This window comes from Chamaea fasciata, unplaced genomic scaffold, assembly GCF_029207755.1.
Source record: "Chamaea fasciata isolate MVZ Bird 193981 ecotype frontalis unplaced genomic scaffold, bChaFas1.0.hap1 SCAF_12, whole genome shotgun sequence".
NCBI classification, from domain to species: domain Eukaryota; kingdom Metazoa; phylum Chordata; class Aves; order Passeriformes; family Sylviidae; genus Chamaea; species Chamaea fasciata.
Window position 1 is genome coordinate 18,298,516 of NW_027094097.1, and position 232,230 is coordinate 18,530,745.

Genomic DNA, 232,230 nt, shown 5'->3' on the forward strand with positions numbered 1-232,230 from the left:
CATTAAGGGGAGAAAGAAATATCCTGTTCTTCAGTCTCAGGATTTGAAAGAATGAAACTCCTACACTGTGCACAACTTAAACTCATTTGCAAGGTGGCTATACATGAAATGCCAGCTGCAGGAATGCCACTGGCTGCCAGACTGGGAGCAAGCCCAGCTATATTGCACACATAGACAATTCTGATTCTCTCCATGCTGCAATTGACTCTGCAACTGAGAGGAGTAAACCTGAATATCTGAGAGGCCGAGTTCAGAACACTTCCCTCTCCACCACAGTCTGACTGGTCACTGCTGTCACTGATCTCCCAGCAGGACTCTCTCCATGAGCAGGAACGTCCTCTCTCAGGCTGAAGACCTGATTTTGCAATTCAGGCAGCTTCAAAATTCCCCCTGTAGCAGTTTGGATGTACAAGAGATGCAAGACTACACCATGTGATGGGTGTAGTCTGTATTTCAACCGTTCATACTGCTGTCCAGGCAGGATCTGGGAGTTCAGCACCATCAGTGCTGATTGCTTCTATTATCTCAGCTGGAAAGAAGTATTGTAAGGTTAATAAACTTCCTTTCATTACATGAAAATTACACAACTGTTGTGAGTACAGGTCAAGGCATTTGCTCCTGGTTTTAGAGTACAATAGATGAAAATCCAAAGCTGGCAAGGGCACATGCAGTCCAAATATGAGGCAGTGGAAAAGGCAGGATGCTGCAGGTGCAGTCACAGCATGTGCCTGGGGAGCATCACCTCTCCTTCTGCCCTCCAGCCTTAAGGGGTGTCACATACTGGAGCTAAACACTGTCTGCTGCAGTGTCTGAACTTCTCTCAAAATGCAGTTGTTGAGAGACCAAATCATCTGGGGCTGCTGTGAAGGATCCCAGAGCCACCCTGAGAATGTGGCACCACAGTGAGGAGCCTCGAGCTGCCAGTACCATGATGTGAAGTGGGGAACAGGGTCTAATGCTCACTGACTAAGGGCACCCTCCCTAGTAAATCCTTGATGTATGATTTCAATACAACTTTCAACTCATTTTCTAAATATCCAGAAAGCTTCCATAGCACATGTGCCACCACAGAAACAGAAATAATGGGAAATGCTCTTTTATCAGCACAGAAATTGTTCTAAGTTCAGCTTGATCTGGTTTTCTGCTGATTATTCCTCCAAAATTTTGGAAGATAGGACATTGCTGGCTGAAATACTCTGTGACCCTCCTCACTTGGATGGGGGAGCACTGGCTAGGCAAAGAACAACAGATAGGTTATGTCCATATTTGAGTCAAAGTTTTTCATACATTGTAGGATCAGCTGTTAGTCCAAAGTAATTATACAGACTGCTATGTTAAAATGTGTTAATACTGTGGGGTTTTTTAATAGAATCATTCTACAGGGACCCCTGCTGCCTTTGTTTGAAATAATGGCCATAAGTCTTTTATGTGGAATTAACATTACAAGGTCCTTCAAAGCAACACATTGAACAAAAGCATCTGCCTTTGGCATTTTCATCATGAAACGATTTCTAGTAAATTTTCCCTCAAGCACTGAATGTATACTGCTGTATTGATCTCTTGAATCTTGAAATAAAAGTGTGATCTTACCAAAGCTTGCTTGAACTAAATTATTATAAAAGGCAAGAAAGGTAAAGCATTACAATACCTCATTACTCTCACCATTGACTTTCAGTTAAGAGTAAGAAAATCTAGTATATTCAAAATGTGCCCATCAAGGATCACACAGTCTAAGGTAGCTTCTTCAGCTATTGTTTGATCTTCACAAAAATGTATAATTTTTTTTTAATTTTTTTTAGGTTCATTGATGCTGTTTTACACTACAGCAACACAGATTCTGAGCTATACAGACTAATTTGATTGGTGACAAAAAGGCAAACTTCTTCAATTACGTTGGTCAGACCAGAGGGACATCAAGAAGTATTCCCTCCCAGGAAAAGGAATGAATAACAAAGTTACAGTTACAAAAACATTTCTCCTGTTTACAGAAAATTCCCTGGGAAAAGAATTTCAGAAAACCAAAACACCTCAGGCACAGAACCAGGGCTACAGTTCATTAGTATAGACTGCAATTGTTTCATTTTAATCCATCTGCCCACCAGTATTTGTAAGTTGCTGCCACAGAAACTCCTATCTCATGATGCTGTATTAAAACAGCACTATCAAAACTGCTTCAAAGGCTTCCTTTTTTAGAGGTTTGGGTGGTCAGGTTTTTTTAAGAATTATTGGCCAATGTGATGTTCTCTGTAATGCTTCTCTAATATCTCTGGCAGCTTGAAAGAATCAATTTTTGTATATTGCAACATATTGCTTTGCTTCAATAAAAGGAGACTTCTCAATGATTTTTCAGTCTGTTTGCTGATATTATGTTTTTTGCAAACCCACAGGCCAGGAAGGCACAGTTTATGTGTGGCTGTGTGTCCTTTGCCTAGTGCTCAGCACCACGGCTCCTGTCTGGTTTGCAGAGAGTTGGGTGCACCTGTACTGCATTAGAAATGGGACATGAGTGCAGTTCAGTTGTGGCTATTTGCCAGGTGTAAGAGAGAAGCCACTATCCTGTATCTCCTTTTTTATAACTGATACTAGTTAGCATGATAGATGAACATCTTTGTTTATTCTTAGTGAGTTTTAATGAACATACTGTAGTGGAATTTTGCAGCAGTGGGTTTGGGACATGACTGTAGTCAGTATCACTGAAGCCATTACCCCAGCTGCATCACCAAAGTTACAGCAGACATCACATCTGAGAAGAAAATCCCTTCACATCGCTCACGACCTCTTTCTTCAGCATTTCTCACTTTTACAAGCACAGCCTCTTTCTACAGTGAGGAGTGGCTCCCTGGCTGTATTTTGAAGGGATCCAAGGGATCTTTGCACCACCTTCTATAGTAGAAGCAGGGGAGAGGCTGATGAAGCTCCTGTACTGTGTTCCAGAGACTTTGGCCTACACACATGAACTTGTGCCATTTGTACAATGGGAAAGCACCACTTCTCTTGCAACTTCCCTGTGGTACCTTGAACTTACCTGAACCCTTGCCACATATTGTACAATTTTAATACAGAACATGTTTACAAAGCTTATTTTTTCTTTCCTTAGTGTCTGCATAATATACTCTCCACCCAGTGCATAACAAATCCCCAAACAAGATTATAATATGCATATGTAAATATTTTCTCCAAAGATTAATGCCTTCAGGCTTTTGCAGATTAAGATCCGTATCTTCACACCAATTTAAAGTCAGATTCCTCATATTTTTGGTAGGAAAATCCTCTTTAATTATCATTTATCTGGAATGTATTTTCTGCTCTGAAATCTTGCAATAAAATTTTAAGCCACCGGTTTATCAAGACCTGTATTTTGTTGATGATGAAGAAATTACTCTCTCTTACACAGACGTATTAGAATTGTCTGAAATGAGTTCTTTCAGGCTTTGCATGGGCAGCATTTCTTTTTCTGCTTGGAACAGTCCTATCCTCCTTACTAGGAAAGAAAGGCATGGTTATGATGCTGCCCTCTAATGCCAGGAACCACTGCTCCTGGAGCTTTTCCTTCCTGCTGCTGTCCTGCAGAGTGGCAAGAGTCAGTCTAGGAATGACAGCGACGTTGCCATGGAGCTGCGTCTGCCACCGCACGAACTCAGCCCTTCCCGGCCAAAAGTCATCCGTGCTGCTGCCCCAAAGCTCCTCCCAGCGCTGACCCTCAGTGCCAACTGCAGATGATGAGATTAATTACTTCCTCTTCCTGCAAGCCACTCATCTAATCTCCTTTGCATCTGACTGGAAATTTAACCCAGCTGCCTCCTGCCTTCAATTTAAACCTAAAAAACCCCAAGTGATAAGAAACTGCCCATCAGATTATCTCATCACAGTCTATGTCCTGGGACTTCAGCACTCTTCCAGTTTGGTCAGCTGACTTACACTACCCAGTGTCCACAGCCCCCTCTCATGAGCCAGCTTTAACCTGGGAGCTCTGGAAGGACCAGGGGGACTGTGCAATAACATACTAGAGGACAGAGAGGATAAAAAACTAGAGCTTGTAAATCAGAGAATTCAATTATCTTTTGAACTGTAAAAAATGACTATTTTACACAACCACTCTCTCCCCTGAAGACATTACACAGCCTCTCTCCAGGCAGTGGAAACTGTGCCAAAAGCACAAAGTTCACTAAGGATGTTATCCGCCTCTTTGCCTTTTAATGAATCCACTGAACAATATTTATTTTAAAAACGGGTCATATTTCCAGGCATTTTTCAAAGACTACCAGCCTGATGAGAGTGTGACTCAGTTTATTGCAGAGACAGCCCTTTTTGCAGAGTGTTTCTCTGGGGGTACAAGCAGGGGTACACCTCCCTGCACGAGTCACACTGGGCACAGGTATCTACAAGGTGACCCGCGTGCATGCATGAAAATTAGGCTCAGTAGAAGTCAACTTGGGCAACAAAAATTATACCTGCATTCACCATCTTCTGCTGCCTAGCCTCTAAATTCAAATCTCATTGTCTGTTTTTAATTTTGCAGTCATGAATAGAGAGGTGATTTCTAAGAAATTATTATTTGCCATCTCAAAAAACCTTTTTTGCTAAGCCACCCTTTGGTTCTGTACAAGTTTAAGTTTTTGTGAGGACGGCTTCTCTTGGTTCCCGTCAGCACTAGCAGCGTTAATGCCATTTGTGCAAAGGAGATTCAGAAGGGAAGCTCAGAGAATGTGTGTGGTTTAACTGTGTGGTATTTCCAAGCATCCTGTGTTTCAGGTGGCATCTGTCTGCATCCTTGAGGATAAGAAGGCTCATGCAATGTCATTGCTGTGGTGGTACAGCTGTGCCATTTTTTCTGCCTCAAGCCCTGACGGGCATCTTTGTTTGTTTTTATGCAAGGGCCCTCTTTGAACTGTCGCCTGGTGTTCTCGCTTTGTAGGCTGACAGGAGAGGTGCTGGGGTTTTCTGGTTCGGTTTTGTTTTCATTTTCAGAAAAAGCGGTGATCTTTTTGCGTCTGTTGCTGTTGACAGCAATAACTTCTCTAGTCCAGGCTGATGTTATATGATGGCCAGAGACAAAGGATTCAGCTTCAGAAAATTGTGTGGGTTCTCACTGAGTCCCAGAACTGAGGAGATGCCAAGCAGAAACAAAGTGCAGGCTTCACCCTGGGATGCTGTTGTGGCAGGCAGCCTGTCCCCCTGCAGCCCCAGCTTCTTCTCAGTGATAGCTGTTAGGGGTTTATGCTGAGTATCAGGAGGTCTAAAGCAGGTATAAACCAGAACAGTTCCAATATTAAACATGACCTGGTGCTCATTCAGGACATGGCTTTGTGCATTTCCTTCCTGCTGACTGCACGTTTAACTGTGCAGCACCCCTCTGGTGATACCACCCTTACTCTTGTATCAGTAGGGGCAGAAAACAAAACGTTGCTTTCCCAAGACTGTAAAGAGCTAATTTTCACTTGTTTCCAAAGATACAAAAAACAGAGAAGGAAAAACCTTTTCAGGCTCAGGCTTCTTTCTGAAATCACACCTTGGGGCATTTGGGTACCACCCACCAGCTCATCAGCTGCTGCAGGCTGTGCCCATCTCCCTTGCTGTGCAAAGTCTTCCCAGTTTCATCTTTCTGCAGTAAGGATGGGGACACAAATCACTGAGCCACACGGCAAAGTAGGCCCAATGACATGCTGACTAATGGTGCTTTGACATCATTCAATAGATTTGATAGAGATTAAGGTCCCATCAGAAATTTGTCAGCAGCAGTTTAGGAAATACTTACTGAAGATTTGCAGAGTTAACAGCTTTGTGGGTGTTTGCTGTTTGGCTGTCTACCTAAACAAACAGCTGGTGCAGCTGGAAGCAAGTCAGCAAAGTTGTTACTAATTTAGATTCTTCAGGCATGTCTGTGCTCCAGGCACAGAAATGACTGTGCTGGAGCATATTGGTACCCCAGCTATTTTTAAAGCACCTAGCTTGGTACTGGAGGAAATCAGATACAATAGCACAGAGCTCATCATAGATTCATTTACCCCAGCTTTTTGGCTCAATTATTAGTGCCAGCAGGATTAACTAACCCCTTTTAAAATGAGAAAAAGGAGATAAAAGGACTTGATTCAGCAACAGTCTGATTCAAAGAGAAAACTCACAGTTGCTCACACTAGGAGCTACAACAGGCTACATTGATGAAGACAAGAGGACCACAAGCTTGAATTTGCTGTAGTGGACAATGAGGTGGGGGACAGAGGGGCAGGGAGCAGTAAATACAGTGCCTGCTGTGGAGAGTCACTGTGAATCCTCTGTGTCACTGCAAATGGAAAATGCACATGGAAATGAAGGAGACTCCTATTAATGAAGAGTCATTGGTGTAATGTGCACTAGAAGAGGAGGGATTGTGTCTAGACTTATCTGCAAGGAGCTTTATGTGCTGCAAGAGCTCTGACTTACTGCTTCTGGAAGACTTTTCTAACTCCAGTGTCAAAGTTCAGGGGCCTGTCCCACATTCTCAGTGCTGGCTGGCAGAACCACCCCTTTGTAATGATTTCTTTTTAACAGTGACTTGTTTTATGCATGTGACTCTTGCCTGTCAGGAGCTGGTCAGACAGGCAGGAAATAGCCCAGGGCAGTCAAATGCTCACGGTGTGGTAACTTCTGGCCAAGAGGAAGGACATAGCCCCAGTCACCCAACAACCCATTGACCTTCCCTAATGTGAGATTTATGCCCCTTGCTAGTTTGAGTGAGAGTGAGAATAAAAAGTGCAATAAACAAAAATGTTAAAATGGAAATATCCAGTAAACTTCAGGCCTCCAGCAGGAGCCACACTATTTGCTGGGATTGCAATCTGTCGGAACAGGACTTGCTGGGAAAGTGGTTTCTTGTAAAAAACTGCCTTCTTGTTCAGAACATTAAGGGCCCTGGCTGAGGCACAGATCGGGGCTAGGTCCTCACAAAACTAAAAGTGAAGACTAAGGAGCTGTACATTTAGAAGCCTCCTAAAGCTATGCCAGCCAAGTCCAAAGGGGATGACAGCAGAAAATGTATCCAACTATTAAATGGAGAGAAGCACAGCCCCTACAGTGCACCAAAGGAAGAGAGCAATGTCACTGCTGCAGCACAGCATAAGCCTTGCAGACTCTAATGAGACAGGCTGACTAACAGGGAAAGGATGTGGGAGACGTTCAACAGGAGCAGGCCTCAACCTTGGAACTGAGCCCAAACTCTGTAGCAGAGAGTAATAATGAGAAAGGCAAGATCAAAGGAGACAGCTCTAACAAAGAGGAGAAAGAGATGGGTAAAGACACACGAACACTTACCAAGCACTTGGCTCCTCAGTCCTTTCCTTCCCGCCTGACCTCCTGTTCTCCCATCATCCCGATGCACCTGAGCCTGTGAGCAGGGACAGCTGTGCCTGGGCTGGTGTGGGGATGTACAGCACGCCTGCTTGAGACATCCACAGCCATTATGCATGGGTAATTTTTATTACCCAGGGGCATTTCTCTTTTACATATCCCTAGCTCAAATTTTACTGAAATCATTTTCTTTTTTATTGGCCTCTTACATTGTTAGAGTGCCCATGATTTCCCCAAGGTTAGATGATGAATGGCAACACATCGTACAAAGACAAAATACAGGCATTTGCCAACTATAAAAGGGATTTTTTTTTCATTTGATATGTTTCCTTTTCTTGTGCAACAATGATAAGTAACCTTGATGGGATGAACAGTACAAACAGAAGTTTAATAAGCTCTCTTCTGAATCCAGGATCACACAAAATATAGATTTAGCAAAAATACTAGATTTCTACTAACATGACGGGGCTTCAGAACATGGAGTAATCATCATAAAGACAATTTCAAATATAATCAGCTGGGTTCAATCCTGCAATTAGTTGTGCCTGTGCAGGCAGCTGAGTCCCTGAGAGGTTCCAGTGACCTCAGTAAAATATATGGGAATGTGGAGACATAACCTTTAATCTCTACACTATCAAATGCAGGCTTGACTCCTCGTCAGTATAAAGATCTCCTTTTCCCCCTTCCTTTTCCCCAGGCCTCTCCTTCAGAACGGCAGCACAGACACCAAACAGGCAGCAGTGCCCCTTTCCCCCCCACCCTCCCATCTCCTTGTGAGCATTTGATAGCAGCAATAGCTCCCAGCCAACCCTGTGCTGGAGGCAGCTTTTGTACAGACAGTATTTTCTGTTCAAACAGGCATTTCCAGCTGCTCCTGGGGAACAGAACATGAATATCATTGCTTTTCTGGCTGAAGCTGTGTGATCTAAGCCAAACCAATCTGACCAATAGGTCCTTCCTTAAAAAGCCAGGCAAGAAGTAGTGAGCAATGAGTGGGTGCCCACAGGCAGGGACCTGGGGTGACAGTGCTGCCTCACCCGCAGGTGGAAGAAGTTCAGGGACATTATTAATCCAAACATAAGAACAGATGTTTCCTCTCAAACATATGCAGATTACATGGGCAGCAGCAGTTTGACCTTAAAAAAAACAAACCACAAAACACACACACAAGAAAGAGAAACTTTAATTCAGATCCAAAAAGTAAAAGAGAGATGATTTGAACTATTTTATCATGGCAAATAATTCCAGAAAACCGAATTACCTCCAAGTGAACACTGTTATGCCTGCTGTTCTGAAGGTGAATATATTGGTGCCAGAATGGTAGGATATGCAAATATCAAGTGCTCCATACACTCCAGAAGTACTTCTAATCAAATACTGTTCACCCACTTATCCATACCTATCCACACCACACTGAAGGGAGAGCAGGTGGTCAATTTTTTTCAGCCTCCTTCAGTCCTGGCTGCCGAGGGTAATGAGCTGCCACCTCAATTTTATCCCCCTTTTTGAAGAACAGATCTCAAACTCAGTGAAGTTCACTGAAAGACTTCAGCTGATCCAGGGCTTTGGTTGACCCTTCTACCCTAATTTCTTCTATTACTAGGATGGGAAAAAAGGATTTTCTTTTGTTAAAAAAATACCAGAAGAGCTAAAAATCCAGCAGAATAGGGTTCCAAGGTATCAAACATAACTAACGGGGCTCTAAGGAGAAGTATTAAGCAGAAAGCGTAAATAACATGTAACCCAAAAAGGGCTCAGAAACAAGTTACACACCCGAACTTTTGAACCCAATCTTCCCACTCTACTATCATGTATAAAAGTGGTATGATTGATGGGCTTGAAATTCACATTTCAAATTTTGCAGATGAGATTAAATTAGAGAAAACATCCAAACCGTTTCTAATACCATGGAGGCGTTAGATCGATTATACTCTTGGATTAATAGATGGCAATTGTAGATATACAGGTTTTTAAGTCTTCCAGCAGAGGACTTGCAGAAGAAATAACTATTATTTGGAAAGCCATTGGAGCAATCTACCTCATAAAAGAGATAAAACTTACAGTTTTATCAGCAATATTGTTAAGGTTTTCAGCCAATGTACATATGAAATGAAAAAGTAGAGAATCAGATTGCTAAAGGAATAATGGAGAGATAAAAGGAGTGACAGTTTTATTTTGTGAGGCACTGGTTAGATGTCACAGAGACTTCAATCACTGAAATGAAAATATATTTTCGCTGTACCAGTAGCAAGCAGGGAAAGAATAATATAATTAAGGGTGTGCTCAGGGACACAGTGTAAAACCTCTGCTATCACTTGGAAGAGTCAACAGTAAAAAAGGCTGTTCCACACAGGGAGTCAAGGCTGAGCTACACAACATTCCAGGTACTGCCAGTTCAACACAACCAAGCCAGCACAACCCACCAGCTGAGGAGGGGTAACTCAGGGTTTGCCCTGCCTTGAAGATATTCATGGACTCATTCATCCAAGGATTCATGTAGGCCTCGAGCTCCTCATGGTGACTGTGTGTACCAGGTCATCACAAAATGTGCAGCAGGTGATACAAAGCTGGGTAAGTCTTCTGCTATGGTTTTCAGACAAGTGGAAAATGGGAATCCCCAGTGTTTCAGCATTAGGTGGCAAGTGAAAAGGATACAAATGCAATAGCTAAAAAATCTCATGATTGATCTAATGTTTCTGTGCCTAAAGTAGGCTTTTATATCCAAAGTTCTGCCAATCATGCAGAAATTGCTGACAAAACAATGAAAATCAAAACTAAGGGTTTAGAAATGCAGTTTTTCTTAAGCAATCATAATATTGATAAACAGACAGGCTGAGTGCTATGAATGCACAAGCCTGCCCACACCAGGTGCAAGATTTCTGCTCTTGCCTACACACACAGAACCATGGCTGACTCTCACCTGTGTTCCTTTGATTAGAACTATTTATTTGGGATTTTTTAAAGTCTTCATGAACGTAGGGTATATTCGATGGAGTAGCGAAATGATCAAAGTATTTGCAACAGCTACTACCTTTTGTAGTCCTGGAACAATCAATATTGGTGGTATTATCCAGCATTACTGTGACAGAGCTGTGCTGCAAAAGCTTAAGGAAAAGCAGTGTTGGATCAGCCCTGAGGGCCAATGAGAAACAGATGCCGCTCACCAGAATTTGTACAATCTACAAAATAAAGTCCTTTTGTTCACATGCAGCAATGGTTAAGAAGTATTAAATCTTGATCCATTTGTCACAAAAATGCTGTGTGATTTCCAAATCTCCCCCTACCCTTGGCATTGGCAAAAAAAGGAAAAGTTTCCTGCTATTCATATAATAGATATAATCATATATCCTGACAAACTGGTGGCACAGCAGAGCAGTAACCAAGGGCTTGTGTTGCAGTAAGAGCAGCTTCTTTCACACATGCAAGCTTTGGGGGTTTGGATTGAAGCACAACATTTATTTGTTCACTTGTGGACAAACATGGAGCCTACTGAGTGAAAGCTAACTGGAGGATAGCAGTGTAAACGATCATCCTAATCTTACAGGCCTCAGCTGAACCTCTTGAATGTGGGAAATGTGAGTTCGAATCCTTTTTTGGGTGAAGAAGTCACTTGCCTTCTAACCAGTTCAGAAAAAGAAAATTTGAATGGATCTATTGTGGAAGCAGAGGAGACCTGTGCAAACCTGGCCTCCTGCTCGGTGCCTTGCCTGTCTCTGTAGTAAGAAGCCGGGGCCCATGTTGAGACAACGTGCCTGAAAATCCTGCCTAAATGCCCATCTCTCCTGAAATCAGTCCATTCTGCTCCAAATGTTTTAGCAGCGTCTCAGTTGGAGGTGAATTCTTGTGTAGTTTTCTAAGCACTGAGACACACCTGTGGAAGGGCTCCAGCCACAGAGGTTCATCAGGAAAACCTGTCCAGTGTCAGTGTGTGGAGGCTGCCAGATCACACCCTGGCCCCACGGAGCTCTGCCCACCAGCCAAGGGCAGTGGCACAAATGTGTGCACGGCATTGCTGTGTCTGTTCCCACTGCCTGAGGCTCTGTGGGGCCCTGGGCTGGTTTTGTGTTAATGGATTTGTGGTGAAGAGGGAAAAAAAAATCCCTACAGGCCCTCACCAGAAGGGATGTGGATCATCCCTGGGAGGGGCCGGGAGTTGTCAGCCACACGTGGCCAGCACGCAGCAGGCTCCTGGGAAACTCCTGACTTGCCCAGTGCCAAGCACACTTGTGATGATTCCCATGCTCAGAACTGTGCAAAGAGCAATCAGAAGACCTCCTGCTTCAAATGGACCATCTTAATTCACTCCAGGACCTGAAAATACTTTTGAAACAGAGTGCTTGTTTTTACAAAACCTGCAAATTTTCAGTCCTAGCAGATTTGCCACCAAGTCTTGTAATAAAACAAACCCCAAAAAACCCCCAAGCAAACTAAAATCTTAGATGATTGAAACTGATACTTGTTTTCCTGCTGAATTTCTGTTTAAATTCAGACTTAATAGAATTTAATCCCATAAAACAAACTCAATCTGGAAAACAGGGAGCCTCCTCATCCTGCTTTATAGTTTATACTAGACCTTCTGGAGACAGTTCTTCCTTTGCAAGAAAAACCTTGTTAAAGGTGACAAATAAGACTGAGATCAATGTTTTATTAAGGACAGACTCTTGCTACAACATACACAGATTATTTTAAACCATGTCATTATGTCTAAATTACAATTTTCATTTGAATAGGATTTTTGAATAGAGAGAGGATTTATTCTCAAAGTCTGGAATTCCTATTGGAGTACCAAAAATATCAAAAAAGTACGAATTCTTACATTAAAGCTATTATCCTGACCACAGCTCACATGCACAGCACAGTACATATACTTGTAGCTATCTTTATTTCCATTTAGATACGTTCCACAGCAAAAGCAGATTTGTGATGCTAGCCATTGCAGCAACATCGAAGAACTTTTAAAACAGGAGCAGATAGAATGGATTTAATTAATCTTACCTCGGCACATTTGCACATTTCTCTCTTGAGAAAACCCAGCTTGCACACACAGTTGTTTGCAAGCGAATGCTTTAGATACATTTCAGAGTAGAAGTTAAACTGCTTGTACATTTACAGTAAATTGATAGCTAAACCTAAGTTGGGCTGTCCCTGAACAAAGCAGCTTCTTTGAGAAATGACAGCAGGTATTCGGTTCTGTGCACTTAATGCCCCATCAGAGGGCAAGTGGCTACAGTGTCTGCTCTGAAGGAAGCCACTTCAGGTAACATTGTACTGAAAAGGTGCATCGATTTCAGAGTGCAAAACCAGATATTTACACTTTTACTTAATTATAAAATGCATCTAGATCACATGAGAAACATTAAGCGTAGCTCACTGCTGGAACCATTGCCGGTGTCCAGGCTCTGGTCCGACCTGCCTGGCTGGGACAGCTGGAGGAGATGTGCACCCTTGAGTTTGGGAGATGGACACAAAACTGGGCTCTGCAAAAAGCTCATCCTGCCTGGGGACAGAACATTTCATGCTGTGCTGTGCTGCTGCATAGGCACCGAAACAATGGGAAAGGCACAGACAGAGCAGCCACAAGGACGTCTAGGATTTGGGGTGGCTGCTTTGAAGGGAAACAGGGGTGGTTGCCTGGGAGTGTGTAGGGCCATGAATCCTTTCTCAGCTGCAGCAGGACAGTGACGGAGCTGTGACCAACACGGAGCATCTCCTGGGCTGAACTCCTTCCCCCAGTTACACAAGAAGACTTCTGCTGGCAGCAGACACAAAATGCAGGGGGCCAACCTGCAGGAAGCTCTTCCTTCTGTGTGTGGAGGGTAGAGCCACACCATCCTGCCAAACAGCCCAGTGCATGCACATGGCTTGATTTGAACCTGGAAGAGACTAAACATCACTGCAAACTTTAGGACTATAATTTTAAAAGCCTGGTTGAGAATTCAATCAGAATATGGAAATTACATGCATAAACTTAGTTTCTCTGCAAATGTTGACACATGCTCCAAACCCCTCCTATTGACAAGTTTTCTGTACTGGATTCTCTCTTGAACTTAAAAAAATCAGCTCCCAACTGCAAGTTTCTGCTCTATGTGCTATATTTGTTAAAATTATCATAAAAGAAAATTGACATTTTCATAAACTAGAAGGATTGTATTAAGGTCATGCAATGGGTATTTATAGTCTTGTTACTCTTTCGTCCCTGGTAGCAACTACCAAAAATAATCATGTAATGTGACATTATCACACTCCTACTAGTTACAGTGTGAAAGTGAATTAAAACATGGATAAAATTTTCTCCATGGAAGCTCTGAAGAGAGGCCAGAAGGACAAAGGAGGACACTGAAACACAGATCTGAAAGCACAGCACATCCTGCTGTCGCTCAGTGTGAAGATTAGTGGCCCACCATGCCCCAGTGGAATTGCTTCACCATTTTCTGCTGCACCAGCAGGAAGAGACCAAAGAAAATTAGCAAAGAACATGTCGTTTGGACTTGTACAGTGACAAGTAATATACCTCCAAAAGTTCATCAATTCAGGCTATAATTCCACCTTGGGTTATGATCACCTCAATAAACAGTTCCTTCTGGACTCACGGATCTCAGACACCTCCAGGCAGACTCTCAGAGGAATGAGATGTGTGGCACTCCCTGTGGGCAGTGAGGGGGTGTTTCCAGCTCTGCTAGTGATATTCTCCATGAGCTGCTTCTCCTTCCTTCCATAGCAGGTCCCTCGTTTATTCCCTTTGCACATGCAAGGGCAGATATTCTTCCCCCTCTCTCCACGATACTGCATCATTTTGGTCTGATGTGGAAAGATGGAGCTGGGAGGCCAAGAGTTTAGCTTCATTCCACAGCAGAGAAGAAAATGATAAATTTATGGCAAATCACAAAGTGTTATCCTGCAAACTGAAGAAGGTGCAAAGCAGAGCCATCTGGCAGTCTCTCCTCCCTCCCTCTGAATCGCTGTCACATTTCAGAATCAGCCTGTGTTTTCCATCAAAATTGGGAACCCATGGGCCACAGGCTGGGAAATATCTTCAGAGTAGGCGGAACAGGGGGCAGAAAGCTTGAATCCTTACTTGATACTGCATTTTGTGGTGATTTACTTCCAATCTGCTGCTTCCCCTGCTCCTAGGAGAGGGAGAGGAGATGGCAGCCGTGGTAGGCACTCACTCAGTCCCTTGGCTACAACCATAAATGCTGGAGTAGTCAACAGGCAGGACCAACCCCAAAATTTTCCGAGGGTCCTTCATTTCTCCAAGATCATGAGATCAAAACAGTCATTCTACCCCTCCTCTGGGAACAAAAAACCAAAACCAAAAACAACAACAAAAAAAACCCCAAAAAACCAAAAAAAAAAAAAAAAAAAAAAACCAACCCAAAAAACCCCAAACAACCACTTCCCTCCACTCCAAAGCTGCAGCTATGCTGATGTTTTTGTAAATGTTTTACATTTTGCTGCTTTTGAGTAAACAAGCTTCTGTGGAGAGACAGAGAGAAGTGTGAGCCCAAATGCAGCTCTTTTGATGAAAAGAGAATTTCTCTCTCTGTAGGTATGTGATTGTTTAGGCTCCATCTGAACAGAGTTCATGGATACACACAGGTACCCATGACAACCCAGCACACAGAGGCCTGCATATTCTGCATAGGGTGGATGGGTTAGAACATCCACAATGATGAGGATCTTCCAAATGAGGGATGACAGCAAATCACTTCCATCTGTGATGTAAAAGAAAACCTTGGCATTTCATTCTACATACTTGATCTTCTCTCAGTACCTTCCCATTTGTTCTATAAATAAATAATAGTTTTACTTTGAGTGTGCTGTTCTCCCAGGTAAGTGGAATAGACTTGTTCCCTTATCAAGCACAGAAAATATGCTATTGGCTATAGGAGTGTCAACAAGGCAACATTTGTACTGCCCAGCAAACCCCAGGAAAGAAAATAAAACAGAAAAACAGAGTGGCTCCAAGTTTAATTTGTTTGCTGTTCTCATTCTGTCTGTTCATTTCCTTTACCCGTCCAAAATTCTTAAATCTTTTGGGTAAAATACTAGGTTAACTAGCAAAACAGAGCTACACTGTAATCACAGTTCTGACCCAATTATTTCATTCTGCTTGGTGATCATTCCCTTCCATGGCTGAAAACTGCAACGTAGAGCCATAGTCTAGAGTGAAAGAACTGCCCAAGAGCAGGATTATTCCACTTTTTTATCCCCTCTACTGTTGTGAGGCATCCTTTGAACAGTTCCTTGTGAGGATACAGTACACCACAGCATGTACTTCCATGCATTTGCTTATGAGTCATGGAGAGCTCCATGTACATCTCAGTTCCGTCTCTCTTCCACAGAAGGACAACTTCTTAAAATGTTTTTGAACACAAGCCATGAATTCTTGATCCAAGTCCTCAGCTTAATCAGGACTTGCTCTCATGTCAGACTGCGTCCCTGCACAAAAAGACAGAATGTGTCCTTTAAATACTACGGAAATATTACCTCTGACAAAGATGCACAAAATGCCACAGGATGCAGAGAGCACTTACATCTCTTTCACTTATGCTGAGATGTTTGAATAGTTCTACTATTACCATTTATTTGATTGGGGAAGTTTTTATATATTCATACTAATTCTCAAGCAAGTGCCTCAGCCCAATTTATGATGTAAGTTCTTTTCATTTTTTAAGCCATTCATGCAGGCTTTTCATTAAAGTAGAAGAGAATCTATAATGGATTCAATATGTAATGCAAAGATCAGCTTTGAAAATAGACCTATTTCTGCCTAAGTCATCACATATTACATGTACATGAGTCTAAGTTCCGAGAAAGCCAGCTGAAATGAGAAGCTGCCTCTGAAGATGATACCGTGGGTGCTGGGAATTAGAGAGCTTTTCCATTTGTTCAAAGTCTCCTTTCCACTTCTGTAGTTCTGTACTTCCCAAGTCTGTATATCCTCCCTTCCCGTATCCTGCAGCCCCTTTGCCACCTCTGCTCATGAAACTCCCTGATATCTTGTTGTTTTGGCAGTTTTTGTCCCCCATCATGCTTGTGTAAGGCGTGAGACACAGAGTCTGAGGCCTTTCAGTATTTCTGTAGCACTGAAACTGGTGACTGGCCCAAACCTTTCATCTTCTTTTGGCAAAGCTTCTGCTGAAGTCATTGGTTAAACAGTCAATGAATGACTTTTCCTGATTTGGCCTTAAATGCTGTGTATATTAAAATGGGAAGAAAAGCAAAGAGACGCTGTCAGTTAGCATCCCAGTACTGAGTACAAAATTAAGAATCAAAGTCTTTTCTCAAATTAGAGCAGACATGAACTCTTAAGAATAGAGGAGAACCTACCAGCAAAATATACAAATGAGTTCTCAAAAAGTATTTCTGTTAATAATGAGTCACTCATCCGTCTAGGCAAGATTTCTAAGTTCCCAGGGACATTGACAGGCTAATAAGTGAATCAAATAGGGTAACGAGGAGACAAAGGACCAGAAATCTTCAAGGCATCAGCAGCAGTAAATGGAAGCAAATGAGAAGACATTCACAGCAGTTTGCTGTGAAGGGTCTGCCAAGGGCAGAAGGTAAAATGGAACTCTTCAAGAGCAAACCCAGCAATGAAATACATCTGTTTGGACATCGGGCAATGCACAGCCAAAACCAACAAACCAATTCAAGAAGAATCTGAGCAGCTTAATAATGTGGCCTACAGAACTTCAAGGCCGAGTCAGCATCATTGGTGAGCCAAACTAGTGCTAATTATGCAGTTCTTTGACATACTACTAGAGAAGACAAAAATTGCTCGGTTCATATTTGACAAATAATTGATCTGACAACTTATTTGATTTATTTGGAACAAGGTAAATAATGATTGACCTTCCTCTTTCCCATATTTTTTTTTCAGCTCGTAGAGCTGCATAGATTACTTGCGAATATATTCATTGAACATTTTATTGGATCGATTTTTCAAAGATGCTTATAGACAACCAATGTTTTTTCCTTTTCATTTTCTTGCTCATGTCATGCGGCTACACTGAGAGTTATCGATGGCCAGGAGCACAAGAATCAGAGCCTCAGGGAGCCCTCATCCTTCTTGGTTACAAACAACAGCAGCAAGCACCTCTTCATTAGCAGCTACGAGAGGACTTACAACACACCAGTGGCAACCCTGCCTCCATCCATCAGGGCCATTCCCCTTTTACCCTAGGAATACCCAAACCACTTCAACAGTCTTGCAAACAAGAGAAGTGTACATTCTTGCCTATTGCCTGAGCCTGAAATAGTCCAGTAACAGAGATTTTACAATGCTTAAAATTTCGCATTTATTTTTAATGTCACTCTGTGTAAAATCAGAACCATTCAAATTCTTTCTGTAAAGATATTTCAGTAAAAGCTTTGCTGGTAAAATGAGAAGATGCCTGTTGTTTAATCCCCCACATCTCTGCTGTGTTTCTCCTGCTGTTCTTGTTGTGCTTAGTTCCTTTGCTACTGGCTCAGTAAAAAAGCAGAGCATAGTGCTACTACTTGTTTAAATACATTTTTTGGGGGAAAAAGGCAAGCCCTGTACAAAACCCTAACTAACAAGATTGCTGTAAGCCCTGAGGAGCTGCAGGATTGCCTGTGTGTGTAGGTGGCCTGAGCAAATGGCAGACACAGCAAAGCACCAGGAATCTAAATACTACTGCAGAGTTGGGGATGGAGCTCAGTTCAAGTGTAAACAAGTGTAACTCCATCCAAATCAGTGGCTGTGCCTGCTTTTCCCAGTAGGGTTTTCTGCCAAGTGTGCATTCCAGCAGCATGTCCCTGCAGCCAAGGCTGGCCAGCCTTCCAGAAGGAACTGCTGCCAGCAAGGAGGGACAGCACTAGAAAGCCTGGGTAGCCAAAACCTGCCATTTTACAAACATTATTGTTTAGCACTGCTGTTATTGTTTCTCCTCATTGTAGGCTAGGAAGTCTGTACCTGGTGGGAAAGGCTGAAAATGATGAATTCCTATGCAAGTGACACGTTTACGTGGCCTGCTTGCACATCACCTTTGTTTTGCTGGGAGCAAGGAGGACCAGATCAGAAGCTGGAGTTTCAGAAGTCAGCAGGGTCCCCTGAGACTCCCCTCTGAAGCCCTAACACAGCAGGTGCTGGGTACGGGTCACGTGGGAACTTGCAGAATGTGGAAAATCAAAGAGCAGTACAAACCCAGCTCCAAATTGGTGAAGATTGTGCCATGCTCTGTTCTAAAGCGTTCTGTTCTGTTCTGTGTGTGGAGATTACAGCGACACTAGGGCAAACCCTGAAGCAGATCAAAGCTCAGAGGGACTGTTCTCACACACAGACCCTGCTTCAAACAGAGAAATCAGAGGAGGGGAACAGGTGATAAAACATCCTCCAAATGCCAAAATTCATCCCCCAGCTACTGCTGAACCAGATTAACTTGCCATGGCACGCAGGGAGCAGCAGCATCACCAGAACGAGCAATCCAACTTCAGTGTCTGATACCACTTTATCACAGTGAAAGATGTTTGGCCTGTCTACCATGTGTACCCCAATCAGAGATTCCTCACGCTTTTACAGCAAGCCCACTCATCTTTCTTCCTAAAACAAATAATCTCTCAGGCTCATTGCAAACCACCAGTGACACTTAGTATTCCGATCACTCCCTGAGAGTCCACCTGGTGTATTGTGTTTTAAATCCAAGCACTGTTATGGCTATGCATTTTCACTAGCTCCATGGTAGAACACAATAGCTCTGTTCAGTAAGAAGTAAATCTAAATTTCAATCCTTGACTGATGAGGGTTATATAACAGCGGTTTTTTACACTTTTATGCATCTTGAAACCAAATCTGTCAAAACATGTTAACTAAACAATAGGATACTTAAACACTCGCTGCAATATCAAGAAGCTTTTTCTTCCTCCCATTTCACTGGTTACAAACCTTTTTGATCTTAAATGGTGACAAAGGATCATTGAAAAATTCCCCACTGTCTGGTAATGTCTGGAAAACACTATTTATCCTAGACAGTTTATCAATGTGTCATTTAGCTCAAGGAGATTATAAAAAGGGATGAAGCACATCAGCTCCAGAGGGACTTTCAGAAATGTGACAACATCCCCTCTTGGCTCATGGCTCACCTGCCCCCACATCCCTGCAAAAAAGGATCCTACTGAGATTCCTGCTCTGCTGCCATATGGATGGAGCTGTGCAGCGCATCCTTTGGCTTGGCACTGGATGAAATCCCTGCCCCTGCTTCCTGATGGTGTGAGGTGTGATCCCAGACCAAGAGGGACCAAGAAGCCCATGGAACTTCAACAACAAATGGAAAAAAAACCACTGGGTCTGCTCCCAGGGCTACTGACATCACTTGCAGTTTCTGCCGAGACCTCAAGGCCTTTGTGAATGTTTTAGCTAAAGTCATTAATAAAAGCAGGACAGATGTGAGTTCAAATCTACCTAAGCTGCCAGATCTAAATAGTGCAATGATAGAAAGATAATGATTTCCTGTAATCCTGTAAACGTCTCTCATTTAGCAGCGTCCAGCTCTCCTGTCTGTAGATACTGCTCACACTTCCCTGTTAGCCTCTCTAGCAAAGATCAAACTTGTATGTCTCATAACTCCTTGATGTGATTTATAAAGCTATCTAACTTGTTTTCTTCCGAGCTTATCTCATGTAACCTATTTGTCTTTTTATTACAGCATCTTATCTGCCCCTTATTTGCTGTAGCTATTTATCAAAGACTTACAGTAATACCTATTCCTCCAACATTATTGATGTGGATGCCTGCCCAGCCAAACCCCGGGCTGGCTGTACTGCTGCAGGGGTGACAGGGCTCAGGCTGTGGAGCAGCAGCAGCGCTGACCAGCAGTCCTGCAGGGTGATTCACAGCCCTCCAGCTCAGCTGTGCTCCTGGGTACCTCCCTGGCCTCGGGTGGGATGTCCCTGCCTGTCCCAGTGGCAAGGCCACCCACCAGCAGCTGTTGGCTGCAGCTGAGGAGTGATTTCAACCTTTGGGGACTGACTCACACTCCTTACCCTGGCTGGGCTATGGTGAGTGAGTTATACTGGGATTTTGCTGCATGACAAAAGATATACAAGTCTCAAATCACTCAGTACACAGAGCCCTCTGGAGATGTGCTTGGTTTTATAACTCTATTGCCAGTACCAGTACTATTGCTGCCAAATGTGGTTATCTTCAATCAAATACCTCAGCCAGCGACAGCTCTTTGTGCTTGGTTTTGAGTCTAATTTGTCACTTAACATCAGCTTTAAAGACGTCATGAAAAGCAAAACAATGACAAAAATACTGATCTTTAATATTCAAAAAAGGCAATAGGAAAAAAGCTTGTTAGGTCACACGTATAGTCATATAAATGTGCACGTACCTCGGGGAGAGAGATGTTTTAAGGGGTGTGGTCAGTAAAGATGAGCCAGGTATCATCTCTCCCAGGCAGAAGGGTTCTCTGGTGTGCCCTGGGAGTGCAAAGAGCACAGACTCCTTCAGAGCCATATTCTGTGTATTTGTATTTGAAAGCTGTAGAAAACTAAAGCCCATCTAACTGTGTGTTCTCATGAAGAGATCTCATCAAACCTTTCTGAAACAGAGATGCCACTTTACCCATCCTGTAAAAACCTCGTGCAAGCAGACTGTCTGGAATGCCCTGTGCTTTCCTGAGCCAGGAAACTCGGCTGGGTGCCTGGGGAGTTGCTGTGGGCAGGGCAGGGTCCCCAGGGCAAGACCTGCTGCAGTGCTGCCCGCTGTGGGTTTGTAACAAAACTCTCTCTGATCAGTGGTTCCATTGTGCTCTGAAGCTGGGGGGTTATTTCAATGGGCACACACACCTCTAAGTATACTTTAGGATACATCTTACAGATTTCTTCACTTAATTAAGTCTTCTCGAATTGTATGAATTCTTGTTAGCCACATAAATAAATGCCCTTTCCCATGAACATTATTATATGTTGATAGACAAAAGTAGCAATTTCCAGGCACTCATGACATATGTTTAAAAACTTACCAGTTTCTGAATTGTTGTCTTTCTCTTGTCAATTTAATATTTCCATGTCCTTTTATTTTTTAAAGCAGCAAATAGTAAGAAATTTGACTTGAAATTTGGATTTCTACATCAACTCTGTCTAGTTTTTTTTAGAACTAGCTAATCGTGACCTTCTAACCCTGTCTTCACACAGAAATTTATCAAATCATTAACAATCCAGTTCTCATTTACCAGATCTACCAGGTGCAGAAAAATCTCAAAATGGGCAAGTGACAAGCATGAGAAGAATGATGAGAAAGAAAATGAGGTGTCAGGTTTATAAGTAAGGGAAGATACAAAAGAGGTACAGGGAGAAAAGCAGGTGAAGTAGCAGTGCCTTATTAGCTGTAAAAGTTTTATTCAGTTTTTCCAGCTCAGGCATTGAGTAGCAGACAGGAGAGCACATCGGCTGGCCAGGAAAGCCAGCATTAGTCCTGTCCCCTCTGGGAAATGCAAGTTCCCCAAGCAGAGGATTAGGAGCCTCCCATGGCAAATTTTCTGGAAGGAAAATGAGTCAGATTGAACTGGGACACTGGAGGAAGGATCCTGCTGGAGCTGGGAGAGGCCAGCAGCTGAAACTAGAAGGGGCATGTGAGGACCCACAAGATGGTCTCCTTTAAATCCTCCACAAAGGCTTCCTCACACACCGGTTAAGCCCACAAAAATTGAGACATCAGAGAGATGTGGATGCCAGGGCAAGAGGAGAGGTCAAGCCTGAGCAAGGGGAAACAAAAGGCACCATTTTATCTGCAGGAGAAAAGCAGTGGGATGCTTCAGGTACCGAGTGACCCGAACGAAGAATACAATAAGCATTACAAAGTCTGCATTACGGAGGGAGAATAATTTCTTCTTTTCAAAATCAAATTCCAGTAGAAGCAGCCTTAGCAAAAGCCACTTTATATAAATTAACACAATTCTTTCATAAATCACAATGACTGGCTGGGCCAGAGGACTTCCATTGTCTGCGATTTCCTCCCAGCTGTGGTGCTCTGGCTGCAGCACACACGGGTGCGTGTGGCAGAACGCGGCAGAGCGGCTCAGCACAGACCGGGCTGGCTGGGAGCGTCACCAGCTGCCTCCTGAAAGGGAAACAAAGGCCAGGTCATCTGAGATTGGCTCCCTTGGTCAGAGCATGGTGCTAATAACACCAGAGCTGCGGGTTTGGTTCTCAGACTTGGACTCCACGATCCCTGTGGGTCTCTTCAGACTCAGAACACTCTGTGATTCTGTGATGTAATTAGTTTGCGCTAACTCAGAATGGATTGAGAACAAGGGATGGAGGTGGCTTCAGACAGGCTTACTCCTGTGTGATCACTGAGCAGCCCTGGGTGAGCAGGAGGGCGGCCAAGCTCTGCCTTTTGCAGCAGCCAAGCCCTGCTGTGCCCACCCCAGGGTGCCCTGCTCTGCTCCCAGCTGTGTCACCTGGCGTGCCCAGCCCTGCCAGGACAGGCATTGTCACACTGCAACGTGGGCTGGGAGGTCACTGAAATCACAGAATGTGCTACAGCTAAGAAATCACCTAAGAACCCCAAGAACTGAGGAAACTGGAGGAAAACCGGGAGTGTCATGGCTCTGTACAACAGAGGTGAATGCTGATGGTTTCGAGGCTTTCTTGTGAGCAATAATCTCCACAGACAGGTCCACAGTAGGTGGACAACAACTATGACCTAGGATGAAAGTAACTATCACCATCTGCATAAAGGGAAAGAAGACACACAGCAACTGAGTTTCAAGGGTACTTGAGTAAATCTGGTCTCCGTGAATGCATCAGCCAATTAGTTCCTGAGGAAAATAGCCCATAGGTCACTGCACAGAACTAGTCAGGGCCATTGCAAGGAATTCACCTTGGAGAGGTCACGGAGAGGCACAAACCAGCTGGAAAGTGACAGTGCCCACGCTGAACACTGGGTAGGACGGCAGTGAGGAATGAAAGTGCAGTTGAGGATGCTGAAACAAATAAACAAGTGATTTGTAAGGCCAGGGAGGACATGAAGGAGATGAACAGCCCTGCGCACGAATCTGTCATGTAAAACTAATGTCAAAACAATATCATTTCATTTTGCAACAAGGTAGCAGACCTTGTGGTGAAGGGAGAAGGGTGAACATCATACTTAACCTACTAAGTCTCTGCCACTGTTTCTCATCTTTTTATATAAGCCGTGGATATACAATGTAGATTAAACTTCTGTAGGAGGATGCAAGAAAGACAGGGTGACTTAAGGCGGGGAGGAGTTATTGATTGTTTACTGCTCAAAATGGAAGGATGCACAAAACAAAGGTATCGCCTGGGGATTTGTCCTGAGCCAGCTCTGTTCAATGCCACATGGCTGTGACCTGGCAGGTAGGATAGAGAGTATTCTCAGTACATTTGCAAATGACCCCCAGCCAGAAGGGACTGCCAGTGTGTGGGAGGACAGCATCAGAATTGCAAATGGTCCCACCAAGCTGGGGAACTAGCACAAACAAGAGGGTGCATTTCAATAAGAGGCTGCAGAAATACTCCACTGCAGAAATACAAGATGGAGGAAAATTGGTTAGTTAGAAGTTGTTTAGGAAAGGATCTAAGAATTATAGTAAATTATACTGAGTGGTAATCAAGAATGCCACAATTTTGAAAGAAACAGGCGTGCATAAATAAAGGGATAGTCTGCAAGTTGTGCAGCTTGTTGGGGAAGCTTAGCAGTGTGGGGCACTGTCCTCAGGAGGGACCTGGACCACTTGGCAAGGGTCTGAAGGAGGGCAGTGGGAAAGGTCAAAGCCTAGAAAACGGGCCTACATGGAGCTGTGAATGAGTATTTTGATTTAGCCTAATGCTAAATAAAAGCTGGCTAGCTAGCTCTGGTGAAAAAACACAAGGAATCAAATGCTTTCTTTGTCCACAGCTGACGGAATAGGAACCAGAGTGGAACCCAGCATCCCCAGCCCTGCACAAAAAGAGGCATCAGAGCCCGTTTCTATTGCAGGTGAGGGGTTTTATTAGAGGAAAAAAAAATTCAAACCCACTGGAATAATCTGAAACCAGGTTAGCATGGGCTCACACAACTACTTCAATAATCAGTCCTATGATGAGAAAGGCATAGTCAAGATCAACATAAAATAATCAAGGAGTGTTAACCACTCAACACTTGAGTTCAAGGTGTGCCAGTCAATCAAGGTGAAAAAAAATAACGTCACACAAATCCTGCTTCAAGGATAAAAAACCTCCATGATTTGTGTTTTCAGGTGATTGCAATATTATGAGACAGGTCATCACACTGAATATTCATAGACTGCCTTAGGCAATGCCTTAAAGTGATCAGAGAAATCTCTGACTGCCCAGCAGTATAATTTTATTTGCTCTTAATTGAAATTTAGGATCAAACAAGCTTGTGTAATTGTCCTTAAAATGCTCCCTTCCTGGACATTTATCCTGTCCAACCTCACCTCTGACTGTCTAGCCGTGTTTCTTGGGCACAGCTTTGGTGTTAGCTGCGCAGAGACTACTCCAAAACCTCCAGAAGGAAGCTCCTTAAGGCACAGGCAGTGGAAAGGAGCCCTTCACTGCCATCCCAAACCCTCCAACTCCTGTAAACCCCTTTGAGAGTAATGACTCCAGCTGAAACACAGCACAGCAGTGCAGCCAGCAGGACCCTCTGGAGCCAGCAGAGTGCCCAGGGCACAGCAGCCTGCTGGGCTCCAGCACAGGCAGAGGGACACAGGACACAACATGACACAACTCACTGCCAGCACCCCACCCCCTGCCTGCTCCACAGCCACCCTGCTCTCCACGGCTTATAGCCATAATGACAATATCCATCCTGACAAACTCCCACATCTCATCCTGACAGTAGGCACAGTGCTGTAAAATTAATGAATTAGCAGGAGGAGAAAAAATACTCATTTGGAAGAAGATTTCTGGAGCAATATAAAGCTGCAGGAAACCTGCCTGATTTGTCTTTTGGCAAGTTCTGCTACCAGCTTTAAATTAACACTGCAAGTGTTCTCAACTGATTCTCTACAGGAACTAGTCAAGTGAACCTGAGCACACCTGTAATTGCACATTGAAGTTACTCAGACCTCAGTTTTCTGACTTGGAACAAATTAGGTTTATTTTTAGGTTTTTGTCTTCACCCGAATCCAAAGCTACAGCTACAGCTTTGTAATGTCAAATTCACAAAGGTCAGAATCAGAAGAAAATTATTGCAGCAGCTGTTTTGAAGTGAAACATGCATTTTACAGAGATTTGCTGGTAATGTTTTGTTCCGCTTCTCTGTTCTTGCACAATTTTCTGTGCAAAAAGACTCTTTTGACATTGGTATCGTATTCTGCACGTACTGGCTAGGAACAACTTCTCCAGCTCACACAAGGTTTTTGAAATAACATTTATTTTTTTTAGTATTATCTTCATCCCTCCCATGTCAACTTAGCACTGATTGAGAAAGGCTGATTGAGGTTTTTGGATTTACCTTACATCTTGAATGTAATAATGCGGATCTATTTGTTTTGTCAGATTAGGGTGGTGTAAGAGATAAGGAAATTTTTATGTTATTACAGCTTCTGTATTCAAGTTAAGATATGATGAAGAGGAGGAAATTTAAAAATATGGCAAAAATGTGGAAATCTGAGAACTTTCAAAACTATATATAAACTATGTAAACTTTTACAGCTATATAAGGCATCCCACATGCTTGTTCCTGCTGAGCAATCTGGAAGTCAAAGTCAACAAAAGCTCTCACCCCAAGTTATCCACGTCTCAGTCACTATCGAAACCTCTCAAATATGTCAGATCTTATAGTCAGCTCTAATTAAGAGTGTTTTGGTGACAGGATTTAACTCCCCCTAACCTTGCTAGCATAGTACCTACATTTTCTCTCAGTTTTCTTTACGTGCCAAACTTTGCAGTTTCCCCTGGCAGGTCCGTGGTCCCCATTCCTAGGCCCTGCTGTCCTTTGTGGTGCTCTTCTGGAGGCTGGCATTCACCACAGACACTCAGAGCAGCCTTCAGAGGTTTTTACCGGCCCTGAAAGACCTCCCAGTGCTGGAGCAGCCCCAAGTGCGGCAGTCCTGCAGATGCTTTCAGCAGTGTCTCCATGAGCAAGCTCAGCTGGAGTGGGATCAGGAGACCAAAGCAGCAGGTGCCAAGACCCTTCACATCTCCAGCACACGGGGGTCATGGGTTTAATTTGGATTAGATTGTTCTTGATCCTTCCTCAAGGAATCAAAACTTTCTGAAGAGAAAAAGCATTAGGTGCACTCTAAAATAATCTTTTGGCCCACGGCGAAGTTCAGAGCCCAGTGTCCTGTTAAGCACTAGGCACCATCAGATGGTCAACATCAAATCAAGCCACTGCCTTACCTAAAACCCCTGTGTCAAAGGCCTGCCTTCCTCACTCCTCTGTCCCAAACCGCTGGAAAGTTTCTTAAGGTGACTGGGGAGGAATGTTGCAGATGCCTTGAAAGTCAGTGTATCATACCAATCTAGAAATCTCTGTTATGAGGTGCCTTAATTATGCCCCACTCTCTTCGTTACATAGGTCTAATCCCCATCTGAAATGCATTCAGCTCCCAGCACAACCATTATGTTTGATTACCACAGGATTTTTAGGAAAGGGTAGCATTGCTGGCTCACAGAAATCTTCTTGAGCTATTTCAGCCCTGTTTGATTTAAGAGCAGGGCAAATTTCCCTTCTCTGTGCATTACAAACTTCATCTGCTCCCACTTAGTTACAAAGTTGAGGTCTAAAAAAGGCAAAATCCCCAAGGCTGACACAAAGAAACACCCTGATTTATAATCTCAAGGTATAAAGAAGTAAATTTCCAGCATAGTGAGCTACCCACCTAGCTGCAGTTATTATGTGTTAAAATTCCCTGTACACCATGCAGGAAATTTGCCCCTAAGCGTTTTAAAATTTTTTTTCCCCATCTTACAAACTGCCAGAATCCAAAAGTGATTTTTAGGAAAGCGCTCTCACTGGTAAAAATTCACTATCCGATATCCAAACTGAAGCCTGAAACACAGAGGCCAGATCCAGCCCTCGAATTCGGAGTAGCTAGGGGGTTTCTGACAAAACATGTGCTGTCAGAAAATGCCAGGAGACTTTATCTGTTTCATTAAAATGTTCCCTGAGAAGTGTCTGACTGCCAGCACGGACAAAGCGGGCTCTTTTCCTGCCTAGCTCCCAGGAGAAGTCAGACCAGGAGATGTGGGGCACCTGGCTGGGACTCTTCTTTCCAGGAACTCTCCCAGCCTCCCATTTGCCCATGTGTGCTGTTTATGGAATATTTCACCATTTAGTGGCCCCAAGAGCCCATGGGGGCAGCGCCATGGTTGTGCCACCTTTGGAAGAGCAGCAGATTAGGAGGATGTCTCCTCTCCAGCCTAGTTACGAACCCTCAGGACTGGATGTTTAATGCTGGTGTCCTGGCACAAGGCTCAGTCCCAACGTTCTCAGTTAACCACTGAAATTACTGCAACTCCCTGTGAGCTTTGGCTAAGTACACAGGGGAGCTTTGGGCTGTGGCAAGTTATTTAAGGATGGTAAATAATAGGGATTTGTCATTTCCTCTGCAGGACATGAGAGAGGCTATCTGCCAATCTGCCCCGCTGGCAGCACTATCAGCGTCCCACTCCCTTCACAGGCTTTGGCCAATACATCACACACTGATGCTCGTGGCTGAAATTCATTGCAAGAGATATGTCTGGGTTACTGCTTCTGCAGGAATGAGATTTCCTTCTGGAAACTGTGAGCTGATAAAAATTCCCTTTGTAAATATCAAGGTTGCTTGAATTTTTTTCCTTCTCGTTTTCTTTTATGGATGTGTTGGGGGATTTTTGTGAAGGATGTTCAAGGAACAGACCACAGAACAGGGAATGGCAGAATGTGAGGGGTTTCCTCCTGAAGCAGTCTGCTTTTTATGGAAATGTTGAAAACATTTTAATTTCCTCCAGTTCTGAACCAAAAATATTTATTTTTTGCATCTTCTAAGGCTTCTACAAGAAATCAAAACTTTTCTTCCAAAAAAGAATCATTTTACCAAAGCAGGCCAGTGTTTCCCAAAGGAATGAATAGCAGCTGAGCCTTTCAACCCCTCTCAACATATTCTGCACATCAAAAAGAGAGAAAGATGTGTAAAAGTATTGATCATTTCTGCTTGAATGCACTGAAATCCTGAATTTAACAAAAGCACAAGCCCAACACTGGATTTTCTGTATGTTCCCAAGACTAGCACATTACGAGATGGCTACTGGGGAATCGCTCACAGTGCCCCAAGTTTAGTTATTCTCCCCAGGAACAAAACCTGCCTTGGTCCTGTTGCAGGTTACAGTCAGGGCATCCAAACAGGCTGTCAATTAATGTACAGCTTGGGAGATTTTTATGATGTCCATAAAGAATTACACTGTGGCCACTGCACTCACACACTGAATCAAACGGGAATGATAAAGAGTCAAAGCCTGAAATACTGCCTTGCTACTAATCTAGCCACATTATTTTAATTCTCTAATTCTCTGTGCTTGTGGAAATCCCACAAGAGAAAATCTAAATAAATGAATCCTAATTATAAACGTTGTTTATGCAATTGGTAAATGGTGCAGAGATAAGTGAGCACTGCTTATTCCTACGCAAATACAAATTAAATCTGGACACTTCACCAAAGATGTTGCCCTATAGTACTCCAAATTTAACAAGACTCAAAGATAAAAAGCTCAGCCCACTACTGTGATTTGTCTCTCTGTCTTACCACACCTTCGTATCTCAGCACGCCCATACACCATGGTTCCCAAACTGGAACTATGGATCAGACATTTTTAAGAAAACATAAGCACATTTCCCATATCCCAAGTGCAAAAGGAAAGGGCAAGATAATCCGTCAGCAAACTAACCCCTTATCAGGATCATAGGCAGTCCCATTACTGCTGTGACAGCTAGCTCAGCTGTGAGCCAAATGCCTGGAAAAGGCCAGCCAGAAAGCCATCAGTAAAAGCTCATTTTTCACTGCTAAAGGAAAACCAGCGCTGCCACGCGAGGCTGGCACTGGCAGGGCTGGAGCCACGTCTGGGGGCTCAGCAGGGAGCTGGAAACAGCCACAGCCCATTCAAACCAAAACCCGTGAAAGCAGGAACAACAGCACAGGGCACGGTGATTTGCAAAGCTCAGAGGTGAGCGTGTGAGTCACTTGGAGCCTCCTCCAGCGAGGAGCCACAGCGCTTTCATTTCAATGTTTTACCAAATGAACTTCGGAAGTTCAGAAGATGGATTTTTTTAGGTGGAGAAAAGAAGACTGTACAGACAGGCTTTTAAGCATATCCTATTTTTTTTTTTCAACTGTGTATTCCAAGGAAGCATAGTGCATCCGTACCTTTCTCTAAAAACATCTTTTTTAGGCACTCCAGTGCCAGTGGAGGAGCGGGATTGACAGCTCCGGAGATTGATTGTGCTGTTTACGCACTGAACAGGCACAACGAGGCAGCACAAACTTTGCTGAGCCTGCCCGACCGATGTGCCTTTGGCTCCTGTTAAAAATGTAACGCCCTCCAAGAGACGGTGTGCCCTGCAGAGGGAAGCAGGCTGGGAGCTCAGCTGGCAGCTGCCCTTCATCCCCTGGCACTGCCTCCCTCACTGCCCTGCGCAGCACTCTGCAGGCTCTGTCCCAGGGCTGGGCACGACAGAACCACACATGCAAACTCACGAGTCTTCATTTTCAGCAAGAACTCACACCGAGCCTCTTCAAACTGGTGCCAGACAATTTGCCTGAGGGATCTCAGACGCAGCAGATCCTCAGAGGTGCTGCTCCTTATTCCAGCAGCAGCCTGGCTACAGAACAGGCCCGTGATGCAGGAGCTGCAGAGCAGGAGATGGAAGTCTGCTGCTTAAATCTCTTCTGTACACTGTGTAAGCAGATTCAAGCTCATCTTCCTCAAATTGCTTTACTAACCACATTAACCTCTGGGACTCCCCTTTGTTTCCTGGGGTGGGTGAGTAATAACTCAGGGATACAGCAGTAATGGCTGAGCTCACTTTCCAGTGAGTACTGTACCAGACGACATGGGAAGCTGTGCTCTCCAGAAATGATATATTATTAGTGCTGCATCTGAAATAACCCAGTAATTGCTTAATGCTTTATATTTACATAGGCTGTACATTATGTTTGCTCTGAGAGAGGGAAGGAAAACTAAGCAGGAAAGGAATTTGCAATAAACCTACAGTAAGCAATAAAGAGCTATAAATGGTAATCTGTCAATAGCACAGCTTCATGAAGGGCTTGGTTTAGGAAAAGAGGAGCATCCTTAGCTCCCAACCGATTTAAACCAGCCCAAGCTGATGCAGGACCAAGCAGGATTGAGTCCTTCCTGAAGGATGAGCAATTAAATGTAAATATACATACAATCTTATTTGAAAGATCATATTCACTATTAACAAGGGGAAAGATGATTTTTCACACCAGATAAGGCACTGGTGTGCTGGCACTCTGCAGAGAGCTCCAGCTCTGCCACAGATTCCTTGCTTCATCCTGACTTCCCCAATGTGTCTGTTCCTCTCATCTCTGCCCTCACAATGGGGATCATTCCTCTCCTTCCCTCCCTGTACTGGGCTGTGCCATCTTTCTGTAAGCATGTACAGTTCCCATGTGAAAGGAGATGCCCCAGGCCAGCTGTAAACTAAATAATGATTTGTAGTATTGGTTTCTGAGCTTGTCCTTCCTTCCTTCCTTCCTTCCTTCCTTCCTTCCTTCCTTCCTTCCTTCCTTCCTTCCTTCCTTCCTTCCTTCCTTCCTTCCTTCCTTCCTTCCTTCCTTCCTTCCTTCCTTCCTTCCTTCCTTCCTTCCTTCCTTCCTTCCTTCCTCTTGTGTAGCAAATGTTTAACTCACATTCACTAAGAAACTGATGCTAAGGAGATTTGGCCTCTTCCAAGTTTGCTGGCTGCATTTAAACTTCCATCCCTGGGAAATGGAGAACAGTCATGCACACCAACTTGTGGGTGCTCATCTGTTTTTGAAAACAAAAACTTCTGCATATTTTAATTACAAAATTGCCTGGCCAAAGAAATAAACAGCCAAGCCCTTGTAAGTGAGCAAGAATGTGCATGTGTGTGCAGCGTGATGTGAATACAAACCCAAAGGGGCAGCAGGTAGCCAAAGTTCGCTCCTGGTTTTCCAGGTCTTCAATTTATGTTACACTGAATGCAAAATGAAACAAACAGCTCTTGCATATATAGGCTGAAGAATCTGAAATCAGCTGGAATGGCTAAAAACCATTAGGGCAGGGATTTAAAAAGCATGTGCAATGTGGGGAAAACCTACTGAGAGAGGACTCTGCCTCAACAAACAGCTGTGGTGGAGTGTGGGGTGGAGGTGAGACCAGGAGCACTGCCCAGCCTCCCAGCAGCTGCACGCTGCTCCATGGTGTCTGGTACTGCACTGAGAAACTGGCAGGTAGGAGGGTATAGGAGAACTGGGAGCTATAAAAACTCTGAGCATATTATACAAGGATTACCATGGTATACATATCGCAGTCTACTGGGGGCAAAAAGGAAGAAAAATAGGGAAGGGAAGGGAAGGGAAGGGAAGGGAAGGGAAGGGAAGGGAAGGGAAGGGAAGGGAAGGGAAGGGAAGGGAAGGGAAGGGAAGGGAAGGGAAGGGAAGGGAAGGGAAGGGAAGGGAAGGGAAGGGAAGGGAAGGGAAGGGAAGGGAAGGACCCAACCAAAGCTAATTCACTCAATTTACATACAGTTGTGTCTTGCAAGTAAAATGTAAGATTCAGCTATTCCCAGCTTCTTCCTATACCAAGGGGAAAGCTGCTTGATTGGCACAGGGGTGAGCAGCAACCAGAGCAGGAGAAGCTGTGATAAACAGTCAGGGGTAGGAGGGAGTGAAGGGCAAGGACCCAAGGTTACAAAACGCAGGCAGGTCTCCCATTAACATGACAATTGCCTCTCAAGGGTCTGCTGCCTGTACAAACTGCACAGGCCAGTGTGGCAACATCCACAAGCATGAGCAGGGCCCCAGAGCACAGCCAAGCAGTGCCTCACCTGCTCAGGGATTATCTCAAGGTACAAACATCCTAGCAAAAAGTTATAAAATAAAATAAATTCATTCCCAGTCTTTGCAGGGAATCTCTCAATGACATTCCCTCCCTGCCCCTCTGCACCCCTCATCCAGGGGAGTGGGCTGGTGGGACTGGGGCCAGCAGTCTCACACTGCCCCACTGCTGCCCAAGCTTCCCATGGGGACAGCCACCATCCTGCCAGGCCACTGCCAGCCCAGCCTTGTGCTCTCAGACAGTCTCTGAGCTGCAGTCCAGCGCAAGGTACTCAGGGCTTTGGTAGGATGACACAGGAGCCATAGCCCGGACACCCCTGGTGTCACACACTGGGGCAGGGGTCGTGGCCTGCCTGTGGAGGAGAACACTCCCTGCCCAGTGCAATTGCTTCTCTTCACCTTTTGGATCATTCACACGTGTGATGATGTCTACAGAACAGCCAGGGGAGGTGACAGGACCCCCTTCCATGTGATCGTATGAAGGATTTACACAGCGCCAAAAGGGAGGAAACCCTGTAGGAGGTGCCACCATACCTGGCTACTGAGAGAGCTTTATGAAAATTGTGGGAAGGAAGAACTAATTAGCAGTGACGGCAGGAGCAGATGAACTTTTTGAAAAGGAAGATGTCCATTTTTTGCCCATGGCACCTCAGCAACAAGCAGAAGGAAGAAGAAATATAGAAAGTATATGAGACTGATGAGGAATTATTTGAAAATTCATAGGGCAGGACTGGACACTTAGTTACAACGAGTGAACAAGAAATGTGTTACTGCTCCCTCCGAGGAGTTACTGCACAGAGAGAAGCCTCTTCAGCTCCTCTGTGCCTTTGCTGGGGCAGATTCCCGCAAGTCTGCAGACAGGAGAAGGAACATTTCAAGGTGTAGCAGCACCTTAGAGAAGGGGGCCTGCATCTCTTGGGGCAGGAGCTGTGAATGCCATCCAGTGTTCAGGGAATGACAGAGAGACCACATTCACCTGAACAATTAACCGAAATCAGTCTGGGCCCTAATAAAATGTATCCTGTTGTGGACTAACCCAACCCACACAGAGCAAAGACCTCACTGACATCAGGGGGAAACAGCAGATTCCCAGGTGACACTTGCCAGAGACAAATGAAGGAATGTTTGCACAAAACACCCTTTAGAGGGACAGTCAGCAGAAGTCCCAGGTGAGACAGAAATGGAAATACTGAAAAGCTGCCTTCCCATTGCCTTCAGAGCCTGTCACAAGATTCCTGGCAGCCGTGTCACCATGGACAGCACTGCAAAGGCTGAAGAATCTGGCCAGCAATTTTTATTTTTCTGACAAAAACCTCAAGCCCACCTCACACATGAAAGCTGTGCAACAAGATACTATTGCAATAGTTTGCAGGGAAAATCTTCCAGTCGGTCAGTCCAACCGTGGAGCTGAGTAGCTTGAGAAGTCTGAATGCATTTAACTTACTATTTTCACCATGGAAATGCTCAACAAAACTGACCTTTTCATTTTCAATAAAACTGGATTTTCCCATAGGTTCCCTGCCAGCCACTGCAATAAGTGGGAGTGCTAAAGCCCAGAATTATTAAAAACTGAAAAATAATAAAATGGTGTCCCAGCCCCACTGCTGCTGAGCTGGATCTGACTGCATTCACTCTGCTGGCAGAGCTGTACTGCCCTTCAAAAATTTCAGAAAATACAATTCCATCTGTGATTTTGCTGGTGCCAATCTGGAGGATCTGCCGCCTTCTCTCTTTGTCCCACTCAGAGCAGGATATGGCCATTGCATCTCTGCTGACATGCTGCAGCTCCTTTCACCTGGGGCAGGCCAATTCTGGGGATTCCTGTACTGCTGACTGTCCTGGTCTGTTTATCCTTCCTCATCAAGCTCTTCATTTACCTGTTCCTAGGCAGAGCACTAAGACTCAGTCTTCTAGCACCAAGGAAGGTGTTTCTTTCTTTGCCACCCAAGATGCTGCTCCCCTCTGGCTGGCCAGGCCAACGATGGACAGGTGGGGAAATGGAGCAGGATGGGGGAGATGGACAGGGGAATGGACAGACACTCACAGCATTATTTCAAACTCAGAAGTTTATGGTTTTTTTTACCAAGGAGTTTTGGCATACCTGTCCTTCAGACTATGATCAGTCTCAAGAATAATAGCTATAAAACATAAAGCATTGTTAAGTGTCCATCATTTAACAGCAGTTGAAGTAAGAAATTATTTCTTCTTTGTGTTTAACTTCCTCCAGTGTCTGTGTTCAGGAAGGCATCCTCAGGAGTGATGAAATCCAGGCGTTCACATCTCAGTCAATGCCTTTGGGACTAGGTAGTTTTGAAGAATCCAAATATCCATTTCACATGTCCCTATTTTAGCACAATATAGATATGGGCAGACAAAATGTGAAACAGAGCAGCTTTTAATAAAGCCCTCAGGTTGCAGCAGACCACATTGTTAACAACAGCTACAACCACGTTCAGCGTGTGCCTGTCCTCCCCCGCCGCACGCTGTATTAGCTCCCGAGGCTGTGTTTTCCCTTGAGATTCAAAATGGGCTGTTGACATGCCAGTTGTTAACACCGTACTCGATTCAGATATTTCACATGTCAGACACACAACAACATGTGACAAAAGGCCGGCCTGTGGTCGGGGCAGAGCTGCCGTGTGGGCGCAGGGAGCCCCGGACACTGCCCTGGCCCTGCTCAGGACACTCTGTGTCTGCTCTCCCCATGCTCACGCTCACGGGGCTGCACCAAATCCGGGCTGTGTTTGCCATCCTGCCAGGAAGCACTGCCTGGCTATGACTGCAGTGTGTCACAGGGACAAGACTGGCCACGGTCAAATAGTAGTCATGCTGTTTCCATCTGAAGTGTGCTTCCAAGCACGCTGCCTGCTTGCCTAAAAGAAAGACGCAAAACCAAGCTTAACCCTTTTCCTTGGCAGGTTTACAGATCCTTTGCACTTTCCAAAATACAAGATCATGCAAGTATCTGTGCTCACATCACTTTCTTTCCTTTTTGCTATTATGAGAGAAGTTTTGGGTCTCTCTGTTTCCCACAGTGGAATTAAGGAGGCCCAGCCTCAGCTGCACCTTATTCAGTATTTGTTGGCTGCTGCACAAGTGCAGAACAGGCTGCTCAGTAGTGAGTTCACAGCTTTTGGTGCCTCCCTGCTGTTCCCTGAACTGAGGCATGAAAGGAGAAATACTCACGTTCTGCTCCCAGGTACCATGGACTACTTGGGTGCCAGAGCAGTGCTTTGTCCAGATTCCTCATCTCCTCCCAAGAGCTCCTGACGTGCAGGTGTCCCAGCCCTCTTCTGGTTGGGCACGCCCAGCTCCTGGACAAAACCTGGCTGGAACAGGGGGCAGGCAGAGCCAAGAGCCCCAGTAGGTGCTTGCACACGGGGAACTGCTGAAAGCTCCTTCTCCACCCGAGTTGCCTTAAGCTCAGTCTCTGCTTCAACACAATATTTTTTCCTTGACAGCTTGAGAAAAATAACTTCTGTTACTCTGAAGGCTATTGAAAGTAAAAGCCAAGAGAAATAAAATCTCTCTTCCTATTTCCTACTTTCGTGTAACTTACTGCAGTCACACGGTGAATGTGCTGCACAGCTCCTCGAGCTGCCTGTGGGGAAGACACACACAGATCCGTGGGGTGAAATGATCCATGCCCTGGAGAACTTACAGGGTAATGGCACCTTTGGGGCTACTGGGACACCTTCAGGGAGGTCCTGAAGAGTAAATTCAACTTTCAGAAGAGTTAAATCAAAGTTTTAAGTTCCCTGGCATTAGTAGCTTTACGTCCCCAACCCAAGAGCCCTGTCTCTGCCAGCTGCATCTGCACTGGAGAGCCAGCAACGCCTTCAGTGGAGAGGCTGTCGGGCTTTGCCAGTACAAGACAAATTACAGAACTAAGGATTTTAATTACTTCTCTCATCCCTCCTAAACAGAAATAATGTTCCTGAAAACCCATAGCAAAGCCAGCTGAAAAACAAAGGAATAAATGGAGCAAGAGAAAACCTAATCCTGAAGTAAGGATGAGGATGAGCCCATCCACAACCTCTGAGTTAGAGCATTTTATTTAAGACTGTTTATCTTTGCTATGTTCTGTTTACCAGAGCTTTAGACCTTTGACCCTACCACTGCATTTGCCAAAGGCTGTAGAGACCATTGCACCTGACACGTTACCTCTACCAGTGACATTCAGATGCCTTTCAGCCGTGTGACCAACACAGCTGCAGAGCAGGATGCTGATGGAAAGTGGATAAGGAGATTGCTCATCCTTTCAGAAAGTCACCTGGGACAGCTGTGTGTTGCTAAGCCCTGCATCAGATGGAGAGAAAAGGGCATTTTGCACGAATCGGGAATTTGGTTTAATTGTCACAGTTCACAGCTTCGGCAGGAACCCAAGGCATGAAGCTGGTGGTTCACACTCCAGCAAGAAACATACAAAAACAACCCAGAGGTTTTTAAAATAGGCATAGCACAGCAGGCAAAGTCTGTGGCAGAGAGAGGGAAGATCCCAGAGCATCAACATCCCAGCCCTGCAGCAGGCTCTGTGCACTCACAGAAAGGGCTTTGAGCAGCTCTGGCCTCCTTCCCTGGCAGGGACATGAGCTCTGTACTTCCTACCAGCCACCTGGCTAGTGAGTCAGAGCACATTTTAAGCCAAATGCTTGGGAGATGGGGGTGGGGGAGATGGAAAACCTCTTTATTCTGCAAAAATTACAGGATTGACATGGTTCTTCATTTTATCACTGCCCAGTACACACAGCATCTTCAGAAATGTTCCTTCACAAACAGGGCCAAAGGCAGTGCTGGTGCCACCTCCCTGTACCTGTGGTTCGTAGCAGGGGACTTGCCTAGGAGGGACTGTCCTCCTAGGAATTGTGATTCCTTTCACCTTCCCAAGACAATTTCATACGAAAGTGGACTCAAAGGAACCCTGCAAAATCAAGGACTACTTGAAGGAAATTAAGCAAGCCCCTTTCTGCATGCCATTAAAGCCCAAATTCTAAGGAAATAACCTTGTGTGCTTCAGACAGTTTGTTTCGCTCCGCTAGTTTTTCAAATGATTTTAAATTACACATGCTCAAATGGAAAAGGATGGCAGTAAATAGGAAGCTGTAACTAAATATTGCTCCTTAACACGTACCAGATGAGATACCAGCCATACCGTACAATGGCATCAAATGTACACAGATTTTCCTAATATTTCTCCATCACTTTGATTTAAGAAAAGGATGGCTCCTATTTGCAGCCTGTCATGGAGTGCTCTGAACACCGCTGTGGTCTTCCTTTGGGTTCCCTAGAATTTATCTGATTTCCTAAGCACATTTCTTGAGAATCATTTAAGGATATTGCCAAGTTTTTATATTTTTACTGAGTTTTCCTCAATCCAAATATCCCCACAGGAATTAAAGCACCTGAACACAGAATCCCAACCTTTGTTGATCCGTCTTGTTTTCAAGAGATGCAGCTCTTTGTGCAGTCAAAAAAGACAACCCTGGGAATTTGCTCTACACCACCACCCATCCTTCTCACTCCTCTGTGCAGTCATTAGCTCTGCTCTCTGCATGGCAGTGTTGATGCCGGGACACAAGTGAGGGTTTATGTGCCCACACACCCTGAGCACAGACAGGGCAGTGCTTCCCTGGGCCCACAGGAGCCCTGGGCAGGGCAGTCTGCGGCCTTGATCAATCCAATTACAGCCACTCTGTCTTGGGTTACAACACATAACCAAAAGCATGTATTCTATTCCCAACCTGTTGAAACCAGCTGAAGAGGTGTTTTTTCTTTTAACTCCAGGGGGAAAGGGGGTGGGTACCTTCTGTTAATGGGCAGCTGTTAAACCAGCTGGGGCCGTGTTCTTTATCCCTTCCAGGACCCATCCTCTCTCCAGGGGGTATCTGCTGTTCATGGGCCATCGAGGCTCACTGCAGGGCTGATGCAATTACATCATCCCAGGAGGAGGAGCCCAGCATTCCTACCTGGATAAAACCTGAGATTCAAAACACCAGCACAGCCAGTTTGCACTGGATTCCCAGAAGAAGATTGGACCCATCTCAGCACCACTGGACCTTTCTACAGGATCATCTCTACTCCAACAGAACCACATCTGTCACTCCAGAGGGACTTATTTGGACTGCTCCCAACACCCTGACCAGGGTGTCAGGTCGTATTCTGACTCTTGTCAGTGTTACTAGGATGTTTTTGATTGTTTGTTTGCTTTACTACATTCGTACTTTTTAATATTCCTAGTAAAGAACTGTTATTCCTATTCCCCAATCTTTGCCCGAAGGCTCTTAATTGCAAAATTACAATAACTTGTGGACCTGATATTTTCTGAGCCTGAGCTCTTCCCAAGGGAAACTTTTCAACAGTTTTCTTTTTTCCCAAAACAACCTTTTGTAAACAATATTCTTTTCCCATAACAACAGGTGTTGTTTGCTATTTCTGTTACTTAGCCATTGGAGAGGTGTCAGCCCTGTGGACCAATAATGTGTCTTCTTAGCGCAGCATGTTATAAAAGGACTGAATGAATTGTAAATAAACCTTCTGATTTCTACTGCCTTCTGACTGGAGTCAAGCATCTTTATTTCGTGTCCTATTGCAACAATAACTTGGAGAGAGGGGGTTTCCATTCTCCATTCCAAGGGAAGCTCCAGCTTTCCCTGGCAGACAGCTGTCTTTCCAAACCAAGACACACTCCCAACACCTGCTGGTGCAAAGGTCCCCCCAGGAGCCTGTCAGTAGCACTGCACGGTGTGGTGTCACACCCCAGGAGGTGTCAGGGTGGCACTGCCTGTGCAGGGACTGTGGGGGACACTCTTCCCATGCTCTGACCCTGCTGGGACAGCTCCAGCAGTGATTCAGTGTCTCAGTGCCAGCCCCTGCTTCTGCGGGCTTGTGCCTTGAAACAGACATTTCAAAAATGCCCCAAAATAAACACTAATAGCTGCTGGGTCAAACTGTTTGCTGGCTCAGTGGACACATGGGGCTTCCTCCTGCAGCCTTCTCTGCTTCCGTTTGACTCCTTTGTTAAAAATGCTGATGAAAAGATACTTTCTTTTACAAATGAGACTACTTTTTACTATCTTTTACTCAGATTCACCTTTTCTCTTCTCTTAATGAAAAGCAAGTTTCTATAGCATGTCAAATAAATAGCTCTTAAGTACAATAGAGTCAAGTTCTTCTAATGTGTGCCTTGGAAAACAGGGAGTTGTCATGGTAGATCCAGCTGTGCATTTGTATCGCTCACAACTCCCAGCAGGACGATCAGCATCTCTGCACCCCAGGAGAAAGCAGCACCACCTCCCTTCTTGTTACCAACAGCATCCACTTTCAAAAGCACTCTGTCTTTCTTCTCCTCAGTTTCCTTTTAGGCTTTCCTTCTCACTCCTGCCATTGCTCAGCCTGTGAGGGAATGCTCTAACATCAAGCCTTACTCTGCTTCCCAGAGTCTCCTTTTCTGAAAGGATGAGATTTCCCAGAATCCTCAAGCCACTTCACATTTTCCGTTCCTTTTTCCAACATATGCCCTATCCCTTCATTTTTGTTTACCACTCTTATCCCCTTCACTATTTTTTCCCCATTTCTTTTATTGATCCATTTTTCTTTTTACCCTCTTCCCTTCAACTCTTCCCTTCTCTTTTTTCTCCCAGCCCCATGCTAGTGATGCTTTCTGGCTAGATGTATTACCCACTGTGCCGAGGGGAAGCAGTGCTCTGAATTCAAGCTGCACTGTACAACGAGAGCAATACTAAATATACTTACAGAAACAGCAAATCAAACTCTGAGTGTTCTTGTCTCCCCATGCTAAATTCACAGAGCCAAATGCCTCCCATTATCAAAACAATGTTAAATAATGCTAAGGGGAGAATTAAATGAGAAATAAATTGGTCATTTAAAGGCCGGGTTGCAGCACTCAGCTGCTCTCACTTCAATAGTGGCACTGCACACCTTCCATCAGACCCCACTCTGCAGAGCAGTCTGTGTTTGCACCGTGTTCCCCACTCTGCCAGAGATGATACAGACACCCTGCATTGCCAGATAAGCAATATATGTCACTCTCCCTTGCCTAAGATTTAAGTGAGTACATTAATTTATTTTCTATTACAGGCTGCAGCACAAACCAGAGAGGGAGAGGGAGCACGTTCTGCACTTGGCTCTGTGCTCAGAACTGTGCAACGCCCCACTGACCTGGGGCCTCTCTGCACACACTTGGCCAAGTTTTGTGGTAAAGCCTCAGATACTTCTGAATAAAATGGGTGTCAGGAAATAATGACTGCTCTGGGACGACGTGATTTTGTACTTTTAACACTTACAGCAAGTGAATCCCAACCTACCTTCTAACCACATCCTTTTTGGACAGGCCCTTCCCGGCTGGACTGGGGCAGAGCACATCTGGGTGATGTGTTCCCTCCATGGCAAATGAAATATCATCTGAGAAGTAAAAGTGCTTTAATTGAAAGCAATCAAAACTCAGAGTAATGCCAAGAAATCCTTTTTTGCAGCCCTAAACTAAATGAAAATCAAAACTGAGAAATTAGTTGTTTAGAGGTCAGGAGAGAACTAGCTGGAAGGAGATAATGCTACATATCTCTACATTTTATATATTTTCATTCCATTTTAAAGAGAATAATTTCTAAACTGGCTGACGCTCAAGTGTGAATTATGACATCTGGCTCTAGAGGGTGTAGATACAGGCAGAGACTGAACACACATATACTGCACCTGTCCTGCTGACACAGGGCTCTTTCTTGCACTGCTAAAGGGATCAGAGGAAGGAACACAGAAACGCTCATGTTTAAATTAAGATTCAGAAAAGGTAAATCTTCTTGTCAATGAAAAACAGGATATTTACAGAGATGCACATGGATACACCTGTGCATGCACTGTGGGGGGGAAGGAGGGAGAATGAGACATGGGAAAACCAGAAAGATCTTACTGTTCTCACCAAAACACACAGGTCCTGTCAACAGGAAAAGATCCAATCCTTTACACAAGCAAATTTCCTGGGTTGTGGTCCAATAAGTATCTTTTGCTTTTTATTTAGCTATACTCTTGGACTACTGAGTTACAGATTTTAAATACACAGAATCAGTGTAGGGAGCTGTAGGGAAAAGCAGAAATAGGTTCCTCCTGAAGACTCAATTGAATTACTCAGAAAAGATTAATTAAAATTGAATTCTCTTTTGACACAAAATCTCCTGTTTGCTAGTTCTTGGTATGTCTATTACCTAGTTTCCATTAGGAGATATTATACTCTGTAATGAAATAAACTTCAAAGACCCTGTGGGATTAGACAAAAAGTTTACTTTATTCTGAGAGCTGCAGGAGCAGCAAGGTTCCAGTGCAAACTGGCTTGCTTAATGAGAAAATGCTCACATGTCATCACTGAATTCACGTCAGGAATCTCTAGCCTTGCTTCTTAAGGTACAGAAGGGCAAATAACTGAGTGTAGATTGGAAAACAGCTTGATTTGCAAAGTGACAGCCAAAAGTCAGGTCTTTATTCAATCTCTCCAAAAACCAAGGGAGAGGGGAGGGGAAGGAGGTATTCCCTTCAACCCCGAGAGCAGCTTTGTAACTAAAATAAGAATTAATAAAAAGGAAAGGCCACTGGCACCTCCAGCATACGGCTGTGGTTTTGCTGTCAGTATTTGGGAAAGCCATCCAGGGAAGCACCAACATTAGGGATCAGTGTGAGTGAATTAGATACAAGAGTGAGAGTATTTACATTGCAACTGGTGCTTCAGGTCTGACACGCTATAAAATATAGCTTTGTGTTTTACCATATCACACTTGGAGCCTAAAGAGACACTTGACATGCTAAGAAACCCCTCAAAATGGACCTGGGGGCAGAGCCTGGCCCTAGGTGACATAAGGGAGAATTTCACTGTATAGTTGAATTAACAGTAGCACAAAGAGTCACTGATCACTTTAAATGTACAAGGGAAATCAGTTTGAGAGAGACTGAGCAAACATTATTTGTGTCCTTTTTTCCCTGCATATTCTCATTTCATGGCACTTGCAAGGACACTATGAAATCCCCAGTGTCATAGGTCTTGGCCTCAGAAGCTGGCACTGATATCAAAAGGATAATATTTGTGTTTTGGCTGTTTGGGGCACTGTAACAGGGCCCACCAAACAGGTACTCACCACATCCCAAATCTGTGCTTCCAGCTACACAGCCAGCAGCCTTGTAATAGAAAGCTGAAATGTAAATACAAGCTGCTATTTTAGTGCCATCACACAAATGTAGCAGCTTATGTTCTCTTTTCCTTTATTTCCAGAATGGACAGAATGCCTGAATCAAGCTACAGCTGATCCTTTTTCTTTTTGCTCCTTTTTTCTTCTCCCTAAGTGCCCAGTCAATTAAACCTTGCTTACACAAGGAATTCTTACTTGCCTTATTCCTACAATGACAGTTGACAATGTTCAGGCTAAAGGATGCCAAAATCTGGCTTTCCCTAGACAGTAAAAATACAAACAGAAATCAAACCCAAGCAGACTAATAAAGGATTACAAGAGCTGACAGTACTTTGTAAATTTGAAAGGTTACATGGCTTGGTTCAAAATAAACCTGAAGTCCTGAGTCTGCCCTGAGATTTCTGCCTCCCCTGCACACAACATTCTTCCCTTCGTCAGACAGACAGTTGTTCACAAAGGAGTTCACTGACATCACCTTGCTCATCTAGTCCAGATGGCCCAAAGTGATGAAAATCCAAAGGCATTCCAGGAAGTGACCTTGGAGGTGCTTTAGTGATTCGAAATTCAGGGAAGACTGAAAGGCTGACTCTGGAAGCATCACAGCTCTAGCTCTAAGGAAAACCAGCTCACCTAGGCAGCAGCTGCCTTTTAAAGGACAACAGCAGATTCCCCAGTTGACAAGACATCTGCTACAGTTTCCCACAATTCCTGAATAACAAAGGAAATAGAAGCTGGTTTGCATCACATACATCAATAGCTGGGATTTTTCCCTTCTTACCCTTCAGCTTGTGTTACCTCTAATGAGACAAGATGACAATGCCTGTTCAGAAATGAAAACAAGAGGGGGAAATCTACAGGACAAAGATCGTTTACTTTTTTTTTCCCTCTGAACTGATCTGTTAGCTTTCCTCTGAGAAGCTGGCCAAACTGAAAATCGTGGGTCTTGCTGCTCTCACCCTCTGGAAGACAGATAGATAGATAGATAGATAGATAGATAGATAGATAGATAGATAGATAGATAGATAGATAGAAGATATAAAGTACCTCTTCCCAAACCACACCCAGCTTGGCAAGATAAAAATTAAATCAACATGGTTTTGCAACACAAAGCCACCCTCTCACTTTTGCTGAGGACTACTTGAAATAAAGACGGATCATAGTGTGAGTCATTTATCTCTCCTCCCTGATGCATTCACACACGCCTACCACTGCAGGGGGATTCAGAGGAATGACCTGAATCTCAAGCACCCGTGGGTTTGCAAACAAAACCCAGCTGATGAGGTCATGCAAAGCCAGGCCTAAATCTACGGCTTCCCCTTTGCCCCTGGTTTGCTCCTCTCAGTATTTCAAACAGTGAAAATGCAGGAGTAACAAGGAGTGGTGCCATGTAATGAAACCATGGATCACAGAGCAGCTCGAGAGTATGGCATTCCCATTTCACAGGGAGGGGGGGTTCAGGCAAGCAGACTAGGTGAAATCCCAGTTGACCACAATACTTGTACTTATTTTAATTGTTTATTGAAAACAGCATGACAGATGCAAAACTAAGGGAGAATGAAGAAAAAGAAGCATTGGCTTCCTTCACAGGCTCAACTCCCTCTGCATGAACCACACACTAAATCAATTCTTCACATCATACGTTAAAAAATAAAAAAGTTGAACTGTTGATAGTAACTGAGGGAAAAGACAGAGGCAGCAAAGAAAAAAGGAGGTGGCAGGAAGGTCTGGTCAAAGACAGGTTTGTTTTGGCAGCAGGTGGGTGGGATGGATGATGCAGAGGGATGAGGAAGCAGAAGGCAAGAGATGCTGAAGACAGGGAAGGTCCATGGTAAGGGATCAGGAGCCAGGCCTAACACGAGGCTGGGAAGAGCCTCACTTTGTAGTTATTTTGCTTCGCTTGGTCCTCAGAGCAGTGGTTCAGGAGCAGGCTTACATGCCTGCACACTTCTCCCTCTCTGCTGACTCATACCACCAACTTACAAAGCACATAAAATTGAGAAGAATGAATGCAAGTGTCAGGAGATCTGCCCCTGTTCCCAGCAGCCTAAAAAGGAACTTGTTTATACCACCTATGAAAGAGCTGTGACACATTCCTTCAGTGATGGAATGATCCCACTAGGATCACTTTTGCTGGCCAACATTGAGCATATTTTTCTCCAATTCATCTTCCCAGTGTGATTTATTCCACACATCCACTTGGAAAAACATGCTCAGCACCATCACAACAGCTGCACAGCAAAGTCCATCACTATATTGATAGATCATGGTTTTGTTTCTTGCCCAAACACAGACAACAAGGAGCTGCACATGAGGTGCACACAATTCTGTCCCTGAGCTTTACTGTCTCAGGAAATGACAAAGCAAATCCATCCAGGACAATGAAGCCAATCCAAAAGAGCCCCAAGCCCCAAATGCCAGAATTTGAATACACCCCCTAAAGACCCAAACTTAGAACTGCACATTGTATCACCTGCAATAAGTTAGTCCTTAGAGAAGGGCATTACCTTCAGGTTTGATTTGGAACAGCCACCAGCAATTACTCCATCTTAACCACAATTTTTCCAGGATGGACAAAAAACAGGAGCAGTAAACTACTCCAAACCCCTGCACCCTTGTATGTTGTTCTGGGGAGTATTTCAACACACCATCTTTATATGTCCTGCAGAAAGAATCCCTTCCTGCACCTACCCACTGTAAGGAGCACAACAGCTCCAGGTCCCAGTTACTCTAAGTTATTGATGGAGTTTCCAAATTGTAGTTTTGAGTGCCATTTTTGGATTCTGAGTCTGGCAGGCCTGGCTGTTCTCACTTAAGACTAAATCAAACGCTTCTCAGGCTTTCCTGTCTAAAGCATATTGTTCCTTCTGGGCCCTTTGGCTATATTTTATGAAATAACTGATGTTCTCTATCTCCAGGGGGCAATTTATTATTGCTTCTACCAACAAGGAACCATATGATCTAATACATCTCTTCCTGTTCTGTCTTTTGAGGTTTTCTATAATTTTTCCAGAGATTTTTATTTTGTTCCCAAAGAATGGTTTGTGTACCCTACGATTTGTCCCATGGATATTTCTTGGTGTGAAAAAGACACTGCCTCTCCATAGAAACCTTGCCAGACACTACCTATGCAGTAGCATTGGTCCAGGGGCAGAGTGCATGGAATTAATTAATATTTTCCTAATTTTGGTTAACTCCCAGAAATATCACTATTATTCCCCTTTCTTCTATCCCTAGCATCACTCAGTGCTTTCCCCTCTTCCTCAACCCTCACTGACACTGTCCCATACCCCAGTTCACCTGACTGGCTCATTGTGTGTAAGCAATTTTAAGAAAATGGTCTTCAGATAAAAGCTCTGCTCCCTCAGTCAGGTCTGGTAACTCTAAAGCAGCATCAGTAACATAACCAAATCCTGGAACTGGCCATAGAGGAAACTTAACTCTAGCCCAAGAGCCTACACGGGCTGATGTTTGAACCAGGGTTTTACCAAGCACCTCGTACACACTTATTTCAGCTGGGTGCCAAACTGAGTGGAGCCTGCAAAGGGGCTTGCTTCCCATGTAGTTTACATATGGGGCTCAATTCCGGGTGCATTAGCACCCTGTTATGAGCTGCCTTTTGAGGGAAGGATCCAAAGGGAATGAAAGATTAGAGATCTGGGAGACAACATGGCCCAGATCTGCTTTAGACATTCCAATGAGGCTCTTAATTTGCTGTTTTGTTGCACTGCATACACACACACACACACACACACACACATATAACTATAACTATAACTATAAATACACACACACACACACACACACACATATATATATATATATATATATATGGGGGTTTTTTCCCCCATAAACCTCAACTGCTTTGGCTGCTTCTCAAGAAGGATGGTTCTGAAATATCCCTTCCAAAGTTGGGATAGGTGTTTCCAGTGTTGGGGCTTATGAAGTTCCTGTGGCAGCTATTGCCAAGGCTGCTTTGTCATACATTTCTTTTCCAGAGACCAAGAATGGCAGAGGGGCTTTGCAGATAAGCATTTCAACTGCAACCTTTATACTAAAGCGTAATATGAACATCGGGGAATTAAATAAAATTATATTTTTCCTAGATGTCTGCTTAAAAAAGAAATTCAAGATTTTATGGATGCCCCAGAGACAAACTATTACATTACATTCCTCGCTGTTCTTATTTGAGTTCTGTCTGTTTGAGCACCTCAAATAGCACAGAATCATTCATAAAGAATGGGCAAGAGAGACTGTGTCCCATCAATATTTCAAGCTTGGTTATCAAATCAAGAGAAATTCATGAGTTCTGCTCCAGCTCAACATTTTCAGGTTTGATACTATTGTTTGACAGTTTAGAGGGTTTTCCCTCTGCATTCTCATTGTCATTAATATTTTATATAATGTTCCAGTTGATGCTATTGTAATATTTATTATTTTTTTAACTTGGCTGTACTAACCATTTTTTTCTTTTTTCAGCGGGGAGAAACTCACACTCATTTGCTATTTGTGGGGTGATGACATAGTGTGAAGAAGCAGTAATGATGACTGACTGATAGAAGACACCATATGTTCTCTTCATTTTTCTCTGTGCTATTTTCCGAGAGATGAATAAAGACTCAGTATAAGATAAGCTTTCCTATATATAGTATTTAAAAAAAAAATTGACCTTTTTTTTCCAAATAATTGGCAGGATGGAAGAAATGATCTTTTTTCCTAAAGCATTCAAACAGTATTGCTATAAATATCAGGCTCCAAATCACCAAGATAAATAATTTCCAGTCTTTTCCACCAGAAACATTTTACATGTATCCAGGCACCAGAAACAATTTTACAATTAATTCCACTCACCCCCAAACGTTCTCCATTTTTCCATAGAAAACATTTTGAAAATATCAGTTGCATTTGGTGATGACTAAGCAGAGGTAAACAATTCCTTCCGGTCTTAAAAGAAACTAGATTCTATATAGGACTCTAAGTGACTGTGTGCAATGCATGATAATCAGAAATCCTGATTATAAGCACAGTACCAGCATCACTGGATCACAATACTAGATTATATGCTTGGGTGTCTCTTTGCACCCTGAGTGTCAGAGTCTGTGCAACTAATAAAACAGAAGATTCCCTTCAATAAATACTGCCTTTGCTTTAACATGTTTTAATATCAAAATAATTGGAAATCTCATTTCCTAGAAAGAACAGAATAAATACCTTTTATTGTTCTAGCATATGCATTTATCAAGTATATTCTTTTCCTAAACAAAAATTTTCTTTTTTTTCCCTCTGTCCTTTTTGTTCATTCTACCCTCTCAAAAGCAAGGCTTTGTGATTGTCACTCTTCCTCCTAACTTTGTAATAGCCACTAACCAGCTCCAGACTACAGCAGAGCCACACACATATCTGCTAATAAGCAGTCAGGAGCAGAAACAAAGAAGTAAACAAAAGGGATTCACATTGCCTTCTGTTCCACTGGAGACAGAGAGGCAAAAAAAAAAAAAAAAAATCAATCCTCCAAACACAAAAATAACCCCCAGAAATCGTTGGTTTAAGATACCTTATTTTTCAAATTCACAGGAATTTTGTGTAAGTAATGGAGCCAAAATTGGAGAAAAACATAATTGTGAGTCCTGCAGGCAGCAGGGCAGGAGGACTCGCTGTCAATGGACCTAGTGCCAGGACTCTTGTTTGGGCTTTGTTTTCAAGGTCATCCATTTAAAGCATTTTCCATAACACAACCTGAATAAAGAACAGAGAGCCACATTCTGCTCACCCTGCTCACAAAGGCTCCCAACACAGATGTAGCAGGAAAGGTTCCTTATGCCAGGAGATGGCCCTTGGAGGACGTTTTCTCCCCGGTCACCTGCCATAGCAACAGACACCGAGCAATGTTTTACATTTATAGTATGCAACTCACTTTACCCAGTTACAGACTTATTATTTTGCTGTGAAAGCTTATGCACCCTGCACCACAGAGAGCAGGACAGAAGGTGCTCAGGTAAAGCAATGACTGCAGTTTTCACATGTTATTCTTCCTTTGAACTCCAAGTGGCACGAATGCATCTTCCTCTGGAAAGCCGTCACATGCATCTTCTTTTCCTATGACAATGGAATTACATAAAGTCTGATCTCAAAACTCTCATTTAAATATTCCATCCTATCAGCAATGAGCTGGCTTACTTAAGAATTACAGACTTGGGTCCCTAATCAATATTTTAATAAATAACACCTACTTAGAACAATTGATTGCTAGGGAGCAGACTAAGTATAATGTATTTCTGCTCATCTAGTCACAGGATAAATGTCATAGTTTATTTATAAGACACACCTGAAATGATTCTGAGGGCTGTAGATAGGATCCATGGTGACACATTTCACACTGTACAGACAGTGTCAGGCTAGGCTGGGCGTCGGCACTCGAGGCAGCACATCTGGCGTTGCCTGTTGGGAAGCTCCCGCTGCCCCCGGGCTGCAGAAGCTTAGCTCCGTGGGCCGCTGGCAGCAAGGGCACCTCCTGGACCCACACTCCAAACTGAGGAGTGGGTGCGGAGCACAGCATCCCTTGATGCCAGGCTCTGGGGGCACCATTCAATCGAATTAAACACCCACTTCATTACACTAGCAATAGCCAGGCATGCCACCGAGGCCATTCTTGGAGATCACAGCCTACCCCGGGTTTGCTCTCATGAGACTCTCTATTCTGCTGCACAGTTACGTGGGAAAAGCCTCCCTTGTATTTTAGGGTGGGAAATAGCCAGCAGAGTGTGCAAGAAGCCCCTTTTGTGCTGTTACTCCACAGCCCATATCCAGGCTCAAGACAAGGAACCTCGGTGCCCACCGTGCCGTGGCTACAGCCCGTCTACTCCAGTTTGTTGCTCGAGGACACCGCCGCTTCAATTCTTTCCCAATTACTTCTGCATCTCCCTTGAGGTGTGTGTTCACAACCTTCTTTTGGGAGCAACTATGGGCCACCGATCTTCCCAACCAATCTCAAAATACACATATAATTCTACAAATTGCAGGCCGGAGGAGACGCCCGGCAGGATGCTCGTATCCACACGGAGGATATGGAGGAGCCTCCCTTCTCCGTTCCTCCCGGACGACACCCGGCAGCAGGGGCGCAGAGGCTTCCCCCGCACCGTGCCCGGGACCTTTCCTCCCTCCCCGCGGCGTGCCCCTCGGGGGGTGCAAGGTTCCGCCGGGAGCCGCGCGGCCCGAGGCTCGGGATGCGGAGCCGGGAGCGCGCAGGGCGGCCCCGGGCTGGGCCCGCAGCGCCCCGCTCCGCGCCCAAGTGCCCTGCAGACAACGCACGATCCGGCGGCGGAGAGCGGCCGGCGCCGCCGGAACGTGTCAAACTTGAGAGGCGAGAGCACCCCTGGAAAGGCGGCGGCCCCGGCCGGCCCCGCCCGCGCCGCGGCGAGGGAAGATGCGCCGGGGGCGCGGCAGGAGCGGGAGCGCTCCCCGCCGGAGGCCGCCGCACCTGCTCCCGGAGGTGCGCGCTGGGCGCGGGGCGGCGGCCGCGGCCGCCAGCGGGGCCGGGGCCGGCGGGGCGGGAGGCGGGAGGCGGGGAGGGGGGCGGCGGCCTCCCGTCTTCGGGCGGGCCGTCCCGCTTTACTCTCTCCTCCCCGCCGAGCATCGCGGGCGCGGAGCCGCGGCTGCGGCGCGCAGGGCGGCGGCGGCGGCGGGAGCGGCGCGGAGGATGCGCTGAGCGAGCGCGGGAGGCGGCGCGGCCGCGGCGCAGGTCAGTGCCGAGACCCCCTGTCCCCGGGCCCGGGACGCGCTTCGCCGCCCGGATTCCCGCATCCCCCGGCCGCTCCCCAACTTTTCCCCGCACCACTTCGGGAAAGTGACCAAACTTGCGGCGGGGCCGCGCTGGGGCCCCTCGTCCCGTGTCCCCTCTTCATCCCCGCCGGCGCGACCCCCTGACCTCAGGGCTGCTCTCCCGGCTGGCGGCGCCGCAATTAGCAGTGGCGGTAATTGGGGGCGGAGGGGCAGCGGCCGCGCTCGGGGCCGGGCGCGGTGCGGGTCGCCCCGGGGCTGCGGCGCGTCCCCTCCTCCCCAGCCCGCTCCGCTCCCTTCGCACCGGGCGGGGCCGCTCGGGCACGGGGGCACCGGCACCGGGACCCACCTCCCGCCGAGGATGGAGCCGGCAGCTTCGACGGGCTGAACGCTCGTGGGGACGGGTCCGGCGTGGGTTTCTGTAACGAAAACAACGGCATCCAAAGCAAAGTAGTTGATAAATGCACCATCTCCCTAGACTGGAAACCCAGTTCACCCGGAGTTCAGTCTATGCGAACAGGAGCCGTATGAGGGGACGCGGACGCACTTTTTAATTTCTGGAGTTATCTTTAGAGAGCAGGGGGGTTTCTTTGGGCGCTGCTCTCCCATAGGAGTGCTTTTCAGCACGTCCCGATTCCCGTGCCCCTGCTCGGGCACACTTGGCAGCTCGGACCTTGCAACGCCCCTTTACACCTCACCCAACCCTCCAGGAACGGGTATGTTCAAACCCCGGCAGACATACAGCAAAGAATGATTTGTACATGTGAGCCCCAGTGTGCTGGTGATGGGCAATCGGACAGCTCCCTGCTGACAGCCGGGATTCCCGGGTGCTGGCTGTAGATGTAGCCAGGAATGATGTGATACCCGGTCATAGCTGTGTCATTAGTTTTTGAAGATTTTTCAGGGGTTCGGAAAACCTCTTATTGTAACTGTGTTATAATTTTGCTTTCTGTCTGTAGCTGACTTACGTGACATGTAGATTAATATGTTTAGAAAAACCCAAAGATGCTCGTTTTTTAATGTTAAATACCTACCCTGAAATTCTTGTATTTTATTGCAAGATTTAAAAGTTGCAGCTATTAAGAGAATAGGCTGTACCTACAGTACCAGGGAGAGAGGGTGAATAGTAAACCTGAACGATCTCAGAAATGAAAACTGGAAATGCTGCCACTAAATCTGTTTTGTTTATTAATGATGCTCACCATTTGACAAGAAAGCTATCCTCAGTTTATCCCAAGAAGATTTCATATTGCCAGATGCCTGGTGTCTCATCAATTCCTTTCATGTCCCTAGGATTTTCTCTTTTCCAGGCTCAGGCCACAGCAGCTCTCTGTGTTGGGGATAACTGTTAAGCTCTTTTTTTGAATTCATGAGCTTCCAAATTAAACTTTTGCTGACACCTGCTACCTAGCCTGGTTGAGCGTAATGACAGTGTCACCCAGGCTACTGGTGCTCTGTCACTAAACAAAGTAAATTGCAAACAAAAATAATTGTAAGGTGCCTGGACTAGATAACACAATGATTTGGGGGGCATCTGGGAAACTCTGGCTACTGGAAATCCAATCAAAGTCTGCTTCTAATGGAGCAAACTTTCCAACAGCAATCAGAGGCAGGAATTAAATCCATAGTGTAGATGGCAACAGAGATTAATAATCATCATCAATTAGCGGATGGAATCAAACAGAACAAAATGAGGGTAAACAAAAACCTGTCTCCCCCTCCCCCTTGAATCCAGTCCCACCTTCATTTATCCAGAGTCAAGGATCTCTCCTGAGCACTGGTTTCAAGTGCCAAAAAATTTAGCAGGTGTCATAACATAAGGTCAAGACTTAATTATTTATATGGAGACATCAATCATCCTGTGGGGATGATTTATTTATAAATCACCGGAGCTGTAACACAAGACAGTGAATTCTGATTTCCTCCTGCTCCTTCCTGAAGGGACCAGGAGGGTCCACACTGTGGCTGAATGGCCCCAGGAGCCTATAGAAGTTTTTGCCCAGCCCCACATGGAGGAGGCTTTTCTACACCTTTTAGATCGTGCAGCCGAAATACCATGGGGGAAATCTCATGCATATTTGCTACATCTCAGTAATGAACATTTACTGATTATGGATTATCTGGAGAATTTAGCTTTTTAAACATTATTCAAATTTTTATGTTTATGTAAGCTAATAAGACTGAGGAGATTCAGTAACTACTCTTTGCCTTATGGTATTTGAAAAGAGTGTCCATGGGGCTTAGCTCAGCATCTTCCACAGTCACTTTTAAAAGACTAAAATAGAATTTTTCTGCCTGAAAAAAACCACCCTGTCTCTACTCAGTATAATGTTCTTTGCTCACAATTAATGCCCCAAATCAATTTTCTAATATGCTTTTTATGTTTCTGCTGAGCACAAACAGGATGGCACAGTAAAAGCTTTTCTTGCCATCTGATTAGGCTGCAGTGGGGGTAAGCGGCTTAGGCCAGCAGGGCTGCAAGATTGCTGTGCTGGATGCACAGAGAAGGGCGCGGGATGCTGAGCACCAGCCACAGTCCTGCTCTCAGGGTCATTCAGAGAAATGTTATCACCTCTGTGAGCAGAAGCAGGATCAGGCCCATTAGGTTTTCTGATCCAAAGTCATGAACATGTGCTTGGGCTGTTCCTTAACTTCCTCTTCTGGGATTTTGATAAAGGGTTCATTACAGCCAGGGATTCTCAGAGATTTGTCCATTTATTTATCTGTTAAGAGGAAGCATGCTATTGATCTTATTCACATGACTGTTTTTCAGGCAGGGAGGTGATTAACTTTGAGTGAAACTGGTAAAAAAAGGATATAGGAAGAGAGATGGAAAGGAAACTTGTGGTAAAAATAAGAGCTAGGATGGAAGGTTTCCTTTGCTTTTCTGTCAGTATCTTGTGAAACTGTGTAGCCCTAACCCATCAGCTTTACCATCAAGAAAAGAGGAGCACAAGGAGTATCTAGGGCATCGTGTGATCCTTCTGAACTTCATGGCAGGACTCCATTTTGGCAAGAGCAAGTCAATAAGCTCTCCTGCACATCCATTATTCTGTTCCCACTGATCTTAAAAGAAGACCATTTATCACTGTATTTCAGCGACAGAAATACTAAAATAATGTTTCACTGGGTTTATCAGAGGGTGTGAAAAAGGATGGATGAGCTGGCAACATCTTCAAGGAACAATTAAGATGTTAAGAGTGCGGGAAAATATTTTTAGGAAATAACTAATTAATGAGCAAAAAGGAATTTAGGACCTGATTCAGTTATGAAATGTTCCTCAAGCATCCTCTGGATTTTGCTCAGAGCGTGTGAAAAAAAAAATATGAAAAATTCATAGTATTTCTTGTAGGCAAGACCAGTCATCTGCTTGTCTGTTTTTATGGTATACTGGGTCTATTTATAGCGTTTAGTAATGCCAGCAACATTCAAAGTAAAGAGTAACAGATGAATGTATCGTGAAACAAGGCACTGGCAAGGCAGGTGGGAAATGATTTCCAAAATATTGCAGCAACCAGGCTGGGAGAAATCTAGGAAGATGGTAAACATGACAGACCTAGGTAGCTTCTAGCAAAGCCAGGGTTAGAGGCCCAGGCTGAGCCCTAGGTGTTGTGTGGAGGAGGAGAGCCAGTCCTGTGTGTGAGCCCCAGCAGAGGTGGCCTCCACGCCACTCCAGCCTCGGTGCATCCAAGGGCACGGGCGACAGTAAAATTGCACTTGAGTGAAGAGAGAAGACAGGAGGGGGATGAAATTGTATTGGCTCAACTGCAAGAAACAAATCACAGGCTTCCCTAATCAGACAGATGATGCCTAACTAGGGCACAACATGAACCACAAAGAAAGGTGGCAGATTTCACAAATTAGTCATGGCAAAAATGGTGAATTTCACAGCTTGAAGTGAATTCATGTTATGGGATGAAACAGCACAAAGTGATTAAGAGTTCTAACTGATAGGAGCAATAAGCATGTGAGACTTAGTCATCACACAGCAGCCGACATTTGTCTCTGGCTTCAGCTGAGCCACAGGAGCAGCCCTTCAGCCTCCAGTTTTTGATGATGAGTGGGAGCTGGTGGGGACAATCGGATCCCACAGATGTTTCCTGAAGTTTTCTGTTTCTGTGAGGTACAACCGTGGCAGTCCAATAGAGCTGGAGCAGCCACTGTGTAGGGAGATGTTCTGCAGTCACGGGCTCTGCTCCCGGTGCCACCAGTGAACCCTTGGAGCTGTGCCAGCAGGAGCAGCAGGACCTCATCTTCACAGCATGACCCCACTGGTAAAGAGCAGAGAGGGAAGACAGCTGAGAAAGGCTGGAACAGGGGGGGACACTGTTGCAGCACACTCCCTGCCATGCTGGGGATGACCTTCCAGGTCTGGCAGATTTGTAGAGCCACTCGGAGCTGGCATGTGCCACCTCATAGTAACCACACCACAGCACACATCCCTAATAGAAAACAACCATTAAACAGTCTATTCCCATTTTCTGTTCTTTCAGGGGATCAAAAGCAGTGTCACAAGCCTCTGTCACAAGTGGTGTTGCATGACTTTTGCTGGTAAAATATTTTAATAGCTGTGACAGCACACTTTCAAGGAAATGTCTGTTAACAGATACTGGAACGTTACCCTACCACTTGTATCCCTGCTTAGATGAAGATAAAAATTCTGGAGAAAAATGTCACCATTATGTCTTAATACTTTTGTTACAATGTGCACGCTTCCATCATAGCTATTGAAAATCCATAGAGCAAAATGGAAGCAAAGTGAGCTGATACCAGCCAGGACAGGGCCACCCTGGAGAATTCCTGCTGTGGCCACGCTCAGGCAGCCCCGGCGGAGCCGTGCCAGGGGGGTTAACACAGCCCGAGCTGACAGGCGGAGCCGCGGAGCCTCGAACCCTTCAGGGAGCAGAGCCTGGCAGCTTTCCTCTGTTTATTGAGGGTGTTCCAGCACCGTCGGGTCCACTGAGCGCAGCTGTGTTAATAGAGTGCAGGGAGAGGGGAAGCTGTTGAAGTTGCCAGGACTGAAGCCGTAGAGGAACTTAATGGGGCAGTTGCCAGTTCCTTTAAATCCCACCTGGAACTTATTAGCCATCCACGGGGGGTAACAGAGCACCTGCATCCCAGATTATCAAACACTCGCCTTCTGTGCACAGTCCAGCTGCACCTCGATTGGGCACTGCAGGGCCACAGCTCCACTCCTGACCCAGCAGGAGAGGATTTTCTGTTGTACTGTGAAGAAAGACCCCAAGAGGAATTGATCACTCTTGAACAAGGATGCAAACACAAAGTTTGAAAAGAACTATCATTTCTAAAGCATTTTAAATAGAATGCCCTTGGAGTCCTGGTAAGGAACTAGAAAGGACTTTTAAGAAGGCAGTCGGGGTGAGAGACCCTCTTCTCCTACACTGATTTTGGAACCTGGCAAGGTTTAAGAGATCTTTCAGTAACATTTTGGAAATCAATGCTAATTTGGTGCATCGGAGCTCAGCACTGTGCCAATTCACTATCAAACCAGTATTAACTAGGCATTTTTGGGGAATGCTTATAGCTCAAGGTCAATTAAATATGCAAGCCTGGCAGTTATTTCACCACCCTTAAAATCCGTAATTTGAAATGTGCATCAGAGCACCCATAAATGGTCTTTCAGTCTTCATCAGAATGAAGCCTCCCTCTCTTGAAAGTGCAACTCAGTGTCCTGGGAGAGGGGGCTTGTGGCTGTGCTTGGGATGAAGGCAGGAGGCCGGAAGGGACTGATGCTGCCTGCAGTGCTGCCTTGGAGAAGCACAGCCACGTTCAGATCTGCTGGGGCCTGATCTGCCGACCGCCATTCATACAGAAACCACCCTGGAGAAAGTCAGGAAATGTTAAGTAAATGGCAGTCCTCGAGAGAGCACTAATTACTCACCTTGGGAAAGGTGGCCAGATCATTTGGATAAACTTTCTGAGTGCTTTTTGAACCTGAGTGCCTGTGATCTGACATCCACTTAAAGCTAGGAGCTAAATAAAAGTTGCTTTATTTTTTAACAGTTGCTGATTTAGCCAAAGCTGCAAGAGATCCTGGTCTTTAAATCGGGGATCCTTTAATGCCTTCACAGAAACAGTTTGAGAGAGGTTAGTTTCTCCTTCTATTCAATGTGGTCCTCAAATACAGATCCCTGTCAGAGTTGGGAGAATCACAGCAGCAGTTAGCTGGTGACATGTATATTTAGATGACTGACTTCAGGCACCTACGTTTGAATATGTGATTTAATATGCCTTCATTTTTATGTCCTGAAATGGGGATACTACTTAGCTCAAAGAAGATCAATTAATTTTTGTGTTGCTTTTAAGTTCTCTAAGGGAAGATGTCACATAAATAATTATTTAATATACTTTAACAGGTTTTTTTTGCATGAGCTGCTTGATCTGCTTAAAGCATACAAATCAGTGTGAGCTGAATTAGTAAAATAAGTTCAGAAATCTAAAGAGTGCATCAGAAGTTAGACTAGTGCATAAAAAGGGGTAAAAGCTAAGTTGCTCTTTCATTGGTAAAAAGCAGACAGATTGTTTTTTTGTGAACCTTTAGACTTCTCATTTCTCAGGAATCACAAAATCCATTTGTGAAAAGATCTAGGAAATAAAGAAAGAAATTGTACAAGTGGCATCCTGGTCAGTAAAGCTTGTGAGTCTGCAGGCACATAGACAGGATGATGCCATGAATCTCCCCTTTGTGTTGCAGTTCAGAAGAGGAGTTATTTTCTTCATCTGAGCAGATGCCAAAGGCTCAGAGAAGGGCGAGCGGACAGAACGCAGCCCCTTTCTTCTGGCAGAAATGTATTTGCCTGGTTTCTCAAGTAACAGAAGAGAGAATCCCGTCCTAATCTGCAGTGATGAAATCTCTTCATTATCACAGCACTGGCTGTAACTATTATTCCATCCTTCCTTCCCCCAGTCCAGAACTTATTCCATCCAACGCAGATTTCCATATCCACCAGTTCTAGGGAAAGTTCCTTCCCTGCCATCTCGATATTTTACAAATACTTACATGCTTTATTCCATCTTTCCCTGAAAGCAGACTTCATCACACTCACATCCAAAAACCTCCCTCTACAACTAGAGAAGCTAATTTATTACTTTTCTGGCTTTTCTTCTCAACCATTATTCAGATCCCATTGTTAGCGTTTCTTCCAATAATACCAAAGCCCTGTGACAATGTTTTAACCAGTAACTTATAACTTATTAGCAAAATAATTCACACTGCCTGTTAGTTATGGCAGTATGATCCACCCAAGGAAGCTGCTGTCCAGTAAATTACTGAGCTGCCTTCATGCAGTGCTCCCCAAACTCTCCAGCATCTCTTCGCTGCTTTCTATCACCTAACTTAGTGCCAAGACGAAGGATGGCAGCTGTTTCAGCACTTAATGCCAGTATTGCTTTGCAGACTAGGGGGAGGGGATTTCCTTTCAAGATGCCACTCTTGCCACTGAGACTGGCAGTAGCATTATCTCACATCTTTAAGTACCAGTCTTGGAGTTATCAGTGTGACAGCAAGATTTTATGATACAGAAAATCTGCATGAACAATTTCTTTCTTTATTTTTTTCAACATTTAAAACCTAAAGTTACTTTTGAACGCTTGAATTAATTAATAAATCCTTTTCTCATAAACACTGTAATTGTTTAATGCTTTGGGACAGCACTGCCCATATTGTTCTGTGTATGCTGGCACTCCTGCTGGTCTCGGTGTCTCCCCACAGCATTAGATGTTGTATATGCACCTAACACATGTGAGTCTGTAGCTCACATAAAGCTTCTTCTATTCTGCACCTTACACAGGAGGGCTACAGCTCTGATGGAAGCCAGTACATAGTATCTATAAAAAAACAAATCATCACACTTACCTGCACTGTGTTCTTCTGATACATTATTATTAACCTCTGTTGCAGCACTTAAAATACTAGAATCAGCTTGTTATTCTACCTTGAGTTTACACTGGGAGAAGCCTCAGCTCAGGGTAATGTCAGGAGATTAACTGAGGTCTCTGTTATAGCAGCAGCATGTGTTGCTACCACGGAAATTCATCTGGTTTTCATAAATATTTGATAGGGCTCTATCATCCTCATCATCATTTTGGGCTGGTTGGAAGAGGAACCCCCTGCCATTGCAACCCATTTCCGAGTTGTCAGGGAAAGTCATGGTGATATTTCAATCAGAGTGTTCTTATAACAAATTCCATTCAAATTCTGTCTGAAAGGGAGTTAAGGTTTCATCCTGCTGCTTAGAGAATGATATGCTAAATGCAGTTTCCCATGGGCTTGGCTGCAGTCCAGCACTTTGTAATTTATAGTTCTCCTTGCAAGTTGTGGCTGTGACCTTGGGACTGCACGGTGAAGTCTCCCAGCTTCGGCACTTTTTGCTAAAGCACCGTCCTGGTGCCCTCAGCCCCTTCCCAGGCAGCACAGGGCAGCAGCAGGGCAGCTCCTGGAGATCCAGGGCAGGGCTCTGGCACACAGGCAGTGGGAGCAGCAGCACAGGGGAGTGCTCATTTTCTCTTTTTTTACTATTAGGAGCAAATCATGGAACGTTGTTCTTAAATGACAGAAATTATTAGCTAGCTTCAAAGCATGAAATTCATTCACAGAAGAGGTTTAAATTATATTAGCCAAAGGCGTTTGCTGCAGAGACAGCCACAAAACAGCTCTAATTTGAGATCTCCAAACAGCTGTTGTGCCCTATGTATTTATATTGAAAAAATAACACGGAAGATTATGTTAACATGCAATTAAATTTAAAAAAAGTTTTACCATTAATACTGATCTTATTGATAGCACACAGGGGGTGCCTAAGATGCTTTACTGAGAAATGTCTGTGTCCATGGCCAGAGGACCTGACAACCCAGATTGTAACACATGCCACTTTTAACAGAAAAATTGTGTAATTGAGAGAAATTATTGCCCCTTGAAGATTACATTCATTATAGATTGTAACAGAGATATGTCTTCAGAATGACTGCAGTTCCCTTCAGTTAAAGAGCTATTCAGAAATACCAGTGTTTGAGCTCATGGACATAGCTGCAATTGTTTTAGCAGAGTTAGTGAGGAAAAGCAATTTAGAGGAAGGCACAGCAGACCCATGCAGTTCTTTTGTTTCTTTATTCTTTCCAGATTTTTCAAGGACATATCTTCTGAAAGTACTTGTTTGTACTTACCTATTTGGATTCCTTAGGATGGTGAATAATTTTTAAACAAAAAAGGATGATTTTAAAATAATGATTTTAAAAATTATTTTTTAAAATTTTAAAATCATGATTTTAGAAGTCTCTCAGACTTCTTATTTCACCAGTAATTACCATGGATTTTCTGCAAAACAAGTGTTATGGATTTAGCTTTGAAATGAAAGAAAAACAACTCTTCATTTTTTCATTTGGTCTTCAAAGTATTGCATCTGACATTTTTAGTGATTGGCATTTACCATAAACGAACCTTCTCTGTAACCCAGTTGTATCCCAGTTTTATCTCTTTTGAAGTACTTCTTCTATTACCTGTTGTGAAGACATCAGAGAATCATTATGTAAAGTAGTTCTTTGGAAACAATAAACCAGCAAACCCAAGAAACTCCCTTTACTCATGGTGCTCATGGTGCTCATGGTGCTCATGACCAAGATACCACCGGCAAAACAAACATCAGCTCCCTGACCAGTCTAAAAATGCTGGCCCTCCACTGGAGAACTTCAGCAGAAATATGTTTGGCTTTTTTGCTCCACTTGTGACACAACTCCAGTGAAATGATCACACCTGTGGGCAGTGCCCAGAGAGGTGGGGTGTGTGGGAAGGCCCCAGGGCAGTGGTGCTGGGTGTGCAGAGACCTTCATGGCGATGCCCCGACGGGAAAGGACAGCTGGCAGTATTTATGGCAGGTTTCTGTGCAGGAGGTTTCTGTGCTCTACACTGAGTATTTATTCTGGCAGTAGCTCTAATTGTGCTGTAAACCACCCTGGGTGCTGGTTGCTGTGTGCCCAGGAGTTTGACTAGAAGCCAGCCAACAGTGAGCTCTGTGATAATGGTGCATCGTTTTGCCGCAGGAGCCTCATGCCCGTGGGTAGCAACAGCCTTCCTGCTTCCTCCCACGCTCCTCTGAGCAACCCAATCCCATCTCCAGGGTGTCTTCTGGACTATAAACTTGCTGTTGTTTATTATTAGCACACCTTATGAAGTGTGAGGTGTGTATTAGAGATACCTTTCTCTCACATGTTAGAGAATTAATATCAGCCTGTCTCTGACCCAGCTGACCCTATTCCCATGCATTTCTAGGGCAAAGAAGTAGCAGGGAAAACTTGTGCAGAGGGGCCCCACCATAAGAGCTCATCATTTCCTCCAGGAAAAGTCTTCCCTTTGCGAAGTCCTGCTCAGCCCTGGGAATCTCCTCATTCTTTCAGTGGAGACCAGTCAGTTTTGGCTTTTGCAGTGCTCTGAACAGAGGCAGTGGTTTCTTCCAACTTTTCAGTGTTGCAGAGTTTTTTTGTATGATCATTGCCATTATTCATGCACACCTCCAGCTCCTCATCCTTAAGTGACTTTGAGACTTCCTCCTATAATCCATCATATCAGCAGCCCTTGGCTGGCCTTGCCTTAGTAACAACTGCTTCTTCTTCCAGCAGTTCTCCTGACACCTCTTGTCAGTGGGACAGAAAGCTGAACTCAGTAAGAGGGGACTACGTGGAATACATCCACATTTGGATGGGAAGGGAGGGTGTGTGATGGATAAAGGAGATATGTAAGAGAGCATCGGAGGAAGCAGCTGGGATAATTCAAAGCAGCAGCTCTGCCTTGTAATTCCATGTATCACTGTGTGCCATTACCTGGAGTAGAGCCTGTGAAACCAAGGAGTACTCATTCCATCTGAGCTGGCTCTTGTGTGTCTGATTAAAGCCTCTCTGCTTTTTCCAGCCATACACCATCACTGGCTGCACAAGCCTGGCAGTTATGCCACACTGGGCACTTTCCCTGTTTGGCTATTCAACTGCTGCTACTTTCTTTTCTCAGGGCTTTTTTTCCCCTCTAATATCTCACCGAAACTTTTTCTTTCTTAGCTTCAGGCCTTTGCACCCTGGCCTACAATTTTCTGAGACTGTGAATAACTTCCTTATTTCTGTTCTTCCTTTGATATTAGACACTAGTCATGTTCACCCTGAGCCATCTCTTTCACTGGACTCTACGAATTTGGCTTTCTCAGCCATGTGTTATGTTCTCTAATCTATATGTCATTGTCTTCCTTTGTTTTCATCTTTTGAAGTTTGGTTGCAAGAAATACAGAGCATCATGGTTTTAGATGGCTGTTGTTTGTATTGACTTACATGCACTTCCCACAGTTAGCTGTATTTTCTTACCCAGAAGGGCTATTTTTGTTTATATTGGTTTACTTTATGAAATTATCTCTCTCCTCTCCAAATTCAATTTTGCAAATGAAAATATATGAAAAAAACTTCTTCATTTTGCTGCCAAGGTATCAACAGAAAGCAGTAAGACTAAAGAAGGCGACTGGTTACAAATGTTCCTAAGTTCAATTTTTGTTTGCTGCAAAAGCTTTGTATGAGTTTGGTGCAGCTTCTGCACAGGTAACAGGGAGGCGGGACTGTCCTCAGGATTATCCCTGTGCCATGTGTAAGGATCTCTGCCATTCTGGAAACTCCTATCAGCTACCTGTCCCCAGACATTCAGTTTCTCCAGTAACATAGTTTCCTCTGAATTATCACCAAAATATGAATTTCTGTCCTATGGCAAGTTCTAAGTTTGGAGTTTTTTTAAGATTTAAAAAAATCTCAGTTTAAAAACTTGTCATGAAATATAAAATTCTTGGGAAGGAAGTTCAGTTTGGTGAAAGCAGAAACGCTCCATCTAGGTGATTTTGAGCCAGCTTGGGCACTGTGATTTGGCTGTACTGATGAATCTCCCCTTGTATCAGCTCAGCATCCCACAGGAGCTGCCAGTCCCACCTCAGAGCCCTGAGCTCTCCCTAGCAGACCCCAGGGCTCAGCCAGCACCAGCCTCCACCACACAGCACTGCCTCTCTTACCTTGTTGCTTTCCCTAGATAACAAATCTACACCTGAGAAATGTAAAATGCAAAAGCCTCAGGAAAAGGTGGTGTCCCATCATGGAAAAGGAGATCATGCCTGGGAGTGAGATCTTCGTATGGTGAAAGAATTGCAGCTCCCCAGAGCAACAGGGAGGTTGAGAAGGGAGAAATTTGAACCTAATTTTGTAAAATGAGGCCACATTAAGATTTCTAACAATGTCAGAGATCTGAATGATGGAAACACCTCCTGCACTGTAGCACATTGGGCTCTGTGGACGTGCTCAGGACTGGATTTGTGCACGTGTGCCACTCCCTGTGTACAGCCTGGCACTAATGGTGTCCCTCCTAAAACACAAGAATCCATCAAGTGAGCTCTGCTTTCCAGCTTCTTCCTTGTACACCCCCAGCACTCAGTACCAGTCCCTTGCTTTACTTACTCCTTTATTCTGTGAAACCACTGGCTCTTCTTGTCCTGGGCTTGTAATGGGTTTGCAATTAGGGTCTCAGTTCTGAAAAATCATGAGAGAAAGAATACCTGTAATAACCCAGTTTTAAAATAATTCTCAGTACTACATTGACTTATTAGAAAAACAAACAAACAAAAAACCCAAACCCCTCCAATAGGTATTAATAGCAATGCACATGAGGACTGCTGACGTAAAGGACAGGACAAACTTTCTAAAATATCTCCTATCTATGTAGTCTCTAAATATTTATTTGTAGCAATACTGCCAATTTCAGTGGCACTTCACCTCACTCTGTGTCAGCAGAGCCATGATAGGACAACACCAAGTGAACAAGTAACATCTGCGGAGCCCCTTCCTGCCAGAAGAATTGGCCTCTGAATAATTTTTTCTTTTCAATGGTTGGACCAAAATCAGTAGGGGGAAGAATTGCTTCAGTTGTCCAAAAGACAACTCGAGTGTTTCATTTTTATCACTGAAACAGAAACCTTCAAAATTAAAACTAATTTCCAATACAAAAATAACTTTTTTTTTCGTGTGTCAGAACAAAACATTTGGATTTTTTAAGTTCAGAATAATGTTTGTCATGTTTAATTAGTTGCTACCCTCATTTAAAAAAAAATCAAGAAACAACAAATAGTTCATAAAACACAATAAATGAAAGATGTCAGCAAGAATTACAATGAAGCAATTGCCTTTTAGACAATTGGTGTTTTTAATGTACACTGAAATGCACTTTGGAAATGGGCTGTTGCATCTGTCTTTTAGTTAATTATTAAATTCAAAATGTTTGAAGTATGTGTTGTAAGATGACTTTATTTTAATTTTCCCAGCAGAGACATTGACAGCTCCTGGATGATACTGCACCGAACTGTCCTCTTTAATGACATTTTCTTTTTAATAATCATTGATCCACATGAAATTGTCAGTTCCTAAATAGGAGCTCATCACTCACATTGCTTGTGAGAGCTCTGTCAAGGGCTGAGCATGGCACAGAGGATCTCCTACAATGCAAGTTCACCATATAATCACGTGATAGTTAGATATGATTTGGATTCTAATATTTTGTGGCTGCTCTAAATACCACAGTGTATCAAAATACCGTGTCTTTTGTTCATGTATGCTGACAATATTCTGACAGGGCAGGTAAAATCCTGTGGTGAATCATAAGCAAAATAAACTGATTTGGAAAGCTGTATTTCCTGTCTGTCCCCAAAAACAAGAGCCTCTCATCTCCACCTCCACCCTGTTTGAGCCAAAATATCACCTTTTTCTTAGCTGATTGTTTAAAAGATTGACCACCCCAAGCCAGTTGTCATGCAATAAGAGCACAAAGGTTTTTGCCATCCTTCAGCAGATGACAGGGATGGCTTAGCCTGTCTGGGCCCTCTGCACGAGCCCTGGTCCAAAGCCCAGGGAACGGGCTGTGCTCTTTGCTGAAGGAGCAGGAGGGCAAAGCAGGGTGAAGGAGGGCAGGGAGAGGCCAAGGAGCACATAGTCCATGGTGAGACACCAATCCATTAACTGGTTTTGCCTCTCCTGCCCTCCTGTCTCTGACGTTGCTCCCAGCCCCCACACTGACTGCAAAATACACTGAATAAAATCAGGCAAAGACAGCAGCCCATGCACCTGTTTAAGGCAAGAAAAGAGGGATCGGGGCTGTCCAGGGGCCCCGATGGTGAGGCAACAGATGTGTGGCAAAGGGGCAAAAGGGTGCAAGAGGAAGGTGTAAATTCAAAACCTAGAGCTGAGACTCAAATGTAAGAGTGAGAAGCCAGATGAGCTGAAAGGGAATCCATGCCCCAAGGGATTCATGGAGAACAGAAGGCTGCCTGGCTGTTAAAGTGTCCTTTCAAGGACACCAAGGAGGATGGGAACAGTTTACAGCAGTTCCTGGTGGCAGAGACACGATGAGTCTCCCACAGGCTGGACCTTGAATCAGTCAAAATATGGCAATGCCTTGCTTTTCCCTCTCACTGCTCTAGGTCTTGTCCAAGAGTCACCTTGAATGTTATGAAAGCAAACACCTTACGGAAATGAAATTGTAACCTGTGGTATAACAGCACACATGAAGCCCTAAAAAACCACAGACATTACAAAATCATGTTTTAGTAGGTCTGGTCCTAAGGAGCAACCGTGGCTTCCAGCTGCTGTACAGAGCCTTGAGAGGCATCATCCTCTTAATAATTTTAAAAAGAAAAGACATCAACACTTTTGTGACTTCTTCCCTTTATAGGGAGTGCTGTGGGGGAGGAGATGGGGAATGCCTCCCTGTCCTCTCTCAGAGAATTCCCTGGATTAGGGAAAGGGGAGTCCTTTAGGACCCTCCTAGATAGCATTACTGCACTAATTCTTTTTTAGTGATTTCCAGCAATTCTCACAGATTAGTACCCCCTCAGGACATTTCTGCTCACAGACACATAATGCTCTGTTTTCTCCTTCCCTCAGCACCTCCCCTGAACTGGTATCCTTGGGAAGGAGAAAGGTTTACAGTTTTTTGCCCTTTTTCATCTTGTAAGCTGTATTCATTCTCTGCTGCTACACAAAAAATAAACCAGGCACCCGAGCAGGGATTGTCTTAGTAATATTCCATTTCTCTCTCAGACTTTAGGTCAGGTGATAATTTTGGGTGAGGTATTGTCTGCAAAGACAATGAATGCAAGAAACCATCTTTATCCCAGCAAGGGATAAACTGGATGATCCAAGTGATTTTCTCTGTCACTATCTATGTTTCTACTATGGAATAAACTGCTGGACGAGGAGAAGGATTTATTGCTTGGATTGTAGTGATGGATACTTCCAAAAAAAGCTCAACTCAGGTTATCTCCTCACTGCCTCATAAGGGCAGCATGTGTCCAGCAAAAAAAGGATATTTCCCTGCTGTGCAGAGACAACCTGGAGAGCACAGCATATTCCGTCTGAAGGGTGTCACAGATGGCAAGGATTCTTGGTGTGGATGGCTCAGGTCTTGAATATCAGCAGGAACTTGAGGCAAATTTTGGCTTTCTTTGTTTTCAGCCTTTCTTAGACATATTTCGTTCTAAAATTAATTCTTAGGACTTCTGTTCTAAGAAAGCTCTAGGAATACTGAAGCAGGGAGGAGAGTTCTGGGGAAATGCACGGATTACAACTTTTCCCTTCCTTGGAAGCCCGAACCACATTCACAGCATTGCCAACCTCAGGGCAGGAAGAAATTTGCAGTCCTAATGCGAGCAGAAAACTCCTCCATGAAGTAGTCCGTTTTTAAGATCCTATTCATTATACCATAAAGGTCTCACAGGTCAGTCTGTTGTTTTACTTTTTAAATGAGAATGCCACGGTCCAGCTCATAACAACTGTGAGGTACCAGCCCTCAGCCTTGTACATTTGTTTTTCCAGGCAACTGAAGAAAAAAAAACCCTTTAGTGGGTTTAACAAAGGGAACCAAAGATCCTTGTTTATAGCATATAGACATGAAGGTGACTCGTGGATGTTTATACTTCCCAGACTGAGAAATCTTATTCAAGGGAACATTCAAGGTTTTGAGCCTACAGCATCCTAATGTCTTCTGTGAAATAAAACTCCAGAGTATCACAGGATCAATAGTTTTCTTCTGCTGTTAGCCCCTCAATTCCATTAAGAAATTCTTGAATATTCTTTCCCTTCCTCTTTTCCCTTTTCCATTTTCTTGTTTGTTGTTTGTTTGTTTTGCTTACCAGATATAGAAGTGCTTCTCTTAAAACACTGTAGTCAGTGAGTGTTTGTAACTGACACTGGATAAAGTTGTCATTATGATTTAGGATTTCACTGATTGTGCTTTATTATTTTTATATTTCACAGGAGGTTTTTAACTTTCATTTTGTGTGTTCATGGAATTGTTTAAAGTGAAAGGGCTTTGCCATACTGAAAAGATATTGAGGAGAGCCTGTTGTTATTACCATGCAAGCCAGACAGTCTGAAGAGTCTTTCAGTCAGATGTAAATCCACAATTATAAATCACCATGTGAAGGGGAATAGCAATCACTGCATTTTGACCTATTGCCACAATACTTTTCATATAAATATACTGACCAGAATAGGAAATTTAGGTGTATTTTTTGTGTCTTTATGCAGTAAACATCCCTTCGAAGCACCATTTGTGCTAGACATCAAGAATATCTCTGAATAAGAACTGCACACAAAGAAGAGATGGTGCCAGCCTTATGCACAGCAGAGGGATTAAAAAACCAACAAAAAACCCTGCTGGGTGGCAGAACTGCATAGGCCTATAAAATTTTTACAAACTGGGGTGTACAGCATGTGTAGGTGTGTACACATAACTCTTAAATAGTTCCCTCTGCTTCAAAGAGAAGGGCTGTCCTGGGAGCTATGGGGCAGTCAGAGTTTAGTTCTTACTTTGCCAGGACTTTTGTGGTGTTTTCTGCAAGTCATTTAATTTCATTGTGCCTAAGTTTCTTCATCTGTAAAATAAATCCTTCAAATACAATTGGATCAGCTTCATACAGCAAATTACATCTGATGCTGAATCATGTCTTTTATCTCTCTATCTGTCTGCTTATTTTTATTGTGAGCTCCTCAGGGCAAAGATTATCACTTGAAGTCTCATATAATAGAAGTGTCTTTAGCGCCACAGATCCCGTTCTCGGGGACTGGAAGCTTAGTGTAATAAAAATAAACAAATGTGATCAGCCACGGGAATTAAAATAAAGCATCCAAACCAAAGAAAATCTATACTTATGACCTTCTCTCATGAATACACTGGCCCCAGAACAGACAGACAGTTTAGATGCATCCCTGGGCAGATGTAAAACACTTCGTTGTTTGGCCAATTGGATGTGTTAAGAAAAGCTTCCGTGCCACAGAAGAGCCATGGAAGAATGAAATAAAGACCGTAGTCTAGGAAATGTTTCAATGACCTTAAGGCTTTGGGAAGGAACATTAAAATTCCTGAACCTCTGTTTTCATTTGTAGGAGGAGGTTGGCTAGTCTAAACATATCTGAGCTGGAGAAAAATTGGGGGAAAAAAAGGATTTTTCTGGTGACACAGACACAGGGGGGTGGGGTACCTGGAAAAGAGAGCTGAGAACACAAACAGGTCTGCCTGTTTCCAGAGCCAGGGCTACCAGCCAGGTGTTGTGGCATACCCACATAACATAGAAAGACTTATTTCAAAAGTACTTTCTTAGAAGGCAGAAGCTAAAATTTTGTTCTTACTGAAAATGTCATCTCCTGATACAGAATAGAGATACAACCTGAGGAGAAACATGATAGGGATTTGGTCTGCTGAGCAGTTTCAGAGCATGTTTACCATACTTCATCTGGTCAAAAAACTGAAGAATGGTGAAGATGGAAATATTTTCTTTTTTTAATGCCTAGACTTGCTGGGTTTGAACATTATTTGCAAATGAATACAGAGAAGATAATAGGCTTATTAGACTTTAGAAACACACTTGAAAACTGTGGGGGGAGGTAAGGGGTCATTGAGGTCAGTCCCTTCAGGTTAAACAGGAGCTCTTCGCTCAGGCAAAGCTCAGTGTCTCCTATTCAAGTCGGTTGCAAGTGCAGAGCCCAAGGTTGTGTCCTAATGATAAGCTCGTGATATATTGCTCATTATTTTTCATCCATATTAAACTGATTTTGTTCCCAGAAGAGGTCTCTGGGGTCAGCAGATGCCCCTGATTCCCTTCAATGGCATTAACACCTCTGTGTTGTAGTCTCAGCAATTCTGCTCGCTGGGCCCACATTTTAAAGAATATTATTTTCTTCCAGAAAAACATTTCGGTTCTTGCAATCAGTGCTTGTTTCTGTAAATTAAGGAATGAATTGTGCCAAATTGTTCTCCTCTTCTTCTCTCTTCTAGGGCTATTTGCAATGTCTCTTATGCTACTGTCAGTACATCCACTGCGTGCTTTACAGGAAAATGAAATCATTACACACAACACAAATTGCTAGACCTCTTTCATAATCACACACACTTAATTGGCAGTAAGCACCAAGATCCCTGTAATACATGCAGTAAAACGTCTCTGACTCATTTTTTTCTCCCAGGTTGAAAGGTCAATGAGAATATTTTTCTTTAATTTGACAGGCACGCAAGAAATAATGCAAGACTCATTTATGGTCAGGTAATGCACAAAGAAATCTATAAATCAAGCTAAGGGGAATATTAGATCATGCTCATATCTGAACCCATCTGGCTTAGTTCACAAAAGAATCAATATGAGGCAGAGAGCTCAGTATTACTTGTGATTTATGCTCTTGCATCTAAGGGGAGAAACATTTGCAATTTTTAAGTCTCTTCATCTGAAACAAAAGGTGAAAAAGAAACTAGAGTTGGCCATTACAACACATGCAATAGGTAAGTGATCTGGTGACAGATTACAGCTGCAGGGGGAAGGGACGGTTCATTCTACTTAATGACTGAGCACATTGTTTTAGGATTTTCATCTCCCCCCCAAAATGTATCAGTACAGAGCTATTAAGAAAAAAACTTGGCTAGATTTACACAAGTTTGATATTTGTAAATGATTTGCAATTGATAGTGCACGGGCACAGTACTGTTAGAAAATACAGCGTATTGTAACAGTTTTCTTCACTGTCTTCTTTCAAATACTACTTTCACTAATAAACCCCACACCTAAAAACCTGGCATGGCTAAATATTAATCCTGCCCCATACACCATCGTATACCCATAAGCTTTTGATCCTTTTGTGAACACCCAGGATTTACATGAAAGATTTCTACTTCCATAGTACATCTCTCAACTAAATAAAATCTCCAGTTGGCCTCGAGTTGAGCCTCCCCAAGAGGCAGGAGGAGGAGTGTCAGACGGCATTGCTGAATGCTGCGCCAGTGCATGGGGTGGGAGGCAGAGATCTCACAAAGCAATTAGGGTATGAAAAACACTCTGCAGTGATGGGTGCCATAAAAGTGTCAGGGGAACTGGGGCAAGTAAAACATCCATTTCAGCTTCGGTGATTTGTTTTACATACAGCACTGATATCCTTCATACAAATACCAAAATGCAGTTTAATTTAAATCTCTGAAGCCATTTAGACTAAAGTGAGAGCCTGACATATTTTTCTCCCACCTAATGTGTACAAGAAGAATCAATAATTTTCCCAGTATCGTTTGATAAATTATTACATCAGACATTATTGATCCAGTCAAAGAAGAAAGAGGTTAAAATAATGGAAATCAGTTGGTTGTGATTAGAAATGCTTGGGATATTCATTTGGAAAAGGTTGATAACTAAAGTCGTCTATGGGCTTTACACTTACTGATTTAATAAATAGAATAAGCCTTGCTGATCCAAAGCAAGGTTACTTGTATAGGTGTTCCAGGGAGTTGTGTTGCTGAAAGCCAGTCTATATGTCTTCTGTATGTGTTTAAATTATATTTTAGTTCAGCACACTGAAAACATTCATTTTAAACATCTGTTCCTTTCAGCCACAATTTTCTACTGCACTTTGCTGCTGAGAACCCTTAGACTTCGTTCTGGCAGTAGGCTTAGTACGCTTTCGGGTATTTATTTTAAAGTTTTTCATATGTTTGTGTCATTATTAGTAATGAACGCATTCATTACTTTACACACACTTTATAAACACTGGGAAGGCTCCAAGAGCCTCCCACGCAAGAGGCAATTGTGTTGGGGCTGTGGGACTCCTGCTTGGGTATGTCCTTCTAGCAGAGAATTATACGGTGCTGCACATTTCAGTCCAAAATTCTCCGAAATGTTTTCAGAAATCTACCTGGCAGTTAGCAGAGATGATCCTGCAGGCCTGGAGGCGTTGTCTGGCACTGGCCTGGCAGCGCAGAGCCCTCCGCACTGCACGACCAGAGGCTGCCCCATCGCTCTCTGGACACACGAGAGAGAGCAAAAAGGAGGTGGAATGGGATTTACCTGGGCGGGACACAGTCAGGATTCAATATCCACAGCTTTCTCTCCCCTTATCTTCGTAACACTGGAGTCTCTTCTACTTTGGGCGCCCCCCACATCTTTCTTTGTTCCCTCCCTAGCTTTACTCTCCGGGCGCTATTCCCCTGGCTGGGGTTCAGTTTCCTTTTTTGCAATCTCAGCCTTCCATTTCCGTGCTTCTGCTGTTACCGTGGTCTGCAGCTGCCTGTTCTCCATGAGGCTCCTGCCGCACACACGCCGAGCCGCGGCCCTGTCTGCCTCCCCACGGCCGCGGCTCTCCGGCAGCGCCCTCAGGAGCCCCGGCCCGGCCCGCGCCTCCCTGCCCGGCGTGTCCCTCCCTGCCCGGCGTGTCCCTCTCTGCCCGGCGTGTCCCTCCCTGCCCGGCGTGTCCCTCCCTGCCCGGCGTGTCCCTCCCTGCCCGGCGTGTCCATCCCTGCCCGGCGTGTCCCTCTCTGCCCGGCCCGCGCCTCCCATCCAGGAAGCAGTGGAGCAGAATGTGTTTCACCTGCTCTCTCCCAGGTGGCACGTCCCTCCCTGCCCTGCCCTGCCCGGCCCGCACCGCTGCCCCAGCCTGGCTCGTACCGCCCTGGCCCTAAGGGCACGAGGCTTGGCAGCGGCCTGAGGGTGACTGGAAACCGGCTGCAGCAAAGACAAGGGCTCGGCTCAGCTCACCCCACGCCTTGCAAGGATTTTGGATGCTCTCGGTAAGAGCAATACCTGCCAGCTGCTTGTGAGGAAGCAGTGGAGCTGAATGCGTTTCACCTGCTCTCTCACGGGTGGCATTTTGCTGGTGCCCATCGGAGCAGGCCGGAGCACTGCCTCTGGGAAGGGCAATTTAACTGAGCGTACAATATAAGTATTACTACCATGGCCTGGAATTGCAAAAGGGAGCCGGAGCTCTGCCACGTCTCTGGGAATGTGGGGGTTGGTCACATCCCATCCACTTCAAATGTCCTTCTAGCACAGGAAATGTGTGTGTGTGTGTGTGCAGATATGGCTCGTTGAAAGTTAAAATTTTTTTATCCTATCTTCTTTCCTCACTTGGAATTATTCCAAAATTTCTCTTGAGCATGAGAAACTAAATATGCTTTCCTTAAGGTCTTTAGAAATTCCTTGCTGTGGTTCTGGTGTAATAAATACCAACTGACATTTGAGTTGACAGTAGTTACAAAGCCTGGGCCACACAGGACTGCAGTATAGTGTGAAAAATTAAAACATCTGTAGGTACTGCTTATTTGCTGCAAGTAGAAGGAGATCCTGAAAAAGAATTCTATATTTCATCCCAATCATCCTTCAGCATGGCCAATGCCTAAAGATACGTGTGTTTTCCCTTGCCAGCAGCACATCTAGCAGGCATAGAAGCTGCGTAGGAGTTTTATAACCAGGGTGACAAAAGTCATCTCCCAGACAGGTAGAAGATGATACAAGTTCTGTGGCACATGACAGGATAGATCATACCTGCTCTGCACCTATTTGAAGGTACAATAGCAGAGCACAACGAGTTACACTGGCTAACTCAGTGTGGCAGCATCACAGCCTCTCTGCTGAGTTATAGTTATGAATCTCTTCTAGCCAGTACGATGCGACTTTTCCTTCTGGATAAGATCTGGTATTTTTATCACCAGCTCTATAACAAGACACCTGGACCATCATTATCCCAGACCAACTTTATAGGGTTTTTTGCCTGCCCAAATTGTTTCATCTTAGACCTCACCAGAGGGAGCAGTGTTAGAATGAGAAGAGCTGGCTGGGGTGAAAGAGAAGAGAAACACTAATTCCCAGTTCCTGCACATGCTGCAAGATGAAGCAGAGTCCTCTGAGTTATTGCAATGGGACGTGGCAAAGCTTTCTGGTCCTTTCTAAACAGCCCAGATTTCACTGAGCTGAGGCCAGGCTGTGAAGTATAAAACAGAGAGGGCTTTAAAGGGCCATTTCTAAACATTTTCTTTGCTTTCCAGGCACCGAGTTCAGCTCTGGACATTTATGTGCAGTAGTGGTTTAGGATTAGATTAAGAAGTATTTCATGCCTGGGATTACACCCAAATTCAGGGAAGTTATTTCAGATATCTGAGGAGCAGTCAGCCTGAAGCAGAAAGGCAGCTGTCCTGTGTGTGGTGAGGTGCCAAGCCCTGAGCTCTTAACGAGGCACCAGAGAGTCATTTGGTGTCCCTCACCTGAAAAGAGATATGATTTCCCCAGCGGAGATCCTGGTATTTGTACTACAGTCAGGTCATAATGTTTGTCTCTCTGTTAAAATGGCATATTACTCCCAAGGCTGATATCTTTCTGGCCACAGAGGCTAAAGTAGAACTTCTTGTTCATATTTTATGTGTTTTTTTCCTGCAAAGCTTCACTTCTTTGTTGTTTCTTATTTAGAAACTCTGAGTTATGTAAATAAAATGTGTGACTTTTGCCTTTCCAGGGGCTGGAGCTAAGTTCATGCAGAGCAGTGCCAAGGAGCAAACAGGGTTAGAGCACGTTTTAAATTGCCATTCTCTTGCTTGTAATTTATTCTTCCTATCTCTAGCATTCCTCTGCAGAGATATTTATAAAAATAGGTGTTCCATGCACTGTATATCACAGGTTTATTTAGGATTGTTGTTGAAGATTTACACTGCTCAAAAGAGCAGTCATAGTAGATAATTCCATTTGCAAGCTTCAACAAAGTGTTCTGGGGAAAGTGCTGTTATCACCGTGAAGAATTTTAATGATGGCAGGGTTTACAGACGACTTCTTTGGCAAACAAGGCTGCAGCAAGATAACTCAGCAAGTTCCTTTGCCAGTGGTGGTTTTGTATTTTTGCTGCTGCCTGTTAAACACACCTTACATCCACCCCCCAACCCTCTTCAGAAGTTTCAGCACCTTGTCTACCCTGCAGTGCTAACCTTCCTAAACATAAAACACCTCTCAGGATCTCACCTAAAAAGGTTGCTGGGCACCTCAAAGACCGGCCACTGCTTCTTCTCTTATAAAACTTCCTCGTTAAATAAATGTTTTGGCTTTGCCATTGCAATCAGGACCATAATAATTTTACTAATAACCTAATATAATTCAATGTGATCACGGGAGACGCTGGGTTAAGGTACTTCTTACTTTCTGGGAGATTCTTCATTAATTCACAGCTTGCTGACCACAAATTTCACTATTGCAATAAATGAGTACTGTGTTTTAGTGATCCATTACCAACTATTGGAGGGAGTGAGGAAGAGAGGAGCTTGCAAGTTGGTAAAACCCTTCACCTCATAGTCCTCACTGACCAGAGAACCTCCCTACGCATTTACACCTGCAGGTGGGGATGCCAGTGATATTCTTGCTATATATTTCATGTAATATATAATGATTATGTGTCATATATTGCACGTAATATGTAATGATAATGCAGTGCTATATATTGCAGTTATCCAGCTTAGATTCCCTTCCCTACAGACAAGCTGCTTTTCTGTGTCACAGCCTTGGTGAGCCCTGAGAAGCCACTGCCTTGGCCACCTCAGGTCCCAGTGCTGCGGGCCATGCCGCTGCTGGACAGGGAACCCAGTATCTGTGGCTTCCCTTCACAACCATTCACTGGATTCTGGAAAAGGGAATTTTTGCTGCTCCTTCTCTCGTTGTTCCTTTTCAGCAAAACCATCAGATTTTGGTGTTGTCAGTCTGGCATTCCCTCATTAGCACTAGAAAAGCTCATCAGTGTAATTCTGTGTATATTGCACTGGGAACCTTGCAAGATGCCGCAGAACTCCCCTGTGATTTTTTTTCTTTTCTCTCACCGTTTTTATGTTGTCAGCTAGAACAAAAGAAGTTTCAGTTAATTATCTGTGTATTTGCTGAAACCACTAACCTACATCCCAGCTAGCACTAAACAGTTGCTTGACTGAAGTTCTTGGCAGATTTAAACACCTTCTGGTCGTCAGTTTAAAAACATCTATTCCCGTTTTGCAATTTGCATATTCAATTTTTTCTTATACAAAAATAAACATTCTACTTTTTCACTATTCTCCGGTACCTAAGGAAAAGGAGGACAATTCAGTAGCTGGAAAACTAATCTGAACCATGGAAGGTCCAAACTTGTCCTCTTTTTGCCCACAAATTTCCCACTTCTGTAGGCAAGTTCTTCAGTTTGCTCTGCCACAGCTTTACCTTTGTAAAAGGCAAGCAACAGCATTGTTTTCACAACTACAGATTGTGAAAATCTCAGCTATTACAGTGACAGGAACGGGGCAGGTGATGAAATAGATAAACTGTACTGTAAGAACAGAACATGGAGGCATTTAATCTGGTTTAATGCTTTGAAAATATATTTATCTCCATGAATATGGCTTTCTTTTGATGCCATTCTGTTTTGATGCACTGTTCCTTAGCTGAATCCATTTCCTCAGCTCACTTCACTACCCAAAGGATAGTGAGAAGACAGCTCAAAGACACTATGCCAATGTAATGCAGCACGCAGGGTGAGATGTCTCCGAGTATTAACTTGTTGAGTAGAACCACCACCAAACAGCAAAACATAGCCATAGAGTTTCAGGAATCATTTCTTTTGCACAGTAGCACGTGACATAGCTGGAACTCAATTAATGTTTCCACCGTTTTTTCATAGATCTGTGCCTTGCATGGAATATCCAGACAGATCACGTGCAGAGTCACAGCCACCTCACTGACAGATACGAACTGAATGTCACCAGCTATGCGCCCACCATTTGTCCTCACCCTTGATGGTAATTAAATGTGAGGTTTTTCTCCTCTTGGGGGAAAATTAAACAGCTGCAAGATGTGGAGGTTTTATCATGTCTGTGGAGGCAGAGGGTTAAGATGTCTCTTTTCTGGCAGATAATTGCTTAGCTTAATGAGGAAGTTTTGTAGTATTTTTAACCATTGCTTCTGAGCCTTGTTTAGTTATTTGCATATGGCATCATCAAGTTAAAAAGAGTGTACACATTCAGCACTTCTTCTCAGTCTTGTATTAGACATTAATGGAAGAAGCTGAGGATAGGTTTCTTGCTAATGATGATGGAAAATTAGTTTCAAAACCCCAGAGGGGTCTTGCCAAGATACACCAATGATAAATACGGGTCCAAGGAGAGAAATTCAGCACAAAATATTGCCTAGGCTCTTTTGGACTGTTTCTCCTTTTCGCATTTAATTTTGTAGTTATGAGGGAGGATGGCAAAGAGTAAACACAGAAGGTTCTCAGAGATTGCAAGACTGCAATACTCCCAGCAAGTCAGCGAGGCTGGTAAACAGCGCAGGCGAGACAGCGAATGCCAGCATGGCATATACAGTAAAGGTTACACGCCTGGAGACCTACAGCAAAAGACAGATTCATGACTTTTTTTTAAGTCTTGAGCTAGCAAAAAGTTGCGTGTCTGGAGAGGAGCAGCGCTTTATGCATTAGTCATAACATTTTGAAGGGCAGCAAATCCACAGGCAGGAGCACAAGAAAACAGTTGCTAGTCCTTTACCTCTCATTCTGCAGGTGCAGCCTCCAGTTATCCCCAGGCACCTCAGCCAAACAACAAGGACCCAGTTCAGAGAGGACCATGCTCTAGTTGCACTCTGTGCTACCCTGTGCTTCAGCATCTCATTTGCAATCTTGTGTATTCGCTGATAAGGCTGTTTGAGTTGGGTGGTTGTTTTAAGTGTGAGGGGAAGAGACAGTGTTGATCATTAGCACTGACTGGTTCAGTCAGTGGTGAGCAGTCATGCGAGTGTGTAATACAAGTTACATTTGGCAGTAAGGGATCTGTTTGCCCAACTTCATGTGTTTTCCTGCAGCTAAATTGGGAAGAGCTGCAGGAGGGAGGGTCAGGTGATGCTGCTGACATGGCTCAACCATTTCAACACATTGGATAGGTCTTCAGTTTGGGGAGTTGTTTATTTTCCTGAACAATAAACTCCTAATTTTTTTTGTTTGAGGACCTGCATAGCTCTACAGATACATAAGTCTATGGTAATAAGGCTGCTTTTTTTTAGATGATTTTCAGAACAGTTCAGATATAGCCCAGATACACACTCAGCTTGAGCATTCCTCCACCACACAGCTGCTGCTCATTGCCTACACTTGCTGTTTGCATTGTCTCCAGTGTCCCCTGGGTTATCCCTTTGATGGCTTTGACATTAAACACCTGAACAGTTGCTCAATATACAGAATAGAAAAAAAAAAGGACGAGGCAAGATGGATAAAAGATAAAAGGAGGTGACAAAGAAGGTAGCTCTAATGGTTCAAACCAAAATAGCTCTTTATATGTTTGAGCAGGTCCTTGAAACACAAATGCATCACAACCAATAGCCATAAGATGCACAGTTTGCTTATATTAGTCTCAGTGCTCTCGATTCACTTTGTTTTACTGATGTCCAGCATTTTACACACAATTATGATTTTGTAGTTACAGTTTAGTTATGTGGGAAAGAGGCTCTAAAATGTTCTTGTCACACAGTGTGTGCTGGAAGCGTGTTTAAACCAGAACTAAGGGTTTGAAGAGGTCTCAGGTCCTCCTTGTTTTGCAGTCAACATTTAGCAAGAATAAAAGTGTGATGCTACTTTAAAAGAGTGCAAAATTCACCTGTAGGAACAATCAATAAAATATATTAATGATTTGGAAGAAAATGTAATGGATTGGAAGCTGTGAAAAGCCAGAATGGAATCTAAAGCAGTGCACTTAACATCCCTGTTACACCTGAGTAATTGGGGGATCTGACACTGGTCTAGCCACTCTTAGGTACACGCAGCAAGACAATATTTGGGCAAAGCTGTCGTTTTCCCTGTGGTGCATGTACATAAACTAGTCACTGTTAGCCCTGAAGAGGGCTGCAGAGCTGCAACATTGCTATCTGGAACCACAGGAGTTCCTCTGCTGGCCTCTGCAGTTTGTTAAATTAAACTTTTACAGTAAGATGTGACATCCAGAGCAGTACAGTGAAGTTTTCGTTCTAACCACAGCTTAGTGCTGGTGATCAGCCTACACACTGCTAATTGCAAGTGGGCTAGAAATAATGCGCAGCCTGACTTGACTTTTAAAAAGTGTATTTTCCTCAAATCCTACACTGTTTTTCCTCTATCAGAGTCACACAACCATGAAGTGTCATCTGATGAGGCAGCAGAACATAAAAGGTATAGATTTCAGGCTCTGGATGTTTTCATCTTTTCAAGATGAGTAGAGGCATCAGTCTGAAAAGAAAGTTACTGAGGAGACAGAAGTTGCTTTTGGTGAACTTGAGGAAAACCAGGCCAGTGGCAGGATTTCCATGGGAAATCCACCCCAGCAAAGCTCAGCTGTGCTGTTCTCAGCAGCCCATCCCTCTGGTGGGAGCAGAGCCCACACCCAAGTGCAGACACGCTCACTCCTCCTTAAGCCAAACCATGTCGTCAGGAAGTGCAGAATTGGCTCTGTCAGCCACTCTTGCTGAGATTAGAGGGCACAAAATCTGGTGTGTACCTTAATTTAGTCAAGCTAAAAGGTGTGGAGTGACTGGGCAGCATCTCGATCAAAGTAAGGGAAATTTAAGGACGGCTACTCTTCCTTCTTAAAAACCAGACCTCTCTGCTGAGAGGTTTTATGGTGTGCAGTTAGTGTGGCAACGTGGTATGGCTCCAGGTTTTTTCCTGGAGGCTGGAGCCCTCAAGAGTGTCTTGTATCAATACATTTTGGTGTCCTTAAGAGTGTTTTGCATCAATATATTTACCATGCAACATGTGTGTATTATTAAATCATAGTAATATTCACAATATTATTTTTGGCAATATAGGACACAGAAATTATCTTTGTCAAGGAAAGCATCCCTTGCATCACAAAATTATGACCAAACAAAACATTTTCATAAAGGTATAGTTTTGTTAAAAAGCCATTTTGGCCAAGGAAATTGACTTGCTCTGATCAAAACCACAACACTATATAAAACACAGTATAAAATAACAGAGGTGAGTACACTTTTGTGGGCACCTGAGCCTAAAATGGTGAAACAAGGTTACCTCTCAAATGAAGGAACTCTAGGGCACTTTCTGTCACCTACCTACTGGTCTACCCATAGAAGGGAGAAATCACACTAGAGAGCACCTGAGTCAGGTAAAGAAAAATCAGTGGCATTTCATTTTTCTGTTTTAGTGATTTCAAGTGTTCAAAATTCTTTAATGACACTCTCCAAAATAATGAGGTTTAAAAATAGTAAATGTCATGAATGCTTTCTGGTTTTTATTCCATAATCAAAGTAATTACCACACTATTTAAGGTTAAGTGCCTTATTATTAATCTTTCATTACCTGTGATGGAATTAAGGGCCAGAAGCATTCAAACCTATAGGCACTTGCTAGCTGGCTACTACCTCTTTCTTAGTACAAGCATCACAACTCTGTCATCTCCAGGGACTCTAGCAAAACATTGGCTTTTGTAGCATGACTGGAAAGGTACCAAGTTTGGGTTATTTTCAGTCTGTGGGAGTAAGTTCCAGAAAAAGAGCTGGTTGGGGAATTCTCCAGCAGAAGGTTTTTCAGCAAGAAAATGCCCTTTTCGCACAACCAATGTTTTCTATGTGGAAAAAGAAAATTTTTAAAAATACATTTTTCCCTGGGAGAATCAAAACAAAAGCTGGCCCAGCTGCTGCCTGCTACACACTCCCCAGTTCCACTTTGAGCAAAAAGTGAGTTTAACAGCTGCTTCCCAGGCAGGCTGCTGGAGGTGAACAGTCCCCAGCTCTCTGTCCTCCTGGCATGTGCCAGCTGCAAAGGGAGAGGAGCAGGACCAAGTGGGGAGGATTAGAGCTCTCCACATTCCTGGTGAACCTTTGCCAGTTCCCAGGCTTGCTGCAGAGCTCTCCAACACAATGAAAACACTATTTCAGGGCCCAAGAAATTAAATTTTTCTGAAAACCCATTTCTACAAAAATGTCACTTTGACATTTTGTCCTGGTTCAATACACCTGTTTTTCCTGGGGAAGGGAGTTTCTGTTTTTGAGATGATTCTGCCCACGCATCGCAGGCTCTGGGGAGGCCCCCCTGCCACCACTGCTGTGGGTGTAAGGAGGACACAGTGGCTGAGTGACCCTGCTGGCCACAGCCATGGCCATGGGGAGGAGCTGTCCCAGAGGTGAGGCCTCTGCAGAGCTGCTGGGGGACCTGAGTAAGCAATTAACAAACCGGCCTTGAAATACGAGCTGGGGTCACAAGAAAAGCTCAAATCCCTCTCTCACCAGAGTTATGAAATGTTTATTCCAACCACAGCATAGAAACATGGGTTTAATGGCACTTAAATATATTGGTGTCTTACAGCATCCTAGGACATGAATATATTCATCTCTTTGCTTAGTCGCAGGAAATTGCAGTGATGGATTGACATCATTTTGTAATTGCATGCGATGCACAACCAAAACAGAGCTCAGGCAGTGAGCTGCATTCTAACTAAATGTTCACTATTTGTTAATAATGAAAGTTCAGCTAGCTTGATATAAGAACTGCATACATAGGATCAAATATTAATTTATTATGCTTCAGTTGAGATTTTTAAGGTAGTCTGATTTTCCTTGAATGCATGTGTTTATCATTATCAGCCTGAACACTACTAGCGCTCTTCAAGATTTCTCGCTGAAAAGAAATTGAGCGTGCAAATACTCTTTCATCATAATCACACTGGCTGTGCAGGGTAATTCATAAAAGAGCCAAAAATATATTGAAATTCAATATTATTTTGGTCCAAATCAATATTAATAATTGTTTGTATTTTAAAGTGAAATTTACAGTTGAAAAATGTACAGAGATCAGCCCGTAGTTGCTAACACATCAAATTTTCCTATTAAACTTAAAGGTACAGTAATTTTACTTCAAAATGTTTCTTATAAAGCAAAAGAAGGCATTGATCTGTGAAAACAGCTATCTATTATTTATATGAGCAACATTAGAACAGATTTTAATTATAAATGAGCTGAAAGGTCAGTAACTATTTTATTTTTAAGGTCTTGATTTTAAATTGGGATAGCTTAATAAAAATATTTATGTGGGACGGCTCCCAGTGGACAATGCACAGAAGGATTAGGCACAAAACAATCTACAGTCAAACCCAAATACTATTGGTACCTTTTACAGAACCATTAAATGTGAGTGAATACAGTAAACTAATAATAATTTCTTTAATCTTCAGTCAAAAAATCATAGAATCATAGAACAGTTTGGAAGGGACCTTAAAGATCATCTAGTTCCAAGCAGATTTCAGTCTAGTTCCTTCCAGGTTCTATTGAGTATGAATGCCTCGATTTCAGTACCAAATGCAGATAATTTGAGTTTGCAGTGATGTTGTCTGAGCCCTCAGCCAGAATTTGATCATTGTCAATCCACAAGAAAGGTGGCACAGGGACGGGGTGAATAATCCTGTGTGGCACAGGGCTGCCCACACCACACAGGAAAAGATCTCTGGTTTGTATTAGATTTACTGCTTCAGTGTCTGGGCCCAGCTCACCAATATGGTGGTGTCTCAGCAGTACAGCCAGAGCAGTGCTGCTGGGGAGAGGAATGCCAGAATGCCTTTTTTCCCTCCCCAGGAGGAGTCCTCTGGGCCACAAATACTTTGACAGTTGTTCCATTTCCTGGAACAGGCACCATTCTGCCTGTCCACATCACAGCAAAAGGAGGGAGGAAAGGACTGAAGTTTTCAGGCTGTGTCTACCTTCTCCTCACTGAATGCAGAAGCTGAGAAGGGATGGAGTTACCAAGGCTGACGTCAAGTGCATGGAGTCAATAGAGTATGTCCATTCCTCCAGAGCCTCAATGGAACAACAGGAAGTTTGCTGGTGACATTTAGTGATCTCCAATATTTGCAGCACACAGGAATGCCTAGCAGCTACTTGCCTCATCTGTTCTTACTACAAATCACACAAAACATGCTTAAAAATAACTAAATGACAGCAAATCAAATAGTGATGTTCTCCCACTGTACCAGCATTACAGATCTGATTTTAAAGAGATTTCATGCCTATTCAGGATTGTCATTACAGCTCAATATCACAAATTGCATTCTGTTTAAAAGGCTGAGTAGTTGCCCTGAAATCCATGTGTTTCCTCTGGCTGCTCTAGGTGTGGAGTGTCTGAAATTCTGGTGCAGAGTAGCTTGCAGAAAAGGAAGAACTAGAAGTGTGCCACATGCAGGAGTCCAAGTTCCTTGTACAGTGCCCTTCATGCTGGTGTCTGCTCCCCTGCATAAACGGGACCTACAGACAACCTTGCAGCTCCTTTCTCACCCAGCCAGGCTTACACTGGGTGCAGCCACCTCCTCGGGAAGCAGCCCCGTTTCTGAGCACAGCCTGGGTCCCTCTGCTCCCTGGCTCTGTTGGCAGCTGAGCCCTCCTGTTGTTCAAAGCACGGCTGTGCTGAAGTTGCAGGTGGGATTCCAGCCCTGCCCCAAAGCTGACTTTGGCAAAAGGCAAACTTTTGGAAACACAGGGGTGTAAGGGTAGAGCGAAAGTTCAGTGCCCTGTGTAAGCAGTGCTCCACTATAACACCAGTAAACGTTGCCTCACACTGTCGTGCAGCTGGCGTTCTCTACCCCAAATGTTACAGCTCTGGCTCTCTGCAGCTCTGCCAGCTTGCAGATGCACCTGCCCTCACTGACCATCACACAGAACCACTTCACTCCTTGAAGTGATGGAAGAGTTTCCAGATCCTTCTCTTCCCTCATCCACACCTGGGAGATCTCTCAGTTTTCAGATCCCCCCTAGTCCCATAAGGCATGTGAGCAGGAGGGGCTCAGTCTGGGCCAGCCCAGGTGGATGGTGGCCTGTCACAGCTATGCCTCTGCACACCCAGCCACCTCCCCCTTCAGCACTCAGCAGCTTCCCTTTATATGCTGCAGTAACACAGTGACTGAATAAAAATAAAAATTCTATTTCCTGCTGTTCAGAAAGTGTACTTCAAGATAAAATGCAAATATTTGTTTCAGTTTGCTTTACTCTAGGGTAAAAGTTTCATTTGGATTCAAAATATAAAAGGCATTTTAAAGACAAAAAAAAGCCAGTTTCCCAAGTAGATCTAGTTGTAGAATATGTCTTCTCAACTGACTGCTTTGTTTTAACTGCCCAAATCAAGAACAAGAGAAAATATCTCAGCTTTGACATACAGGCATAGTCTAAGTGAAAAAGCACCTTCACTAAATAGATCTTTGATTAGGGAGAAAGCAAATTTCAATCATAAACTAATTACTCATCATGGCTAGAAGGATTAAGAGTCTGTATTAGCTGAGAACAATCAAATGTACACCATTAGAGAAGGTGCTAGAGTCAATAAAGGAACCCTCTCCACAGTCCTAGCAAAATGTGCCATTTCAGGGTTAGGAGGCCTATTTTGTTCTTCCTGTAGGAGAACATCACCACAAACCCACACAGTGTGAGTCAAGAGCTTGTTTTCCTTCTGCTTTTGCAGAAATTTTGGTGTATTTTGTTTCCTCAAGTGCACAATTAAAACCACCCTCAGTGGTGACAAAGGTTTTTAATTTCTAGGTTACAGAGACCATTTCACAGTTTTCTCTTTTTTTTTTTTTTTTTTTTTTCTGCTTGCTTGTGACTCTCAGATACAGATTCTCTGGTTCAGATACTTTTGTCCTTTAGAGAAAGGAAATACCATTGAGGAATCACAAAGTTCTACGCTGTATTACATTAATTATATTACCTATGGCACAGGTAAGCCATAATGTTGAGGAAGAGGGCCCCACACATATATATACATAAAACCACTCAAAATAATTGCTGTAAAAACTATTTAAATCTCATGCTATCAAGAGGTGTGGCATGGGAATAAAACTTTTACCCAGTGGATAGGAACAGATTAACTTTTTATACACACATACACATATGTACATGTATCAGCAGCTCATAAAATGTTTAAGTTTTGTCATCTTTTCCTCCTTAGCATAACACACCTAAAACTGCAAAGAAAAATTAATTTATAAAGGAAAAATTCAACTTCACATTTTCTTCATACTGACTTAAAGGAGGAAGGATGTCTGGGGTAATCACTTGTTTGGTACCCCTGGCAATCCATCCTATTCCAGGTACATTGTACCTTCTGAAAGAAGGCATTTTCATTTGAAATACCCAGGAAACCTATGGAATAGACAAATGAAGCAAGACAACTGAAGAAGAGTATAATATCACATAACTGTCATATGACAGTGCAATATCTAAAAACCCTTTGAAGATATGAGAGTTACTTTAAATAGAAGAGAGACTGAGGCAAGTGGAGGGAAGGGAAGCATTTCAAGCTGGACTGGAACGAGAACCAAGTGGGCAGCTGGATAACTAGGACTTTTCTGCTGTATTTTACAAGAAGTTAGTGTTCTCCACACAGCTTATTTCTATATGTAATATTGGATGTGGATAACATGCCCATAAATCCTGCTGCCAGGCAGTGCCTGGAAAGGTTGGGCTGCCGTGCAAACTGTGTGCCTTCCCCTCCAGTGTGGAAAAAGCTGGACAAGTTCATTATTGACATTCACTGTTTACACTGTCACTGTGCAGTTCCTGTGAGAAGCTAATTTGTAACACAGTAAAAAAAAAAAAAAAAAAAAAAAAAAAAAAAAAAAAAAAAAAAAGGTTTTTTCATTTCAAAGGCAAACTGCTTTTGAGATCATGTTTTAGTTTAGGAATACAATTATAACCCCTCGAGGATCTTGGAGAGGTGTGTGTTGACTTGCTAAGGCCCTGCTGCAGGACTGAGGAGATTAGTAACACATGAAGCCTGCTACAATTTGCACCCAGAAAGATAGGAAAGAAATCTTCTTGACTTTGAAAGGATTATTTTGGTTGTTTACTGAGTGCTGTCCCTTTTGGTCTTAAATTGTAGATGAAAGTGGAAACCAGAAGTGCCCACTTCCTATTGTGGCATGTGATGGAAGTGAGAAGAGCAGCTTTAGCAGATTTGCCAGGGGTTTTGAAATGGGAAAAAGGGGTCATACATTAGCACTCTTGACTTCAACCGCATAAAATAACACAGCTTTCTGCAATTATGCTGAAATTCAGGCTTTGGCACATTATATGGCTTTAATATTCCTTCTAGCACTGTGTGGGTCCAAAGGACAACACTGGTGTATGTGGGAGAGTAGAACTGGACCCACTAATACCTGACAAAACAAGTCTCCACCAGAGTAAAAGAAAGCCTCCTACCCCCCTTTTCACACTCTTTTGGGTAAATGGATTGATGTATAGGTTAGCAAAAGAGGCTGCTGTAATTTTCAGGAATCTCTTCCTGTCAAGAATTCCCCATTTTGCATAATTGGAAGACATGCTGAAAGCCAAGACATGTAATGACACCAGTGACTGGAGAATAGAGCTGGTAATAGGCAATGAGTTCTGCCTAATTTGCTGTCACGCTGCTGGTGTGCACTGGTGGCAGGTAGCAGTGGTGGTCAGCTCAGCATGTGCATTTAGGATCACTGGGAGGCTGCAGGAGAGGCTGTTTAGGCAGCAGGGGAAGAGATGTCAGCTCCTTGGGCTGGTCCCAAGCTCAGTAGGTTCAATCCACCCAGATGCCAGTTCCTGCCTCTGCAAGTGGTTCTTGGGAAAATGGAGAGTGTAAAGTAGTGCTGCACAAAGTCACGCAAGGCAGGTGTGCATTCCCTTCCTGAATTCCAGCTGCTGGACTGGGCTGTGCACCTGGCAGTGCTTAGGAGATACCCACTGGAGCCACCTGGGTGAGGGTTCATCATGGTCCTGAGGACACCAGGCTGAGCCACTCCTCTCCACTCAAGTGTTTCACTTCTGATTTAAAAGGATTTCAGAGCTGGAAAAACCCTTAACTTCTTTGTTGATTTCATCGAAGTAGGTTTCATTCCTTTCCCCATAGGAAGGGTAAATATGAAACCAGATCTTTTCAGAAGGGAGTTTTGGGGATTTTTCGGGAGCAGGATATTTTGAACAGCTTCACCTTTAAAGTTAGTATTTTACCTTACTCCAAAATGCTTCTTTTCTATTATTACACAAAGAAGAACATGACTATACATGAAGTCGATATAAGCCAGACAAAATGTTTTGATTTGAAATATCACCTGGAAACAAATATGGCCTTCCCAAATCTCTTTGGAAAATGGAACTTTTTGTTCTATTGATACATGAGCCTGAACACAGTGATAGAAAATACAGCACCCAAAGATGAACATTTGATGAATGGAAGCAGTCACAGGATTAATAGTTTCCTACTTCTTTCTATGTTGAAGAAGCTCGAGGATTTGGGGCCTAATGCTTAGGATTCATTTGCATTTCCTATTTCCAAGAAGTGCTGACAAATACAGAATAATATGACCTGTAGTATCTCCACCTCTGCTTTTGTAAAACTCCTGTAAAAGTTAGTTTTGCTGGTGAATATGAATGATGTTTATAAATCCAATCTTTACTGCTATAGATGTTACCATAAACCTGATCTAGAAGTCAGGGATACAACAGACTGGACACTTGAGTGATGGGAAAACTCAGTGCCCTGTCTTTGAAGGCATTTTGTCTCTTTAAGTGCATTGAAGCAAGGAAACACATGCTTGGCTCGGCTGCAGAGTGAAAAGTAGTTGTTGTTCATGCACCTCCTAGAAACAGCTAATGAGTCTGGAAGAGATCACTTCAGTGATAACAGTAAATTTTTTCCTCTGTTCTTATAGTAATAATATTCTCTTTTTCTTAATTCAGCTATTTGTCCAGTATGACTATCCTAGTCTCTAACCATATTATTATAGTTGATTATAGTTCATTATCTTAATAATGCAGAAAGTAAGTGCTTCATTATGATGCTTTTTCAGGACACCCAAAACAAAACCCAATAGAAGAAAAATCACGTCTCGCAGCTGCCAACAGTTCCCTGTTAAATTTCCCCAGATCAACTACAGGAGTGCTGAAATTTAACATGTATTTTTTATTGCTGTCAGGCAAATATTGACTTAGGAAAACATTTCTGCATTAAAAAGTCTCTCTCTCTCTGAACTGGCAATCCTACCAGTGTGTGCTTTATCTGGGGACAAGCCATCAGGGGTAAGACACGGCTGAGGCTGTGCCTGTGCACTGCCACGTTTCTCTGTACACAGAACCTGGACAGTGGTACCTCCCCAGAGCCCACAGCACCAGAGGGATGTCTCTGTTTGCTTCCCAGGAATGGCACAACCAGAGCTGCAGGAGTGCCCAAGCTGATCCCTGCTGCTCAGCACCTGGTGGTCCCGCAGCACACAGGCTGCTGATTCCTGAATCCCTGATTCCAAAAGACACCTGCATCCCTCTGCTGCTTTCAATAAACAGTGCTCTGCTCTGAGGCACCAGCCTGCTCTCAGCTGCAGGAAGAGCAGCTAAACCTCACACAGCATGAGAAATGAAGTTTACCATTCATATGTGAACCAGGCATTTACATTCATTCACAGGTGATTTGTAATTGTCCAATTTAGCAATAAGTAGTTTAGCGATTTGCAAAGAGTTTGGGTGTTTTGTTGACTTGCTGATGTGTGTAGCAACAATATATAATGCTAATGCTGGCATTAGTCTGTGTTCCCTTGATTCCCTGGCAGCTGCCTTGGCGCCTTGCAGTGAAGCCTGAGGAAGGGAGAGTGTAAAGGTGCCCTGGACCTTCACGTCTCTGGCACACCTTGATCCTTCCATTCCCCTGGTTCCACAGAGGAAAAAACCTCTTTTGCTCTCATCTTGGTACAGTGCCTTTCATCTTCAGGCTGATTTAGCTGGGCTGGTCACCAGCTCTGCAGTGGAGTGACAGCACAACAGCACCAATTACAAGGAGGGCCAGGCAGCTTGGGTTCTGCAGGGTGACTGCAGGTGAGCAGCCAGAGAGAGAAGTGAGGAGCTGTAGCAGCCTTGGACCCTCCGTCCCTCTTGCTCTCTGCAAATAGCCAAGCTCTTGTTAAGCAATTTTTGGCAGTGCTGTGAAAGCTGCATACCCTGATATCATGTTTTTCTAAGTCTTAGATATGCTACACTCATACTGACCTCAGCTGAAGATAACTAGCCTTTTCCTGGGGAAAAAGGGACAGCTTATCCTGCCACTTTGCTCTGCAAGGTTTTATTTTACTTTCCTGTGATGCATCAATGTGATTAGGGAAAGATGCAGTTCTCGATGGACCAAAGGCTGGCTCCTGAGTTTCTGCCTAAGGATTGCACCATGCCCTTAGATTGTATCTCATCAATGCTGTTCTTCACACTGACTTGGTAGCAGCAGACAAGGGAGAGAATATCATGTCTGCACCTCATGGATGAACAAATAGCCATGAGCTTTCAGACACCACCCTGAGCGCATCCTGGCTGACCCACCTCAGACTAGGGATCAAACAACACAGGTGGTGTCTTTCTTGGAGTGGTCCAGTGTTATGACACCAAACTGCTCACAGTGAGAGTGTTTGGTCATTAGGCCTCCAGGCAGAAGTTGCCAAAAGCAGACCTACATAGCACTACTTTCAGAGCCACTTTTGTCAGAAGATTTAAATAAATCTCTGCAGGGTCTTTCCATACTGCTTGGGAGCAGGGAGAAATTAGTTCTGCTTCTGTGTTTGTAAAGAAAAGATTTGCTAACAGAAAATTTTGCTGTTATATTCAAGTACTTTCCACAAATATATTTGGATTTTTAAAAATCTAAAACTGAACATATTTTTTGTTAACAGTCTTGCATTAATGATCCAACATCTATTCTCCTACCTGATGCTAATAATTCCTCGGCTCACAATTCATAGGAGTGCTGTGGTGATTGATAAATGTCTTTGAACTGGAAAGTGCTGATTGCTAATTACTATCCATGCACACTCACACTTGTGCTGCTTTGAAGTGCAGGGCAGTCACATACCATGGTAATGGGAAAGCTTAGGAAAACAGATATTGATACCTCGGAGTTTTATCCACCATAGGAATGTAATGTGGAAGAATAAATTAAAAATGAGACGTTTCAATTCATTATTGCACATTCTAATGGACCTCTTTCCATCTGTTTAATGGGTTCAGGGCAGCTCAAAACGGAGTTCAGATTGGAAGCTGCTTGCAACCTTATCTGCTTGCACTCTGGGTAATGCTGAGAATTATAAAAACATGTTATTGCCCATTGTGAGGAGCACAGTTAGAGTATGTGACCACAAAGTGCAAGTTGAAGGTTGTGGATTCATTCAGATTCTCCCCCCGAGATACTGGGACACTGGATGGGTCAATCCAGAGCTCCCACATGAAGTATCCCTCACATGCCAGAGGAAGCACTGCCTGATGGAGCTGTTAGGTCAAGCTGCACTTCGGTTTTTTGTAGGTTTCTTCCCTCATCCATCTTTAAAATTATATGATTGCAGTGTAAAGGGTATTTTCAAATGTTTCCTTAATGAGGATACTTTGTTCATTTATCAGTCAGTGCTCACTGCTTTCACAGTTCCTGTGCTCCTGTAACTCAAGGAGCAGCCTGGGAGGGCTTGGGAGGCACATGCTCAGCATCTATAAACCAGCCGCTGCCATTCACCACCTTTGCTCACAGAGGACATGTTAATTAAAGTCAACTGATTGGAAAAATAATTACAGGAGAATAGGGAGGGGGAAAGCTTAGACACATAATTTAAAGATCTCTGATGTTTGTGTGTTGTTGAGAGGTAGTAATTTCGTTAAGAGGAAAGAGGATCTCTATCCTCCTCGGACTCCTGTGCTCACTGCTTGCAGAAACATGCCATGGCTACAGGCGACAAGCAGCAATCTGTCTTTAGTTAGGCAAGTGTGTGTGGCCTTTTATTCTTTCAAATATATGCTATCACCTAGCTTTGTTAATGTTGTATCTTGAGGTGTCCTGAAGAGACTGTAATGTCTAACCTAAAAGGTTTTGTATTACTGGTCACAGTTATTCCATAGGATGTGGAATAATGTAAACACTCTAACTGTTAAAAGCTGCTATTTTAGTGTTTCTTGCACTAATTAAAACCTGGCTAGGGATCGTCTTTCTTGATGCTGCCTCAACTTCAAACAAAAAACATTTCAACAAATCAAATTCAGGGAAAATGCTTTCACATTTTAAGCTAATAATAATAATTGCTTTAGAAACCCATATTTGCTCAAGGGTATAATTCATTAAAAAAAGACCTCAGAATTCCACACTATGCAAATATAAACCCCTTGTTATTTGGGGGTGGATGTTTTTCAGCTATTCCCTGTCAGGTGATGATTCTGCATTTCTCACCAGCTCTGTGCCCCACCAGCTGGGGGCATTCCCAGCAGGGAGGGGCAGTGCCCAGGGCTGTGACACTGGGAGCCCCTCCAGCTCTGAACGGCCTTCCTGAAAAACCTTGGGCAAGGCACCTGCCTTGTGCCTGCTGTAGCTTCCTCCTCCCCATGGGCATGCAGAGAGCATAAATAGGTGACAAAAAGGAAATCCTGTGTGTTAGGAAACCAAATACAATCCTTAGAAAGCTCTGAGTGGGCAGATTTACAAAATGATGGTGTGAGTTTGGTATTGCACCAGCCTTGCCACCACTGGATTTGTTTGGAAGTGCCCATTTATCCAAACCCCTGCCTATGTAGCCAAACAAATGCTGCAGTGAACCAGAGAGAGGGTGGGTTGTGTGCCCTGTTTGCTCATAACAGCAGTGGCTGGAACTGGAGCACAGTTGCTTTGAAGGCTAATCTGACTCCCCCGGTGCTTTAGAGTTAGCATTTGGCATTTAAAGGTAAATGTATGTAGTAATTGCAAATGTCCATCCATACTAGATTCACAACAGGCACAGATGAACCTGCACAAAGACTTATAACAACTTGGCTTTGCTAGTGCTGAAAAACTTAGTGATATTCTCTTTTAGAAAGGTGTGAGAAATGTTTAAGGTGGGAAAAAAAAAAAAAAAAAGAATACACAATTACTGTCTGCCATAATTTAACAGAGAATAGAGCTGAATTTGCTTATGCATAGAGAGAACTTAGTGCTCTGCATTCATTTAAGATACAAGCATCCCCCAGTGTTCCTGGCCTGGAGCTCTGGCTGCTTTACACACTGAATATAGTTGCTACTAAATAATGTTAATAACCTTATCAGTCAGAGTCACAGAATGACTTCATCTTTCACACCTCATGTTCCTCTTTGATGCATTTTAGAAATTTAGAATGCCAGTACACTACAGAAAATCAAAAACTTGCTAAGGAAACCATGAAAAGCATACAAGTTGCCCCAACACCAAATATTCCAGGCACATTAAAAACATTTCTTTAAAGACTTTTCCTGACATAACTACTTTGAATCATTACCTCTCCACAGCCCATGCTTCCTGCAAACTGATGTTATACTGTCCTTCTGTATTTAAAATCCCCTTTGTAAATGAAGACCAGCTTCAAAAACTTTCCTTCAGAACAGGTCACATTTGCAGTAAAAAAATACGAGGAAAACGAAGTGATTGCCACCCCTGCAACCTGTTGCTGACCTCCAGCTGAGCCCTTGTGTTCAATAATTTGTTACTAAGAGATCCAGTTACATTTTGGGAACCAGTTCCACTGCCTGTGCTCCAATGCACCTTGTGTTACTGAGCATAGCTCTGTGGCAGAAGCATTCATTTTAATTAATGAAGACATGTGGCCCTGGTAATGGTTTTCCTCCCTGGTTCCCATTCCTTCCCTTTTTTCAGTTCTTGGTATCATGTGAGGACAGATGCTGGTTCCAGCAGGACTTTTCATGGGCTGGAAGCCTCAGGGCTGTGCTCAGTGAGGGGTTTAGAAAGACACACAACAGGCCCATGAGGGACCAGGGCTGCTCTGGGACGGCGCTGACAGCAAATGTCAGAACCAGCAGCGAGCATTTGCAGAACAGAGGCAGAACCTCTCTGGGAGCTCCCAGGGGAGGAGAGGCAGCCTCCTGTGCCCGTGGCTCCTGCACAGACTCCTGCTTCCTGCTCATTCACTTCCTTCGTGTTTGCTGCAAGCCAGGAAAAGGGAGTCCAAGCACTGTGACCAGGATTTCCCTTGGAAATCAGTTTGCCTGCAGAACTTCTTCAGTGGGTGACCGGTGGTGGTCGGTTTGAACGTGACTGTTCTTTCTGAGGTGAGGCAGCAGCTGCCAGTTCTGTGTTTGGCACGAAGGTGCAGCTTTCATGATTGCTCCCCACACATTATATCCCTTTACGGTTTTCATATTGTTTAATCAATGAGAAATAAAAATTAGAAGTGACGCATTCTAAGCAAACTATTGAGAGGGATTTCTCTGAAAATTGCAGTCATGGCATGGCCATTTTTCCCAAAATGCAGTTTTCAACCATATACTACATTGTCCTTTCTACATGTTAAAAAAGGACATAGAATTAAACTGATGAGACAGAAATAGACTGGATGATTGCAATTAACTCTACAAAAGAAATACTAGAGAAATCAGTTATTTGGTCTAAATGAGAACTGCAATCTACTAATCTGCATTGGAAAAATAAATGCCCTCTATGCTAAGTTTTAGGGGTTTGTTTTTTTGCTTCTTGTAGACATATTACACCAGACTTCCAGATGAGAGGACGAAGACTATGAGTGGAGAGTGCCCTGGAGATTGCATGCAGTTCTTTTCCTGGGTCAGAACTGGATTGATCTGAGAACAGTAATTATGAGGCTGACATGTATGTTCTCCTTCATCTTGCTGTTTGGAGCAGTTGGGCTCGTTGTCTTCATTCACCTGCAGGATCCAGAAGAAATAGTTCATCAGCAGACACCAGGTTAGCATTCCTGTTTCTATTTTAATCACCTGCCCCTTCGTGGTCAATATTTTGTACTTGTATTCTCAACGTGTTTCACATATTTCACAGATGATACCTCAAAAGAGACATGTCATTCTTAATGAAGGCTACCTTGAAAGTAATTATAAATTAAAAAAAAAAAAAAAAAAAAAAAGCATTTGCTGAAAAAACAGTTCCAAGAACCAGTTATTGGGGACCTTTGCCAATGTGCAGAGGGTCCACCTGGATGGAGTTAAGTTTCTGCTAACGTTGAGACCCCCTTTTGCTACCAACTCTATCACTATACATGTGAAAATGAGAGATTTCATCAAATGTTCTGTTCCTGGAAATGCACACCTCTGAATTTACATTTACTTGCATATGTATTCAGTGTGTCATGAGATGCAAAATAAGAGATGTATGAGTGAGTCACATCAGAAACTTTAAATACTTTAGGATGCATTCACTTGATTTACTTAATTAAGCCTTTCATAACTATTGTTCATATGGATACCATTTTCCTGCACTACTAAATTGAAACTGAAGAGCCACAAAGGCCAGAGAGATGTGAGAACAAGATACTTGTGGGCTGAAATAGTAGTTTCCTTTTAAAGGGAGGCACAAAAGATGTATGAAAAAACCCAAGATCTCTTGATTTACTTACAGTCCTTTTCTCTTTGACTGTGGCTGTAAGGAAGGCTGCTTTAGAGCCTAGACAAATGCCAGTGCAGTTACTCTTGTTCAGGATAATGCCGCTGTGTTCTGGGGTTCTGTCCTTATGTTTGCTCTTATACGCACTGAAATTGCCCCTTGACTAAACAAATGCTTCATAAAAAGTTTATTCATTTGACGTCTTCATTGTACAGTGAACACAACTGTGTCTATTTAAAATCATTGCTAACGTTTTTAAAGGAACTGAACTGTAACACAGAGAACTCCTAAATAATTGCATTAATTGCTAATTTCTGTGTCTAGGTTTGTTAAGTGCTTGTTTCCATGTCACTACACAATCTGTACTTTAATATGTTGTTTATTTAGTCCAACGGCACACACGCCAATTTTGAAAGCAGCCACTCAGTTGAAACTATAGAAGTAATGAATCTTCAGTGTTGTGAAAAGTAGGGAATTAACTAGTTCCTTCAGTGCTTTTTGCAATTTATTTTTGTATTCTTAGATGCAGAAGAGTTTATAGATTAAAAACAGAGGTACTGGCCATATTTGACTGAAACAGGCCAGTAGTTAAGTCATGGGGGAAGATGTATGGACAGCAAATGTAGGCGGTACTCTAATGCATCTAAGAATGTGTAACTTTGCATTGAAAAGTTAATTCTTTGCTCCTGAAAGAAAAAAGTTTTCTAGTGTGGTCTCAAAACCAGTGCAATTTCTTTTCCATTTTTTTCATTGTCAGTCTCTCATCTTGACCTGTTCTCTGCCATAAACCTCTTGAATGCTGACTACTGATTGTAGTAACTGGGAAGTGATTTTTGAGAGCAGTGTGAGTGGAGAAGGAGACACCCAAGCATATTTAAATGAAAGCAAGTTTGAACAGAGCTCCTAGCTGTGCCAGGGAAACTCACTCTGTAATGTGCTCGATTGCTGTGGATGCCTAAAACACAAACATGCCAATGATGCTGTTACTGCCAAAGGTGTGTAATCAATTCCTCAATGCTCACATTCAATTACTATTTATGTTAATAGGAACCAGACTGTACCCTTGAGTAAGAGGTGCTCAGTACAATTCCTTTTATTTCTGTTTGGCTGATTTTCATGTGTGTTAAGTGCTTTCAGCTCCCAGTGGACTGAGAAACTCCTCATTTCCACTGCTTGTGAAAATGATACCAGTTATCAGTAAAACACCTAGTGGGTGACTTAAAGAACATAGGAAAAAGTATCTATTTATTTCATTTAAAAAAAAAAAAAATAACAGGTTGGCGTATTTCCTTCCTAGAGAGTCTGCTGTGAAAATCTGTCAATCACAGACAGCGTTTTTGGTGTGCTGAGGAGGATCCTTCCCTTTCTCTGCTCAGAGTGTTTGTCCAAAAAAGGGCCTGGCTCTAATGGAGATGGGATATTGCTATAATTTGCTTGCCTGATTGCTCTCTCGAGAGAATTGAACAAATGCACGTATCATTAAGCTACTTAGGACAACAGATTCTGCATGGAAAAGCTTTACTGGATTAGCCTTTGCTTTTGTATTTGTGTAGTAAAACACATTTGCCAGACACTGGAATCTCATCAGCAGGGCTGGAGAGAAGTTGATAACACTCATTTTCCACTGAAAAGTAGCATAGGAGCCTTTGCATTGTCCAAAAGGACTTTTTTTGTTGATAGTTCAATCATCTTTAATTTAGGATAGAACAACTTATGAAACAAGATTAATAAAAATACTTTGGTACTTCAGTTTTAGCTGTCTGTTTCAGAAATTGTTCTTGATTTTTTTAGTCCTAGCAAGCATGACAGTGAGACCTTGATGTACTACTTAAACCAGTATAAAATCCACAGTCATAAAACTTTAAGTAATGCTTACATTCCTTTCACTGAGCAAAGTACTCCTGACAGTAGCTGTTTGTGTTGATTTGTTACTATTCATTTATTCTTTCCCTGTGCTTCACATTGCTACCTAATTGTGATGCTGTAGTGAGAAAGCAATATCAAAGTAATTTTCCACAACATTAGTTACAATTTTCTTCTGATCTTTCAAGTGAAAAAATCCCATCCTGTTGGCTTCTGTGAGCACATAAACCTTGATTACATTTATCTGTTGGAAACCAATGCTTACGAAGTACACGTGCCCGGGATAGAGGGTGTAGGGCCTTTTTTGCTGATTGACAAACATGCTGTCTGTGTAGTTTTATTCCTATAACACACATCACTCTGAGCTGATATTTAAGACAGACAGCCATTTGGGGTGGGCAGAACAGATTTCCCAAAGCAATATATTAAATACAGTAGATATTCCTGTGGTCATTAAAGAGACAATAACTTCACTTAGGACAGTTGTTTTCTTGGTATGTGTGAAGAGTGTTCTTACTAGGGGAAACTCAGGATAAAATCTGAGAAGCAGTATGAGTGATAGTCATACCCCACGGAGGAACACAATGTTATTGTAATAATTCTCCCTGTGTAATTATACATGCCCCCTGCACATGCATCAGAGCACAAATACAGGCTGGGCAGGGAGTGGATTGAGAGCAGGTGAAGGACTTGGGGACATGGTGACTGAGAAGCTCAACATGACCTGCACGTGTGCACTGGCAACCCAGGAAGCCAGCCCTGTCCTGGGCTGCACATCAGTGTTGGCAGCATGTCAAGGAAGGTGATTCTGCCCCCCTGCCCCACTCAGGTGAGACCCCACCTGCAGAGCTGCTTGCTCCACAGGAAGGACATGGGGACAGTCCAGAGGAGGCCACGGAGATGCTCCAAGGGCTGGAGCCCCTCTGGAGCCAGGCTGGGAGAACTGGGGTTGCTCACCTGGAGAAGAGAAATCTCCAGGGAGAGCTCAGAGCCCCTTCTTGTGCCTAAAGCAGCTCCATGAGAGCTGAAGAGGGACTTGGGACAATGGCCTGGGACAAAGGGACAAGAAGGGGTGACTTCAAACTGAAAGAGGATGGATTTGGATCAGATGCAAGGAAGAAATTCTTTCCTGTGAGGCACTGGCACAGGTTGCTCAGAGAATCTGTGGATGCTCCATCCCTGGAAGTATTCAAGGCCGGAACAGATGAGGCTTTGAACAACCTGAACCAGTGCAAGGTGTCCCCAGCCCAGGGCAGTGGAGTTGGAACTGGTTGATCTTCAAGGTTCCCTTCCACCTCAAACCGTTTTACAACTCTATGATTTCATGATATAAAATTTGCCTTCTGCAATAAGCATACCATTATTCTTAAATAGACACACCAAAGGATTTGTTCCAAGTCAAGCACATTTGCACATGGTGCACAAGAAAAGTCTAATACATATATCCCCATCCTAATGCTAATGCATAAATCTGTGAAAAGATATTAAACATGAAAAAGAAACTTTACAGTAACAAAATATTTAGCCACTCTACCACTGTGTTGGTCCTGGAACTGATGCCAGTTTGGGGTTTGCCTTTTTTCTTTAATATATTCTCTGTATTCTTTGTACATATATTTGTAGCTCTGTAGCCTATTGTACTAGTAGCTAGTTGTCCCAGTAATTTTCCATGGCCTTTCCCTAGGCAGAAAGACAAAACAAATTGCAGAGCTCCAAGCCCCAGGAGGTGCAGGGCCCCTGTGCTATCTTGGTTCTTCCTGGGAACCAAGGCTGAGAACAACTCATGGAGATCCATTCTCATGGACAAAGTACAGCCAATGCTGAGGTGGGGACTCCAGAGGAGGGGCTTGACCTTGCATCATCATTTGTCCTCCTAATTGGTGCTTTTTATCATTTATGCTAATGTCCTAAAACCTATAAATATGTACTCATCCCTGTGGGGGTGGGCTTTTGTGGACGCCTTTCCACAACTGCTCCTGAAGGCCTTCAAATACAGATCCTCTTTTACATTACCTCCTTACTAAAATTATCTCGAGTTTCCTTTCCAGGTTGGGAAAAGGGCAACAGAACCACAAAAGAGAAAGGTGCAGTCCAGCCTGTGGTAACAGGAGGCTTCTTCAGCTTAGAGTGTGTTCCCTCTGTGTCAGGGTGTGCAGTGAGGGGGCCAGCAGGGCTAACGAGCCCTTCCCTGGCTTGGCCACGGCCACAGCAGCTCCTGAGAGCCCTGAGAACATGGGATGTGGGAGCTGCATTTGGAGGGTACAGGAGAGAGCAACCTGGACCAAAACAACACTGAGAGAAGAGTCAAGGGGCACAGCATGTCCTGACAGATCTCAGGTAGATTTTGAGCACCACATAAACTTCTGGGCCACGGAGCAGCCAGTCCATGGGCTGGAGACAGGACTGTGGTCATGAGCAGCAGGTGGTTGGGTGAGGTCCTGAGCACCAGGCAGGAGCTTCCACGTGGCGCCAGGGACAGAGTGGATAGCTATACTGCAATCCCCATAGCTGGACAGTGTATTGAGACTGGGTGCTCTATGGACTGTAGTCAGAAGAGACAGGGTATTTTAAAATGCCATAGACTTTTCTAATAGGAGATTTTGGCACATAAAAACTAGAGAAAGTATTAGTAATCTTCTACATAAGCCTGTGGGGGAATAAAAGATATTGCATTTTTGCCATATAGTTACTGAATTCACAAACCTGGAAGAGTTTTCAGTTAGAACTTTTAAGGTGAATATATATGGTCACATGCTCTTCTGGGAGCTGAAAAAAAGGTAGAAAATACATCTCAAAGGATCCATATTGTAAAAGCTCCTAAAGGGTGAAAACACAGAATAGTTTTGCACTCTGACTGTATCAGAATTTGAAAGTCAAATATAAATATAACCAAGCCTGAAACTCATCTGACTGAGATTTTGCAGTGATTGCCATCTTACTTCATTGACCAGTTTCTAACATTACTCTATCATCCTCTTGATTTTCTGCTTTACTGAGGGTGTGATGGGGAGGAGAGGGAGGAAGGAGAGATGCAGGGAAGGGCTGGCACAGGGATGCTGCTGTCCCTGACACATAAGGAAGACACAGCAAATATTGCAGCAGCCTTGGAGCAAATACCAGTACTACAGCTATGCTGAAAGTTACTTATTCACAGCACACACACCTTGTTACTCACAAACTACACTCCTATGCACATCTCCATGCTCACTGTACATTTCCATAACCTGTCCCAGTGCACAGCGCACTGTTTGTTTGCCAGAATGGAAACTTCCTATAAATACAGTTGCAAATGAACTAACATTGTATAATTTCAGAAGGAATTTTCCTGCCACTTGCAACTTACTGCTCTTTATAAGACAGAAGCCATTTAGTCTGCTTCTCAACTGACAGTACCAGCAGAAGTGATGAGCAAAGAATCTGGTGACTGTAGCAGAGGTGGTTTGCTGGTGCTCTTTTTAGCATCTGTTACATGTGTGAGGGTAGTTCTGCCAACTCAGGAGTGGCTGAACCTTCTACAGTCACATACTCTGAGTCTTCTTAAACTGAACTTCCCCAAACAAAGAACTGGAGACTGGCTCACAATGGTCTATAGTTATTGGGACTAAAAGAGAAATATCTATTTCCTTCTCTGCCAAGGCAAGGCACTTAGTGGGGTCTTATGATATTCCCTTTTCTGCTGCTTGAAATGGTTGTGGTTTAGACTGTGAATGTGAACCTGGTTGTTTTTCACATTGGAAAGAAGTGCTAGTGATGACTTCATCAGCCTACTACTGTAAGGGATCAAAATCTGGCCAGATGGTTTCGAAGGAAACCCTACACCACACTGCCAGTGCAAATCTGCTCGAAAGAAATGTGGTCTAGTGTAGAAAGCAATCACGAATAAGCTGTTTTATCACCAGTGTACTATACAGAGATTGTCTCTTACAACCTTCTCCCTACTGTCATCACTATGCCATATTCTTGGCAGTCTTATAAAAAATGCAGCATTTATTTATTACATGGTATTGAGAAGGTACCACTCTCCTCTCCTCTCCTCTCCTCTCCTCTCCTCTCCTCTCCTCTCCTCTCCTCTCCTCTCCTCTCCTCTCCTCTCCTCTCCTCTCCTCTCCTCTCCTCTCCTCTCCTCTCCTCTCCTCTCCTCTCCTCTCCTCTCCTCTCCTCTCCTCTCCTCTCCTCTCCTCTCCTCTCCTCTCCTCTCCTCTCCTCTCCTCTCCTCTCCTCTCCTCTCCTCTCCTCTCCTCTCCTCCCGTTTTATTTCTGTTAACATTCTTGAGCCTAAAGCCTAGTAAAGCAATTACAGCTCTTATGCTACAGCATGGCAGACCAGCATTTATTTGACAGTATTTCCTGCCAACCATTAGCACATTTTTCACAGGAGTCACAGCACTGAGGTGTTAAGGCTGTGGAACTGGATCCAAAGCTGCTGTGATATGTTCCTGTCTTGCCCTGCTGCTCATAGATTGTGCTGTATTGTGTTACATCAAGCAATTCACCCATTCAGTGTTTCCATTTCCTCTTATAAAGGGAATTCTCTGCAGAGGATTCAAGGTACCTGAGGACTTTCAGATACCACGACAAGAGACCAAACCATATTAACGGTGATATTATCACCAAATCCAGTGCACTACCAGCAGCAGTTACAATCCCACATACACATCAGATGACTGAACCAGATCCACTGCCCATTTATTTGATGGCATAAGGACCATGTCACCTAATCCCAAATGTATTTATCAGCATAAAACCAGAGTGATGTAGTGCTGACTCACTCCTTTAGGGCAGCTTTCCACAAATTTCCCTCTCCTCTCTCTTTCTGTGAGCATTTCTTCTCTGACAAAAAAAAAAAAAAAAAAGGTTTGATATTTCCTTTAAAGCTTTGTTTTAAAAACTGTCAGAGGTTGACACTTTGTTGTTGTGTTTGGCAAAATAAAAAGTGACCTGCCATCTCTGAGCTGCATTCATTTATGGTGCTTGGCAGCATATCATGGGCAAACCTCAGCTGCAGTGTGTCAGAGGACTCTCAGAATGTCAGCTTTCTGAAAGGATATTCCCAGGGAGTGAGCCTGGATGCATCTAAGATTCCCCTGGAAATTTGCAGAAGCATTACAAAAATGTGCAAAAGTTGATCAGCAGACTTTCATTTCACCTCAAAACATTTATTCTAAATATAAGACTGTATTTAATTTTCCATAGAAAATGTGTCTGCACTAGAAAGCCTCCTTCCATATGTCAGCTATCATTCAATTTGCATGATTTTTAAAACATAGTAACATATTGAGGAGCTTAAGTCAGTTTAAAATACTTCCTGGATTTTCTGCAGTTTATGCCATTTTAAACATGTTTTATTATATATGTTTCCATTTCTGAAAGTTATTAATATTCTCTTAAAAGCTTAACCAAAACTTCCTCTCTCCAGCAATATCATCCTTTTTCATTTAGTAAACATTAATTTTCCTTTCATGATCCTAGTGGAGCTTGAAATTAAAGGTGGCTTTCTTCCCTATTATGGCTTTCTTTGTGTGTCAGCATCAAAACTGCCAGTTTACTGCTTTAGTACAAGTCAAGAGAGCGAAAAACCCAAAGTAACTGATCTTGTGTAGGCCCTACACAAGATCAACACCTTGGGGATATCTTTATGATTTTCTCCAAACAAACAATCTATCTATTTTTGAAAATAAATGACTGGTTTGAGATCTGTCACCACTTGATATACACAAGGTGGTTTAAGTTAACTGATTTAAATCTTGTTCTGTATAGGCCCTCTCCTGTAAGACGCTATCTCAGAGCAATAGTGCAAGAAAGCACTTCCATATCAACTGAGTGGCTCAGCTGCTAACTCTGCTCCAATGCCTCAAGGGTCTGAATATTCTGCAACTTGTGAAATTCAGTCCCATCTTTGTCACTTTTTGGTCTCAGCCACTTCAGAAGGTCTACGTGGTGATTAAGGGTCAAAATGCTCCTGCCAGGCCCTTCCTGTACTGCCACTTCTGCACTTCAGGGCAATTCAGAGATGCTCTTTCCCTCTTTTCTTTAGAATCTATCCATACCTACAGAAATGGAGTCTTATGGATCTTCTGTTCCTGTGCTTGGTTGGAAACCACACATTTTCTCACACAGCTCTTGACAGGGACTGTATGTCTGATGTTTTGCTCTTTGTGGCACACGTTAGACGACAAATCTGTGTTTGCAGACTTTGGGTACCCTAAATGATGGAAGAAAAACCCGCTGTGACACAGAGTGTGGGCACACAGTTACACGGGCCCGGGAGAAGGCAGGGACATCAAGTCCCTTTATGAAGCAGTTGGTACCGAACAGCCTCAGGAGGCAAAAAAGGCAGGGTTTGAATGAAATTCCTCATCCTTCAAGAAGGTACTGGTGCTCTAGTGCCCTGTTCCTGTTGTAATTCATTTACCTTTCTCCTTCCATCTGGCAGTGCTGAGCTTCCTGTAATGATGGCACAGATAATGCTTGGGACAAACAAAGGTGTATTGGCTTTGGAATTACTTTAGGCTCGAATTTACAAGAGTCTTTGGATTGCCTGCACCCACTGCAGTAAGAGTGGCTGATACAGAAGCAGAGGACACACACAAGTCCTTGTTGTGGCCAGGAGGACAGAAAGCACAAGCCTAAACTGAGGAAACTGGTCACTTGCCTTGTGGCTACTTGGGAGGGGTGGGAAGGGAGACTCCTTTTCTCAAGCTGTAGGTAGTGCACAAGGGCCAAGGTCCTACATACCAGCTTCCAGCTTGTTGCGTTTTTTTCCTTGACTCATTTGGCTTGACTTCATTTGTTAATGAAATCCTGCACAACTTAATACCCCTAAGTCAAACCACGGGAGAAATAACAGACAGCAATCACTGCCTCTCTGTGTGAATGGAATGCAGCTTTAATTGGGCCCTCCTAATTGTGTGTGCAGCTGCTCAGGAAAACATGATGATGCTTAGCTCATACAGGAAAACCAACTCAGCTCACTATTCCACTGTAAACAAATGAGAAGGTGTGTATTCAAATGGTCACAAAAGTAAATATTCCCACCTGCAGGTAGGGACCAGGAATTTTATGCCATAGCAAAGCAATTCTGCACTCATTGAGACTTTATTGTAGTTCACTGTTATTGTTTAAAGCTCATCTTGAAGACTGTGTGGAGAACTTAAACAGAGCTGGGATACCATTCACATGCTCAAAACAAACATCAGCACCGCAGACACCGGGTTCACTTGGATACTGTGAACAGCCAAAACCAACAGTGGAAACAAATCCTCTGCTTTTCTCTGAGCTGTTAAATTGAAACCTGCCCCTCCCCTTCATTCAGCTCAAGCGGTGCTATTTCCTTGTAAACAGGAGGCATCCTTAAATCACTACGTAATTAAAGTTCCCATTATTCTGCATTTATGACTGCTCATTCTTCTGCTAGTGAAGGGAATTAAGTTGCTCAAGAATGTACCAAGTCAGGTGTTATTTAACACCTCTGCACTGGTGGTGTCGGTGTTCAGTGCTGCACGTTAAACCAGCCACATCCCTGCATGGTCCAGTGCTGTACCCACCAATACCTGCTGAAAGCTGCTTGGCATGATTTATATTTTGTAGGAAAAAAAACCCAAAATGAACCTTACCAAACCATTATAACAACAGTGTTAAGAACAAAAGGCATATGATATCTCTCATATCTCTCCTACCTAAAGGGAAGAGGAACAGGAAAAAAAAGAAGTGCGTGCAGCAGAAGAATGGTGGGCAAGGAGGTCTGAGAAACCTCAGTTGAGACTACTTCCTTTTCTGTTCTTCACATTTGAAATTATCTAATAAAAAGGAGCTTTGTGGGGTTTTTGTCGGAAAACATGCAGGGAGACTAGTTATGCTAGATACTTTACTTTTTTTAAAAAGGAAAAAAAGAATATTATTAAAAGGAAAATTTTTAATTAAGTGAGAATATAACATAAAATTTACTGCAGTTTTGTGACGCATGTTAATAGGAAATGGGTCCAGGATCAGAGTGACTGAAGTTCCCAGGGTGCAACAATGGAGACAAGGGAAGTAGGAAGGAAAATGTACATTTTTAACAGTTACCTTACAGTAGTTAACACACTTAGAAAGAACACCTGGCATTTTTAAAGCACTAAATATTTCTAAGGAACAGTAATGATATAATTATACTATACTTCTATATACAAATCTTTGGAACATAATACATTCTTAACGTCTACACGTTTGCACACCGTATTTTGCCTCTTGCTTATTTTCAGAGATCAAATTATATATTCAATATATTCTGATTATTCTCTGCCTTTTCCTCTAAAGGCAGTGGCTTCACTTCTTAATTGCGACCCAGTGGAGGTAAGTTCACCACAACATAATTTAATGAACTATGGAAGAGTTACCTCTTTCTGCATGAGGTATCAAGCTGCATGTCAGAGAAAGAGTATCTCCTAGGTGATGTTTCAGTAGATAATAATTAAGTAAGACATTTCCTACCATAATACCACCCACACACAAATGCAGCCCTTCCCCCCAAATTGGACAATACATTAAGTGAGTTAATAAGCCAAGGACACCATTCCTAAAAGAAATTCAGTCCCACAATTTCTTTCCTCCATGAAATCACAGATTAGAAATCAGAAACCTACAGTACAGACAAGGAAATTTTCCTGGTTTTCCCCTTCAGCTTCAAAGGCAGAAATATACTTGATTTACCCTTCACATCAGTCTTGGATGTGCCATCATCAGAGTCCCTTCCAGGTGTGGAGGCTTTCCTTTTTGCCCTGAATGATCCTGAGCAGATCAGCAGCAGCACTCTCAGCACACACAGCTGCCAGCTCGGCACCTCCTGCCCCTTTACTGGGGCCTTTGGGAAGAGATTTCTGCAGCACCAGCCTTGCTGTGGTTTTAAAGTTATTTTATATATATTTTTGTGTAGGGAAAGAAACTCGGACTTTAAAATATGCCCTGTGAGGTGGCCTGGGGAGAGGGACTGGGCTGCCCCCATCTCCCTCCAAGCCATGCTTCATCTCCCTGATCCAACCTGCTGTTTGCAGTCTGTCCCTACCTGAAAAGTGAAGGCATCCTTGTGTCCCTTGATTTTTGTAAATTTTTGTTGCAATTTAATCTTAATTAGATTTCAAATTCCTAAAATTAGGGTGTGCAAGATAAATGCTCGCTCCTGCTGAGTTCAGAAGGATGTGTGGATTTTTAGGCATTTTTAGAGCATTTAGCCACTTTGATCACAGCTTCCACACCACTGCTAACAGGTAGTTATGTGATTAAAATCAAAGATGTTTCCCAAAGAACTGCTGAGACAGCATTTAAAAAAATCTGAATATTTTCATATTCATTAATTAAATGTTTCTGTGTTTCCGTCCTTTTAGCAACCAACCCTTGATGCTGTTAAAGCATTCAAATGAAGGACATATTATAATTATTCATATTCCAAGAGAAACTCTATTTGCTACAACAGCAGCTGCAATTAGCAAGACAAACCCATCTTCTTGTAGTCATTTAGTGGAACCAGAAGCAAGCACAGAACTCTGGTCTTCATAAAAGGAAAATGTTTGCCATCTCCTTCTCAGTGAAGAAGGTGCATGGTGTTAGAGGCTCACCTTGAGAAAATGCAATTCTGCCTTCTGACTGTGACTTTGCTCCCTAAACAAAGCATTTATTAGACCTGTTGCATGTAAGGACTGTTTTTATAGCTTAGTTGCATGATTCTGTCTCTATTTATTTTATTTAGCAAGCTTAAACTATTCTTTGTCAGGAATTTCACAAAACTAACATTCCTTGCATGCACAGCTGCATTTGGATTGTGTGTTCATCTTCTCCTCAGCTGTGTCTTAGTTGTGGGGCACCTGGGAAATGGGAAACCAGCTGCAGGTGGCCAGCAAGGTTTTTAGACACAGAATGGGACAATCCCCAGGTTGTTTCAATGATAATTTCACTGTTTCCCATCACGAGGAGGAGCTGAAGGCAGACCCCCATGGCTTGGAGCCTCCAAGGAGGGTCAGGGTATGCACAATATGTGGGAACCATTCTATGCTACATTTTCAAGTCCATGGATTGCTTTTGAGGTAACTAAAGGGTCCAAACAAAGGGGGGAAAAGTAAGCTTACACCTAGCAAACCTCAATAGAAAGAGGTCTGTATGTCCACATAATAATTTTAGAAGTTCGCAGACTTAATAGATGTTGAAGCTACAGTTTAAAGGGTATAGTAACTAGAACTATAAACCAGAAACAATCTCTCCAAAAGGAGATTGAAGTAAAGCATATTAGGAGTGCTCCACACTGGATACAAATAACCACGCAGCTGGAAAGTTGCATTTCCTCACTGGGCCAGTGCAGAAGCATGGTCAGCAGTAAATGTGCCTGCACTTAATGGCCCTTTTTGCAGACTCAGTCAAGTTTACAGGGAAATATCCCAGCCCCAGATTTCTTCAGAAGCTGTATTTGCTTTGTCACTGCTCAGAGAACTTTTGAGGATGAGTCTTGGAGGGTGCAGAGCTCTCTTCTCCTCCCTGAGGTTCCCCGTGGTGTTCATCCATGGCTGCAGCAGTGAGCAGTGCTGTGTACAGATCACGTTAGATACCCTCCAACTGCTTGCAGCAACCATGTTTTAACCCTCCTGCAAAGATGCATATTTCAGATCTCTTCTAACATTTCTTTCTATATCTGAAACAATGGAAAGAAATTACATCTGGGGAAACAACCAAAGCTTCAGAATTGTTAGTCTGTTTTAAAATTCATCTTTCCCAAAAAGTGATGCATGTAGCCTCTGCTACAGCTGATGCAACTTCATCCTTTAGTCTGTACTTCCATTCAGTCCCTGTCCCTCTGCCCAGACAACAGTGCAAGCCCCTGTGGAAGAGAGAGACTGGAAGGAGACAGTATGCAGAAATCCTACAGGAATTTCTGTAGGAAAGTTAGTGGGAAGCCTCTAAAGCAACAGGGGTCAGTCAGTCTCAGCAGGTTCCAGTGATACCTCTGCTTTCAAACTTCTGGTTCACTGGGCACGTGGATCTTCCTTGGATTGCTTTAGCCACTCAAACACATAAATAGGTAATTTGCTCAGTGATTATGTTGGCTACCAAAGTAGGTGGAGGTCCATGTACTTTAAAAATAGCTTTAGAAAACCTGATTCAAAGACTGTTGGAGAGAATAGTAATTTTTCTCAATTCGCTTTCAGGTGTGTCCCAAGAATTTATCAGTTCCTGCAGCCCCTGCTTCAATAGAGTTGAACTTAGCTTGCTGAACATGATACTCTGCTTTTTTCTTATTACTGGTTCAAATTCATATTCACAGTGCAGCACTTTGAATCAGAGGTTTTCCCCAGATGCCTCTGATGCTTATCCTCCTTTGTTAAAGAGAATGCTACTTCATCTTGCAGAGCTGGTGGCCTCTTTTCAAAATCTACCACGCTGCAAAGAATGATGTTGTCAGACAGACTGATCTTTCTCCAATAGCTTTTGCAGCACTTTTGTTATAAAGATGTTAAAGATAACATGGAAGAGAAAAGGAACAGATTTAGAGTCTCAGGATAGCAAAATACAAAGCATGACAAAGAATCGTAATACTGATACCTGTGATGGAAAGAGCCACTGAGTAAGTCTATTCTGAGTTTTGGGGAAGAATAAGGGAAATGAGTAATGTAGGTTGCTAAAAAAAATAAATAGATTTTTGTGAGAAATGATAACAATGTTCCTTTTAAGGATTGTTCACTGCTTTGTTTCATTGCTGTAACTGATACTTAATTGTGCTAACTGGAAAGAGCATCAGTCCAAGATAGCACACCTGCAGCAGTGTGAGCCTCCAATCCACAGTTCAGTTAATCCAGGGAACTATTAAGTACAGTAAAAGGCCAGGAATAGCATGCATATCATGGGAACAGAGAACTACCAACTCTGTGAAACAGAAAGTATAATGAACAGATTTTAAAATGCGTTGATAAAGAGTTTTTTTAGTAACAGTACAGTGACTTAAAGTGATGGCCTGGCTTTTGGGGCTGAGTTCTGCTCACAGGGTCAAGGTCTGTACATAGACTGTTAGATGGTGTTTTCTCAAACAAGAAAAAGATCTCAATCCATCACTTACTGGTAACTCTATGTTAGCAGATTTATACTAGTGCTAAATGGTTTGCAAAACCTGAAGAGTAGAAAGTCCCCTAGAGAAGATCTAATTAGAGGTACAGGGGGCAAAGCTCAAGGCTCATTTTGCAACTAGACATGTCCAAAGACAGCTTGTGAAAGAGTGAAAGAGATTATTCTAACATCCTCCTTCATGGGAATTGTTCTGTTCTTCAAGTAAACAGAAAGTACAGGTCGCCCTGGACTCACCAAGGGAACAAGAAGCCCGAAGACAGTGCCTACTGTTAAATAAAGGCTGGATCTCCTCATTGCTGAGGGACTGTCCCTGTTCCACATGGGCAGAGTTGCAGTACCCAGAAAAGGTTCTTGGAGCGGAGTTGGGCAGTTCCAGGGCTCAGTGCCCCCAGAGTGCAGCCAGCTGCTCCTGCATTCACTCCTGTTGTCACTTCTCTCTCTTTGCTGCACCTAGCGCACAAGTTTTAGAGGATGCAAACACCAAGTGGAGAATGTACCTGGTAGGCTCTCTCCAAGTATCTTTTTTATTGCTTTCTACCTTTGCAAACAAGTTAAAAATGCAGCAAAGAGGAAAATTGCTAGTGACACTTCAGACCTTGCGGGGTCTCCTACCATTTCTACTCTGAACAGCACAGAGAAGTAGTTATGCCAATTAAAAGGGTTGGAGTAATAATTTTGAAATAGGAGGTGTCTAACTTGTCATTTTTGAGTGAAGTCATCTAACACAATTTCTGAATTTTCTGGATTTTTTACATGAAGTATTGTAGCCTTCACAAGTCTTATAATTAAAACTCTATCATAGTGAATGGTGTGTACCAGAGTTGAGGATTAGGTGATCTTATTCCTGTAATAGGATTTGCCTGCTAATTGTCACTGAAATGACAGCAGCCTCTGTTATTAGGAGCAGAGGAATTGCCATGGTGGCTCAGATCAGCAGCCCTTCTCTCCATTAAATTATCCTGCCTTTAGCACCAGGCAGTATGTAATGGTTTGGAAGAAAAGGCAAGGTAGGCTGTTCTGGAATAAAGTGCTGCCAGGTAAAGGTTCTTCAGTTTCTCATTACTAACACACAGGGTGATGCCCTAATCCAGGAGCACTCACATTTCTTAAAGAACTACTTTATGTTGACAAAGAAGCACAATCTTTTAATTTCTCTCCATAAAATTCTCTTTCTGAGACACACAATCACTTAATTCAGAGGACACATGGTATGATGGCTCTCCTTGCTCTTCACCTGAATTTGTGGCATCCCAGTCACACCCAGAGCAGCCCATGAGAGTTGCATGGTTAGAACTTCATGAGAGACAAAGACCAGAAATTGAGGGGTTCACCCAGAAACGTGTGACACAGTGATGCAAAAAGCGAGATGCATAGAGAAGACTCTTTCCTACAGCCAGTTTCTGAAACCATCAAACTTCAGGATCAGTTCAAGAAATCTTGGACTTCACAAGACAGCAGCAATGGTTGTGGAAATTGTAAGTGAATTCAGTGATAGCTCCTCCTGACTCTTGGAAAACAAGTTCAGATCTTTAGGCAGGGCTGTCAGGAAAGAGTTGAGCTACAGCAGCTTCCCTGGGCAGCTTCCCAGTGACAAGGGATCCTAAGCACCAAAAAAAAACCACCTTTGCTGCATCAGTCCTGCCCTGTCACCCCATGTGTAGAATGTGCAAGGAAGGAGGATGCTGAAGGGGGAGAGGAATAGAGGTGGGTGATGTGAGGAGAGCAGCTCTCTGAATGTTTGTCTCATCAACGCTTAAAACAATACCTGCCCATAGCTAGGTCACTGATCAGTCAGGTTCTGACTTCACTTGTAAGCTACAGTAATTTAATGATTTGGGATTCTGCTTTCTTTATACTCCAAAACCAAGTGATCATCCTGAAAATTCACGCTATGACTTCTGCATTTTTGTTTCTACTGCATAATTAAGACACAAACAAGCTCTGAAAGCAGTATTCTGCAATATCAGGTAATTATATCACAATACACTCCAGCTCTTTCAAGTCATTCATTAGTCGAACATCTGCTGCAGATTAATTTTGGGCCAAACTTGTCCATTAGGTATTTCAATGGACTCCAGTACCATTTAAGCAAGGGATGATCTGTTCCAACACATGTACTGTCTGTGGGTAATTTACTGTGGTTTAGAGCTTCTCCCTTGCACTGCTCTAGCTTGAAATCCTCTTGAAGTGCAGTTGCTATTTACTTGTGCTGACACATCCACTTTTTCTGACCTAATTCAAGAAAATTCAAAATGCACACATTGCCAAGGAAATTAATTTATTCAATGAGCCCAGCAATGTCTACTCTTACTAATTCTGTATTGCTGGAATAAACAAAGTCAGAAATTATGCTTGGCTTTCTAAGCATCAATAAAACCTCATAAAACTGCAAGGACTCATAAATTTCACTGTATAAAACCTGATATTAAGGCAACTCTTAACTTGGAAAATTCATATTACATTTTAACCGAACAACAAATGAAGCTAATATGTATTGATTGCATTAACAATTCATAAATGCACAGAAAAGAAATAAAGTGTCTTTACAGCATTGCCATGTCTTTGAGGCATTGATTAAACTCTGCAGATGCTGGTCTGCCACTCCAACAGCTGTTCAGTAAGCCCAGTCCTTGTCCATCAATGTCTTCTGTCATCGCTCCGACTGTCCTGCTCCTTCCCAGGTTGGCAGACATTTCAAAAAATGAACTGTCACCGTGGGATAATCAATTAATCAAGCGTGAATTGCTTGACCAAATCTCCTAATGAATGTTAACACGTAAACACTTGTCAGACACTTGCAGACCAGAGGGTTTGTGTGCTTCTCTTGGTGTCTGGGAAACTGACTGGCAGCACAGCCCGTGAGCACAGGCCTATCTCATTGTGTTAATAATGCACATTGCTTACAAGGATTTCTTTAAAATAGATTAGCTGCAACCATAATGATTTTATTGATTTTACAATCTTTTCTCCTTCTGTGGAAATTGAGATGAATCTTTGCAGGAAGAACCTGGTACCCTACAGGGACTAGGGGAATTTGCAGGGTATGAATGGTTGATGCATTTTCATGAGCCATTGCCCCTCCCCACAAGAGCAGTTTGTAGACAATCCCTGTAATTGCAATATTGCTTAGCAACACCCCAAAAGTCCTATTGCTATTTCAATGATAAGCCTCATTCATAGGGATTACATTTGTTAAATTAATACTAAAACAATGCAACAGTTCTCTGTGAAGATGTACATTTTAATTCTTTTGTATAAATATGGTGCCTTAAGCCACTGTGGCTGTGATTAGCGGAAGAGTGGAGGGCAACTATTTTAGCAAGCAGACTGGTCAACAAGATGGGTTGGGTTAAGGAATTTTTTGAAGAAAAGCATTTTGTTTCTAAGGTCACTGGCTTTCAACCAAAAACTAGATTTTGTCCCACAGAAGTTTTGTCTCTTTTTTTTTCCCAAAAAAACTCACAAAAGGAAAAAAGTCAGTGTGATGTTTTTTCTAGCACAGCAGTGTTACATATAAATACACTTGTTTCTGGAGCACTTGCCCTTCTGAACAATGTCCACCGAACACCACACTTTTTAAAATGAGAGCACTTATTCAGATGAAGGATTATGGATTTAGTAATCCAATTTTAGTCAGGCTGGTTGTAAATTCAGAGCCTCCAGTCATGTATCTGTAGTGATGAGCTGCACTGTGCCAGTTCAAAGCAGAGCTCCCCTCTGGTTTACACGGGGAAATGTGCTGGAGACTGGCTGGATGAGGCAGCCAAGCAGTGTCAGACTTTGCATACAGGAACAATTTTACAATACATTCTTTTTAAAAATCAAAATCCCAGTTTACAGACAGGAACTATCTTTTAACTTTTATTTTTATTTAATGCTGCCTCTGCTCTGAGCAGATTTTTGCATACGTTCTTTATAAAATTCAAAATCCCAAATTACGGACAGGAACTGTCTTTTATATTTTAATGCTGCCTCTGCTCTGAGCAGATTTTTGAATAGATTCTTTATAAAATTATAAAATTCAAAATCCCAATTTACGGACAGGAACTATCTTTTATTTTTTTTAAACGCTGCCTCTGCTCTGAGCAGATTTTTGGGAATGCACAGAGCCAATTGAAACATGCAGAATGTCACCCTGTCCCCCCATGCCAGGCTGCCTGTCTGTGGGAAAGGGCACGGAGCACACAGGACGGGCTCTGCTGGCACTGCCACCAGGCTCTGGCACCTGGGAACATGTGCCACCACAGAATGCACACCAGCTGGGAATGGCTGGCATTTATCAACGTGGATTAAGCTGCTTGCCATGATTACAGAGCTGTATTTCTGGATGGCTTTCTCAGGAGTGCCTGGGATGGATTCATGGGGGGCTGTTCCAGGCGGCACCCAAAGGGCAGCAGCAGCCCCAGCTGGGCAGCCTCCGAGTTCTCTGAGCAGCAACACACAGCAAGAGGGCCAGGAAAATGCCATTTTAATTATAATCATTTTTATTTAGTGAACTTCGTTTATGAAGATGGCATACAGACCTTTGGAAGGATGTGCATTAGCTTTTCATTCTGAAAGGAAGCGGGATGTTCTCTTACGCCTCCCAGATCACACAGTGTTATTAATCTAATATAGAAAGCTTCAAAGAATGAAAATGGCATCTGAGACAATATGTGTCACACTGGATACAGATTTTGCACAGCATATAAAAGCATGACAATATGCTTCCAGTTGGTTTAATGCTGGTTACCCTATATATTCCTCCATTTCATAGAATCATTAAGGTTGGAAAAGACTTCTAAGTTCACCAAGTCCAACCATCAACTTACAAGGCCCAATCGTTTGGTCACATTACAGAATATTTACTTAAACTTACTTATATTATTGCATTCAATGCAAAATTGTGAAGTCAGTTTCCAGAAAGTGACTAAACTCATAAAACTTGGCTTTACCAACTTTCCAAAGCTTGAATTTAGGTCAGTCAACGCACAGCTGTTCTATTTCAATCAAAACTGATTCTTTAATATTATTGCACTTACTTCTCTGGAACCACATATGCGATACAGCAGAGCAGAACAGTGTGTTTCATTCATTCCCTACATTACAGTTTGTAACCTAAGTGCTTCTTCTGAATATCCATGAAATTAATATGTTGATGAAGTAGGAGTTAACTTCTCAAGAAAGAGACATGCCTTTGGAGGAGACTAGCAAGGAAATCCCACCCAGGCTGCACAAAATATTCACAGGCTGTGCCCTCTTGAGTGTGGTCTTCAAATTAAAAGGCAAAAGAGAAAGGCAGTGCTCAAGTGTAACAAAAATTTATCACTTAATGCAGCTATCAAGTTTATTTTGCTTATCCTCATGGAGTCTGGTTCCCATCTGTGCTTATAATTTATACCCTGGGAAAGTTCATGTAAATAGCTAGGAAGCATAGAGGGACATCAGTGTAACTAAAAACAAGGCTCTCAATAATGACTTTATATACGTATTTCTATATAAATGAATATAACAGCCTGCAGTCGTCAGACATTGCTTACAGGTTTTATTTAAGGAATGGACATTTTTGCTACCTCCCTGGATTTAACAAAGTCAGTAGAAGGCATACATAAATATAAAGGACTAAAAAGCCATTCCATACATTTATGAAGCCTGGACTCTCCCTACATGGCATTCTCAATCTTTTAATATTCCATGATGGCATTTTTGGGCTGATTGTAACTATTCTATGCTATCGTTCAGGTTTTGTTCCCCACCTCATTTAAGCTTGCATATCTATGTAGCTGCAAAACCCCCAAAATCCAAACAGAAAGGCACCTTGGAGAAAATACGTTAAATCTGTGTCCTCAGTGGAACCACACTGCTGAACATGAGCACGGAATTTATCCCACTGCCTGTCAGTAGCTCTGAGGAGGCACCACCACACAGGATTCCTGTCCCATGGCAGGTTTACTCATCTCCAAATGGCCTGTAGGCTGAACAGATGACTCCAGCAAACCCTAGCACTGGGTTTTAATGAGAGATACCCAGATTAAGTGAGCATGAAAACGGCGTTGCAGTGATACCTGAGATTCCCAGCTATTTTCAGCTGTGCTCAATTTCATTTATGGAGCAGCAGTGACATTTCTGACACATGCTCTGTGGCTGTCACAACATTTTTTCTTAACCTTTTGCCAAAAGCACCTGGGGCTGGAAGCTCCCCACTACCTGCCATGGACAAGTCTGCTCCAGATCCACCAGATGAGCAATTCCAACGTCACCTGAAAGCCTCAGCCCACCAGGAGCTGCCTGTCAGCCTCCTGCATTTTCCTGTTCAACAAGGGCTTGACTTTGGGGAATCTCTGAAGTGTATTTCATATGGTTTCAAATCCATTTCCATACCTTCTAAAGTGCTTTATCCAGAGCACATCTGTGATTATCTAACACCACTTTACAGGGACCTTTTTTGGAAAGACTTTGCCTGAAGCACTGATTTTGCAAACGTAGTCATACATGCTAAACCTTGATCGAGTGCCTACCCCTGTGAAAACCAGTGACACAGCGTGAATATTTGCTTTATACTTAATACACTATGGAGTGACATAATGACAGAAAAGCTTCTCTGTGTAAACAGACTAAGGATTGTGAGAAACTACACAAAGAAACAACACCCACACTCCTCCCTTCTTCCCTCATTGCAAAAGTTTTTTCTCTCTCTCAGTGGTATTACTGTATATTTCAGCTTCTACACTTCTAAAGCTGTTTTTAATTTAGTATTTTCATTTTAAAAAGCTGGCTGAAGATATAAAGAACTTATAGCATCAGTATTTTGAAGGCTAATTAAACTCACAGTACCAATTTTCAAGCTTTTAAAAATTATTTTATGTTTATTTGGTTAATGTTAACATAGCAGAGGTTTGGGATTTTTTGCAGTCATCTTTAATATTTTTCTGTTAACATGAGGGCAGAACACTTATTCCATGAAACACAAAATGAGAACTACTCACAAAATCACCTGATTGCAGGAGAAAGGGATTTGGAAAAAACATAATGCATTTGACCAAATTGTTTAAATCATGTTTAAAATACGACAAGAAGTGTTTTTATTGTTGTTGTTAATATTATTTTCACCTTTCCCCAAGGCCAGCCTGAGTCTACCATGGAGCACAGTGTGCTCACACCTGGAGCTCAGAGGGAAGCAGCAGGTGCCTCACAGGGCAGGCAGGGCTGGTTCCTACTGGGGAAAGAGCAGGAGGAGGCTCAGGCTGGACCAGTCCTTAAAGATTTGGGATTCCCCTGCTGATGCACAACACCTTGGTCTGCCAGGGAGCAAGGGCTGGGCTCCAGGGGCAGGTGGGAGCCCAGGGTGTCAGGAGGGATGGCAGCAGTGAATGCAGTCCCTGCAGCCACAGCCCAGCAGCTGGCTGTGCCTCACACAGCAGCAATATCCTCAGACTGCAGTGGCACAGCAGACTTTAATGTCAACTTTCTCCTGCTGCCCTTTGAGATAAATACAGCATCCTCCTTAATCCTACCAGTGGCTTAGCTGTGCATTTGCACTACCTACAGCTTACAGGATCAAGCCTGGAGTTGTTAAATGATCCAAGAGAAATGTATTTCAGGATTTTGCTATCTTCAAGCTTTACAAAAAAGCTATTGGTGAAAAAGACAGTGAATAATCATATTTGTTCCACTATCAAACGGCAAACTATAAAGAAAACATTATCTGAATTGGATCTATTCAAAATGTTTATGCTGCTACTGAATGCCACTTGAATATTGCTGGGTTGATCTGTTGAAAGATGGAATTTCCCTCTAGTTCAGAGCTGGAAGTACAGGCTGCACATAGTATGCACCTGGTTAATCCACAGAAATCAGCAAAATACAGAGAAAAAGGAGAGTCTGGAAGCCCCCAGCCGCACAGCAGCACCAACTCTGGTCTGAAGTTGTACTGCTGATGCCCATCTCTAACAGAAATTATTTAACTTTTGCTGAGAAGCAAAGGATGTTCTGTAAGAAATGCAAGATTCCTGCCCAGCTAGTGAGGCACACAGCACTGCAGCTACTCCTTCCCTCACAGAAGTTCATCCCCACCCTCACGCAGTGGGAGCCCCTGCCAGCTGGTTTTTTCAGGTAGTGGTTTACACAAGAACACCTTTTGGCTGCTGTTTAGTGGAGCAGGCATTCCTGTCAGAACATACATTGGAAGATTTCGTTTAAAATTTACCTGACACATTACAGATCTTCAGTTACTGTATTTCCATCAGAGGAGTCCTTGTGGGAAGCTAAGGAGAGCTGGTTACCTGCTGGATTTCTCTGGCTAATGATGTTATCTCCACCAAGTATTGTTTTGCAGACAGCACTGCACACGTGCTGAAGGAGTTAATTGACCAGCAGAGCTGCTCATGTTAAGTGTTTGCACTGCCTCTACTTTGTTAAAGAAAGCATAAATCTGTCTAGAAGAGGAATCATTGCTATCATTCAGGAAATTAGCTCAAAGATAGCTTTTTTGTCAGCTGAATATATACCTACATCTCTCTCCCCACATACGGATATAAAGGATAAAAATAATCCCTTTTGTGGGTTTTGTCTGTTCCTGCTCTAAATTAACACCTCTGTGCCTAAAAGGAATGCCTGGCACAGCTGATGAGCTCGCCTGAGCTGGTCCCATCAGCCTCAGGGATGTCACAGCTTTTCCACTGCAGAAGTGCAGTCCTTGCTGCCCTCTCAATCAATGTGCAATTCCAAATGCAACCCAGATTATAACATTGACTGATGTGTTTTCCTGGTTTTGTTTCAGCAGTTAAATCCTTGCACAAATGCAATCTGAAGTACTAAACAGGCTCAACTCTTTCCTGGTCTCTGTGCTCAAGGCCCGGGGAAGAACTCCTTCACGCTTTTTATGACGTGACAGCAGTGTCACCCTGACTTAAAACTTTAGATAGAAGATGTAAGTACCACTCGTGCAGAAGGTCTTTATCAGTAGCATAAGAAGACTTTCAAAAAGCCTAAAATTCATATAACTAAAGACCCTAATTTCCATAAATGTCCCAAGTGGCATAAAAGAAAGGCTTTCTGCTGTATTTAATAAACATCACATGTAGGCACGCTGCCAGCCTTCACATGGGCCAAGGGACACACAGTAAATCCCTACATCTTCAGTGTTTACTTCATGGCTCCTCTGAAAACAACAGTGGCTAAGTGTGTTGATGGAAATCTTGCCTGAGGTCGCTGAGCAGTCATTAAACCCTTAGCCTTCTGTTCAATATGAAATGACGTGCTCATTCTGCATTTCTTTCACTGAGCTGCTGTGGAGGAGCCATGATTCAATTGATATGCCTGGCTCAAGCCCAAAAATGATTGCACTGCACTTTGCTGTAGCAGGCTGTCAGCTCACATTCACAGAGCCATACAGGATGCAATTGTCTGGTCACTGAAAATAGCTTTGGTGCATATTTAAGCCGTTTCAATGTGGCAATATGAGAATTAATTTTCTCTTCTCCTCCTGGAAATTGATCATTTGCACGGCAGTGCTGCTCAGTGTGCACGGAATCGTGGCATCCCACAACATATTAATATTTTAGTTTGTTCTCTCTTATTTTTAGCAGCCAACTGTCCTTGTGTGAAGCTCCAAACTGCAGCAGGATGCTCAGGCCTGTTGTGTGCACGGTCAAGGACGCCTTGTCATGCAGCTCTCAGCAGGCTGCAGCCTTCTCTATTATTAAAGTCATCTCCCAGCCACCACTCTAACACATGTAATCATCAGACACTGGATGTCTTTTCCCACCTGCTCACTGTTTATTAGCCTGTTATCCTGCAAGTTTTAACAGCAACTTGCGTTTCAGCTGATAAACACCTGGAACTGAGACTCACTACAACAAAGTACAGCGTTTTGTCATCAATTTATTTTGAGTGACTGGAGCATATTCTGTTTTTCAGTAGGCATTTCTATTTTTAGCATTGGCTTAAGGATCAAGACATTTATAAAGATCAAACTTAATTAAATATCAATATTCTGGCATTACAGGCAAGAATCACATTTAATAAACCAAGTGGGTAATAGATTCTATTGCTTTGTCCTTTTTTTTGGAAATGCACAGATTTTCTATAGGAGTTGAAATATTAGAATATCAATTTGGAAATGGATTTATGTCAAATTTTATATGCTGAAAAGGTCCGTGGTCCTCAACTGAAACTTTTGCTGCTTTTTTGTGACATAGTAAAGGCTCAACAAGGTCTATGATTTGTTACCTGTATATACAACAGATTACCTCAATTTCTCTGCTCCTTCAGAGCAGAACGTTTTGCATTTTGGCAAATTAATGCAGTGCATGTAGGTATTAAGGGATACATTAATTTTATTATTTCCCCCCTTCCAGTACAGAGAGTGAGAATATGGGTTGTTGAAATCTTCAGCAATCGTTAATGTCACAGAATTTTAATTTACTAGGCAGAGAACAAGGGAAATACCAATGTCAGTGGAGGAGCCTTGCAGGCTCTGTCTCACAGGCTTCACCTTCAGGAACCAGCCTTTCTGAAATTGTGACTTGATTTTGCTTTCCCTCCCCAAGTCACCACATTACACTGGTGATGGTCTCTGCACAAAGGAAAAAAAGAAAAAGAGAAGAATCCAACTCATAATTACCTTCAAAACTGAAACAAAAGAAGGGTGGAGAGGTCTCTCATGGTTTTGCTCCACGTGTGATTTCTGCCCAATCCTGCTCTGCGGTTGCCACCACTGAGAAGAGGAAACTTCCCAGGGAGTGCAGATACGGAGCTGGAGCAGCACTTGTGCCCTGCACCCTCTCCTTGCTTGTTCCTGCAGCAAGGCACGGGGACACATCCCCACCTGCTCACCTTCCCTTCCCTCCTGTGCTCCCTCCCTACAGCCCTGCTGGCCCAGCACCTGATCCTGGCAGACCAGGGCAAGTGCAGGGCTGGAATTTCCATCCTCAGCAGCGCTCGGGCCCTGCCCTCTGACAGCTGGAGCCTGGAGCAGCAGGATGAGAACTCCTGGCTCTCTGCAGGGCTCCTCTCTGCTGCTCACCCAGCAGATGGTTATCACCACTAAACCAGGGGCTGAGCACTGCTTGAGCTGCCTGGGTTTAAACACTGCTAAAGCCTAGGTGAGAAAACAAGGTTCAGAAAACAGGGAATTCCTGATTTGTGTGTTTCACAAAACAGCTTTACTTCTCTATAGCAAAACCAAAGTGGGGGATCCTACGGTTGTTATTTTCTGTGGAGGTTGTTATGTGCAGTAGAGGTTGGGTTAAACAGTACAGAAATACTAATGAACTGCTCGTTCAGCTTTTGCATTTCTTTCCAGCCAATTTCAGTGGGGTTTTATTTTTCTTTCTTCAGTCCCTTGCTTACAGATACATACTCTTGTTCCCTCTCTCATGTGGTAAATGTTGTCTGAACTTTTAAAATTAATGTGTTTCGCAGGAAAAAAATAGATTGCCTTATGTCTGTAGTCATTCTATGATACAACAAATACTACAAAACTGATGTAAGAGGAATTTAAAACCTTAATTCATACTATGTAAATCAAATAATATGATGGCTCTTCTTGAGCAAATCATATTCTCAAGGAAAGAGACTCAATTTTGAACTATTTTTTAATAGTAATTCTAAAGTTATTCCATAATAGATTATAAAAATTCAGATGCTCAGTATCAAACTATCTTTTGGAATATAAGAGGCGTATGACAGGGAGGATATGAAAAGGGTAATTAATTGGTTCATAATTTATTAATTATAGAGCAAGGAGTTGGAAGGAGTGGCTTTGTTTAAAACACCTAGACTTCACTGTAACCACATGTTAAAATCTCAGCAAGATTGCTTTTAGGAGGAAATGGGATAAAATCACATCATTAATTAACTTATAATTTATTAATTAAAAAGGAGGTGGAAGAGGCAGACTTGTTTAAAACATCTAGACCCCATTGCTAATGAATATTGCAGTCTCAGACAATAAAGTCCTTCATTGTGCCCAACATGTAAAGAAAGGACTGCACCAATTCCTGCGCACACATCTGAGGGGTTGGGCTGGGGGCTCTTGGCATATCACACTTAGAAACAGTTTTCAGGACTGTGTTTGAATGGCAGAAAGATAGCACAGCCCAGAAAATGGAGAATGTGCCGTGGTACAGCACAGCCAGACTGTCCTCTCCCTCTGCTGAAATTCCCAGGTTGTGAAAAACTTGTTATGGATACTTGGTCATTAAGGTATCAACATATTAACTGCCCCAGGAGCCTTTGGGCTGAAAAAACTGGGATGAGTGCTTAAACCCAGATAAAAAAGCACAGCATTTGGTAATTAAAGTTGATAATAGGTTGGGTGCAGGTCTGTATCTAGCAAAGCACTTCCATGCATGCTGAGCTTGAAGTAATTAATTAGTTTTGCTTACACGCTTTAAAAGGAGTCAGGTGAATGACTTCTGTAAGCAGCAGCAGATCTGGAAAACTAAGCTGAGGCTTGCTTTGAAAAGAGATTTCTAAAACAACCTGCAGTTTTGTTTCTGTGTCCCTCATATTTCAACCTTGTTAGGTCCTACCCGGCAGATAATTAGATAATGCAACACTACATCTGAACATGTGCATTCACTGCTTAAATTCACTGCGTGTCCTAAACAAGCCAATAAACAAAAGGTCTCAGGTGCTCAGCAGCACTTTACAGGATAAAGCTAGTAATGGGAAGCAACTACTCATAGGTCCTGCTTGCTTGGTGATCAATGACAAAAGATGAGGACTCTTCTTTATGTCTACAGTAAAAATCCTCTTGGCTGCAGCCTCCAGATAATCACAAACATCCGTTTTGTTGGTGTGGACAGGTAAGAAAGTGCCACAGCCCCATCTGAGAGAGCTCTTTGTCATTTCTTTCTCCTGTCTTAGAAAGCAGCGGGAGCATGGCATTGCTGAGTACAGCAGGAGCCACTCAGAGTAATTTGATCACTTGAGCTCTTCTGTTTGAGTGTGTATTTGGGGGCAGCTGTACAAGCCACAGAGAATGTCCTGTGAAAAGCAGGGCGCTGTTTAACATGGCTCACGAGCAAAAGGTTCCTGAGTGCTGGAGCATTATTTCACACAAGTGTCACCTGTGCCTCCATACAAGCATCTGCGCGTGCCAGAGGTGTTGAATACATATTTAATAGACCTGTTCTGTAAACACATCCTAATGGAAACAGTATTTGCCAACAAGGGCAGTCCTGCCCGCGGCTTTTAGTGGTGGCACTCAATGAGTAAAGTGCCTCTGTGCTTTCCTGTTTGGATCTCATGGCTGCTCTGCAGAGCCTGTGCTCATGTTCACGTTGGTAGAAAAAGCACTCTGAGGCTTGTTATCATATCCAACTGCAAAGGCAAATGCCACAGTTAACACCTGTCCCAGGGCAGGAAAACCCATCTGTGTACCATCTCAGGGAGCTTTTCTAAGCTTCACCCCTAACAGAGCAGCTGTAATTATTGAAATAATTAGATTAGACTTCTGTAGAGGCAATCCAAGACACTGGTCGCAGATAAATGGGTGATTCAGCCCCATTAAAACGGCTCATCCTAAGCACAGAGAAATGATTGCAGACAAACCACAGCGAGGGCCCCACAGCACCCCTCAAAAAACTTAGAACACATCGTACTCAGGGCCTCAGCTGGGCTAACTGGAAGAAACAGCCCTAGTTTCATTCACACATTCAGTTCTTTTACTTTTTTTTTCAGTGTAGTCTGAACCAAACTCCCCAGCCCTAACAAAACACTCCTGAAATCTGGCTTCCTTCCAGTGTAATTGCCGAGGCATTTGTATTTGTGATGAAGCACAGCTTTATATCAAGCTTGACTTTCTCATGGAGATTCATTTCCACAGTCTTTTATTTCCCATTGACTGTAACAACTCAGAGCCACCACACCTCCTGGTATTGCATGATGAAGTTGCAGAGCTTTGCAGCAGGAGCTGAAGGAAACAGCATCACCAATGCACGTCAGTGCAGCGCCATCAGCACCACTCCTAGTGAACAGCTGGGTCTTAAAGTTCCTCTCGTCTACAAAACTGTGAGACAAACTCTTCTACTGCATAAATCACATTGGTGATTATGGTGATCAAGGGCTGAGCATGCAGGCAAGTGCTGTTTTAGGAACTCTGCCTCGGAACAGCCAAGTTAAAGCCACTGTTATAAGAAATCCTCACTCTTCAGAAAGCCCAAACATGTGGCAATAATACCTGTTAAAATAATATGTTTCTTTCAAAGCTAAAGGAAGCGGAAAACTTAAAGAAAGTACACTTTCAAAAACATTTAAATATTTGCATATTTGCTGATCTAAAGGAAGAAAGGATCCAGGTTGCCTGAGAAATGGATTATTCCGAAGAATAACGTAAAATTCTTTCCCACTAGGTGCTGCGTGTGGTAACAGGGGAATTCGACCCTGTGTTTAATTTCCCCAGACAGCTGTGCAGACCCAAACAATGTCAAAGACACTGCTTCAAGGAGTGCTACATCAGACACACGTGGCAATTTGCTAAACCAAGTCTCTCTGCTAGTTTTCCACAGCAACCTGATCCTTCCCTTTGATTTTTTATGAAAGTATAACACAGGTACAGCGAGGCAAGAAAGGGTTAAGAAGAAAATGTGGTCTTCATACTTTTCTGATTTTGTGAGCATGAATCTCTTTCATGGAACAGCTGTCAAGTCAGCCAACGAAACAGGTCTGCTTAGGTCTCCTGACAATACCAACTGCTGTTGTTCATGTATCCTCAGTGACAGCAGCAAGATGAAAATCGAAATGAATCGCTCTACAAATGAGACACTTTTCTGCTTTGACTTTCCAAATGTGACAGTGTTGTTTGTTTTTTTTTTTTCAGTCAGCAACATTTAGAGATGTTAGAAGGCTCTGGTGGCAGGAAGTTGCTCAGGGGACAGTTTCAAAAATTTAAAAATAAAAGGGGGGAGAAATCTGCATAACAGTTGCTTGCATAATAATGTTTGAATTCCTGTTCATTAGCACTGCTGCCACAAACCTGAACAGCAAAATATTCCTAACCAAACAAACGACTGCAGGCTATGAACATTTCATATTTCACTACAGAGTATTTATTCACTATCCTTACTGTGCTAGGGGTGCAAAATGCAGGTTCTGGCCACAGAAGCCACTGCTCAGCCCCAGCTCCCGTGGAGGGGCTGCAAAGCACAGATCCATTCCCTTCTGTCCTCTGCTTAGCAGAAGAGTGTCAACAGATCACGAACGACAGAGAAAAAGAGATTGTTAAAAGTGTTCTACTTCGATAGGAGTTTGAAATAGGAACATTGGCCCTCCTATGCAAAGAGCTGAAAACACCCTCCAAACAAGCAGCTGCAGTATATGTGAAATAATATTTCTCCCCAGCTTGTACCAGAAGAACCTAAGGCACAAGGTATGCACTGAAACCCATCAGTTCTCTCTTGTTCTCTGCCATATGCAGCAAGAAACTAAAGCTAAACTTGTAAAAGACTGATTTTTTAAGTCGCATTAAAACTCATGAGCCATATTGTAACAAACACTGAAATATATTTTTGCACATCCCAATGAAATTACCTTCCTTTTAAAATACATCTTCATTGTGTCATTCTCCTCCTAATGTAACACCAACACAGTACCTATTACAAGAAGCACAATCCAGCTTTTAGATTTCCCAAAAATTTCAAAAATTGAAAAAACAAAATGCTATCCCCCCTCCCCCCAAAAAACCCAAAATAACAAAAAAACAGCCCAAAAATGGAGAAGGCTTTTAAAAATGCATTATGTATTTAAGTTCATTTGGCTTCAAAAGGACCTTACAGACTTCTCTCCATGGTGGTTACAGAAATGCCTCTTCCAGCAGATCAGCTCAGGCAGTGCTGCAGCAACACAAAGACAAATGTCTCTCACATCAGGATGGTTTTGGAGTGTACTCAGGGATTTCGCGTGTAACTGGCTCAGTTACATAGTGAAATCCCAAATCTCTAGAAACTTTTAGAAGTTTTCTGTAAATCCATGGAGTGAAAAATCTGTTCTTAGTCCATGAATATTTCTCCAAAGCCCATCCTTGTCAAACAATCAACTTTAAAACTTCCTGTTCTGTCAAGCAAAATTTGTTTTAGGGAACAGCCTCTTAAAATCCCTGGGTTTGCAGGTGCCAGCTGTGAGACATCCACAGAGCCCAATTCTGTTTTAATAATTAATATCAGTACTATGTGCTAACAACACTTCCAATCTGAGAGGCTCAAAGTGATTTGCAAATACTAATTAAACCTCCAAACATGCTGTGAGTGTTCCCACGTTACCCATGAAGGAAGAAAAGTCAGTCATCTGGTCACTTTATACAGAAAACCTGTGGGATTTGTCAAGAAAGAGTGTCAAGAACCCAACAATTCCAGTTTTGTACTGCCAGCACAAAGCCATCTTGGGTTCCTGGAGTTTTGTGATTCTTTTTTCTTTTTTTTTTTCTTTTTTTTTTTTTTTGGTACTATTTTCAGATTAAACAATATTTTCTTGAACCGTATGGGTAGTTAAAGGCAGAAATTCTCCATCATGAACTGATTGTTTATGATAACCAGATTAGTTTGCATCTGGTCTTCTCTGAAGCTGAGGAATAAGTGAAGATGAGCACCATGTCACTGCAGTTACTAGCACTGCCTTGTGAGATCTTGTCGTTTAGCTGCTAAATTTAGAACTATTCTTTAAAACTCTACATGCTCAAAATGTCTTGTTGGGCTTCTTTTGAAACTCTTTTTTTGTTTTCCCCAGAAATAAAGTGATACAGCAGATTTTAAAAAATAGCTGGGGAAGGGGAAGAGGCAGTTTTTTTGTTTGTTTTTAAACTATTGGAATCAGGTGCGTGTTCTGCTGAACAAGGGGCTTCATTGCTAGTAAAGGGACAGTGCTGGGGACAGAGATTTACTTTTTGATCTCCTTGTTGAAAGATACTGACACATGACCCTCTGCTCTCACTGAAGACAATTTCTTTGCCTCTCTAAGTCAAAGACCAAACTTAAGACACAGAAAAACTCAGATCAGAAACTAACAGAATAGTCAATTATTCAAATTCTTCATCAGGTGACTGATAGTGCTGATAGCATGCTTGCTCTTCATTTCAATCCTGATGCTTGTGCACCCCAAACCTCCCTCAGTCCATCTGTGGAGGATGCCAAAACCCAGAAATATGAAGTATTTTGTTTAGGCACTCTGAATTCATGTACAAACAAGCATGAGGTAGCTCAATTAACAGGGCTGCACTCCCAAAGTTGTAACAAGCAATCCTGAAGTGCAGGCAAAGGCTTTCAGTGCTGATCAATCATTTCCCATCCCTTCCCAAAGAAAACAGAGCAGGTGCCACCTGGCACAGGGCCAGCATTCCCAGCTGTGAAATTCAATAAGACGTTGGTTGATAAGTAATGCAACAGAATTTAATTCTGGGATTTTTGGCATCACGAAGCCGAAGGCAGAAGAGCAAGTAGGAACTTCCTTGGCTGTTAGCAACAGAATGTTGCCCTCCTCCATTGCAAACCCTGCCACAGGGACAGGCCTGTCAAATGAACATGTAAACCACTACAGATTTCAACCTATTGATATCAGGCCATTGCTTCCCCCTTCTGATATTTTCTATGTACCTTCTTCTCCTTTCTAATCCTTCCAGAGAAATAGCCTCTATGTTTTTTTAAGCCTCCAATATTCCCCACCAGTGCATCTGGTCCTTTTCCATTTGACCACTCCATGTCAAAAGCAGCCCCAGCCTTGGAATATCTCTGTACTCCCCCGACAGCTAGAGCAGCTGGGCCAGAAATTATAAATTACTCTATTGTGCCCCAAAACTGGCAGCTCAGGCTGCTTGCTGATGCATGAATCTAGAGAGAATGTTCCTGTCTTGGCCATCCATGTGCCAGCCTGGAGCTGAGGTGAAAGAGCAAGCCTGGCCAGAGCCAGTCTTTTACTGTTTAGACATGCCAAAGAGACCACCCCAAGGACATCAGGTTTGCCAGCTTGCCCTACTCTAGGATATCAGTAGGTTTTTTCATAGCATTTTAAATGTATAAAGAAGCTGCTCTGGCACAACTGAGCTGGGGTTGGGGCTGCAAAAAGCAAGAAATTTTCACATCTGTCAGATTAATTTAAATGAGGTTGGTTAGTCAGAGCAGTTCAGTGGTTTGGAAAGTAAAAATAAGTCCTCAAGAGATGGGTGATGCCTCGGGGAAATTGATGATAAACAGACTTACCAGCAGGCTACGCAATTTACTGCAGCATATTAATCCAGGAGTGTGAAAGCCATGTGTGTATCTGTGTGTCTGTAATTTGTATGTGCACACACACATTCACAAATCAAACCCTAGAGAAAGAGCAAGGGGTCTTTTGTCCCTTAAGTCATTGGAGCTGAATGGATTTAAGCAGCAGGTTGATCAATTATAGCCTCCTTTGTTTGCTCAGGTGCCACCACACAGACTTGTGGCAGAGTCTTGGGCAGGGGTGAGGGCAGTGCCATGGCCTGGCCCTATCCACAGACAGCCAAAAACAGACAAGAACTGATATTCACTACCCTGAATTTCCTGCTCTGTCCTCCTTTGGTCATTGAAGGAATCCTTCTTGCTACAGTGAACCTATTAAGTCAATCCTGCCTTAACAGTTTTCCCATCACCCTAATATCTTGACCTAGGTAAATATTTGAAGAATCCATACAATAAATATCACATTTTATGTTGTATTTAGTTACAATATTTGACCTACACCAGAAAAATGTAACACTGACTTTTTCCAGCATTTGAGGGTATGCTTTGGAAGCCCAGGAAAATCAGGATGATTTCCTTTTCTTTCTACCTGAGCATTTCTTTTTCAGCCCAAGCTCTCGTTTGCCTGGCTTTTCTGGATGTAGCACCATAAAGAAGCACATATTTCCAGGATTATAGAAAGTGGGTTCACTGCAGAGTTCAAGCATCAGCTGTTGATCTTTGTTCCTGTACTTTGTCATAGTATTACTGCAGTCCCTAAATAACACAGGACTGAATTGCCAAACTAAAAACACATCATTTGTACAGATTCTCTGTGACAAAAATAGTAGGACCCAAATGATCGGGTAATTCAGCTTGTAATACTGCACAGAGTAGATCAAGCACCAGATTGTAATCTTTTTTAAACCAGTATGAGTAACCAGATATAAACTGGTCTAACAGGGATCACAACCTGCCCCGCAGAGTGCACACAGCTGTCCCTGCTCATTTTCTCTGCACCAAGGGTGAGGCAGGATCCTCAGGCAGTGTGTGGTGCTGGGGAAGGTCTCACCAGAGCCACAGCCTGGCTGTTGGACAGCTCCAAAGGGGCCTTGCCTCACATCATCTGAGTCTCTGACAAGGGCTAAAATTGCCCAGAAAGAATTAAGTTTGAAATACTTAGGAAATGTGGATGCAAATTTTGTATGTTACAGAGAATCAAACATTACCCAGAGTAAGTGGATCCTGTGTTATTTGGAAGTAAAATGCACATGAAGGTCGCACTGGTCACTATATGGTGGCAGTCACATTTTCTAAAGCCATCCTGACATTCCATTGTATCCTGGGCAATCCCAGCCTCTGTCCCCAGTGCAGGTGGAACCTCACTTCATAGGAGAGATTCCCATCCTACTTTCATTAAAGATACATGAAAGATTTAGCAAATTCAGAGATTTTCCTGAAAACGTGGTCCTGTGATTTATTTCAGGTATGGTTTTTGGTCCTGTGATTAATTTCAGGTATGATTTCACTTTTAAAATGAAAGCAATAATGGTTTAGACAGAATATATAGTGCAAAAAGTTTCTGACAGTGCAAGAAGGGAGCTTTGATTATATAGAAGATCAGGAGTCATTACTTTTTTTGTTGTTGTTGTTATTCTGATTTGATTTTGCTATTGATTTTCTTTGTTTCTGACAAAGACCATGTAAACTGAGTCGTAGTACAAAACCTCTAAATAAGCTCCTGCCTGCAAGTGCTGGAATACATCTTGCTCATAGTCCCTACCTCCTTCACTAGGGAAATTTTTCTGTGAGTAGTTGTTTAGAGAGTTGTTCTGGCAGGAGCTGACTTTCGGCCGTGTGCTGCATGCAACCTTTTCACACAATAAATTTAAGAGAAGGTAACCTCATTATGCAATTGTTCTTGTGAACATTAGGAAAGCTATTAAAATTTGATGTGATCATTTATCACAAGCATAGTTATTACAAATGCTAATACAACAGATGTGATTATAGTTTACAAGTCAGTGCTACATGGGGGGATGAGATGTTGGCAATTGTTTGTCACACTCGGCTTAGAATTAATTTTTATTAAATAATATTGTAAACGCATCATTTTGGTTTTTCCACTGTGCTCCCAGATGGATGTTTGTCTTCTAGTAGCTCACTGTTTAAGTTCTCTTAATAGTTGTAACTTAAAATATTAAAATGGGTAAACTACTAAATAATGCCAAATATCTGACATGCTCCACATGTCAAACCCAGTTTGAAACAAAGAATTGGTTGTGCATTTTTCAGACTGCAGGACACGTTGTACAAAGTTAATCAACTTTATAACAAAATGTTCCTTCTGGCTTGATGCTAGAAAATATTGCTTCTGAAAGGGGATTATTTATTTATTCATAACAAAAACCCAACAGTCCTACCATATGGTTTCATGTCAGATCTGCAATGTCAGTCAGGCATGCTCTGTTAGCTAAGACATTTGCCTGCCCTGTGTCATCTATAAAAATCTCTGTGTTCTGTGTTCGCCTTTTGGACCACTTCTTTCAGACATATGTATTTGTTAAAATCCAAATGCTGCACAAATCAATAGTAAGTGAGACTTTGTGCAAACAGGAACAGAAGATGGGGTGTCTGAGCATCAGCCTGGGACACATGATGGACAGTTAATAATTTCCTACCTGGTGATCTATAGATAGGCTTGTTTTTGCTTTCACTTTAATACCAGGTTATATGCAGATGGCATCAGAAATACCTCTTCTACATTCATTTATATTGACTCCTGCACTCAGCTGATCTAATAGCCTTATTCATCAGATACTATCAAAAACATGCAGCTAAAGAACAGTACTTCAAGAATTACCAGAATTCCTTTCTAAGGTCCTAATGTTACCTTTAATTAACTATAGAGCAGAAACATTATCATGATCAAGTGTAGACTAATCCATTAATTTAGGGTTTTGAATCCTTGGTGGTACCTGTAACTCCAGCATTTTCCTACCCTACGTCTTCTACCTGGTTTCCAAAAAAAAGTTGCAATGTGCAATAGCAGAGGTTCTTGAATGCTGCCCTTAAAATGAGGATAGGGATGAGCCCAGATACCAAGCAGATGGAAAATTAAATTTAAGGGCATATGAAAATACCCCTGCCTTTGAGTTGCTAGGATAAAATGGAACAGTTCCTCTCAGTATGGGGCTGTCTTTGAGAGAGCTGAATTCATTGCACTGCTTAATCCAAGGAGAGGAGAAACACAGCAATTTGTCAAAAGCATAAAACAGTATTTTCATCCCGCTGCTCTCCACTCACACAGGAAAAAAAAAAAAAAAAAGTGAGCTGTTTACAGGAAGCACAGATAGGATTGTGCTCAAGAGTTCCAGGGAGAGGAACAAAACTGGACCCTGTCCTCGACTGCTGCAGCCCCTGCTGCCCCAGGCTCCCACCCTCCCTGTCCTGTCCTGCCAGCCCTGCCTGTCACTGTCACGCCCTCCAGAGCCCCCCAAGCTGTGCACAGAAGCACGAGAGTGCTGAAATTTAATGTGCTGAAATCCACAATGCCTTAGGAGGCAAAGAGGTAACCCTCGGCCTCCCCATAGTTTCTGTGAAGATAAATCAATTCTCAGCTTTTACACCTTAGATGAGTTTGAAGATTTTAGCCAAGTTTTTACCTAACTTTAATTACCACAGGAGATTAAACTGGAGTAGGCAGGTTGCTGCTTTCACTTACCACAAACACTGGAAAACCCAAGGGTTTTTTATTCAACCCCAAATGACAACTTTAGGAGGAGACAGCCAGAAGGCTCTCTGGCCTCAAGGCATGGCATTCACTTGGAATACAGATGACCTAAGATCCTGTCCTGGTACCAAATTAAACACAACAAAAGGTTGAGCCTGAATTTTGCACGTCCCTGTCAGCCACACGTTCTGACTCAAATGCTATTTAATTCTTTCTGCAGAAAGAAAACTGATGCAGCTGAGTTTGAGAGCAGGGGCTACACTCAATTGGCCTTCTAAGACAAGTTCAGTCCAAGTATTCACACCACTAAAAACCAGGAGGCTGAGAAGACTGACCAATCTCTTATCAAAGTGTCATTCATTACCAAACACATTAAAATACGTTTTATCAACCACCTAGGGCACAGTATAGAGCACACTTCCCTAGAAAAAGCCACAAACACAGGTATTTGCCTCGTCTCCAAATCTGCCCATTTTGCAGCCAGCACAGCTTGAGGAGACCCTTTTGGCCACTGGCCACTTCTCTCTCCCAGCTGCCACCAGTTTGTGCATTACCTGCAGAGACTCCCCAGTCACCCTGGGGACACCCTGGGGACACCCTGGGGACACCCTGGGGACACCGTGGCCATGCCAGCAGGGCTGGGTGCCTGTCCCCTCCCTGGATTGCCCAGGGCAGGGCTGAGGCAGGTCCCTCCTTCACCCGCCTTTGGCACAGCCAGCAGTGCCTCTGTGCTTTGAAATGCACAGGTGTGGGGGCAGGATGAAGGGAAAGCTTCAGCTTTATGGAAATGTTATGGAAAGCTCTTCAAAAATTGCTTCTGGGGTAGTAAAAAAAGAAGGGGGAAGTGAGTATTGTTAACAAAACAGAGCCCCTTGAGACATATTTTATTTGCCAAGCAATGTACACAAAAACCAGATTAATTGAAGTTACATTCTTATATTTTAAACAGCCTTAAATTATTCATTTCCATTTTAAAATATATATGCGAGCAGAGTTTCTTCAGCAATAAATTTTTAAGATGGTGGGACATTTTACATCATAGTGTTCTCTGGAGACTTTTCCTTGCATCTTAGGTTGTTCATGAAGCCAGGAATAGTGGAACAGGAAGGACTGGACAATATAAAGCCAGGCATTTCTGGATCTGGACTCCCTGAGCACAAGCACCAGAAGCAGCTGAAGAGGAAAGAGGGAACTGGAGCGGGCACACGCTCCAGGGAGCAGGGCCAGAGTCAAGTGCCTTTCCACAGGGATGCCCACAGCAGGTTTGCTACCACAGGCAGCTGCTGCAGGCTCTGTCTGTGCAGAGTGCAGGAGCTCAACACAAAGTTTTTGGTCAAAAGCAGAGAATTCCTATTCTTCTCCTCTGCTGCTGTGACCCCTGTGTGAGCCTTCCAAAGCCAGGTGTTGAACCTGCTCTCAGTGCCACCCTGCAGAACAAGATGATGTCTCCACTGCTCCCCTGAGACACTGAACTAGTGCTGGACAGAACTTCCCTGCTTAAGCTACGAGACAACTCCTACATAAACATTTCCTACTGTCTCTGTGGGCAAATCAAGTCACCCTCTCACAGCACAGCATCACTTTCCATTCTAAAATTGTACAAAGCAAGTGGTTAAATAGACCAGTGGTTAAATAGACAAGTGGTTAAATAGACAAGTGGTTAAATAGACCAGCCACAGATTTGCCCGGAAGTTTTCATTCAGTGCTTTACTCTTCAAGCTGCAAATTGAGTGCAGTTTTACATGATACACAGAAAAGTCTTCATAGTTCAGATTTAAGTCACCAAGGTCCTGTAATTTTTTCTCAAAAATGGGGGACAATAAAAAGCATCTAACCTGCCCCTCCCCAGCTCCACAGAGTGAGCAGAATGTGCAGTAAAGCACTGTCAGAATTGGTGCTTGATGTGAGGAACAGCCGCTGAAGCTGCAGCTTGCAAGTTTTTGACAATTAAAGCTCTATCCTGCTGTCCTCCAGTGAAGCTGATGGGAGGTGTGCCTGAAATTGGTTTTGTGAAGCCAACAATGTGAGACTGCCATGAATATTTTAAAGTAAAGGAGTTGGAATACTCTAATGATCTTATGTAAATCTAGTCTAAGAAATTCATTGGTAATATTTTGAATGGGTCATTAAGCAGGGGAGAAAAGGTTGGAAAGCAGCCTGAAAAGGAGAATATTTTCAAAAGCCAAAATACTCCCCAAATGCTTCAGAGCCATCCAATTAATCTAGCTTGGGGAAGCCAAAGGAGAACAAAGTGACAGAGCATCAAATACATGAGTAGCTATAGGCAGATGCTCCAGTTTGTCAGGAGACAGCCGGAAGTCAGTAATGCATAGTTACCATGCTTAAATGCTGAATTTGAACCTTATATACATTTTAAAATGCCTGTGATTTAGCATTTTGCTCCTTATCATTAGTGCTAAAAACAGAAATCCTGCAAAAATTCCAGATTAAGCAAGAGTACAAAACATGGTGCTACAGCACCTCGTGTTTCCCTGGCTCACCTAAAGCCTCACCACTGCACAGTCTGCTGCAGGACACTTGTTTGCTTAGCTGTTCAATTAATTCTTTTTTTTTTTTTTTTTTTTTTTTTGCTGTAAAACAGCACAAATATTTCTTAAGAAATTGATTTTTTGAAAAAACCAACAAAAGTGCCCTTGGCAGCTGAAGGACTTTTAATGCCTGATTTCCTTAGTCTTTACGTGAATGCATACTATAATGTGGAACGTGGGAAGAGAATATTTATGAACATTTTTGGTGAAGAAGTGATTGGGGTAAGGCTGTATGAGCACAGTAGACAAACAGTTTCACAGTCTGGCACAGCTCACTCATTAAATCCCATCAGTTTTCTGTTGACTTTTCCCTTGAAGATTTATTCCACGATGTCTGCAGCATCTATGCCACATCAGCAATTACTTACATGTATTTGGGATGTTGAAATAAAGATAAACTTATTCAGCTCATGCCCAGGAAAAGGACTTTTCTCCAGTGTGAGGTGTGATTGAGCTGTACTCACAATCTGAGGTGCTGTCCAGCCCTGCTCCTCCTGTGCACGGGTGTTGTAGCAGGTTCTCTCTCTGGCTTTTGAGTTCTGAGCTAAGGACTGATGGCACCTTGTGACCAGCTTTAATTTGGATCGCCTGTTGGCAATCTCCCTTGCTTGCTCAGGGAGACTGAAGGCGTCAGGAACCAGGATACATTTAAATCATATTTCCAGAAATTCCCACAGGAGATTTCTTTTCTCTAATTCCTTCTGTAAAAGTTCTGTTCCTATCAGATCCTCATGACTGCAGCACAGTGACCAAGTTTCTGACAACCTGCAAGACACCCTCCTTACCTGCCTGAGGTAAAAAAGAGCTTGTCTTTGTTTGGAGGCAGGGAACTGAAGTTCTGAGAGGATGACTGTCCCCACTGGGGCTGCAGTGGCAGCAGGCAAGTGGGCACTGCACAGTCAGGCCACTTTGGGCTGGTCAAGCACCACTCTCATAACCAGGGTAAAAGAAGCTGCAGAACAGCAGTGGGCCACAGATTGAGGAACCCTCCCTCTGTATTTCCAGGGTTTGGCAAATTTTCACATGAGGCAGTCATCTGAAATACTTGGGTCATTAGAATGGGTCAGCTATTACATATGCAAATACCTGAATTAGCCTCAAAGAGGTATGTCTGTGAAAAAAAAATGATCCTAGTATAAATACCAAATAATTTTTTGTGAGGAAAAAAATCAAGTTTTCATGGTTTTACCCAGAGGTAATGCTGATGGCAGCAGTTCTGGGAAAAGAAAAGTTTGGGTTTATGTGACAAACAGATCTTCACAGATTACTGTGGCTGTTTTGTAAGCAAATGGTGACCCACTGAAATGAGTCCTGCAATGTACAGAAAAGATCTGGGGCCATTGCAGTGATTTAATGAGACGAGGACAGTGGCAAGTACAAACAGAGGCAAAGCTTGGAAAAAACTGTAACAGTGAGGCCTCCTGCAAGTAGCTAATCCAGACAATTTAACAAGAAAATCATTAAGATAGATATCAACCCTAGTAGCATACTTAGTGACTTCAAGAAGAACTAAAAAGTTGGTGTTTATGTGTGCTGGAGAAAGAATTGATGGCCAAAGATGTGCTCATCACAGACAAAAGTATTTTGGTTGCTTTTAGGGGAGAATTAAGACACCTGGACCATTCAGAAAAGTGAATAAAAAATGATTTTGTTGACAAAATAACTAAAATTGGTCAGAAGAACTTTACCTAAATCACTGGTTATGGGTCAGACACTTGGGAATGTCTTTGTCCCTGCTCCAGATTGAGGAGCCCAAATTCCTCTGTGTTTCCCCCTGACACCAAGTGTCTGCTTTGGCCTCTGTTAGAGAACTCTCCCCTAAATGAGGCTCACAAAGCAAAATAACACTTCCCATCCAAACATCAACAAGTAAATGTGTGATGGAGATGGCAGCTGAGTACCAAAAACACATCTCACATGTTTCCTACATGAACGCTATGCTTGAAAATACCGCACTGATTGGGAAGTTCATAGTTTGGCGCGCCATGAGGCATCAGAAGTGTTTCCTCATTCTTATTAGGAATTCAGAAATAGAATATAATTCTCTATGCTATTGGTAGGGTTGAAAGTGTTGCCTGTATTTAGACATTATCATAATGTCCCTTTCACAAGCCCTGAAGCAGGGAAGCATTTTGGGTATTTGTAAACTGGGTCATCAGTGCTGCCTTCCCTCCCATGTCAAGTTACACAAAGAATGAGGAGGAGCACAGAAATTCACCTATGGCCAAGGTATTATTGATCATAATCACAACACTCCAGTGACAGCTGCTTACATTTACTGCTGCACTAAATATTAATAAGGGTTAACTCTAAGTTATTGGTGTCATTATAGAAAGGAATTGGAGATCACATTTCTGTGTAAATTCCAACTTTTCAAACTGTAAATACCAGTGCCTGTTAAATATTTGAATTTTCACATTATTAAAGGTTCTGAAGTTCAGTGGTAATTAGTGCAATCAGGTGCCAAAGGATTCAATTCCCAGGAGTGCAGTATTATACAGGAACTATGGCAAAACTTCAAGGACTGAATCTATAGAATAATTAGTGCAAACCTCACATTTTTAGCATAATGTAGTACTTACATCATTTGTTCTGTGGATTTTGCAAAGCACTACCTATGAAAAAATTTGAAGCACCTTAATTTGACAAAAATAAGAGCTAAATTAGCTTATAATGCTGATGTCAATGTTTGACAGAGAACACAAATTACTTTAGGAAAAAGCCAAGTTAGTTGGGTAGATGTTTCTGCAGCACAATCCAGAAATCAAAATTATATAAATCTAAGTGCTGTCTAATGTTCCCTAATATTTACTCTAAGTCTCATTTTCCTCCTACCAGAATCATTTCTGTTTCACAGGTTTGATACTGAGCCCACCATCAGTGAGAGGTGGTACCTCAGAAATGAGAGCATACTTACCTGTCATCAAAGAAAAATAACTCAGCTGTACACAACAATTAGCAGCCATCAATTCAAAATCTAATTTTAGATTCTTGATGCTGGAAAACCTGACAAAGAGTTGTGATTTCACTCCCATGAACAGCACTAAGGGATCACTGAGAAAACATAGTTAAGACCTTGCATATAGAGAATTATGTCTTTCTGGAGATCATTTGATTCCAAAGGTAAATTCAAAGATCCCTGGTGCTTATGTCTTATTAAAACCAAAAAGCTCCAAAGATAATATTTTAATTAAAGCAATGTAATTTCCTTGAATACACAATTTCCTCTCTGTCCCTCGGTCTGTTCAGCCTGGCCTTAGGTTAACAGGGGCAGTTTTGTGAGCTCCAGCATTAATGAAACCCTTGTTTCCTACAGATTTGTGTGTCTTCATGGGCAGAAAAACTGAGCTGGTCAGGCTGAAGCTTTTCTAGCAGCTGGGACATTTTTTAAGTCTTTTTGTCGTGCAAATTCTTGCACACTATCTGGCATGAGAGCTCACCATGACCCCTTCCCTGAGCAGAGGCATTTGCTGGGCTTTCTTACCCAGGTGCCAACTCCATGAAGCTGCTCAGAGTGTAATTCTTGCTGAAATCCCTCCTGCTCCTTTTGTCTGATCCTGACTAGGGGGTTCAACAGGTAGGAGAGGCAGGAAAAAGCATATGGACCTAGACACTTGTATAAGTGTTTTTCCACTTAAGCATACTTGTTTTTAAAATAACTGAGTGGCCTGCAGTGACACAGCAGGGAGAGTGGCTCAGTGAGTACAGACACTGCAGCTGCTTGCTGGAAACACAAAACTGACTCTTCCCTCTGCCCTACTCCCAACTTACTCAATGTCCTTCAGCCTTGTGGAGGTTGCTCCCTGTGAGAATCCGTGTGGCACCTCTGAATCTTCTCACTGCGAAGTACTTTGGAGTTCAGCCACTCCCCCCAAGTAGCCTCAAAGGGAGAATCATCACAGCTACACCATAAACAATGATCTGATAAAGGTTGTCTTCATCATTTCATATTGCTGGGACCTATTCTTGTAACCTTTCTCCAGAGAAGCTTATGTGATATTGTATTAAATAATTGCCTAATCGAAATGACACTGCAACAGGCACACACCCAATGCACCATGTAGATGTTTGCCCCAGCTAAGGAAATTGCCTGTGCCAGGTTGATTAGTACTTAAAACAAACAAACCTGGACATGCTGGGTCTGTGAAGAGCTGCATTTTTTATGTTTCACACAACATTTATAGGATCACAGAATATGCTGAGTATGGAGGGACCCATCAGAACCATGCTGCCCAAGTCCTGGCCCTGCACAGACACCCCAACAATCCCATCCTGTGCCTGTGAGTGTTGCCAAACTCTCCTTGAGCTCTGGCGATCTTGGGGCCGTGCCCATTCCCTAGGGAGCCTGTTCAGTGCCTCAGCACCCTCTGGGGGAAGGACTTTTTCCTGAGATCCAACCTAAACTTCCCCTGGCAGAGCTCCAGCCCTTCCCTGGGCTCCTGTCCTTAGTCAGGAGAGTGAAGACATCAGGGCTGCCCCTTTGTGAGGATGTTGAAGACCCCAGTGAGGTCTGACCTCAGTCTCCTACAGGCTGAACACACCAAGTGTCCTCAGCTGCTCCTCAGTGAGGGCTTCCCCTCCAGACCCTTCCCGTCCTCGTGGCCTCCTCTGGGCACTCTCCAATGGCTTCATGTCTCTTTTGTACTGTGGTGCCCAGAGCTGTCCCCAGCACTCGAGGGGGGCCAGCCCAGCCCAGCCCAGCCCAGAGCAGAGCAGAGCAATCCCTTCCTGGCCTGGCAGTGCCGGGCTGGTGCCCCAGGACAGGGACGTCCCTCCTGGCTGCCAGGGCGCTGCTGGCTCAGCTCCCACTGCCCACTGAGCAGGACCCCCCGGCCCCTTCCTGCAGCTGCTCTGCAGCCTCTCATTGCCCAGTCCATGCACACGGCCAGGGGTGCCCTGTCCCGGGGCAGAACCCAGCACTTGCCTGGGTCAAACTCCACAGGGCTGGGGATTGCCCGTCTCCCTCTTTGCTCTGGGTCTCTCTGCAGGGCCCCTCTGCCCTCAAAGGAGCCAACAGCTCCTCCTAATTCAGTGCCATCAGCAAACCTCCTTCACGTCCCTTTGAGCCCTGGCTCCAAATCATTAATGAAGGTGATGAAAGCACTGAGGATGGAGCCCTGCAGAGCCCCACTGGTGACAGGCCCCAGTCTGATGTCACCACAGTCACTGTCACCCTTTGTGCCTGACCACGAGCCAGCTGCTCACCCATCTCACCATGTATTTATCCAGCTGAATGCTGGGCATTTTGTCCAGAAGGATCCTGGGAGAGATGGTATCAAACTCGGCTGAAGTCCAAAAAGATTCCATCAGCTGGCTTCCCTTGCTCAGCCAGGTGGGTCACCCTGCTGCAGGAGATCAGGGTGACAAGCAGGACTTTCCCCTCCTGGAGCCGTGCTGGCTGTGACCGATGACTGCGTGGTCCTGGCAGAGCCTCAACATCTCCGAGAATGATCTTCTCCATGATTTTACCAGGTACTGAAGTGACACCGACAGTCCTGTAGTCTCTGGGGTCCTCCTTCTTGTCCTTCTTGAAAATCAGGATGCCATTCACCAGCTTCCAGTCAGCTGGGACCTCTCCAGATTCCCAGAAAATCATCAAGAAAGGTTTTGCAATGACATCAGCAGCTCTTTGAGGATTCTTGGATGAAATCCATCAGGCCCCATAGATGTGTAGGGATCCAGCTGGAGCAGCAGATCTCACACAGTTTTGGGGCCAGCTGGGAGTTGATCGTTGTCACAGTCATGGTCCTCCAGCTCAGGGCACTGAGCCCCCTTGGTCACTGATCCATGTTGAAGACAGAGGCAATTGTGTAATAAACACTTCTACCTTCTCCCTGTCCCTGTTTGGGAGGTGACCATCCTCATCCTGGAACAAGACAATGTTATTTCTGCACTTCCTTTTGCCGTTAATATATTTGAAAAAACTCATTTTTATTGTCCCCCATATTTCCAGCAACTTCAAGTCCAACTGAGCTTTGGTTGCAAAGATTGTTTCCCTGCGATGGTGAGCAGCATCTCTGTATTCTTCCCATGGCACCTGAACTTGCTTCCACTGGTTGTGTACCTTCTTCTTTTGCTAATTTCCAATAGGTTATTCCTGATCAACCAAGCCACCCTTCTGCCTCACCTGCTTGACCTCTGACATTTGAGAATTGCTGCTCCAGGGCCTTTAGGTGGTGCTTAACAAGTGTCAGCGCTGATGTACCCAGCACCTGCCACAGCATTTTCCCTGGAGATTTAACTCAGGAGTTCCCTGAGCAGCCTGAAGTCTGCTCTACTTCATAAAGTATGGTTTCTGAACTCCTATCTGTTTGATTGACAATTTAATATCTTTTTGGATCTTTTTTTTTCCCCATGAAAAAAGCCTACTGCTCCAAATGAAGGATGGTGTGTTTTTAATCAAATGTCAGGTCTGAGCATCTCAGCTCCAGTCCTGTGGTGGAAAGCATTTGGCAATACAGGGCATGTCAAAATGAGTAAAGCAGTAACAGCCAAGTAGAGGAAGAGAGCTCCCAAATATGTTCTCCTGCCTCAAGGTTATCTCTTAGGTTGAAGATTAGATGTTCATTTGCCTTGGCTTATGTCAGGGAGTGCTGCCTTGACTTGGAGAAGAACTTCCATCCCCTCAAAGTGCAGACTGTTTTATTTAAAGCTGAAATCTTGAACAAAACTATGCCTTTTATATATTGCTTTACTTGAACAAAACAGGTACTTTCCAACCACTTCAGCCGAGTCTCACAGTAAAAATCTCTCATTCTCCTCCCGGAGAAGGTTTATGTAAATCTTAATTACTGCATCACAGTTCCAATATTTACAGACATGCTGTAAATCCATTGTGTACAAAGCAGACTAGGATCCAATAATACAGAGGCATTGTTTAATTACATGTTTATTAGAGCAGTAAAACTAATAATCCCCAGTAAAATCTTTGAAAATTATCCCGTCATGATAGAGTAATCACTGTCCTTTCAGCACAGGATAAAAGCACAGCAAACAGACATTGCTGTGTCACCAAGCTGTAGCAAGCACAGAGACACGGCTCCAAGCCCAATGCATTCTGTCAGCCTTACACAATCAATATATTTAAAAACATGCATTGGGAAAGCAATGGAATAATTCAACTTTCTGGTGCCTATATCAGTTGTTTCATTCCAGTGGGTCTCACTCACGGGGAATGGATTCTAAAAGCTCCTTTTATACACCCAGCTCTGACCCAAAGCCAGAAACAGTTAGGGGGTCTTCCCTTTGGACCTGCCATCTGTGAATGAGGCCAATCCTGACAAGCCCCCTCTGGGGCAATTCAGCAGGGTTCTAGCAAGAACGTTTGCTATGTACAGAGTGCATTTCTGTTCAGTCAGGTAGCATGAGGGCATTTTGCTTTTTGCAGGTTTACTGTGCACGTGTCCTCTTAGTTACAGTGTCCCATAATCCATGAGGATGGAGGCTGCTCTTGTAACAGAGAAAATGTATATTTATCACCAGCTTTCCCTATGAATTAATTCTAGAGGGGAGAAGAACACTTATTACAATGTGCATGTATTTTTCCATGTGGAGACAAGGCATCAATGTCTCTTTATCCACCTGTGAGTTAAGAAGCTGTTCTTTAGCTTGTGGGCTGTGGCTGTTGCTAAGACAACTGCGGTGCAGCCGTTTACAATGTCCGTGATCATGCACCACAAGCTGTAATTTACCCACGGGTTCCTCATTCATTAGAGCAGAGGAACAGCAGGATGGTTGCTGCATCATGTCCCACATGATAAGAGTACTATGAGCATGGTATGAGTGGCTGTCACCACCTACTCTGGGTCTAAAAAGATGCTGCATTTAAAGGAAACCCAATACTTGGTAAATGCCTCATCAAAGGAACGTGAGGAAGCTTCCTTTCCTCTGAGCCTAGGAAAGAAAATTAAGGAAAAGCCTACTAGTTTGTAATTGCCTCAAATAAAACACAGCTGTCCACATTAAAAACTTTGAAGGACTTACTCAATTTTGGTGCACACCTCTAATGATATCTGTAGCAGAATTTCTTAGAGAAGGCGGGCACAATTTCTATTTGGGCTGTAGTTGAATCACCCAGACTGGGCCTCATGGCGCAGGTGGAAATTCAGTGCCAAGAGTGTGACGCAGTTAGAATTATAGCTTAAGGTGTTAGCAAGGGTCAGAGGGTTTTCTAGTAGTGAGCAAGTACAGTAATTAGTGTGGACACAGTAGCTGCCTTAAAAGTTTATTAAACAGTAAGTGTTTGCATTCTTCCCTGTGCTGTATGCCAATGAGATTACACCTGTAAATATAAACCATGTAGACTGTACAAAATCTGCCATCTTACACGGAATAAAGGAAGAACGTAGCATTAACCATATTGATTGGATCTGCGTTTTTGCTCTTGCCCAAACTCCCCGTTTATTTTAGGGTCACCTCGCTGTTGATATCTCAATGTAGGAGTCCTTTGGAGACTGAGGAAACAAGCAACAAACAGCACAGTCTGGGCCTTTGCTTTTTGTCACTCCATTACCTGGCAAGGAATTTAGGATTTAGGATTCTCATGCAGAGCCAGAACGACTTCATGTAGTGTGTTTTTACCACTTGAGAGGATGAGCTAACAACAAGAGTTCTGTGCTCTGTAAATGGTCTGTACCATGTTGTTCCCTTTCTGGGAGCACCTTCAGGATCGGTCACTGGCTCCTCAGGAGGAGCACTCCAGCAGTACAGCCCTCCCTACTGCCAGCAGGGTTCCACAGTGCGCAGAGTTTATTTGGCCAGCAGAGTCTTACAGTCCTGTAGTTGCTAAAATATAAAATTATTGGGGTGCTTTTCTAGAGCTGGTGTGTTGGAATGCTGTGACCATGCCATAGTAAGTGATGAGCCACTAAAGGTTGATAAGAGAGGCATGTGCCACGTGTGCGCTGGGCTGAGCAGTCACTACTTGCACACAGGCAGGACTGGAAGACGCGGGGGCTAACCGGGCAAGATGAAGACAAGAGCACCTGAGCGCTCAGGTTACTGGAGGGGCCATTAGGGCAGCAGCACCTGTCGACAGAATTCAGTAAGGCACTTTGGTATTCCTGAGTTTCAGTTTTAAAATCTAAACAGCACTTGCAGTGCACAATGGTGTCATATTGTCTCTGCAATGAGACTGAGACATCAGCAAAACCCTCTGCTTGTCTTGTTTTGTGTATCCAGCCTCCACAGACATGCACCTTGTGTTTGGGGGCTTGTCAGCACCGAGCAGCCGTGCCTGCATCACTACAGATAGCAAGCTTTAGTGAGGTGAGAATTGAAAGACAACTGTAGAAGGTAGCTACAAAATGCATGTCAAACATTCATTTTCTTGTAATCCAGTACTTCCATTTCTCTGAGAGTCCCACACGTCACCAAGACATTTGTAACTACAGGTTCCCACTCAGATTTTCTCCTGGACATCAACCAAGCCAGTCTCATCTCTTGAACAGTGTTTCACACTCTACAGTGTATAGGTCTTTAAAATTCTTCTGCCTCCTTGTTTTATCATGTATTTATTTTGTGCATAACTACTTTAGTTTACTGCAATAAAATCCATTCTCCTTAAGGCACCATCTATAATGAACAAATAAAAAAATCTTATTTTGTTCAGAATGTGTTATGAACAGCTTAGTATCAATTTTAAGGAAGTGTGACTAGCTTCCTAATGGCTTCTTATTTCAGTTATTTCTAGCTGCAACTAAGCCAGACAAATGCTTTTAAATCATTCCTATTAAAGCACTTGAGAGATTTTTAGCAATGCTTAGATGTGCCATCAGTAAGACATTTTAAATAACACACCTAAAAATAGAACTGTTCCTAGAGATCGTACAGGAAATGTGCCAGAAGGGAAATATGCTTATGATAAAAGAGATTTCCTATACATATTCTTAGCTTCATAAAGCCACTTGAGAATCCCATTTTAGGAGGCAGGAAATTTATGTACCTTAATCCTTATTTATGTTCTTTAAAATCAAACTATCTTCCAAGCTGCTCATGTCTGAATGCTCCAGTTACGTCCTGAAGGCACAGCACTTTGGGAAAATTTCTGCCTTGCAGGACCCTGATTTCAGATTTGGGGTTTGAGTATTATTTCCCATACTTGGAGCCACAGTGGAGTCCAATACATCTGAACTCAAATTTTCCTGCAGCAATTCACATCTCCCAGGCTTCAACACACACTTTGATCAATCTATTCATTCCCTGATTTCAGCTTCATAATGGAGTTCTCCAAATTCCATGGAACTCTGTGGGACTGCTGAGCATGAAAGAAATGCCAGAGAAGCAGGTGAGGTGCACATGTACATCCCGCTGAAAATCTTTCTCCTGGTTTCTTCCTGCACTCCTTGCCTTTTTCCTAAGAAACACGCTGGCAGCATGAACATTACAGTCAGCTCTTAAAACACTACAGATATTCAAATCCAAGGAATGGTTCCTATTGTTCTCCATTTTGTTTCAATTAGGTCTGTTACACAGGCGTCCATTTACTCACTCTTCCATTTCCTTGCCATCACTGGAGCTGAGCAACTTCCACAAAAACAGGCAAGTCATTCAGGCTCCATGCATTATTAGGATCCTGGTTTTCATAGTGTGACAGAACCAAATTCAAGAGGCAAATTTTATTTTTAGGTAGAGAGTGAGTGTTTGACCCTGTTTGAACTGTTCTGGTCTGCTCAGGAAACACCTCCCTGAGTGTGACTGTTAGTAAATGCCCTGAGGGTCCGTGTTCCCTGCATTCCCCCACAGCACGTGCTGTCTGAGTCTCCCCCACATTGTCCAACAAGGCTTCAAACCTCAACCATCACAGGAGAATTTGCAACAGCCCAAGAGTGTGGTCAAGAGTTAGACACCATCCAGCACACTTAGCAGGTCCTTCATTTTCGGTGCTGTGGGCAGGCTCTGGATGGGTTGCAGTTGTGTCTAATCACAGCAGAGTAGAAACAGCCCTTGCCCTCGTTGAGTTGAAGCTGTGTCCAATAAGGAGATGTGTCACAAAAGAGTGGGTTGGCCAACTGAGAGAGAAAGGAGAGAGATGGGGCAGTCAGTGTTGGCTGGTCATGCCGCCCCTGGGATCCAGCAGAGGGAAGGTACAAGGGCTTTGCTGTAAAGCAAAGAACTGCTGATGCATTTACCTGCCTTCCCTGAAGGGCTCTCGAGCCTGCTGTTAATGAGGGGAGTTTTTACAGAGACTCTTTTAAGTGATGAGTGACTGAGGAAGGGCTGCCTCAGTTGTGCCACCACTGCTGATTGATGCCCTCTGTGGGGAGTGAAGTGGCTCCCCATAATTTATTTTTTTTTAACAAGTAGTACTAAAGGAACTAGAGAATGTCTTATATGTCCCCTAACTGTAGGGGTGGTTCTCAGAAACAATGAACTGCTCCCTCTGCTACCTGGCTGGACAGCTGCTGCTGCTGAATTTTAACATGGATAGTATTAATGACAGTCGTTTATGTGGAAAGACAAAAGCCCAATCTTCTCTTCACCTATCTTTTGAGATAGAGATTTCTGTCCTATTCCTGAAGGGGGAAAAAAAAAAGTCTATAAATTCACTTAGATGTGTGTATTCAGCTTTCTATATATTACTCTGTAGTTTTAATTTCTAGCATATTATGTCATTCCTGTTTATCAACAACCTGACCTCCCTTCTAGAGTCTGGCATTTAAAAATTCATTCAAGAGTATGATACACAATTCAGTGTAGCACAAAACACAATGTATTAATATATTCTATTAAATCCTTACAAGCCCCTTGTCTGTCAGTTAAAAATCACAGACTGTAATGCAGGTGCCTCCTCACTTCACATCACGTTGGACTTAGCCAAAAAGGGTTAACTGTAGTACAGAAAAGCAAGGTCCACTAATTTAATTCCTTTCTTATTGACTCATTTCTCTTAAATCAGTTTAAAGAGCTGGTACTTTGTTTTAGAAATTGAATCACAGTTTCACTTTGGAAAGGCAACCCCTGTCAATATTACAGATATGAAAGGGGGCGTGAAAATTCATACCTGCTTGTGTCCCTGTAGGGTGATACTTATCTCTGCTGGGTCAACTGCAAAAGTACTCAATTCAAAGGGAAAAAAGTGTTATAAAATCTGTCATAAAGGCTGGACCAGGAGTGATTAAAAATAAGATATTAAATGGACTAGACCCCAAAATTATAAGATTTCTTTTCGTTATTATACTGATAAAAGTTGTGTATAGAGAAATTTGCATTTGAAAGGATGTATGTTAGGTACTAAGTCAATAACTCAAGGAGAAGAGAGGAAGCAGTGAATCACTCAAAAAACCAGAGACAGCAGTGACTGAAGGATCTGTTGGGCTGCATTTTTGACTGATGGAAGCATTTGCATTTTCCAGGGAAACAAACCAAAACCCTCAAACAAACAAAACAGAAAAGTAAAACGAACAAACCAAAAACCACAAAACCACCAAAAAAACACAGACAAACAGAAAAAACCCACCCACCGCAAAAAAAAACCCCAAAGCATATCTCATAAAGAGAACTGAGTTTTTAAACTTCACCAAAACAACAAAGGGTCTTCACTTTTCTGGAGAATGAAGCTTGATGGTACAAAAAGCAGGTTTTTGAGGTGGGGTTGAGATTCTCCATTCTCTCACACTCTGTTTCTCCCCATTGCCCACACCCAGCAGCTTTCAGTCCTTCCCCTGGGCACCTTAGCCTGGAGTGTCTCTGACAAAGAAGCCCCCTGACAACAGAAAGAGGAGAAGAGGAAGAGAATTCAGGGAAAAAGGGAATTTGACATAAATATTACCTGAGTAAAAGGGTGTTAGTGGCAAGATAATGTTTTGGTATCACAGTGACAGGACACGGCAAGCTGCAAAAATGCGTCAAAAGAAAAGGATAGAGAGGAGTTGCTTAAAGAGAGTTCAGGCAATTAGGAGCCACCAAGGAAAATTCATCTCCCAGGACAAGATCTCAAACTTCCAAAGCCATGCAAATTTCCAAGACTAGGCATCTATATTTGTTTCAGTCTCCTGTGAAATTAAAAAAACCTATTTACTGATAAAGATAATTCTTTAAATGTAGTTGTTATGGTCAGTTAATTATTCATGCTATTTTAAAAGAAAGCAACACTGGGCTTTCCTCCATGGGTAACGTGGGTGCACCTGGCTAGAGGGAAGGAATGAGTCAGTGACTATGAAGAACTTTTTCGTAGACCTTTTCTTTCAGACATGAAAGCATCTATGATAAAATTATTGCTAACAAAATCCAGATGATCAAAGAGCTTGCGGTAAGTCTGAAATGTCCCAAATAAAAACAGATTACTTAAACTGCAAATCCCTGAACACAGTGAAGTGCCTCCACAGTTTGGTGAATTACCCAACTAAATGGAGGAAATGTAACAAAACTGGCCTAAATAGCTGTTCAATAACTGCCACCAGTGAACCTTCAAAAGGAACTAATTTTTAAAATGTCTTGATTAAAAACAAATATAAAGTATTCCTGCAGAGCAATTAGAGGATTCTTTATGTCTGACATGCCTTCACTAATGAGGAAAGATGCTGAAGTTAATTTTTATGAAAGTTCTTGTCATCTAATGTTATTAAACTGGACTGGCATTCAAGGGGCTCATAAGCAATTTGTTGACACTGTATTAAAAGGTTCATGTACTGAATTTTAAGTAGTATAAAATTTTGAAACAGAGGCACAGAGAATAATTTTGGCTTCCATAATCGGTTACCATGCAAAATACGTCCCTTGTGATACTCTTTGTATATTACCAAATTATACTGGAAAGAATATTGATTCCCTTATAATAAATGAAATGGCAGCAAAGCCACAAGGGCTGCACAAGTCCACCTGATGAGCTGGTAAGAAGGACATCAACATTAGAGTCTGGTGCTTGAGGAACACAAGTCTCTGCTTATGACATTCAAAAGACTTCACTTCTTTGTTCAAATAATAGTTCTATGTTCAAATAAAGGACAACAGCTTTAATAATTATTTTTCTAAATTAGTTTTAAAAGTATTTATTATCTGTGGTATGAGAACTAGCTAGTATGCTGAAATAAAAGAACTGTTCCTGGATTTAGTTCTGAAATACTGACAAAATAAACAAATGAAGTGCAAATAGGTTAGATATTCTCAGCGCAGACTGCACTGCAATGATTTAGACATATAAAAAGCAGCTACATGGTGTGAGCCATTTCTGAGATGGCTATTCTCTCCTATTTCTGAATTTTACATGCAATTGATGAAAAGGTTCAACTTCCTTTGTTGGTGAGGTGTCTTTGTTATGCCAGCACCCAGGCAAGCATTTGAACAGTAGCACATTGCATTTCTTTCCAGGGAAATACCCCTGGGAGACAAGGGCAGCTGACACACTGCATCCCTCAGGAGCACACAGAAAAGGAAAATCCAGCAGTGGGGCTGCAATTTGGTTACTACAGAATCAAGAGATTGCTGTATTATTCACAGGGATTCAGTGAGAGGTCTTGGCATTGGTCAGATTCTCTCCTCCCTGCCCCAGAAGCAGCTGATTGCAAACTGTCCCGCTGCCCTCTTGGGGATTGCCCCACACAGACTTTGCACTGCATCCAACAAAGCTCAGCAATGCTACAGGAGCTACAGCCAGGACAGTTGTGTACAAAATTGGGCTTTGTTACTAACGCTCTGTGCTGCTGCACAAACATAAAACAACCTTAATGTACATACAGCTTTATCATTTTTTAAAACTGTTTTAATACCAGCTGGTTTTCCTCAGCTGTATATTGTCATTTTGTCCTGCTCTCATCTTGCATGTGCTTTGATTACTTTTTTTTGTAATTAATTCTGTGCCTTTGATTAATATTTTAATTTTTCTCCTATCCAACTCTTTTTCTCCGTCCCCACAAAAAAGAGGTTTGCAGTGTAATTAATTATAAATGGTAGCAAAAAAATCAACCGAATGGAATTCTATGAGGTTTTTAATTTTGGGTGCTTTTTTTCCCCCCCAAGATGATCAATTATTAAGCCTTACTACCTTGATATTGTCACTTGAATTTAAGACCTAGAAACAAAGTGGTTGCCTCGCAAAAAGCACACTTGGACCATTTTAAACACAAAATAATCAGCATACACCTCTAACTGAAATGAAAACAGTCTCTGAAAAGCACTTGTTATGGAAGAAGCAATTCCAGGCAGCAGGGGTCAGGAGAAAGGGTGCTGTGAAGGTTCCTGTAAAGAGGGGGTATCTCTGTTAGGTTCATTTAGTGCAGTCCTGTATCCCACTGCTCCTGGGGGGAAATTCAGACCCTAGAGAGAGGCCTGGCATGCAGGCTGCTTTCAAAAATGAAAACAGTGGTTTTCAAGGAAGATGATTAAAAAGCAAAGCTAACTCTTAGTACTGAATAGCTTGATTTGATGTGAAAGGTCCCCACTGAACTGCAGAGCATCCACACAGCAACACTGCCCAGTGTCCAAACTACAGCACTGTCACACCAACATCTGCATAAACATCTGTCAGCCTGCTGGAGAGAGCCCAGAGGAGGCTCCAGCATGAGCACAGGGATGGAGCAGCTCTGCTGGGAGGAAAGGCTGGCACGGCTGGGATTGTTCACCTGGACAGGAGAAGCTTTGGGCTGAGCTCAGGGTGGCCTTGCAGGGCCTGAAGGAGCTGCAGGAAGGATGGAGAGAGACAATTGCCAAGGGCTGGAGGGCCAGGACCCAGGGAATGGCTGCCAGTGCCAGAGGGCAGGGCTGGATGGGATCTTGGGCAGGAATTGTTCCCTGGCAGGGTGGGCAGGCCCTGGCACAGGGTGCCCAGAGCAGCTGTGGCTGCCCCTGGATCCCTGGCAGTGCCCAAGGCCAGGCTGGACATTGGGGCTCGGAGCAGCCTGGGACAGTGGGAGGTGTCCCTGCCCATGATGGGAGTGGAATCGGGTGAGTTTAAGGTCCCTTCCCAGGCCTTTCTGTGATTCTATCATCTGGGCACCGATTTTGTAAAGATCCTGGGAAGGGGAGCCATAATCAGATGATGTTTAAACCCTTTCTGATGACTCGATAGGCAATAAAAGTTGTGCAGGAGAGACACTGAGAACTGATTAAATATAAAGGTGTCAGATGCAGCACTGAGGGTATGAGAGAAGAAGGAGTTTAAGCATTTGGATAAGCATTTTAACTCTCCCCACACACACTTCTCCATCAAAACAGGCTGCAGCATGACTCCCCACAATTTAGCCTATAGATCAACCTCAAAGCAAATTGGCTCACAGTGCGCTGAAAAAGAAATGGAAATTACTTTCCTCTCTGCCCTAGAAGTGATAAAATTTACCCATAATATGAATCAATCAAGTGATTCCAAATCTCTTAGCCAGACACTTCTACTGATAGGATAAGAACAAACGTTTCTATTTAAGGAAAGATTTTATAACCTGTTATCAAAATTACAATTTATTTTTCTTTTATAAGCAAACAAACAGCCCTCTGAAGGAGAGATATTTTATACCAGTCTGGCAGGCACTGTTTTGTTAAGGCAGGAGAGGCCAAGGTAGGTGAGAGTGCTGGAATGTCAAGTGAGCAGCATCAGCTACCGGGGAGTGCCTGCAGGGCACAGCCCAGCGATGCTCCCTGGGCAAGTTCCTGTGCTCCCCCTGCACTGCAGAACAAACACCTGGATGGCTACAGCTCCAGAAACACAGACAGGGGAAACCACCACAGAAAATGGAGAGAACTGTAGCTCAGACAGAAAACTCTAGGCCATGGCCAGCCCTGCTTTGCTCCGATTTTCCTGCAAACCAACCCTCAGCTGGAATCAACACCCCAGAGAAAAGGTGGTCCTGGGAGTGACAAAGCACACAGCCACTGGGGGCACCTGAGAACAAAACCTCGTTTGGAGGATCCATTTACCAAGTCAAATGTGATTTAGACTGCAAACGTGTTTTCCAAAACGATGCTTTCAGGATGTGTCACTCTTCATCTCACAAGAGGAGGGTGAGAGCAGACACAGCAGGGGCCAGGGGCTGTGGGCTGGGTCCATTTGTGCACTGACACAGAGCACCTGAGGATCTGCAGCCCAGCCCAACCAGGCAGACCAACCTTGTGTCCGAGGAGCTGAGTTTGTCCTCATTCTATGCAGCGGAACTGGGCCACGGGAAAGTGAGATCACTTGTTCCTTCCACCAAGGACTGGCCTCAGAGCTGTGAAAAGTCAAATCTACTAAATCCTTCACTTCAAATTTTATCTGCAGAAGTTTCTTTCCAAATCCCTCGGATAGCAAAAGTATTTTTCCCCACATTACTAGCTTTTCTTTTCACTTGAGAATTTCCAAACAATTAAGTGTCTCAATTAGAGCTAAAATTTTAACCTAAGTGACACATTTCCCAGGGCATAATCCCAAACCTCAGTGTTGGCAGCACCCATGGCTCTCGCCAAGGACACTCCAGACAACCACCCTGCAGCCATGGGCACTTCGCTGTGTGGGAAAGCTCTGGAGAGCCACAAGGGAGATGAAAACAGAGAGCCTTTGGGCAGCATTTTGGAAGGTAGAAAAGCAGCGCAACAGTTGTTAATGTTCTAAACACGAGATCCCTCTGAACTGTGCCCAAGTGCCAACATCTGCTCTCCCCACAGCTGCACAGCCCAGAGGAGTGGAACAATTAGACCCCAAAGTAGAGCTCCTGACCCTTGACAAAAATATAAAAGCAAGGTGTGAAAACTAACAGGAATGCATTTTCCATGCTGACAGTGCCAATTTATGTATGGCAAATCTAAAGGCACCCAACATCCCTCTGCAAAGGAATTGGGGAGTGGGGTTAAAGGGCCATAAATACGAGTCTTTTCCCCTACACTCTGAAAAGCTGAGCTGATTCTGAAAGCATTCCACGTATTCCTTCTCTGCTATTTCTAAAATTATTTCCCTTCTTTCCCAAGATGCTACATGGTCATACACAGGCCAAGTTTTGAAATTTAATCTGAAAAAATGCTTGAATCTGCACTAGATATATTTACAAAGAAAAATCTTAAACCTGCCAAGATTTGTAACACTGCAAGATGAAAAACTCCTGGGTATTTTAAAGAATAAATGATTGTGTGCTTGATGCCCCAGAAGAATCAGCTTCTACTGCAAAGCAAACTGAAGCCAGAGGAAGGACTTCTGCTGCCTTTTGTGGGCTTTATGCCAGCTTTTGTACATCTGCAGCATTTGATGCCAAGCTATAGATGGAACAGAAATCATTAACCAGCGTTACATCATTTTGTTGGCTATATTTTATGTTTTACTTTAATTTTAACACAGTCTCTGACATTATGTTTCCCATTTAAGAGTAATGTATTCTTACCCTTCTTCCACAGGTTATTTCAAAGAGTATCCATCTAATTGTTGTATTACTGGCACAGATTTTACCAGTTCAGACTTCTTTAGGAATGGCTGGTTTTAATTCCAAGTAGAATGCAAATCAAGGTAGATATTGGACTACAGAAATCTCAAAAGCTTTCACAATGGTCATGAAAAATGCCAGGTTGATGAAACTGGGAACTGATATTTTGTACTTATCTGCATAAAAGATGCAGCTGAGAAAGCAAATTTCAACACCTTCCCTTGCCATAAAGCACCTGCCTCTCCAACCAGCCACTGCAGAGGTGAGGGAAGGGGAGCAGCTCAAGTCTCTTCTGCCCCATCAAAACTACATCCCCTGTCACAATGACTGTGCCTGGTTTGCAAAACAGAACAACAAATATTAGACTTCCATCCTCTAGCATTACCTTGAATCGTTGCCCACTCTTTGAGGAACAGTGACCAGGCACCTGGGATCCACGTCTCTCAGAAATACTCCCATTAATGAAGAGATCTTCATTTGGACATGCACAGTCAATTTTGGATGCCATAACTCCTTTTACCATAGCATTGACAAATTAACTCAGAGGCATTACAAATCTGATTTGGGGAGCAATTAATTTACACCTCCTGAGGCAATTTATGTTGCCCAGTTTTTATCCGGGTGAAAACTACACAAATGCTTTCCCATATGGAGGAGGGAACCTGATCTCTCTTACGTGACCAGTGGCTGTGAGGGCACTGCAGACTGCAGCAGGTACCCTCAGCAGATGGCAAGTCACTGACAGCTTTGGATGTTCTAAATTAAATGAATCAAGACACCACTTGTTCCAAGTGAGTGGCTGTTTAATCACATTTGCCCTTTCTGTTGTTGAGAGATAATGTTGATTTTGGTAATAAAAAACATGAGATTCGTGCAGAAGATGGAAATGTGTTTTAAATTCAGAACAAAAGGTCAATTTTCTACTCATAACCAACTCTGCCATTCTCCTATCAAATCACATTTGAAATAAAAAAAAAAAATTTGAAGGTAGAAAAATCTGTCAGTTTCCACGGTGAAAATAAACAAGTTGTTATAAGGCTGTGTGCAACTGGTCCTTTCTGTTACTCAGAAATACAGCACTGATAAATCATCTCTGATCTTAAACCTTTAAGGTTTTTCAATTCTTGTGCCAAATTTCCTATAAAAACGTGAATCATTGCCATGTTAATTGTCATATGAAACATCAAGATACTGATTTCTACACATCTATTTCATTAACCTCATGTTAATAACAGATACTTGAACATTATTCCTTCATATTTTAGCTTGCATGAGAGGCAGAATATGAACCCAAAGTCTGAATAAACAGTTATAAATCCAAAATGAAAAATTCATTATTTCCTTTTCCGCATGTGTTCGCGTACATGGAAAATTGAGCTTTCCTCACAGAAGTCTTTGGCCTGGTTTAGGGCCTTGAACAGCCATCAAAGGATGAGTTGCATGATCAGGAGCACAGCAGACCACTCACTGTTACTCAGAGTTCTCTTAATTGGGTTTTCCTCAAGGAAAGCAATTCTGGTTAATGACATAAATTGACAAGAGCTGCTACTTGAGCATGACAGCAATATCAAATATTCTGCTTAATGGCAACTTCTGGTCAGTATTGAGGAGCAAAGTGGTGTTTTACCAGGTGTGGTTTAGGCATGAAACATTCATCTCTTGTCTTTTATCAAATAAGCTCTCCCAAAAAGAGTAAAAAATGCAAGACAAAAAATAAAAAAATGCAGTGAATATTTAATAAATTTAATTGATATTTTATTTTGCCTTTTTAGACTTATCTGCCATGAATTCTTCCTACCACACGGGAACGTGCTGCATTCAAAGCTCTACAGAATAAATTACTTTTCCTTTAAGGGAGGTAATGGGATCCACTGTGGTGTCCCAATTAAGAGAACTCTCACGTACTAATTTTATGCCATCTAATTAAGGCTCGTTTATGGCTCTAGGAGGCTGGCCTGGACTTGTGGTGAACAGCAAAGACTTTGAACCTCCAAGGCTGATGTTCGCCCTGCTAGGTCATTAGCAGCCTTAAGATCTCCCCAGCACGTCAGTGCAGCAGCAGCTGCGCTGCAGGCGGGGCAGAGGCAGGACAGATGTGCAGCAGCCCCTCCTGAGGCCGTCCTGCCCCAAACTCTGCCCCCCTGGCTCTGCAGGCTGAGCCCAGCCCAGCACCGCTGGCACTGGCAGTGCCTTCCTGCCAGCCCCGGGCACCCAGAGGAAAACCCAACTCAGCCCTTTGAGGGGCTCTAGGGGGAGGGGGAATAACCTCAAAGACCAAGCCCCTGGGGATAAAAAGGCTCTCTCTTTTCCAGGGATACTTCCTAGAAACAAACCATTTTGTGATAAAAGACCATAAACAATGCAGCATGCTCGGGAGAGAGAACAAACCCAAGTGACCTGTGTGCTGTCACTTCAGTGCAGTGGCCTCAACACTGCACATTGTCGAGGTACTGAAACAACGAGCCCATCTGCTTTGCATTGAGAATAGCAACAGGTATTTATTTGTTAAATGTCTGTGTTGGAGACAAGGACAGAGGCTGAAGGAAACCTTCCAAGGACCTCACTGGTTTGGAAACTTGTCCCAGGGTGCAGGTAACTGCAGCCAGCGGTGCCCTTGGCAGAGCACAAGGTAATGGTCTCAAAAGGATGAACTGGTCCTGAACAAACTCTCCAATGTAATAAGGCACAAATAAGCACTGATTCAAAGTCAGCCACTGGTGTCTTCAGCCTCAAACTCTTTCCACCAAGTGGACAAATTTATGGGAGCCAAAGGAGAGTGTCACTGACCACGGTTCAGAATTCTCCCAGTGGAAGCAGCAGCACTGAGTGTTATTGCCAGAGGAGACGTGCATACAGATATTGAGGGTACAGAGACACACACACACATCCAGGCTCTTGCCACATTTGCTGTTAGGGAGCCACAGGACAGAGCACCCACCCCAGGGGGCTCTTAACCTTCCCAGCATCAGCAGATGCATTTACTGCTCTGTGCTGTGCTCAGAGAGCCCTCAGAGCTGAGCACACCCATTTCCCCAGCCCCCTGCAGGCCCACAGCTCCCCGTGTGCCTCTGCAGCTGCCACCAGAGCTGTCATTACTGAATGTCTGACAAGCCTCCTGCTCCCACGAAACTCATTACCTCCTCTGGACAATCATTTCGGCAAAGAGCAGAAAATACTATAGGACTAGAAAAAGAAAAATGAGAGCTGGTAGACTTACGAAGATTAGATGGGTTTGTTAGACTGGGAACAAAATCAGGTTTCCTGTTAGGAAAGGAAGAAAGAAGAGGCACATTTCCAATCTTAATTTTAGCCCCTTCTGGAAAGGCTGTAATGGGTTTGGAGGAAAATGCTCTCCTCATCAAGTTTTCTACTGCTTCAGTTGAAATTCCGCTGGGTAGTCTGGGAGCATGCTACGGAGACCCAATACATTAATTTTTATTTTATGTTATAAATAAATAATATTATGAAATAAGAGCCAAATGCGAACTTAAATATCTGTGTTTACAGAGCATATGTAAGAATTCACGGGCAGAAATGGAGAAGCTGTCAAAGCACAGCAACACAGATGCAGTGGTCTTGCTGTGACACTTCCTGCATTTTTCAATCATGATAGCAGGGAAGGAAAGGCAGCCCAGGGAGAGAAAACACACCATCTATTCCAGCCACATTTCCGATAAGAATTAAATACAACAAAAACCAAAGGATCCTGGAACAGTGAATCTTCTTTTCCTCCGCTTGGTATAACATGAAAATGAGCACAAACTGCATCAGCATCATGTGATTATAAACCTTGTATCTGCTGCAAGACATTCAAAGGGCAGCTTGCCTTCCAGCACTCCTGTTACCCAGGAATATGTCTGTTGTTAGGGCTGACTCTAAATCTCTACTTAGGAAAAAATCATAATTCCACTACTAAAAGATGGCCCATGACTCCGTTGTTGTTGCTGTGCTTTGTTATACTGTGAATCCAAAGGAGGGTTCACACCTTGCAATATTTCCCTTCCTTCTTCCCTGAATATACGGAAAGCCCACTGAAAATACCTAAATTGGCTGCCTAAAGAGACAAAACGAGCCCTCACAAAAAAACAACAATAAAACTCAGCACAAGTCATAAGTAACTCTGTTGGTATCTTGTGTCTTTGAGAGCAGAACAGCACAGAAACATCCAAAGGCGAAGAAACAATACAACTCCCATCTATAAATAACCAGTATAGATTCTCCTCCAAATCCCCATGCCCATGCTGAAACTTTTGTGTTCTAGATATTTCCTTTTAAGATTGTAAACCTGCTGGAGCAGATCTTTCCCTGGTGCCCCCTGGTACTGCTAAAGGCACAACCTCCAGTGATTCTGTGTGCGGAGACCCAGCTGAAGGTGAGGATGGGATTTGGTGAGGGCAGTCAGTAACTGCAGGTTTTGCTTGCCTTCGCTGCAGGAGAATTTACATGCTACAAAATGACTGGATTCTCAAAAACATCTTATTGACTTTCAGGTCAATGGGTACTTGTGGTCTTAAACCACTTAAGTGCTTTCAGAAATCCAGCACAGGTCTGTAAATCAGATTTGTTCTGTCCAGTTTGCCCAAGAGGCAGCGCTTTCAAGTTTTCTTCCAAGTCCCAGAATCAGCAGTCACCTCAAGTAGCTCCTTTCTTAGAGACAGAAAGTGAAAACTGTCTGAATTAAGAAACCTGTAATACTCAAAACTTCTGAGACTTCTGTTTCAAGTATGGCATATGACTACTTTAAATGTTCTTGCTAAAAACAAATATTAGGAACAATTCTTTGTGAAACGGAGAAACACTCAAATTGTTACATTTCAGTTCAAACTTTTCCCTTGCTAAGAGAAAAAACAAAAGTAAATAGGAGATAGAGCAATATTCCCATCCTTGCTATGAACCTTAATGACTCTGTGATTCTGTAATGACCACTGTGCCAAGGACAGCGTGATGGAACAACCAAGGCCAAAGCTGCCCCCTCTGCCCTGGTGGTCTCCAGACACTTGAAGCAAAACTGCTCTTCCTCATCTCAGAGGTCAGGAATCTACCTGAGCTGTGCCAGGAGCACATCAAATTTCAGTCTGTGCGCTAAACAAAGCCAATATTTTCCATGAACTTCCAAGGAAAGTACAGTCAGAACTCATCCAAAGCTTCGAACTTCTGTAGCATCAAAAGTAACAGAAATAATACAAAGAATTGCAATTCTTACCAGCTTTTGTCAGTCACAAGTACTGGACATGAAATGTAATTGGCAGGATGAGAGAATTTCAGATAAATTCAGAGGTTGGCAAGAAAGACAATGAAATAAATGCCAGATAGGTGCCTACTGCAGCACGGTCTTACCCTCAGTTCCCAGGGTGTTTCCTGAGGCTGCCATCCCTCTCGCACAAAGCTCTTCTTACCACAGCGTGTCTGGTTCAGTCATGTGCAGCTGTTGTAAAACACCATAAATGCAAAAGCCCTTAAAAGAATCAGGCATCAAAATACCTTTTTAAAATTGGGCCAAAATATATAAAATTAAGTCTTCCATCAGAATTCCTGCTGCTTCTAAAAAACCCAGGAATTACATTCACCAAGTGAATTGCAGGATTATAAATGGAAACTGATAACTGCAATTATATTTGACAGAAAACAAGCTTGAAAACTCATAGGGATATTATATGAGGCTTTCTTTGTATTTCCTTCCCTCCTTTTCCTTGTAATGAAGAAGCTGTGACTGGCTGGTGGAATTAACCACGAGCTGCTTGAATGCTTTTAGCCTGTCACTTGGCTTTACCCTCAAGAGCTGACACTGAAAGTAAGTCCCTTCTAATAACCCCACAACATATTTTCTGAGTGCTTTGGTCTCTAATCACAGCCATGGGCACTTTCCAAATGAAGCCTGACAGACCTCAGCCTGTCACTGGCACTTTTAACAGCAGCTGAACAAAGTCTCTCTGCTGCATGTGAACTTTAGGGAGGGGGAAACTTTGGTTTTCTTCAGTTGCAATTTGTGACCGTCCGAAATGACTGACATGATTGTCCCCCTCTACTCTGCCCTCACAAGGCCCCGTCTGCAGGGCCTCCAGCACAACACAGGCATTTGTGTTGGAGGTTTGTGCACGAATGGGACGGAGCCACTGGGAGACATTCCTTGAGCTTTTATTGCAGCATCAGCTTCATAACAGGTTGAGACAACTAAAAGATGACAACAGCTCACGTCTTGCCAGCAACAGCCAGAGATCTCTTTGTTACAGGGCATTTTAAAGGTTTTCCAGCCAATAGGTTATTGCTGAAGCTTACAGACAGTTGTTCTAGGCAACCACTAAAAGCACATGTGCACCTGCTTCAAACAATGCTTGCTTGGATGCTTCCTATTAACAACAGACAACACTCTTATTAAGCTGAAAACCTTCTGCTATCTCTCTAAGCATATTTTTCTGCAATCTTTAAGTCTATTCTAGCCAAACCTAAAACAAACCTAAAACTATTGTTTCATGTCCTTACTTGCTGTACTATTGTAACTTTTCCTACTTTCTAGCTTTGCAGTTGCAGCTAATTCTAAATTCCTCTGCTCTTGTTGTTTCTGGGCCCTGCTTTCACAGCTTTCTGAAAGCCCTCTTACCTTTAATATTTCCTGTTGGACCAGGTCCAGAGGAAGCCACCAAGATCATCAGGGGGCTGGAGCACCTTTGCTGTGGAGCCAGGCTGGGAGAGCTCCAGCCTGGAGAAAAGAAGGCTCCAGGAAGACCTCATTGCCATGTCCAGTGCTGAAAGGGGGCTTATAAAAAGAGAGAGGGGGACTTTTTAAATGGGTACATAGTGATAGGACCAAGGGGAATGCTTTTAAACTGAAAGAGGGGAGATTTCTATTAGATGTGGGAAGGGAATTCTTCACTCTGAGGGTGGTGAGGCCCAGCACAGGTTGCCAGAGCAGCTGTGGCTGCCACATCCCTGGAAGTGTCCAAGGCCAGGTTGGATGGGACCCTGCCTGTGACAGGGGCATTGGAACTAAAGGAACACTTCTGCTCTGTTGCCTATTGTCTTTTCAGGAACCTTAATTAAAGTGAACACTGTTGGCTGCATCACACAAGAAATACCTGGAAAAGTAGAAACAGATCCGGAAGTTCTGACCCTGAAACCAGTCTGTCCTCCTTTTTTGGTTATCTGCATTCAATTCCATTGGATCATTAACATGGTATCAGCTGACTAAGCCATGCTGTGTTGAGAGTTCTCCAGGTGTTGAGAAGGCATGAGATGATCTTGTGGTGAGCCTCAATGCCTGCATAACCACTTACCCACAGCAGTGCCTGTTGCTGTAACAAACGCTTCTGGAGGAATGGAAGAGCCAGGCAGGATCCTGGAGGCGGCCCCAAGGCTGACACCGCAATTTTTAGCGGCTGTCACTGGCACAGCACTTTTTTCCCTTTGTTATGAAACCTGCTTTAAAGCACATGTCACAATTTATATCTGGAATAAGTCAACAGTGTAATTGTGCACGGTTCCACTGGAGGGACAGACTGCTGTGTGCCTGCCTGTGGATGCCATCAAAACACTGCGCTTCACGTGGTGGCATTTCCTCCTGCCCTGATAGCTTCATGCTCTGATGGAAAACTGACACAGAACTTCTGTTCATCATAAATCCTCAAACAGTAGTTTATTGCTATTATGCTAGGGAAATGTTCCCACTTACCGAGGCTATCCAAGGATGGATACTGTGTGAGTCTTTCTGACAGCAACCAATAAAAACGTTCCCAGCCACGGCTGCAGAGATAAATCTGCACAATCGGCACAGCAGCTGCCAAATGAGAAGTGTCCTGTGTTGGCCACGAACTGCTCGAAGAAAGGAAGGCAAGCAGGGATAAGCCCATCAAAGGCACAGCAGTGACACAACCAAAACTGCACACAGAGTGCTTCTAACCCAAAACTTGGCTTGGGTTGTAACCCTGCCAGGTTTCCTTCCCACGCACATCTGACAAGCTCCCTTTCCTAGACTGTAGAAGGAAATAGCTCATCAATTATATTTAATCTAAAAATAATATTAGGAAATATCATGTACCGAGCCTGCAGCAAAGAGATGAGGTCAGCTGAAAACTCCTCAATACCAAATGACGTTTCTGGAGGTAACAAAGTGCAGTGTCACCTATTTCAAGCGTCATGGTACAGAATATAAGAAGTCAGAGACTATAATCATTGATTAAGATTGGGAAAGGTTTTAGCCCTTTACAAATCTGTGAACTGCTATCCAAAGTTTTTAGACATTTGCATTCAGAATAGATTCTATCCTTTCAAATGAAAAAGCCAACCAACCAACCAGAAATTAAGTAACAAGTATTTCCCCAGGCAGCAAAACTAATGTAGGGTGTGGGGTCTGTGGTGGCTAATAGGGTGCAAATAGCATTTAAAGGTTTTCTTGTGGGTTGTGGTGTTCATAACATGTTGTTAGAGCACTTGTAGAGCTGAAAAAAACCCATCACCCAAAGCCGGCGGCAGTGGTGGATGCACAAACACTAGAAAAATAGTTCATAACTTTGGATAGCAACTGGAGCTCCAAAATCTAAAATAAAATGATGCTCCCCCTCTTATATTTCTTTAGAAAGGGTCCATTTCTTTTGTATGCTTTTACCAAAGCTGAGAGTTGTCCCCAGGCAGCGGCTGCGCTCGCCTTCAAAGACTTCCACTTCCTTATGACACAAGCAAGCAAAGCTGGGTGCAAACAGAAGTTTCCCAGAGATAATCTTGCTAAACAAGAGCTCCTAATTCCACTTTTCTTTTTTTGCACGCTGCCAGTCCCAGCATAGAAAGCAATGCTCTTGGTGCAGCACCAACCACACCATGGGCACTGCCGTGGACTCCAGGCGGGTTCAGCAGAGCAGAATGCTGCTCTGGACTGAGGGCTCTGCATCCTCATTACCCTGGAAGAAGCCAGACTGAGCTCAGAAGACACTGACTGCATTGCTTTAGTTTGTTCCACAGATCTGAGATTTCAGACAGGCATCTGTGATGTATCTCATTTCATCACATCTATTTTTCAGTCTGTCTGTTTGAACACATTAATAAAATATGTGGAACAGACACTGTCAAATTCATCAGCCTTCAGGAAAACAAGCAAAATTCACTAATGTGTTTCATTTTATTTTGATTATTTCACACGCCCTTCACCTTGTATATTCATTGACCTTTCAGCAGCTGCAGGGATCTACAGGCTCTGCAAGTCATCCCACTGGGACCAGAGATTCAGTTTATACTGCAAGGGTTTAAACACTCTGACCTCTGCTTGGAGAAATTCATGTGTGTCCACCCCTACCTAAATGTTGGAGATGTCGTAGTGAATATGAAGCTGGAAGAGAATTATTTGTTTGCACTTACAACACTTTTCTTTTCTCTGACCGTTTCACATTAACAATCCAGAGACTTTCCTGTCAGTCATTCAATTTTTAAGAAGTTTCATTGCCATTGGACAAGCCTGTAGACTTTCAGACTTGCTAGCAGACTGCACCAGAGCAGGGGAAGCCTGCCCAGGCAGCATCAACCTGGACTGCTGTCTGTGAGACTGGGGTGTCTTTTGCTCATTTGATGGCCAGGAAAATAAATGCATGGTCCATCACCATGAAGTTAATGAAATTTTACAACATCAAAGATCTCTTGAAATTCACCAAAAAAAAAAAAAAAAAACCCACAAAAAAAAAGAAAACAACCACCAAGACCAAGGTTGCTTAAGCTATCATCCTCAAAACTCTGGGCTGTTCTTTGCAGCAATTATATTTTTTCCTAAACAGGTTTTAAAGAGCAAAGTGATGGGTTTTTACAGCCCTGTCTTTGCAGCAGAGACAGGAGTTCCGAGTCCATATCATCCCTGGCAAAGGGCACAGAATTAGCCCAGGTCCTTCACACTGCACAGATCCAGAGCACAGACAGCTCTGTCGGCAGCACTGCAGGGACACTCCAGCAAAACAGCAGAGACTGGCACAAGCTGCCACCACAGCAGTCTAATTAGTGTTTTCCATAGCTTCAGTGAAATTTTTGCCAATGTAAATCCAAACATGCTGTATTAATTGTCATTTCATTAGGACTTTTAATAGCTTCTGAGAGGATGATAAAGAGAAGAGAAAAATATTCATACAATGGGAAATTAACTCCAGAAAATCTTGTATTATGGTCATTTCTGACCATATGACCACCTTCTCTGTGATAGTTTTTTTTTCAACTGAATGCAAAGCAAACCCAAACTCCTGTTTAGAGTCTTTCCAGAGTACCATAGGTACCCTAAGATAACAGAATAAGATTAATTTACTAGAATTTCCAGCCACTTAAGGCTCTCCTGAGAGGAGAAGGAAAGAATTACAGATGCAGGTGCTTTTCAGACTACAATGCCCAATTCTATCCTTTTAGTTTTGGCACCTTTCAAGTCAAGCCTTTACCTTTTTCTGAAGGTGTGATAGGCAGCCACTTTGATCCCTCCTGCTTGCGACATTCCTTTGTGCAATCGCGGCATTGTTCTCTATTACAAATACAGGCAAAATTGTAGCTTAAAAATAAATGAACATTCTGCAGCATGGGGAGCTGGTGTCAAAGTAGACTGAATGGGTTTTTATTTAATACTGAAGTCTGTGCTTCCTAAAGCTCCTAGCTCAAAGCGTGGCAATTCAATGGCAAATTAACACAAAGTAGCCTCATGTAGTAACTTTGAAAATTAGAATTATACGCTGTCTACCACACAGAAAAAAAAAAAATCTTGCTGTAATATATGAGACATTTCCAGCTCTGATACCCTGGTGATAAATAAAAAAATCCTCCCATACACACCCACCAAGCAGTATCACAGCTCAGGCAGGGCACACGGGAGCCTGAAGGAAACAAATGCCCCTGGCAGGGGGGTGAGATTTAGTGGAAAAGGAACTGGACTGACTCAGGGTGGAGTAACTCAGAGCACTGCTTCGACAAGAACGAAATGTATTGGTAATTCAGCAATGAAAACCCACAGAGAGCAGTGTGGCACAGCCAACAGCAACCCGATCAAGGTATCCAGGCTTGGGAAACCCTTTAATGGATGCCCTGGCTGAGAGAACACAAAGGAACCTGGAGCTCGAGAGGCTTAAAAAACTATCCTAGCAACAGAAAAAGTCACCAAGGGAAAACCATATCTTCCACCTCTGCAGATGATCCACAGTGGGTCTGCAGTATGATATTAATATAGTTTAATATAATTTAATACAATTTACCCTGCTGCAAAGACACTGCAATCTGCTCTCCTTTCAAACCCTTTATGTGTACCTGCTCACAGAATCCAAAGCCTTTTACAAAGCCTTTGGTTTCTAATCTCAAAAAAAACCTCCTGATTTGGAATACAGTCTTTTCCACAGCTCCATTTTGAAACTCCTTTTTCTGTCCAGCCCCACTTGGGAGCCATCCCAGCCCCTCTGTGTCACTGTTAAAGCATTGCCTGCCCAGACCACCACACCTGCTGCTCCTCCAGCACTCCCAAAAGACTTGCAATCATATCATAAAGTTATGTTTGACCCCAAAGGTGCAAAAATAGCCAGGTTGTGCTATTAATTCTATATGTGATCTTGCAGCCTCCAGTGTTAGCAGCCCCTCACTGCCCTCACACCACTCACAAGCTTTGGCACACCTCTGCTCCTTCCACACCTCATTAATCCACAGAATGTGCAGGGTTAAGCCAGGACTGATTCTGAAGAACATCTTTCGTAATTGCTGATAATATCCCTTTTAACAGGATCTGTGGCAACCTTCTCTTTAGTTAGCTCCCCACAGTCCTGGGAATGATTGGTTTGTATCTTCAAAAAGGAGAAACCACATGTGCAGCTATCACACTATCAGCAAATAGCTGTTTATCTCTCCTTCTGTTTCTTTTAACTGACTGCCACTCCTGTTAACTGACCACAGAACTACAGGAGATAGAATTAAAAAGATAATCTCACTCCTTATTTCTTTGTAAAATCTGCAAAACCATTTTGTTGCTCATAATTTTGAAGATGGCTGCTCTTGACAGTGCTGCCATTAACTTGGCCAGCTTGATATCTAATTTAAAGTTATTCCGGAATCTCTAATCCTTTATTTGAAATTTTCATTACTTGGGGGCTCTAATCACAATTGCCTTGGCAAGAAATATGTTTGCACAGCTTCTGTCTGTTAGTGCCAACCTAGTCAGACACTCCATCAGAAATACTTGCTTTCAGGACAGGAGATGCCTTTGCACACACACAGATGTGCACTCATCCACAGTCAAACCATTATTAGTTATTGCATCCCTCGAACCAGTGGCTCTTTCTTGACAATATTTTAAAAATCAGGATTTTTTGGGGGGTTATAAGACATGACTGGTAAAGTCAAAATGTTTTGTTGTTCTTCCTTCTTTTTTACCTGGCACATTCTTTTTGATGAGTAAAAGAATTTTTTTTTTTCTTGATTTTTCTTTGGCCTGTTTCCCCCTTTGGCATAATTTTCAAAGCATTTCACTGCAGAACTTCTGGCCAGAACTACTTTTAGCATCTATAGGAGTTCTGCAGGGACAAGAGTAGGGTCAAGTCTTTTAATCCTAACATTGATACCCTCACCATCAGACATCCAAGATATAAAATATTCATGCTTATAATACATAATATCATACTTAGCTTGACATAAAAGATCTCTATTATGCCATATGAATCAAACAGCTTGAACTCCATTCTTTCAAGCAGAAATACCAGTATGTAACTCATTTAATGAATGCCTGAGTACTCTGTGCAGTTCTGGACACCACAATATAAAAAAAAAAGGCATTAAGTTATTGAAGACTATCCAAAGGAGGCCACAAGGATAGGGAAGGGTCTGGAGGAAAAGTCTTGTGGGGAACAGCTGAGGGCACTGGGTGTGTTCAGCCTGGAGGAGACTGAGGCAGACCCCACTGAGCTCGTCCCTCCCAAGAGGCAGCACAGGGACAAGCACCAGTCTCTGCTCTGGGACGGGGAACAGCTGGAGCTCTGCCAGGGGAAGTTTAGGTTGGATCTCAGGAAAAAGTTCTTCCCCCAGAGGGTGCTGGCACTGCCCAGGCTCCCCAGGGAATGGGCACGGCCCCGAGGCTGCCGGAGCTCCAGGAGCCTTTGGACAGCGCTGCCAGGGGGGCACAGGGGGGATTGTTGGGGGTCTGGGCAGGGACAGGAGCTGGACTGGGCGATCTTGCTGAGTCACTTCCAAATCAGCAAATTCTGTGCTTCTATGTGCTTTGGTGTGATTTAGCCACTTCTAAAAGTATCTCCCGTAGATATCTCACTTTTTTGCTTTCTTCACACCCCCAGGACTTCCACTCGGGCTGTTCATCTGTTCATTACCACCTTCTCTCCAGGATCACAAACTCAGCTTAATATAAAAGATATCACAGCCTTTCCGAACTGCTCCATGCTCTGATATTTAAAGCTGTTGTTTAATTCCAGCTCTTATGCTGGAAATAATAGAAAACATCCTTCTAGAACAAGATGACAAATATCTAACAAACTAATAATTATCTGTAATTTTATCCTTGCTCACTCTATGAAGTTCACTAAGCCACTCCACAGAATCACAGGTTTTCTTGGATTAGCTGATCACTGCTGCAGGTAAAGATAATTTTACAGGATTGTGTCAGTCTTTGTTTAAAAGAGCTTTTGCTTACAGCTGCTTCACCTTACTGTTAAAACCTGAAATGCACAGCCTTGATTCTTCTTTGGCCTGTTTCCCCCTTTGGCATAATTTTCAAAGCATTTCGCTGCAGAACCTCTGGTCAGAACTACTTTCAGCATCTACAGGAGTTCTGCAGGGACAAGAGTAGGGTCAAGTCTTTAATCCTAACATTGATACCCGCACCATCAGACATCCAATATATAAAATATTTATGCATATAGATGTAATACTTGCAATAAACATTTTAACAGTATTATCTCTCTCAAGCCTGCCCTCTTCTTCAGTGACACAGCAGTGACAGTTGGCTTAGTCCGTCATGCTCAAGCTCTGTTCCACTCACTGGTTCTTTCTGCCAGGACACTCAGCCCAGCAGGCACCTGTAGAGCACACGCTGACAATTCTCCTTCAGCCTGTGTCACATTTAACAAATTCCTTAAAGCAAAATCTTGGGAATAACCCAGCCTTTAATAAATACATGGCTTGCATGATAAACACTACCCTGATTTTAAAAAATACTCTCTAGAAAGAGCTAAATATTTACTGTCGGTGCCCCGTCAGATCTTTGTAAGGTACTGGTGTCATTTTCAGCCCAGAGGTGAGAATCAATGCTTTCAGTATGTTGTTTTATTCAGCTGGCAAAGTCACCAGAAAGTGTTGTAACGCAATCAGGGTGGAAGAGAGTGAGCTTAAGGTTGCGGTCCGTGCACAGAGGCACTACAAGGGAGTGTTTCTGCCCCTTGGTGAAGGGCTTTATTGGATTGCTGAAGGTTTGGGCTGGGGGAGGGCCAAAACCAAAAAGACAGACACACCTTAGCACAAGAACACATTTTTCTAGTGAACAGTCAGAGAACTGGAAGATGCAGAGCAGAGAATCTACACTTGAACAGGGTGCAAACCTTTGACTCCAAGCATCAAACGAGGTTTTTTAGTCAAGTATACTTTCAAATAATTGATCTACTACGTTCTGTGCCTCAAACCTTCATGGTACAGCACACTGGCTGTACATTATCCTAACCATGCTGCAGTAACTAAACCTCTGCATTAAAAAAGGGGAAAGAAAGATGCTAGAGAATTTGTTTTCCTGTTTAAACGAAACATTTCTTCATACTGAAATGGAGAGACATCATATGGCAAACATACATAAGCAATTAATTTGCTAAGAAGATTTATACTTCCCATCTAAATATATTACTGGATGGGGAGCAGAGAAAGGTCAACATTCATTAGGCAAAACATGGGGGGAGAATTCATCTGATTAAAACATTAGCATATATATATGACAGGAATCTTGAACCTCAATGCATTCCCAGCCACAGGTTCTTAGGGGTACAACTCATCCCTGTCAGACATGAAAACTGCAGCAATCAAAATGGCAGAGGGCCATAGGCAGGAAGGAAATGACACCAGCTTTGAGAAAAAGGATAGCTTTAGCAAAAGTCTTTTCTAAAACTTTGTGATACACTATTGGAATGCATCATAAATTCCAGAGGCTGTTAAATATATTGCCTGGGAAGAAGATTGTAAAAACACACAACTAAAGTACAATTGGATTACAAAAGCTTTGTAAGTTACTGCCCTTCATCTCAGTCACTGCAACTGGTGCGGGCTTTTAGCCTGCTCTGGTGCACTGTAAACTCAATAAGGGCTCTTCCAGTAAATAAATTTCAATTCACCATTGCCATGACACACAGTTTGTCCAAAGGCAGTGGCAGCAGCTCAGCTGAAAATGGCAACAGAGGAAAACACCTGGTCACATGGAACTGCCAGCTCACTTCCTGAGGGGGGAGTTTTGCTGTGAGGCAAAGGCAAAAATACTTCAAATCCTCTTGATATCAGACAGAACTTTATAAAAAATATCCTCCCTTACCCAAATCCATCTTCTAGTTTATATCTAGTTGGTATCAGCAGACTTAGCTGAAAACCCAGTACGTAATGGGTATATACAAACTCTGATCATAAAATCTTGGTGTTATATTATCTCAATATTCCTTTGTTTCGCTGTGGTAAATTTACTGTTGCTAAAGGAAGCTGGATGTACATCATAATATTTCCAAAAAGTGTTCAGAAACATATTCAGTCTCAACCTTTCTTATCTTACATCTCTGCAGTGAGCAAACTCACCCATAGACTTGTGAATTCTGCTTCTCCACAAGAGACTAGGCATCCTAACAATCCTCACATGCAGGAAAAAAAAAATTGTATTAATTTCTTTATCCACAGTTCTCCAGTTTTCAGAATCAACCAACAAAACAAAAATTTCCATCTTACCAAATCTCTCCATAAATCCAACCACACAATTGCCTCAATTTAGAGATAAAAAAATAACTGCATTGCAGTTTATGATCACAGATTCAGAGATTAAAATGAACTCAATAAATAAACAAGCTGTGGTTTGATGCATACTGCAAACCAGATTCCTCTTCTGCTTAAGGTATTACCAGGGATATTGTCTATCATAAACTGGATAAATGATCAGCAAAGGGGAAGTTATCCATCCTGCAATTTACAGAAGAAACCAGGAACAGAAAAGCACTGCCTTGGCTGACACTGGTTAAGAGCACTGCCAAGATAATAAAGTGAATTAGAGAAACTGGGCTGATGGTATTGGAAATAAATCAGAGGGTTGGGAGGGTAATGGGCAGGAGCACTGAGTCACAAATTCAGTGTGACTACTCAGACAGCAATGCTAAAACTCAAAATTAAATCCAGGGAACTGAAATTTAAATGCAGAATTAATTTCATTTAGAGATTTACTCACTTTGCTCCTGGTCCCCACTCAGAGCTCAGCCTGCAAGGAGTCCCCAGACAAGGGAACTGCACAGCCTGGCAGGGACCTCCACAGGCACTGCAAAAATCAAGGCTTGTTTTAAGGACATGGGACCTGCAAAACCCAACTGGGAATTTCCTGGATTCTCCAGGAACAAAAAGGTGAAACAATCCCCTGGCAGCTGAACATCCAGCCTGAGTGCTCAACAGCAGGGCTTTGCCACCCACAGGGATTTAACTCTTCCTCAGTCCCTGAATGTGTGACACTTTCTTTGCTGTTGGTTGTTTTAAGGTGTACACAGAGCTTGAGCAAATCGAAAAACCAGCACAGCAAAAAGTGGGGTGTAACTCAGAGTGTGCCTGGAGGGACAGGAACCTTTCCTGCTGAGAGCAGAGTGTGGAGCTTCCCCAGCACCTTGGCCAGCTCAGATCCGTGCCTGGATCCGCGTTCAACTTGATCCCCACTGAATTCTGTGCTACTTCAAAGCAGCTCTCACAGATTAAATTATTGCAAAATACCAGACTAAGTTTCTTTCCTGCATAAAAAATAAATCCTATTTAATTTACCTCTCCTTTACATAATTGGTAACATTTTTCCTCAGCAATTAAATTTGTATTTAAATTAATTTCTTCAAACATTAAAAGCTGGACATCCTCTGCAAGCTAGAGATTTTTATTTAAACTATTTGATAGAACTGGGGCAAAGCCAGAAAAAAACACTTTCTCAACTTTCAAGGCTTCAATTCAAAGGTCTTCAAAGTTATCTTTTTCTTTTTTGTTCTTTTTTTTTTTTTTTTTTGGCATTTATGAAGCATCTTTCAAAAACACAGTTGTATGGACACTTCAAATTCTGGTAATTACACTTCAAGCATTACTACAGCTATGCACAAGTCTAAGCATGGAGCCAAATTGTGCCTTTAGTTTGGAAAGGACTTTGGTTCTCACCAGCATTGGTCTACAAAGCAGCAATCTCAAGTGACCTCATTTCCGTGGTGAATTTCCATCTTATTTGGTGGGATTTTACACCTATTGCAGAGTGCCCCATTAGATAAAGTTATTCTCTTCAAGTAAATATCTCCATAATTCACAGATTATGTCAGAGCACAAAGAATAGTTCAGTCAATTGGGAAATACAGCAAGCCATCATCACTAAAGGTGATCCATATCCTAAATGCAAAAAAATTGAATGCTTTTATTCAGCCCCAGTGTTAATAAAAAACTGTCAGTCAAAATGGGGGTCGCAACAATTATGAAAAAATAAAACATGCTTTAAAATATTTATTGCAGCATTTGTTGACATATAGCTACTCAGTGGAATAATAACTGCAAGAGCAGGAACCTGCTATCATGGCTGGAAATTTAATCATTTAAATACTGTGAACTTCATAACTTATTGATGGTGTAGAACATCTCCATAGCGCACAGGACACAGAGCCTCCCAGTGGCTCCTGAATGTCGGGAGCAAAACCAGCTAGGATAGAAAACAACAACATTCCCCAACTGATCCTGAGCAAAAATGTCCTTTTGGGGAGCTTTGTTCCCCCCCAGTGCTCCAGTGCAGTGGCCAGAAGGGGACCCTGTGCTCATGGGTCTCCCAAACACATGGGATTCTCATGAGATTCTTGTTTAAATCATTGACCAGGCAACCTGAAGGTCTGGAGAGAGAAGAGAAATTTATCTTTTTGGCTTCTAGGCACAGCCCATCAGAGCAGCAGATCAGAACAGCGAGTTTCAAGGAGGTTACCAGGAACACTAAAGGGTTTAGGAAAAATGGAGGGAAATTCAGAGATTCGGCTTTTTTCTTTCTAATGTAGAAAAGAGAACAGGAGAGGACAGAAAATGAATTGTCTTAATGTAAAACACTTACTAAGAGGGAGCTTGATGAATGATTTTCTGTGTCTGCTGGGGAGACGACAAGACAAAATTGGCCTAATTTTCAGTGAATGGGGCTTAGATTGGGATAAATTCTATACATCAAAAGGCAATTATAACAGAACAGGCAGCTAACAGAGGTTATGCAAACCCTGTCGCTCTTTACAGGCACAGGTTAGGCAAGACATTTGTCAGGCAGAGCACAGGTATAACCTCCTCTTCTCAAGAGCTGCTGTTCCTAAACGTTTTAAGCCTAGAAAAGCTGTATACACACTAGATTTCAGCTTGCCTGAAGGCCTGCCACGTGATCCTTCATAAAGTGTGATGGGATAAAGACACTCTCAGAGGGGTGACCTCATGGACCAGCTCCCTGGGCTTTGCAGGCCTTTTTATGCAATCCTCATGAACGGGGGGGTGGGGGAAATAAAAATAGTGGCAGTCAGAGGGGGTTGTGCCTGGACCCCTGGGCAGAGCACAGCCTCCCGCAGCTCTGGCACTCTGGGACAGTGACTGTGGATGGGCTCCAGGCTCTCCCTCTTCACGCCTCCAGGAGAGGGGAGGGAATGTGTAAGACAGGAACCTGTGCTTTATTCGGGTCGTGCAAAGCCTCAGGTCCTCCGATCATCTTACTAATACACCCCTAACCACTCTTAAATGTGCAGCTGCTTTCCTGACCCTGAATTTCCCTCCATTCCCTTCGAAACAGGCAGGAGCTCCTCTCAGTGACAGCCAACATTGGCTGCACGTCTCCTCCTGTCCTGCTCAGGCACATTAGGATAAGGTGCTTAGCTCTGCTGGGAGGAAGAAACGCCGTGGAAAAAGGAATCAGCAGGATTTCCTCCCTGCTAATGATGAGTGGATGAGCATCTAATCGTTCTAAGTCAATTTAAACAGCCTGGTTGTTCTTCAAAAGCTTAACTCCTAATATTCCTTCTTAACTGAAGACCACAGAAAGAATATTACTGTCACACCTCCTGGGTGTCCCAATGTCAGACTGCACAGGGCCACTGATGAGTCACAGCACAACAGGAATTTCTTCGTTTGCCTGCAACTGGTGGAATTTTAAAAATACCTACAGGAACTGGATTAAGTGCATGTGAAATGTGGTGCTAAACAACTCCTCTAACAATGTGCAGGAGCCTCAGAGGGACCCATGTCAGTCCAAACTGAAAGGAAAGGAGCAGTTTAATTTCCTCGGCATCCACAGATTTAAAAAACAAAATAAAATAAAACAAACAAAAAACCTGAACACCACAACCTAGAGCTTCCATCCAGCTAGGAATTCAAAGTTAAATGGACAAGCAACAGTTCATCTTGATATTCAAGGGTAGATATAAAAAAAACCCATTTAAGTAGCAGCTCTGTGGGTAGTGACATACAGGGGAATGCAAAGTGATGTCATGCAGTGATAGTAAAATTTTTCAAAGTCATATTTTTTAATTTAGTTGCTACGCTCTAGATATGCTGCTAAAACTGCATAAAAAGGGATTGCAGTTTTTCATTCATGGACAAAAATGATTAAAATTTACTTTTCTCATTATCCATTGTCTGAAGAAGGCCATGCTTATGATGCACAGATAAGAAAGCTCATTTAGAACTATTTGTAAGAACTGGGATTTGCACTTGTGTGTTTGGTAATAATTATATCCACATACTTACCCTGCCACACATAATCTATCATCTGATTATTACTGTCCACCCACTGAATGTTAGGGATGCCAAATGCCTCTCATTACCAGGGACACTGGGGCTGGGAGGTACTGTAAAAGCAGGAGACAGCACTATCATAAACAGTACCAACAATAGGAGGTTATTGCCTAGGTCTTGCTCCCAACCCTGGTAGCTCTTATGAATTGCTTTCATTAAGTATCTCAGAAGCCTGAGGTTATTTAGAAATTTGTAACTGTCAGATTAGGCTTTGTGACAGAGCAGCCTTGGTGCATCCACCCAGTGAGCAGGGCAGGGAGGGGACACGTGTCAGGCACCCCCTGATGGGTGCAGAGCAGTGAGACACCAACACTGTGCTCTCCTTCTCCAAGAGGAGCCTTCCAGACCAGCCCCAGCCCATGACCTCCTGCACAGCTCTCACTGATGTGCAGGAAGCAGGAAAACTTCGTACAAACCACCCACACTGTGATTACTCAGGAAGGAATGGGGTTTAACCCAGGAGAGAACAACTGCTATGCCCAGAGGCAGCTAAAACATGCATCAAGGAACAGCAAAGCAGAGATTCTGTTTCCTCAGCTCTGAGCAAGGCTCTTTGTGTCAGTAACTGCTGGTCTCTGCCTCCACTCACTGTGCCATGGAGTTTGGCCACCAGTGCCTCAACAATGGCTGAGGCTTTTAGCCCAAATGGAGACTCTAAGCCCAGCTCTTCTGACAGTGAACAACTCAGGCCCATGCCAAGACCTCCTGGAGCTGCAGCTGACCACCCCACCAGGGAGCTGTCACAAATACCCTGGGTTGCACATCAGTCAGTTTGGAACAAGGCTTCCAAGCTGTACCGTTGCATCAGCCCTCTTGTTTGAGGGTAGAAATGAGCCAAGGCACAGAGTTCTTGCTCACCACAGCGTGAAAAGGGTCCTGGTCTATTCCTCTTTACAGCTCAGCCATCCTGACTCCAACTATTCACTGATTCGTGCTGCAGCAAGCTCCTACTGGAGGTTTCCCTTGCAGACTCTGACTGCAGGCTCTTACCCAGCTAGACTGGGGCTACAGTTCCAACAACAGACTCCGACTGCAGACCCAGACTGACCTCACAGCAATGATTCTCCCTCCCCAAGATCCTTCTCCCTCAAAGTTCCTCCCAGCTCACCCCCTCCCTTTTATCACACTTGTCTCTACTGGATTCAGCTGTGACTCACTGGGGCAAGCTGCGACTCATTACTGTACTGGGTAATTAACACAGCTGTTACGTATCAGGGCCCAGGTCAGCTGTATTCCCTCCTCCTACACTGCACCACCATTACCAGGTTTCTAAATGCTCTTCATTTATAGGATAAAGCAGAAGAAGTAGAAATGGATCAGAAACCAAGTAGAAAACACAAACTAGGGTCATACTGAGTTCTGGTGGTCAGCACTTCTTTTCCCTTGCTTTCTCAGACTGCTTCCTCATCTTGGACAGTCCCTGTGGCTTCTCTCCAGGGCTCTGGTTTGCAGCCTCCCTCCATCTGCCTTGTAAATTCTCACAATCTGACCCAACAGACAATCCCTGATCCCAAATTCTTCCCCTGATGCTCAGCACTCAGTCCTTGTTAAGCCAAGGTGTGACCTTTCCTACTGAAGTACTCCTAAGGAAACCGGCCTTTACCACATCTGAGTATTTGAGGTGCCAGCCCAGGATGGGGGTGAAAAAATATCAGGATAAGAGAAAGCAATAATATTGCATATTCAAAACAGAGTGCACAGACTGACAGAGATGCACTAAAATTGCCTCAGTATCAAACAGCGTCCATGAGCCGAGCATTTCCTAAAACATTGCAAGCATCCTCTTTTAAAAAAATGAATTATGAACAGGAGAATCAACAAATACACTGAGAAGAGTTCTTCAGAATGTTTTTCTTGTAAGCCAAGTAAGTCTGTTATATCTAGCACTGCCATAACAAATAGCACACACAGATGAATAACTGCTGTCCTTATGCAAGTGGTATTTTCTACATCTGCAACCACACAGCCAGAACACACACACTCCCAGAGGATGGCCCTTACTTCAGCACCCCCTGGGCTCTCCTCTAGAGAGATTCTAGAAAAAAGAAGATGCAGCCCAGACAATACAGGCAGTGAAGGAAGATGACAGCCCTTTCTCACCTGATTTCACTAAATTACAATTAGGATTAACTATGCCATTTAAGCCACTTTTGAGTTCAGCAGGTGTCAAGAGATGCCAACACCTTCTGAGCAGCAGAGGAAGGGCAAATGCTTGGAACAGAACTGCTGCCAAGGGAGTTGGATTAGGAGCTATCTGCATGTTTCTATGTCATTTATTAAAGCTCCATTTTGTAGCTATTTTAAACATACCCACAAGTGCCAATCTGGGGAAACAACTGAAGTCGTAGGAATCTTACATTCTATTTGCTTCTAAAGATCTAGAAAAATCCAGGGGATGGGGGAAATCCCTGCCAATCTTTTCCTTCCCTAGGTCGCTCTGTCTTCATGCCTTGAACATCTGAATCAGTATTTCCCTGATTCAGAAATCTGGTTTTGGATTAATCTTTCTTAACTTTATCTGGGTTGCTTCTTAGTAAAATCACTATTTCACCTACAATCTACCAAATCCAGTGGAATAATTTCTCTTTCGTCTGTCGCAGTGGTGTTCCGTTGCTTTTGTCAAGGATTGAGGTTGTGGTTCAGCATTTAACTCACTCCTGGAGAATTCTTTGCTGTCATCTTCAGTGACAAGTGGGTGCAGTTTTCATAATCACAACTAAAAACTGTAGCTCAGAAAATAGATGTGTGACTTCAAACCTTCACAAGGAACATCTTGACATTTAAATCCAATTACCCTTTCTCCTTCCTGATGAAAATATGATACCAACTAGAGGAAAATTCTCCTACACAAATAATCAAATTCTCCAGCTCCTATAAACTTTCTGGCACCACCTCTGATATTACACATTGCATTCTTTATCAGTCATTTTACAAAATAAAGGGTTAGAAAGTGTGTAGAAATTGATAGGTGATGCCAGCAAGCCTATAAAAAAATTATTTGGAAAGTCTTTGTAGAATGATGATCTTCTCCCCAGTTGAAATCATTAATTGCAAAATTGGAATGAACTCCAAGTTAAGACAGACTACTGCTCTTTGTAATAAATTAAACTGTCAATCACTCAAAGCACCTTTAATAACACACTGGTTCCCTGAGCTCTTAAATTACAGGCTGAATTTCATTTATCAGTCTGCTCTATGTGAAAAAGGATTAATTAAACTCATTCCAGTATTACAGTAAGGTTCTATATCTCTTAGTACTACAGAATAATTGACTGCAAATGAATTGAGAAGTGAGTAAGTAATTGTAGTTATTATTCTGATGTAAATATTAGTTCTCTTTTGACATTTCAAAAGATTTAGTAGAGGCAATTTAGTGATAAGACAGATCATTACCATGGCTAGGAAGAAGAGGTAGCATGGAGAAAGTGAAATTACAATCATTATTTTAGATACCTAAAAATACTCCTATTATTTGCTTGTTCATGTAGTTATGTACCTTAAAGTACATTTTCATTAGCTGTTGCTCCTGATTTATTGTATTAAGTACACTGCAGTAAAGGCAATGCATTATACCCTGGTGCTTTGGAAAGAATTCAGATGTAATATGAGTTCTGACAGAGGAATGAGTGAGAAGTTTGTCTCAGAGACACTCATGACACTGCCAGTGCTATAAAATTCAAATCAACGGATTGTCATTGTGAATGACTGATTTTTATGAAAAAATTATACCAACAGGCACATGGAACAGCAAGAAATCACCTTTTAATTGGTCAGTCAGACTAGCTCAGACAAGAAACTGCAGCATCTCCAGAATGAATAAAAGATTTCCTGATCAGAATTGTGGGAAACAGGAGATAACTGAAGCCATTTTCTAAATATAGCATCTCCTGACGTCTATCTAGAGATCAGGTCCACACACAGAAAACCAGAAGCCCAAAATTTAGCTTCTAAGTCTGCATTTTCATTTTGGGGGCAGCTAGACTGATTCCAGCAATTCTTTGACCCCAATTCTTTGATTGGGTTTTTTTACAACATTCTTGTAAAGCAAAACCTGGGAGAAAAAAAAAAAAAAAACAAACCTGAAGCCTCTGAATCTGTTTTTTTTCCCCCCAGGTTTTGCTTCTTTTCTCTTTTTACTCCTTACCTTCTCTGCAGTTTTGATTCTCAACCTCTCAATAGAAGATCACAAGAAAACTTCAAAGCAGTTTCAGCAGCCCAGCCTCCTGAGCAGGGAATGAATGGAGCATTTCATTCCCCAGCATGACCTGAGACCTGGCTGTTCTCATTGAACTGTCAGCACAACTCCCGCACATTCCACTTATTGCCATGAAGCCACAGTTCAGACAGACTTTGCTTGTCATTGTTTATTTTCTGCTCCTCCTTTTTTTTTTTTCAGGCTAAAACAGGCTGTTTACCTCACAGAACTTTAAATAAATATTTCTTCCTCAAGTGCACAACACACAAACCTGCCAAGGGATGCAGATGGTATCTAATTTCTCTGAGAATGTATCTGTTCTTTAGAGATATCCTTTTTCTTTCCTTTTTCCTTCCTTTAGTCGAAGGAAACTCTTCAGCAGCTTGGATGAATGTTTAATTTTACACATCTTTGAAAGCAGAGTATCATAACCCAGATATTTAGAATGTATTTAGGCTTTTTTGTGGGTTGTGTATAATAGGAACAGCTGGATAAATGCAAGTTTGTTTTAAATTATCATAAGGATACCTGAGGGTAAGTGGAACCAGAAAACCATTTAAATCAGTTAATTTATGGAGTCAATTAGCACACTGAGACTGTGCAAAAGGAGGACCCTGTGTAATCATTGGTAAAGGAACTTCAACAAGAACATTCTTCATCACTGAAATGTAAATGTAAATGTAAACACAATGTTTATCAATAGCTCGAAATAGGCAAGGCATTATTGAAAATAAATATCTGAACAACAATTAATATATTGACGTGGATAATTAATACTTTCCAGTCACACTTTGAAGACCATCAATGCCAGAGATTTTTGGGTTTCCTCCTTACAGATCTGTTATGAAGTACTGCATTTTATAGATAAAAAAGACATTCTGCAACTAGATAATTAAGTTTGCTCATAAATTGTTGTGCATTAAGGTAGCAAATCAATGTGGCCACTGAAGCAAAGTGATTCTTTCAATTAAAAACAAATGTGTCTGCAATTTGGGGTTTGCCACTATCCTCCCTGCCTGACTTGTCACCAATTCTTTGTTTCAAACAGGCTCTCGGATATAGCAGTCATCAGACAATTTAAAAGCCTGGCTGAGGAAAATTAAAATAACTCTATTTTCATTACTTAGTTTCCCCAAAATATGGAAGTAGGCAAAAAGAGAATTAAAAATAGATTACAAGAAGAAGGGATCAGGTTGTTGATAAAACTGCTGTAAGACAAATAAGCCATAACATTTAGGAGTGATTGTTTACACCCCATGGAAAGCTCAATACATTAAGTAAACCTTTCAAAAGGTCATCTAAAACCCTGTAAAAATCCTCTCATTTGGCAAAGATAAGTATCTACTTGAAAGTACAAACTAGAGGATCACATTAACTTCACAAACCTGTTAATAAGACCATGACTTTTATAGAAATCTGTAGCACTCTCTTGGAAATTGGGCATATTTCTTGTGAAGAACAAGGGGGCAGGGAAAAAGTGAATGCATGGCAATACCAGAGAAAAATGTAGCAAAGAAGGGCTGAAAAATAACATGAGTCAAATGAAGTTACACTCATCATGCAGAAAAACAGATCAGTGGAAGGGCAACACCTCAGATAAACAAGACATCACTCCACCAAAACCTCCAGGAAAGATGGGGAAGGAGATTGTCAAATTCGTTTAATTTCTAGGTGCCAAAATTTGTCAGATAAAATAAAAGTGAACTTCAGTATTTTGCCTGAACCTTTCCAGGCAGATAGTGCAGTAGGAAATAAGGGTCAAACTCTATGATCTATTTGCCTTGCAACATTCACCTGTTTTGCAAAGGGAAGATTTCTGCATCCCAAGCTCTGCAAAACTCCCAGCCTTTGCGTCTGCATTTTCCCAACACTTTAATTGATAATATGCAGCTGCACGAAGTCATAATGCCCACTGTAGAAACCATTCAAAATAAAAATCACAGCCTTTAGCCAAATCCTGAGATTTGTTTTTTATTGAAACCATTCAATCCAATAAGAACTGGCATACTTCATAGAATATGTAGGATTTAAGACCCAGGTTTCTCAAACATCTGAGCAATATTGGATAACAAATGGAATTAGGGCATTAAAATGGTAAAACAAGATTAGAATACAGTTGCCTGGGAGGGCTGTTGCAGAAGCAGGGCACAGGACTGTCAGATTCTCCACCTGGCTAAGCGTAGCTGTAAATTGGTGGTTTCAGGTAAAACCTGTATCTTTATGTCTCAGCCTTCCAACTGTGAAGCTTGAGGAGAATCCTCCCCTTTAAGACAGGAAGATTTCTGAAACAGCGATGTGTAATTCCAGAGTGTGTTTGCATCTTCCCAGGGCTCCCTGCATCGTTAGCACCAGCTGGACAGGCACGAGCAGACACACAAAATGTGGATTTCATTTGAAAACTGCAGCTGAGGAAATGCTTTGAGGTGCTCCCAGTGTAGTGAAATATTCAGCATGAAATGATGATGAAATACGTGGGTGAGGTTCTTGCTGACCCAGAAAGGCTCAGGCATTTATTCAAAGGGAGCAGGTATAAGAGCATTCTGGTTTTGTAAATAAGTTACCATAAAATTAAAGCAATATTTGCATCCAGTGCTGATTCCAATTGAATCAATAGAAAAACACTCATTAACTTTAATAGAATTAATATCCAGCCAATTTGATTAAAACCCTATGGACATCTACAATTTGGTTATGTGTAACACAGTAATAGTATTGATGCTTAAATTATCCATAAAGTTCAAACTGTGAACTATCCCAAACTTCCATTTTAATGAGTTTGAATTTTAGCCTAACGGGTAGCAACAACTGGAATCTGTGTCTGTGCACTCCTGCTCCTTTTTTGTCTGAAGGTGTGAGTGCATCTCTGGCAGGAGTCCCTCCCCTCTGTGTGTGTGTGTGCAAGGCCCTGGCTGGCCCAAGGGCTCCTTTTGCCCACTGCTGCACACACAGATCAATTCCCAACTCCAGATTAACAGAGAGGGCACAGCCCAGACTGCACAGAGCATTTCACTCCAGCATTGCATTAATGGCATAGTTAAGGCTGATCACATTGTTTAAATGTTTCATTGCATAAAGGATTCAGGAGGATCTTTAGACTGCAGTCAAAAGCAGAGGTTTAACGATGCCTGGCAGGCTTCTCTCTTTTGTAGTTACATTTTGTGATCTTCATTCTAGTGACACCTCGTTACCCAAACAGGCAGGACTGCCTACTGTAAATTTCACCCAGCTCATGGTTATGGGGATTTTTCATCCAGTTGCTGTGTACAGGAGAGGGGAGAGATCTTTTGTATTCCAGCTCTCAGTTCTTTCTCTCATCTCCCTTCTTGTGCCACAGTTGACTGACACACTCTTGACTCTGTCCCCAAAGCGACCCATCACACCCTTCTCATTTAATGTTATACCCTTCTCCTACTGTCTCTAATAACACACCAATATTATAAACTGCTTCTTTCAAACCAAAAAGAAAGCACCCTTTTTCCTCCAGCCTTCAAAAAACTGTGAGTCAAACACATTTCCAGGACAATGACTCATTTAGATTCTGCCTTCAAAGTTCAATTTTGTATGTGCCTTTTAAAAATTGAGTGGCAGGATCCTGCCAGGAAGTAAAGGGCATCATTTCCTAGGGTTCAGGAAGGCCAATCCCCCTTCACAGAAATCTTTTTGTTATTCCCTAGCACAGATCTGAACTGTTCAAGGCAGGATTTCAATGTGTTTCTGGCTCAGAGTGCACCGTTGGCTTTCAGGAAATGTCCAGGCAGAGGCATCTAATCCCAAATCCACTGTCCACGCGGTCACAGGCACTGTGGAAACCATTCCCAGCACAGAGCAGTCTGCCTGCTTGTGTGCTGAATCTACTGCTCTGGAAACCCAGAAACCCAGGCTGAGTCCATTCAAATCACGTTCCTTTTTTCATTTTACTTCTCTAAAGTTTCCTAACATTTTAATGTAGCTTTGTGTTCCAGGGAACATCAACACCTGACATTGTGTCAAGCAGGTGGTAAACACACAAACCCTGCATGTGAACTGTTTGCTATTCCACCAATAAAAGGAATATTAATGAGTGCTCTCTTCTATTCTCCTATATATCCTTGAATATTTCTTCCAGTCCCAAATGTGCAACAGTCCAGATATTGAACTAATATTCTTTAATTATGGTCCTGTTGCTGGATACTACATCAAATTATGAGCATATTAAAATCCTGCTGTTCTGCCTACTGTGACACACGAAACCAAGTTTATTTTCGCAGGACTTCAAGCATCATGATGGTCCCAAGTCATTCACAAACACAAAAGATGCCTTGATTGAATTGCTTTCTAGTTATTCTTAGAAAAAAATTTTAAATTATAATGACGCATGCCTAATTGCCATGAAAATAACTTCTTTCAACTACTTCCAGAGGAAAACATGTAAAGTTTTAGTCTGTGCTCAAGGATCGACTTGAAAGCTGAAAATAAATTAACACAAAATGAATCTTAAAATTGTATTTCACAATCATGCTTAAAAGATCTGGAATTCTACTACTGATGAAAATGGGCTGCAAAACTTGTTAGCAGATAGAATTAAAAATTCTAATTAGAATGGAACATCACATTAGTTGAGTAATTTCCATCTCCAAGTGGTCTCTAGGAAGTGTTATTTTAAGAAGCTGTACCCAGCCCTCAGGCCCTCTGGAGCTGCAGCTCTGAGCGCCTGCAAGGTCGGCACACAATTCAAATGTCACCTGCTGTCTCCAGCTCCACACTGACATCATAAACCTGATTTGTTTTAGCTGAAACCACGTTTGCTGAGAAGTAACTGGAAAAATGGGTATCAAAAGCAGTACAAACCCCAGCTATACACCTAATTATTTATAGGTATGAACAAATCTGTTAGCAAGACACCTAAATCTCCTTTCCTCCCTCCTCACAATATATGGCCCACATGAGGCAGATATGCAGCAACTGTTCACACAAAATCATACCCTACACACCCACTGGCATTTTTTAAAATTCAAAAGCTAAATCCTGCTCCTTGGAAACCAAGATGTCATCGAGTTTAGTTTGCCCATCATTATTGGCCGAGTATTTCCTCCTCCCAGCAGGGGAGATACACCCAGTGAGTTCTGAGGGCTCTGCAGACTGAAGAGAGAAGCCTGTGCAGTTACTTTGCAGGTCTGGAGAGATGAAGGCATGTTTCACCGTGTTGTTACAGCACTTCTGAAAATTTAATTTAACATTTTGACTGCTAATACACATATGTGAAATCTGATCATCCAGATGGCAGAAAAACTTCTTAATATACAGGGTCACAATGGGGGGGGGCTGGGATTTGGGGGTTTTTTGACTCCAAATGAAAAGGAAACACAACATCCTTTCATGGGTTTAACATTAATTAAATATACATAAATCTCTGTGCTGACTGCAGTATGCTGCATGGTCATTTCTTTTCAGCATGTAACTCTCTAATTTCCTTTGAGTCCATTTGGAAGTCTATTACATTAAGGGAGTGAAATGCATCACTTCGGTAATTATTCTGTTTGCACTCACACTAAACCACACAGCCTTAACCATAAGATGAATAAAGATTATTTCCTAGGTTAATAAGGGTTACATTCATGACAAAAAACTCGTGCAGAGCGACACAAAACAGCTTCAGATCGATTCTGTGCATGTCTGCTGCTGTAATTCAGGAACTGCACTGCCGGCACCAGAGTAACCCTGATCAATGCTGCATGCAACCTTCACCTATGCCTGCCTTACTCAAGTTTGTGTCATTCTCTGCTGGGTTTGACGCAGCCCAAGATGAAAAATTGCGTCCTGAGACTTACTTGGATTTTTAATGAACGTCCTCAAGAAGGATTGTGCTCTTCTACACAACATAGGTTTTAAACTGTGAGAGCAATACAAAGTGAAGGGACTAATCTCTGTTTTAACTAATCATGTTTTCTTTAAGGGACATTAAGGATTTAGCTGTACAGGACATTAAAAGACCACCAGATATCTTTCTCCAGGACCTCTCTGTTTCGTGATTTCTTTGTAGTTAATTACTGGGGAGATTGTCTGTCCTCTCCAGGCTGATGTGAAAAACTGCAGAAGGTGCTGAAAGGCTGTCAGCAATCATCTGAATCCTCATAAATGCCTGCAGTGGTAATTAGCCAAGTTGAAGCGATTTCCAATTCAAGGCATTGAAGTTGAAAGCACTATTAGAGTTTACAGGAGTTTTTGTGTGACTGGGACTCTGGTAAAGGGATAAAAACAATTATGACTTTGCCTATTTTTTTTCCATGAATTTGTAGGAATTATCCATAGTTCTCTCACAAAAATCTTCCTAAATAAGTATTTTAAAATATCAACATTTCCATTTCCTTATGCTATTTCTAAAAGTCACTCTCTGAATTACTAGGAGGAGAAACTAGACAATCCAAAATTGAAGGATGCTAACTGTGCTAGAGAGACACTCACATTGCAAAGTTCAGACCCACACGCTGAACTTCCCAAAGCTGGTAGGAAAGCAAAGAGCTGCAGGAAGCTCCAGGGGCTCCATCAGAGAAGGGAGACTCACTGAGGGTCCCTGTCCAGGTGCCCTGGTCTGAGCTCTGGACAAGCCCCGCTGCAGCTGCAGCTGCTGTGTGCCTGGGGCTGCAGAGAAACCGCCAGGCTGCTCTGCTCAAATCTGCAACTCTGTCTTGGTTTGGAAAGACAGGTGTCTGCCAGGGAAAGCCAGAGCTTCCCTTGGAATGGAGAATGGAAACCTCCTCCCTCCAAAATATTATAGTTTTGAAATTAAGGGGCTTTCAGGGAAAGATATGGGAACAGAAATAACAGTCCTTTACTGGGAATATTAAAAACACAGATGTAGTAGTACAAAAAAATACCAATTTTTAAATAAATAAATAAATAAATAAAAGCCCCACTGACAGAGTCAGAACACAACCTGACACCCAGCTGGTCAGGCTGTTGGGAGCAGCCCAATCAAATCCTCCTGCAGTGACAGATGTGGTTCTGTTGAAGCAATGATCCTGTTGAAGGGTGTAGTCTTCCTCTGAAGGTCCAGTGGTGGTGAGATGGGTCTGGTCTTCCTCTGGGAATCCAGTGCAAACAGGCTTTCCTGTCCTGGTGTTCTGAATCCCAGGTTTGTTCCAGGTAGGAATGCTGGGCTCCTCCCCCTGGGTGGAGCATCTCACCATGGGATGATGTAATTGTATCAGCCATGCAGTGAGCCTCGATGGCCCATGAACAGCAGATTTCCCCTGGAGGGAGGACGGGTCAGGGAAGAGATAAAGGAAACACCGCCCCAGCCAGTTTCAACAGCTGGTAACAGAACGCACACTGCTGGTTACATCTTGCTTTGCAACCCAGGAGAAACCCCCACCGCAACCTGGCACTGCTGCTTTTTCCTCTCTTAGAGCCAAATCCCTCACACACTAAGCCTTCCACAAAAAAAGCAAAGGCCTTTTCAAGGAAGTTTATTATCAATGTATTCCAGGTTCCATGGTCACTTTGATGATATTGTTGGTGTTTGTGGCGTGTGCATCCCCAGAGGGGCAGCCAGGCTGCTCCTGCCTCACCTCAGCCCAGGCTGCCAGGAGATGACAAGGCTGGTTATCACTCCTAAGAGCTTGTCTGAAAGCAGCACTGCTGGCCCTGTCCCTGTCCCTGTCCCTGTCCCTGTCCCTGTCCCTGTCCCTGTCCCTGTCCCTGTCCCTGTCCCTGTCCCTGTCCCAGGCTTGGTCTGTGGCACCGCTGCCAGTCAAGTTGTGCTGCTGATCCCTGGAGGTGCCCAGGCCTGGATGCTGCCGCATCACCAGGAACAGGGAACTCTGTTCTGTGAACTGTTCCATCACTGAAGCATCCTCAAATGGCAGAGGAAATAGAACAAAGTTAATTAGAGAGAAGTGAATCTAGCCTGAAATATGCATAGTACAGAGAGATGAAAGAGGACAGAATAATGCAAAAATTAAATTGTGAACAAAATAAGGGAGGCGCGCTGAAAAAGGGGGTCAGGAACCGTGTGAAGGAGGGCATGAAGACCAGAGGGTAAAAAGCTGATTAGCTGTTAATACACAAGAAGATCTGAAATAGTGAGGTAATTGTCTTAGGAAGCAAGAGAAACTTAAAACAGACACACAATAATAGCGCCGAGTACAGAAAACTCTTTGAATTTTTTTTTTTAAGAGAGCTTTATACAATAAAAAGAACTAAAAGAGGAATGAGGCTGTGATGGGAAAAATAAATCAGAAATTGCAAAAGGCATACAAGCAAGGGGAAAGCTACAGGAAAAGATCTAAACGTGCAGTGCATTTAACATCAGCTGCCCAGCATCTGCAATGTCACAGTATTGATGTTTGGTGTCCTGGAGCTTTCCCTTTAAACTGAAAGGGAAATCAATTGAACCTCAAAGAGCAAAATTTTGGCTCTGTGAAACAAGGTTCTAGGCGTCACTTTTTGGTAAAATTCTTGTAGAAAATGAACAGCAGACAGGTAATTTAAATTTTGATCACACTGAAATGAGCAAGAAAAAACACTTTCAAAACAATCCCCTCTTAAATACTAGGATTCAGCTTACATTCTTCTTTAGAACATTCTCCTGTATTCACCTGTTCCTTAAGCCTAGCTGGGTCTTATAGTTCTGCTCAAAAGTACTGTTGAGTGTAATTCATAAAATCCCTTTTAATTCTTTGGGGAATCATTGAAAGTGCTACAGATTCCTTCATATTTCTAAAGGCAGGTAAAGTGTTTTACTGTGGAGCTGTGAAAGGCAGCATTAAGCAGTACAAAATATGAACACAATAGGAATGTGATGACCTGCTAAACTCGAGGGTGTCATAGAATCACAATAAAAATCAGGTTGCAGGGCACTTCTGGAGGTCTCCAGTGCAACCTCCTGCTCAAAGCAGAGCAAGTTTTAAAGTTAAATCAGGTTGCCATGGTCTATCACACCTTTATGAGAAATTACCACAGAGATTAAGAATGAGCAGATGTTTCCAGGAGCCAGTTGTCTTCCGTTGTCTCTGTCCAATCAGAAATAGCAGTCGCTGAATTCTGCAAAGCAGCCTCACACATCAGAGAACAATCAGACTTCACTGTTAGCGGGGCAGATGCTTTCATCCTGAGCAGATGACGCTCCACTGGACGAAGCAATAGCCCTGCTCTGGCCAATGCCCTTGGAAGAAAAGCAGTGTGGGCTGCAAGCACAGTGAACGCAGGCTGTTCCTGCACTCCTGCCATGAACTCACCCACAGCCATGCCCTAGGACAAGGGAACTGAAAATTGCCTTCTATCGACATTTCTGTTTGGAAGGGGAAAGTGAACTGCTTCTGACCCCAATAGTTAGATTTTTAGAAACTCATTCTCCCACAGATAATGGATTCATTTCTGCTGCATAAAGCAATATGCTCCTAACTAACAGGATTTCAGGGGAAGAAAAAGCTGCTTCATCCCCAGGACCATCAAAATCCCAGTGGTATTCACAGGCTCCTTACACTACAACCAAAAGTGACCTCAATACCTGAAGGCTCCAGTGAACTGTGCAGGCACCCAGTGACCCAACATTTCAGCCCAGCACCAGACTCCAGGAGCACAGAAATAGCTCAGGGTGCTGCCAGCTGCTGAGGGCTGGGGAAGGAAGGAGAACCCTGGCTTTGGTAAGCACCCCTGCCCCCCATACCAAATACAGTGGGTGCTGCACTGGAGAAAACATGCACACCCAAAAGAAGAACTTTTGCAAAACAGTCACTATTTCCTTGGTGAAAAACAAGTCTTATTGAACATGGTAAAAGCTGTTAGAGCACTCTTTTGCTTCCAGTTTTATCAAAACTTCCATTAAATGATTCTGACATGCAATTACTCTACTGTTAAATACCAGGCCACTGCTGAGCTTTGACTAAAGGCCACTAATGCATGTCCTGGCAAACAGGCACTGGATCATTGTCTGTGCTGGGGAAGGCAAAGGGAGGCTTAGTCAAAACTGCATTAAACTTCCATTTACCATTGTTTTTGGAAGCAATAAAAGTCTGAAGCAGAAGTACAGTGGCTTCTACCTTACAGTCAGAATATTTGGCAATCCAAAGTGCTGTTTAATGAACAAGTTTGAAGAACCAGGGTTCAATGGCTGCAAGAGGAACTTGAACATTTCTCTGGATTTGCTTCATATCAAGTTTAATAGAGAATCACAAATTACAACCTGGTCCTGAGGTCTCAGTGACATTTTGACATAAGTGGTCCCTTCCCCAGCAGACTTTATTGCTGCAGTCTCAGCCCTGTGCCTCCACCCAAGGCATTAACCCAGGCTGTCTGCAGGGTCCATCAGGGCAGCACAGCGTGGGAGCAGCTCTTTCCTCACTCCCAGCACCTCAGACCGGCCCAGAGTGCCTTCCACAGCAAACCCTGGGCTAGGAAAGGAGCTGACAGCTGGGGTGGGGGGCACAGGAGTGGAGCACGCAGGCTGTGACACCCTCACAAGGGGTTCCCCTCAGCACTGAAAGACCCTTATGAAAAACTGGTGAGGAGAAAAGCAAAAGGAGTCGGAGGGAAGTGAGCAGCTCAAGAAAAAGGGTTTAAACAGAGACAAGTGTCCCTTGCAGCCAAAGGGCAGAGCTGGGCTGTCAGAGGCTCTGCCTGGAGATCCACCTGAGTGCAGATGTTCACCAGGATGGACACAGCACACACCCAGGGCCCACCTGCACAGCACGTCCTGCAGGTCCATCTGCAGCCTGGGCTGGGGGAGACACCAAGGAACAGCAGCAGGAACATCCTGCACCCAAGGGGAGACACCTCCCGAGATTTTACTTCCCAGGCTACTGTGCTGTATCAGTTCTCTTAAAATTAAAACGGTTTTGATCAGATAAAGCAGCACTACAAGGAACTGTTGCTCAATCATTTATGCCTCTGAAAGAAGACATCACAAATAAGTACAATTTAGGCTGTCAGAACTTCACTTTCCTATATTTTATTTAATGCAGGTTTATTAATCCACATTTACATCAAAGAAGAAACCTTTTGTTATAGTGAAGGGAAGAAGGGAAGGGATACTTAGAACCTTTCAAGCTCTTAGAAGACTACTAAACATAGGAGAGTGTCATGAAAATCTTTATTTCATAATCCCTAGAAAGAATTAAGCTGTTTCTAATGTGAAAACCTTAAAACTCTTTCATCATTTAAAAATCATTGTGAACAAAAAAATCTGCCTAGGGTAAAATTTTAAAAACAGAGACACCTAAAAATAATTTAACATGAATCCATGGCTCTCTTTACAGAAGCCTTTGCATAATGGACCAGCCCTGCTCCCGGCACAGAGCCTGAGGGACGAGGCCATGGGCTGTGGGGTGGGACAGCAGAGTCCCCTGTGATGCTCAGCATCTGCCACCTCCCTTGCCTGGCTCCAGATCCCAGCTCTGCAAGAGGCTGACCAGGGGTAGAACACAAAATGTCTGTACCCCACCTTCCTCTGGAAACCCTCACACCCCCCCAAACCCTCCAGAGCAGCTCTGGGGGCGCCCTGGGCTCTCCAGCAGCAGCAGGTTCAGTCCTGCTCAGCAGAGATCTGCTCCCACACCAGCCCCATCAGAGCTGCTCCAGCCCCACCCATTGCCAGGTGCTGCTTGTCCTTGGGAAACTTCGTTGTCAAAGCATCTTTCTTGACTTAGATTTAAGGCTTAGGCTATTTTAACTTGGGCAAAATGCCCCTGATAAGTTACCCAGCGCAACAGAACAGCACAAATTGCTTTGTTAGGCTCACAAACATTGACAAACACTAAATTTCACTCAAGTCTATCATGATCCCTGAGAGTCATTGAAATCTTCCCAAACACACCACTGCTTTCAATCAAACCCATGCAGTGAGACACTTCAGCTTTTTTATAACCCTCCTGATGACTGACAGAGGCTTCTTCTCCACTGAATTAACTCCCTGTGTTGTTGGAGCTACAAAATAAGCCCCTCACAGCAGCCCAGTGTTGTGAGAACCTGACCCTCCTCCTCTTCCTCACAAACCCCCACTCTCAGTGTCCTGAACCGCAGCAGATGAAATGCTGGGAATCCACAGGGCTGCAGGCAACCAGGGTGGTATTGTTGTTCCAAGCTGAAAGGCAAATCTGCTGGCAGCAGGGGGATCCTGCACCTCAGCACTCTGTCTGTCTGTACCAAACCACCCTCACCCTGCTCTGAGAGCAGCCTGGGCCTCTGCACAGGCAGAATCATCATGCTAAATAGAAAGAGGGAATCAGCCCAGAAAACTGTAGCAGAAATCGTCATTTGACAGGAAACCTGACAAAGTTTTCTTGGAGAAAACCAAGACCCTTAACTGTTCAGAAGACAAGAAGGTGGAGAGTTTTCTGTGTGAGCTGTTGAAGCTTTGGCTTTGTCCTGCCCTGCATCTCCTGCTCTCAGTGCAGTCTGTGAACCTGCACTACTGAACTGGCAAACAAAGGAGACAGGAGGTTGTCCAAAGCTAGGTCAGGAATCCTTTAGTAAAGACAGGAATAAAATCCCAGCCGTGGATGAGCCGCCTGTCTTAAGTTCCCACTTGGAAGCCAAAGCCATGATGTACTTCTGAACTACAGTCCTATGAACTCCAACCCATTGTACTTCTTGTGATCAGCCTACATAGCTTAAAAAAAAATTGAACTTTTGAGTACTTTTTTTTCCAATAAAGTACAGACAATAAAATATACTGCAAGTCTACATTTTTTCACTTTCTTGATATGCCACAGAAATCAAAATAATTCAGTTTCAGGAATTGGGTTTAATTCTGCAGCAGCTGCAAGGTGCAGCTGTATTGTAAAATACATTCTTGTATTTGTTTTTGGAGTCTAATAATGACCTACCATTGCCTATTTCAATGGTATTTGGGTATTACTATGTTTCTGTAATATTAATAACATCATAATCTTCATTAGTATGCAAATCTATACCATCTGACGAGCTCCTGTTCTCTTCCATGAGCTCCTTTGTTGTTGCAGCCTCATGAATTTCATTATGGCACAAGATCATTATCAGACAGTGTGAAGTTGGGGGGGGTGGGGGGGTGGGAATAGAATGACGTGGAAATTATAATCCCTTGGTTTAATAACGAATCCAGTTTCATTTTCCAGTTTGGCTTTGCAGAAGCTGCTTCTGAGGGAAAAGGGAGCAAAAGGGAAGAAATTCTTCTGGAAGTGCTCCTGTACAGTAACCTTTCAGGCAGATGCCACTGGAGGGGTGCACTGGAGGGAGATGCTCCTCAGCCCCGTGTCTCATTTACATTTCAAAAAACAACGATGCTCCTATCCATATGTTTTTTTCTATTCATAGCTTTACAGATGGCAAAGAAAACAAGAGAATTCCTGCCATTCAAAAACTCATGGCCATTTCCTCTCCAGTTAAACTGATACCAATTATCAGCCTTCGTCTGCAATCACAATAATTACTAAAAAACTGTAATTATTCTTGGAGCAGCCTGTGGTTGTAAAAATAAACACCATTTGACAGACTAGCAAAAAGCTTGTAGGAGTGCAAATATTCTTCCCAGTGTGAAAACACAGGGCCCATGTCCAGAGCAGCCAAGGCTGTGTCCCCTCAATTGCAGCATTCCCAGCTCCACTGTGGGGCCTCTCCGCTCTCACCAAACTGCTCTGTGCTTTTAGGCTAGAGGGACTTTGGGGCAAAGCTAAAGCAACAGAAATTACTGGATTAAGGAGGAAAAGTCCACTGAGCCTCCCAGCAATGCCCTGTTCTCTGTCCAGCCCTGGAAATTGTGCAGCTCCCCCCAGAGCTGTGGGAGACACTGCAGCAGGGTCATTAAACTGCTGCTGGCACACCAGAAGAGCAGCTAGAATTTTCTTAGCAAAATAAAAACTCATTCTTTCTAAGTCATATGGTATCCAGCAATTTTTAGAAACAAACATGATTCCTTAGAAAATAAATTGAAGTCGTTTACATTGTGTTGAGAACCGGTATTAAAAACAGATTTCCACCCCTCTTGTAAAATTTTGTATTTTACCTGAATTTCTGCTTAGGTGTTATTAATCCTTATAAATCAACCTTATTATTAAAACCTACAGTGCTCCCTACAAAAGGCACACCAAGGACCTGGTTTGGATGTTTAGTCAATTGTAGAAAATCTGATCAGCATTAATATGGGATTATCTTCTCCTTTCCTGTTAAGGATGACTGCACATCAGCTAACATCATCATGTGAATTTAGGTAACATTAGCTGCTGTTGTTTGTTAACCAATTTGTTAGAGGTCTCCCCTTCTCAAAGGAGATTTTACTACTAGAACAAGACTTATCTCCAAAACCTCCATGAATGATGTAATTATTCTAAGCTATTTATCACAGAAAAGATTAGTAAACTCAACAAGAATGCCCAATTTCAAAAGCTATTTCGGATTACTTATCACAAAGAAGTGTGAATTATTTCATTACGTGGCCTACAATGCAAGATTTCTTTGCCTTTTTTGCGATTTAAAATTTACATTAAAATGCTAATATAAATATGTTTCTATTTTAAAATGCATAGTAGCAATTCAAAATTACACATTAATTAAAACACTGCCAGTTTTCCTATTTTCCTAGTGGGTGCTGTCAGAAATCAGAACTTTTGTCATACTGAAGTTGCACTGACAAGCTCAGAGTTGTTCACTTTATTCTCCTCCTCATTAAGGAAAAACCTGTCATTAAAAAAAAACTATTTGAAGCAAGAAAAGAGATGTGTGAGTCTATTTAAAGGAAGCAGGGAAATGTGTTTGGACTTTGATTATGGCAATTAAAAAAGCCCTGCTCTTCAAAGATGGTGACTTTTTAGTATTTAAATAACACTTCGCATTCTTCTACGACATTTTACCAAGAAGATTGTTAAATTAGGTGATAAAAGGTTACTTTTGTCTTTGAAGCTGAAATATGTAACTATTATTTCTTACCTGTCTAGAATTAGAAAAGCTTCAATGTCATATATTTTACAGGATTCATTATCAAAATTCACCAGACTTCATAAACAAACAAATGCTTCACTTCCTGCCCTTGTTTAATCTCAGTAAGACGATTTCTTCCATGTTTTGAAAAGGAAGATTTCTTTCAATGTTTGATGGAGCAGTATCTTTTTATTTTCAAATTGCACGGGCTGTGGTTGGGAAGCCATAACCACCTTCCTTTCAAAGCATAAGAAATGGGGTGCTTGTCAGGAATGTATTTTAAGAGGAAGGCTCAGACAGATCAGGGTTGGCAAAGAAAAATATGTTATCTTTTTTTAAGGCCAGAACAAGACTAAAATGCAACTTAAAGTGTCCAAGTAGGTCAGATCACAATGCAAAATGAAGTGCCGTGACACAAAATCATAATTATTTCAATAATAAGTAATAAACTAATCTTTATCTCCTACTGATTTGAATGTTGAAATATATATATATATATTCATTTATACACCCAAAATTTTTACTGGCAAAAAACACAGAGCTGAAAAATCCTGTGAGTTTCATATATTTTCATATACTTTCTAAGTTTTGACTACCAGTCAATCCTGCTGAAATTACTTCATTTCAGATCTCTAAGCAGACTTGCAAAGTACTGTCAGTTTTTAGATAATCCATCATTAGTATTTCCATCACTAACCTTCAAATTTATGCTTCACCCAAAATTCCAAATTATGTTGGTCTAATGATGTCAGGATGCTGCTTATTCACTCTGGGACAGAGAAGTAGGTAGAGTTATAAATAACACAGTGTTGATCAGAAGTACATAATCCATTTCCTTCAACGCCCCACACCCATCACGGAAATCACAGAGACACAGAATCAGCCAGGCTGGAAAAGACCTCGGAGACCATGGAGCCCAGGGTGTGACCCAACACCACCCTGTCACCGCAGCATGGCACAGAGTGCCACATCCAGCCTTTCCTTAACCGCCTCCAGAGATGGTGACTCCCCCACCTCCCTGGGCTGCCCATTCCAATGCCCAATCACCCTTTCTGGGAAGAACTTATTCCTAATGTCCAGCCTAAACCTCCCCTGGTGCAGCTTAAGGCTGTCTCCTCTTGTCCTGTCGCTGTTCCCTGGGATAAGAGCCCGACCCCCCCAGCTGCACCCTCCTGTCAGGGAGTTGTCGGGAGTGATGAGGTCACCCCTGAGCCTCCTGTTCTCCAGGATAAACACCCTCAGCTCCCTCAGCAGCTCCTCACAGGACTTGTGTTCCAGACCCCTCACCAGCCCTGCTGCCCCTCAGCAGCCACCCAAAATGGGGGCCCAGAACTGGACCCGGCACTCCAGGTGTGTCCCTGCTGCTGTCCTGCCAGTGCCAAGGGGAGCACAGGCAGCTGCTGTGGGACGTGCCGCCTTCCCTTCACACAGGATTGGTACATCCAGTGCTGGCAAACACCAATTCTGGTGGCACCACCCCAGATAGAAGTCCTCAGCAATCTGCACTCTGACTAGCTAACAATCATGCCTTCATCAACAGGCTTAACTTCAAAAATAAATTGCTTCATGGATCCTCCTCCTTTTGTCTTTAACCTTTCCAAGATGATCCATGCTCCTCTTCCAGACTTAACCATCCCCAGCCGAATCCATTGGTAAATCAGTCCAGTGCTAACTTCTTCACCTGTGTTATTTTAAGGTGTCAACAGATTCAGTCATGGAATCATATAAATCAAGAGGTAGAAACACAGAATAGAAAGTCTCCCAATCCAACTGTATTCTAAGAATTTTGTTGTCCTCTGAAACTTTTGTGAGCCATGGCACATTAAAATTCCCAACATTGCTGCAAGGGCCTGAGAAAAGCAAGGACTGGCACAAAGTCTGAAGAGAGGCTCACCAGGAACTGCAAAACACATTAGACAACTCAACCTCTCAAAGTTCGTGCATTTAAACAGCACAGTTTGGCCTTACACTTCAGAAACAAGCCCTTTTTAACATGCTCTCTTCTGCAACCTTGAGTTAAGCAGGATTCTTTTCATTGACTCGTTGACTCCAAAACTGGGGCATGTCAGCCTACTATGAACATTTTCCTAATACTAGCAAATTATTGCTTTCCTTTATACTTTAATTAAGGGTTGTATCTACACTTGTGATAGATATTTAATAGCTGGCAATTTTTTCTTTTTGAGATCTTACACAAGGTAGTCTTGCAGTGACTACATGTTAATAGATATAAAAGATCACAGTGCCTTGGTAGATAGAACTGTAAATAACAATATCAAAGAATGTGGAAAAATCCTTGAAAGAAATTATTTACTGAGAGAGAGAAGAAATGTTGTTTGAGAGGTATCAAAACTGAAGAGCTTTTAAATTAAAAAAAGTCTTCCTTCAAGAACTGTCTCACATACAAACCCCAAGACTCAGTACTCACAATGCCGAGCACAATGCATGAAAATTGCACAGGAAGCCCTATCTTTTTTTGACTTTTAACCACTTAAAAGTTTCTGCAGCCCAGCCTGCTTGCTGGTAGTTGGCACCACCCCACATAAACAAAATAGACAAGAAAAACCATAGAAAAGTGGAGTCAATGGGAAGCCAACAACTTGAAAGTCTGGTGAATCTGACCCTCATTTTTATACAGTGAATTTGCTTGGGTAGAATCCTTTCCAAGGGGGGTTAAATATCATCTCGGAACTAAAGCTCTCACCAGCCTCAGTGGAAGACAACAACTGAGCTCTGTATCTAAAAATCTCCAGAAGCCAAAGCAGGGGAGCAGCAGCCAGCCTGGAGCCCTGACCCTGGGCAGTGCCACTGGCTGGGACCCGGGCAAGGGAAGGGTGAGAAACCTCCTCCAAAGCTACTTCACACTGCAAACAGTAATTAGAAGCAAATGCACACATCTGCCACAAGGTTAAGAAAATCTCTTATTTGCTCTGAAATCTCTTGAGCAGACTCTGATTTTATAGGTAAAACATACAGTGTTCTAGCTATGGAAATGAATCCCAATTTAGCACTTAGAAGTCATCCCTATTACCCTCACTGTGCCATAATTCAGACCTTGGCCAGCGAAACGCAGGGACTGGAACCCAGCAGGTCAGAGGTGCCTGACTGGGAAATCCCAGTGGCTGCACCAGGGAATGGCACAGTTAGTCCTGGCATTTCTGTGTATTGGTATGTTAGTTACTGAGGTATAGATTGCATTTTAATTTCTTTAAAAATAAAAATAAATAAATTAAAAAAAAAAATCCAAAATCACTTTGCATCTATCAATTTAATTAAGCTGACCATGGTGCCTACAGCACAATGTATTTGCAACCAGCGGAAGCAGAGGAAGGAACATAAATGATATTTTATTATTCAGACACAGCTACCACCATGTCTGTCCATACAAGCTTTTTATAGCCTGTCTCATCCCATCTATTTCAATATGAATTGTTCACTAAACAATTGGAAACATAATGCCTAGTGAAGAGTGAAATGCTTTGAATTGTGTCTGTCTTTCTAGAAAAATTTCAGGCAAAAACATCAAAATGTTCTTCTCGGTCTCAAACAAAATGTTTCAATTTTCCCTGATAAAAATAATTCTTCATTACAAAAGCCTGCAATGATGAATTGTGTAAAAGATTAGGGGAAAAAAATAACATTTTGAATTTATAAAACTATCTTGCTTATACCAAGACAATATTACTTGTAAAATTACAATCTCTCTAAGAAGAAAAGTCTCTCTTCAGCTCTAATTATTTCAAATATGCAAAAGCATTCACATTTGGCACTTGATTCTGCGACTGCAACCCTTGTTGTTGTAATTGTTCCTAAACCAGGAAATGTAGTATTTGTTTAAAATAATAACAAGGCATAACAGTAATCATACTTTGTTTAGTAAAAACAACTTTTATTATGCAAATCATTTAAAAGAATGCTATCTAATCCCTGGGAAATTCTTGTGTTAAATTGGATAAATTAAAATTAATATTGTTACGTTTACAGGAGGCCTTTTATCGCATTTTTATATCCAGCACATTTCAATTCATAATTAGAAGAGATGCAATGAATGTTCCAAATGAAAACAATTCCACAAAACCTGAAAAATGTTTAATTTTTCCTATTAACAAATGGACCCAGTGAGCGTGTAGATAGTCAGTAACACATACAGGTAATTATGGTCTTTTAATTCTCCAACTAGAACCATTTTAGTCTTGTCATCTCTGCTTTCTGAGAATGGATTGTGTGATTTTGACAGCTCAGGATGTGTTATGCTTCAAAGGAAAGAGGAAACCAGCTTGGGATGTCGCTTTGATTCCAGCCCGATGCGACCTCCCGCCATCCCGACAGCTCTCCATGAAACTGGGCTGACACTGTGGCTGCTCCTGCTTCACAGGGTATTTCTGGAAATGTTATGGTGCCAGACAATGAAAAATATCAGTCTCCAACAGAACAGCTCAAGCTTCACAAACACTGTCAAGCTTTATCATTAATTAATTTCTCTTTCAGTTTGGGAACAAAAAGAGATGCAGTGAATGTTTTCCAGCCCTTCATTGTTTCCATTGTCTCCAGGTTTTCTCTTAGGCAGCAAAGTTTGTAGAGAACGGCCCCATATTTGATTGTGTCTGAAAGCCCCAGTATTCCAGAAATAATATCAACAGCATTTAAAGGAGTTGCTTGTGTTAAAACAAATACAACAAAGTGCCATACAAAAGTTTGCCTCTTCAAAAGCCAGAAAGAATGAAGTGAGCCTGGAGCCATTTCCAATAGGTCTTGTAAATGACCACCTAAAAAACTACCGTGGACTTTGGGTGCCGGAAAATCTTTACATTTGCTCCAAGCTGAACATCAGTTGAACGTGTCTGAAGGACAGGGCCAGCTGGTTTGGGGAAATACATCTTTTCCAGTCAAACAAGCAACAGTTTACTTGGAGACTTTAAATCTAAAATTTGGCTTGGGATTTTTCACTTAATTTTCATCCATTTCTAATTAGAAAACAATCTCTCAGCAGTATTTAGGTGTATGGCGATTGAAGAGATGGGGTCGCAATGGTTTGCATCATGAAACCAATTTTATTAAACATACTGCTGGTTTATATACCTTTCAAGCATAACAACAGTATCTATGTTTCTTAGTAACATTGCTTAACTATGGGCTAGGACAGACTTGTACAGGCCTGTACTGTCTTGCGTACATACACATACCCTGATCTTTTCTTCCTTCAGGGTCCTGCCTCAATTTGCCAGGGCTTGTAGCCCTCTAGCACATCTGCTTCTGTAATGAGTTCAGCAGCATTTTGAGTCCTGCTTCCAAGCTGTATTGCCACATTTAGGGTGTCTCAATAAACCGACTTTTAAAATATTTTTTACAGTATTTCTTCTTTTCAAAAGAGCATTCTGCTAAAAAGTGAGTCATCAGTGGGAAATAGATTGCATTTCGAGCCCAAGGTGATGAATACTTTAAAGGGAAAATCCTTAGACTTGTTTATAGTTAACACCACTATCCAACAGCTCTCTTTTAAACATTCATCCTACTACCGTACATATTTGCTTTCAGATTTTGTCTTATGTTTGCTTTGTTCCCTTTTCTCTCCTGCCTGCATGAAACACAACACAAGACTCGTAACTACCTATCAAAAAAAGGAATTCCACGCTAGGGGTAACAGGCTAATTACACTCATTCCAAATCTTCAGATACCTTTTATTCTGTTTAAGGCAAACGTAAATCTATTCTGTTTTCAAACAATGGCCCGCTTTATCAAGAGCATGTGAAACTTGGAGAAAACTGATGTTAGCAGAAATCACCTGAAATGCCTAAAACACCGACTTAATCAACAATTCATAAACATTGCTGCTTCTTGATTCAACACAAATAACAGCAGATGAAAATGTTTTCAATTGTGTCATATTAACTCTTCTAAATAGAATTTAAAACCTTTAATGCCCATTTATTTTTTCTATGTTTCTTTGAAAGGTAAAACTATTCTGTCAGGTATGGCCATTATGGCTATCTCTAAAGATAATAGAGAAGGAATATGTGAAAAAAACCATGGCAGATGTGCCCTTTCCAAGGTCTGTTACTGTCTCCTTCTCTGAAGTAGCAACTTCCTCTGTTAGTTCATTGCAACACCAGGGATTTCTTCTGCTACCTGTGTGCCTCAGGAGAAATAATCTGGCAATTAGTGAGAGATAATGGGTACTTCAGAACTTTTCCTCCTATTGCAAAAGCTGCACACAGCATATTCTGTGAAATTATGGACCTTCACAATTTCATTGTTGTTGATTGGTGCCCACTTTCTGCAGTGCACAGGGCATCCTACTGCCTCACAATCATTCCTATTCTGAGTCGTGGAAATCAGTTGTTAATATCTTCCTTTGCCCTCATCTCTGTTTCACAGGCAATGAAAAAAAAACTTAAATAACAAAAGAAAAGAAAAAAGTGGATTTTGTCAAGCTGAACTATCAAGGCTCCCTTTATACAACATAAAAACTTGAAATGCATGTTATTCTTGCTATTTTTTATGACTATAATTCATTCCATCAGGCTTTCTTATATGTATCCATAAAGTGATGCAGACAACAGAAATTATCTCAGTAAATACAGAGTTGGTTTTCAATCTGCGCCTGGAACAACCGGGCTTGCTGATGCAAAATTTCAGTTATTACATTTAACATGGAAAAAATATAGTCTTTCAAAGGGATGGAGTTACATTAATCTCCACCAAATGGGGCTTTGGCTCTCACTCAGGGTAAGGCATCACGCAGTGCTACTTCCATGATAGCTTTAATTAAATCTGTTCTCTTCTTGGGCAGGTGGGGGAGCACAGCAGGGCACATCTGGCTGAGCCTTTGGCTCTGTGGGCACTCCTGGGCACTGCCCTGCAGTGCCAGTGCCGGGCTGGGCTCTGCCTTCCATCCCCAGCACAGCAGCCACAGGCAAAAGGAAACGTCCAAGGGTGACTCCTGGATTTGGAGCTGGCCAGCTGAAAAGTGCATTTGGTTGGTGCTCCATGGAAGAAGCAGCAGCACTGGGCTGCTCCGCTAAGCATAAAAACCACCTTTTGTCTTAAAATGTGGCCAAGGGAGCTACAGTGATCATGGCTGGTACCTTGGGGGTTTTCCACCGGGGGCATGTGTTTGCAGACATTTCCACATAATCAGATATTCCAACTGGACATTTCTCTATTCATAAATGAGCCAATTTTCACAGGCTCAGGTGCAGTTATGGCTCAGATAGAAATTAAAATGGTGACAATGAACCAGATTTGGTTCAGCTCCCTCAACAGCCCTTCCCAGCTGGAATACATTTCAGGTCTCCGTTAGCAGGAGTGGGTTAAACAGCTCAAAAAAATATATCCGACCCAAAGATTTCCTGCCTGAGGCGGAAACAGAGCCAAACAGCAAAGCAATCATTATTCCCATTTGCAGGAAAGAATGACTTGCCTAACACCCCACAGGGAATCTGGAGTAGAACTAAACCTCAAAGCTAGTAAGCCCAGCTTGCTCCATCATCTGCCTGAAAAACATGGAGCAGACATGATAATGCTGCTTAAGACTCTTTGAAATTAAAAGGAGTTTGACCCGACATGGACTCATAGGTATTCAGCATCCATGAAAAATAAAAAGCTACACAAGAAGGTTAAGAAAGACAGAAAGGAAATGCATCTGTGTTTTATGGAGGTTACTGAAATGGATTTCCCTTTTTTAACTATGCTGTGGAGCCCAGTAGGAAAGCTGATTTATCCTGTGAGTGCACAGCAGTTGCTCCCTGCTAGAGCTGCTGTTTAAGTTTAATTGGAATTCACAGCATTTGTGTAATGTTCCTATCATGGAGAACGTTTAAGAAAAGCAGAAAGGCCCTTTCAGTTCAGCACACTTATTTCTGTTGTGATCCTGATCACTGAACCCAAGTGGAAATATGAGCACCAAATGATTTCTTTGCTGCCAGTGACTCCAGGGGCAGAAATGGCTGCTTGCAGAAGAGGAGAAAAATGGGCCAGGACTGGCTAACTCAGGGGAGTGGCAATGGGATATGGAGCCTTTCATCTACAGGTCGCTGAATGCAGCACAGGGCTGTAGCAACCAAAAAAATTATTCCCATCAAATGGAGATTCAGTGGCCTAAGAGAAATCATTTAAATGATTTCTGCTTCACACAGGCACTTGCAGCAGAGAAATTATTGCTACAATTAGCAGTACTGCGTAGTCATCAGTGATGTGGAAGATTTGGTGTTTTTTTACATTCCCAGAAACAGAATGGTGTCCCTGAAAAAATCCTGTAATGATTATTTTGACCAAGAACATTTTTCATAAACATGAGGGTTTGGGGATTTATATTTTTTTTGGCGTTTTTATCTTTTTTTTTTTTTAGTTTTATTTAGGCCCCTTTGGTAGTTTTCTTTGCCTTTCCCCATGTAATAGATCAGAAGATAAAAGTCATCTCCAAATGGCTTTTCCTAAAAAGTACTTTACGCAAATACTGTGAGGTGAAAGCTGCATCTTATCCAAAACAGCCTTCCACTCTTAACATATTGGCATCTGGCTCAAACATTAAACACAAAGTATTTTTAAATGAAAACTTCCCATTTTCCAGGGAACTGGGTGGCATTTTCAGTCTAGGGTATAATGTATAATGTATACTGTATAATCTATGATGTATAATCTATAAAATCCACTGGATTTCAAGAGAAATGTTAGCAAATATTACCACAGACTAACACAAATATTCGAGCATAAAGACCTCTGGTGATTGGTTTGGTACCTGCAATGTACCTGAAGGGAATTTCCTGCAGGAATTGGAAGCTGAGGCCAGCGGTGGGTGCCAGGACACTCAGGACACTGTGTGTCCCCTCGCCTGTCCCACACCTCGAGGCTTGTGTTTGCCATGGGACCACAGAGGGGCTTGACTCAAAAAGGACATTAAAAGATCATTGAGTCCAACACCTCTGCAGAGATCAGGGACATCTTCAGTGGGATCATTTCTCAGAGCCCTGTCCAACCTGACCTTGAGTGTTTCGAGGAAGGGGCATCCACCCCTCTCTGTGCAACCTGTTCTGCTGTTTCACCACCTTCACCCTGAAAAATGTCTTCCCTACACCTCGTTTGAATCTCCCTGCTTTTGGTTTGAAACCATTACCCCCGGTCCTTTTGCCACAGGCCCTACAAAATGTCTGTCCCTTTCTCATTAACGTTCTCACTTTCTGTGACTGACACACAGCCCGGTGGAGTGACTCCTGCAGCAGCCCCAAGGAGCACTAACAAACCCTCCTGAAGTGGGAAGCAATGAACCACACCCTGACACCAAGCATTCAGGAAGGCTAAAGGCAGGACTGCATTCAGGCAGATTCATTCCCGTTGCATTTTGTATTCCAGTTAACGTTTCCGATTTTATCAATCTCATTATGCGGGTGCAAGTGTTGCAGCAGAGGTCACACACTTACTCACAGTTTAACAGTTAAAGACATGCTTGTGCTAAATAAATTTGTGCAGTTGCATTGTGAAAATTCTACGTTCAATAGGTCTCATCAAATGTTGTTGCCCAGATTGGTTTAATAGCACGTTCAGCCGTAGAACAAAACATACAAGGGCAACAGTTCAAGAGCTTTTTCTACTCTAGTGGTACATGTAATGTTTCTGCAGTTAGAAAACTCATACACACACACACATGCTCACCGGATTTCTTTACTGACTAAAAAAAGATCTCTGCGTATTTATGGTAACAGTTCTGCAAAGTATTCTGAACATTATGCAATTTAAAGCCTTATGACTACCTAAATGTACGGTTATTTTTTTGAAACAAAATTACAGCATACACTCAGAAGATGCAAAGGGATTGTTGAAAAGCTAGCAGCAATATGACAATAAAAATGCAATTATATCTGCAGAATTTCATATGCTTCACACTACAGAGTGTTACACAACAAATCTAAAGACACGTTACACAGATAGTTAGAATTTAATTTGGGTGTATGGCAGATTCCTGAGTCCATAACAGTCACTCCAGCATTCCATTTAAGTGCATCCACAATAATGCCTTTCCTATTTTGAAACAAGATAGGGATCACAAAAGCTCTATTGCAGTATATGAATGGAAACCCAAAGCTTCTTTCTAGAAGATGTAGGACTATTAAAGCAAGCTGGGATTTTGTAAAGGTTAGGCTTCACAATTCTGCCTCTTGATTATCTTGCAATAAATAAATGGCTGATTTAATTGAACTTTTGGGGAGGGTTTTGACATATTAGTGAGGTGCACAATGTAGTTTGACCGATAATTCTCAGCTCAGCAGGCAGGCATATCTCAGACAGCCAGTGCTCCTCACATTTAGCTCTGGCTGTAGAACAGCCAGCTCCGGTGTGGGAGCCAGTTAAAGCACAGTGAATAAAAATCTGGTCCCAATGCAGCGAGCATCATGGCTTCAGAAAACAGACATTGTACCATGTATCATGAAATTGTATTCCTGTAGTGAGGAACAATCAAAAAGTATCTCAATGAACTATAGAGGCAATTAAGTTAATTGCTATACTATAATGTTTTAAGAGAACACTGTCCTTTCCCAAACCATCAGAGCAATGATTCTTTTTCTGTTCTAAGCTTTGTAGGATGACTGTAAGAATCTACAGGAAATCTCTGACTTTGATACAGAAGACAGACTGAGGGCCACGACAGAAGTAGAGACTTTTCTTTATTAAATTGATATCTGCTCCAATTTACACAACTATCCCACATATCTCTTCAGTTCAGCTTTTGCTTTCCTGGTGTGAGGGGCTACCACAAAGAAAGGATGGGAAAAGATCAATCTCAGCAATGAGAACTGAAAAAAGCCACAGCAGCTCATCACATCACACTTCTGTCAGTCCAAACAGTCAAACTGAAAATCTCCTGAGCTTGGTAACCCCCGTCCTGCAAGGCAAGGGGGTTTAGGGGGTGTCTGAGCATCCCTCTTGGATTATGCTTTAGGTTGAGGGGGTTTAGGGGGTGTCTGAGCATCCCTCTTGGATTATGCTTTAGGTTGAGGGGGTTTAGGGGGTGTCTGAGCATCCCTCTTGGATTATGCTTTAGGTTGAGGGGGTTTAGGGGCTGTCTGAGCATCCCTCTTGGATTATGCTTTTTTCTGACCCAGAGACGGGGCTCTTGAGAGGCGTTTTAAAGACTTTTATTCCATTTTCAGTCTCATGAGAAGGGTGAGATGGTACAGATGTTACAATTCACACTATCAAAATCAGAAGCCAAACTATACCCTAATTATATTATAAGCGTTTTTTGGCCTATCAGCTTTTGCCACACAATGCTGCTAATGCTTCTAAGCCAATCATCTAAAAATACCCATCATGGGACCTACTACAATACATCTTTCATAGTTCTATTTCTCCAAAATATCTAGTCTATTTGCAAGGTCATCATTTGAAACTTGTTTCTAGTTCAATTTCTCTCTCAGCAACATCTGTCCTATTCCATGGCCTTTCTACGTCAGCATATTTTATCTCAGAGTTTGCACACAAATACACAAGACCATGTGAACTTTCGGTCAGGCTTTGAGAATTCTCCACAAATCCATTTCCCACACATTTGATCCCAGGGAAGCAGAGCCTGAACTCCCCCTGCTCACCTGCAGCCTCCTGCCCTGCTGGGACAAAACCCAGCCCGACTCCAAAGGAAAGCCCCAGAGCAGGAACTGAGAAGTCCCACCTTTGCCAGGGTCACCCCAGGGTCACCCCAGGGTCACCCCAGGGTCACCCCGTTCAAAACTGTAGGATTCAAAGCTCAACCTGGACTGTGCTGCCCCCAGAGGTTTATAGACAGGGATGGTGGGATAGTGATGAACAGCAGCAGCTTTTTTTTCAAAATGGAATTTAAATAACCTGGGACATAAACGAAAATTTGGAGAAGGCAGATCATGGTTGAAGAGGATTGACTGCTTTGCCATGTTTCTAACCATATCAGCAAGGAAGCAGTAGAGGAAAAGCAGAGGAATGTAATCTCCTGGGGTAGTTATGGGTAGCCAACCCCACACACACTTTTCTGCTCCCCAAATTGTACCTAGCTAAAAATTCCCCACAGCCACAATGACTGTAACGTGCCCTGAAGCTCCTCAGACCTCAGCCAACCTCCTGAGAGAATTTCCACTGGTGACACACTCTGTCTTTCTATACCCCATTTTCCTGATCCTTGTGCCACAAGACACATCTCAGCCTGTCCTGCTGAGAGGTCCCCAGGCATCTGCAGGCAGCTGACACTTACTGCAGCTGCAGCATCTGTCAGGGAGCCCATATGAGCTTCTGCCTTGGAAACAGGCTGCTCACTGGGTCTAGAGCAGTTCTGCTCCTGCTGCTGCGAGGCTTTCACAAACCTGTGCAGAGGCTGCAGTAATTCAAAATTCATTTGATACAGCTGGAAAACAAGGGAAGGCAGGGATCCAGTCTCCAGCTAGACCAGACATATTATAGACAATTGCATTTGTCTATAACAATGATACACCATAAGCTTTTGAGAAAAAGAAAGGTGATTCTACAGCCTTTCCCTGAGTCTCATCCTGCCGAGCTCAGTACCTCCCAGTTTCTTTAATCACATGAAATCCAGATATCTCACACACAACCCTTTCTACTTCTCTCCCATTCTGTTGAGTCTGTACCTAGAACCCTTTCATTCTTTTTATGTTCATTTTCCACTAAATATTATTGTTCTGTGTATCTGTAATAGCTAGCGAATTAAGTGATTTACACTAAAATGGATACACAGTGTGTTTACTGTAAGAAGCACTCCCCAGACAAAGCATGGCACACAACTCTCACACTTTCAGCAGGTTGCAAGGCAATGATTTAGTAGCCATTGTCTCTAGAGCAGGTTGCCTATTAGCTCACATACATATGTTTTTCTATTAATTATGAGAGCATAGCCCAACGAGGGCATGGCCACTCTATTCCCCACTGACACCACCACAAGGAATGCAGCTGGAGCAGGATGTTGGCCATGAGGTACAGAACTGGTCATAACACCCATCATTTTTGGAGGGGTAAGAGAAATGGGACTGGAAAGCAGAAAAGTTGTCCATATTGGATAGAAAATCCTCCGGGGTTTTAGCATTTCCCACTTTGTACCCGCCAGGCACATGTTTCACACGCAGCAGGAGTGTCAAAACAATGTATGTGCATCTAAAAATTCTTCATGTATTTCACCTTTGGGGGAACAGCCACCATTTTCTGGTGCATGTAAACCTCATTTTATAGAGCAAACGTGTACTTAATGCAGTCCATGTAAGTGGTGTGGCCTAATCCTGGCATCCCGGGACTGCAGGCAATGAGCCTGGTCCTGAATTCAGGACTTCCCTGTCTGACACAGGAGGGAACACTTGGCAGGCTGCTGCAGTCAGCCAAATAAGCCTTACATTAATGTATGCCTTAATTTTACCTTATAGGAACAGGCAGAAAACTAATAGGGCTCTAGGTCAGGTGGAGTACAGTTAGACACCCCAAATTTTCCCCTGATATATACTTACTACAAGAAACAGCAGATATATAGCAGCTGTAAGAATCACTTGCTAATAATTAAGTATTTATGATTCCATCTCCTTGCCAATTTTAAAATGCAGACTGAAGGAGGCAAAACATATTAATCTGATACTCAGAGCTTTTGTTTGGAAAAATAAAATCTCTCTTTACAAAACCTGCACAGCCATCTAAAATACTGTTTACTTCCCTCTACAGTTCTGTTTAATATGTATTTGGGACTGGAACATACCATTTAAATGCTGACTCTCAAGTGTAATATTTTTCTCCCCGTTACTTGTGGAAAACAGAAATTTTTGCACAGAATCAAAAAAAATGAAAGAAGGTCATGGCATTCTGGTGGGTTTTTTTATGGTTTATGAAACCTTTCATTAAACTTTTAGAAGCCAGAACCCTGATAGGCTTTGGGAGAAAGCAAAAACCTCGGAGTGCTTCTGGGGAACATCACCTGTAATTTATTCACTTTGAATGCTTTTTATGGTGCAGCTCAAGACAGATGCATGACATGATTCCAACATCCACAAACCCAAGGCATTAAGTAATTGAATCCATAACCAGAAGCTGGTAAATGGGTAGTCTTATGAGTTATTCTGTAAGTGTGACATGGAGAGCAGCTTGCCTCACAGTCATTATTTTACTGTAGTGCAGAAATCACATAATGAGGACTTCATGCTGTTAGGATCCTAAGCCTTGATTGTTAGAACATTTCAGTCATATTAAAAAAATGATATATTGGAAGCAGATAGGAAGAAAAACAGTAATTGGAAGCTCAGCAGTGGGTTAAAGCCACAATTTATTTACCATTTCCCTTGCATTAGATGAAACATTAACAGGATTATTAATAAAGATTCTGCATTGGGTTTGTCACATAGCAGCGACATGTCATCCTATTCTGCTGCCAAAAGCATGTCAGTATAGTTTTCTTAAGGCTGCAGAGAAACCTTATCTAGTCTAAAATTACTGAAATATGTTAATTTTTAGAGCTGCTTGAATTAGTGCATGACCTTTAAAATAGAGAGGCAAAAACCCATACATCCATCTGGTGATATTGATTTCTTGGTTACACAAGAATTGCATGCATTAAGGAAATTGAATTACAAATTAAAATTCAGCACCGCTTTATTAAAAATCAGGTGTTGATGAAAAGTGATTCTCTTTGCAAGACGCTTTTCTAATTTCCATTGCGGGTGCTGTCACCAGCTGTAGTCATTAGTCCCCAGAAAAGCTGCGTTTATTTTTGGCCGTGCAGTTACAATTCCGAATTGTTTCATGGTTTACTTTGCCATTTAGTTGGGAATACCTGATTCTCTCATCTATGACATTAAAAAAAAACAAAACAAACCAACCTTGTCCTCCTTCAGCTGTTGCTCAGGTGCCCAGGACAGTCTCAGAAATGGGAAGGGGGAAAGTGGACCAAAATTTGACCTCTGCAAATATGAGCAAGTTTGGTTATGGTAGCAGAACACTTTTTATCAATTCACCTCTTTGCCAATTGAGCTTCACAGACAATTCGTTAGTTCAGGATAAAGAAAAATAAGAATATTCCTCTTAAAAATATCTCAAGTGAAATCAGTCAGATTTTGCTGTGACAATTTCTCAAGGTAGATACTTCATGGCTTTTATTTTTAAATTCCTGACATGAAATAATTATATAAAATATTCCTTTTAACAGTTCATAGAGCAACTGGAAGATAAGTTCATAAAAATAATGTGTATATGACAAGTATATAAAATCTCCTGTAATTTTAAGATATTCCCAGTTCATTTGCTCAAAGGAGAAATGTACTATGAACAGCTTTTATTAGTTACTTTTATGTAATTTTGAATATAAAAACACCCTCTCTTTTAATAACTAATATACCTTAGGTCAGTCTCAGAACACTAACTTTAAACACAAACCCAGCTGCTGCAGATTAGATGAAAAATCAGTAAAAAATAAACAGGAGGAATTCTGATCTCAGGTTAGGGAGGAGATGGGAGCAGCTTGCTTTGAAATTATTATTTTACTGCAGAGTAGGAATGGCATAATGAGAACTTCATGCTGCCAGAAGCTGTAACCCTTGATGGCTGGAATACAGCTGTCACATTAAAAATGACACATTGCCAGTAGAGTGGCATAGCTGCAGTAATCACAGACCTCACATCTGTGCTGCACTTGCCCAAATAAGGAGCTTCTTAGTGCAAGTCTAGGCCAAGGTTAATGACATTATTTAATATGCTTTATTGCAGCAGGGTTGTTCAAATAAGTCAATGGAAAGGTACATTAAAACTTATTATTCTGATTGACAATAAAATAAAATTGAAAAGCCAGAGCCTATTGTTCTAACAAATTGTCCTTAAGAGCCCATTGCATGGAACTACAGGTAGTTTCACCCCATTGTTCAGTTAAATCTATATACTCTAAAGAGAAATGCTGAAATGAAACCAAAGAAAACAGTTTTCATCAGGACACTGATTACGGAAAAGAGGTTTACATACATCTTCAATGCAGACCATACATCTACATGAATTCCACATTTTTTTTATGAAATCCTACTCCTGCCAGGTGATCTTCACTATATTTCAATTCTTCTAGCCACAGACTGAGCTATTCTGGGTCAAAACAAAGTTAGAGCAAAGCCCTTTCACTGCTGGTACCATCTACTGCCTTGTGTAGGAACTTCCACATTTCAGAAAGAGGAATATTGTGTTGAAATTCTACCAACCAGTATTTCCTTACTGTGAATATCTTCATTATAATGAATGTAACAGCTTCCATTGTTTGGATATGCTTGTCTATCTTGAGGGTGGCACAATTTTTAGCTCTGGGACTAAATACCTTATAGTGAAAACCCAGTCAGAATTCATTTGAAGTCTTTCTTGTCACTCTGAAGAATTCAGGAAGCCAAGCAAAACCCTCATTATGCAATTCAAAATGATCTAAGAACTTCCTTGATACTACAAATATTACAGAAAATCCTAGAACAAGTCAGATTACATTGGATTAAACAGAGAATCTTTATAGAGTCTCAACTAGATAGACAGCATCTTCACGTCAGTTATTCATTAGATTGGTTGTTTGGTGGTTTGGGTTGGGTTTTTCTTTTGCTTTGGTGTTTTCCTTTGGGAGGTGAGGGGTGGTCCCCTCTTTCTCAAGAAAAGAAAGAACTTCACTGCTGGGATTTAACCTCAGCCAGCAACAAAGCTCCATAAAAGGATCATTCACATTCCCCACCCACAGTAGGACCTGGGGGAGAATCGGAAACTGAAAGGGAGAAAACTCATGGTGGAGATAAAGACAAATTAACAGGTGAAGCAAAAGCTGCCCACACAGGCAAAGCAAAGCAAGGAATTCATTCCCTGCTTTCCATGGGCAGGTGCTGAGCACCCCCATCACACACAGCAGTGATTGGGAAGGCAGAAGGCAGCACAGCCATTGTTCCCCACCTTCCCCCTGTTCCTCAGATTTACATGACCCTTGGGTCACTTGGGGTCAGCTGTGTCCCCTCCCAAATTCTTGGGCACCCCCAGCCTACTCCATGGTGCGTGAGGAACAGCAAAGGCCTTGACTTTGTGTCAGCCCTGCCCAGCAGTAACAAAAACATCCCTGTATTTCAACACTGATTCCAGCACAAATGCAAAACACACCCTCCCTACCCTGGCTACTGGGAAGAAAATTGACTGAGTCTCAGCAAGAGTCATAATATTCACTAATTAACATCTGGTGACAGGAGAAAAGGAAGAGTTACTAGGAAGGTTCTGATGGAGTTCAACAGAGGCAAGTTAAAAGCAAACAGCAATAAGGAGGAGAATAAGGGATGCCACGTGTCATGGAGAGGTCTGTGTTGTTGAGGACTCCTGGTTTTGTGGCTGAACAGGAACACAGGGAGAAGAAAAGAAACTGGACACTGCGATGGGCAGAACATTACCAGAGCTGTGGGTCACCTGCTTTCTTTTTGTTTGTGGGGCAGTGGATGATGTTGTGCACCCGTGCAGGCTCATGCCATCCAGGCTCTGTGTCTGGAGGGGAGATAGAAAAAGAGGGGGAAAATAAACAAAAAGAGAAATGCCCCTTGTGTCATATTGACAGCCCTGAGTAATCAAAAACCACGAGTCAGACTCAAAAGTACCATAATTTCAGTCTAATCAATCTGAGAGTTGAAGTAACAAAATGACAAATCTGATTAATTTTTAATGAGGGCCTTTAGATTCTATTTTCCTGGCAAATCACTTCATTTCCTAAGTGACACTAGCATAAGAAGAGGCAGAGGGAAACCACCTGATAAGAGCATGAATAGAAATACCGCCTTTCCCAGTGACCTGCAATATTTTGAGTTCCCCTTTTGAGGAATACAGCAGATTATGACTTGGCTTTGGAGCTTTATTAAACTCCATGAGCACTGATTGGCATGAAATCATTTACAGGAGCAGCAGCACCAGAGATTTAAGTGATAAAACCCCACAGACATCCTTCAGTTGAAGCTCTGCTTCTGTGTTCCCCACACACCAAGGAAGACTGCAGATACCTCTGGTACCAATTCCTCTCCTCCTGCCTGCAAAAAAAATACCAGGCTTCATGGAAGGGAAAAGAGAAATGTATCTGACTTTGCAGCTAGATACCTCAGTGTCTTGCAAGAGGGATAGGAAGAGCTAATACTGAAAATACCACATACCTTGTGAGGCAAAAGGTCATTCACTAAATGTAAATGGGGAATTTGAACAGGTGTCTATGACAGAGCTGGAAGCCCATGGGAGTTTAGTGGATTCACTGGGAAGTAAACAGGACTTGTGCACTAGGGCAAACACTTCAGGAGAAGCCCTAGAACTGCTTTAAGAAACACAGAATTAGTTTTTGCCCTACGGCACTTTTTGCCCAGATTGAACGGCTAATTGGACAAAAAGCTAATAGTTATGATTTGGGTAGGTACAACCTCATAGGCAATACAGCTCCTCCACTCTTTGGAAGGGTAGCAGGCAACAGCAAGCTTGGTAGTCTACTGTTCAGAGAAAAATTCCCTTTTACAACAGAGTCTCCTGATTTTCTAGACAAATTTTTTTTTTTTTTGTACATACTTATCTAGAGTGAGTGAGTACTATGTGCAAAGCATTTCAAGCCTCCTCATGATCCTTTCTCTGTCTGTCTCACTACAGTTTGGCACTAGGTCAGAAAACCACTGAATAATTTAAACACCTTAAACACCACCAACACCTATTAAGAGGAAGGAAGAATTTCTGTCGTTTTTGTACTGCTGTGACATTAACATACTAACACAGAGTGGAAAAAATACACATACTTGCATGTAACCACATTAATTTTCAAATAATTTGGGCTTTAACCATTAGCAGGTACAAAAAAAAGGAGAAAGCTTCATGAAGTGAAGAAATTCACCTTGACTGTGAATCCATTCATCGTGATTTTAATGGATATGAAGTGATTTCTACCTTAGCTCACTGAGAAGTTTCATATTTGCAAGCTTCATTAAATACATACAATTACAATTTCCAATTGCAGTGAAAACAGAGAGAATTTTAACACCACCCTTGTTAAAACAGCTCAGCTTATAGCATCCAATTGTGTCATGCATTGCCAAATAAAAATAGTGCTATCAGTCTTTATTTGACAATGTTGGTAGAACAAAGCAGAGACAAGCTCAGAGCACAAAGCTGCTGAGAGGCCTGCAGCTATTCATGGGGAAGGCTGGCAGTCATGGAATTTGTTCAGAAATTCTTTAAAATGTGACAAAGGGAATTAAGGTTAAACTCCATGTAAGAGAGTATTTTTTACAGTTCATGTTCCTATTACTTTATTTTTCCTGTATTGAAGAAAGAGGTAATCTGGGCAACAAGATTTAACAAAGATAGAAAAAAAACCAGATGTATTTCCAATGTTTTCTTATTAAGCCCTACCAAAGAATTTAATAAGTTAAACTTTCTATTAATGCAATTAAAAATTTAATGAGTTTCATAATTTATTACTTCACAAGGCTTGAATTATAAAACAATAACATAAGCTGCACTCTAATTGCCTGAGTATGTCTGAAGACGACAGCGTGTTTAGGCTTTCACTTGAGCATCTAATCTAAATATATTACCAATAGCACAAAAAACATTGCACTTGTTCAAAGAGACATTGCAGGATTAATTGTTTTTTGGGACAAATAAAACCATTTTATTAAAGCATTATGTTTCCTGTTATATCCCACATTGTGATGGGGAATTTCCAAGCTCTTTGCTTAATATTAATACAGCTCTGTGGCCCCCTTGAGAGCCTGTTGAGAAAGATTATTCCCACTAAACCAATAACCTGAAATAAGATTGGGCTGGTAGTACCATGGAACTTTAGGGGCTGAGCCAGCTCCTGAAGGCATGGAATGAGCTCAGCTTTGAAGTGTGCCTGCAGCTGCACTCGGGTCTCTCCCTGGAGCCAGAGTGTGCTCCTTGCCCTGTCCCAGGATACTTTTTTCTTGAATGACTTTCCCAGCCATTTCAAAGCATCCTGAGTTCTGCAGTTTCCAAGAGGTCTCCGTGCTGGTCTCCTGCAGGTGGGGACAGCCCCACGCCCTGTCCCCAGCCCTCCCTGGCTGCCCTGCAGAGCCTGCCTGGGCTCAGCTGGCACAGGCCACTGAGCTCATCAGCACAGCTCCTCACAAGGGACAAAGAACATTTTTTAAATTAAACTCAGATTCTGAAATGTATCTCCCATTATCCCAAACAAAAGTTTTCCTATCAGATGACGTTCAAAAAATATTTATATCCAACAGTTTCGTGCTTTTCCATGACAGTTTAATAATATTGTTAGCTATAAAACTTTTACAATACATAGAAATTGACATGTTAGTTGACATGCTTCATATTGCATTAGTAGACTGAGTGGGTGGATTGGTTGATTTGGGGTTTTTTAAACATACTTACACTTCTGAAATCATAAAAAATATATTCCAGAAAATACCATTATAAGAGAAATGGAATATTCCTAAAATGAGAATTTCTTAAATAAATCTGGTGTTTTCATTTCATGAAAACTTACACTCTAAGCTTGACTCAAAATCCTGTTTTCACTTGGATCTAAAGTGAAAAAAAGTAGTACAGTTTTTTATTTTGTCCTTTGGAAGAGTGCTTTGTTGTTTAATTACCTGTAATTCATAAATTTGAATTGTTACTATGCCTGTCTGCCAGTCTTCCATCAGGTGGTGGTAAAGTTGGGCCAGACCCAAAAGTTTCAGAGTTCAAGTAAATTCCAGTCCAACTCAAATCAGCTGCTTACAAAACTGTTAACTCTCACAGTGAGAATTGTTCTCTCTGAAACAGGACAATTGGCAGCTTTGTTAAAGGTCCCAGACCTATGTGGCAAAAAGGAGCAGATTTCTGGAATTTCTGGAATTTCTGGAATTTCTGGAATTTCTGGAATTTCTGGAATTTCTGGGATTTCTGGTTGCTGTAAGGTGTGCATCACTTTCTCACTGTCCCGGCTATGTTATCAGAGCACTTGTTGCAAGAATACCAAAAACTCATTGCAAGTGATCTCAGTGACATATGGCGGTTCCTTCCTGAGGAAACAATCTACATATTTCAGAATTTTACCTGCTTGTTGGTGGAGCTATGTGTTCTGAAAGGCTGTGAGGGACTGAAATGTCCCGGGTTAATGGCTCAAAGCAATGGTCATTGGCAAAATCAGCGGGGCTTTGCTCAGCCAGGGGCAGAGGGGTGAACACCCAGCCCGGAGGGGACGAGCCAGGCTGGGAGCCAGGAAAGGGAAGAGGCTGATCAGAAGCAGATGCTGCCAGGTGGGACAGAGTTTGCACCAGCGCAGTGCCCTCCCTTCCACAACTGGCTCAGCTCGGGAAACTCCCCTGGAAGGCCCGGGACACTCACACAGAGGGCTGGAGGTTTTCATCCCTTTGCACGGGCCACACCTGGCTCAGCTGCGCTGCCAGGAAAGGCAGGGCCACGTCGTAGAAGGGGCCGTGAACCATCAGAGCCCCCCAAAGGGATCCACAGAGTGACATCAGACAGTGTAAAACTCCCCCAGGGATTTGTGCTCACACAAACCTGAACCTGGAGTAACCCAGGAAACTTTGTGTCCCATGGGCTTCCCCCACCTCCGATGGATCAAGACTTTGGCCATTTTCACCATCATTTCAACAACTGGACACTGAAATTCCAGCAATCAAACTTTGTCACTGAATCCATTGGTGACTTTTCTACTCTTCTCCTTTCTGTCTCTTTCTTTCTCTCTTTCTTTTCCTAACTTCTTCTCAGAATATATTGTAAACCGGACTAGAAATTCCAGTCAACACCTTAGTGAGTGCCTTGTTGTGCCTCGATGCGTTCAAGTTGGCTAAGTTTGACTTTGCTAAGTTCAAGTTTGCAAAGTACCTTATTTTGAATGTTGTTTTAAAATTTCTAAGTAACTTATTCTACCTTAATTTTCTAAACTTGGCAAGTAAAAGTTTGCTATGGAACTTCCTGAGAATTTTGCAAAAATTTCAAAGTAAATCAAACGACTTTCCCATTTACCCATTGAGAGGATCAGAGCTCATTACTGAATGACTAATTGATATCTAACATGGTTTAACTTCCTACCAAGACAAGCAAAGGTTTTCTATCATTCAACATATTGGCTGGGGGGTTTTTTTGATTGTTTGTTGGTTTGTTGTTTTGGTTTTGGGTTTGTTTTGTTTGGGGGGGGTTTTTTTGGTTTTTGGTTTTTTTTTTTTGAGAGGGCAACTTCTGTTTTTTGGAGTCAGGCTCAGAGTTTGAAGAAGATGAGGAAAAGAAAGACACCATTTATGAACACCAGTATTCAAACTGTCTTCCCTGGCCTGTTCCTTTCTCCTCCCTCTAAAGACACAGAGGAAGAACATGAATAGAAGTAGTTGCAGGGTCTAACAGTGCCATTTGTCTCTGCCAAGATTCATCAGCGATACAGGATTACAAGAGGGAACAACTGAAAGGTTAAGGATTTATCTAGAACATCTGAAATGGATATTAAACTGAGATTTATAGCAAAGTGATTAATGAGAATTAATGCCTTCTGTCTTAGCTACTGTAGTACTGAAAACAAAGAAACTTGTTCCCTTTCCAGGAGCCATCACTGACCTCTTCACTTGCTGGCAACACTTAGAGTAGGTACATATGTTAAACATTTTGTATTTTGACTTTACTGTGTAGAAATTTAGACAAGAAAATAAACATGTTCACAGGACTGGAGTGCTGTAAGCACGGAGGCAATGACTTCTGGAGATGACTGTGAGAAAGAAGTTCTAGTGTCTAAATGCGGTTCGCTGCCTGCTGAAACTGAGACCCTCTAAGCAATAAAAAATTTCATAAAAGCTCATAAAAGCAGTTTTATTGGTTTTGTAGAGCCATGATCAGTATTTTCCTTTCAATATCTATCTGGTGACAAGCTTTTTTAAAAGAGTTGTAGGCTTGCAAAGTATTTAAAAGACATGGAGTTAAGGAGTGGCTGGGGGGTGGTGCTGGGCAGTGCTGGGTTAATGGTTGGACTCAGTGATTGCAAAGGACCTTTCCAACCAAAACGATTCTGGTAAAGATCAATGAAAAACTAATGGCCCATGAGCAGAAGGGCTACGAGCCTAACATCTTCATGCCCACGCTGCTTGGCAGGTTCACTGTAACTCAGAGAAAGCTGGCAGAGCAGGACCGAGCCACAGAAAAACCTGTCTGGTCTGGCTTGCAGTTCAGAACCCAGCTATCAACTGCATGAGGTTCTAGAAGAACACTTTTTCAAAAAATATGAAATCTCAAACCTGAAGATTTTCATGTGTATTAAAAATAACAGCTTCTGCTACAGAAAAGAAGAAGGAAAACATTATTATTTCCATGTTGTTTTTTGCCATAAGTGTACTTTCTCTATTTTAGCCTCTGAATGGGGACACTAAAAATCAACGAAAATGTCTTCTGCTCGTATTAAATTATGTTTAACAAGATTTGAGTACTTAGTGCTGCAACTTACTGTCTAAAATGCTAAAGAATCTTTTAGTTAAATTAACATAACATTTACTAGGAATGAAACCAGCAGTATTCTTATTAAAATATAGGATAAAATGTATTCTTTACTATGTCTCTCAGTTTCAGTAAAGGTGATGTGTAGAAGGAAGTTGAAGAATGAAGTTCCTATTTAATAGTTGCATAGAAGGATGAAGTCCCTATTTCATAGTTCTGAATTAGTAGTAGCATTTTACATGCCATGAATATCTGGATATTTATTCCATTAAAGGAGCCATTAAATACAGATAAGTATCATTAAATACAGTTGAAACAAACAGCATTCTCCACCTGGCCCAGCATTTTTATATTATTTTATTTTTGTGTTCAATTATTCTCTAATAACAAGTGAATCAGGGTTCCTCAATCCCTGTGTAGATTAAAGGTGAAAGAAATCCCTGTCTGGATTTCTAATTACTTGTAAATTTATTGCTTAAACAAAGCCACATACAGTTAAGGGAAGTCAGAAAAGCATTCAAAACATTAGAAATCCTAACAGGCGCTTCTCTTAAGATGTTTGCATAAATTCATTTTGGCTACTGTGATGCCTCTAGGGTGTTGACAGAGAAGAAAAAGAACCCTGAGAACAAGGGAGAAATTGTGCAAAGCAGCAAAACAGACTCATTCCTTTTGGGGGACTCAGAGAGGAGATGGTTTAAGCAAAGATACTACAGCTAGTTTTGGATCTCTGTAATCTTAACAAGCAGGGATTTCTTTGCATTATTTTACAGACAAAGTTGAAATCACATTTTACAATTACTAAAACACATTTTAAAGAGTGTTGGTTATGCAGACTTTGAGATTATGACCGGAAAGTAGTATTAAAAAAAGAAAAACAGTAAAACTACTCTATATAACAGTCATGTATCCTATCCACAACCAAATTTGTCTGAAACACTCTACAGAACCAAATAAAATTTACGAGCCCTGCCCTAAAAGTCATTGAGGTGGTTCACATAGACAAATCTAAGTTTCTCAAGGAACATTTCTATTCTCTACAGCAGTTATTCCACCGTGGCACTCTAGGTGATATAGAATACGAGGCCAAACAATTGCAAAATGATATTTGAAAATCTGTTCTCTCATAGGATCATGCACAAGAAGAGCATTGGGAAAATGTTTGTGTCAATAGCATGTCCATCAATGTTAACATATAAACACAGGCAGAACTTGGAAGAAATTCCAAGACAAGTACGGTGACATAAAACATGACAGGAAAACCTTTTGGGCAGAAGTTAGGGGGGAAAGGAGAAAAAAGTAACTGTTCAGAAGTACTGCTTGTGATCAGCAATTTAATTCTCAGCAATTTCATAAGTTAAGGAGAGCACCCTTACAATGTTTGCAGAGCACTAACCACTCCAGTTCTTGGTTAATCAGCTTACAGGCACTGCACTCCTCTGAGAGGGCACATCCTCCCTGTTTTATAGCCGAGGAGACAGAGGCAGAGTTAGTAATGAACCCGAGCCTCCAGACCAAGCCAAGCCTGCCAGCTCATAACTTTATGTTACACGGGCTCTGAAACCTCCCATGCTGCAAAGTCTTGAAAATTAAGCTCATTTAAAATAAAACCAGCAAAACACAAAGTGATATTGTCTACATTAATTAACTGTCATGGCTTTAACCTCAGCCAGTAATTAAGCACCACAGCCACTCGCTCACTTCCCTGCCCCCCTCCCAGGGGGCTGGGAGAGAATCCGGAGAGTAGAAGGGAGAGAACTCCAGAGATAAAGCCAGCCTAACAGGCTGTCGTGGATAACCCAAAATGTTACTGTATTCCGCATCTGTCTGTGCCCAACACTGTCACTGTGTCTTCAAAGGCCGGTGCTGGAAATGGGATCGGGGCTTGCTGGAGTCCCTTTAAAAGCTGGGGGTCCCTTGAGCGGCTCCACTCCGGCCCCGTGGGCTTGGGGGTTTTCCTGCCTCTTGGGGTTCTTCTGCCTTTTGGGGCTTTCCTGCCTCTTGGGTCCCTGACACAGAGGTGAGGCAGCAGGAGTGAACGCTGCCCCGTTGGATTCTCTCGGGTTTGGTTTTTTCCCAGGAAGGCGCGTTTCTCGCTGCTGCCGTTCCCCGGGCGGGTTCGGGCGCCGTGTGTGCCGGCGGCGCGGGGGAGCGCGGCGGCCCCGGCGCTGCGGCTGTGCCCGCCCTGCCTTCCCCCGCTGTTCCCTCCTGTCCCCGCTGTCCCTGCCGGGTTCCAGCCCTGCCCCAGGCGCCGGCTGTGGGCCCATCGCCGCCGGAGGAACCCAGGGACGGCGCTGGGGTCATCTCAGCTCTGCCCTCCGCGCCGCGGGATCCACCCCATAGGGAAGGGGTTCCCCCACTCTTCTGGGGTTGTCTTTGTCCCCGGGGAGTTAGTGTGCCTCGGCGGTTTTGTATCTAGTGATCACTATAAATAGTGTCATTTTTGCCTGTTGCTGTTTGTCCTGTTAGTGAACTGTAATTTTTTCACTTACAGATATTTGTATTTCATTTCTCCATATTGGTGGAAAGGGATCAGTTAAAACTGTAAGGGAAGGCAGCTCACTGCAGAGCGCCTACCTCTTAAATTGCCTTGACCCAAAACACAGGCAAAGCCAAGGCCGTGCACAAAAGCAAAGCAAAGCAAGGATTTCACTCCCTGCTTCCCATGGGCAGCCAAAAGTTCAGCACGGCCCCATCAGGTGTTGGTGGTTGCTTTGCCAGGCAAGCACCCTCAGTCCATCCTCCCCCTCTTCCTCCTGTTCCCACAGCTTTACACACTGAGCGCAATGGAAAACCACACACTGTGGAATATCTGGGTCACTTGGGGTCAGCTGTGTCCCCTCCCAAATTCTTGTGCATCCCCAGCCTACTCCATCATCGTAGGGCAAGGAACAGCAAAGGCCTTGACTTTGTGTCAGCCCTGCCCAGCAGTAACAAAAACATCCCTGTATTTCAACACTGATTCCAGCACAAATGCAAAATGCAGCCCCACAGCAGCGACCTCAGAGAAAATTGATTCCATCCCAGCCAAAATGAGCACAGTAACAACCTCTGAAATTGCCTGACCCATACATAGCCATTTACTAACAGTAGATTACTTCAGAATTTTTCTTCCATTAATTCACTTCGAGACAATATCTGCTGACTTGTGATTTGACAAAATGTTTTTTATTAAAACACACCATTATGAAATACAAAATTAGGCACTACAGAAAAGATCTCTCAAGGATGCAGTGTTGCAAAATATATTCAGACTTTATGCCAGAGGTTCTGTACCTAAACTTCTAGGATATTATAGCTTCTCTGTAAAAATAAAGCACACACTGAATCATTCAGTCTTTCAGCAAGCTCCCCAAGCTAATCCAGCAGCACTAGGCTGGCAGCTGGGTTCAGCACACCAGCAGGAATCAAGCTTGGTAAAGACCACACTGCCTATCTTTCCCACAGTGTATTTCTTTTATTACAAACGTAGCTTGAAAGCCTGGCCTGAAGTGTCTGACAGTCACCAAGGAAATCACTCACATTGCTTCTTCCAGCACTTGCTGTCAACAGATTGGCAATTTCCACTTTCCTTAATGGGGAAAAGAAGAAAAAAAAAAAAAAAAAAAGGAAAATTATGTCAAGTAAGAGGCTGGAGTCTCGTTTACAAGCCATATTTGAATCCATAGCTCTGTTTAAGAGGTACTAGATTGAGACCAGATCAAGCTTACTGTCATTTTAATTATTTCATTTTATTAATGTAACATATTCATCTTATAAGATTACCAGCCCTGCACCTCATACAAAGCATAGAAGTGAAAATGCACATTTCTCAAATTCCTCTGGGTAAAATTGGCTTGAGAGATTCTCTGGTGAATATGCCCTGAAGAATTTCATTTTTGTGAAAGCAAACCAAATACACAAGAAGTTATGGGAAGGGATTTGAGGCCATGCTGCTATGCATTTTCTCAAAGTAAGTGGAATCTTTATGTTCTGAATAGCAAAAAGTATAGAAAAGCTATCTGAAATTTCACATGATGTGCCTCTGCAAGCTTTAGTTCATTTCAGCTCCACAAAGAAAGTTTAGAGCATCTTTGAAAAGAGAATCTGAGATTGCATGAAAGGCATAAGCCCAATTCCTGCCAGAAGGCCTTTGTTGCCTTCAGATGAAAAGGAGAATCTAAAAGGGGTAAAAAGCAGCAAGGCTGGATTTGCATGAGGAAACAGAGACAGACATTTAAATTCATTCTAAAGAATGATGCAAAACATTTTTATTTCTTTGTCCCTATGTTTTTGACATCTTCACTTTTTGGATAATTAAATCTTTTTCTACAGAGATTTATGACAGTTTTGTAAATGCTGTCCCTTTTTATGCAAAGAGAGAAGACAGGAAAAAAGTGAGAGTGTGTGAAGTAGTGGTGTTCTTTTCCATGCCTGTTCCTGATGGTTTTAGTTTTTCTTGAGGCAGAGACACAAAGAAATGAAAAATGAGACCAAAACTTTATTCCATGTATTTTTAACAGACACTTATTTTCTCACATTATAGTTCTTGCAGAAGTAAAAAAAAAAAAGTCACTGATAACTTTATCCAATATTTTTTTCTTAAATAAAATTTAACAGGAAGAAACTTGCTTTTTTGCAAGCCCATAGTAGTTTTCAACTGGTTTCAGAGGAGCAGCAGTCACTTCTCAGTCCTTTCAAGGAAAAGTACAGTGAGAAGAGGCAGCAGCGAGTAGAGAGATTAGGAGAGCAGTTTACCATCACTTGTAAAAAACCATCATGTGTTGCTGCTTACTCATGAAGGAGCTGATCCAGGACCCACTGAAGTAAATGACAAATTTTCATATTTGAAAAGATAATGCTATACAATCATAGATAACTATTGCTTAAGCAGAAGCTGTTCTAATACTGCAAAAAAGGGAGTTTTAAACCCATGTTTCCAGTTCCAATTTTCAGAGTAACAACTCTTCAGACAGTGGAATGCAAAGGTTTTAAATATTTTAGTTCTGAATAATGAGTACTGAAACTTAGAGAACTCAGTCAATTGAGTAAAAACATTTTTTCCTTTTTCACCCAATGGATCAACTCTAGGACCACGAAAAGATCACCAAATGAGATTGTGTAATGTTTACACATGGAGTGCAGCCTGTATGCACCCTCAAAAACACAAGATAGAAAGTAGCTCCATAAGAAGTCCACATCTGAAGCAAAAGAGTTGCATCTCAGGTGGAACAAACAGCCAGGTCAGTAAAGGCCTGCAGTGACTTCAGTTTTCTACAGTCCTGGGGTTTGGGCAGCACCAGAGCAGAGGCAGCCAAACAAGTGATCATGGTGAATTGCCCTATGTAAGCTCACACCAGTCAGTGCTTCAGTGCCAGGAAATAGCTCTACCCGGCAGAGTGCTGCCTCTGAGGACTGAAAGAGAGGGTCAGATTGTGTCAGAGAACCTTCAGCCAATGCATAACAGAGAGAATGGCTCATATATAACCGTGTGCAAGGTACTGAGTGAACCATGGTTATAATGAAATGCTCTGAACAACAATTGCCATAGAAAAGCTATCAGTGAAATCAGACACATTCACACATTTCCATCAGCTAAATGAAAGTTCCATTCCTAGCTGACCGTATTCAGCAATCAATTGGCTGTTTGTATGCACTAACTTACAAAATCAGATGATTCAATTGTCATAGCAACTGTATCCCAAATTTGGACTGTCAGGGTATATGCAAACAATCCATCTCTCAATTCATACAGCCCCTCCTTGGGGGGGTACTACACTACTTCTTCACTGGGGTACTAGAAAAACCAGCAAGTGTTATCATGTGTGAATGAAAAAGGCAGATGTGCCCATAAAATGGCAGTGGCAGAAGGGTTCTCACTTCAGGTACCACTGGTAGCTCAGACTGACAGAGAGAGGTAACTACACTAGAGCCCTTTGCCTCCTGCATCCCAGGCTTCAGAGGGAGGAAACAGGGAAGAGTGACCAAATGGAGAACACCTGTCTATTCTCTCTGCCAGAGCAGATGTGACCCCTCTAGAAGAGCAGTGTAGCTCATGCAGGTGTGTAGATGAACAGAACAGTCACCAATCCCCACAGAAGGCTGATTTTCTCTCCCCACATTCCTCAGGTGCAGTGCCACACCACTGCTGCAGCATCTCCTTTAGTTCTCTGCCAGATCCCAAGTTCTGTGTTGTGCAGAGGAGGGAAGGAAGTGCAGTGACCTGGCAGAGGCAGGGACCAGGAGAGCGAAGTGATGAAAGCTATCTTCTGTGGCAGCAGCTCCCTGACTCTGAGGTATTCACAGTCAGGTGGGGGTGGAATGGAGACAAGAGTTGTGCTGGGGAGTGCACAGGGAGAGAGGCACCAAAGGCTTCCCTCCAATGCCAGTACCAAGCTGCAAATGGATCAGAGTCTGGGATATCCGGTTTCTAGCGGTAAGAGTTGTGAGCTGAAGCTAACAGAGCAAATGACCTCCAAATCCCACTGCTGCTAAATTGTCTTTCAATGTTCACATGATATAAAGTTTTGTTAGGATCAAGCCTTATGTCCTGTAAGCACCTGAACCTCTCAGGCACACACCACGTGAAGCATTAGGTGTCCTCAGTGAGGCATTTCCATTTTAGACTTTCCAGGTGTTCCAGTACCAATTTTCATTGAACTTTGCATGGCCAAGGAGAACACGTGAACATCAAATTGCCACTTTACTGATGGAGAAATCGTGAATTCCAAAAGTTTTGGAACATCTTTCAGTGGCCTCCCCATACCTTTAAAAAGTATCAAGCTTACTAAAACTCAATACTAGCACTTTGACTCCTCCTACCTGGGTTGCACCTCAAGCCCTGGATACCATCTAATGTCACCTGAATCCTGGAAACAGTCAGCACTCTGTTTTTGAGCAGAACCATTTCTTCCTCAGTCTTACTGATAGGAAAGTCAATTCAACTCACTATTCTCATGCAACCATGTTGTTCTACCCATCAGTCACAAAAATCTGGCTGAAGAAGTGCAAGTGAGCTCCTTTAACAAGAAACAGAAAGCCTTCCACAAAGAAGCAGAATAGAGCCAGTGAGAAATGACAAACAGCAAATCCCCAGTGCCCTTCAAGGGCTCAGTAATAAAGAGCCTGGCAAAGAGCTCAGCCACTTACTCTGAACTTCCCAAGAACTGCTTCTTTCTCACAGGGCACGAATCCAAGTCTATCCAATTATCACACTTCCTGCACCAAGTTTTGTAGATGTTGCAGGTGTTAACCTTTTATTTTAATGTTCCAAATTGACCTCTTATACTAAGACTTGTCAGTGACCAACTATGAGAACAGGAGAAAGGGAAACTCTATCAGTTCCAGTTAATTGATTGTAACATAATAATATGCAACATTTGGATACACATCTGTGCTATTTGATCTACAGTCAATCTATCAAAGCAGTGAACTTCAGCACTCAGAGGCATGTCTGTGTTGATCTACTTTTTCAATTTTGCCTGCAGCCTCCTCTCTTTCCATTTGCACTTTATTTCCCAAAGAAACATCTCTGCAGAGCGACATGAAAGCAGTCCAAAATTCCACCTGTATTATTTTGTATCCCCTCCAATAGAAAGACCAGTGAAGCTTTCATGTCCAACTTGCACAATGTCTTGAAACATTTCTGGGTTCTGGATGAGCTATTCTAACTAGCTTCATGGAGTCAAATTACGTGAAGTGCTTGCTTGCAATCCATTGAAATTCTTCCAGTTACCTGAATAGTTCTACAGGCTACTAAATATAAATGCAGTGCTAGATTTTAAACTTTAGCTTTTACTTTTTAATAAATCTGGAGAAGTGTAATGTCCTTGCCAAAGTCATGCTACTAAGGCAATATGCAAATATTAAATATGAGAATGAAGAATAACGGAAAGGTATTAAGTAGAAATTGGAAGTAACTGCTGACAGTGCCTGAAAGCTAATGATGTTAATTAACAGTATTCCCAGGGATAGGTCCAAAGAAAGCATAGGAAGTGCAACAGCACAGACTTGACTTTTCTGGTTTTCTTATAGAATTCTTATCGAATATAAATGAAGTCAGAAAATGGCAAGTTTTAATTAGTATGGATAGACAGCAAAGAAGACAAAGTAAACAAGCAGTTGTACCTTCCTCATAATAAATTCACAGACAGCTCCTCCTATTCTTCCCATGGAGCCTCCGATATAAATGTGCCGTGCCCCTTCCTGTATCATGGAAATAGAGCAAGCGTAAGTTGCATCATGAGTTAGTCAAGAAGATGGATTCAGTTCATATTAGAATATAAGACCATTCTGAAAAAAACACAATAGTATGTGTCTTTCTCACAGAGTTCAAACAGGTATCTACCTGTTTTATTAGTATGTTGCAAATCAGAGAAGTATCAGGGTTTCCAAATCCCAGTTAATAAAAGAATCTTTTCCTCAGTCTGCTTATAATCTCAACAATAGAGGACAGTTAACAGCCCCACTGCAATCTCTGGATGTAAATTTATAATTATCTGGACAAAAGTAACACCACAGATTCAGACAATACTCAGTTACCAATGTCAGCTGTGTAGGTAGTGGGACTTTCCAGAATGACACAGCAACACTTTATTTGGGTTCTGATTCAAAACAAATCTATTCCTTTGAAATCCTACCATTTCTGTTTCTGTTTCTCTCCTGCTTTCACTTTGATGAATAAAAAAATTTGCAAGGCAACTCATATCAAAACAATTATTTCTCACATGAAGCTGTTTTTAGAATAATAAAAAAAAAACCAGCTTCAAGAGATGGTATTTCTGACTAGTATACAATACAAAAATATGTACAGAAAACAGGCATGAGACAAGAGGTACAAAGCCTTTATGAAGGCGTGTGTTGGTTTCGACTGGCCTGGCTCTTGGTAGCAGGGGGGCCACGGAGGTGACTTTTGTGAGAAGCTGCTGGAAGCTTCCACCATGTCCAGCAGAGCCGTTCCCTGATGGTTCTGAAGATGGACAAGCTGCTGGCCTAGGCTGCGCCAATGAGAGAGGTTGGTTACACCTCTGTGATAGCAGATTTAAGAAGAAAATCAAAACAAAGTGGGGGCACAGTTTGAATTCCAGCTAGAGAAGAGGAGGAGGTGAGAACATGTGAGGGGAAAACAACATGGAGACACCAAGGTCAGTGGAGAAGGAGGGGCAGGAGAGGCTCCAGGCACCGGAACCAAGAATCCTCTGCAGATTCATGACCTGGTGATGACCATGGTGAGGCAGCTGTGCCCCTGCAGCCCATGGGGATCCACAGGGGATGCAGAGATCCACTCACAGCCCATGGGGATCCACGGGGGATGCAGAGATCCACTCACAGCCCGTGGGGATCCATGGGGGATGCAGAGATCCACCCACAGCCCGTGGGGATCCATGGGGATGCAGTGATCCACTCACAGCCCATGGGGATCCATGGGGGATGCAGAGATCCACCCACAGCCCGTGGGGATCCATGGGGGATGCAGAGATCCACCCACAGCCCATGGGGATCCATGGGGGATGCAGAGATCCACCCACAGCCCATGGGGATCCAAGGGGGATGCAGAGATCCACCCACAGCCCATGGGGATCCATGGGGGATGCAGAGATCCACCCACAGCCCGTGGGGATCCACGAGGGATGCAGAGATCCACCCACAGCCCATGGGGATCCACGGGGGATGCAGAGATCCACCCACAGCCCCTGGGGAGGTGCCCAGGCCGGAGCAGGTGATGCCTGGAGGAGGCTGTGATCCAGTGGGAGACCCAGTGGAGAGAGGGCCCTGCTCCCAGGCTGGAGCAGCCTGTCCTTGCAGGACTGCACCCCACGGAACAGTGCCCCACGCTGCAGCAGTCGGGGAGGGACTCGCACTGCAGCAGGGGCAGTGCAGCTGCTGCTCGTGAGAGTGGAGCCATGCTGGAGACGTTCTCAGAACTGTCTCCTGTGGGAGGCACCTCAAGGTCTCACAGGGGAAGGACTCCTCTCCCGGAGCCGCAGAAGAAGATCTCAGGTGATGAATGGACCAAACCCCTGCCCTGTCTCCCTGAGCTGCTGGTGGGAAGGAAGGAGGTGTTGCGGGGAAAAAAAGGTGTTTTAAGGGCTTACTTTACTTCTCATTATCCTCCTCTGACTTTGTTGTTAATAAAATTCACTTTCCATCTCTAAATTGAGCCTTTTTTGCCCTTGGAGTGTTTTCTCCCAGTCCTAATCTCAATTCATGAACTTTTCATTTATTTTTTCCATTCTCCTCTCCCCAGCTGTGGTAGGGGAGCACGAGTGAATGACTTTTGTGGGTGCTTGGCATTTGGTCAGTGTCAAACAAGACAGGAGGAAACAACAGCAGGAAGACAGCCTGGTTATTTAGTCCGAGAAACGTTGTGTAGGCATAGACACCATCCTCAGGTGGAAACCATATCTACAAACAGCAGGTACCAGCTGCACACGCTGATCTTTTACTCCAACATTCCCTTCCTGGAAAAGCCAAGGCCAGCCATGTGTGAAGGGTGGCTTAAGTTAAGCTGCCGAGAGGGACACAACACCTTGGCTACAAGGGAGTTTATGAGGGATCAGGAGGGAAGCAGTGACACCTTGGCAGAAGCTGTGACTCAGGACTGTGCTTCAGAACAACTTTATGTAGGTTCACTGGTTCCAGCATATGGGATCAGCTACTGGTGCGACAAATCAACTGGGAATACCAACTTCTCTGACAGCATGAAAGTCCTCAAGAGGCATATATTAAAAGTCACCTAATGTGTGTACTGATCTGTGCCTTGGCTCCCCGATTTGTAATTTTTTCTTGTTCAAACTGATGGATGAACTGAATGTTTTTAATTATTTCCAGGCTATGCCCTTCAGAATTGCATTGCTTTCCCTGCATACAGTACTTCTGTCCAGAGACTCCCTTGCTTCATTAAGATGGAAAGTCATTTCAGTTACAAAAAGCCAGAGTAATCGTGTTTTAATCAACTGAAGTGCACACAAGCTGCTACCATCCTAAGTACCCCACGACACTAATGCAGCAGCACAAGGCTGTGTTGCATGCTGCCTGTGGGATGGAGGAACCCCAGATTTGCCTGCTTTAGAAATGACACCCACAGTTTCACTTAGATCCAATGTCTGCATCTCTGAAGCTGACATGGACGGAAAAGGCACAAGAACAATGGAAAGTAGTGGTGCGTTAGCACAATACCAGCACAGGACAGGGGACAATGAGGCTCTCTTTTTGGGAAGTGTGCTACTTCACCACAACAACTGCTTAAGAATAAGCCATCAGTCAGAGTTCAAAATTCCTCAAACAGATTGCACTTAAACTGTTAGAAATTGTATGCTTGACAACGGTAGGATTTAAACAAAAAGCTGAGAATTCAGGACAAACGTGTTACCTGAGTTACAAAGGAACTCACACATGAAAGAAAGCTCAAAGAGACTAAAAAACCCCGACCCTCAGCAGCTTGGCAAACTTCTTATGTCTTCCAAAACTAGGGGGAAAAAAGAAGCTCTTTGCTCAAAGGGCTATAATTAACTACTTAGAGCTCCAAAGGCCTAGTTTGGAGTCTGGGAAACAGCCACAGAAAGATTCCATTATTTCCCCCAGCGCAAAGGAAATAACCACCAAACCTGTCTGGCAAGGGCTGGACGTGCACCTTTGAAGCCAAGCATTCTCTGTCAGAGTTTGCCCACGTGTGGGAAGTGACACCACACACTTGCAGCTTCACTGGGGACTCAGAGGGATCAGATTATGCAGTTTCACTTGACAGGTTTGCTTCTTTCCTGATGCACAATTTAAGATGTGCCACTGCTTTGCTAAGCCTTCTTTACTTGGCCTCATTAATTCCATCTGTATTAAAACAAGATACTGTGTGCAGTTTAGATGGAACTCTTGAAGGCATTTTTCCAAATCAAACTGTAAGTTTATGTTAGGAAAAGGATTCACAGCACATAGTTAAAAACAGGCACACATTAAAAGTCTGTTCTAATTAGGCCTTAATTTTTGTAGAAATTCTTTTATTTTAGAGGTTTATATATTTCAAAAGTATTCCAGATGTGTATACTACACCTATATTTTATATAGATGTAAAACCAAATAATTTACTATGGTAGCAATCTTTAACTAAATTTCTTTACTGAGTAATTTAATTCAAATACGCAAACAATTACCAGAGTAAGTTAGAATCAGATATGGGTAGGTCTTCTATACTGTATGAGCTCAGTTTAAATTTAGAAGGGAAAAAAAAAAAAAAAAAACCAAGCTATCTTAATTTTCTGATCAGTATTTTTGAGAAAATCTTCTTCCAGCTAATTTTTTTCATCCTTATCGGAATTCTGAGTACTACGCCATGAATCATTCTGCAATTAAGTACACATTGTTGTCTCAGAAAAGACCTAAGACTGGGGTGTATGTGGACAGGACACTTGACAGAAATGTTTCTGAAATGCCGTAACAGCCGTTCCAGAGTAATTTCACAAATCTGTTTGGATGAAGCAAACAAGAGCACTCTGTGCACAGAAGCCCTGTAAGGGATGAGTTTCAGACGCAGAATTATCATTTTTATTTTAAAATATTTCAGCTGTAGTTGAGTCTCAATGCAGAGCAAAACACCAGAGGCAAACCAAAATTAGGTCTTGAAGCAGAGACAGAGGAGAAGGCAGAATGGTAAAACTATACAGTATTACACAAGGAAGATGAAGGCCATTTTATTGTGCTGGTAGTAGCATTTGGAAAAGAAAATAAAAAAAGAATAGCTCACAGTGGGTTTCACTGTGTGGTAGGACTGGACCAAACACAGGCCAGGCTCAAGCCTGGAAAATCATGGTCACACAAGTGAGAGAGAAAAGAACACCATGAAAACCACCATAAACAATCTGTAATGGAGAGGATGAGTCTGTCTCTGCTATTCCCTCTGTGTTGGGGCACCAGTGAGATGCTGGTCATCATCACCTCTGGCACCTTAGAGTTATTGATCACTTCCTTTAACTGCCAGACACCAGTGGTTTATTTATGACCAAAAATATTACCCTTTTGGCAATAACATCAAAGACCTGGTAAAAATATGGATAGGAAAGGTGTAGTATAACAATAAATTTAGATTTTGATTAGTAGAATAGATCTGTGCAATATAACTTCCCTGACTTCACTGCACTTAAGAGGTTTTTATCATGTAGATTTAAATCTAAAGTGACAGACTGTATCACGAGAAAGACAACTAAGGAAGCCAAATTTAGATGTCACAAATTCAGAAAACATCAAAGAGATTGGCAAGTGCTTCACCAAACATTTATATAAAGCAGGAATTATTGTTCTGATTACATCTTAAAGCCAGTAAATGAATTACCATCTTTTTAAATGGCTACTCATCCTCTCCTAACTTTTTTTTTTTCAAAGCAAAGCATATCAGTACAAAATATTAATCTCTTGAGTAAGTTATCTTTAGGAAACACTACTACAAAAACATAATCACGATTAACCACAAAATAGGTAGGTTTCATACCTGCCCTTTGCACTTTTGTGGGATTTTATTAATAATTGTTAGTTGGGGCACAAATTTAAGATGCAATTACACAAAGTATGTGGGTTTGCTACAAGGTACCAGAGCTTGCTTTAAGTCAGAGCAAATGACCACAACTGAAGAAAACTAACTCTAAGTTACATTATAATTTGGACACAAGAAATGCTCCGATATTTGTAACTGATTCCATCTGAAGTACTTCCCCAGTTTTTTGATAAGTGACCAAAAGTCTTCCCTCACCTATTTAAGTTTTCAACTGTAAGAAGCTCAAAATACTTTTGAAAAGGGAACACATCTTCCCCATCTTACGAGTTAAGTAACTACTCCAAGTAGCTGTATTAATGATGCCTTACAGCAAAGGCCAAGCTGCTCAAATAGCTTAAAATTAGGCCCTTAGGGTTAGCAAAAAAGAAGCAGTTACATTTACTGACAAATAAAACATTTTCATGGTTCAAACAGATCACTCATGCCTTAGTATCAGTTGTTTCAAAGTGCTGGTGCTCAGGTTTTGCTGGGGTTTTTGGACAGCAGGTTCCTGCCCTGGCTTGCTCTGTAACACACAACAGTAGAATAAATGTGGTTCTGTGACTGATCACATGAGGAACTGGACAACAGCTCAGGAGCGTCTCCTAAAGCCTAAAGGTGCAGAAGAATCAGCCTCAGGTCTCCAGAACCCACACAGGAATGCTACAGACAAGCTCTATTTCTCTTTAGTAGAGTCCTTCTGACTTTAATTTGCAGCTAAACATTTTTGAGAAGCAGCTAGGAGAAGGCTTAAGACTCTTTCTGTAAGGTGTCTAGAACTTATTTCTGATGAAGTAAAAATAAACACTCTTTACTTTTAATAGGCACAGGATCACAATATCCCACACAATCTTGAGTTCATGGCTAACAAATTGCAGTAGTGGAGTTAAAGATCAAACCAAAAGCATCATGAACAGTGTTAGAGAAGCTCTTGGAGCATAGAAATAACCAGAGCAATTTGATTTGGAGTCTACTACGAATATCAGTTTGTAGATGTGATTTCAAAAATAAAGCATGACTGATGATCTAAGCTGGACTTGCCACCCTAACTGCAGTAAGTCATAATGTGAACCATCATGCAAGGTGTTTCTGAGAGCTTTCCTGCTACTCTGAAAATCAACCTAATGGGTCTGAGCTTTCATTGAATGATTTGCAAGACCTTTAACTGTAATTGTCTTTGTCCAAAAGGCTGTGGATTCATCATGCAGGCTTATTAAACTGAAGTCTTCAAGCAACATTGACAATGATGACAACAGTTCTACCAGTAGAAAAGTCCCAAACAAATGTCATAATTCCATAGCATTTCCATTATCCATTCCTGTATTATGAAGTTATAGCAAAGGTTATGCTCATGAAAGAAACCCCACACATCAGCTAAAGCTACTGTCTAGGTTTTTCACATCTTCATTATTCTATTTTCAGGTAAATATCACTGTAGAAGTCAGAAGATCAGAGAAAATATGGTTCTGTATTGTTTGCCTCTCCAAAAGTGTGCAAATATTATCTCACTTACACACAACACCACTGCGTGTTGCCTTTACAGCAGAGTACTCCATGCAAGCTGCTGTTATGATTAAGTACTGTCCTATCCAAAGTTCCAGGGCAGAAGCCATATAGCTTTGGGTAAATACACAAAGGACAGGGGTTTTTTGGTTTTTTTAGATCTCTAACCTGGAATCACAATCTTCAGCTGATCCTTGTTCTGCTACTGGCCTTTTAACTGAGGTTAAACAATCACTTTTGTTCATCTCAGTTTCCCCATCTGTAAAATGGTGAAAGTCATAGAGTCTTTCACTCCATTTCACAATTTTTATGACATCTATATATAAAGAGGCCTTTCAAGGATTATTGTTACTATGAATATTAATTATGATTCACCACTGGTCTATTTGTCATTGCATTAACAACACTTGTTCTATCAGTCTAGAAGAAAAAAAAACTAATGTTTTTTATTTCTAAATAATTACTTTACTTTCTTTCTTTGTTTAGGGATAAAATATAACATGGGATTCCAGCAACCAAAAAAAGTAAGTTTTCAGAAGTACTTAAAGAAAATAGTACCCATATTCTGAGTGTGGAGTACAGACAGAGACGGCTCAGATAAGGCCACTACACCGGAGATGAAGCACTGAAAAGGAAAGATGCATCAAAAGCTTAGCCATGAAAATGCAAATTTTCCTTTAAAAATAGGAATTTGATAAGCTATGCAACTTCAGTTTTATGAGTTTTTTCCTAGACTGGATATTGCTAAAAGATACTGTAAACTTTGCATATATTAATATTCTGTATGAAATCGCACCGATCAAATGAATGCCTTGAGAGGTACTTAAAAACAGGCTGAAGCGAAATTCTGGTGAAATTCCTCCATCTAGCGGCTGTGGGGCTGCGCGGGGCTGCCTCCAGCCCACAGTTAAAGGACAAGGGCAGCACGGGCAAAGGAAGAGCCGCGCAGCTGCCAGCTCTTCCCAGATGCCATCACCCGCCCCGATCGCTGACAGGGGCTGACAGCTCCTCTGCAGCTCCAGCCCGACCTTCTGCTTCTGCACGCTGACAGAAGACATTCAAGTTTCCAAAAACTCCGGGGTCGTCATCGGCATCATTAAAAGTCCACAATTCTAGGAAGCCTGAATGTGATAACCTTTAAATATCAGCCGTGTCATGAGTTAATGGCATCGGATTGCGGCCAGTCTTGTAAAGGGTAATATTTAGAAATGCATCTGGTATTTACAAAGCCAAACACATTTGTGACTACGGAAACAACCTCTGAAGATGAGGGTAGAGTACAACAATCACTCCCAACAACTGAATAGTGTTTTGCATGACAAATTATCAGTCGGTTTCCCAGTCTGCACACCACCTCCACTACCAGAGTATCCAACCTGAATTCTGCAAGTGTCCTGAAACTTGTGTTTAATACTGATCTGTTGTGTTAAAGTTTTATATAGTAATTATCAATATTACCACGTCACCTACAAAATACAATTTGATTTTTTGTTCTTTTGCCACCAATGTTTTTTGTAATGAATTCTGAATCTCTTTTCTGAGACTTTTTTATTCTCTGACCCTTTAACAAGACTGTGACAAGATATAACTTCCATGACAGAACAAGTTTGTCACCTATTGCATTGCTTTTTTCAGACAGCAAACACTTGTAAAATTGATTAAGATTTAATCTGCCGCGCTGAAAGAGCAAGACCCTTCTAATCCTCAACTGTACTTAAATTAAAATTCACACGGTATCTTATTTTTAAGCCAGTTTAAAATACTATTGGGGAAACAGTGAAAGTCAAAAATTTAAATTTAAAGTTGTAAACCCTCTAACTAAGTATTTTGGGTCAGCAATAAACACTCTGCAACTACATATGCTCCTCTGTTGAAATACTCCATTGTAGTTCATATGCTGCTCTGATCCAAGTGACCTCAAAATGGGGATGACACATAGTTAAACAGTGACAAGAACCTATTTTTAATCTTACAGGCATAGACAGGATTTAATTCAGCTACCTTAAAAAGCAGGAAGTAATGGAGCACACCTGGGCTGTATGCAGGAAGTATTAACAGAGAGATCCCCCAATGAAAAAGGGCAAGTCCCAGAAAGCCTTACCCACAGACCTGCTTTACTGACTCAGTTTTTGCTGACCTAACCCCAGCCACAGCTTAATTCCCACCTCTTTCTGCTTCTCATCCAGTGTCAATTGCTGTGCTCCCAGGCTCACCTCACTCAGGCCTCCCTCTGGGGTCCCCTTCATGCTGCTCTCACCAAACCCACTTCTTGTGTGCCAAACCTCTGCGTTTTCACTGACACCCTTCCTGTTTCCCTCTGCCCACACTTAAATCTCACTCCACAAACTCTACAAACTCCCTCCCTTCCCCGTTGGGCTTCACTCTGCCAAACTGTCCTCACTGCAAAGATAAATTACTGTAGTGGTGGTGATGGTGGGAAACACACCACCCAAACAAACAAACAAACAAACCCTTCAGTTCCTGTGACAACAGGGGCAGTCTGGAATAATTAAGCAAGTCCTCAAAATACTCAGATACCTTTTTGTAGAAATGATACAAAATCTAAAAAAAAATCTGTCAAGGTCTGGGTACAGCACCTAAAACACAGTAATACAGTTTAATCCTAATAGGAACTAGAATTTACTGCATTTTTAGATCAGGTTCATCTCTGCCTTTGCGCTTCACATAAGCACAGAACAAGCTGACAAGAGAAGAGCCCACACCACAGTGCAGTGCTGAGGGCTTGTGGCAATGTGTTTTGTTGTACAGTTCTAAAAGTTATGAAAGATCCACATGAAGTGGTGCAAGCTGTAAGTAGTGACAATCTCTCATTTACTAATCTCTTTAATCTATTTTTCCTCAGCAGGACTGTGTTTCCAGCAATAACCAGGATACAAGATTAAGGAAAAACACTGCAGACAGAGCAGCAACAGTTAAGCAGAGCAATTCATTAGAGCCATCTGAAAGTGTGCCCACCAAGCTTCAAAGCACTGACAGAAGGCAAAGCAGCATCCTGTTTGCTATGAAAGATCAACAGAAAGGTGAAGAAATTAATTCCATCAAGCTCCATAAACGCAGGAGGAGGTTTATAATTAAAAAGAGCCCAATTCTGATTTCCATGAACAGCTCCATTCTCAACCTGCCCACACTTAAATATGAGGATAGAAACAACAGCAAGTGGAAAAGTCTCTATCAGATCCAAGGAGAAAGGAAGCGGATTATGAGGGAAACTTGTTCAAAATACAAGAGTAATAACAGAAGAATAATCACTCCTTATCACGTGTCTAGAATATTTGTAGAAGATAAATACAGAGTTTTATACTGCGAAGTCCCAAAAGCCGGCTGCTCCAACTGGAAGCGGGTGCTGATGGTGCTGAACGGGCTGGCCTCCTCCACGAAGGACATCCAGCACAACACCGTGCACTACGGGAACTACCTGAAACGCCTGGATGGCTTTGACCACAAGGGAATTTATCACAGGCTCAACACCTACACAAAGATGCTGTTCATTCGTGAGCCTTTTGAAAAGCTGGTATCTGCCTTTCGGGACAAGTTTGAACATCCAAACAACTACTACCACCCGGTGTTTGGGAAAGCCATCATTTCCAGATACCGTGTCAATGCCACCAAGGAAGCATTAAGGACAGGCTCTGGAGTCAAGTTTAAAGAGTTCATTCAATATCTCCTGGATGTACACAGGCCAGTGGGTATGGATATACACTGGGATCACGTCAATAGGCTTTGCAGCCCATGTTTAATAGACTATGACTTCGTTGGGAAATTTGAAAGTATGGAAGAGGATGCAAACTTTTTCTTGCACTTAATTGGTGCTCCACAAAATTTAACTTTCCCCAAGTTTAAAGATCGTCACTCCAACGAAGAAAGAACTACCACTAAAATTACACAACAGTATTTTGCACAGCTTTCTCCTTCTCAACGACAACAAAGCTATGACTTTTACTATATGGATTACTTGATGTTCAACTACTCAAAACCTTTTGAAGATTTATATTAATTTTAGAGCCTGGATATTTCCAGTCTCATCAGTTGAATTGTGTGATAAATCCAGGTGGCATCTGTTTATATATACTTACCTGTTTGCAAACAATGAGTTGAAGAGCAGGGAAAAACCCAAACCAGAATATAAACAGATGTTTACACCTTCACCTTAATTGCCTCCTTTTTCAAATCATAACTTTTCTATAATTTCTCCATATGAAATGTATGTATGTATATGTATAATATGTCAGGGTCCCCAAATAAAGCACAGAATTTTCCAGGCTGGTGTGGCCTGTGTTTGCACTTAGGGAACAGTGTGTTTGAAGTGAGGGAAACACAGCTGGCAATTCTAAAGTACAGCCAGTATTTCAAGCTCTTTACTGTTCAGAAAATCAGTCTGAAAGTGATGGAACAGCAAGAAAGAAAATACACTGAGTAATATTTACAGTGTGTTGAAATGTTCAAGGCATGAAAGCCATACACAGGCCCTATGTGTTTGAAGGTGGATGTTGATCACTGTTTCCTGATCCTCTTAAGCTAGTTAGGGAGAAAAGGTCTGATCATACTTACACTGTTCATAAACACACTGGTGAAAACAACTAATGCTAAATGACCATGCGAGAGCAGTATTAAGCCAGATGTTGCAATTCAGAGTGAGGATGTGTTCTCCCCCTTCAATATTTCCCTTATGGCACATTCATCTGCAAAAAGATAAAATGCAGGCGAACATTTGCATCTTTATAAATGTTATTAAAATTCTTTTAATCCTTTGCATTAACATAAATCTCTGGTTTAATCTTCATAGTCACCAGGATTATCAAATCTTTCCATCATAATAACAAGCAAGAATAAATGCCACTTCCTGCCCAACAGGGTCATTCTTTTCATTGCTGCAAACAATTTGCACTTGCTAATTTTAGTAACAATTATATCTGACTTAACATGCAAAAAATATTTCAGGTGTTTTAGTTCAATTTCTACTCTGGAGAGAACTTTCTCTTCTCTACCAGAGTGTCTTGTGAGAATAAAATACTTGACATTCCACTAGTTACTGTCTTTAATCAC

At 42.7% G+C, this 232,230-nt stretch overlaps 1 protein-coding gene across 3 annotated transcripts; it reads left to right on the forward strand.

Annotated features, from left to right (window-relative positions):
- Positions 1 to 50,169: 50,169 nt before the first annotated feature.
- On the forward strand, positions 50,170 to 231,455 carry CHST8 (carbohydrate sulfotransferase 8). Of its 3 annotated transcripts, XM_066194894.1 has the most exons (5): positions 73,970 to 74,011; positions 75,314 to 75,431; positions 92,127 to 92,351; positions 227,653 to 227,690; positions 230,030 to 231,455. In XM_066194894.1, the coding sequence occupies exons 3-5, from the start codon at positions 92,243 to 92,245 to the stop codon at positions 231,179 to 231,181; spliced, it is 1,299 nt and encodes a 432-aa protein (XP_066050991.1). In that variant the 5' UTR covers positions 73,970 to 74,011; positions 75,314 to 75,431; positions 92,127 to 92,242; the 3' UTR covers positions 231,182 to 231,455. The 3 variants fall into 3 exon arrangements, with proteins under 3 accessions (XP_066050990.1, XP_066050991.1, XP_066050992.1); XM_066194893.1 differs by lacking the exons at positions 73,970 to 74,011; positions 75,314 to 75,431 and adding an exon at positions 50,170 to 50,273; XM_066194895.1 differs by lacking the exons at positions 73,970 to 74,011; positions 75,314 to 75,431 and adding an exon at positions 91,527 to 91,699.
- Positions 231,456 to 232,230: the final 775 nt, after the last annotated feature.

Coding starts and splice junctions, on each gene's coding strand:
- CHST8 (XM_066194893.1), top strand. CDS start 92,243: ATGAGGCTGACATGTATGTTCTCCTTCATCTTGCTGTTTGGAGCAGTT. Junction 92,352..227,652: donor AGTTCATCAGCAGACACCAG/GTTAGCATTCCT, acceptor TTCTTTGTTTAG/GGATAAAATATAACATGGGA. Junction 227,691..230,029: donor GATTCCAGCAACCAAAAAAA/GTAAGTTTTCAG, acceptor ATTTTTCCTCAG/CAGGACTGTGTTTCCAGCAA.